At 34.7% G+C, this 288,358-nt stretch overlaps 13 protein-coding genes across 24 annotated transcripts; 7 read left to right on the forward strand and 6 right to left on the reverse strand.

Annotated features, from left to right (window-relative positions):
* Nucleotides 1–15,886: 15,886 nt before the first annotated feature.
* On the reverse strand, nt 15,887–23,142 carry myorg (myogenesis regulating glycosidase). Its single transcript, XM_081390050.1, has 3 exons — nt 23,061–23,142; nt 20,314–20,811; nt 15,887–19,604 (listed from the first exon to the last, which is right to left on the reverse strand). The coding sequence occupies exons 2-3, from the start codon at nt 20,574–20,576 to the stop codon at nt 17,810–17,812; spliced, it is 2,058 nt and encodes a 685-aa protein (XP_081246176.1). The 5' UTR covers nt 20,577–20,811; nt 23,061–23,142; the 3' UTR covers nt 15,887–17,809.
* Nucleotides 23,143–28,793: 5,651 nt separating this feature from the next.
* Nucleotides 28,794–36,973, reverse strand: LOC308705673 (BOS complex subunit ncln; the record flags this gene model as incomplete). The annotated part of the gene is made up of 15 exons (XM_081390799.1): nt 28,794–28,850; nt 28,980–29,058; nt 29,987–30,040; nt 30,318–30,490; nt 30,813–30,851; nt 30,965–31,052; nt 31,629–31,807; nt 31,920–32,059; nt 32,869–32,957; nt 33,128–33,231; nt 34,270–34,347; nt 34,460–34,557; nt 35,326–35,470; nt 35,645–35,835; nt 36,817–36,973. 15 exons carry the CDS (start codon nt 36,971–36,973, stop codon nt 28,794–28,796), a joined length of 1,671 nt encoding a protein of 556 aa, XP_081246925.1.
* A 5,953-nt stretch (nt 36,974–42,926) lies between these two features.
* fam219aa (family with sequence similarity 219 member Aa) lies at nt 42,927–60,490 on the reverse strand. Its single transcript, XM_081391409.1, has 6 exons — nt 60,219–60,490; nt 52,360–52,459; nt 50,318–50,420; nt 48,483–48,563; nt 44,956–45,010; nt 42,927–44,604 (listed from the first exon to the last, which is right to left on the reverse strand). Exons 1-6 carry the CDS (start codon nt 60,276–60,278, stop codon nt 44,446–44,448), a joined length of 558 nt encoding a protein of 185 aa, XP_081247535.1. The 5' UTR covers nt 60,279–60,490; the 3' UTR covers nt 42,927–44,445.
* A 1,114-nt stretch (nt 60,491–61,604) lies between these two features.
* Nucleotides 61,605–74,250, forward strand: odf2a (outer dense fiber of sperm tails 2a). Of its 2 annotated transcripts, none has more exons than XM_081391213.1 (19): nt 61,605–62,087; nt 62,772–62,891; nt 63,043–63,147; nt 63,295–63,468; nt 64,691–64,878; nt 64,963–65,101; nt 65,240–65,371; nt 65,466–65,540; nt 65,622–65,693; nt 67,345–67,461; nt 67,635–67,820; nt 68,452–68,561; nt 68,668–68,803; nt 68,949–69,059; nt 69,926–70,189; nt 72,060–72,160; nt 72,446–72,608; nt 72,709–72,834; nt 72,916–74,250. In XM_081391213.1, the coding sequence occupies exons 1-19, from the start codon at nt 62,085–62,087 to the stop codon at nt 73,087–73,089; spliced, it is 2,496 nt and encodes an 831-aa protein (XP_081247339.1). In that variant the 5' UTR covers nt 61,605–62,084; the 3' UTR covers nt 73,090–74,250. The 2 variants fall into 2 exon arrangements, with proteins under 2 accessions (XP_081247339.1, XP_081247340.1); XM_081391214.1 differs by having other exon boundaries at nt 61,645–62,087; nt 64,963–65,074.
* On the reverse strand, nt 73,713–75,510 carry LOC308705918 (uncharacterized protein; the record flags this gene model as incomplete). Its single annotated transcript, XM_081391216.1, has 3 exons — nt 73,713–74,556; nt 75,191–75,374; nt 75,446–75,510. 3 exons carry the CDS (start codon nt 75,508–75,510, stop codon nt 74,239–74,241), a joined length of 567 nt encoding a protein of 188 aa, XP_081247342.1. The 3' UTR covers nt 73,713–74,238.
* A 1,436-nt stretch (nt 75,511–76,946) lies between these two features.
* On the forward strand, nt 76,947–107,924 carry sptan1 (spectrin alpha, non-erythrocytic 1). Of its 8 annotated transcripts, none has more exons than XM_081391218.1 (57): nt 76,975–77,066; nt 80,054–80,106; nt 86,755–86,994; nt 87,547–87,672; nt 88,110–88,250; nt 88,362–88,642; nt 88,758–88,902; nt 89,093–89,247; nt 89,363–89,498; nt 89,725–89,826; nt 89,936–90,073; nt 90,190–90,300; nt 90,403–90,480; nt 90,614–90,769; nt 90,884–91,088; nt 91,273–91,454; nt 91,596–91,839; nt 91,964–92,086; nt 92,243–92,460; nt 92,734–92,826; nt 92,947–93,081; nt 93,179–93,327; nt 94,454–94,652; nt 94,769–94,873; nt 95,659–95,691; nt 95,819–95,854; nt 96,108–96,155; nt 96,826–96,917; nt 97,005–97,149; nt 97,241–97,422; nt 97,546–97,645; nt 97,796–97,993; nt 98,092–98,238; nt 98,349–98,452; nt 98,551–98,713; nt 98,959–98,973; nt 100,513–100,644; nt 100,736–100,873; nt 100,970–101,074; nt 101,167–101,375; nt 101,476–101,596; nt 101,718–101,839; nt 101,950–102,082; nt 102,207–102,305; nt 102,414–102,573; nt 102,704–102,780; nt 102,901–103,110; nt 103,203–103,499; nt 103,705–103,817; nt 104,288–104,305; nt 104,642–104,704; nt 105,685–105,739; nt 106,464–106,660; nt 106,835–106,888; nt 106,979–107,125; nt 107,206–107,353; nt 107,463–107,923. In XM_081391218.1, exons 2-57 carry the CDS (start codon nt 80,077–80,079, stop codon nt 107,586–107,588), a joined length of 7,479 nt encoding a protein of 2,492 aa, XP_081247344.1. In that variant the 5' UTR covers nt 76,975–77,066; nt 80,054–80,076; the 3' UTR covers nt 107,589–107,923. The 8 variants fall into 8 exon arrangements, with proteins under 8 accessions (XP_081247346.1, XP_081247344.1, XP_081247350.1 ...); XM_081391217.1 differs by having other exon boundaries at nt 77,019–77,066; nt 80,054–80,115; XM_081391220.1 differs by lacking the exon at nt 80,054–80,106 and having other exon boundaries at nt 76,947–77,066.
* On the reverse strand, nt 107,918–112,497 carry dync2i2 (dynein 2 intermediate chain 2). Its single transcript, XM_081391225.1, has 9 exons — nt 112,142–112,497; nt 111,803–112,054; nt 110,166–110,275; nt 109,924–110,081; nt 109,236–109,345; nt 108,987–109,154; nt 108,629–108,861; nt 108,363–108,520; nt 107,918–108,268 (listed from the first exon to the last, which is right to left on the reverse strand). The coding sequence occupies exons 1-9, from the start codon at nt 112,217–112,219 to the stop codon at nt 108,030–108,032; spliced, it is 1,506 nt and encodes a 501-aa protein (XP_081247351.1). The 5' UTR covers nt 112,220–112,497; the 3' UTR covers nt 107,918–108,029.
* A 527-nt stretch (nt 112,498–113,024) lies between these two features.
* Nucleotides 113,025–117,618, reverse strand: setb (SET nuclear proto-oncogene b). Its single transcript, XM_081390702.1, has 8 exons — nt 117,283–117,618; nt 116,305–116,362; nt 116,074–116,216; nt 115,877–115,980; nt 115,673–115,786; nt 115,420–115,590; nt 115,191–115,331; nt 113,025–114,989 (listed from the first exon to the last, which is right to left on the reverse strand). The coding sequence occupies exons 1-8, from the start codon at nt 117,353–117,355 to the stop codon at nt 114,969–114,971; spliced, it is 825 nt and encodes a 274-aa protein (XP_081246828.1). The 5' UTR covers nt 117,356–117,618; the 3' UTR covers nt 113,025–114,968.
* Nucleotides 117,619–119,471: 1,853 nt separating this feature from the next.
* On the forward strand, nt 119,472–150,235 carry specc1lb (sperm antigen with calponin homology and coiled-coil domains 1-like b). Of its 2 annotated transcripts, none has more exons than XM_081390203.1 (16): nt 119,472–119,652; nt 127,009–127,189; nt 127,325–127,469; nt 127,620–129,274; nt 130,096–130,303; nt 131,237–131,310; nt 131,451–131,626; nt 131,755–131,918; nt 132,269–132,393; nt 138,175–138,253; nt 138,543–138,632; nt 139,435–139,600; nt 140,611–140,713; nt 146,478–146,594; nt 146,785–146,844; nt 148,494–150,235. In XM_081390203.1, the coding sequence occupies exons 2-16, from the start codon at nt 127,046–127,048 to the stop codon at nt 148,581–148,583; spliced, it is 3,396 nt and encodes a 1,131-aa protein (XP_081246329.1). In that variant the 5' UTR covers nt 119,472–119,652; nt 127,009–127,045; the 3' UTR covers nt 148,584–150,235. The 2 variants fall into 2 exon arrangements, with proteins under 2 accessions (XP_081246329.1, XP_081246330.1); XM_081390204.1 differs by having other exon boundaries at nt 119,542–119,652; nt 138,546–138,632.
* Nucleotides 150,236–152,221: 1,986 nt separating this feature from the next.
* Nucleotides 152,222–162,021, forward strand: adora2ab (adenosine A2a receptor b). Its single transcript, XM_081390713.1, has 3 exons — nt 152,222–152,523; nt 155,346–156,036; nt 160,376–162,021. Exons 2-3 carry the CDS (start codon nt 155,714–155,716, stop codon nt 161,385–161,387), a joined length of 1,335 nt encoding a protein of 444 aa, XP_081246839.1. The 5' UTR covers nt 152,222–152,523; nt 155,346–155,713; the 3' UTR covers nt 161,388–162,021.
* Nucleotides 162,022–165,151: 3,130 nt separating this feature from the next.
* snrpd3l (small nuclear ribonucleoprotein D3 polypeptide, like) lies at nt 165,152–167,922 on the forward strand. Its single transcript, XM_081390493.1, has 4 exons — nt 165,152–165,317; nt 165,859–165,992; nt 166,122–166,314; nt 166,552–167,922. The coding sequence occupies exons 2-4, from the start codon at nt 165,867–165,869 to the stop codon at nt 166,617–166,619; spliced, it is 387 nt and encodes a 128-aa protein (XP_081246619.1). The 5' UTR covers nt 165,152–165,317; nt 165,859–165,866; the 3' UTR covers nt 166,620–167,922.
* On the forward strand, nt 167,817–194,184 carry camkk2 (calcium/calmodulin-dependent protein kinase kinase 2). The gene is made up of 16 exons (XM_081390492.1): nt 167,817–167,922; nt 176,689–177,307; nt 178,713–178,760; nt 180,149–180,202; nt 182,662–182,713; nt 182,862–182,995; nt 183,677–183,713; nt 183,854–183,875; nt 183,973–184,061; nt 188,662–188,861; nt 188,953–189,006; nt 189,140–189,213; nt 189,291–189,378; nt 190,493–190,624; nt 190,781–190,881; nt 193,361–194,184. Exons 2-16 carry the CDS (start codon nt 176,732–176,734, stop codon nt 193,431–193,433), a joined length of 1,734 nt encoding a protein of 577 aa, XP_081246618.1. The 5' UTR covers nt 167,817–167,922; nt 176,689–176,731; the 3' UTR covers nt 193,434–194,184.
* Nucleotides 194,185–258,703: 64,519 nt separating this feature from the next.
* LOC308705744 (dual specificity testis-specific protein kinase 2) lies at nt 258,704–285,672 on the forward strand. 3 transcript variants are annotated; one of them, XM_081390914.1, is made up of 10 exons: nt 258,704–258,820; nt 259,455–259,528; nt 269,788–269,981; nt 270,987–271,108; nt 272,480–272,528; nt 272,791–272,940; nt 280,358–280,531; nt 280,883–280,966; nt 284,175–284,261; nt 284,439–285,672. In XM_081390914.1, the coding sequence occupies exons 3-10, from the start codon at nt 269,802–269,804 to the stop codon at nt 284,538–284,540; spliced, it is 948 nt and encodes a 315-aa protein (XP_081247040.1). In that variant the 5' UTR covers nt 258,704–258,820; nt 259,455–259,528; nt 269,788–269,801; the 3' UTR covers nt 284,541–285,672. The 3 variants fall into 3 exon arrangements, with proteins under 3 accessions (XP_081247040.1, XP_081247041.1, XP_081247039.1); XM_081390915.1 differs by having other exon boundaries at nt 259,458–259,528; XM_081390913.1 differs by lacking the exons at nt 258,704–258,820; nt 259,455–259,528 and adding an exon at nt 262,691–269,640.
* The last annotated feature ends 2,686 nt before the right edge of the window (nt 285,673–288,358 follow it).

Below are 288,358 nucleotides of genomic sequence, written 5' to 3' on the forward strand. Positions count from 1 at the left end.
AACCTTAAATGTAGGCCCTCTTTGATTATAAAGCCCTCTCTACGGCCCTGTATTAGGAATAAGATTAATAATGAATGTGTGATTGTGTACATATTGTGAATGAATTTAATAAACTTAGTTAGGCTACCTAGCTTTCCTAGCAGCTTTCAGTAAATTAATGCATCTGAGAAAATGATTCATAAATCAGCCTATCAGTTGACCCTTTGTTTACTTTCTTCACTGACAGACAAAAATGAAAAGCCTATATCAGTCAAAGCTCAGCTTTAGGAGGGGAAGAGACAGAGCAAGAGAAAAACAAAGAGAATAGGAGTGTGATGCTGATGAGGAGAAAAAAATTATCAGCTGCCCACTTACATGGTTTTAAAGCTATTGTTATCCAATTTGTTTGGCCTTCAAAACATCTTAAAATGCAAGATCAGAGAAATCAAAATTTTCTCGGTGGAGCACCCCAACCCCCCTAACTAGCATATCTCACCTTCGGGACCTCAGTGATGAAAAAACCCTGCCATCTGTGCGTTAATGAAACAAGTTAATAGTGAGTATTAGACACTAAACTAAAGAGTTGCTCAGCCCCCAATGAGAGTAAGATAATAAAAAAAATTAAAAAGTAACTTTTTAGTTTTAGATATTTGTGTTTTGAAAAAGTTTTTGATTCATTGTTTTGTCTCCTAACCAATATTCTACATTAAAAAATGTAGTCTTTTTATATGGGCTAGTAAAATTCATTTCGGGCTACCAAAATCTGAAGAGTGCCTGCCCGAAGGGCTACCAGCGATTTTGAAATTTTGCGAGCCCTGATAAAGTACAGAATGTACAAACTTCGTATTGAGACCAGAACTTTAATGGTTTCTGAGGGCTTGGAGATGGCACAAAAACTGGCATAGTGCTATTCTAAAGATTAATGTTGGGCAGGTGGAGTCTTACTGGCACTGTGGCGTTGCTTCTGCCTGTTTATTCACCCTCTGCTTTCAACCAACCTCATTCTCTCCAGCATGTCATTCGTTAAATTTACAGCCATCCACAGAGCCGGTATGCTAATGAGATTTATCCACAGGCTCTTTGGAGGAAACTCCCACATGGTTCATCTTTAGTTTTAATCCCTCTGACAACCGTCATTCCATCAGCATGCGAGTCCCACCCATTGACTTTTACCTAAAAATAAACAAGGTGGAGAAAGAGGGAGAGAATCAGACAGATGGATGCATGATGGCACGTCATACATTATGGGGTGGGTACCACTGTCCAACCTGTAATAATCAGTTTGCAGACAAGACAGCCATGTTCGGATTTAATCACCTTCACATACTGGCAAAGCAGGAAAAGGGGCAGTCACAATGTGATCTAGCACGTTCTTATTAGATATAATAATAATATAAAAACACAATCTTAGCCATCAGAACGACTGACTCATTCATTAAACTCAGAGTGTTTCCAGAGTGCTTATTAAGGCCTCATCAAATCAGAGTATGCCCACGGAGGGCGCCGTCTCAGTTGAAGGGGGCTGAGAGATGCTCACTCAGTATGCAGCGCTGAATTCATAGCTAAGTCTGTTGCCTTTTATTTTGTGGCTTGCCCATCGATCCCCTGTGCCGCTGAACCTTTGTTTGGCCTGCAAAGCCCGAGACATAAATCAAGGTCTGGCTACAGAAAGTTTCTCCACAGGAAGTGGAAGAGGGAGTGAACTGCATGGGGCTGTAACTAGGATGGAAACAAAGCAACCGCAAGACATTTTGTGGAATAATACCATCAGCTTTTTATAATGAATATGAAAAACATGCTAGGTGCTCTGACAACATCTAGCGAAAGCTGTGGAATGTTTTTTTCATTCCGGTCATATTTCACTCAAATATAAAAATAAATAATAGTAGTAGTAGTATGATTATTATTAATAATAATAATAATAATAATAAATGAATTGTAATTGAATTTTAAAAATGTATGATCATAAAAAAAAATTAAATCTCAGTTAAATGCGAAAAATATCATTCTTATAAGTATAGAAAATGACAATGTATATATTAAACTTCATTGTATTTGTTGTACTGATTTTTTTAAATAAAAAAATTACATTAATTTATGTAAAAACATACTCTAATTAAAATCACTGTTGTTAATAATAATAAAGTATTAACCGTCTTAAAACAGGCTTTATTTTATTTGGTGAGAATTATTTATAAAAAGTGGTCTAACAAGCTCCTTAAAGGAACAGTTTACCCAAATATTTAGTCACACTTACGTTGTTCTAACTTGTAACGTTGTATCACTTCTGTGGAACACAAAAAGTATAGAAATTTTTGAAGACTGTATTAACTATGCAATGAAATTTATTTATTTTTTTAAATGCAAAAGCCCCAAAAAATTATCATAAGGTGATCATAAAACTTGTGTGCTACACACCAGGGGTAGCCACATGATTACTTTCAGGGAGCAACAAAGCAAAAATTGAAATATTATTCACTGAAAAATGACAGAACTATGAACTATTCTTTTAAAAACTTCTGAATATCTACATTTGCTGTTTTAACTTTGGATGGCATGACTACAGACAGCAACAGCAGTAGCAGCACTCACAGAGAGACCGCACATTCCCCCATTTGCATTGTTTCACGAGCAACCTAAGGCTTTTATCTCCTGGGCACAATCCGCAACACAATTCACCACTGCTGAAGCTCCAGGAGCTATAAAATCACCATTATGGCACAAGTTGAGCTGATAGGAAATTCATTTGAGAAGCACATTAAGTTGGAATGGTATGCATGTGTTCCCTCCCCCCGCAACCCCCTTCCTGGTTATCTTCAGCTTTGCTCTGTAGGAAACTCATTAGCTTCTTGGAAATAAAACTCTGGCACACTTTGTCTCCATTTCTGAGAAAATTAATTAGAGAGAACAGACACCATCGCCGATGTGCCAGCCTCTATTCTGACAGTTGCTCCTTTCCCCCCCTCCCCAAGTATCATTATTTCCTGCTGTTGTTGTCGCTTTAGAAATGCTCTGTGCGTCTAAGGGATTGCGGTATTGATCCACTCAGACCTGTTAAAAAACTCTGGATTAAATTTGCTCGTCTCTGTGTTTGCTGGTCATGCTTTTAAAAAATACTGTTTACTGTGTGAGGGGAGATGGTATTGAATTTTAGTGTCTTGGTAGTATATTGGGCCATTTACACATCGCGCACGCTCCATCTCTTTAACACAGGCGGGCAGAAAATTACATGGGATATCTTGGATCTTTTGTTTATTTATTTATTTATGGGTGTTAACAGAGAAGCTTGCGGCGCTACACAAATTGTGCTACAGCTTATCTTTTTGGTCTGTAATATTCCTTACTGGATACTCCAACTCTATCTGTGAATGCAATACATGTTTTTCCCGTATCGCCAAAACCAATCACATTCCCTCCCTCCTCACCGCGTGTGTGCACTTGTTAACAGATAAGGCCAAACTCCTTCACCAAAGGACAATCATAAAAGGAATAACAGTGTCATCTAAAAATGCAGATACCATAAAAGTAAGTTCATATTATTAGTAGGGCTATCAATTGAATATGTATATAATGTGATTAAGACATGTTTTTGCATTCAAAAACAGAGCACAACAGAATGAATCTTCATACACCATCTGAAAACCGCACTGTTCACAACAATATGCCAGAGAACAACAAGATAAAGCAGCCGGCCAAAGACATCTTCCACATGTGAAAGTATTTTTTAGAATAACACCATGAGCTTTTTATAATCAATCACAAAATAGGTGTTAGGTGCTCTAATGACATCTTGTGAGAGTTGTGGAAAACCCAAATAAATCAATTACTGGAAAAAAAAATATTAAAGAAACTACATTATCGTCTAAATTTAGGGGTAGGATTGTTGCATTTTTCCAAATAAATAGATTGAGATTCACAAAAATTGATTGAAATAATAAAATTCACAAATAAATAATTTTTTTTTTTTTTTTTACAAATGTGTTTTATGTCACACAAACAACTCTGCCTGGTATTCATTTGTGAATCGCTTCCTGGGCATTTGTGGATCGCTGCTTGTGCATTTGTAGATCACAGCACGAATTTGTAGATTAGCATCAAGAGACGTGCAGAAAAATCCACAAATAAGTGGACTCCAACAACCGTTTACTCAAGCCAAACTTAATCTATTTATTTGGAATAATGCAACAATTCTGACCCTATATCTAAAAGTTGGGGGTCAGTAAGATACTGAGATATTCCTTTCATTCAGCAATGATAGATTTTTACACACACACACAAAAATGAATACACAGTCTTATGTTTATACATACAGGAAAAAGAACAAACAATATAGACGTCTATAGTCATCTTTTGTAATGTCTATTAAATGCCTTACCCCCCTGCAGACATAATTTTAAATCATTTATGTTTTGAGACTTCAGAATACAGTATATTGATGTATGTGATTCACTGATTCAAGTGTGTTTTTAGTATTGGTAGCTTTGACAAACCTTTCAAATGCCTGTTGACTGTCCTCAGCTTCTCTTTATTGTTGTCCTCTTTTCTCACTCTTGATTGAGGGCGGAGTAGGTTATTGAACTCTGGGTAAAACACCAGAGGGACTTGACGCCCTCTTGTAGGAGAGGTGATTGGGAGGTGTTTTTATCCAGCGGGAGCAGGTCGAGAGGAGCAGCATCTCGGTGATATAAAACATTGATCAGCATTGATTTTGTGTGTCTGCGAGTGCACCGCCCTCTCCGTCTCTACTCGCTCGCCTCCTTCTTCCTGTCTTTCAGGCTAAGCTATGAAACGATGTTTACTCCACGGTTTCTTAGTAGGCGGCATTTTATCTGAAGAGAAGATGGTGGAAAAATCTATACAATAGATAAATAGAAGAAGAAAAATGTAACCTTCTTAGGGAATGAAGGAAGAAGAGGGAACCAGGGACAAAGAGAGGGAAGAAAATAAAACTGGTCCATTTTCTTCCTCGTGCCACAAGGCGTGCAAGTGTCCTCTTTGCATCGGTCTGCAATTCATCCTGCAGAATGTATGAGTTCCATCAACACCATCCTAAACAAGACATTAATCAAAACTGGACTTCAACTGAACGTCTACTGCTAAACACGCTGTGGTTTTCAAGTTGCAGCGGTCTTCTAACGTTGTCTTAAAGTCAACATCAGGAATTGATTGGATTGTGAAAAGAGGAGAGGAGGTGTTGATGAAAGATTATAGACTTTTTTTTCTGAAACCACAAGGAACCTTGAATATATGTCCTACTGAACAACTTTATATAGTTAAACTTTGTTGTTGTAAAAACTCTTGTATCTGTTCAACTGGACTCTGATGGAGGCTGGCTAGAAGCCCCAGGGGAATTTGAGTTTGAGACCCAGGGTTACAGCCATGCTTTTGCATTCTACAAGCACAGAAAATCTGAAGTTGTATTTCATTTCTCACTCTTGCGTAGCTATTAAATCCTGCGCTCTGGATTTTCTTCTGCAAGTTCAGGCAAAGGTGACGCAATGTTAAGAGAGTCAGCGAGGGCATCGGCGCCTTGCTGCAGAGCTCGGGCGCCTGGCCTTAGGGCCCCGACCGCTCGCTAGTGAGGCATGGAGGCCACAGTGCTGAAAATCCCATCAAGCCGCAGTTCCAGGTCCACGCGCAAGAAAGATGAAGCATGCTAGCTCATCAGGGGACACTGCCAAGCCCTGATGCCTCTCCTCTTCTTGTCCCCCACCCCAAAACTCTCTCTACCTCTCTTTCGCATTTACTTCCCACCACTTCCCTTCAGGGAGAGTGTTGCAAGGCCAACAAGCCGGAACCCCATGCGCTAGCCTCAGGGGCTGTTGCTCGCTTGTTGAATAAAGGAGCTGACTAGCTGATTGATAGACCTGCACCAGTCCATGCCCCTTGCACGTTTCCTGGATCACTGCTTTAAATAAGAATCCTTTGCCGGGCGGCCCGGTTTCAGCATTCGTTAAATCTGGTTCTTGATGGATGGCACCAATTTTCTGCCAAACCCGGATGAGCCACCTAAGCATCCCCCTTTCCCTTCTCTGCCTCAGGTAAATCCCCCAGAGCCAGAGTGAACAGGAGTATTCTAAAACGGTATCAATCACACCAAAGGCCACTCTGCCATGGAGCAATGTTTCAATTATACCTCCCGCTCCCTCCCGACTATATCGCCCTGTCCCGACACCCCCGTTGTGCCCTCCGGCCAAAGCTGAGAGCTCTCCGTCTCCCCGGCAACAGGAGCCTCTTTATCTCTTTTAATTCATTTCAGGGTTATTTATAAGCAACTCTATCATCCCCCCAAGGGTTGTACCAACCCCAGAGCTGACAGATGCTGCCAAAGCTAGAGTAAGCCGCTCTTGCCTGCTAGCACACCACTCGGTCCGAAAGATATCGTCTGGAGCCCACTGGGCCCTGAGCTTTGTCAGTCTGGCGCGATGGGAGACAGACGGGTGAGAAAAGTTAAGCAGGTGCAAGCCCATAGTCTCTGGTGCGTCAGGGTCATTTGTTACCCAGCAAGGACAGACAAGTTCCCCTCAGACACGACTCGGCAGATGGGAGGTCACTCTTGCGAAGGCGGGAAACCTTCAACTGAGAGCGGTTTTAGCAGCCCTGCAATTTTACAAGTCTGACCATATCAAACACACAAACTGGATAGTGAATCATCAGGATGAACAATTCTGGAATTGACAGCTTATTCAACACAGCTTTTGCTCTTAAAGGGACAGTTCACCAAAAAAAAAAAAAATTAAAGGGATGAAAATTAAATTTGACATGTCATCATTTACTCTCACGTCGATCTAAAGAAATCAGAGATTTCACTCAGTACATTCCACAACTCAGTTTCTGTTCCAGCAAAACTTTGTTTAAATAAGCTTATGAAAGGATTATAAAACAAATCCATATGAATCGAGCAGTTTCATCCAAGTCCTCTGAAGAAACAATCACTTAAAAGGAAGGACGAAAGTCATATGGGTTTGGAAGGTCATGAGAATTTTCATTTTCAGGTGAACTAACCTTTTACGCAGAAATTAATTATTTAATAAAATAAGCTCATCTCATTCAAGTTTGTGTACCTTTAAATATGGCAATAATGCCAAACACCATTGGTTCTTATGCATTGCATGACCAATTGAGAGGATTCTATCTTTTCCCCACATAAAGCTGGCTTCAAGACTTGGGAAATTAAGCACAAGTCATATGTGCCAGAGGTATGGTACTTTAGTTGAGTTCGGCAGCCTCTGGAACAACATGGACATACTTCCAAGGATCTCTTTTATGGTCTACAGAAAATAAAGAAAATCATATTAGTTTAGTTCAGTGTGAGGGCAAGTAAATTATAATATTTTAAGTTCTGTGTGAGCCATGCCTTAATTATAGCACACGGCCAGACTTAATTAAATTGCATCAGTAGATCTGTGCCTCTGGTTGTTATGAGAAATTAAATGCTCCCCACCCCACCATCTGCATCTACCTAAAAATGAATAAAAAGGTATATTTACTTGAAAGATTTATAATCCACCATCGAAAATAAAAAGAAAATGTTATCCATTCAGTCAAATAAATCCCCCGCTTTTACATCAGTGTAATTCTGAATGTCATAAAATTGTATAATTAATGAAACAGTCCGCCATCTTTCTCCATTGCTCCCTTGGCTAATCAATGTCACATTCAATAAGCACCCATTTATGACATTTTGAAAGTTTCAGCTTCAGAAATTACAGCTAATTTTTCTCAATCTCCTCATTTTTTCAGACACTGATTTTGAGAGGCATCGCAGTTGGTGAATCAGAGTTTTACTTCGGCACAGTTCATAAAGTATGACATTACTCAAGGTCAAGTAGCACTCGGAGCAGCCAAGGTCCTGTTTCCAGCAGTAACCCCCTCCTCCCATTGCTTAGTTTCAAAGCTTAACATGCTCGTCCATCAGAACAGCTGGGTTCTCAAACATGAATGATCCACTGTGGAGATCCTGCCTATTATCGGTCTCATTAAATACCCCCGTCTTTATGATCTCCTTCCGGCCATGACTATTGATTAAAAATTCAACACTAAATGAAGTTAGATCAATGCATATTTCATTAAATCATCAACCCTTAACCAGAACTTAAGTTTACCTTTCACACGAGGCCCGGTATGCGTCATCGCTCAGGGAACTTGTGGATATGTGATGCTAAATGTGGCATGTCTGCCACAAGGGATCTTCATCTTCAACTGTGAAGCAAGAAAAAGGAAATCTAATAAAAGTATGCTTTTAACCACTCAAGTATTTCAGAAAGAGTGCATGTATGGAAATGGTTTAGCAGGGCCACAGGTGCTCTAAAGTGTCTCCACACAGAAGTTATCATTTAATGTACCATTCCACCAGATGAGCTTTTTATATAGTGATACTCAGTTTTCATTAGCTTGAGGATATCTACTCATTTCTTTGATTTGCTATGCACAACTGAATGTTCATTGATTTTGAAATAAAGAAAAAATTATTGCCACAATTTGGAGATTTCCACTATTCCACTCATGAAAAAAAAACAGCCTAAGGTGGGTTAGCTGCTGTCTCTGCCTGGCCAAGCTAGTTAGACTGGTCTGTTTTGATGGTTTTACAAGGTTTTTGGGCACTTTTGGGCTAACCGGTCTGGCTGCAAGACTAGATAGCCACCTATACCTAGTTTAAACTGTTGTTTTCAGCACACACTGGCACTTCTAACTCCATATGGCACAAACGCAAAGCACCTAATTAAGACAATATAAAACGTAGCACAACCATTTGTTTTTAGTAACTGACATATTCTCAAGAGAAACGTGCTATTCAATTAAATATTAACTAAACAATGAAACAAAACCTAATAGAATGCCTAAACAACTATTGGTACTGACTAAATGTTAACCATCAGAAAAGAAAAGTCATTCAGGAGTGAAGCAAATTGAAGTTAAGATGAAACATAAGTGACCGATCGTTTCTTCCGTATTGGTGGCGTATACATCAGAGTAAATATACATTTCACCATATTGAGCTACGACATTGATTAAATTTCAAGGTCAAAAATAAAAAATAATAATGCATGATGATGAATCACTTACAATTTAATTAACAATCTGCATTTGGAAAATAAATTAATTTTCATTTCACTAAATACTTACTAAAAGTATTTTAAGTAAATAGGGTCGATAGGCTCTTTTGCCTATACTAGGCAATTTTGATGTCATGTTGACTTAAAGGTCAGTTTAGACAAATATGACTTTTATGGACATGATATGAAAGCAATTTTGTTTAGGGTGAAAACAAGGATTTGCTATCACTCTTAAAACTCTCATATTGTACATGCATAAATAAATATTGCATATATAAAGGAGCATAAAACCCCATATTTGCTTCTCTGACAGCATACAAACTCAAAGGTTTGAAGCCAAAACTGCAGTTGGACCAGCCAGCAGACAATCTGGTTCCATTCCTTTTCATAAACCACAATACAACAAGTGGACTTTTAGACATCTGATCACTGGTCCCTCCCAGGAAGACTAGTAGTATGGTATCAGGGGGTTGGGGGGGAGTTGGGTACACACACAGCCAGATACACACCTGCGAGTGGAGCCGATGGGCTTGATTCACCCTGGCACAAAAACAGAACAACTGGCGGGGCTCTTCTGCAGATGGGCACGCAGGTGGGCATAAGGCAGGGCAGGGGGCCTCTGCCAGGTTTGTGTCGTCCTTGTAGCTCGGAGTAGGTGCACTTCTTTTTTTCCAGCTGATCACATCTGGGCTGAGGTCCACAATGCTTTCAAAAAGGGAATCAATGTGAAGCTGTACTGCCCCCTAAAGGAGCTTCATGTAACTGCATGGTACTAGCAAACACTATATTAGGCTATATTTCTCCACGCAAACTTTACGCCTCCAAATACCTTGAACTTAGAGGAGAATTTATACAGCTCCACAGCAAACAAATCCATTTATAGCTGATGAAAAAGATATGAATGCACAGTTGGAGTAAATACTGAACAGATTTCGTCTAACAGGTCATTCCATCACCAAGCGGTGGAACGAGAGCTTCAATTGGGTCTAAATGAGAACAGCCGCGTTGTTTGTTGTTTTTGGGCACGAGTGCGCTTACTCACAATGTGTCACCATGAGTCATTGAGCTTCTGCTGGTGTAAACAACAGCCGCGCAAAAACAAAACTATTTGTCAGTGACGAACGCGATGGCACGTTAGCAAAAGCCAAAGCGTGTCGCAGACTCCGCCCACTTCGTTAAAAGGACCCTCTCACGACGCGTTAAGCCTAATTTCAAACAATATTAGAACGCTGTCTTTAGACCCAAAAACTATATCATTGTAGACGGGCAAAGCCACAAACAGCATTGATTTCCGAGGAATGGAATACAGACAGCTAATCGATAAGAGTGTGTGTCTTCTGCAGGCCGTGAGTGCAAATCAATGTCGGGGAGGCGTCATTGACAGGCAAAGTAAACCTGCTCTAAAGCACAGTTAGTGGTTACCGCCAACATTTTAGAAGGGGCACATGTTGTCAAAAACAATTTGGTAAAAAAAAAAAAAAAAAAAACGAACACTCACACATTGCTTATTTTAAGCATTGGACCTTTGATTTAGATCTAACAGATCAAGGGGTTAGATCAGTTTCAACATTTAACGAGATTTTCATCAAAATATAGACTATCTGTGTTGAGGGTGAGATATGAGGGTGAGTAAATCATGATAGAAATGTAATTTTTGGGTGAACTATCCCTTCAAGTAAACGTTCATGCTGTTAAATACTAGTTTACTTTTGTAATGTGTGCATTTCAAAGGGAAATGGAATATTCAATGCAAGATGATGCAGGGCGGGACTTAATTTTATCCTGAGGCATCATGCACCTGTTTTTTTTTTTAGGGGGCAGCACTGGTTCTCCTGGTTCACCCCAAGTATGGGTTCACCTGGGGCCTCATGTATCAATCTTGCGTACGCACAAAAACTTTGCGTACGGCAGCTTTCACGCTCACGGTCGTATGTACTAACAGTGAAATTAACGCGAGAATGTGCGTTCCTCCACGCCAATTTCATGTCTGGCGTACGTATATTTCTCACTGTTTTTGTCCGTTGGCGACTCTTACAGGCAATGAAGTGAAGTTGCAAACATTACACAACGAATTGTTCTACAAGTCTATCGCACCACCACCTGTGGGAAACATTGCTATTAATTTGCAATTTATAAAATAAATGACATATATTGTCACACGAGCCTTATGAAAATATTCTATCAATTATGCAATTAAGTAAGAACATATAAAAGCATATTATGCAAAATGATACAGCCCTTATTCTATGGCAGCTTTGGTTTTAATGTCCACCTTTATATCAGACCATTTCTTTTTAAGGTAATTTAGAGTAGACTGTGTACAGTTGAGACACCTTAAATAACTTGCTTAAATAACAAGTTGTATTTTTGCTGTGCACGTGCGTATTAGTGTCCTCTTTGATCGTGGGAAATTTGAACAACGGACACATCTCCGATCCGAAGAAATCGGAAAACTTTTTTTTTCTAAGATATGATGTTCACTTCACCATGCACTCTCCACAATGACTAGCTTATTATCCTTATGTGACTGTTAAACGTAACTGGTATCACCACAAACGTTATTCTGTCGCCTAAAAACGGGCATATTTCATGGTATTGTGTCATGCAAGGTAATTGCAAAATCTAGAGAAATGTGCGAGGTGGCCAGCGGGGTATAGTTGAGACACACATGTACCAACTGTACCCCCGATAGAGTTCTATTAGGAAACACACTGTTTAGTTGTTCAGCCAGCAATCATGTAGCCAGTATAGGACGCAAATGAAAATACAATTTGATATGTGTGATTCTACATATCTTGTTCCTGCTTTATACATTTTAACCAGTGCTAATTTAAATAAAATGAATGCATATAAATGGATGAATAAACAAAAATGTTGCCCAGTTGTTATTTTCTTTTCTATTTGTCTTTATTTTTTATATTTACATTTACCATGAATGGTTAGTTACCTTCACGACATTAGAAATGGGTCTCTCAACTGTACCATGCACTGTCTCAAGTGTACTACATGGGTACAGTTGAGACAAAGTTGAGACAAAAAGCACCTTATATTTAAAATAAAAACTACTTGTGGGTATTATTGATTGATAACATCTTAGTCTACAAGCTAATGTAATCATGTGGCATGTCATGTGGAAATTCACTTCTTTTCAATGTCTATTTTTGTGTGAAAAATCAAAACGCAAAAAGTGTCTCAACTGTACTCAGTCTACTCTACAGTACGACGATCCCACCGCATTGACGGCATCAGCCAAACTCTCCCACTCATATTTTTTTCCTTTTGTTATTAATTCCGGAGGACAAAGTTCCAAACTTTTCCAATTTTTTTTTTTCGTTTCTACCTCCGATAGTAGCACTTCCAATTCACTTTCTGTAAAGTTTCATTTCTTGCCGTCATTTTCTTACTGTTTTCTTTTGCCAAAGTGGACTCATTACCATATTTAAATTGGTTTAATTAAGGGAGGAGACTGGGTGGGGCGTTGTGCTCGTGCATGTGCGCTCAAATTTACGTTAATTGGGATGTACAAAGAGAATATGCGTGGGATCCTTCGTACGCAGAGATTCATACATCTGGATTTTTTTGTGCGTACGCACATTTACAGCTTTGTCCTTACGCAATGTTTTAGTATGAATTCAACGCAAGTCTTTGTACATGAGGCCCCTGGAGCCCTAGGCAAGACAAGACGTGACCAGAAGATAAAATACTTTATTAACTTGGCAGTTCTTAAAATTAGTCTTTAGCAGGGTTGTATTCTGGTAGTTTTTGTTTAGCAGCAAATTATAAGCTTAAGGTGCGACTCGATTGGACTGAGCTCATTTAAATATGTAAATGTACGATTCGCATGTCTGTTTTTTAAACAATCATGCACCTTAAAGGAGAACTCCAGTCAATTTTAACATTGAGCTCATTTTTTTGTAAATTTGGAGTGCTGTCAATACAGAGAACAACGACAAAAATCGGTGTTGCCTACACCACGTTATCCTCTTTTTAAAATTTGCACCCTGTTGACTTCAATGGGGCAAGTTTTAAACCAGCTTTTAGCCTCTTAACATCCTTAATGTGTCATTACAAGTGCCCAGCTAATGTGAGTGATTCCTTCAGAGTGATCACGGGTGAATCTGACTGCAGTAGATGTGAAAGATATTAATAAAAATGATGTTATTTGAGCCAGCGCACATACCTGTATTTACATCCTGTTTTCGGTCAGAGTCCATAGTAATCGATTATCGAGTTCACGCGCGTGATCATAGGTAACTAAACCTATGCGTGTGAACTCGACAATCGATTACTATGGACTTCGACCGAAAACAGGATGTAAATACAGGTATGTGCGCTGGCTCAAATAACATCATTTTTATTAATATCTTTCACATCTACTGCAGTCAGATTCACCCGTGATCACTCTGAAGGAATCACTCACATTAGCTGGGCACTTGTAATGACACATCAAGGATGTTAAAGAGGCTATACACGTGGTGTAGGCAACACCGATTTTTGTCATTGTTCTCTGTATTGACAGCACTCCAAATTTACAAAAAAATGAGCTCAACGTTAAAATTGACCGGAGTTCTCCTTTAAAGGGATAGCTCACCCAAAACTGTAAATTTTCACTTACTCACCTTAGAGTTTTGTTGACTCAATCAGTCTTTTGTGTTTTGTTGAACACAGAAGAAATTATTTTAAAGAATGTTGGTAATTAAACAGTTGACGGCACCCACTGACTTCCATAGTATGAAAAAATACTTTGGAAGTCAATGGCTACCTTCAACTGTCTGGTTACCAACATTCTTCAAAATATCTTCTTTTGTGTTCAACAGAAGAAAGAAACTCATGCAGGTTTGAAAACACATGAGGGATGTAAACAAAAAAAGAAAAGTGAAGTCCGCACAGGCGCACACTGCAAGCTACTCCAGATAAAATGATTAAAAACACAACTTTTCGACCATCAGGTCTTCATCAGGTACAATGAACAGTGTACCTTATGAACACCTGATGGTTGAAACGTTGTGCTTTTAATACATTTATCTGGAGTAGCTTGCAGTGTGCAGACTTCACTTTTCTTTTTTGGTTTGTTACTTTGATGTCCTGCACCTGAGCCCAATCTGGGTGTTTGGGATGTGCACACCAGTTTTGTATTTTTGATTCTTCGGTGAGTAAATGATGACAATTTTCATTTTTGGGTGAACTATCCCTTTAATTATCAAGATCATTTTTTTGGTAGCTGCATTTAAAATCAACATGATTTCACAAAAATCTGAGGGGTCAAGTAGGATTTTTTTTTTTATCCATCGGAAATCGATTGAAACGTGACAAGTAGTCTCAAATGTATTGGAGATGGGAAATAATAAGATGAGAGGAAAAATTATATTTTAAAGCGTTTGCGTTCTCTCACAAATGTTTTGCATTCCCCTGAGTTCTTTGCAAGTGAACACAGTTTCTCTGATGAACGCAAAATGTTTGCAAGAGAACACATAATGAGTGAATTTCTTTCCCTTTCTTTCCCTGTGTCCCTTTAGGGGCTTTGTACAAATGATAGGTAGTCGGAGCAGAAAGATTAAAAGAAATAAGAGTGCTTGGAGACGTCAACTGAAAAGGAAACTCGCTTCAGAGGAGGAGCAAGTTATTGTATTTTGATGACATTATGAAGACAAAATGTTTCTTCTTTGCACCAATGTATCGTGCACATCAAATCCAGAAACATTCAATAAAAAAGACAGCTTCTTTTATAATTATATGTTGATTCAACTTTATGAAATATAAGTATTTACTGCATTATCTAATATATATATATATACATACATACTGTATATAACAGAAAAAAGCTCTAAATTCTTTTAATGTGGTATTGTGTTGTAAGTCTCGTCCAACGAATGGGCCAAACAGATTACTGTCAGGGCACCCTTGGTCTTTGCCCTTTCCTGCTCATCAAATCACTACTCAACCTCTGTCCCAAACTCAACTAAATGATTTATTGATCCAGGGCAACCTCCATATAACCTGTAAATTACCTCAACACTGTGTCATTATCTACCAATGATGAGCAGGGCCCAAAAAACCAAGAAGATGCCTCTCAGGAGAGACTTCTTTCAATGCCGGACCAAAGTCTGATTCAAACTTTGATCAGGCTTAACCTGCTTTGCAATAATTACTATTCCTGTGAGAGACTAGAGGAGGCTGGAGGTTCAATGAATCCATGGACCCATGACCGCCCTGCCTGAAAGCCTCGTTTGAACTTAGCGAAGAGATGCGGCGCAATCCGCCAGTAAGGAAAATGAAATGGAGACAAACCGGCACTCATGCTGCACCGTAACCTGTGGACTCCCCAACTAACTAGATCTAAATTATTAGTCACCGTCTTATGTTATCATGGCATACGTACAGCCAAATACATGCAATTAAAAGACATACTGAAGCATGTAAATTAAGATTTACATGTCACAAAAATTTCAAATAAAACATCTTGCACTTGATTATATTTGGAAACTTAACGCATTATAATTTGAGTGACAGATCAACAAAACCATGCCATAAGCGTCATTAACTTTTTCATTTACTGTCCACAAATAAGAAACACGATGGAAATCCATACTAAGATACACCGAGGACTGAGGCTAGCAGAACTAACTGCATAATAATGCAGATCCAAATAAACTAAACTAATAACCACTGGAAAGACGAGCCAAAATTTTATCGTATCAGTGCCAGAATCCATGTGCTGCATGTGCTGATAGTCCAGCAACACTATCAAATGGGAAAATAGTGAACTGAATAGAGTGGGTGGTACAATTTGTGGGGCAGTACAATTAATGCAGAGGAGAAAGTACAATTAATAACTCATAACTCTTGAGAGAGGTCAAAAGTTTAATGGTACCATTTTACTTCAATATCAGCCTAATTATATTCAGAAAAAAATAGTGAAATAAAAGTACAGGATTTTCATGTCATGCCAACACACTTCACAAGCTTAAAGTGGTGGACTAGAAAAGCAGGTGAACACTGCCCTCCTGTGACACTCTGGAGAACAATACTTTCTGGGCAGTTGGTCAAAAAATTAAAAAATCTGAGAGATGATTACATTTAGCATGGCTTTACCGTGACATATGAAACTCAAAATAAAATGTAAATTCTGCCCAGTCAAGCCTGAAACACACATGCCTGAACCAAAATGAATAAATAGTTTCATTCACTAACATGTTTTAAAATAAAATAAAACATTAGTGTATTAATCACACACACACACACAGTCTTATGAGATGTACAAACAAAGCATCTTTGCTTCTGGAAATGTATATGTTAATACAATCTGTTTTTATGACAGAAAAAAAAAGGCAACAAAAAAAAAGCATGAAATTCCAGTCTGATGAAAGCTGACAGTGGTTTTGCTCTGGTGAGTTTCTGTAACATCAGCAGTCTACAGTCTGACTGGGTGAACCAGGGGCCCACACTGTCAGGGGTCTATCAACAAGATGTCCTCAGGGTAGAATCCACAAGAACATAGTCCCAACGAAGAAAATGACCCAAAACAGAAGACATCTCTCAACAAGTAAGTTATTAAAATACCATGAAGCAACACTCTAAACTGTTATTTGAGGTACACAAGTTCTGGAAAGGCAGCTGCCACATGTCTACGTACTCTGCAGCTTCTTTTAGATCAGACACATTGCTTGGCAGATTCATCGTTTCACCGGAGTGTATGAGTGCGCTTTTGCAGTTGTGTGGGAAAAGCTAAAAATAAGCTTGAAGGTCGTAGATTAGAGAAAGCTTGCGGTGCGAGTCGATTGCCGGCATGCTGGAAGAGCGTTAAACAAACACAACAAACACAAAGGTGACCCTTGCGCAGCAAAAAATATAATCTGATAAAGATTAACTGACTAAGCTATTAGCATTGTGCCATTATTGCAAAACAAAAAATTGTCAGCACAATATAATCAGAACAAGATGAGCAGCACACTTTCAATTTAATATAAACAGGAAAACTAACTTCTGTATTTTATACGGCAGGAAACTTTAGTGTAAATGTGGCAGTAATGGAGTAATGCTTGACCAAGGCCTGTTGGTGATGTATTTGGCACTACATGATGAAATAGTAGAGCAAAAAAAAAACACTGCGTGTTCACAATGTGATTATTAGTATGGCAGATTATGTGCAAAAAAATCATGCACAGCCTAAGTTTACTGTAGTGTATGGGTTGCAGAATTGGGATTGCTTGCGGTTAAAAAGCCATACATTAATGTTATATATGCATTTGCAAAATCGTACATTTCAGAGAAATCAATTGATTCGCTCTGCGGACGACATTAGAAAGTAATTCAAAGTACGCCTTGTAAGATGAAGGCCTTTGTGCATAAGTTTCCCTTTTTAAAAATGCAGATGAGAGAACATGAAGCATACATTGTGCAAAATTACCCGTCACAGCCCCTCAATAAACCCTTAACATCCTTAAAATTGGTTCATATTTGGCCACATGCATATCAATGCGTCGGTTTTGTGCCGGTCTTTTGAAGACATTCACTGTTTAAATGCAAGGCACGTATTAAGACATTAGCCTCAGATATGTAATGCATGTTTAACTAATGGTGCTTAACGATCATATCCAAGCTGATGAAGAATCATAAATGTGCAACTGGGACCTTGCTTCTTAAATTGTCCTCTTTTACATTGTAGAATTTAAACCCTGGAAAAATAACTTTAGCTAATTCCCTGAAAAGAAAAATCAACTTCAAACACTTTAAATGGAAGACATGCTCGAAACTCCAGATGCTTCCCATAAGTCTCACTGAACCCATTCAAAGTAAGCAATTTCATCAAGATCAACTGGATAATCTGTTAGATGTATTGGCTCTTTGTTGTCATATCGTTCTCCTTTGTAACTTTTCCAGCGTCCGGCTGGTAAGTAGATATCCCTTTCTTGCTTGCCCGGCTCCAGGACTGGTGCCACCATCAGGTCATCTCCTATCAGAAACTGTGAGTCAACTCTATAAGCCGTTTCATCACTGGTGGCAATCCACCATAATGGGCGAATTATGGGGTCCCCAGTGTCAAGAACTTCTCCAGCCAGTTCTATGACCCTGGGAGCCACAAGTGTCTCGTGTAGCTCAGTGAACCGTTGAGCGATAGCCACCACCTCATCATCGTACTCCCATGGGGGAATGGAGAACTGCATGGAGGGCATGAAAGCAGACAGCTCCAGCCACCGAATATAGAGCTCACGGTCTGGTAGCTTGCCGTTTCCATCTGTACGGTTAGGATAGGCATTGCCTCCAATCATGTCTGGCAAGATGAACTGGTAGCCCAGGATGCTGATGGTGAGGACGGTTGGGATCAGGGACTTCAGGCCAAGTTCGTAGCCCCACACGGAGTCCCGGTCGATCGGACGGAAGAAACAGGAGATGTTCTGAGAGCCGTAGCCTGACCGGAGCTCAGCACGCTCGTTGAAAGGGATGGCCATTTCGGTGTAGCGGCGAGTGAAGGTGCTTGGGTCAGGGAGGTGGGCTCGGGTTCTGAACTGCCAGGGCAAGTAGTTGGTCTCGCCTGCATCCAACTTGAAGGAGGAAATGGCGTATTTGTGGCGTAAAGAGCGAAGCTGTGCCGTGAACCAGTTGCGAGCTTCTGGATTGGTAAAATCTAGGATTCCACCAATGCCATTCCACCACTTAACCAAGGCAGGAAGTTGGCCTGTCGGCTCCATCACAAACAGGCCTTTCTGTACACATGTCCCAAAATTAGCCGAATCATAATTCACAAAGGGATGTGTCCACAGGGATACTAGGATGCCATCTGCCTTGAGCTTTTGAAACATGGCAGAAGCATTTGGGAACTTGTGTGTGTCAAACTCAAACTCCCCATACTGACTGGAGTAACGATCATCAAGTTCTAAGTGGCTACAGTTAAAACCATATTTGCGTATGTTCTCTGCATAAGTTAAAAATTTTTCCTGGGTGATGTTAGTCTTGTGTAAAGCCCAGGTCGACCATATTGGGTGCCGGAACATTTCTTTGGCGGGAACTTTGTTAGGTTTGGGGAAGTATCGGCGAACCATGACCTTGTGGATGGAGGTCACATCTGGGCCCACGCAGACTCTGTAACTAAGTTCAGCATAGGGAGGTCTTCCAGGTGCAGGTTTGTACGGACTGTCCTGATACCGTGCCTGGAAGTACATGGTTTTCTCTGTATCATTCCAGCCCAGGTGGAAAGGCACAGAGTCATTGATCTTAATGGCAGTTGCATTGGATGAGAGCCAGTAGCGTTCCAGGATGCCACCAAAGTCATGGCGATTGGAGTACACGTCACTGGTGACAAAAGGTTTGGCTGCCTGCTGACCCGAGATGGCAATAGGCCAATGCTGAACCGCAGTCTCAGCACCACCATACCAGTATGATTCATTGTAGGACATGGCATGTTCCACTGGCCGATCCGACTCCAGCTCTTCCCAACGCACACGGTAACACACCACTGTCTCCTTTGGCTTCACTGTCATAATGAAGAAGTTCACCTTGCCAGCAAACGAACGAGAGCAGCGAAGGATCACATCCTCCTTTGAGCAGGAGTCGAGATCAAGTGTACCAGACCTGAAATCAGCAAGCATAAATAAATTTCCTTTAGGTTTATATTGGTCACGTTATTTATAAAAAAAGAGATTTTATAAGTGGAAAAATGTATACTGAATTTAGTTATCAATAAACTGATTCACAACTGGTTCTGCACTCAGATTGTACAGTGTACAGAGACAACCCAAAATAAAATAAATCATTTATCATACAAAATACCAACAAAAATGTCCCAAAAAACAGTTATGCATTATTTGTATAAATGTATTGTCTATTACATGTATTGTTTGTATTTGATCAATGACATGTTGAATCTATTGGTCAATTAATGTATACAAAAATATATGAAAAATTGCTTGAAAATATATTTAAAATCTTTTGAAAACAATTTCATGCATTGAAGTTGTTAAAAAATATGTTATTACTTTTTACTTGACAGAACATGTTTGTTTTGAGTCATTAAATTACATTTTTAAAAATGGTATAAACATTTTTTAAACCCATATGAAACCAGCAGGAATGTCATGTCAACTTGGCGAGCGTGTTTTAAATTATTATTTTTTTAAGACTTAATGGACACTCTTAAATACATGTCAATGACCCATTTTACTTGTGTCTGCTATCAGAACATTTTGGGTCACAACCCACCAGTTGAGCTACAACATTTCTTTCTGTGAAGATTTTTTTATGGTATCAGAAGAATATAAACACCATGTCCATGCATACTGACCTGAAGCCCATCTTCAAGACAATCCCTCCAGCCTGGTTGCGGATGAGAAAGCCATCCTTATTGAGATCAAGCAATTCTGTCTTCAGCAGGTCAGCTTTACGTAGGGAGGCAATATAGTAACACCATGCAGTCACTGCTGCAATCACTAGAACCACACCAATAACTCCAGCCCCGACCAGAGGCCGACTGTCCTTGTTCATCTTCTTGATGGGCACACCATCCGTGATCGTTCCTCCTGCGCCTCCTGGTACTACTTGGTACATTCTGAGTCTTAGTTTTTTATTAATTCACAGTTAAAACGTTGTATAGATGAAGTTTAATTGATAACCTCAAGGCTTAAATGTTATATGCACTAAAATAGATATCATTTGGTAGACTTGTGTGAGAAACTGAAGCGGAGATAACCAAAGTGGATATCTTGCTAAATATGTGCAGAATGGAGTCTTGCATCCATTTTTCCTTGTAGCATTTTCCTCTTGTTCTTTATCCTTTATGAGCCTGAGGGGAAAGGAATGGCAAAGAGTGTCAATGTAAAAGGTTGAAACAAAGTCCAAACAGAAATCTACTTGTCATGCAGATGTAGGAATCACAGTACAAACTCCAGTATTAAGTATTCAGAAAACACTATAGTTTTAGCTTTGATATCGTCCTGAATTGGTCTATTGGGAGGTAAAGGCATAAACAAAAGCAGTTTATTCATGCTACCAAGGTTTCTCGCTGTGGCAGTGTGTGAATTGACTGCACCAGAGGACAACACAAGGGCCTCCGGGTCTGCAGTATGCAACACCACACCTGCAGAATTTTGAGACTGGCTAAGTGCCACCAGACACACTTGGTTCAAATGAAAAGCACAGTTAACGGACAATGTTTTCTACTGAAGAAAGACCTAGAAGAGCTGAACTGCTAATTCAGATGGTCTCGCATTCTGTTTTTGAGGGATATGTACAACACACTGATAAGGCGCAACAGTGACTGCACTCTTTTTCAGGGGCCTTCATTCTGGAAGCATCTCATTTAGTCAATAGTCACTAAATTTGAATTAAATCAATGATATGAATCACAACATTTGAGAAATAAAAAGGTTGTACTTCTAATCATGAAATTATACTATACATATCCCATGAAGCACTGTGAATGATGAAGCCAAATCAAATCACAAGTTATTCTCTATAAATTATTGATAATAAATATAATGCATTATATATTTGAAGTTTATATAGTTGTGTGAGGTTGTAAGGAGACTGACTCAATGTTTTTTGCAATGATTTATGGAAGTGGGCTGTCACTTTTGAGCCTTTTGCTATGAACATTTCCATGGTAAGATCAACTTTGTTAAGATGATCTGATTGGGAGATCGCTTTTTATGATTGTGGGTAGCAGGGGTGTGCAATGAAACAGAAGCAGTGTCCGATCTTTTCTTTCATATTGTGACGTGCATCTGATTATCAAAAAAGAAATGTGGGACAGGGACTTTGTATCGGTTGTTGATTGGATTTTGGTATGTGGGCATTGCAATAAAAAGTGGAGGCAGATGAACGTGTGCTTGCAGGGGCACGGGTTTAGCGGACGAAGTCCTGCAAATATCATCAATTTTGCATTTCTAATTTAAAATCAACAAGTAGGTTGCCTAGTGGCTAGTATAACTAGAATGACTAGTGGCTAGACTAGTATAAGCTGTGGCAACAGTTTTAACGGGAATGAAATTGGAAGATGTGACAGTACAAAACTTCTAAAACATCAAAAACAATATCAACATTAATAAAATATAACTTAAAATATTCTCTAAATTAAATTAAAAAAAATCAAATGATTATACAGAATTATAATCATGGTAGGTCTGTCTTGCAAAGTGTACACGTTGTTGTAAATCGAATTAGTTTTGGAGAAAATTGCAGCTTGATTTTTGCTTCTAGAATGGACTGTTCTGCTCTGTTCAGAACTGCTGATAATGCACATGTTCACTGGTAAGAGGCATGTGATTCTCTGACAACAGTCACTTCAGTTCTTCCCTAAATGAAAGAAGATCTTGCTAAAGTCAATCTTGACAAGAAAACATTGGAGGGATGAAGCAATCGTGTACTCTCACACATCACTCAAATAAACAACATTTTTCTTGTTCAGAACATGCGGCAGCATGCGGCTTAAAAAACCAAAACGGGTTCTTCGATCTCTTTGCAGTTTGCACCCTTAATTTATTCCAAATAGACACTCAAACAGGGCGCTGAATGTACATACATGGGCAAATAGGTCAGAGAGTTGTATCAGGTTGTATAAATCAACTTTCACTAAAATAGCCACAGCACTAGAAACAACAAGAATAATATTGGCTGAGTGAGCTGTTAAATATATAATTTGCATGCTCGTTTTAATAACTCAGGAAATATGAGAGCTAGAACGCAGAAATGACATGGGTCAAAGTGTAACAAGTTCGAAGACATGTAGTAGTAGCCACTACAACAACATTGAAATAGGTCTAAAACTCCTTAAATGATCACATTATTATAGGAAAACGGCACAAAAAAATAAAAAATAAAATAAAAAATAAATAAATAAAACGTTTTAACAAAACAGTTCGGTATTTTATCACATAAGGGTACATGTGAAACAACAAGACAGTCAATGGTCGATTTATCAGGCAAAGGGTGTCGACTCTAAAACACACGCAGGACCTTAATTCGTCGGGTGACAGGACGAATTTGCTATTTAAATGCCTAAACATTTCTATTTACATGATATAGCATACTTACCAGCTTGAGTAGGCTACTGTAGGTTTCGTGTGCTGTTTCCTTTCACGAACGGTTCAAGACGCTGAACTCCGTGTCTTGTTATGGGAGGAGTTTATTGGGCGACTCGCTGTTACCACAAACTCTGCAACTCTGGGAAATTGAGTTTTACTCAGCGAGTGAGAAAGTGTGAATATTGTGGTTTGCTTTGGTCTGGGCTGGCTGTCAGCCGCTGAACATAGAAGATAGTTGTTTGTGAAAAAACAACAGTCATAATTTGTGAGTGTTTGTTTTTATCAGTCTACCATGTTTTCTGTCCATCTCTTGCAAAAAAACTACAAAACAAATCCCGCCAAATACTAGGCTGCCTACTACTTTAAAATTAAAACACTGCTTTATATTAATATGTGGATCATCCTTTCATTTGCATATTGTGTACAAATAGTTTGCCTATTTTATGAAAAATTGTTTTCTACCACTACCACTAGAACAATTGGCCCCCAAAAAACTAAAAAAAATCTTGACTGATCCAATCAGGTAGAATGACCTGCCTAACTCAAGAAACGGCTCACTTTAATACTAAAACTTACCATTCTACATATCTATTTAAAAAAGAATGGGGTCACACTCACAGCACTATTGTTGACTTGATTGCTTCTATTGCTCACCTCACTGTAAGTCGCTTTAGATAAAAGTCTCTTAGACATAGACTTCTTTATTGTCATTGTAACAGAGTCACAACAAAATTCTCTGTGACCCAATCCAGTTTGCAGCATATAAAAACAACAATTCCGACAAACATTAAAATGGCAAACAACAAATGGTCTGCTAAATGATTAAAGTTCAAGCTTGAATTGTCGAATTTACATTGTATGCAAACTACGGTTACCGTGGTAATGTTTGTAAAGCAAAAATAACACACTTAGTGGGCACATCATAAACGTAGTTTATTTGTCATGGTAATGCACACCATCCAAAAATACATTTTACAGTCATTTGAATGAAGTTGCACCCAAGCATATTTTACCAGGCAGGATCTCCAAACACGTAACGTACCTCAATAATACACTGTAAAATGACATTATCAAACTGAGAGAGAGAACAAAACATTATAAAAAATGCACAAACACTGGCTTTTAGTAGTGCTTAGCTTCGGAAACAAACTCTGGGTGGATGATGTAGTGTCCAACTTTATATGGCTTCACCACATGGAAACAGCTGTGTCCTTCACTGCAAACCAAAACATCTAGATTTAAGAAGGATAATCTCAGACATTCAAATGCATTGACAACTGAGCCATGTTTATGCTGAAACACATTTACAGCTTAGCAGAATGAAAGATTAAATTACAATTTTCAAGATTACATTGAATTATATGTCTGAAAGATCAGGCCTGTATCAGATCAGTGTGTGTGTGTGTGTGTGTGTGTGTGTGTGTGTGTGTGTACATATATGTACTATATATATATATATATATATATATATTTAATTTGGAATAAAATACCTGCAATCAGCAGTGGACTTTGAGCGTGGTCTTCTGTGATGAAGGGTAACCTGGTGTTTGAAAGGTTTTAAAGATGGCATGATGTCCATCTGTTGGTTCCAAGCCGATCTGATACGATCTGTGTCTGAATATTTCCTGAATACAACGAAGAAATTACCCTAAGCCGTGTGCAAGATATGAAGATAACTTATTTGAGGACAAAATCATAGCATGATCAGTTCAGAAATTGATAGTATATTCAGAGAAAACACACATATCAGGTAGGCAATGCATTGGATTGCATTTTACTTTTAAAGACACAGTGCTGCGATACAGGGTGATATCTTGTTTATTCAGATGCATAAAGTAAAGTCATGAAATAGCATTTAAGTTAAACTAAAACTATTTATGCAATGCCCATGCATATGAAATATGATTGCAAAAGTTTTACCCTTGTGTGTTTGTTGCATGAGCAAAGTTGGTTTGTTGTGGTTTGAGAAGCCAGGCAGCAGGTGGCAGTGTACAAACTGCAGAGGAGACCTCAGGTGGTTTGGAGTCACTTTGCGATGAGCTCTGCATCGTTGGTTGGTGTCCTGTCTGTTCGTCTTGAGGGCAATGATAATAGTTTTTCAGTTATAATATATACAAATATATTTTATATATTAGTCTGAAGCTGGTGCTGTGCAACTGATATACTACACTGATTTGCTCAACCTCAGCTGACACAGAATGCATTGGTATACCTGGATACTGGATAGATATGTGTCTGACTGGAGGTAGAAAAGAGGTTGGAGGAGCCGTCATCTGAAAGTGTTTCCTTGAGCCATATCCTGTCTGCAGCATTCTTGGCATCAGGAAGTCCTGGGTGGCAAAGGGATTCAGAAACCAATCCTAAGTGGCACTTAATAGCCTGTAACACTGATCCCGAAGAGGTTAGATTGTTTTGCTAACATAGTGAGAGTCGATCCCAACCTCTGATCCCTGTTCAGTGGTTTGGAAACAGTGTAATCGGAGCCTCCTGTACAAAGCCCCCTACATGTAGGTTGTTTTGCAGAATCAAGCGGCTACAATGTTCCCAGGCCTGGTGAATTATTAATGATTTGTCGGGTCAGTTAATTGAAAAATGTTGGCTATTGTTTACAGCACATTTCTTACCTCAATACTGCATTTTAACCCAACTGTTTTGCTCATTCAGCTAAAACATGTCATTCACACGCCAGCAATACAATAATGCAAATCAAGAGTATGCAAACAAAATCCATATAAAATTCAAGTAAATAATTAATGTAGCACACCAGTGCTTGATTCTCAATTTTCTTGTGGTTAGAGACTTAACAAAAAAGAATAAGGTGTGAATGCTTATCACACATATCTGATGTGATCTAACCCCTAAAATCTGAATTTTAAGATTGATAACTTCTCTAATCTGATAAAAAAAAAATACATTTAAAATTTTAATGCAGACATTAAATTGATCAAAAGTGACCATAAAGACATTTATGATGCTGTGAAAGTTTTTTATTTTAAATGAATGCTGCTCTTTTGAACTTTTATTCATCATGAAAATAAAAATATTAAGCAGCAAAATTTTCAACTGTGATAATAATAAGAAATATTTCTTGAGGTCCAAATCAGCATATTATAACTATATTAGAAGGATCATGTGACACTGAAGACTGGAAACATGGCTGCTGAAAAGTCAGATTTATCATCACAGAAATAAATTCAATATATTAAAATAGAAAACTTTTAAATTGCAATAATATTTCTCAAAATCACTGTTTTTACTGCATTTTTAATCAGATAAATGCAGCAATGGTGAGCAAAAGTCCCTTCTTTCAAAAACTTGGCAAATAAAAATACCACTGAAAAATTAAAAAATGAGACCATAGAAGAAACGTTCATTTATGCTGGCGATCGTGCTACAGTATAATTGTCCAGGAAGCTCTTACCGGCCGTGGATGAGGATTGTTCCTGCGATATGCAGAGGACGGCCTGGGCCGGGTGGGTTTGACCCGAGCTGGGTAACTGAACTCCTCTGAGTAGGTGCTGCTGAAGTGTAGCTGAGGACCCATTTCCTCTGTGTACAGTAAGAGTGTGTCTGCAGCTCCTTGACTGCGGTCAACCAGACCTCACCCCCTCCCTCTCTTCAGCACCTCTGCTCTTGTGCAGTCATGCACCTCTTCCTGTACCCTAAATCCTCTCATCTCTCCATGAAAAGTATTCAAAAAAGTTGCCTCAAAAGAGAAAATGTTGTCATCGTTTACTCATACTCTATAGGTTTGAAACTACATAAAGTTGAGTTAACAAAATGTATCACTCTGCCCCTTTTCTATCTACACATTTCGGATGTCACTGGATTGCTTTGAGATCAGACTAAAGGTTACAATCACATTTGAAATTGTAGTACACAAAACAAAGCACATCTGAAGCAATCATATGGGATGTTATTCTGGTATTCTGGCCCGGTTCTGTATTAGACGCTCCACTGAATAGAGGAAAAGAGAGCTGGCAATTGGATAATCTGCATATGCATCCGTCGGTCACCAGGATTGAGCTGCCATTGTTTTAATTTCCCCCTCGGCCAGTGATCAATAATTCAAGCCTTAGATCCTGTGTGTCTTTTGTGGCCCTTGTTCAGCTGGGCCAAACTGAGAGTTAAACAGGTGAGGAGAGATCGGTTTATCAGACTGGATAAATGCCCGAAATAGAGCTGGAAAGAATAGGGGCAGAGTGATACTTTTAGTACTGATTATAAGAATAAAAATAACTAAAAATGTTGATTCTAAATTTTAAAAAAGAAATCTACAGAATGTATCATTTATTTAGCATTTCATACATTTTGCAAAAAAATGTGATATTGTGAAATAATATTGCAATTTAAAATAGCGGTTTTCTATTTCAAAATATTAAAACATTTTAATTGCTGTATTTTCAGCATCGTTACTCCAGTCTTCAAGTGTCACATGATCCTTCAGAAATCATTCTGACATACTGATGTGCTGCTCAAGAAAGATTTCTTCTCATTATCAGTGTTGCAAACAGTTGTGCTGCTTAATATTTTTGTGGAAACCGTGATAAATGTATTATTTGATGAAAAGAAAGTTTGTTTTGAAAAATTAGTTTGAATTAGAAATCTTTTGTAACATTATAAATGTCTTGACGGTCACTTTTGATCAATTTAATGCATCCTTGCTGAATAAAAGTATTAATTTGTTGATCTTTAAAATGACTTCATTTAAGAATTCGAACATTAGTACATTTTCCTTTCTCTGTGAATGAATCATACCACTATGCCATAACTTCAGAATGCTAACGTTCTGACATTAGTCTCCACATTAGAAAATAACTCTATGATACATTAAGGCAATCTGCTCATGTCATAGTAGCTACAATATTGTAGATGACAGTAATTAATGTGTAATCCAATATGAATGAAAGGAGTTCTTCATTCATAAGAGATAATCAAGACAGTCATCATTTAACTGAGCAAAACTGGCACTTATCCACAGTCCCTGTCAGCACCACACACACACACACACACAAAAAAAAAATCCCCCTTGTCTGTGCCAACACAAGTAAATCAAATATGTCTTTCAGCAACCTATTATGCAAAGGACAGCTTTCAGGTTACTCAAATAGTTCCACAGGGAAAAATGTTCCACTCATAATTATTGACACAAAATGGGTTTGAAGGGAGGTTTCTGTCCAGGTCTACTTTTTAAATAATCACTCAAATGGAGATATAACCTAATTATATTTGTGTATCATTAAGCTCCAACTTACTTTTTGTTGTTTGTTTAACAAAACACAGTAATATTTATCTTTGAAACATTATCGACTAGTGTTCGTAATCTTCTCTCTCATATAGGTGTTCAGTGACCATAATTCCTTCCACTACATGTAGGTGACCACATTCAACAGATCCGCTCACTCTTACTTGGCGTCAGGTTCCTTTTTAAAGTGACTCATGATTTATCCATGAGTTCAGTTCTACTCCCGACATATCGCATTTGCATGGGGCAATCTAATTTAGTCAGTGTAAACATAAAGTATAGTTCCAGAAGGATTCCAGAAAGTAGCTGATTCTAAAAGAGAGGGGTGATCTTTAATGGAAAAAAAAAAAAATAAATCAAACAGAATCCTGGCAAGGGAATTATTAAACACAAGGTAGCCACTTTAAATTCAAATTTTCAAGTTTTCAGTCCTCACAGGAATACATTGGCCATGCTGTAGACTTCTCTGCACTGGTTCTTTGATGTGTCTAGTCCAGTTTATTGGTGCTTGGCTTTCATGGTTGCTTTCAGTTTTGTGTAGATAATCCCAAAGTTCTGCAAACAAAAAGCAATGATCAAAACAAATGAAGGAAACCTCTGGGATTACAGATTGAGATTGCTGATAGATATTCAGTTCTAGCCGACCTCAGGTCTCTAGTTTGGTATACATCCCCCACGGCTCACCTGGATTGCGTAATAGACTATTCCAAGGTATCCAGCTATACAGCCACCCAAAAACAGGTCAAAGGCGGCCGGCTTCACCCTAAAAAACAAAAACAAAACAACAAAAATCAAGGATCAGTGTTAAAAAGGAAACTGACTGAAAACATTTTCGCTTACTAAAATTAAAACTACTGTTACTGGAACATTTTTAAAAATGACTCCAAACCTGACTAAAATAGTGTATTATTAAACTAAAATGAATCAATAAATAAATATAATACACTGAAAGTAGAAAAACTGAAAATACTAAAACTAAAGTAACCAAATGAAAATAAACTAATATACCCCTGGGTCTGAATCCAAGGGATTTAAGGTCAATGTTAACACTTTTTACAGGGATTTAAACACTATTTACTTAATTAATATACATTAATATATCGAAAACTTCCCTACTGTATAGAATACGAAAAACAGGACGCCTAAAGTGTAGTATGTCTGAATACATAGTATTCGAAAAATTGAAGGCGAAAAGTCCCTGAATGACCTACTTCCGCGAGATTCTGAAGTGTGCATTCGATGGACACTTTACTGTCCCATGAGGCCACGGGAGAGGATTTATGAATGGCAGTGAAGCGACGCAAATGACACGGGTTGGTCACGTGGCAGTAACAGTATAGAACGTACTTTTTTAACGCTCGTGAAGTTTAAATTCAATTGTAGTACTCAGACAGTATACAATTTCAGACGCCCCGACAGTTGTAATCATTGGTGCAAATTGCGTCTGTAATTTTGGTATTCATAATCTTTCATTTAAAGGTAGTAACTTCCGCCCCACCTTTGATGTTTCAACTTCTCCCCTGCAACCATCTTTCATTTACAGACCATCAATTCTCAATGGATAAAATTCATCCATACCTCTTTTTCTAGCTTAATATAACATTTAATTTGGAAATGCATCACATCTCTAAATTGCTGTTTCATTTCATCACAAGACCAATCAAAACCAACCAATCACATGACTTACTCACCTGTACATCATCATTGGTTGGCTCATTTGATCAAAGAACGTGATTTCAGGATCCCTATAAAAGTCAGACAAAACAAGCTTACTATGTCTGTATCTACTAGTGTGTGTGTTTGGGTGGGTGTGAGCTGTAGTTTTGCTTTTTGCAGAAAGTGTGTCGGTAAACATTGTTTGAACTTTTTTGCTACTGGCAAGATAAAAATATGAATTCTGTCTCTGTGAGTGTATGCGTATTTGCAACTCTAGTACAATATGCATCTGTAAACCTGCTACAGAAGTCTTTTGAAGTCTTGCTTCAGGCCATTGATGAGGTGAAATATTGTGTCTGTGTGTACCTTCTGTCCAGGTGGAACGTGTGTCTATGGACCTGCTTTAGATAGTGTTTGAACTCCTGCTCCAGGCTGCTGATCAGGAGCAGTTGTCCTGGTTCTCTGTCCAGCAACTGGACGGCTCGGGGAACAGACGTCATCATGCTCATCAATGAAGACAAATGGCTGTCTTGAATATCCTACATAGCACATAAAGGTTACTTGATGAACTTCAATTTTGGGACAACCGCTGAAAATTCAGCTTTGCCTTTACAGGTAAAAATTTCACTTTAAAATATGTCAAAATAGAAAACCATTATTTTAAATTGTAATATTTTTTACAGTTTTCACTGTATTTTGACCATATAAATGCAGCTTTGGTGAGCATAAGAGACTAATTTCAAATTTCCAAAATTTTAAATGGTAGTGTATCAAAATTGTACCACAATACAGTTTTTTTTTGGCAAAGTTTTAGCTGGATTAAGCCTGATAAAATAAAAAACAGCAGAAAAAAATGATTACCAAACTGCCCTTGAAAACCTGCATGTCCTTAGCAGAGCCCTACAGCACAAAAAAGATGATATATATTAATGAAAAGTGGAAACAAAGACAAAAGTGGTCTGTATGTGCTTTCAAGGTTAAATTTGGCGAGACCCTCCAAACATTTGCCTCACCTTGTCTGAAAGATTGTACATGAATCTTGCTAAGGACTCAGCAACTATTACGGCGTTCCGCTTGAGCTTCCTGATGTCCACCTGTGCCCTAAATATACAAGAAAAACTGTGAGACGAGAAATGGTGCATCTGTCATTTTAAAATGTAGTCTGAAATGTCTGCTTTAACAGAGTTGCATTTCATGTAGTCCAAAACAATTGGATAGGAAACTTGATTCACACTGGTTTCAAGGATAAAAATTATTTTAAGGTCCTGAAAGAGATTGTTTTTGTGGAATGGTACTGGAAAATATGCATCTAACCTGACAGATGTCACTGACAAAAAGTGACTGCAGGCCACACTCAGAAACTTTGTTCACCCAATCAGAAGACTTTGAGGCTCTTTCCACCTGTCAATTATTTTACACATTCAAAAAGCAGCCAATATATGGAAAGCAGGAAGCTGAGTGGTAGTTGAAGTGAATCATTCAGGTTTACAACATATTCAGCTTCATAAGCAGGTGTCAGTTTTAAGTTTGTTGTGCAAGAAGCTGTGGGTTTCTTTGTGGGGTGCTTTTTGAAAAGAGTGGACGTGGCTAATTCACTGGCTCCATCTGGCAGACGTTCCAGAATGGGATTTGCTTACAGAACTTTAACTTTGGAAAAATTTGGTAGATTTTTCTCACATGGTGTCCAGGATAGATCCTCTCAGCTCTGATTTAGGGTTCTCAATATGCGACAGAGTGAATCCTGGGATATGTTTCATCCCATAGCGCTCATGCTCCCAAGCCACGTTGGTCTCCTGCAGGTTGATCTTCTTATGGACTGTACCAAATCTCACCCAGGGGAACCTGGCAGAGATTATCTGTAAACACAGAAAGGGAAAAGATGTACAAGAGGGTCAATTGCCAATCACCAACGTTTTTTTTTTCACTGAACATACACTGACTTCCACTTCATGCATAATTCAACTTAACCTGCTCTAGCTGCTGAATGAAGCTGTACTGAGGCGTTCCAGGCTTAGGTGGCCGTGAAACGTGTAGGAAAAGCTCATCTCCGGTGCCAAGAGAGTCCAGACATATAACGAATGCCACATTGTCATGCAAAAGGCTGGATTCTGCATAGAGTTATAAAAAAATGAATGCCGTCAAGATTCTTCTGTTTAAATACCTCTTGCTTGGATTGACAATACTGACAATAGTGTGATATTATCAGGCAATAGTTATGATGGCAGACTGAATTAGATATAATTGTATTCCTTGTCATAAAGGAAACATAAAACCTTTTTGAAATCAGATTCAAGAAACAAAAATTAAAATATATGTTAGGTCAAATTCTCACTATTGACTAGTTTCTAATTAGCATGCATATTACTAGAATATTGGCTGTTTTTAGTACTTATAAAGCATTAATGCCTTATTCTGCATGACCATATTCTACATCCCTTAATCCTACCCAATCTCTAAACTTAACAACTACATTACTAACTATTAATAAGCAGTAATTAGGAGTTTCTTGAGGCAAAAGTTGTAGTTAATAGTGAGAATTGGACCCTAATCTAAAGTGTGACTATACTGTATATCATGTTTTATAGTATGAAGGCTCATACTTTTTACACTCTTAAAGATTCCAAAAGTTTTTTTTTCACAGCGATGCCATAGAAGAACCGTTTTGGGTTCTCCAATAAATCAGTGAACAGTTCTTAAAATAACCATTTTCTTCTTAATGTGAAGAACATTTTATATAATCTGCTGGCTGAGCAACCATTTTCTTCTATAAAGAAATTTTTGTGCTAAGGAAAGTTTCCATGGATGTTAAAGGTTCTTCATAATACCATAGATGCCAATATAGAATCTTTATTTTTAAGAGTTTTGATTGGAGAGGAAAATGTGTGTAAAGAATACATATTGGCATTAATTTGCTTACCTGCATGGTCCATATTTTCCTCCAGCCAACGCTTGGTGCCAAGGAAATTATATTTACCACCACCAGTCAGGGAGAATAAGAGGTGGTATCTAAAAGATTTTGGAAATGTGATGCAAAATTTAAATGCATAAAAGATAAAAAGAATGAAAAGGAATCAGTTGATCTACACACCTATAAACTACTGTGTTAATGTAGCCAATTTTTTAATTATTTTCCAAACACAATTATTATTAGGTGGTAAAATACAGAATGAACTAACGGAGCCTGGTTTCGTGGATCACTGTAGAGGTGATGAAAGAGTCGAACCAGCTCGAGAAGAATGGTGACACCACTGCCATTAGAATCCGCACCATACGCCAGCCCCTACAGCACACATACACAAATCACTCACACATACAATTTCATAATACACACTAAAATGGGTAAATAAATGCCCTTCAGTAAAGACAATTTCAAAATTATCCCTATTCTTTTGGCCAAAGGAGAGATAAAGTATCAATGATATGCTAAGCATACAGCCAACATTGTTTTCAATGTATAAAGCGTCAATGGAAGTGATCTGCCAGGTGGTGACTGTAAAACTCATTACCAGTGGGAACATTTTACCATCTGAACCCGTAAAACGCAGTGGTAATGAAATGCTTTGCTGTGATTACAAGATTACCACAGCATCATTACAGGTACATAACTCAAAAGTGTAGGTCTTTATCAAAACATAAATTCAATAATGGGAATCATATGAAATTTAACAATCCATATTTCAATTTTGGTTCCTGTTGAAGACTCTGTTTCCTTAGTGGCTCCATTAACATTTGAAGGTGTGTTTACACAAACTTTATAATTGTTTAGAGATTCTCAAACAAATTACTCGTATGAGCCTGTACTTTTTAGCAAATCAAAAACATTCCCGTAGCTCAAACAGTAGAGCATGGCGCTAGCAATGCCAAGGTGATGGGTTTGATTCCCAAAATTATGAAGTTTCTGGCTCATAAGATTCATTATTTGGGGAATTAGACTGGTTGCGGTGCATATTTTTGATTCACTGGCACCACTTTTACATAATGAAAAGAGATTTGGAAGTTCTGAATTACAAGTTACAACCAGTTGTCAGGTCATAACACAATAATTCAATACAATTTTCATTGGTGGGGCTTTGAGATGCCAGTTATATGAATATGTTCATTTTTGACCGAAGTGTTTGAGTAAAGGTCAGTTCCCACAGCAAGTGAACCATGCCAATTGACAACATGCATAAATCATTCGGAATCATGTTTGAGAGGAGTGTGATGTATTATGTGACCAAAAAATGATTAATCATATATTAATATACACTGAAAAAAGGTTCCTTCGATCTTGATCTTCCAGTGTGTATGTGTGTGGACATTAATGAGGGTGACTTACGGGAGCAAGACCAAACGTGTCATAATGGGCAGTAATTACAATGGTGGGTGGGTCTTCTCCAGCTCCAGGAAGTACTCCCTTGAAATGAAGCAATAAATCCACTTGACTGACAGGTTTAATTATAGCTGAACACTTTTACGTTGTACAGAAAAGGATAGAGTTGTTGTGTGTGGCCAGCTGCCATTCTCACCTCTAAAGTAATGATGGTGGTATCAGTAATAGACTTGATGGGGGAGTTGTTGCTCACTAATATTTGGAAGGCGGTGGCGGTGATGATACTACGGAGAACTGAGAAAGAGCGAAAGTTGATTCACATGGCTTTACAGTAAATCTGCTTTCATGAATATTTACGAATAGCAATTAGTACATGCAAAAATATTTAGGCCTACATTTTTTAAGATTTATGTATTGCGTATAAATCCCATTTATTTGGATTACACCGTTTTAATCTAACTAATAAAGTAACTTAAATTTATTGAAAGTCTTTGGGATGCGCTAGAGTAGACTTTACAGACTACTTGACTCTTGCATAGTCAATAAAAGATCTTGAACAGAAATTGGAAATAATATGTTGTGATGTCATTTCCATCAAGTGGAGCAACAATTTTTGGTCAAGATCTTGTATTGACAATGCAAGAGTCAAGCACTCTGTAAAGTCTATTCCAGCACATCCCAAAGACTTTCAATGAATTTAAGGTCTGGACTCAGAGGTGCCAATTCATGTGTGGAAATGATTCTTCATGTTCCCTCCTAACCGTTCTTTCACAGTTTGAGCCTGATGAATCTTGGCTTTGACATCATGGAATATGGCTGCGATTTGTCTTCCTAAATGGTTGATTAAGAAATGAAAAGCTACACGGTCCATCAGTTAGGGTTAGAAGAACTGTTGCAATAATGATCCAGTCATAGACTCTTAAGTATTTGCCTATTTAAATCCAAACAGCGACTTTTTCTTTTTGGCCTGACAAGTGTACATTTGAGTGTCTTCAGCTTTTTACATCCGGAAGGATATTTAGTAATTTTTATGTCTGCTGGCACTCTGCAGTTCCCTCTCACCTCTCACTAGCACAGAAGCAGACTTTGTTGCTGCAGCCTGACTGACTTCTTCATACATACAGAGCAGCTGGTCATCCTCTGGGACCACATACACAGGCATGAGGGTCTCCTTCTGCAGGACCTGAGATTCCGCCACCATGAAGCCCTAGAGATGGTTGGGGAAATGTTCTGACCTTTAGCTAACCAGGTTGGGGAATTGAGGGGTATCTAATGTAATCTGCTTCCTTCGCTAATCACAAATAACCTACAGTTGCTGGAAGAAACAATGAATCAGCAGCAATATATCAAGCGTAATTGTGCAAAAAAGTTCCTGAATGACCTGCACTATATCCTCTGGTACAGACGAGAGATTTTGGGGTAGCAGTATCAAAACCGCTGCTGCATTCTGATTTTTTGCCTCTAAGTAGCGCTCTGTGGTGAAATCTGGCAGCTTCATGATCACACAGCGGCGAGTCAGAATCGTGTCCGCAGCCGATCGTGCCTCTGCCACCACAATAGCTCCACGGCAACCTGAGGGTCAAAGGTCAGAGTCTAAATGTCATGATCACCTTTGCACCTTTGATATAGTGACATGAGTGTGTGCATTCTTAATTAAATCAGAAAAAGAGAATTTCCAGTGGTGCGTTTCAAGTCTCACTACATCAGTAAGGAATTCAGAATTTAAGTCAAATTCTGTGGTATGGCATCTTTTTTTAAGTGTCTCTATTATGCTTTTTCATTTTATATACATGTCTGTGAATGTTTAAGGTTTGCAAAGTTTCAAAGATCAAAGTGCATGTCTTTGAAAGTTATTGTCTTCCAAAAGAAAGAGCCGATTCTGAACTGTCTGAAATTAGTCATCGGTAATTCCAGTCTTACTTCCTGCACAAACCTATGCAGGTTTGTAACAAATTTGTATAATGCCAGCCTATGGTTTTCATTGGATGCCCGCCAAAAACATCTACTTTGACCCGCCCTCAAACAATAGTTGTAGCTGAGGTCTTGAAGAGTTTGGTTTGTGTTGTCGAGAAGATGGTGTTTTCTGCGCTGCAAAATCAAATCCACTTTGCATGCACTTCCAAAGGATGATAATTTAGGCTCAAATTGATACAGTGAAACCAACACAATCGTTACTGTTCGTATCACTGTGTATCAAGTGCTGAGGAACCCTCAACTAGGCTGGGCCGTCTAACCAATCAGAGCAAAAGGAGAGGATGCTGCAATGTATATTATGAGAAAATTAAAGCTGTTTGACCTTGGATGCATGTAAACCTACTGAAGGAGGCCAAAACATAATTGGGAACCTTTAAAAAGCATAGTAGGGGAACTTTAAAAGGATATCAAGGCTATGTTTGAAGTAGCATACTGCCTGTTACCCATAATGCATTGTGCTTGACTTGTAGACTTAAAATAATAATTCACGGCATGTTTGGAATGGCTTGAGTGTAGGTAAATGATAATAGAATTTTCATTTTTTTTGGTGAACTATTCTTTTAAACTGTTGTGTGTTACCATGTTTGTCCTGATGTAAGTTGTATTGCTGCATCCTGTAGGCGTTGAACCCATAGGAGGATGCTGCAGGCAGGGCAGATGCATGTAGGAGATGCACTGACAGCAGCAGCAGTGCCGCCACTTTAGAGGTTCTGAGAGTCATGTTGATACCCCACATTTGAGTTCGCCCAAAGAACCACGTCTATGAAAAATGCAAGATGGAATATTAAAAACAATAATAAACCTTTTTTTCCCAAGTGTGTGAACACAAAGACATTACAGGTGGTCCATAGACACATTTATAATAATAAAAAAATATACAAAAATTACTAATACACTCTTGAAAGTAAAGGTTCCAAAAGGGGGTTTCCACACCAGTGCCATGGAAGAATCTTTTTGGTTCTCCAAAGAAACTTTCAGTGAACAGATTTTAAAAGAATGCAGTTTTTTCTTAGTGTTCAGAACATTGTAAGAATCCAAAGAACCTTTTGTGCAATCGAAAGTTTCCAATGGATGTTAAAGGTTCTCCATAGGTCAGCAATAGGTACGAGAGGCTGTGCTATAGCGTCGTGCCTGCAACCCCTTCAGATGTCACTTATTCATGATACAGCACAAACATTGAGTACTGTATTGTTTTTATAAAACGGTTATCATACAATACCATTAAAGCCAAAAAATTATGTATAGTGCAACTTTCATGAAGTAAAATTACAAGGCTTCCTTCCGCTGGAAAAAAATAGCGGTTAAAATAGTCCCTGACCAGCAACAGCATTACATTGACAAAGACTGTCTTTATGAGTGAGTCACACATTGCGAAGATTTTTTTTTTTTAAATTGAAAGGACTTAAACTTGTTGTGAACACAGAACAACTGACAAATGCTTTGACTAGCACTGTCAGTGTCATGGCACGGGAAAACCTCTTAAAGGTGGTATCAGTGATTTCAGGCCCAAAAATATTTTTATCACATTCATCTAATCTTTCCTAACGATCCGCTAGCTGCCCGCCCCATAAGCATGCCGTCAAAAAAACGCGTCTCTGTAGGCAGCCTAGGCTCTGAGATCTGCACACAAAACTCAAAACCAAAACAAATAGTGTTCCAACCAATCACCGACAGGGGGAGGGTGTTGTGAGGTTTTGAGCCAGCTTTTTCTTCAGCTCTGACTTCGCGTGCAGCCGTGCACGAGCACAAAACCTCACAACACCCTCCCCCAGTCGGTGATTGGTTGGAACACTATTTGTTTTGGTTTTGATTGTTTGGCTAAACCATTTGTTTTTGTGTGCAGATCTCAGAGCCTAGGCTGCCAACAGAGACGCGTTTTTTTGACAGCATGCTTATGGGGCGGGCAGCTAGCGGATCGTTAGGAAAGATTAGATGAAAGTGATAAAAATATTTTTGGGCCTGAAATCACTGATACCACCTTTAACTGTTAAAAGGACAAGATATAGCCTATAGCAGCAGGCATTAAAACTGAATTTTTATGAACATATAGGACTGACCTGAAGGAAAATCCTACATCTGAATGCAGGTAATACACTCCATCACTCAATCTCTCTCACACAATACTCCAACAGTAAGCTTCAATGAACAATATCAATTGAGAACATACAGTTTACTCGGTCATAGCCGTGTTTTATCGTGAATAAAAAAACATTGCCCAGTCAGAACCAAGGACTAGAAATAGCAGTTTTCCAACGTGTCTAAAACAAATTTAACTGTAACACAATTTATTTTTTAGATAAGCTATTTTAAATGAAAATTATTTTATATTGGCAGTCCATGGGTCGGCTGTCAGTCTGAAAAAGTATGCTTTTACAATGTAATCAGCCATATAAAAATTGCAATACTGTAGCCTACATCTAACAGCAAAAAGCCAGTTTTCACAAAAAGACGCAATACATATTTTTATTGCTCATTACGTCGTGTCCATATTCATAAGGTAGCCTATGACTTATGAATGTGGACACGACGTAATGAGCAATAACAATATTTGCTGAATATCAACGCCACCTTTGCACTTGAGATTTGCTGCCATGTGTAAACCTTAATTAAAAGTACAACAGATGTACAAGAATTAGATATTAGCAGAATATAAAGGCCCAAGCCGCCAAACACGGCCCTAGTTGAGATTGTAACTCACCCAAAGTCCACGTTAGATCTTCCGCAGTGTGAAAAAATGATCCGTCTTGTGGTTTGAGCAGGATGTGGTGTCCAAAGCATGGCCGAGGCCAAGGCTTAGAGAGGCCCTCAGGTAAGCCTAGTGTACCATATGGCTCAGACGGGATAAAGATAAGATTATCAGTCCTCCCCTCCAATCCCAGACAACCTACAACATTTCCAAACCCCTCTTCCCAGTTGTTACAATATATTCTGTATGTCACTTAAGTCTAAACCCCAAAATTGGAAGAAATATGGCTAAACACAGGGGGGAAAAGCCAGTCAAAAGTTTCTCATTCTACTCATTATATATATATATATATATATATATATATATATATATATATATATATATATATATATATATATATATATATATATATATATATATATATATATATATATATATATATATATATTAATATTGTAGAATAATTGCATACTATTTTATTTTATAAACATTGTTTTTCTAAATTAAAATTTAGCAAATAATTACTGTCAAGCATGTCAGTTTTTTTTTTCTGGTGGCATATATGCATAAAAATACACAGGACAAGGGAGTTGCAATTGTATATTTCAGATGTATTTACTGGTATGATTCACTACACAGAACAACAAACATTGTTAAATACTGGTATGGAAACTGTTCATGTCTTTACAATCATATTTACAGAAGGGGGGGGGGGGGGGGATATGAAGGAAAGAAAATAAACCAAAAAACAAAATGTTAAATAAATAAATGAAAAACATACCACTTGCAATAAATAACATGACCCATTGTATAGCTTCAATTAAGGCATACTCAACTTCAGTGTAGTAACAGAGAATGGACAATGATTTAGTCGTTACACAACGGAGTGTTTATCTCGAACTAAAGCAGACGCAGAGGATGACAGACATGTTCATTCATCACATACACAGATCAGTCAGTCTTATGGCACGTCTATAAGTACCATGAGAGAAACGGCAGACAAGGGTCTTAAGGGAACTTGCAATCAAATTATTCACTTACATATCTATTGAGAGCTTATAGAACAGGCATTTTGTAGGTTATCTATTGCTAAGCTAAGAGCTATACCACTGAAACATGGCATTTTCCCTTGTCAAATAAATTAACAATGGCATTGGCAACTGAAAACATTTGCATGATGTTCAATCCCCTAGTTGACACCATAACATACAAAAAAATATATACTTAGCCTGCATATTAATACAGCAAAGTACATTTTGGGGAGTTTGCATTGTTGTGTTCCGTATCCACTTGAAAAGCAGTAAAAAGAAAAGATGGTTATAATACTGTTCTGAAGTTTAAGAGTGATATAATGATCCACATTAAAAACACTGCCAATTTATACATCAGATCTATATTATTGTTCAAAAGTTTGGGGTCGGTACTATTTTTTAAAATGTTTTTGAAAGAGGTCTCTAAAATACAGTAAAAACTGTAATATTGTGAAATATTATAATAATCTAAAAGAACTATAACTGTAAAATGCAATTTATTCCTGTGATGGTAAAGCTGAATTTCATTACAGTCTCAGCTGTCACATGATCCTTCAGAAATCATACAAATATGCTGATTTGATGCTCAGGAAAAATGTATAATTATCATTAGCAATGTTGAAAACCGTTGTGCTGCTTACTATTTATTGTGGAAACCATGATACTTTTTAACAGGATTCCTTGATTATTAGAAAGTTCAAAAGAACAGCATTTATTTGAAGTCGAAAACTTTTGTTAAAGTCTTTACTGTCACTTTTCGATCAGTTTAATGCATCCTTGCTGAATAAAACATGTCCTTACTGATCCCAAACTTTTGAACAGCAGCATATAAAACATGATATATCGTAATCTCCCTTCATACATTCTCTTAATTTACTACATCACATAAATAATGGAGTGTTACTAGGGTATGTGCTTGGTGCAAAGGGCATCTAAATACAGCTGGCGACTGGGTGGCGATGTACATGCAAGACGATAAGGTGCTCTGAGTGTTGTACAAAATCAACAACAGTTTCATGACACACAGAAGACACAAATACTCTACAGAACAGTACAATCTTCAAATCGACGCAAGGACATTCATACTCTGAGTGTTCGATGTTGCTTAACAGACGTGATAGAGATTTAGCCACACAGCTGAGATGAATTTATAAAGATGTTTATAAAGAAAGGCATTAAATTGAAGCGAAACCACAAACTCAGAGTATTCTATCCCAGGGTACAACACTTAATGTCTGACAAAATGGTATTGCACTTTAAAATTACCATAAAGGCGAGAGCACTGAAGTGTAAAATTGATTTCTGGCATCATTTTGAATGTTGGCCAAAGGCTTTTCATGCCCGTTCCATCTTTAAAATAAAGAAACAATGCATTTTATGCATTTTGGCACAATTCAGATGAATAAAATCTATTGTATAGTATCAATTATGGGATATGTATCTGGCAGCTGCTATTATCTTCAAGTAAATCAATGCAAGCGTTCTTCCCCCTCTAACAAACCTCCAAAATTCTCAAAAATGAAATGCACTGAATCAGAAAATTGTACCGAATTATCATATCTGTCTTATCTAGAGGTACATTTGAAAACTAGTATTTAAAGGGATAGTTCACCCAAAAATGTTAATTCTGTCATAATTTACTCACCCTCAAGTTGTTCCAAACCTGTGTGAGTTTCTTTCTTCTGTTGAACACAAAAGGAAGATATTTTAAAGAATGTTGGTACCAAGACAGTTGATGGACCCCATTGACTTCCATAGTAGGAAAGAAATACTATGGTGACAAAATTTTCATTTTTGGGTGATCTATCCCTTTAAGGTGATTACAATTCCCTTAGTCCAGTTTAACAGTGTTAGGTTTGTGTGCAGCAACCCTGATCTAAACCTTACGATAAAACAAAAAATAAGTTCTATATAGAGTCTCCATTAGTAAACACATCTCAACTATTCAATGAGATTCCCTGACGTAAGAATTACACCTGCTGTCAGTATCGTAGCAGATTGGTGTCTTCTATATCTCAATTTCAGGGTGTGTTCACACTTGTAGTTCGGTTCTCTTGGTTCTTTTAGTCCAGACCAAAAAAAGAAAATTATACATATAGCTAGTCCTGGTTCACTTAGCATTCACACCATCATTAAGACCGAAACTAAAGATACCAAAAACAAAACAGCTTTCCGAACATCCAAAACAATGCTGTGTGCTGGGCTAAACGTGCTCGTTGTATGTGCGTACATATAATGGTATTTTTACCAGTTGATAATTCTTGAACTGCTTAGAAAATGTGTAAAGGAGTCAAAACATAACTAGTAATTTCTCTGTTAAACACAAAAGTAGATCTGCTGCAAGAAGGATATTTTGACGCCTGTATAGAACTGTAATGGGCAACTTCAGTGTGCATGGCATTCTGTCCTTTTTAGGGTCGCATACTGACATCATGTGCTGTTTTTGGTTCGTTTAGATGCCTTTGGTCCATGTTGCGTTGATATTTCAGTCGAACCTCATCAGAGTGCGTTTGGAGGTTCGCTTTTCACGGGTCTCGGGTCACTTCACACTTATTCAAATGAACTACACTAACAGAACAATCGCACCAGAGTTTGTTTTTACCAAACCAAACCTGCCAAATGTGAACACACCCTAAGAGTACTCCTTTTATTAGTGTTTGCTACAAAGCTACTGATAATATATTAATACATAAGTTTAAAATGTAAATGATCTGAGAAAAAAAAATTCACCTGGTCACTATTCACTCCCTTTCATTAGAAAACAAGCACATCTGTCCATATGCATGTCCTTATAAAGCATCAGCTAAACAAAGGCAGATATTTTAGAGCAGTGATACCTAAAAAAAGATTTTGATTTCACTTGGTTAAACCTATAAACAAAAATGACTTTAAATAAAAATAAAATTATTAGGTCTGACAAAAGTTCAAAATAATTCTCAAAGTATTATTCTTTAAATTAATATATATTTTTTAAATAAGTTTAAGTTAAAAGGAACACATTTCTGGTTTGCTGTAAAGAGGCCCTTCCTGTTTGACCGGGTTGTTTTTTTTAAAGGGGTCATGACATGAGAAATCAAATTTGCCTTGATCTTTTGACATATAAGAGCTCTTTGTACTATTAAAACATCCTGCAAGTTTCAGAGCTTAAAATGTCCTCCTCATTATAAACTAAGCATTTATTTAATCAAGCTCCAAAAACAACTTGTTTTGATATTGGTGGACTTGTGATGTCACACACATACATTTGCATATGCCTGCCTCCAAAGCAAGACATCGACGTATAGTTATACATCATCGCCCCATAGGCCCCGCCCACTGGCATTCAGACTCTTAACAGTTGACATTTGCCAACACTGGATGTGAGCGTTGCGTCAAAAGCAAATAGAATCCATTATAATCACTGACGCTGTCTACACTGGAAACAGTATCCAGATGCCCGTTTAATTTACTCCACGTTCTTGAGTCTGCCGACAAGACGACAAATCGAAGAGTAAATAGAAGTGTTAAGGAACGATCCTGTTAAAACACTGGCTTGCGTCTCTGTAAAGATTTTAGAAGTGTACCAGCATCAGGAACTATTGGTTGGTTTATCTTTAAATGGCGTCCTGGATCGCGTCGGAGGATTATATGTTTGTTCAGATAATTTGACTGCAGATTGTTTTGTAAGCGAGGCACAGTGTAATGGAGAGTTCGAAAATAAACTTTTGTTGAAAGATGAAGCAGTCAGCTGTATTGAATCTGACAGCAGTTGCATCACAACCCGCAAGTAGGCCTAAATGATTTCATAATGCTTTGTCTGTAAATGATAGTTTTATATGGATAATGTTTTCAAAACACTTACTCACATGCAATATCGAGTGACCGCTCATACGATTTCCTATGCAATGACGTTAGCCAATCATAACAGAGGCCGTTTAATGACAAGCCTTAAAGAAGCCGCCCTTTAAAAACAGATCATTTCAGACAGAGGGTCAGAATGAGAGTTAAAAATAATTGTTTTTCCACATATATATTTGATTTTTTTTTTGTGCAAAAAAAAAACTTTATTAAGTGAACCTCAAAGAACATATTAAAATAATTAAAAAAAATCCATGTCATGACCCTTTTCAAGACAAAAAAGTTTGTGGTATTGAGGAGTCTATAGTGTGAAATGGTCATTTTTGTTCTGTTTTAAAAGATACTTGAGCAGCTGTATCGTTTTTAATGTTGCACCATGCATTTATATACACTTCAACAAATCTTACAGCTATCCACACCTAAGTCTAGCGCCCTCTGGTGATGATACAAAGACTCGCATCCTACCATAGGAGGAACCAATGACAGTTACATACTTGTGCATTTTCATTCATTTTTTTTCCCCCTATTTTATACTCATTTTAATTCACCCATTCTATTGTTTTTAACTTCTTTAGCAGTTACTCTATGCTGAGGATACTAACTGTGAGCTTAACTCACAGGGTTGGGACAAGAGGGGTTCAAGTGAGGGTGGGGTTACTGAATTTGACAGGCTGTGGAGGAAGTGGCTTGGCAGCACATGCAGGTAGGGTTGACTGATTTAGGGGGGATGAGGTCCAGGTCTTCATCATCAGGGATTTCGTCCAATCGGTAGCCATCCTTCAGAAGCTGAATATTTAAATCTTGGTTTATTTGCTGTGGAAAAGAAACAGAATTAAACTAAATTGTTAGTGATCAGAGAATTTATATAATTTTGGTACAATTATAATATAAAAAAATTACATAAATTAATAATACAATTATAATTTTTGTGTGAACTAAACCTTTAAAACATTAGGGTTTATTCTATGACAGGACATGCTCTACGACATGATGCCACTTTAGAGATAAATAAAATAAAATAAAATAGGGACTGTAAATGTGCCATTGAATTAGCAGTCAATTTATTGTAACTGTGTACTATAGAGAAGAGTTTAAGGCTATGGGATGGCAAATGGTTAAGTGACTATTTCAGTGCATAAATACCTGGCCCCTTAGACATCTCACCTCGGCTGAGGAATATCCAGACGATGAGTATCTGGACATATCGAAGTCATCGTCACTAAAAAACAAACAAAAATTGGACAATTGGACACCTTGATTTCAGATAAACAGCAACAGACCAATGAAATCTGCCCCTTTGCAGCAAACCACACATAAACTACACATAAATTACATTTTTTTAAAGCAATCTATGGAATGGCTTCAGAATATTTAGTTGAGCTTATTAAGCCTTATAATTCAATCTTAATGCTAAGATCCTCAAATAAGCTCCTTTTAACAATTACCAGAGTGCGTCTCAAATCAAACAGTGATCACACCTTTTCTGTCGCGGGTCCAAGATTATGTGAAACCTGCCCAGTGGGGTAAGATCTTCCCCAACTTGAAATATTTTTAAAGACCGTTAAAAGTCATACCTGTGCTCACTTGCATTTTGACATTATTATAATGGTTCTTTTATTGTTTTGTTGTGTTTTTTTTCTGTTTTCTTTATTTTTATATTGTATTTATTGTTGAATGTTTATATTATTTGCATTGTACAGCACTTTTATAGCCTGAAAGGTTCTATATAAATAAATAAATACAAAAATATATACAAATACATAAAATGAAGACTGCACCATTTTATGGATCAGTCTGAGTCAGCAAACTTCTGTTGAGATATATCAAATAAAGCCGTCACATTAAATGTTGTGATTTCTTTTAACATGTGGACTCTTATGTTTCTAGTCATATTAGACACATTTTTATAATTACAAATGAGACTTTATTTAGTCACAGTTGAGCAAGAGAGAGAGAGAGAGAGAGAGAGAGAGAGAGAGAGAGAGAGAGAGAGAGAGAGAGAGAGAGAGAGAGAGAGAGAGAGAGAGAGAGAGAGAGAGAGAGAGAGAGAGAGAGAGAGAGAGAGAGAGAGAGAGAGAGAGAGAGAGAGAGAGAGAGAGAGAGAGAGAGAGGAGGAATGTGAACATGACATTTCAGCCAAATTATTTTATCAGGAAAAATCAACAGCGACAATCTGGAGCCTTCAGTTGATTTATGCTGTAATTACAAGCTGAGCTCTCCAATAAACGAACAAGAACACAGGACGAGTGTTGGAAGAGTCTGTACGAGGCTTGTGATGGACAGAACGTCTGAGTGTGTGACAGACAGTGGGTGTACGTACTAAATGTCAGGGAATGAGTGTTATATACAGCAAGGCTGAAATAGAAAAACAGAGAGAGAGAGAGAGAGAGAGAGAGAGAGAGAGAGAGAGAGACAATGAAGGACGGGTGACTTAAAACATGACTTAATCACAAGTGCAGGCAGCTGAGGTCACAGATATCCAGTAGACAGCTGGCAGCACAGAAAACATCACCCATCTGTGTGAGACGCTGCGCCTGATCATCTGAACTGAACAGCAACCACGCTATTATGGCTGAACACATGCCATGACACATCTCATTACAGAAGGGTGTAGGCCACACAAATGATACCGATGACTTCAAGTGCTTTGGACTGCTGTCAACAAACATGATTACTTGCTTCTTCCCAACTCTCAGAGCTAGAATCCTAGACACAAGACAAATCCTGGCCAGAACTGTACTGTTAATGGTGATTCTGCACCGAGAGCACAAAAGAGCACACCTTTAAAGGGTTAGTTCACCCAAAAATGAAAATTAGCCCATGATTTACTCACCCTCAAGTCATCCTACACTCTTAAAAATAAAGGTTCTTAAAAGGTTCTTTGTTGGGATATATGGTTCCATGAAGAACCTTTAACATCCAAGGAACCTTTCTATTGCACAAAAGGTTCTTTAGATTATAAAAGGGTTCTTCAACATCAATCTCATGTGACCCCACATTGGTGGAGTAAATTTGTATAGGTGTATATGACATTCTTCTTTCAGACGAATTTAATCGGAGTTATGTTAAAAAAATGTCCTGGCTCTTCCAAGCTTTATAATGGCAGTGAATGTCAGTTTCTGTTTTAAGTCCATACAAGTGCATCTGTCCATCATAATATGGCAAGCCGTTTTAGCTTAAATTGTACCAAGCGTTACTTGTCGTAATTGCATTTTTACTAGTAAGAATTAAATTAGAGAGCTCTACAATTCAGTTCTTACTAGTAGCAATTACAATTAGAGAGCTCTACAAATGAATTTTTACTAGTTGTATGTCTCCATTGACTTCCATTAATTTTTAATTACGGAGCTCTACAATTGAATTGTTGTTACTAGTAAGAATTACAATTAGAGAGCTCTACAATTGAATTGTTACTAGTAAGAATTACAATTAGACAGCTCTCTAATTCAATTATTATTAGTAACAATTCCAATTAGAGAGCTCTACAATTCAATTATTACTCATAACAATTACAATTACAGAGCTCTCTAATTGAATTTTTACTAGTAAAAAAACAAATTAAAGATATGTATAATTGCAGAGCTCTGTAATTGAATTAAAGAGCTCTGCAATTGCATTCTTACTAGTAACAACTGAATTAAGAGAGCTCTCTAATTGGAATTGTTACTAGTAATAATTGAATTAAAGAGCTCCGTAATTAAAAATTAATGGAAGTCAATGGAGACATATGACTAGTAAAAATTCATTTGTAGAGCTCTCTAATTGGAATTGTTACTAGTAAGAATTGAATTAGAGAGCTTTGCAATTGTAATCCTTACTAGTAATAATTGAATTAGAGAGCTCTCTAATTGTAATTTTTACTAGTAATAATTGAATTGTAGAGCTCTCTAATTGAATTCTTACTAGTAAAAATGCAATTACGACGAGTAACGCTGGGTACAATTTAAGCTAAAACGGCTTGCCATATCATAAAAGTAAACCACTTGGCACTGCGGGGGTTAATAAAGGCCTTCTGAAGTGAATCGATGTGTTCATGTAAGAAGTTGCATCCAAAAAATGCATCATGGTTTTCACAAAAATATGAAGCACATTTTGACATTGATAATATAATAAAAAAAAAAATTTCTTGAGTCTCAAATCAGTATATTAGAATGATTTCTGGAGGATCATGTGGACAATAATCATGTGAAAATAAATTACGAAAAATGATGTTAATAATCAATAAAGTTAATAATCAATGATATCAGAAAATGCTACAATTTAAGTAAAAGTGCTCCTTAAAGTTCAACGCAATTTTGTTCATCTCTGTAATGACTTTTTGCAAAAGCAAATGATGATTCATTTTGCCGAAGTTGAAGGGTCTCGCTTTGCCATCAGGAAAGCACAGTCATTTTAAATCTTTTATGCTTTGCCAGTTTCTCACACCAGTCTGAAGCGCACCAGCTTTAGTCGCTTTCAAATTAGCTTGTATTTTGATTAAATGTCAGGTTCTTTTCAGATGGAGATGGCTGGCTTTACATCTGCTAGGAAAATGGCATAAAGCTTTAATGAGAGGATTTATTTCCATCTCATCGTTTGATACATTCTAATCCTTCCCTTGCAGTGAAGCATTCGGAAATAATCATGAAAGATTTCCAGAGCATTTCCCAGAGAAGAACAGGGTGAAGTTTTTAATGTGAAGTGTGTCATACCTGTCAGTGTCCAGTGCTACAAGCGGCTTCTCATCTGGACTCTGGTCTAAGGAGGAATACCCTTTATTAGGTACAACCAACCTGTAATGAAAGTGGGAAAAAGGAAGAGGCTGTCAGACCAGTGAAATCAAAAACCATGTCTATTCATATACATATCAATGTATGCATATATAGGTACTTATACACATTGCTTTGATGATGATCTGCCACACAGTGATTGACTGGAAAGGTGATATAGGTTTTTCAATAGCCATTATCTTTCAATAGCCAATATCTAGAAAGTGGTGCTGCTGATGGCCGCTAGAGACATTTATATTCTTCTATTTTGCATTTGTATTATTTAAAACAATTTGTCATTTATATATATATTTATAAAAAATATGCTGACTATTTAGTTTATAATAATAGTAATTGTGTGTGTGTGTATATATAGTATAAAATTGATGATAACATTTTATGATAAAAATCTAATCTTTTCTATCCACAGGCACAATACCATTAATCTAAAATGGCCACATATTACCCTAAAAAAACAGAAGCAGTCATTTCTTTTCTTTTTTTTTTTTTTAGGTTTTATTTTTATCTATTAACCTTTAATTTTAACATCCAATTTTTCCAAATCCTTAAGTACTAGTTCAAATCTGGCAAGGGAAATCATATAAATTAGGGGCATGGCTTAGTTTAACATCATCAAACCCTGTTACATTAGCAAGAGCTGGAGCATCTTTTGTTCCTCCTCTCAGGATGAAGTTAATCTCTGGCCCTCAGGCTTTTAGAATAAGCAGGCCTGTGTGTAGCTAATCTTCAGGCCTAAAGCTATATGCTCTAAAACAGGCCTGCGGACGGGTTCTAGCATTTGCGCTAATCCTAACAGGGCACCAGGGACCGGTGAGATGGCAGAAGGACTGCACTAACACTAATTAACATTCACAGATTGTACAGCCTTCATATAAAACTGCTGTTTATAGTACAATTTTATGTTGTTGCTGTTCATATTTTTGATGTACTAAAATCAACCATTATTATGAGGCCATACATTTGTTTTAATGAAAATGTTTCCAATAATAAAAACATATATGGTGTTTCTCATGCACAAATGTTTCATCTGAGAACCATTCATTGGTTTGTTAAGAAAGTAGTTTTAGGGTGTGTTCACACTTGGCAGGTTTTGTTTGATTAAAATGAACTCTGGACCAAGCCCTCCTGAAAAGTTGGGTCTCGGTCCACTTGTTTGGCGCACACCAAAGTTCGGATGGCAGCGTTCACATTTATAAAAAATTAACCATAAGTGTGAATGCTGCCATCCGAACTTTGGTGTGTGCCAAACAAGTGGACCGAGACCCAACTTTTCAGGAGGTCTTGGTCCGCTTCCAAACGAACTCTGGTGTGGTTTGACAAATGCAACACAGACCAAAGACATCTAAATGAAACAAAAACAATGTCACAGGATGCGACCCTAAAAAACGACATGCTCAAACATGTATCTGGTTCTTCTCGTCATAAAATCTATGTTGATCATTACTTTTCAGTACAGGTGTCGGAACCACCGCCTCCTTGCAGCAGATCTTCGTTTTTATGTGTTCCTCCGGGAATGAAGGAATTCCTGGCACTGTTGTGTCTCCTTTACACATTTCATAAGCTGTTCAAGAGTTCTCAGCTGGTAAAAATACCACCATGTGTACGCACATACAACGAGCGCATCTAGCCAAGCACATAGCATTGTTTTGGATCTCTAGTAAGTTCTGTCTCAAAACTAACCAAAAGAACTGAATTACAAGTGTGAAAACACCCTTTAGAAGTCAAAACTCATGAAAATGAGGGTGGAGAAGTCTCACCTTGTTCTGGCCATAACATTATTTTTCTTAGGTTGCTGATTGACTGGACTACCCACAGTTCCATTCTTCACCGAGCCCTTCCTCGCGAGTTCTCGTTGTTTCTCTACCAAAAGAATGAATTAAGAACAATTGAGATCAATTCTGAAAACCTCCCATTGACTTACATTGATAGAATGTTCAGCATTCAAAATGTAACAAACAGCGAAGGTGTCATCATGATATTTGCATACGGAATTGTGATTGGTCTTCATTCTTAGAGTCAACTGCATACTGAAGACAGATGCTGCATTGAAAAATCGAATACTTCCCTACTATACAGTATGCGAAAAACGAAGTACACCAAAATAGAAGTATATCTGAATAGTATTTAAAAAACAGTAGACCCTGGATTCGAAAAAGTACCCAGACGACCGACTACTTCTGCAGAGATTCTGAAGAGCGCATTTGATGGACACTTTACTATCCCATGAGGCCACGGGAGAGGGTTTATGAATGGCAGTGAATATTTCTTTCACAGACGCAAATAACACGGGTGGGTCATGTGACAGAAACATCATGGTGTATGTAGTACGTCTCAATATCATTCATATTATCCACAATCATACTATATATAACGTAATTATTTAACAGTTGCGAAGTAAATTAAAATTCAAAAGTAAACCTTACTTAGTATGTAACTTTGAATGCAGCATGAGTCTCCTCTGCATACATATTTAACCAGAGTGTGTTCTTTTAAATCCAGATCAATACCATGGCAACACATACAGTTTTATTATGCGTTGAGAGTGAGACTACAGTCTTATTAATATTCTCCATTCTGCATGGTTCTCTGGTTGGAGAACAGTTTCTTCAGGCATGAAGTCTGAAGTTGACTTCTGCTTGACTTACACACACTGGCCTGCATGTGTGTGTGTGTGTGTGTGTGTGGGAGAGATTTCTCTGCGGTGCCATAAGTAATACGGCTGTCAGAGTGAGGACTGTAAAGTGACGTTTAATTAACAACAGCAACTGCCGTATTTCAGGAAGCCCTAACCGAACATCTCTAAACACAGAAACAGGGCTGAGCAATAAGCAATGCTGTTTTCCTTTCTGCTGTTAGCCAACGAAACAGTGAAATATTTTTTTAGTGGGGAATTTTTTTTTTCCTGAAAATCATGGAGGATCTAAAAGTTCAAGACATAGTTGAAGACATTAAATGGACTTTATTTCTACCCCTCAAAGCCTTTTTTTAACTTGGGTTTAAATTTGGGCTTCCAACTCTTTGGACAACACTGATAGCCAACAATAACCTTAATGTTAAGGTTTGCAATGTTGTTAATGTTCATTAAACTTACACTTTTAAAAACTTAAAACTGCTTTGGCAACAGACTGAAATAAGTACTAGAATTACTAAAACTAAAATTGAAATAAAAATAGATTAAAGCTAAATAGAAATATAAAAAACAAATGTATATAATAAAATGAACATAACTTAAACATTACAATGAATTTAAAATATAAAATTCAATGAAAAAAATATATATAACACCTTATGGTTGAAAACTGTTAAGTTTTTTCCCCCAATACAGACTACCAATAATTTTAATGTTATGGCTGATAACTAATATGATGTCTATTTATAATATATGTTTCGCATTATATATGTATTACTACTATTATTAAATTATTGACAGTTAAATTGGGCTTTTTTTAATTCAACAGAAGGATATTTTCCCCCAAATTACACAGAAATTAATGTAATTTATTTAAAATTTCTTTGAAGAAAAGGAAAGCCAACAAAGCTCCACAATTGAATTTGAAAGACTGCAGTTACATGTTCTCTGAGAAACTCTGACTTGTAGACTCATTACACTTCTGCTTATCGAAAACCATGGCCATCTATTTCACACGGCCGCTTCTTAAATCTCGCTCCAAGCCATTTGCTTCACAATCACAGTATCAGTGGGAAAATCAATAGAGTCACTTTTACAATCAAATGGACAAATTACACTGGTGACGATATGGCGTAGTCAGATCCCTGGCTGAATGAGAAATTGCCTTACCTATCTTCACTTGCAGCGGAGAGGGCTTGTAGTTGATAGCGACTGACTCTGGTTCTCTCGTTCCTGTTTCAGCCTCCAAAGTGGACGTTTCCGCAGGATCCTGGAGAAAAAAAGCACAATCAGATGTAACACTACATTCCCACCGGCAGACGCTAGTTATTAGCAATGTGCAAAACTACATATTTCCAAAATCGATCAATTGACAAATGGATTTTGAGGAAGCGGTTTCAATATGAGTTCAGAGTGTAAACAGAAAAACCTTCCAAATCTGAAACAATGTAAAAGAGAAGGGCACTCTCTGATGCAAAACTATTTCAACCATCCTCAGCTCAGTGTGCTGATAAAAAAAACAGACAGCAAATATCGGATTGGTAGTAAATAATGGTATCTGGTGAGTCAGAGGGTGTATAAATCTATTGGTAAAATAACACAAGTCAGCACAATGTCACCATGCTGTCGCTGGAACGGGTCATTTTAACGCATCTCTATCAAAACGTCTCAGATTTGCTTTCACAGCTGTGCTCCAGCGACTTATTGATTCTGAGACCAGAGATAGATGTTAGGGCCTGTGCAGTCGAAAACTCACAATGGACTGTGTAAACACATAGAAAGTCACGGCAAATTTCTTTACTTAAATAAAAAATACAATTAAAACTTCTTACAACATTACATACCAACTATATGGTCACACTTTAGTTAAGGGGCTAATTCTCACTATTAACTAGTTGCTTATTAGCATGCATATTACTAGGATATTGGCTGTTTATTAGTACTTATAATGCAAATATTAACACCTTATTCTGCATGACCATATTCTACATTCTTAATCCAATACCTAAACAACTAACTTACTATTAATAAGCAGTAATTAGGAGTTTATTGAGGCAAAAGTCGTAGTTAATTGGACCCTAAACCAAAATACGATTTTTTTTCCTACTGTACCGAAATCGTACCGAATCGTGACCCCAAAACCGAGGTACGTACCAAACCGTGACTTCTGTGTACCTTTACACCCCTATTATGCATATTATATCAGACAGACGGATGGATGGATGCAAATTTTACATTGCACAATAAGATGGTAAGATATATCCAAGCCTTCATTACTACTCAAACTTAAAGTCTGAGCCACACCCTCTCTTCTCCACAGCCTCCTTTCTGCACAGCTGCTCGGATGAGAGATGGACGAAAGGAGGGAGATTCTAGCTGTCATAGTAACCGACTGGTACTTCCTGCATAGCTGGCTTGCATGACACCAGACATGTTTTGTTGCTTGAGCCTTTAATATGTAGGGTCTGAGTGCTCAGTGACATCACCAGGGACCGGGAGAGACAGAACAGAGGGAGCTTGTTGGAGGAAATGTTGAGAGCACACCCAAGCTAACAGAGCGCCTATTGTGACCTCAAAAAGCCTGCCTTCATTGGATTTGGCCACTTGAGACTCTTTAGGCAATCATCGTGTATATTTTAAAATAAAACATAGTCACAATTGACATAAAAATACTACAATTACTAAAAGGCTATATGGAAATATGTACTATTAAAACTTCAAATTAAAGAAAATATTAAAAATAAGCTGATTCAAATATAAATACATACTATATAAATGCTATAAATAACAGGCTACTAAAATAACACACTATTTCTAAACTTTTCCACTGACCACCTATCGGAAATATCATTATCAGAAGGCAGTCTGGAATGGATCAACATGACAAGCTCAAGTTAATGGTGAATAAATGATGCTAAAACCTTTGAAGGGGTCATTGGATGTAAAAAAAAAAAAAAAAAAAAGCTATACCATAAAGAAATTTGCTTACCAAACATGGAGGAGGAAGCAGCCTTGTTGTTGAAGGCAACCTCTTTGCCCACTGGCTCAGCGGTGGCATAGTGCCAGCTGTAGGCCTGGCAGGGTTCTCACAAACCCTTTAAGCTCAGCACCAGCTAAAGAGACCAGCTGGGGATTGTGGGTAATAGCCCAGCAGGATACCATCAAGCTCCTAAAGCATCTAATCATATGCTGAGTATAAAGTACACTGTCATCTCGATCTGAAGCTGTTATGGAACCACAGTATCATTTTCATTTTTTCGAGCATCAGAACACAACACAGGCAAGTGGTAATGCTTCACATCAACATAAATAACAGAAAAACAACTAGGGTAAACGTACCTATTAAGCTCAAGTACCCATTAAGCACACTACCATCTTGGAGCTCAGATTATAAAAAGAAACAGCAATGTATTATCCTATTTGATGTATTAACCAATTGATGTGTTTGTTACTATATATCTCCTGTAATTTTAAACCAATCAGACCATTGCACACTGAGATATGTGTGTCCATGTGTTCACACTGTCTGGCGGCTATTTTCAAAGCTGTCTGAAAACTTTCACCAGAAGAGGAGCCCCTCAGATGTGCATTTTTTATATGTTTAAGCCTTTATTTTGAAGAAGTACATCTTCTTATTGCAAAATTAAGAGATTAATGTTTAGACTTTTGAATATTATAACCTGGAACCTGGATGTGGGAAATAATTACAGTTAGATCTAAAAGATAGTTTTAGCAACATAGCCCAGATGCTACGAACATAGCTAGCTTACTAGCTGTATAAGATTGTGTGCTACATTAATATATTACTTCACAGGAATTAATGGCTTGTACTTTTAAATCCATAATATTATAATTTTACATTTTATTGATAGTCTGTGGTTTTAAACTGCTGTAATTTTTAAAGAATTCATATTATTGTTAGGTGAGCTTAAAGGGTGCACTACTATGACAATCACACAGCTTCAGTGTGACGTCAATTAGAAAAAGCATAATTTCATAGATATTGTCTATAATAGTTGTTCATATTAAAATTGGTATAAACTTAATACATTACCTAGATTATTAATTTAGCTAAATATTTTCCTTTAAATTTTAATTTAATATTTATTAATTAAAAAATGTTTTTGCTCCAATTAAGCACAGTGTGTGCTCCCTTTAAGCTCACCCACATTAAACGTCTATGTAAATACTTAATAATCAGAATTTAAATATTAACTGATGGTTGTCACTATGTTAATCTTCAAAAAAATGATTAATAAACTTATTTTCACAGTCTTAAGATGACAAAAGCTAGACGAAACTATAGTGTATGCCCAAAGATGAAAGAGGCATGTCATACAAAGAAGGAGCCATCAGAAACCTGTCGTATCTGTCCAAGAAGTTTGGAGTAGACAGGAAAGCTCTGACCCAGAGAGTTAAAGGGATACTCCACTTTTTTTGGAAATAAGCTCATTTTACAACTCCCCCAGAGTTAAACAGTTGAGTTTTACCGTTTTCGAATCCATTCAGCCGATCTCCGGGTCTGGCGGTACCACTTTTAGCATAGCTTAGCATAATGAATTGAACCGGACAAGACCATTAGCATCTCTCTCAAAAAAATTACCAAAGAGTTTCGATATTTTTCCTATTTAAAACTTGACTCTTCTGTAGTTACATCGTGTACTAAGACGGACGGAAAATGAAAAGGTGCGATTTTGAGAGTATAGTTCCTAGCCATATCAGCCTAGAAAATTTAAACTTTACATTTTCCGTCGGTCTTATTACACGATGTAACTACAGAAGAGTCGAGTTTTAAATAGGAAAAATATCGAAACTCTTTGGTCATTTTTTTGAGAGAGATGCTAATGGTCTTGTCCGGTTCAATTCATTATGCTAAGCTATGCTAAAAGTGGTACCGCCAGACCCGGAGATCGGCTGAATGGATTCGAAAACGGTAAAACTCAACTGTTTAACTCTGGGGGAGTTGTAAAATGAGCCAATTTCCAAAAAAAGTGGAGTATCCCTTTAAGGAGCACATTGGTTTGTTTTGTTATTTGATTTTTCAATATGGGTTACATAGCTGAACGTGGACTAGTCTAGATGTTGCAATGAGTTTGAATGACACGTCACTATGAATAGGATAGGCTACCTGATCAAATTGAATGCCTTGTTGCTTGATTTTAGTGTTCTGTTTTTTTGTGATTGACTCTGTACCTTCAAATAAAACTTTTTTCAATTATTCCTTAAAAAGGTTGTTTAAAATAAACAAGATTTTTTAATAAAACTTGTTGTGAGCTTATTGGGAACAGGGGTGTGCTTAAAGGGTACAAAATGTACCCATTAAGCACAGCCAGACTTTTTATATTTAATGATGTACATCTTAATTGAAATACTTTTGTCATTTAAAATAAAATGAAATATTATAGTGTGAGAGATTAATATTTTATTTTAAAATAACTTCTTGTACTAAAACCAATATCTTGTGCACTAAAAATGTCTCAATGTAGATTTTGGTGAGCTTAATAGGTACGTTTACCCTACCTCTCTTTTGATTTTGCGGTCTTACAAAGGACTTTGTTGTGTAAGCCGATGTATTGGGCTTCCCAGACAGCCTTTGTTAGACTACACAGGCTACACCAATCTCAGAGCAACACCACCTAGCACACCATCAAAGTCATGCATATTCCACTGGCTACATGTACAACTGCCCGTGAAATGTTTGCAGCATCTACTGGAGAAAACCAAGAGTGGTGCGTCAGAGCACTATAGAGCCATATGTGATGCAATCCTAATCTCTGTTCTCATGGTTAAAAGCTGATTTAGCATGTTGCCACAAGGTTAAATTGATCAGAAATCTATAGAAACTATCAGCACTGAAACCATGAAGCGAGTCTACATTAAAGCAATGCAAGACTCACATCCATAGAAACACATCAAAAACAAGATTGTGGCTAGTTAAACATGGCGAATCCACACTGCGCACCTGTAGATCTTGAGCTAAATAAATCTCTCACAATGTTTCAAGGATTTTAAAATGGGTGTCAATGAGAAGGTCAACTTTTAACATCAAGCAAACATAGGCTAATGTCATGTGGGATCTAATGATCTGAACACCAGGATCTTTATGCCCTCTCTGACATGTCATGTCAATATGACATTTTGGTGATGCAGGCTGATGAACTAGATGAAGATGAGTGAATGCTGACACAGCTGAAGAGATAAAAAGGATTGGTGGGATTATATGACATGATGTACTTTGGACCAATCACAGCAAAGCATGATCCATAAGGTGACTAACGGTTGCTCTATATGTCCCATAAAGGGACGACGGATAAACAGATGCCTCATAAAAACAAATTTAGAAAAAAAAAAAATATATATATATATATATATATATATTAAATATCCCACTCATTTAAATGGATAGTCCACCCAAAATTCTGTCATTATTTATTCACCCTCATGTCATTCCAAACTGTATGACTTTCTTTGTTCAGTGGAACATGAAAGAAAATATTTTGAAGAATGTAGGTAACCAAACAGTTTCAGTTCCCACTGACTTCCATTGTGAGGACAAAAAATACAATGGAAGTCAATGGGAACCAAAACTTCTTGGTTTCCAGCATTCTTCAAAATATCTTCTTCTGTGCTCTGCAGAAGAAAGAAAGTCATACAGGTTTGGAACGGCATAAGGGTGAATAAATTACTAAACTACTGGACTACTACAGCAAGCAATATATAAAAAAATGACAGATTTTTCATTTTTGTGTGGTCTGTCCCTGTTAGTTTGACAGGAAAGTTGTTCTAGGACTTACAAAAGATGCTCATCCAGGAAAATGCCCTACTTGCAAAAACTAGCAAGGACCGTGGTAGCGTACTGTTATTACTGACCTCCTTTTATCCAAGCACATGACAATCTGAAAGTAAAATTAGTGCTTCTTGGGTTTTTTTCTACTCGTTTATTAGCTCTAATAGAATGTCATCTTCATCTATGTATAGACAAGACATCTAAAAAAAAGAAAAAGGTGTGATGATTAAAATAAACAGGAATGCCAATAACTACTAAATTCCTGAAAGGATAAGCATTATTCTTTGAAAAGCAGGTGCCATATTGCAGTGGGTCTGTCCTTTTCTGCCCACAGAAGAATGAATTAGCATGAGAAAGCACAGTTTGTTGTATAGGGTAACAGCTGGGTCTGCAGCACGTTGGGAATAGTGAGGCGCCAATGAAAAAAGAATGACAATATCACTCCAGGCCGGATCTCACCAATTCAGCTAAGGTGCGGATTTCAGTTCACCCAGAAAATACAGGCTACTAACTGAATGAAAACCTACTTCACTGGAAATCAATGCATTTACAAAAGCTCTAAAACAAATAAGAAATTCAAGATGTGTCTGCTGCTACTACTGTCTGAATGGGAAGACGAGAACAAATCTATACAATTCAAGTGCTTTCAGACTTGTATTGTTTGTGACTATCATCCTTGTGTTTTCTTATATACACATGTTGTATTCTACAGGATTGTGTTTAACTTAATATACTTAATATACAAATTAAAACTGACGCTTAAAAGAACTGATACTTTGTGTTTACTTTGTGTACTCCCTGAAAAAGTAACTAATTGCGTTATAAAGTTACTTTTTATTGAAAGTAATGTGTTACGTTACTTGTGTTACTTTTCCTCACTTGGGCAAGGGCTTGCTTATTTGTTTTATAAAAAAAAAAAAATAATAATAATTGGGACAAATGTAAAGGCTGAAATTGAAATGATGCAGGAGTAGAAAGTTCAACACTTCAGCAAAAAACAAAAAAAAGAAAGAAACACAAATGTGCTGTTTATCTAAAGTCATTTTTGCTTATTTGTATGGTTTAATTGGATCATCAAAGGTCAGCAGCAAAGACATTGAGATTAATTACATAAAGTATATTTGTGTTATTTGACATATATAATTACTGTATGTTTGCGTAATATTCTGAGTTTGCATTTCAGTGTTTTGAGGAATATTTAATCTATTTTTGTGCAATTTTTGTGTACTGTGATATGAGTAAATGCAAACCCACATTTAGTCTAGAAATACCATAGCCATCATGTTTACAGAGCGCCAGCACACACAACTCTGAACCTCACTCCCTTTTTATCTCAACATGAGGACAGGAGAGCTGCCAGTCAATAAATTGGGGGTAAAAGTCATTTACATTACTTATTTGAAAAATTAACTCTGATATTTTGTTGTGCATTTTAAAGTAATGTGTTACTTTACTCGTTACTTGAGAAGAAAACTGATTATGTAACTCACGTTACTTGTAATGCGTTAGTGACCGTTACTTGTAATGCGTTAGTGACAGGTTTGTGTCATCATGGTGTATTGAACCATCGCGTGGTCCCTGACATTCAGATGAGGCACAAAAAAAATAACCTTCAGTGTAAGTTAATTAGGAAAAAAAAATTACTATTCAGTTTTTAAAGTAACTAACTTAATCACAGAAATGATACAAGCATAATCTCAATCAATTCGTTCTCAGCTTATTATGAATCTGTTATATAATTTTGAACCAAACCGACTTTACTGGTCCAATTCATACTGAGTCGTACCGATTCAATCCGAATCGTGATCAAACAGCGCAGACTGCTTCAATCCGATTCAAAAGAACAAACGTTTACGGATTGGACATCGATAATTACGAACAGGTATTCCTGTCAAATATAACAATATAATAGATATAATTTATAATGTGAGATCATTTATTTAGTCTCATTAAAGGCCGGAACATTTTGCACATATTATGTTTATTACCTGAGTCAATGTCAATAACAGCTGGCATTGTAACGTTATCAATCTATTCTAGACAAACTGCATTTGTAGGTTGTATCTAAATATCCAATGCTTTGAATGCTATCTGTAACGTTAACCCACTAGCGTTAGTGGGCTAGGTTAAGTTAACGTTAGATAATACAGAATTACTGTCTTTACACATAGTGTCATTTAACGCGACATGTAAGTTAAAGGTACATAGTGTTTTTCTCCATTCAAGTGAGAGTGGCACTTACCAGCAGCTTTATCTCTGGGTTTACTGGTGGCACTTGAAATCTGTCAATTTCTTCCATCATTTTGATAAAACGTCAGTCTTGTAAAGTGAAGCACAAATGCTTAAGGCGATATCCTAATTGAAACCCGCATTTATTCACTCTCTGGATAGGTTCAAAGATGCCGAGCTCTCCAGCATCATCTCTAGTTGTTTTCCGCTATCTGGCTGTTACCAGTCAGGGGTGACTCAACAACAGCAACATCTGACTTCCGGGTCCGGAACCCCGCCCATACTGACGAGGCGCTGAATAATTAATCAGTTCGATAACGATTCGGTCGTGCTGACAAAACATCAGAACATCACTATCCCTTTACGAGATAAAGGGATAGTTTACCCAAAAATGAAAATTCTGTCACCATCACCCCCAAGTTGTTCCAAACCTGTATGAGTTTCCTTCTTCTGTTGAACACAAAATAAGTTATTTTAAAGACGTTACGTTAACCAGGCAGTTGACGGCACCCACTGACTTCCATAGTATTTTTTTTCTTCCTACTATGGAAGTCAATGGGTGCCGTCAACTGTGGTCAGGTTGAGGGAGATTAAATGATGACAAAATGTTCATTTTTGGGTGAACTATCACTACAAGGTCGATTTGCTGATCAAAAGCAACACAGCAAAGCTTTGGATTAATGGCAAATCAAATATAATAATCGTGCAAATAGTGGTATCATAATAAATTAATACTGAGGCAAGTGCTAAAATATTACTTTTATAGTTTATTATTATTTATACATTCACTCTTTTGTTTTATTGTGTTAAATACTATGGTTTTATTTTAAATTTGCGCATCAGGTAAGAATGGCAAATGACAACGTTGCTGTTGTTGTTTTTGTTTGTGTTAACAAAAACAGATTTTTGCATTTTTCAGCTTTTATGAAACTTTGAAAGACTTAGTGTCAAATAAAAAAATAAAAGTGTCGAGTGTCGCTCGCTATCACCATATTGTCTTTCAGGATTTCACATATACTGTCTATGGGATTTCCTCTTTGCTCTTAAAATTACTTTTAATTTGAAACAATCTTCTCCATAATAATCAAATTCTGCAGTAAGCCAGAGCCCGTCTGAGCAAGCCTGGGTTATGTTCATGCCAAAGAACATTTATATTGTGGAAAACATTATATAGTCAAAAGAAAAAGAAAAACAACAACACTGAACGATACCTAAATCTTTTTGAACAGTCTGAGATGTTTTACAGTAAATTTTAAATTTGACTTTAAAATTAATTGCTTTTGTTATTATTATTATTTTTTTCATCTATTCCTTTACACAATATCAATTAGCTTTCATTTTACATATTAAAATAAAATAAATAATAAATATATAATTAATTCCCCTATCTAGTTTCAACGCTTTTATTTTGAAAGCCAACTCTTCACAGACATTAGGCTACTTCTCGTTTTCTCATTTTCCTGCAGTTGTGAGCTCTCCAGCGTCGGTTTATTAACGGATAATGAAACCAAATAAGAGATAGCTCTTTCAAGACATGTTTGTTGTCTGGTCGGCAAAGATTATCACGGGAATGATATTGCTATCCTTGTCATTCTACCTTGACAACAACTGTAGCTTGGGCCTTTGTTAGGCTTGGTTTCTAGGGACACCGTTGCTATAGACAGCGTACTACAATAACGTTGAGCAAGGTCAGGCGATTTCCTCCAATCACGATCACGCACCGGCAACGAAACATTTTGAATCAGCCAATCAAATGAAAAACCGATTACCCACCGGAAAATGGTTTGGAGACTCTGGGATGACAAGAAAACTCAAGTAGTTCGCAACTATTTTTATGTACATTTTACCCATATCGTCGTTTGAATGTTTGTAATTTCGCATGGTAAGATAGTTTGCAAATAAATACGTTTTCACTTCATGCTTTAACGACTATGTATTGTAGACATCTTCAAACTATACTTCTCTTGGTGAATGGACAATTCTCCAGCTGCATTTGCAGCTTCTCTGTTTTGTTCATGATTTCAACTTCATTTCTGTTTCGCAGTCTTTGTTTATATGTTGTGTGAAAGCTATCTTCTGCTTCCTAGCAGGTATATTGCCTGTCATCTTGTAGCTCAGTGTTCTCTTTGGCGTTCATTCACTTCTGAATCCATTGATGGTGCTAACGTTATATGGTTATGTACATACACTTGCATATCTTGAATTTGTTGTTACCTTTACATTAAGCCAGATGTCAGTCATGATTGTAAGAGTGTCTGTTGTGGTAGTCTCGGTTTACCTCTGATAGTCTTGAGTACTGAACTCTGAAACATGACCTGAAGATATGTGACCAGTCAAATTATACTTTAGCCATGTGTTCCCAATCCATAAATACACACACACACACGTTTTTATTTAATATTACATGCATTTTTAAGAGTGCAAATATTATGTGCAGCAGCCTCTTAAATAGTATATGATCAAATGGCATGTATATTAATAATTATAACAGTGCTTTTCATGCAAATGGATAGTTGACCTGATGTGCAGGATTGTATGTTGCCTTATTATTATCTTTTTTATGCAGAAAAAAGCAACGAGAACAAGCTCCTCCTCCCCACCTCTGCACGTGCATGTGAACGAGACAACACCTGTGCACGTGCATGTGAAGAAGAGCACAAAATGCAGCCCTACCAAGACAGCCCAGGTATAGCATCATCTTGTAGCATGTGCATTGAAACCCATCCTTGAAACACCCTTGAATTTATAGTAACCTATTATAAAACCAAAAAGTTGTGCAGCTTCACTTTCATTTCATTTCAAAGTTCCATGAGACTTGTATGTCTTTTATGTTCCAGGTTAAGACAAAAAGTGGTTTGCATCATACTGCTAAGGTAAAGACGAGGGTCCCGTGGATCCCACCTGGCAAGGCCTCAACAAGAGAGACCTCATATAAGTGGGAGGTCAGTCAAATATTACATATAAATTCCCATTTGTGCATGTGCTCAATTCATTTACAATCTTTCTCACTGTGGTGAGTGTAATTTTCTTTTACGGAAGAAAACCATTTTCTGTTATTTCAGATGTTTTAATGTTTATGTATGTTTTAGGGACAGACTCATCGTCTGGAGATAACGCCTCCACAGGAACCTGAACGCTCCCAGTCTCCTCTCCGAATAGAAGATCTCTCCACTGATGAGGAAGAGGCACTCCATGGACGCATCAATCAGTACGAGAGGAAGATCGACAGCCTGATGACAGAGGTCAGCTCTCTGAAAAATGAGGTGAGAAAAGAGAGATGGGAGAAATTGACAATTTATCTGTCATTCTTTTCTTTTAGGGAGAAATATTTTACTTTATATACTGGGAAATATTCATTCATTTATAAACACACTATTACCTGTACTACTGTACAGTTTGGGGGTTGGTAAGATTTTTTTTTTAAGATTGTTTTTGAAAGAAGTTTCTAATGCCAGCCATGGCTGCATTTATTTGTTCAGAAATACAGTAAATACGATACTATTGTGAAATATTACAATTTAAAATAACTGTTTTCTATTGTAATATATTTTTAATTATTCCTGTGATGGCAAAGCTGAATTTTCAGCATCATTACTTCACATGATCCTTCAGAAATCATTCTAATATGCTTTAGTGCTCAAGTCAAGATACATTTTCTGTTGTTATTCTGTTATTTTTGTGGAAACTGTGATATTTTTTTCTAAATACTTTAGTGAATAGAAAGTTCAAAAGAAGTGAATTTATTTAAAACACAAATCTTTTGTAACATTATAAGAGTCTTTCACTTTTTTATCAATTGAATGCGCCCTTGTTGAATAGAAGTATTAATTTCTTACAAAAAAATCTTGACCTCTTACCCCAAACTATTTATTGGTTGTGTGTGTATACGCACATGTACATAATTGATAAATACTAACAGTTAAAGGCAGGGTAGGTGATTTGTTCCAGAATTTTTTTTTATGCTGGTTGAAAATCTCTTCACATCCTGATAGCAATCACTAAGTTAAGTAGTCTAAATGTATTTATATGTTGGCTATATATTGTCTGTGGAAGGCATAGGACCATCAAATGTTCGTCCAATCATTATATTCGGTCCGAATGATATGATGTCCTACCTGCCTGTCAACTTATTGTATTTCTATACCTCTGCGCACCCTGCTTGCACAGACATCACACATCATAAGCGCGTTTAATGTTATGCAGAGTTAGACCGACGTCAGTCACTGAGCACCGCAACCGAAACAGTTCCTCCTGAACCAAAACAATGAGCTTATGCTGCGTTCACGCCATAACTACTATAATTTGGAAGAGATGGAAACCCGTGATGTTATACTCTGAGGTGTTTGTGACTTGAATTTATGCGTTTCAATGGCAACACTATCAACGCCAAAATGAATGTGCAGCAGTCAGGTGGTACAGGTCAGTGCTCTTTAAGTTGTTTGTTTGAACACAAATAAAAGCAAATGGAGATGTTTGTGTTTGCAGGTTGAGCTTCGTAAGAAGGAGCAGCTGCTAGAGCGTCAGTCAGAGAGGTTGAGCGCATCACAGCGTGTCATTGCTGAGCAGGAGGAGGAGCTCGCAGAGGTCGCCTGGGAGCTGGAGGCCACAGAGCAGGAGAACTCCCGCCTACGGGAGTCCATGGGGAAGATGCTAGTGGAGAATGATTTTGGGAGGTATGATGAAAACATTGACGTTTAAACATTTTATTACATGTAACTAAATTTCTTATCTAATTTGAACCATTTCTTCTGGTCTAGACTAGAGAGGGACAGTATGCAGCTAGACAAAGATGTTCTACTCAGAAAGCTGCTGGAAGCAGAGATGGACAGCAGTGCAGCTGCCAAGCAGGTGTCGGCTCTCCGTGAAACGGTCAGCCATATGTCCAGGAGTGCGAGTGTGAGCAAAATACACCTTTCAGAACAGTTCTGGGTGGATTTTTCTCTACAGAACTTTGAAACCACTTTGAAACATGTTGTACGGTATCATGTACAAAATCAGATATGCTTTAAAAATATTTTTTATATATTTGTACAGGAGAAAAAGATGTCAGGGTCAGACTCAACACTCTTGGCCCGACAGAAAGAACTCTTGCTTCAGAAACTGGAGACGTTTGAGATCACTAACAGAGCCCTCAGACATCTTCTGAGAGAACAACATAGTCGAGAGGTACTGCTTTGCCTCTAACCAATAAATTCAAAGTATATTATTATTAGACAATTACATTTCACTGTACCTTTTTTTACTACTTGTTTTGTAACAGATGGACTCACTAAGACTCTTGGAGCAGAAAGACGAGCTTCTGAAAAGACTTTCTGATGTGGAAGAAGACAATTCGGTTTGTGTTGCGTTTGCATAAAGTACGCTGCGCTATTTTTGATTTCTTAGTTTTAACGCTGAACTCATTTCTGTCTTCCAGCGTATTCTTGTAAAGCTTCAAGACAAAGAGAGAGAGGTTGACCAGCTCACTTCATTGTTAGAGAGCGAAAAGGTAAACTATAGGGCTGCACGATATATCGAAATATCGCGATATGCAACGGCTTGCGATAACTGCTTGAATTTAAAACCCAAAAAGATAATAAAAAGTCAAAGTTTTGGATCGCAGTGAGTAAACTGGACACATGACTGTTACATACATGTGACATGCTTAATGTCATTAAATGCAATAAACGAAGTACTCATACGCACAGAAAGCCACCTGTCGGACAGCGCATGTTCTCGAATTCTGTTCCTTTCCGCAGCTTATATGGCCAAATACACACAAAAATTTTGTAACAATGCCTGTCTTGGTGAGTATTCGCATAAACACAGTCAGTTATGTCTTAAGTGGACTAAACGGTTGAGAGAGAAAGCGCGCTTGTAACAAAATAATGGATCCGTGCAGCTCTTAAAGGGTTAGTTCACCCAAAAATGAAAATTATGTCATTAATGACTCACCCTCATGTCGTTCCAAGCCCGTAAGACCTCCGTTCATCTTCGGAACACAGTTTAAGATATTTTAGATTTAGTCCGAGAGCTTTCTGTCCCTCCATTGAAAATGTATGTACGGTATACTGTCCATGTCCAGAAAAGGTAATACAGACATCATCAAAGTAGTCCAAGTGACTACAGTGGCTCAATCTTACGTTTATAAAGCGACGAGAAATTTTGTGCGCGAAAAACAAAAAAAAGAACGATTTTATTCCACTATTCATTTCCTTCTCTCTGGGCCTCGAGTTAGTTCACGTAGTATAACTGCGTAGCGCTTCTGGGTTGTACGTCACACGCATCACACACATGACCAGCGTCGGCCAATAGTGAGCCTACGTGTGATGTACAACACAGATGCGCTACGCAATTATACTATGTGAAAAAACTCGAGGCCCAGAGAAAACGAAATGAATAGTGGAATAAAGTAGTTTTTTTTGGGGGGGTTCACTTTATAAACTTAAGATTGAGCCACTGTAGTCACTTGGACTACTTTGATGATGTCTGTATTACCTTTTCTGGACATGGACAGTATACCGTACATACATTTTCAATGGAGGGACAGAAATCTCTCGGACTAAATCTAAAATATCTTAAACTGTGTTCCGAAGATGAACGGAGGTCTTATGGGCTTGGAACGACATGAGGGTGAGTCATTAATGACATAATTTTCATTTTTGGGTGAACTAACCCTTTAAAGTGACAGCAGCCTAATAAACCTTCTTCCATCTGTGTGCTTAATGTTAATCAAACAGCAAAAGACAAATAGGAATTCACTCACTGCTCTTGACTGAATAACTTCTGTAGCTTTAATAAGAATCAGTGTATTTAATTAATTTAAAAATTAATCATTTTATTTTTACATTTGATTATTCAATTTCTGTTATTAAATAAATCTAATTTAGGCCTACCCAAAATCCTAAAGCCCCTGGTTTACACTGATGTTAAAATGACACAGCTACAGTAAAACACTGCTGTTCAATTTCAGAAGTTGTAGTCATGCTTTCTTCTCACAAAAAGAAGGTGAAACATGTATTTTATGAATCAGTTTTTAAATATATTTAAATATATGTTTTTATTCAATGTCGTGCAGCCCTAGTAAACAATATTTTTTAGAATGTTTTAGACATGGGACTGTCATTTATTTCAGCCCTTATCATTTCCCATTGTAACAGGAGAGTGCAAAGACCACCAGTGAACTGTCCAAAGTCTTGGAGTCCACCCGAGCCCATCTGCAGGGTCAACTGCGCAATAAAGAGGGCGAGAATAACCGCCTTAATGTTCAGATCAGGGTAATGCATACAGCATCATTAGTATTCAACCAACATCTACCACTATCTTATTTTATAGTATTTATTCTACAAGACATGTCTAGACGATTTCAGATATTGTCTATATAATTCATTCAAATATTGTCTTCATATATACTAAAATGTAAATGATATGTAAAATCCATTTGGTTCAGAATCTAGAGCGATCCATCAGCCAGCAGCAGGGGGAGGTAGATCACCTGCAGAATCAGTTGCGAGACCTCAGGCAGCAAGCAGAGGCTGATAAAGAGTCACTGAAGAAAGCCACGCGGGCTCAGAAACAGCGGGCCCAGCGCAGTGAAGAAACTGTTGGACAGCTCAGCGCCCAGCTCATGGAGATAGTGAGTGGAATGAGCTCAATGTGTATACTGCTTACAGGTTTTTAAAATTAAAGTTTGCTATAATAAATGTTTCAAACAGTAGTATGCTGCTGAAAAAATTGCATCTGACATCACTTCTGGTTAATTTGTCATTCTGGATATGGAAGGTTTACAATGTACAATACATTAAATGAATCAAGATTGAAATATATAATGGTATAAAATATTTTATTTAAAATAAATGCGGTTCTTTTGAACTTTCTATTAATAAAAAAAATCCTGAAAAACATGTTTCACGGTTTCCAAAAATATTGAGCAGGTACGTCTGTTTTCAACATTGACAATCCAATTTAATTTTTTATTTTTAGCAAATCAGCATATTAGAATGATTTCTGAAGGATCATGTGAGACTGGAGGAATGATGCTGAAAATTCAGCTTTGCCATCACAGGAATAAACTATATATTAAAAAAATAGTTATATTAAATTGTAATAATATTTCTCAATTTTTGATAAAATAAATGCATCCTTGGTGCGCAAAAGAGAGTTCTTTCACAAATATAATAAAATCTCACTGACTCTAAACTTTTGAATGCTAATGTAGATTTCGTCTTATTTAATATAAAAATATAAAATAATGAATCTTTTCACAGGAAGCACAGTTGTCAGATGCTGTGTCAGCTGCAGAGAACTGGAGCAGTCGCCATGCAAAAGAGATGAAGGATAAAGGACAGCTAGAGATGGAGTTCGCATTGTTAAACAGGTCAGCAGGGATTTGTGTCCCTTGTATGATTCTACAAATCCAATAATAGTAAACAGATGTAAAAAGCCTCCCAGAAAGCCATGCAAACCATTCTTGTGTCTTTTAGCCGTATTACAGACCTGACGGAACAGTTGCATGGGCAGGAAGAGAAAGCCCGAACTGAGAGAGAAGGACTCTTAGATCGCCTTCATGAGCTCAATAACGAGAACACTACTATACGCCTGGAGAACCAGAGCCTTAAGGTTTGTCCATTTGCAGCCATACTGTACAAATCTCCAATTTGTTCTTTTTTCAGTTGATTGCCATTTTACACATAATCTCTCAGTTGTCCTCGTGCCTTTATGACAAATAAATACAGATGAAAGCTGAATTGCTGTGCTTGTGCAGGCCACTTCGTCTGCCTTGGAAGAGAAGTTGTCATTGTCCCAGTCTGAGGTCCAGCAGGTCAAAGTTTCCGTGAAACAGTATGAGAGCTTGGTGGACAGCTATAAAGCCCAGGTGTGATCCTCAAATTCTACCAAACCCATTGATTAAGTTTACGAATTTCAGGTACTACATTACCAGTTAAAAGTTTGTAAAACATTTTGTTTTATGTTTTAGAAAGAAATCTCTTATGCTTACTAAGGTGGCATTTATTTGATTAAAAAAATGCAGTAAAAACGTTAATATTGTGAAATATTACAATTTAAAAGAACTGTTTTCTATTTCAATATATTTTCAAATGTAATTTATTCCTGTGATGGCAAAGCTGAATTTTCAGCATCATTACTCCAGTCTTCAGCGTCACTTGATCCTTGAGAAATCATTCTACCGTAATATGCTTGTTTGCTCAGAAAACATTTATTATTATTATTTAATGTTGAAAAAAATGTTGAATGCTTAATTTTGTGGAAACCATGGTAAACTTTCATTCAAAAAGTTTGAGATAAGAGTTAAAAAAGGAAAAGAAAGAAATTAATAATTTTATTAAACAAGGACACATTAAATTGATCAGAAGTGACAGTAGATTTCTATTTCAAATAAATGCTGTTCTTTTGAACTTTCTAATCATCAAAAAATACTGGGTGAAAAAATTATGGTTTCCACAAAAATATTAAATTCTAATAATAATAATGTAACACCAAATTATCATATTAGAATGATTTCTGAAGGATCATGTGACCCTTATGATTGGAGTAATGCAACTGAAAATTCAGCTTTGTCATCACAAGAATAAAGTACATTTTCAAACAATAAAATTGAAAACAGTTCTTTTAAATTGTAAATATCTTCAGAGAAATCAGTTGTTTAATTCTTACCACTCTCTGTACCTTTTTTTTTTAGTGTCCGTCTATAAACTCTGCTCTGTTTCTTTGAATTGATAGGTTCAGAAGACCCGTGCCGAAGCAGACGAGTACTCTGCACGCCTGCAGGTGGCTGAAAGTGAAGCTCAGAGTGTAAGAGACGAGCTAGACCAGGAGATCCAGCAGGTCAGGAAGCAGCTTCACAGTCGTCTGGCGGAACTGGAGCCACTTCCTGAAGCTCTGAGACATGCCGAACTCCAGCTGCAGGAAGCTCACGAGAAAGAACGCTTGCAAGAGAGAAGAAACGCAGAGCTCAGCACCTCCCTCGCAGAGCTGCGCATCAAGGTGTGTTGTTCGGCTTAAGTCCTTGAAACTAGTTTGCATTTAATATTAAAAACACGGCCAGTTATTTCAGAAAAAAACACTGGGAGAACATTGTTGGTGGTGCAACAAAAACGTCTTAATAAAAAAAGCTACAAAAGTTCGAAAATTATCGACAACACTACTATGAGACGTAACGTGTAAAGTAACTCATTACTTTTAATTTACACATTAATATTTGTTTTATTTTTAATAAATGCATTTTACTTTTCACTTTTCAGTACATTTTTTAAACTACTGAATTTAATTAATATTCTCTCTCTTTGCCATGACATTGTCAGTTAGACACTCATGCGTGCCTGGGAACAGAAGTACAAAAGTAACAACACATAACTTTCAATAAAAAGAATTGTACAGTAGATAATATAAACAGTAATCTTTTAAAAAGAGATCTTTTGTATGGCATGCATACCTCTAACGGACAGGAATTATTCTAAGTGGTCAGAATATAATAATATTTTAAATGTGTTTTTTTTTTTAAAAAGGCTTTGTTGTTAAAGGAACACTCCACCGTTTTTTGAAATAGGGCTTATTCACCTTCTTTCCTACATTTAGATAGGTGGGCAAATGCATTTTTGTCTCAGTGCATGCATTGTTTTAGTTTGACAGGGTCGGCGCTAGCTTAGCTTAGCATAATGAATGGAATCCTTTGTTGCCAGCTAGCATGTCCTGAGTAAAAGTAATATAAAAAATAAAAAAACCCACCTAATTACCTCTTGTGGCCTGCGTATTCACAATGAGTACAAATAGCGATGCAGATTAACACTAGGCGATTTCCTAGGCAGATATTGACTTATATATTAAGGACTATATTAGGGGGAAGCATAGGCGAAGCACTGCTACTTGGGCGTGATATCTCTGCGCCCAAGTAGCAGTGCTTCGCCTGTGCTTCCCCCTAATATAGTCCCAAGTCAATATCTGCCTAGGAAATCGCCTAGTATTAATCTGCATTGCTATTTTTGTACCTGTTGTGAATACGCAGGCCACAAGAAGTAATTAGGTGTTTTTTATTTATTTTTTATATTACCTTTACTCAGGACATGCTAGCTGGCAACAAAGGATTCCATTCATTATGCTAAGCTAAGCTAGCGCCGACCCTGTCAAACTAAAACAATGCATGCACTGAGACAAAAATGCATTTGCCCACCTATCTAAATGTAGGAAAGAAGGTGAATAAGCCCTATTTCAAAAAATGGTGGAGTGTTCCTTTAAATGCATTGCTGCGTTAAACACTGGCAAACCCCTGCAAGGCCTGGAAGAGAGTGAGCCTCAGCAAGGTGAGAAAAAGTAGCGTAAAAGTAACAATACATTATATTGTATAAAAAGTAACTGGCAATTAGTTACTTTTTAGGGAGTAACGCAATATTGTCACGCATGACTAGCTTTGCTCAACACTGCATGTGACTGCTTACATTTACCATATCATGGCTATTCAGAATTCAGCAACTTGGCAGGGCTGTTATTTCTCATTTCATATGCAAATAGGTTAGTCATTCCTCACAGACGCTGTAAAATTTACATCCATAAGTACTAAGTACAGTAGCAGGAACAGCCCATTTGATTCTAAAGGGTCAGTGAAAAGGAAAAGGGTGGAAAATGATTGTGAAGTTTATGTTGCAAGAAACCTTGACTAGCATAAGTGGGGCAAAATTTGTTCCTTTGAGAGGGTAGAATATGGTCAGTTTTTTTAAGGTTTAATTTTGGTGTTATTTTTTTCAATTTAAGTAATAGCAGAAACAATCTGTAAAATAATTGTATTTTTAGTGACCTTCATTAGTACATAAATTATGTTTTTATTGATAGAATGTTATGTTTTCTGGTTGATTGTGTGTAGGCAGAGCAACAGGGAAGTCTGGCAGAGATGTTGAGACACAAGAACATGTTGTTACAGGAGGAAAACAAGCAGCTTCAACACAAAGCAGAGGGCCTTGAACGGTCTGTTGCTTCGTCCTTTTATCCCTCATTAATTGTATGTCATTTATTTTAAAAGTATTTTAATCTCTTAAAGGTATAGTTCTGTCAACATTTACTCATGTCGTTCAAAAACTGTATGACTTTCTTTAGTTCCAGTGTTTGGTTCCCAACATTCTTAAAAAGTCTCTTTTTTATGCTCCAAAGAAGAAAGATTTACAGGTTTGGATTTGAACGACATGAGGGTGAGGAAATGATGACACAATTTTCAATTTCCCATTAACATGCTCTATTCCATGCTGTCAACAGAAAGCTAGAGGAGTCTAACTCACAAAATCGAGACCTCATCCAGGTGATTTCAAAACGTGAAGAGACTATTCATAGCAACCAGGTGCGTCTGGAAGAAAAGTCTCGGGAGTGCAGTATTCTGACTCGACAGCTGGAGGAGGCCCTGGACGATGCTCGTCGGCAGGTCTGGCCCCAACTGCCATGAACTCATGGATTCAGTCATCTCTGTTTTCATCTTGCAAAGCTTTTGTTTGTTTCATTGAGTATTCCCTGTTGATTGTCAGGTTACCCAGACCAGGGAGAGAGCAGTCTCTAAAGAGCGTGTTACTCAGTCCAAAATTGTCGACCTAGAGACTCAACTGAGTCGAATAAAAACTGAGCTGAACCAGTTACAACGAGCCAAAGAGGAGGTCAGTGAAATTTCCCTATTTGTGAATTTCTTTGAATTATTTTTGTCAAATTCGTCAAAACATCCATGAACTTTCTTACAGGCTGAACGGAGATACCAGAGCCGTTTACAAGACATCAAGGACAGACTGGAGCAGTCCGACAGCACAAACCGTAGCCTCCAGAACTATGTCCAGTTCCTAAAATCTTCTTACGTCAATGTGTTTGGAGATCCTGCTCTCACTGGGTCCTCGTTCCGCACGCCTTCACCAATCTGAAAACTCTTTCACAAATCTTTTAAGACATGTATTAGTCTACTTTTCACAACTGGTGACCTCTTGACTTTGCTGTGCTTTGTACTTTACTCTTAAAAGGCTTATTTATTGTACATGGTCGTTCTGGTGAGTACTAAGACTCTTTAGTATTACATATCCATCCTAGAATGAGAACAGTGGTCTTATAGACAAATTCTTATCTTGTCTCATTTTGCCCTGTCTCAAGGTGGTCATTATGCGATAAACAGACCTCAAGCTATTATTATCTTCATACATAACTTCTTCCTTAATTTACACGGCAATAAGGAAGGCTTTACTGCATTTACAGTAATACGGCTATTGTCGATTTAATCTTCTTTGATCTTTTTTACTTTCATCTGGTTATGATACATACAATTTGCTTTTTAGTTGTAGAATCTGATTTGACCCTCTGTATTATCTAATTGCTTTCAGCTTAAATAATATCAGTATCTACAGTATGATGATGGTTGTGAGAGGCACAGTAAGAGTCTTAATCATAATCTCTTATATCCATAAAATCCCATTTTAAACGTCATGATCACCTGCTCATATCTGAATTTGCTTAGTACTTGAATTGGTTTTAAGAGACAAAATGACAACAAACTCAGGATTTATCATTTTATTTTTTTAGCCAGTTTTTGTTTACTATAGCAGGTTCATTATGTGAATCTTTCTATATAATAACAATGTAGAAAGCATCTTTTGAGTCAAGATGTATGTTAAATTGTTGTCTTCCTTAGGTTGAGAGCATAGAATTCCAGTAATAAAATGTTTATTGGTGCTATACATTTTTACATTACTGTAATGATCCATCTTTTTGTTGTTGTTTAAAGTCATACTTGCACTTTTGTGTATTTTTGTTTTATTTATCTGATGTACCATCGTGTAAGAATAACCAAACCATAATGCTTCAATGTTTGTGCTTGTATGAAATGCAATGGTATGTATTTTTTAATTGGTAAGAATATTAATATACTTATCAAGTGTATTACACTGTACTGATGTATATAAAGTCTTGTGCTTTATTAACCCACTTTGTGTGATTGAAGAAAACTGATTCAATTGCAATTGCAACCAAACCAACATATAATGCTTTGTTTCTCCATGTAATCCTCAATGTCCAAATATATTTCAGTCCAAATTATTAGTTTTAGGTGTAGAAGTTTTTCTTGTTGCAGGTATTATTGACCCCCTTTGTTTCATTGCTCTGATTGCACTCTGCAAAACTATTGCTCTCTTCTGCCATTGCGTTGCTTTCCGTGACTCCTCCACTAGATTCTTTTTGTATTCTTTTATCTGAAGCTGAGCAGCAGCTAATTTCAGCTGGTAATTTCTTTCTGTGGCCTGAAGACGTTTATAACAGTCACAGCAGGGTGATCTGGATGAGCCGGTTGACTCGGATGCTCCTTGGTGTGGAAGGATATTTTCGGTGTCCTTTAGAATCTGATTCTGAAACACAAAGATTGTTATAATTTATAAAATATAATTGTTTGTTAAACCAGAACCTTCTGTACAAGGTTCTTGGTGGATAAAATATTACACATATGTGTCCCTGGACCACAAAACCAGTCACATGGTTCATTTAAAAAAAAAAGTTTTACATTTACTTTTTTATTGAGATGCACACATCATCTAAAAGCTGACTAAATAAGCTTTCCATTGATGTGTGGTTTGTTAGGATAGGACAACATGTGGCTGAGTTACAACTATTTGAAAAACTGGAATCTGAGGGTGCAAAAAAATCGAAACATTGAGAAAATCGCCTTTAAAGTTGTCCATTATTGTTCGCGATTGTGCTGCATTCACTCACAAAAATAAATGTTTTATATGTTTACGGTTGGAAATTTACAAAATATCTTCATGGAGCATGATCTTTACTTAATATCCTAATGATTTTGGCATAAAAGAAAAATCGATATTTGCCATAATTCTTAATTCGATAATTGATCTATTGCCATAAATATAGCCTACCCTTGCTACTTGTCATAGGAAAGGCGGGGACTAGTTGTAATGTATTAAACATACATTACTCATTTAGGCCTATACCAAAGTCTGTCCTCCATAGATAAAAATATAAACTTACCGTGGACTGTGTAAAATTAAATACAGTCGGAATCGCGTCTGAGTGTAAACGCGCAGATCCAGATTCAAAACAATCCGGAGTGAAATGAGCGGAGCACAGAGAAGAGGATTCGGATGGAGTCCATTCAGCATCCCTCCTCATATTGACTAGCCAATGGCGGCGATGCTCTTCTTGTAATGGGAATCTGGAAGAAACAGGATCATCAGTAACAGAAAGGTGTTGTTTTACCATCAGACAAACTGATCACATGCTTACTTGTAGAATGAGATACCGTCGATATTCTCATCCGGGCCGTATCCGCAGAAATCACACGCTGGCATCTCCTCAACTCTGCTTACAGACGTTAACCAAAGTGCAGAGATGAGAGTAATGAAGGCCTGTTGAGGAGTCTTGTGCTTTATACACTGGGAGGCTATTGATGGTTCTCATTCATGTAAGAGGTGGTAATGGCCGATCTAAACAATAAAACCGTGAATAGAGAGACATTTGTGTTTTATTTACATAATGGTTGCAGGATTGGGCTTTTGTTTGCAGCAGCATTTAGGCACCACAAACCAACAAATAAAATAATTTTTATAAAACTTTAAAGCTAAAAGTCTAATTAGCATGTAGGCTAGTAATATGGGTTATTTTTCTGTTAGGGAAATTTAACTTAGTCTTAGCTTAACATTTAAATCATAAATTTGCCCAAATTGATTTAAACTTGTGTCTTTAATGATTCCATTTATTTTTAACGAATTGTTCAAATGTTAGGCTACATTGTTTTCTCAAGGAAGGTGTTGCAACTATTTTGCTTCTCCTTGCTACATTCTCTGTACCCCTCCCTCCCCCTCCTTCCCCCTCCTAGTTTCACACACATTCATGACATGGACCTTTTAGAAACAAAACAGCATAGGCTAAGTCTCCAAAACAATAGACAAAATTGGGCCATCAAAGACAACCACTTTGAACGACTCTAGACTTGAGTGATTTGCAAGGTTGCAAAAGATGTGTGAATACAAAAAAGAGGACTGAATTTAATTTCAAACATGTATGCTATTTTAACTATTGTTGGTCATTTCAATTTCTCTTTACAAGCCAAAGCTCTTCTTGCTTCTACAGACCTTCTTTATTATATTTCTAGCTCTTTTGAATTTGTTCTCTGTTTCCCTCCTTGGGAGATAAACATATTTGCAAAATGTTCTGCTTTAATTTGTACTCCCTTCCAGAAGGTTCTACTTGAACACTGTGCTTCAGACTCAGGAAAGTGATGTAATCTGTCCTCACTTCTGACTACATTGCTGATTTGCCTCAGAAACTGTTCCAGTGTGTCTCAGATTTTTTTTTTTTTTTTTATTATCATCCTCGTTTTAGCCTATATAGGCATTTTTCAACCATTTCACCTGGATGTGCCAAGACACTGTGTTACAGCAGAAACCACAGAGACCAAATTTATTATGGCAGCATTTTTCCGGACCAGGAGAACTGCAGTGCCAGGAATTAAAAAAAGATGCAGAATCAATTAAATTAATTAGGTACAGTCAGGAAATTCACCAAATGATAGCTATTGATCAAACATGTTAAATTGACTTTCAGCAGCAAATTGCAAAAACCAAATGAGCCAACATTTATATCTGTTATATATCTATGACTATAAATAAACGTATTTTGTTTAATGTAGAACACAGAGCTTTTAAATCTAATGTGAGTGGGAGGGGAGAGCACTGACCGCTTCGGCATTTTCCGTCAGCGTTCGGCTGGTTGCTGCAGTGAATGATGTCACTGTCTCGCGCAGCTCGTTTCATTCGATAGCTCGGGCTACGCTGCTATTTCATTCGCTCAGGTCGCCACCCGTTGCCACCCAGCCTCAGAAAAATAGAGCAAAACCTCCAGCAAGGTAGGCTATTACACAAAATTTCATTTGTACAGTTGTGCATTTTTACAAACAAAACACAAATACAGGACGTTTTATTGCAAACTAAAACAATGGTTTGGTTTATTTCGCGTTTGCTATGCCGAGGGCCGTGCTGGGCGTTTTAGCCACCATTTCCATCTGTTTAATGTTATCTAGAACAGCACATTTCTTTCATTGTGTTATAAATATACTGTTATTACATTGTTGTGCGAATATCACGCGTTAATGTTGTCTCAGACGAGCTTTCATTGCCCTGCCCAATGGAGTCGTTAGCTGCAGAGCTAACCCAGATACAATACACGGATAGATTATAAATTAAACATTACACACGGATACAGTACAATGTGCAACAAGATTCATTTAAATCTATAGGACTACAGAGACGTTTTAAATTATTAAATAAAACCTTATTTAATTATATTAATTGGGTTTGGAAGGCATTTGTACATACAAATAAACCAGCAACCTCCTCCAATTCCAAATGCTCCTCCAAAGAAAGACATTTATTTCAACAACGTATCTTGTTCTACCGATACAGAACACGCAATTTGTGTATTTTCAGTGGGTTAATGTACATTTATAGACGTATATACATTCAGGCTATAGAGGATCCGCCCAGCGCCTTTTTCTCTCTGTGTCTGTCATTGGATGATTGCTCTGATATGAGGCCTGGGCTTTGGCTCTGCTTTTATTGTTTTCTGATGGTCTTCTTACCATTTATTATTAACACAGTTGCATATTTAACTTAACCATAGCTGTGTGTTTTTAAGTGGATGATGGTTACTTTGAAATGAATGTTGGAAAACAGTTAATAACAACGTTTAAATTATTATTAATAAACTAAGTATGCTATAAATTCTGTGACGTAAAGTCATAATTATTTAAAAATTGCACATATCAGGCTTAATCGTGTGAATGGATATAAGCAGGCAAAGTATAGTCTTGCGTAGTCTTTGCTATATTATCAGTAAGCTATATTAAATTCTCCACTTCATTGTCTTCTGGCTTATGTTAACTCTTTTTCTTTGGGAAAATTTTTTTACAGCCTCTGAACATGCCTGCAAGGTTTTAACGATTTGTACCATTGCTTTTTGAACCCATAGACTTTTATGGTGAAGCAGTGAGTGACTTAATATGCATGCCAACTGCTGACATGCCAACAGCCCTGCTGCGCTTATGAAAAAGCCCCTGAAGCCAAAAAGATGAATGTTTTTTGTGTTCAGACATTAGCATGCATTGCTTTTAAGCTGTTCAATATTCACAGTTTCACACTGCGACTGGGCCCCTTAATCATTGTAATATGTAGAGATAGACCAATAATTGTTTTGATCAGTAGCTTATTTTTACTGATATTTGGGCATTAGTTGTTTTGGTGTAATGATTAATTATTGTGCCAAAAAGCACAATAACAAAAACAGTTCTTTTTCCAGACACTTGAACATAACTAATCTATATCGGTCATAAAAAGCTATATCGTTCGATCTCCAATAATGACTTTTCAAGTCAGATTTTTAGTTGCCTTTAATCAGTATTTCAGGCCTAGTTTCTGTTTCCAGATCTGGTGCCTTAGTGAAATTACGCATTATGAAATAACCTTGCACTGCCCGTCAGCGTCTGGAATTTAGCACTTTGGTCGGTCTCTGTTTAACCGTGTAGACAGTCTAGTGTTCACTCCCCATCCTGTTTCCTCGGAGCCTGATGGCATGCATGCTGAAATTGTTGAAAATCTTTCAAAGGGTGTGGTCTCCTGTCTCATAACGTAACTCATAACACGCAGGGTCTTCGTAAGGGTGGGGGTGTCCTCTGGGACGTGTTGCCATAGCAAGCGCAGCTGCGTAACTATTTTGGTTGACCCCTCCCAAGTGCCAGGGTCCCATACTTAGTCTGTGCTGCTTATTGAAAATAAATGAGGCAAATAGTTGTTTGACACCACAATATTATAGAGATCTTGGTTTAAGATGTTAAACCAATCCTGATGAGGATTTTTTGTTAAATTTCCTTATGACTATTAGAAACAGTTTGTGCAGGTCATTAGGGTGCCACTGGAACAATACTTTATTAAATTCATAGCAGCTCTGTGTTCTTAATGATGCAGATTAATAAATAATCAGTGACCACTCACTGACTATGTTTACATCATACACACTCACATTTAGGCAATATTTAGATTAAACTTTAAACTATACTCATGTAAACAAAATACTTCGACTGATCGAATGGAATTGATGTGATTAAGCTCATAATTGTAGCAACCGTAATCGTAGTAAAACGTTTCTTATTTGATTTAGGCATGCAAACACTTTAATCACATTAATTCCACTCTGACCATTTATTCCACTGACCATGTTGAAAACGTTGCACGTCACCAATAAAATTTAGTAAATTGATGATCAAAAACATTGAAATGAAGACATTTTTTGGAGCGTCAACAAACAGGATACCAAAGAGCCAGCGAACATAATCAGAATAATGAAAATCAGAATAATGTATAATCAGTATAATCAGAATAATGAAAATTGCATGTAAATGGGAGTGAAAAGGTAAGTCACAGCTTGTGTAAACATCTTCCTCGATTAGTCCATACTCTGGTTTTTTGGAAATAATCACATTATTGGTGCACATTTAAACATGGACAGTGTCTTGTAAGGCTGTACATGATAGAAAACAGACCAAAGCCTGTGTGTTGTGCTATTGTTCTGGTTTCAGGTTGCATCCTGGTGGTGTAACACAAACCTGAAGTGGTCTACGTTGTCACTTTGATATGTATCAGATCAGATGGTCTCTTTCTTGCGGTCTGTGTTGTGTTATTGTGTTGCATGAGCTGCTATAAGACTGCATGCTCTACTTTGGCTCACATAAGCAGTGAATTTTGAACATTAAATGGCTCATGTGCATTTGTCCCGGTTCTATTTTTATTAACCAGTCTCAATGTCTTAATCAATAATAATGTTTTGCATTACGCCTTGTAGCCATCCCCAAGACACCTGTTACCATGTCCACGTTTCTTAAACCCAAACTGAAGGTAAAACATGTGAGTTTGCGTCTCCAACCGGATCTCACAGGAATACGTGACTATTTTACAATTTGTGAATCGTTCAAAAATGTATGATTATTAGAAAAAAGCAAGCGTGAAGGTCCACCCATAAACGTACCTGTCACAGGGGCGTAAGAAGATTACGTGAATGAGATCATACGAATTAGCCACCAATTTGGCAAAATGTAAAATAGTTACGAATTGCCATGAGATTGTGTTGGTGTCTTTGTGTTCTGCCCTGATTTGCTGTGTAGTAGAATGAGAACATAAATGTGTAGTGTTTGCATTGACAGTGTAGAATGGAAGAAAGTGAAGTTTTTTTTCTTATTCTCTCAAAAAGAGAGACGCATGGGTTGGGCTGTACCTTGGCTGTCTCCCCACAGAGGCCGTCACTGCAGCGCTGATGCTTTTGTCAGCACTGCAGCGAGAGGGAGAGGAGATGGTTAGACAAATGCAGTGAGAGTGAGGTTTTGTTTTCTGCATACTCATGCGCCCATCTTCATCTTAAGAAACATCATTGCACATAGAACCTGGGCTTAAAGTAAGTAACATGATATGTGACAGAATATTATGAATTTGTGAGGTCTTTGGGTGCTTTTTTTATATTTAATGCATGGAAGTGCTGGTTTATTATAGGCTGTTTGTGTTTGTTGCATGGTTTGAGTGGGTGTGTTCTGCATGATGGTACCCTAGTTGACATGCTGCCACGGATTAAATCTCTTGAAATCCGCCTGCGTGTGATGTTTTGATCCCTGGGCAGCTGTGATAGGCTGCAAGTGAACTTTTTTTTTTTCCTGCAGCTCAATATAATCATAAATATTTCATGTTTAGGATGGGCTCGGTTTGAGTGCATCATTATTCTCGGGGGTTCGTGGAGCTTTCAAATCTCAATCAATAAAGAAGCCTTTTCGAAATGAGTTAACAGGATAAAGGACTGAAATAATAAGAGCATATCTCTGGATCTCCCTGCAAAACTGCTATTATTTCAGCTTTTTGGACTCTTCGAACAGTTACTATTAGCCAAACTAAATCCTTGGAGACATCCCACCCGTTTCCTCTAAATTCCTTAGGCCTGCATCCTCCCATTTAGACGTCAGCGCCCCTTGGAAACAGATGTGTTACCATGGAAACTTCCAGGCTTTCAGCGTGACCTTACTTAGGCTAGTTCTCGGTATTCCCAGGTTGATAGTGGGAGTGAATTTAATGATGATATGTGCTTCACTCTTGCTGAACACTGATGTTTGGAGTATGGTATCCATCCGTGTGATGAAAAATGAATGCTTGAGGAAATGGGTGTCTTATTACATCACTCCATTTTTTATTTTTTTTTTACCTTGTGATCTGATAAGAATCTTGTTGTCTTAGCAGAGTTACCTTAAGCCCTGTTCACACCACCAGCGACTTCGTCGTTATATTCGTTGTTATTCTCTGTTCTGTAAAGACTCTTGTGGTGGGCGTTCCCAGTGCTGTCGCTCTAATGTTATTGGTAGACTGCACGTCTGTCCATATCTTTAGAAAATGCAATCACAAATTATATATAAAACTTAGCTATCATTCTAATTTGACTAAGAATTAGACTTAAAAGAATTAAAAGTAGCATTTTGCTGTTAGAGAGTGTTGTGATATAAACTACAGCAGTGCTCGGTTCATTAAATCATTAACTAGATTATCAATCGATCAATCAACGAATTAAACTCGCTCATACTGCCAAAAATGACTTCAACATCATTCAAAACCGACAAATAATAAATGTTCTTGTCCCTAATAATAAACATAATGCAGGGGAAACTGTAATATGAACTACAGCAGTGCTAAACTGCTCGCTGCTTCAACACAATTAACACAAACTATCAATGTATGAATCAAACTCACTACTTCCACGTAGTAGACGTAGACGCTCCACGTCTCGTTTTTTGCATGCTCAAGTTTGTATTTTACATGTAAACGCATGACAAGTGCGCTCACGTAGAGAGTGACGTGCTCATTTTTTCCAGGCACGACTATGCCGCAGCCAGATGAAAAAAATCTCACCTTTTCAGAATGCTGCAAGCACACAGCAGGTCATGTGACAAGAACCAACCAATTCTTGAAAACATTGAAAGCTCAGCAAAGATGGACGAAAATCACATCTGTACAGGGCGTTTTTTGTTCTTCTCATCCTCATAAATATATCTAGTAGTAGAGCTCATGCAAGGGCTGGAAATCCATTTATCCATTTATCTGTCCATGTCTTAATGAAGAACGAGGCTTATGATTGTTTAGCGACGGCAGACACAATGCTCTCAAGCAATTTTAAATGGAAGAGAAAGCAGCACGGCGGTCGTTTTCCTTATGTTTTTAGATGCAATAATGTGAACAGCCCCTGAGACTGCCAACAGTTTCTTTTCCACACATCATTTTATTATGACAATGAAGTGAGCTCCACTAACAGTCTTCACTCCTATTGGTTGTCGCTTGCAAAATTTGCTGCTCATTTGCATAAACTTTTCAGAACTTTTGTCACGTGATTCGCGTCACTTGACATGCCTACAATTCTGCCAACGGTCACTCGCTCGTGTCGCCAGAAGTCGCCAGCTCTCCATTGAAAATGAATGGGATCATGGCTCTTTATCACTGTGCGTCCTGATGGTGTGAACGGGGCTTTATAATTGACTCACTTAACTTTGATGTTCTAGTTTTACCTGATTGGTTCAGTCTCACACATTGTTACCATCACATGTATACTGCTTTGGAAATCTGTGTCACCTTCAGGCTTGTGGTTATTAATATCCCAGCTCTTCTCTGAGAGAATCTTAAGAATGTCTATCAGAGGACAACCTCATTATCAGGAGAATGGGAATAACAGTCGCTATTAGAGAGTCCTGATTGTCTGGGTGGAGTGGGAATATCCTTATAGTAATAGTTCACCTAAAAATGTTGAAAATTCTGTCATCATTTATTCACCCTCAAGTTGTTCAAAACCTGTATGAATTTCTTTCTTCTGCTGAACACACAAGGAAGATATTTTGAAGAATGTCGGTAACCAAACAGTTGATGGGCCCCATTGACTTCCCATAGGTTTTTTTTTTATTATTCCATTGACTGCTCATACTTCCTTTTTTTGGTTTGTGGTTCTGACCATAATGGTTGTAAAACAGCAAAGATGGTTGTTGTTTTTTTATTACACAAACCTCAGAAGATGAAATGGTTTTCAACATGTCATGTTCTAAAGCTGTAATGGTTGCCTGTTCATAAATCATAAATGGCCACTGTATTGCAGGAGGGCGAGAGGTTGGACTTTGCCTGTGTCATCATGTGTTGGGAATGTAAGAGGCAGTTACTGAAGTGCTGTGCTCAATGAATGAGCTCGTGGGAACGAGAGGGGAATATTCCAGAGTGCTGCTGGACTGCCGTATTCAGTTGGATTCAGAAGCAACAGACTAAGACAAATGATAGAGAAGAACGAGGAGGGAGAAGAAAGTGTGAGTTTGTGTTATCACTAGTACGCAGCCGCGTTTAGAAGCGCTATCTGTCGCTACAGCTGGACTGCAGTGAGGCACTCGTGAGCGCGTAGCTTTGTATTACAGTGAGTTTTTATTACATTGTTTGTGTATTTAACTTTGTAACTCTTATTTCATGTTTAAGTATTTTAAATACAATGTCACAAAATGAATACTGAGATTGCATGGTTTTTAAAGACATATCACGGGTTGAGAGTGCACATCTGCTGACTTTTGATCTGCACATGGGTGTGGCCTATTGCGTTTTTTCCAACGCACAGTTGCCGGCTTAAATTTAACGGTACAGATCCGTGGTCTGCATCTCGGTGGTCTGTCATGACACCTAGCCCCACAGAGCTGTCGGACTGAAACCAGGCTGAGCTGGTCGTAATCTCCTGTCTGATCTGAGCGGACATTGAGATGGGATTGTTTTGGGAGAGGCTGGGGGGGGGGGGGGGAAGGGCAGCATGCATCCAGCTGATCTGGACTAAAACAGAATGTTTCCACAGTAAAGCGCAAGCTGTGCATTAGATCTTCGCTCGTTCATCACGTTTCTCATCTGGATGGGTTGAAGTTATGATTGAGTCAAGGACCTCACTAATGGATCAGCCATTAGCTAATCACTTCCTTATCTGCTTTCTCTTTTCTATTCTCCCGTCATTATATCAAGCGGATGTTTTGTACATAGCAGCCACTGATTGGGCTGATCTCCTGTGGTTAATTCTCTTCATAAACCTTTGCTGTTTCTGTCTCTTTCATATTTAGCATGATGATCGCCATCTTCTCTTTCCTGCCATTCAGCCCCCGTTCCACCATCTTTTCCTTTATTTCCCTCATCTCTTCTATCTGCATTGGGGGTTATAATGGAAAGATGGCAGTTCTGGCCAGCATAACAAAAGACTGTATTGATCCAGGCTGACAGTGCATTACATGGCTGACTCCATAGTCTGGCCACTCTTCACATTGTTAAAAATGCTGTTTTGTTAGTTTCTCTGGCCTTGGATTAGCCTGAACCCTCCCCAAACACGTCCTATAATGGATTCGCTTCAGCAAATGGAGCACACGGCCCTCTCAAATGATCTTAGCATGTGATGCCCGACAACATTCACATGCAGTCACACAACAATGCTTTTGTCAAATTTAGAAATTGAATGAAGGGTTTTTTTTTATAGTCTTGTAAAGACTGGAATACTCTACATGACTTTTGCACAGATTTTTGTCCCGATTTACAGTCAGGATGAGCTAGTTGTCTAAAGTCATCACCAGGCTGAAGATTTTGGGCAGTTGGAATTGACAGATTTCGTATTGTGTATAATGGCCACAGACTTTGATTCGAGCCAGTTGGAGATATAAAACAGTTTTGATATTTTGAGCAATTTTAGAAGATATTAGCTGCTTTTCCTCCATCAGGCCAAACCGTTCTCATTGCTTAACCGTTCCGTGCCGATCCGGCCCTGCCGGTACAGATATGGTTTAATTTTCCACTGTGGGTCATAGAGCTCTTTGGAATGAATACAAAATTGAACAAAATCATTGCTTCACAGACGATATGAGATGTAAATAGTGACCATGTTATGGAGGCTGATCAAATATTTATTTTAATTTTATTATTAACTTCACTCAAATAGTGCGCTTGGCCATTTATAGAGAAACTGGCAGCCAGGCAACAAACAAGTGACCAATCCTGAGTGGCGACATCACTACACACATTCTACCAGCACGGGTATGCAGTGTCGTTTAGTGTATGATCAGATTTTCTGCGAATGTATGAAGCCTAGTGTTTTAAAATCTGTTCTGGTTTTAAGTGGTGTTGTGTAATTCCAGGAGTTTGTTTATTATATTTTAAATTATAGTTTATTTGCCATGAAAATAGCATTTAGCCTTAAATAAATGAATAAATAAAAACACACAGAAAGGGTTAATATGTTGCCATGCTATTACTGAAACAGATGAAGAATGTTCATTTGTTCACACATATCTGTGTGGAATGACTCCAGATGTTCACACCTGTGTGTGAAGTGAATTATTCCACTCTTTGTCCTCGGTTAGCTTTTTATCACTTAAGACTCTTCTTAAATGGATCAGCAGCAGACCCTGCATTCCAATAAATCCAGTCAGTCTGGAGATCGAGATTGAACCTATCTGAAAATCAGCTTATAACAGCTTTTATCATCATATTACCTAACTACAAATGAACATGACACATCATGGTCTTTATTTATGAGTACAAAGATTTTTGAGAATATAATTGAGTCATTGTCCAATGTTTCCAGTGTCAACAACAACCTAGTTTTGTTTCACATCAGAATGAGATGCTGTTGAGATTATGCTGTTGAGATCTGCTGTGGAAACATTTGGAACGGTTCTAGATCATCCAGCTTCATGCTATTGGTAGAAAAAGAGCTACAGAGACATTTGCTGTAACCTGGGTGGGACCCATCTTTGGTTCAGTCATTCTGGACACTAACATCCCCTCCACCCTCAAATGCAGCTGAAATCACACCGCCCCCACCCTACTGACAGTATGGGACAGATGCAGTTGGATTGGGCTTTGGATTGGTGGGGGTTGTGTTCAGAGTCAGTGGGGGGCTGATGGCAGCACTCTCTTTGTGCTGGTTTGCTCAGAAGCGTGAGGAATGTCCGCCTGGCCCCCCATGTGCTCAGCTGTTGGCCATTGCTGGGGAGAGTTGTGTCTTTTAACTCATAAAATATCCGCTTGGTTTTTGGTGCCTCCCTCGAGTGAGTGTTTGTTTCATACAGACTTAGTGTTGTCATTTTTTTAAATTAATTTGCATAAATGTAATATACTGTAGTCAACATTTGAAATGGATCAAAAAAAGTTCATCAAAGTTGTCCTAAGACAAGATCCTATAACTTTGATGAAAGGTTTTGATCCACTTCAAATGTTGACTACTGTAGTTTAATGAAAACATTGTAATTTTATCGTGAAATATTTTTTAATTGGTCCTTTTATTGCTATTACCAGGACGTTATTCCCATTGTTTCCTGTTAGAGAACTCTTTTTCTGTACTCTTGTTCTTTTCTGATCAGATAGCCACACTGATTTTTTGCTTACTATGCCCAAATTCATGTGGAAGGGCATTTGGCATGGACATTTGGAGATTAATTTATTAACAAAGTCTTTGCCCTCTTTTAGAAAATGGATGTCAGTGGAGTCAAAGTTCTAGAGTCGGCCGACGACATCCAGGAGCGCCGACAGCAGGTTCTGGACCGGTACCGTCGCTTCAAGGAGCTGTCTACTGTCCGAAGACAGAAACTCGAGGACTCTTACCGGTTCCAGTTCTTCCGTCGAGATGCAGATGAGCTTGAGAAATGGATCCAAGAGAAGCTACAGATTGCCTCTGATGAGAACTACAAGGACCCCAGTAACCTACAGGTGAGATAAAAGCAATTTAGAAGTTTCCAAAGTGACTCTTCTACTCAAGTTTACAAGTTGTTCATATATATATATACTATATATATATATATATATATATATATATATATATATATATATATATATATATATATAATATATATATATACAACTTGTAAATCACTCAGGGAAACAAGTAAAAAATAAAGTACTAAAATGTGTTATCACACATTCCTGTTCCTGAAGTGACTCCTCCCTTAAGCTGTAAATTCCTTGACTGGGTGTCTGCTGTAATCAACAGTAAATTTATGTGTAGAGTCATCAGATTATAATATCTTGAATACATATTGAACACATGCATACAATGACTTTTATCAAAAGTATATATTGTGACATATGCAGATGATTATGGAGTTGGTTGAAATTAGGCCTTATAGAGTTGCGAAGCTCGCGAAAGAAATGCATCTTCACAAAATACATTGTTTAAAAATGGGAAGTTTAAGAGCTGCATAGCATGCGTCGACTTTACCATTATTTTCGTCTAACAGAGCTTTCTTTTTTCCCATCTCTTAGGGAAAGCTCCAGAAACATCAAGCCTTTGAGGCAGAGGTGCAGGCTAACGCTGGGGCCATTATCAAACTGGACGACACCGGCAACCTCATGATATCTGAGAGCCACTTTGCATCTGAAACCATCCGAGTAAGAGACTCTTTCTTTTTTATACCACATGCTACATTTCCATAAAGATGAAAAGTGTAATTTGTAGTTTTTTAACATCATCCTATATGGATCAGTCTTTTACGCCTTACCGGACCTCTCAGCGACCAATAGTTAAAAGTGTCAATTATGGCGCTTTCATTCAAGTAGGTGCTTGAGTGCGGTGAAACATGTTTAATTTCAATTTCTTCTGCTTCTTTTAACAGTGCATGTCCCTTGAAAGAACTGCGTGCAGTGTTTTTTTTTTCAGTGTACCTCAACTTCCTTACTCAGTCTTTCTATTACAGTCCAAGCTGACTTTCTATTTCAGAAAACAACATTTCTAGACTTCATCTGAGCTGTCCTAGAAAAAATATGTGTGACAAGGTGAGCATTTTGTTTTGATTCTAACTCTGTCTTTGTCCCCTCTTTAAACTCAGACCCGTCTAGAGGAGCTTCACCGTCTGTGGGACCTCCTGCTGCAGAAGACTAAAGAGAAGGGAGTGCGTCTCCTGCAGGCCCAGAAATTGGTGCAGTATCTCCGTGAGTGCGAGGATGCTCTGGACTGGATCAGTGACAAGGTGAGAAACAATAGTAGGCGTCATATATTGTGCTATAGGCGTGTTTGGTCAATTGTGAAAAATAATTTCACCCAAGATATTTGAAGACACACTGACAAAACTTTCTTGCAGGAAGCGATTGCCACCTCAGAGGAACTTGGGCAGGACCTGGAGCATGTGGAAGTTCTACAGAAGAAGTTTGAGGAGTTCCAGACAGACCTGGCTGCCCACGAGGAGCGTGTGAACGAGGTGAACCAGGCAGCTGGTAAGCTAACCCAGGAGAACCACCCAGAGGCTGAGCTCATCTTGAAGAAGCAGGAGGAGGTGAACGCTGCCTGGCAGAGGCTGAAGGGCTTGGCTCAGCAGAGGCAGGGCAAACTGTTTGGAGCTGCTGAGGTGCAGCGTTTCAATCGGTAAGTTCACACCAATGACGATAACTATAAAGTTTTAATAATCTTTCTATTTCTCTGAGAATAGAGAGAATAGGGAGGTCCACATGAAGTCCAAATGTTTTATTCTGGCCTACAGGGATGTGGATGAGACAATCAGCTGGATTAAGGAGAAGGAGCAGCTGATGGCGTCTGATGATTTTGGTCGTGACCTCGCCAGCGTTCAAGCCCTGCTCCGGAAACACGAAGGGCTGGAAAGAGACTTGGCAGCCTTGGAGGACAAGGTCAGTCTCAGCCTATCCACAAACTTTTTTTTTTCTATTTCACAAAACAGGCCAAATCAAATTTATACATTTATTCTCTCATTGTTTTTTTATGTACATTCAGTTTAATGCACTCTCTGTTATACGCCCATATTTAAGCAATGTGCAATCATTCTTTGTGTATGATGTAGACATGCTCTCCTGTCTTCAGGTAAACACTCTTGGTGGTGAGGCAGACCGTCTGCAGCAGACACACCCCCAGAACGCCACTCAGATCCACCTGAAAAGAGACGAACTCATTACCAACTGGGAGCAAATCCGTACCCTGGCGGCTGAGCGACACGCTCGCCTCAATGACTCCTACAGGTGGGTTAATACACACCTTTTTGCTTTTGATCACTTCAAATTGAGATTTTAATGTTAAGCTCAGCTCACACAGTTCTAGCTTGTGATCTTATGATTTTTTTATTTATTTTTTTAGGCTACAGCGCTTCACTGCAGATTTCCGTGATCTGACCAGCTGGGTGACCGAGATGAAGGCTTTGATCAACGCAGACGAGCTGGCCAACGATGTGGCTGGAGCTGAGGCCCTGCTCGACCGCCACCAGGAGCATAAGGTATTATCCTTACATCTAAACCAGTAGAGCAACATGGGAAAATTATGTTTGGATTGAATATTGGATCTACAGCCTTTCTTTCTATAAATGTTTTTTTTTTATAGAAACAAACCTATTTGAGTGTGATTTGCTAATTAAGTATTGCTATTGTAATTGCTCTTACAGTGTTGTTCTACCAAGGATGCTTGGCATTGAAAGACTGATTGTGTCCATAATGTTTTATCAGGGCGAGATTGATGCTCATGAGGACAGTTTCAAATCTACTGATGAGGCTGGGCAAGCTCTGCTGAACACTGGGCATTATGCTTCTGAGGAAGTCAAGGAAAAGGTGTGTCTGACCACAGATCTGTGTTTTTGTAGACTATTTGCAAACTCATTATTGAAAATCTAAAGTGAGTAGCACCTGAATGACTCCCGTTTTGTGTTCGTCGGTGTAGCTGGGCATACTCTCTGAAGAAAAAGTGTCACTTCTGGAGCTGTGGGAGCTACGCAGGCAGCAGTATGAGCAGTGCATGGACCTGCAGCTCTTTTACAGGGACACCGAGCAGGTTGACAACTGGATGAGCAAGCAAGAGGTACGAATTTGTGTAGAAATCATTCATCTAATATTGTGAAGATCACACTTTCTCTCAAACGTGGAACAAAAATGTAGTTTTAAAGATTTTAAAGGTCTCAATCTGTCTTCCTCAAGGCTTTCCTGCTGAATGAAGACTTAGGTGACTCTCTGGACAGCGTTGAAGCTCTTCTGAAGAAACACGAAGACTTTGAGAAATCCCTCAGTGCCCAGGAAGAAAAAATCACCGTAAGAAATCACACAGTCTTATGTACAATTCAAGGCCTAGTACAATTTATTTTACAAATCTTACAGTTTTTAATTCTTTTAATTCTGTATTGAAATGTACAGGCCCTGGATGAATTTGCCACCAAACTGATCCAGAACAATCACTATGCCAAGGAGGATGTGGCCACCCGCAGAGATGCAGTAAGTGGAGATTAGCACCCTGAAATGTCCTTCATTTCACGCTCGCAAGCACTTTCCTCCTCTCAATTATTGCTGACAGAAGTGCTGAATCATTGGTAATACTGTAATTTAAACGCCTTTTCTTCTACATCAGCTGCTGAGCAGACGCAACGCTCTTCATGAGCGTGCTCAGTTTCGCCGTGCCGCCCTGGAAGACTCTTTCCATCTGCAGCAGTTCTTCCGGGACTCTGATGAGCTCAAGAGCTGGATAAATGAGAAGATGAAGACCGCCACTGACGAGGCCTACAAGGTATGTTGTCTTAGAACTACTACAAGTTGTTTTGAACATTTGGATTCAGTTGTCTATATTTCTTTCTTTCTCTCATCCTCTTTTCCTCCCCATCTCTGTTCCTTCTTTTTTTAGGACCCATCCAACCTGCAGGGGAAGGTACAGAAGCACCAGGCCTTCGAGGCAGAGCTTTCTGCTAATCAGAGCCGCATTGATGCGCTGCAGAAATCAGGCCAGGAGCTGGTTGATAGGAAACACTATGCCTCCAGTGAGGTGTCCACCCGAATGGATGAGGTCAGCTCTCAGTGGAAGAAACTTCTAGAGGCAACTGAGCTCAAAGGTGAGAGAGAATTGCTGGAAGAGACTATCTGACTGACAATTAATGTAACAACCAATGTTCATTTAGTTCTACCAGTGTGTTTTGAAACCATAACCTTTTTTGGCTCTAGTTCAAAACTGTGGCGAACATGTAACACAAGTAAAAATATTATTTTTTAATGATAGCACATCCTTTACCCTTGTAGGGATTAAGTTGCGTGAAGCAAACCAGCAGCAGCAGTTCAATCGTAATGTGGAGGACATCGAGCTGTGGCTGTATGAGGTGGAGGGACACCTGGCCTCCGATGACTTTGGAAAAGACCTGACCAGCGTCCAGAACCTTCAGAAGAAACATGCTCTGCTAGAGGCTGATGTGGCTGCCCACCAGGTAACAATGTCTGAATGATTCTGAAATTAACTGATATACGATATGTAGACTTTCATGTATGATTCTGTACTATTGGCAGTTTTACTAAACATCTCAACTTCTTTCATCTGAATTGAAAGCTTGTTTCTCTCCTCTTGACAGGACCGTATTGATGGCATTACCATCCAGGCCAGGCAGTTCCAGGAGGCCGGCCATTTTGATGCTGATAACATCCGCAAGAAACAAGAGGCTCTGGTGGCACGATACGAGGCCCTAAAGGAGCCCATGGCCGCCCGTAAACAGAAGCTTTCAGACTCTCTGCGCCTTCAGCAACTTTTCAGGGATGTAGAAGATGAGGAGACCTGGATCCGAGAGAAGGAACCTATTGCTTCCTCCACCAACAGGGGTCAGTGTAATTAAATTTCATGAAATGAGGTCTTAGTCAAAAGAAGTTGGCATTCTACAGACTATCTAAAATAACTATAAACTGTTGACATTCATATAACAATGATCTTCTTGTACCCTCTCAGGAAAAGACCTTATTGGAGTCCAGAACCTTCTGAAGAAACACCAGGCTCTGCAGGCAGAAATCTCTGGTCATGAGCCCAGAATCAAGGCTGTTTCTCAGAAGGGGGAGGCCATGGTTGATGAGGGTATATCTTTTTATTATTATTATTGAGGGTATTTATTTCTAAGACATTGACTTTGTATTAGGCTTTGTTTCAGAATTAAACACCTTTAGTCATTGTAGAAACAATAAATGTGAAGTATTTATGAAACTTAAAAAGCTTTTTTTCCCACCGTTTCAGGTCACTTTGCAGGGGAGGATGTGAAAGCTAAGCTCCAAGAGCTGCACAACCGCTGGGACGGACTAAAGGGAAAAGCGACCCAGCGTAGACAGGATCTGGAGGACTCCCTTCAGGCTCAGCAGTACTTCGCTGATGCCAACGAGGCCGAGTCCTGGATGAGAGAGAAGGAGCCCATTGTAGGAAGCACTGACTATGGCAAAGACGAGGACTCTGCAGAGGTAAACAAGAAGGGGGACTGGAATTTATCTAGAATAGACCTCTTTTGGGTTTAGAGGCCTGAAATTATTATTAAACCTCATATTTGAGCAAAACTTGCAAAGTAAGGGGAAAGAGTAATTCATTTACTGTTCTGGTGTTCGTTTCATATAGCATTTCTCATTCACAAGATGTTTAATTGACAGAGCTAAAATGTATTTGCTTTGTAATGTCTCATATTGCAGTTTTATGTTAAAAATGGATGGACACTGAAATCTCATTGTTATCATTTACAGGCTCTGCTGAAGAAGCATGAGGCACTGATGTCTGATCTGAGTGCATATGGCAGCAGCATCCAGGCCTTAAAAGAACAAGCTCAGGGCTGCAGAGTAAGACCACATAACAACACTACTACATTGACCGAAAGGAAATAACATAGACTACATGTGCACCTTTGTTCATTTCATGTCAATTAAAATGTGGTCCTTTTTCATGGATTTCATCAACAGCAACAAGTGGCCCCCACTGATGATGAGACCGGTAAGGAGCTGGTTCTTGCTCTGTATGACTACCAGGAGAAGAGTCCACGTGAGGTCACCATGAAGAAGGGCGACATCCTCACTCTGCTCAACAGCACCAACAAGGTGATTAATAGGGCATGCTACATGTTACTTAGCATGACAGTTTGGATCTAAATGACAGTTTGAACTCATTCAAGTAATATATTTATCTTGTCCTCAGGACTGGTGGAAAGTGGAAGTGAACGACAGGCAGGGCTTTGTTCCCGCGGCGTACGTGAAGAAGTTGGACCCGACTCAATCTTCCTCTCGCGAGAATCTGCTAGATGAACAGGGCAGCATCGCTCTGCGACAGGATCAGATTGACAACCAGTAAGAGTCATTCTGCTTTCAGTTTTCTTATCAAATTAAAATCATCACATAAAATTTTTTATCAAAACTATTTAATTATTTTATTCAGCAAGGATGCATTAAATTGATCAAAAGTCACAGTAAAGAACTTATTCATCAGGATGAATTCATGTATTCATGAAAGAATCCTGAAAGAAAAAATAGTTTTCAGCATTTACAAGAAGAAATGTTTCTTGAGCAGCAAATTATCATATTATAATATTTTCTAAAGGATCATGTGACACTGAAGATTGAATTAAAGGCTGCTGAAAATTCAGCTTTGCCATCACAGGAATAAATTACATTTTAAATATATTAAACTGGAAAACAGTACAATTGCAACATGCAGTTTCATTCAACTAATTAATCTGCTAAACAATTTTTATCGACTGAAAGTGTGAAATGTGAACATGTATGTGTACTTGCTTTTCTACCTCACATCTTACATTCCAACAAAATCATTTCTCTTTAACACAAAGCCTCTTAAGATCTTAACATCTTTATTCTTCCTGTAGCTCAAAAATGGCATCTGTTAAAAACTAACCCTCAATAATGTTTCTGACCCCTCGTTACTCCTCTTTTTCCTTTATTTTCTTTCTTTCTTCATTTAAATGCTTGCATGTGTCTGCTTGCCCTGCCCTGTGGCAGGACTGTGGTCACCAAGGAGGTGTGCAGCGTTTCTATGCGCATGAAGCAGGTGGAGGAACTGTGAGTAGGCCTAACCTATGTCATTCCTTTGATCAAAGAAGCCTTTGATCAATCATTCCTCTCATCCATATGGCATTTCTGTCACTTTAGGTCCTCTAACATTCTATCCTTCCTATTATATATCCCTCTGTCCAGATCATTCTCATTCCTTCTCAACTCTTCTATTTCATAAAGGGATAGAAGTTCACATCTCTTCTGAGCTTTTTCCATTCGTAGAATTGGTGTCTAGAATTCACTCTGCATTTTCAGTGGCTGACTATGCAGATTTCTTGTCAGTAGTTGAACCCCTGTCTGTGCTTCCACCTCTCATTTCCTCTCCTAGAGGGAGATGCTTCAGTCCCTGTGTTGAGGTGGGAGTTGCATTTAAGGTTCTGACTTCTCTCTTTATCCCTCTCTTCAGGTATGGTACACTGCAAGACTTGGGAGAGAAGAGGAAGGACATGCTGGAGAAGAGCTGCAAGAAGTTCATGCTTTTCCGTGAGGCGAACGAACTGCAGCAGTGGATCAATGAGAAGGAGTCAGCGCTTACTAATGAGGAGGTCGGCTCTGACCTGGAGCAAGTGGAAGTGCTGCAGAAGAAGTTTGATGACTTCCAGAAGGTATGTTTCTCTTACACATCTGTGACGCATTTATCATTGGACACTAGCATTGGCTTGTACATATTTCCTAATTCTAAACTCTTTGTTTTGTCTTTTTTTGTTTTATTGTTTACTAGGATCTGAAAGCAAATGAGTCTCGGCTGAGGGACATAAATAAGGTGGCATCTGAGCTGGAGTCTGAAGGACTGATGGCGGAAGAAGCTCCGGTTGTGCAGGCCCAGGTGAGAGGAAAACACTTTATACACACAGTGAATTTGATTATACATACACATACATACACTACTGTTCAAAAGTTTGGGATTAGTAAGATTTTTTTTTTTATGTTTTTGAAAGAAGTCTCTTATTCTCATAGAATCTGCATTTATTTAAACAAAAATATAGTAAAAACAGTAATATTGTGGAATATTGTTACAATTTAAAATAGCTGTTTTCTATTTTAATATGTTTTAAAATGTCATTTATTCCTGATTATCAAAGTTGTATTTTCAGCATCATCACAGTCATAAGTGTCACATGATCCTTCAGAAATCATTCTATATGCTGATTAGGTGCTCAAGAAACATTTATTATTATCAGTGTTGGAAACATTTGCGCTTATATTATTTATTATATTATTATTATATATATTTTTTTTTTCAGGATTCTTTGATCAATATAGAATGTTTAAGAGAACAGCATTTATTTAAAATACAAATCTTTTGTTACATTATAAATGTCTATCAAGTAATTTTAACTCAATTTAACGCATCCTTACAGAATAAAAGTATTAAAAAATAAAACTTTTTCATACTTTTGAATGGTAGTGTGAATCATCTTTTCTAAATTAGTCATTCCGCTCATCATCATTTACATCGAAATGTGGGAGTATACATACATCAGAGTAGTATGCTTATTTGTATGCCTGAATTTATGAGCATCATAGATGTGGTGACCTTGTCTATTTTTCCCCCTTTCTCCTTCCAACCCTCCATTCCCTCCTCACACCATCCCTTCATCCTACCATCAGCAACTAGAGATGCTGGGCTCAGCTCCTGGCAAGGTCATTATTATTTTATATCATTCATATCGTCTCTACAACAGTTGGAGTGTCTGCATGAAACAAACACAAGAATATCATGTGATGTTTTTGTTGGTTGAACTGACTGTATTCCTATTTTATTTCACAGGATGAAGCTGACTCTAAAAGTGCATCTCCATGGAAGGTAATATAGCATGTTGGATTTCAAATGCTTTAGACATAATCTATTATATCATCCAGTCTTTGGTCTTTGAGATTGATGCATGTGTAGTTTTGATGCAGGGTCTTGTTTGACCTGTATGTTAACCACGGTGTTGTTTGTTGACTGTGGTTACAGAAAGAAAAGAACAGTCTGGTTCTTTTAATTCACATGGTGATACTCTCTTGATTGGTGTGTTTCTTATCTGTTCTTTTGCAAATTTTTCAACTCAATATAGTCTGTTCGCTTGGCTGTTCAAACAACGGCCAACTTTAATACTATTAAGGTAAGATCCTAGGTTCTTCGTTGCAATCTTTAAATCGTCCCACAACCCATTCCACTAAATCTGCTTTGTGGCCTGTGTACCTGGAGGACTACCTCATTGTGGTGGTCTTGTACTTTTACCATTGTCTCTTATTCCCTTTGTCTCATTACTGAACCATCAACTGTGCAGTTGCATCCCCCCACCCCCCTTTTCCTTTCATGAGTACATGTTGCCCACTTGAAATAACTCCTTTATGTCTTGACACCATCTGTTTTTTGGTGGAGGTATAACAGCTGTTCTAGAATGCATTAACGCTTCTTTTTTTTCAGTTTGTGGCAGATGCATCCACCCCAGTTCCCATATTTGCTGACTGTTATCACTCATCCTATGTGCTTAAATGTTGTAACCTTTTTGTTTGTTCCACTCATCCATACTGTTGCTTTTGCTGCTGAAATGAAGAGCAAAGTATGACACAAAGGATTTAGAAGCATTTATGTAGTGCTTTGGATAGTGGATTGGCTGTTAAACATATTTCTAAATATGCATTGCCAAAACGTTTTTGTTTCTCAACAGTCGTTTTATATCATTCAAGATTAATCTGTTGCCTGCGGTCAAGGATCACATCATTGTCTTATGTAGACCAATAACGTAAGCTCTGATTGGCTGCTAATGGTTTTATGTTGGTGTGTAGGAGCTGAACAACCGCTGGAGGGCCCTGCAGCAGCTGGCTGAAGACAGAAGCAACATGCTGGGTAGTGCTCATGAAGTGCAGAGGTTCCACAGGTACATATATGGCACTTTATACTGTTATACTTGTACGATACGAGCCACATGAAATGCAGAGGAATTCAGCTAGTGTGTGATTCACAGGGATGCAGATGAGACCAAGGAATGGATTGAAGAGAAGAACCAAGCCCTGAACACCGATAACTATGGCCATGACCTCGCCAGCGTGCAGGCTCTGCAGCGGAAGCACGAAGGCTTTGAGAGAGACCTGGCCGCTCTAGGAGACAAGGTAAAATTCATCTTCATTATCTTAGTTTGAGTTTTCTTGGTTCATTCCTTGCCTAAAACATCAGCTAAATATCCTCTTCTCCCTGTGGCAGGTGAACTCCCTGGGTGAGACTGCAGAGCGTCTGATTCAGTCTCATCCTGAGGCTGTGGATGACATCCAGGAGAAGTGCACCGAGCTGAACACAGCCTGGAGCAGCCTGGTGGGTCGTGCTGACCAACGCAAAGAAAAACTGGGCAACTCTCACGACCTGCAGCGCTTCCTCAGTGACTTCAGGTGAGAAGGAGTAATAAAAAGAGATGAAAATACGTTTTGCAAAAGGAACAACTTAGATGAACTAGATGGTATAAAAGCAGTAGTATAGAAGTCTCTAAACAAATCTGTGCTTCTTTCTCACAGGGATCTCATGTCCTGGATCAATGGCATCAGAGGCCTTGTGTCTTCTGACGAGCTGGCCAAAGACGTCACTGGAGCTGAAGCCTTGTTGGAGAGACATCAGGTACTGAATGCTGCCAAAAACATCTGTGATCTGTATTTTGTCACATTACTGTTTTGCTTTTAATAATACGATTTAGTTGTTCATGGACTAAACACAGTTTTGCAAAGGAAACAAATTTTTTGTAAACACTCACATGTTCCCATTCTCTAGGAACACCGTACTGAGATCGATGCTCGTGCAGGCACCTTCCAGGCCTTTGAGCAATTTGGACAGCAGCTTCTTGCCCGTGGCCACTACGCCAGCCCTGAGATCCAACAGAAGCTGGAGGCTCTTGACCGGGAGCGTGCTGACCTGGAGAAGGCCTGGGTTCAGCGCAGGATGATGCTGGACCAGTGTCTGGAACTGCAGGTCAGCAGGGATCATGTTTACTTTTAACACACAAAACATTGACATTAGGAAATGTTAGTGTCAAATAACATTATGTGTTTCTTTTTTGTCTTCTGCAGCTATTCAACCGTGACTGCGAGCAGGCTGAGAACTGGATGGCAGCTCGCGAGGCCTTCTTGGCCAGCGATGACAAGGGAGACTCCCTGGACAGTGTGGAGGCCCTCATCAAGAAACACGAAGACTTTGACAAGGCTATAAATGTGCAGGTCAGCAAGCGTCATTGCGATATAACAATGCAGTCAATCTCAACATTATTTGATTTTAAACGTGGATTTTTTTTTCTGTGCTAATCATTTCGATTTGTCTGTCCTTGCAGGAAGAGAAGATTGCAGCACTGCAGTCTTTTGCTGACCAGCTCATTAGTGCTGACCACTACGCTAAGCCTGAAATCTTCAATCGCCGCAATGAAGTCTTGGACAGGTCCGGCTCCCTCTTTTTTATACTGCTCAGACTGAGTGAATCCATACCATGTAAATATTTGTGGGTTTCGTGTGATTTTATTTAATTCTGACCTCCAGGTGGCGCCGTCTCAAGGCTCAGATGATTGAGAAACGCTCTAAGCTGGGTGAGTCGCAGACTCTGCAGCAGTTTAGCAGAGACGTAGATGAGATTGAAGCGTGGATCAGTGAGAAACTACAGACCGCCACCGACGAGTCTTACAAGGACCCCACTAACATCCAGGTAACGTCACACTTCAGGCATCAGTCTCAGAACAGATCGTGCCAACCTTTTTTCAGACATGCTAAACTTCTAAATATCAGTATCCCGCTTAAATCTAACCTTGTAAATCTATTAATACCATAATAAATTCAAGTGCAAATTAAAATGCATTTCTATTGTTATCCCCGCTTCAACCAACCCCAAGTGTTTTATTATATAGGAAATTAAACTGAACTTCTGTCTGTGTTCCCACTGTCTGTTTCTAGCTGTCCAAGCTGCTGGTAAGTGCAGTAGTGCCAAAGCTAACTAACCCCAGTAGGGTCTCTCCACTTGTCTATTGTCTTATTGTTTTGTCTGTAAATGTGTATTTGAGTTCCGTATGTCTATTAAATGTCTTGCTTTGTTTAGCATCATCAGCTGTTTGTCATTGTTCCTTCCCGTGACCCATTGTTGCAGCCTTTCATTTTTAATTGCTGGGTGTGGCCTCCATTTTCATGTTGTGTCACTGAAGTTGGGATGTTTTGATTTAAATTCGTTCCTCACAGAAAACCTGTGCTTCTCATTGAGTTGTGGATCTAAAAGCAAACTTTGACAAAAGTATGTCAATAAATATTTGGCTGTGTTTGGAATAGCATAGTAGAATACTTCATACTTTTCATTATGTGATTTGAATTAAGGAAACATATAAGCTGTGTGTTTTACAGTGAAGTGCAGCTCTGTTCATTTTGATGGTTTAATATTTGAAAATGAAGAATTGAAGACAGCCATACATACTATTAGTATTTTAATTTTACAGGTATACTATAAAATACAAGTACTACATGAATATTCATTATTTTATTTTACAATAAAATATTAAAATAACAATTTTTCTTATTTGAACATTTTTTTTATCACATGAAAGGTCTAGTTGAGTGCATTATCCACAGTATCCTACACATTGTGCTGTAATTGTACTGCACATTTTGAAAATTGTAGTTAGTCTTTCAAATATTACATGCATAAAAAAACGTCTAATATGCATGCTGCAATAGTAGTATGCTATGGTGCTATTCCAAACATAGCAACAATAATGTATCAATTCAGAGAGATGCTGGAGAAGTGCTTTCAAACAATTAATTTTGCTTTGCTTTTTGTGGAATACTGTGTTAAAATAACAGAATCAGTTACATGTGTGCTACGGCCAGAATCCATATGCAGTTATGGTATCAGCAGCCCGGCTTATTTTGAGTGTCTCAGCAAATGCTTTAGATGAGCCGTTTGGAAGTGCTTTGTTCCTTCTCTCCATCTCTCTGGGTAATATAAAATGTGGAATGATCTTAGACAAAACACCCCAACTCCTAGATTTCTCCACAGAGTTTATTATGTGCTGGATGGCGTCCACTTCATTTTATTGAATGTTTCATCAGGCTTTGAATGTCATGTTTATAGAACGAGTTCCACGTTACGTGTTTGGTCCTTGTTTGGTGGTTTGTAAATTCACAGTCACTTCACATTCTGTTTTTTTTTTGTGTAATGTACACATTTTCATTTTTATTTTGAAAGGTGTGCACTTTTGTGATTTACAGATAAGACATGCCTTTTCACAGACAGTCTAAACAAAGGCATACACATAAAAAGCACACATGTATGTTACAGTAGCGTTGAATATGCACTGCTTTCATGGATATTGAGTTTTTACACACATGTTTATATCAGTTTCCTGTACACATCTACAGAGGTAGATACAAAACTAGCTATTGCTTTTTTACACCTGCACCCTTGCACGACTTCACTGTGTGGCTCAGTTTCGCTGTATTTCGCTTTCTTGCCACTTTCAGAGCAAACACCAGAAGCACCAGGCTTTTGAGGCTGAGTTGCACGCTAATGCTGATCGCATCCGCGGGGTGATAGACACGGGCAATGCTCTCATCCAGAGAGGTGCCTGTGCTGGAAGTGAGGATGCTGTCAAGGTAAAAGTTTCAGAAGTGTTTCAGAAATAGGCAGCTGCTGCGTTATGGTCTGTGCTCATTTTGCTGTGGTCGCGCTCATATTTGCTCTCAGGCTCGTCTTAACGCTCTGGATGAGCAGTGGCAGTTCCTCGTCAACAAATCTGCTGAGAAGAGTCAGAAACTAAAGGAGGCAAACAAGCAGCAGAACTTCAACACTGGCATCAAGGACTTTGACTTCTGGCTGTCTGAGGTATTTATGTGACTTAATAGCTACTTAGGATAGTTCTTGGTACAATTTCTAACTAGAATAATTCCATAAATTCTGACGTTCTTCCTCTGCTCCTAGGTTGAGGCTCTTCTTGCCTCTGAGGATTATGGGAAAGATCTGGCCTCAGTCAACAATCTGCTTAAAAAGCACCAGCTTTTGGAGGCTGACATCTCTGCTCATGAGGTAGCTCACTGACTATAACTCCAGACATGCTCATGATTTTATTTTCAGTTAGCACATTCTGATGGCTCTTTGGTGTCTTTGTGCTCTTATAGGATCGTCTGAAGGATCTTAATGGCCAGGCTGACAGCCTGATGGCCAGCAATGCCTTTGACACTTCCCAGGTCAAGGACAAGCGTGATGCCGTTAACGGACGCTTCGTTAAAATCAAGAGCATGGCTGCCGGGCGCCGTGCCAAGCTGAACGAGTCGCATCGTCTGCACCAGTTCTTCAGGGATCTGGACGATGAGGAATCTTGGATCAAGTATGGTTTACATCATTCTGAGTGGTCTAAAATTGATCACACACTAACCTTTTTTTCTTTTAAGGCTGTATACTAGATCTAATTCATTCTGTTCCATTAGGGAAAAGAAGTTGTTGGTGAGCTCGGAGGACTACGGACGTGATTTGACAGGAGTACAGAATCTGAGGAAGAAGCACAAGAGGCTGGAGGCTGAGCTGGGAGCACACGAGCCGGCCATTCAGGTGAGGAGACACCTGCAACATTGTTGCATATCGATTTATAGAAATGAAAAAGTCTTGACTGGAGCGTATTAGAGTCAAGTGAATCATAATTCTGAATGCTAAAAAAAATTTGTCCTTGCAGTCTGTGTTGGAGACTGGGAAGAAGCTGTCTGACGACAACACCATAGGACAGGAGGAGATCCAGCAGAGGCTGGCCCAGTTTGTGGAGCACTGGAAGGAACTGAAAGATCTGGCTGCTGCTCGGTGAGAACGGTTTTCGCTATTTTACTTTTTTTCAACCCCCAAACATTTGAACGGCAGTGTATATTGCCTTGGACAGGAATTTGAAAATTGTTTGGTTTGCCATTTTTTAGCGGGCAGAGGCTTGAGGAGTCGCTGGAATACCAGCAGTTTGTGGCGAATGTGGAAGAAGAGGAAGCCTGGATTAATGAGAAACTGAACCTGGTTGGAAGTGAGGATTACGGTGATACGCTGGCAGCTGTGCAGGTGTGACAAACTATAGTATTCATCAGATGAGCTTAATGAAAAATAAAATAGCTTGGTCTTGGACACACCTTCATATTGCTGTTTTTTATTTCTTTTTTGTCAAAACTTGGCTCTTCATTTTCAGGGCTTGCTGAAGAAACATGAAGCATTTGAAACCGATTTTACCGTGCACAGGGACCGAGTGAATGATGTGTGTTCCAATGGAGATGAACTTATCAAAAAGGTATAGTTAAACTATTAGAAAGTCCATATACTGTAAATTTGGCCCTTTGACCCTTTGTTTAATGTGAGCTGATAGCAATATCATTGTCATGTTGTTTCTTTTTTGCAGGAGAACCACAATGTGGAGAACATCATGGCTAAAATTAAGGCCCTGCGTGGGAAGGTGTCAGAGCTTGAGAGAGCCGCAGCTCAGAGGAAGGCCAAGCTGGATGAGAACTCTGCCTTCCTGCAGTTCAACTGGAAGGCTGATGTGGTGGAGTCCTGGATTGGTGAGTTAACGATATTTCATGCAAATGAGAAGAAACTTTCATTTAAAAGAAGGATTGGCAAGAAATAAACTGTTGTTTTCTCTTTTCACCCTTGTAATCTGTAAACCATTTGTGTCTTTGGCTTGATCAGGTGAGAAGGAAAACAGCCTGAAGACTGATGACTATGGTCGTGATCTCTCCTCCGTGCAGACTCTGCTCACCAAACAGGTGTGACATTGCATATGACAAACATGTCTACAACACATTCGTAAACCATATTCTACATTCAGCACATCAAATCCTTTCAAGCTTTACTGTTAAATCTGATTGTCTTTCTTCTACCCATAGGAAACCTTTGATGCAGGGCTTCAGGCTTTCCAGCAGGAGGGCATCACCAACATCACAGCCCTGAAAGACCAGCTGTTGGCAGCCAAACACGTGCAGTCCAAGGCCATCGAGGCTCGTCATGCCACCCTGATGAAGCGCTGGAACCAGCTGCTGTCCAACTCAGCCGCACGCAAGAAGAAGCTTTTGGAAGCCCAGGAGCACTTCAGAAAGGTGTGAAGAATGGAATTTTGCCTTAAGTGAGGAAACTAAATTCTGTTTTGTATGTCTGTAACTCTTGTTCTTATGTTCGCCACTCAATCCAGGTCGAGGATCTTTTCCTCACCTTTGCCAAGAAGGCCTCAGCCTTCAACAGCTGGTTTGAGAACGCTGAGGAAGATCTGACAGACCCCGTACGGTGCAACTCTCTGGAGGAAATCAGGGCCCTGCGGGACGCCCATGATGCCTTCCGTTCCTCTCTCAGCTCCGCAGAGGCTGACTTCAGTCAACTGGCTGAACTTGATCGCCAGATCAAGAGTTACCAAGTGGTATCCAACCCATACACTTGGTTTACCATGGATGCTCTAGAGGAGACCTGGAGGAACCTTCAGAAGATCATCAAGGTGATATTGGGATCCTGAAGCATAATTCAATACTGGCAATACTGACAATATTGTGTCCAAATATAACGGAATATATACTTATTGATTTTATACAACAGTTCAATAAACAAGATCACATTTGTAACCGTGCAATAATTCGATTTTCTAAATCTATTATTAAAGGTTGAAATGGACATTTTATAACTGACTTAATTTGTCTCTATAGGAGCGAGAGTTGGAGCTACAGAAGGAGCAGAGGAGACAGGAAGAGAATGATAAACTCAGACAAGAGTTTGCCCAACATGCCAATGCTTTCCACCAATGGCTGCAGGAGACCAGGTACAGGGGACCATCATGCACTACTTAAGTGTTCTGTTCTCTTTCATTATAGTTGAGTTATGCTCGAGGATTAAACGCACAGATGCAACACATTTGACTCCACTGCATGACATCACACACATCTGTTTGCATTTAATCAAGCTTTCCTGATCTCCATGTAACTGTCGTAGACGGCCATTTTCATTCGTTTCGTCCACTTGTTTTTATAGTCTGAAGTCATTGCCTGCTTTGCCATGTTGTCTGTTTGGGTGAAACTCTTCACATGGTCACACAATTTAAACCCACCTGGGCTCGATGTGCAACAACAGTGCTTTGCGCTGGTCACATGTGCTTTCATGTGCGTATTGAGTAGTGGCATTAATGTCACGGCTCAATTGTTCCTTTCTCTCTCCCTCCCTTATTTGTCTCTTTCCCCATTCCTTCGACCTACTCGCTGCTACCCTGATGCTTGGAATCATTTCTCTAATCAGGACATACCTTCTGGATGGGTGAATATCACAATTTTTTTCTATTTTACTGTAGTATGTGTGTGTGTGAGTGTGAATGAATTGTTTAATGGGATTTACTTGTCAGCAAATGGATGTCTAGGGACTGTCATGATAGAAGCACACATTTGGTGGACAATTTTGGGAGTTTCAGGGCAGAATAGGCCGATGATTGGTTAGAACTAATACAGGGTGCCATCGAGAAGAATCTCACTTTACATATATTTTGCATATTTTACAGTATGTTTTGAAAATATATTTCCAGATGTATTCCTTTCTGTTTTTTCACACTCTTTTTCCATTCCCTCTTCATCTTCCACCTCCCCCATCTCTGAATAGCATAGCCTATCGGAGGGTAATCCGTGTCTATCAGTATGAAGTCGATGATGATCTTTCTGGAAGGTCTTCTCCCTTTTTTCCTCCTCTGATTGGCCTCTTACCCCTCACCCCACACACTTTTTGGGTTTTTCTTCTCCTCATGCACTTGAGTCTGATCCCCACTGTAAAGGCTCTGTGTGTGTGTTCAATCCCTTTTACTAACATTCACTGCGATGTGAGGCTTTTTTTGAGATGATCCCTTCCAGCTTCTTAATCCAACAAGCCTGGCTACATTCGGCACCAGTGTTGAGGAGTGTGAACACTTCATCTCATTCTTTAACCTTTTTTTTACTCTTCTTTTTTTCCCCCATGTTTGTTATTTAAGTTTTTTTCTTCATTTTGGGGAAATGTTCATGCACCAGATTCAGGGTGGAAACTGCAATGTGATTTCCATGATTAGACTTTTTCAATATCCTGGTCTGAATTTGAACAGCTGTGCATTAACATTTTTGGACTCTTATAATATGGCTAGTCAAGGAACTCTGAATCTTTGATTTTGCACATTTTGCAAGATCTGTACTTTAAACTAAAGCTAAGCAGTGGTACAAATATAGCAGTTTCTAACCCTGTTGACAACAGCCCTAATCAAGCATGGTCTGGATTACCATGGATATAAGTTGGCTTTGTTAGCATGACTTTGGTTATTGTAGTTGCATTCTGGGGTGGCTTATAGTTTGTACTCTGTATCTACTACAAAACAATTGGTAAGTCATATTGTCATACAGGAAGATGTAGGTTACAGCTCTAGAAGTAATGACAGAGGTTGTGCAAACCCATTTTAACAATATAGTATAACTCATAGTCATAAAAGTACACCTTTTTAACTCTCTGGAAATTACATATCTATGTTTAATGATAGTTGACCTTATAACTGACCTAGTGTAGTGAGAGCCACTCTTCTAAGGTGTAGACTGGCATGTGGAGTGAGTGAGATGTTTCTGGGTGGATGTGTCATGTGTTCTCGGACCTCTTCTGTTGGTTTCATTGCTTTGGTTTGTGGGCAGGTCCTGCATGGTGGAAGAATCCGGAACTCTAGAGTCGCAGCTAGAGGCCACCAAGGTGAGTTTGGGACCAGTGAATGGGCAATTTAATTTTCAATAACACTAAATGAATCAGTATTAGTGTTTTAAATCATGCTGTAGTTTATCAGTAGTACACTACAATTCAAATGGTTTTGGTCAGTGAGATTTTTTTCAGCGTTTCGTGCTCACCAAGGCTGCATTTATTAGATCGATGATAGAGTAAAAACTAATATGTTATAGTGAATCCATTCTTTTGTTAGTGCTCAAGTGTTTCATGTACAATATTGTAAACTCCAGGCCTGGTCATGGTCATGCAAATTGATAAAATCTTAAAAAGTGGAATTAAAAGAGTGAATTAAAATAAAAATCTAGTTATGCTCAGCTCTAAATGATTTTTGCTGCAAGACCTTTCTTTTTGTCAGTGTAGTCTTGTCAAAAAAATCCTTATCTAGTCTTCAAGTAAATGTGCACATTTCAATATTCAGCGTTTCAACAATACTGGAAAAAATGTCTATAGTCAGTATAATGTTTTTCTTCAGCTAGAAGGTACTCTGTGTGTGTCCTATTTATAAAAAATGGTTTCCAAATAACCCTTATCCATCTATTTTTAATTTCCCATAAAATGTGTGAACATTTCACTGTTTAAGCCTGCAGGAAAGAGGACATTACAACACTTGCATAAGCCTCAAACCTGAGACTGTAACTATAAATGGACACCCTGCTCTGTTCTAAATGTCTTTTCCCTTTGGGTTCCTCTGCAGCGCAAGCACCAGGAGATCCGTGCCATGCGCAGTCAGCTGAAGAAGATCGAGGATCTGGGAGCAGCCATGGAGGAGGCGCTGATCCTGGACAACAAATACACAGAACACAGCACCGTGGGTCTGGCCCAACAGTGGGACCAACTCGACCAGCTGGGCATGAGGATGCAACACAACCTGGAACAACAGATCCAAGCCAGGTGACACCTCAGAAACCAGTCTACAATGAGAAATTAAGATGATTATATTTGTATGATCTTCTTTAGATCAGATCAGAGTGAGATTAACCTAATTAGTTCTGAGTCCATAACTTATTGAACATTGCAATTGGAGCAATTTACCTTGACTGACTTGTTCTCGCAAATCTGTTCTAGAAATACCACAGGAGTCACAGAGGAGGCCCTGAAGGAGTTCAGCATGATGTTCAAGTGAGTTTTCCACTTAAATAAGAAAACATTACAATGCGAGTAATCTTAAGTGTTCTTGAAAATGTAATGCAAGTTTTGTTCATTTCTCAGGCACTTCGACAAAGAAAAATCTGGACGTCTAAACCATCAGGAGTTCAAGTCTTGCCTGCGGTCTCTGGGCTACGACCTGCCCATGGTTGAAGAAGGAGAACCAGACCCAGAGTTTGAGTCCATCCTGGACATAGTGGATCCAAACCGGTGAGAAACCTCTTCTGTGGATGTGATTAAATATTGTGTTCTGTCTGTTGATGAGCTAACATAAAATTTGTTTTATTCAGGGATGGAAACGTGTCCTTGCAGGAGTACATGGCCTTCATGATCAGCCGAGAAACGGAGAATGTGAAGTCAAGCGAGGAGATCGAGAGCGCTTTCCGTGCTCTCAGCGCCGAGAACAAACCTTTCGTCACCAAGGAAGAACTCTACCAGGTACAAAATAACAAAACCTATGTTATTTACAACTGGTTTTGGACAATTTTGGCCTCGGCTTCATGTTTGGTGTTAGAAAGATGACCTTAATGACCTTCTGTGTTTACAGAACCTGACGAAGGAACAGGCGGACTACTGCATTTCCCATATGAAGCCGTACCTGGACAGCAAGGGCCGCGAGATCCCGTCAGCTTTCGACTTTGTGGAATTCACCCGCTCGCTTTTCGTCAACTGATCCCCCCCCCCCCCCCGCCTGCCAGTGACCAATCGGGATGCGTTTTCCCCCTCACAATAACACAAGGCCAAACTGCATGGATCTGAAATGAAAATTCTCTATCTAGCATCCAGTATAGCAATATCTGTATCTTGCTATCACTCTTAACCCTGCGTATTTATCTGACACTTCCTTATGTTTCACTGACAATAGTGTAGTGGATCTGTCTGCATTTATTGTGATTGTTTTAGCTGTTAAGTGCTTTGCTTTGTTTAACACACCTATAGAGAGGATATGCTGTAACATCACCCACAAGACTGCAGTGTGCTTTAATAAACGCTACTGGTTATAACTGGAAAGTGTTGCTGTTGTGTTTTTATTTGGAGCATAAGCATAAATACATAAATTTAACATGAAATGCATATGTACAAGCTACAATACATTATAAATTGTTGAACAGTCTCAGTCTGTCACCTCATTGGCCAGCTGTTCCAGTACTGCCGTCTCCTTCGCACCTTGTTCCGTTAACTCTGCACTGAGCTGCCAGATGTTGACGCTACCATCTGCATTGCCCACTGCCATCAGATTTGTGTGTTTGGGGTTGAACTCCAGGCAATAAGCTGGCTGACCTCCTGTGTTCTGGTCAATTGTGGAGGTTGGCCTTAAAGACCTTCTACCCAAATCAAACATTTGGACCAAACCTGCCGTGTAATTGAAATAAAAATTAGAGATCATGCTTTAATCTTACTATATATATATATATATATATATATGGGATAATTACAAACATCCCACCTTGTCCAGTGACTGCAGCAAAGACGAGAGGGCGTGTAGGTGACCACCTCACCCAAAACACATATGAATCGGACACCCGTATAGACAGAAGGGGGTGTGGCTGGAGCACACTGTGCAGATGAGCTAAACCATCTGTCCCGACGCTTACAAACAGATTCCTAAAGTCAGAAACACCCAGAGATGTTACGATTACTGCCGACTAGCCTTAAAGTACGTATGACACAAAGTAGAAAACATACAGTGCAGGAAAATAGCGCAGCGCTCACCTGTGGAAGGGTGAGAAGTGGACTGAGTGTATAGGACCCCCTCGTGGGGAGAAAGAGAACTGCATTGGGTTGCGCAGAGTCACGCTCTCACCATCAGGGGGCACTGCTGCTACTGTCCCACTGCTGAAGGAACATTTGAGCACAAGGCCTCCTTCTGAGCCCACCAAGAATGTGTCCAGGTCCCACGGGGAAAGTGCAACAGAGGTTACTCCTATAGTGGTGCTACCTCGGGTCTTCAGGGAGAGAAACAAAAGCATTATTAGGTTGAATTGCACCAAAAAAATGTTTTTATTTTAAATCTGCATCTTTTCTGATTTAGCTAGGATCAGATATCATTTTACCATATTATGACACCCACTTTGCTTGCTACTCCACTCTGAGGCATTTGCTGTGGGACAAAGGCATATCCAGAACTCAAGGTGAGTTTGGCTTCGGCTCCATCAATAGTCCACAACAGAACTCTTCCTCCTGAACCGGCGCTCAGAACAACAAACTCCCCTCGGCGAGCTCCTGGGACCCAGTTAACCTGTTTAAACGTAGGAATACTGTGCATTCATATATCAGTGAATGCTCGTTCATCAAACCTCAGTCATAAACGTTTCTATACCTGATAAACTGGTTCACGGTGGGTGTCTGCAGACATTCCCGTCAGAGCCAAAATTAGGTCCTGTGAGCGGCTGGTGTCCCAGACCACCACCTCGCCACTGTACAGCCCCCCTAATGCCACAATAAAGAAGAAGGGAAATTATCTTGATGAAATGAGCCATTAAAAGGTATTTGTCCCTAATAAAAGTGGCTTTCCGTTTTAACACATAGGAATATTATTGTCAAACAATGCAGTATGAAACTACTCGGAGAATAGCACTTGCACAAATTAGATTTTTTGAGATGGTTGATTTCCAGACTTATTTATTGATAAATGTTTGTTTCTTATGGCTCTTTTCAGGATGCTTAAGAATTATATATGGAATATAAACATTAAGTCTATTTCCTATTTCGATTATTGCCATTGTTGCATTATTTTCATGACATAAGCAATTTTTTGTTGTTGCAAAAATTCAATTTACATAAAAAATACAGACAATATTTTTAATTCCGTATTATTTAACTAACATGATAAAAATGATTTCACAATGCCAAAAATTTCCTTCAATGTCTTTATGCAAAACACTTCACATTTTATGTTTTTATATTTTCCATTTTGAGATTAAATCTAAACCTATACATGTATGTGTCATTGACCCTTTAAGAGAAAAAAAAAATCTTAAAAGCATTTTTTAAACGTGTGTCCATACCAGCAAATACAGACGGCCTCACAGGATGGAAGCACAAACACATGATGGGAGTGGCCACATCAATGATCACGTCTGGCCGAATTGGGTTCAGGTTCTGCCGGTCCAGGTTCCACGTGCACACAGAAGCCTTCTCATTACTCCAATCACCATCATCCATACTACCCCCAGAAATACATCATTTAAACTGCTTTTATAGACACTGCAGGTGGTTTTATGTATTTCAATGAGGAAAGGACTGTTACCGGCCAAATCCACAGGCTATGACTGAGCCAGTGCAGTTCCAGGACACACTGGTGACTTGCAGACCCCTTTCCTGAGCATCAACATGCTGAAGACGGTACATGCAGGACACCTGTGCAAGAAATCCCCACGAAGACATAAACTCTAATTTAACTAACTCAATTATTACTACTATTTACTATGAAAGCTTGTTTACACTTTTTAGCTCTATATTTTTCTCGCAGTTCTGAGTTTATAGCTCAAAATTCTTACTTTTTTTCTCAGAATTGTGAGATATAAATGTGGAATTGTGAGAAAAAAGTGTGAATTGTGAGATAATTGCGACTTTTTATCTCACAATTCTTCATTTTTTTCTCAGAATTGCGAGTTTATATCTCAGTTCTGACTTTATAACTAGCAATTGTGTTTATATCTTGCAATTCTGACTTTATAACTCCCAATTAAGAGTTTATTTCTCACAATTCAGACTTTTTCTCAGAATTGTGAGATTGAAATTGCGAGAAAAAAGTCAAGATTTATGAGATATAATTTTTATCTCAAAATTCTGACTTTATTCTAAGAATTGGGTGTTTATAATTTGCAATTCGGACTTTATAACTCGCAATTGCAACTTTTTCCTCACAATCACGAGTTTATATCTCAGTTCTGACTTTATAACTAGCCATTGTCAGTTTATATCTGACAATTTGAACTTTATATCTCACAAATCAGACTTTTTTATCAGAATTGTGACAAAAACTTGGAATTGCGAGAAAAGAGTATGAATTGTGAGATAATTCAAAAAGGTAATTGCGTCTTTTTATCTCACAATTCATACTTTTTTTCTCCCAATTTCAAGTATATATCTTAATATATAAATATAAATAAATATATCTTACAATTCGGAATTTATATTGTTGCAATTCGCAATTGCAACTTTTTCTTTCACAATTATGAGTTTATATCTCAGTTCTACGGAAGCGTAGAACGGAAGCATTCACTTGAGGAAAAAAAATCTACTCTGTTTTTCCGAATTAACTAGTTAATTATCTCAGAATTACGAGATAATTTTTCATGGAAAAAAAGTTTTTGCTCTGTTTTTCTGAATTAATGACTTAATTATCTCAAAATTATGAGATAATGTTTTTTTGAAATAAAAATATTTGCTCTGTTTTTCTGAATTAATGACTTAATTATCTCAGAATTATGAGATAATTTTTCAAAATTAAAAAGTTTTTATTCTGTTTTTCTGAATTAACGAGTTAATTATCTCAGACTTATAAAATAATTAAGTCATTAATTCAGAAAAACAGAGCAAATTTTTTTAAATAAAAAATTATCTCATAATTCTGAGATATTAATTCGTTAATTCAGAAAAACAGAGTAGATTTTTTTTTTCTCAAGTGAATGCAATACGCTTCCGTACAGTTCTGACTTTATAAATAGCAATTGTGTGTTTATATCTCACATTTCGGACTGTTTTTCCTCAAAATTACGAGTTTATATCTTCCAGTTTAGACTTTTTTTTACTCAGAATTGCGAGTTTATATCGCACAATTCCGACTTTATAACTCACAATAGCAAATTTCTGTGGTGGAAACAAGCTTCCATAATTTACTATTTAATAATCCATTATTAATACTGCATTCAAGGCTCTCACCGACTCATTCTGATCCTCCCAGTTCACCTCAAACCCATCAAAAGCGTGACTCTTGGAGTTTTTCACCAGCTCTCTGATAACCACATCTTCAACTCTACGCAAGAACTCCACCAATCCAGGAAAGTCCGAAATGTCCCGATCTAGGGCGAGTGTTTGGCTGATCTGGTCTTGTGTCTGGGTGCTGGTTTCCAACACATCTTTGGCTTGAGTTTTAGCCTCTGCTGTGTGAACTGGAAGAGTTTGACAGCTTCTCTGGGTAGGAATAAAACGAACACGATAACGTTACATATATCACACAAAACGACGGTTTGAATATTCTGGTTTGAGAAGTTAACTTACTGATTCTTGTGTTTGCTGATGTGACTTTCTCCATGTCGATTCAGCACCAATTAAGTCAAGGGTTTCATCCGTAAACATGTTCAAAGTTTGCCAGCAAGCTAACGTTAGAGTTCAAAATGCTTTTCTTAGTCTCAATAAGACGTTACAGTTAGCTGGGAGCTAGCGATTATTTTTATAAAGCAAACAGTTTTTCATCATATTGAAGGACTGTTATGTGTTCGACGAATCCAAATCTGCTTCTATGATGGGGAAAACAACAGCATCGCTATATTTTGTAAGATATTTTATTGTGTTTGGCCACTGTACAGCGCAGTTCGCTCCTCCATGATTATCCTGGATGTGACATCCGTGACTGCGCTGCCATAGATACCGAGAGCCAATCAATGGCTGTCTGTGCGCCTAACGTCACTGGTGTTAGCTTCTGATTGGTCAACCTATTCTTCGCACTTTCATTTTGATAAAGGCCCCTTTGTACTGGGTCATTCGTACAATTCGGTGCCTTTTGGTCTTTGAACATTTCCGAGAAAGAAATCTAGTAGATTAAAGGATTTATTTTTCATCATAAAAACACACATGAACGTGTCGACGACTGCTCTGTTGATTTCTTGAAGTTATATTGTTAAAAAATATATATTGTAAATAATTGACTGCCACAAACCCTGTATTGAACAATAGCATCAAACCTATAAACTTTTTAATACTTTTTTCTTTCTTTTTGTTTTTATTTGATATTACATTACTGACCACAGAACATTTTCACATATGTGTGCGATCTAAAATGTCATGTGATCTGTTAAGATAATAAATGCGTAAACTAGTAGAACTAATCTCGTTTCTGAAAGAAACATTTCTGTATCAGTTCATTGACAACAAACACGTTTTTGCTGATATTATTAAACTATGATTTATATATAAGAAAACATCAATACATGAGTGTGGACAAGAGACCGAATTGTGATACATGCTTAAAGTGAAATAAATAACAGCATTTAAATGATTGATTTTTCACATTTTAGATTACTTTTCAGTTATCTTCTAAAAAATCTTACCAAAAATGAATGCACTTTACAAAGTTACAAAAGACCATGAAAATTGTTGTACCTTTAGGATTTAGCATAACAGCTGAAAACATTACATAAATTAATCATTTCATACTTTCATTGACACTCAAAGTAACATTTCATTCAGTCTTCAAGTTCAAATGTAGACTGTTTAATTTTAGATATGGATTGCTTCCTCCTCTCACCGTCAAAATCCGAAGTTCTCATTTGAGGTGTCATGGTGGAATCATTGTTTACATTTATGTGTGAATAAGCCACCATAGTTATAGTAGTTACACGTATGCTATAAATAATTTGTAATGATTAAATTAGTTGTATTTCCTGTAACTGGAGTATGCTATGCTTGACCATGAATAATTAGCATCACAAAATCTGATTATTATTATTTTTATGTTTTACTGAAAGGCTGATCATGTTGTCAATACATAATTCTTAAAGTATCAGGAAAATATGAGGTGGACAGTAACTCAACACACAACATAGAATTATAAACTATGAAAATGTAAATGCTTTTAAATTTTTTACATGCCATTCATGAAAATGTAATGAGAGTGCTTAATATATCACTCAGTATAATAAATCTAAAAACTTGAATTTTAGGCCCAAAGCAATTTAGTTATAAGCAGTTAAAATGTAACAGATACATTTCTATGTATAAAAGAATTAAACAGCAATAAATTGTATGAATGACATGTCCGCAATAACTCAGTACTTGTACCAACAGGTCACGACGACTCGGTGACAAACCACTCAAAATTACGCTAAATTGTCTAGAAAAACCCGTTAGATATAAATTCAAAAACTTTCATAGATGTACCAAAACACAATGTTAAAAATCACAATATGTTAAAAACAAAACTATATAAAGTCACGTTTTACTCATAAATGTGTTCATTTATATATCTCCAATAAAGAAAACAGGTGGAGAAAAGACAAGCTATAGAGTTCTTTAAGATTCTACAGGCTTTATTATCTCATTTAAATAATCCTTTCATTAGCCAAGCTCAAAATTACAAGAGGAAGTTTTTTTGTGTTTTGTTTTTATTAAAAATGTTTCAAACCTCATGGGTGTCTGTAAAACATTACAATGAAAAGTCAATCAACATAAACCCAAATGTTGATGTGTCAAATGCCCACTTGCCCCACCCGACCCCATTGAACTGTCAACAATAATAACTGCCATACCCTGATATTGACCCCAAATCATTTACAAGAGGTGACAGGAGCTAGCTGGTGCTTTCCTTTTGTCCAATATTATCACATAGGAAAAACAGTGTCAACTCTTTGGGGCACACCTCTGCATTAAAGAAAATATACAAAAAGAAAACAAAAGTGGCTAGGTATGTACGCTATGATTAGATCACTGCACCATGGCTTATTACTTCAACTCACAACCATTCACAGAAAAGAAAAAAAATTTCATTTATATACTTAATATATAAACTGCTATTTACTTCAGTTTAGTCTACAGAGGATGACGTGCAGATTGTTAATATTTCGTGTTTGTCTTTGGAGATGGTTGTAATTAAAGATGACGCAAGAGGCTTCAGAGCAACGAGATGCCACTAGTTTTCCAATGAAGGTATTGTATGTCCAGGGAACTAACTGGGTTTAGACATGGTCAGGACAGGCTTCAGTAGAACAGAACATGGAGCACAAAAAAAATAAAAAAATAAAAACAAAGCTTTTTTTTGCTCCCATGATTGGAGGATGACTTCAAAAAGGAAAGAACAGGTACAAGTGATGGAATATGTCCTTATCAGCCTTTAGTCATCCTCACCATCATCCTGAAAAGAGGAGGTAGAGAGAAAAAAAGAGATTTATGATCCGTGTCAGTTTCTGAATTTTATGCAAATAATAAATTCAACCTACTTTACATAAACTTTCCATGTCGTAAACCACACTAACAGACGTGTGTTATAATGCACCATAAATTATACAATTTGCCTTCATATTAAAGCCAAAGCTTTGAATAAAGCATATCTCACCTCACCGTCTTCTCCATCATCCTCTTCATCATCCTCTCCTTCATCCTCATCCCCCTCTTCATCAATGTCCTCCAAACCCTCCTCCTCTTCCTCATCGTCATCATCCTCACCTTCACCCTCTTCATCATCCATATCAGGCACCTGAGCGCAGAAAGAGAGAGGTTAAATACAAGTTCTGACTCATTACAGCAAGTGTTTATCAGCGTTTAGCAATAATAATATTTCCTACCAGGTAGTACTGCAGGGGATTGGGCCAGATGTCATCTTTAATGACCTCTCCGAGTTCATCAGCCCCTGCGTCAGAGTGATCGGTAAACCAGGTGAAGAAGCTCTCTGGCTCTTCATGTTGCCTTTTCTTCCCTGCCTTGTTCGGTGTCTGTCCAGTACGCTTCGTCAGGTCCTGCATCATACATAATCGGTTAATAGACATCCAAAACAGGAACAGCATTAGTCCAAAACTAACCCAAAAAATTGTTACCCACCTTTCCAGTCTTCCATTTGAGTTCAGTGGATTTTGAAGATGGGTCACCGCTCTCATTCAAGTGGAACTCTTTTGAGAGGACTTTGTTTTCAAAGTATGGATTTTCATCAAAGTACTGGAGAGAATATAAAATTACAGGTCAGGCAATTTAGTTGTGCACTTCTTTTAAATTTGACCAGAAGAAAAGTTGAAATAATTTACTTACAAAATCTATTCTGTAACCTGATTTGATGTCCTCAAACTCTGTGACCTCCACTCTGGTCAGGTAATGAAGTGCTTCTTCATCCTCCTCACCGAGCAAGGCTGAGACTATTAGTCAAATCAAAAACAATATATTAGAATTGAATATATAAACAAACCAACCACATTTAATAACACCAAGGATGGATTTCAAAATCTGACCTTGTGGATGGTTGACGAATGTTGTGACCCAGAAGTTTGGAATTTTGGCTATGAGTTCTGATCTCTTCTGGAAGAATGGCTGACGTAGCTTGTTGTACTTCTGCTCTACTTTTAAAATCTCCTCACTTGCCTGCTCGTTCAATCTGTGGAAAGCAACAGAAGTAAAGCATAAAAAAAAATGCATTTGATGTGCACTTACAAATGATACTTAGGAGGCACCGGTAAGCTTACCTGTCGATTTCATTCTGTACTTCATCAATGTGTTCAATTGCCTCCTGTTGCTCTTTTTCTGAAATGCAATAAAATAATCACTTATTAACCATGTTCTTCATGCGTTATATATAAAATGCAGTGGGATAAAACAGCACGCGTATCCAGTCCTTAAAGACTCAAATGCAACTATATATAATAGGAACAAAGTAAACACGGTGCATTTCGTAAATCACAAGACAAAAAGCAGCATTATTTTATGCTAGTTTGACCTAGTAAAAATCACAATGGAAAAGTTAAAGCAAAAAAGAAAAAGTTTAAGTCAAAGCTAGGTGTAACACCGGACGACCAGCTCAATCCGGTAGTTTCAGCAGCAGCTGCGCGAGGCCGCGAGGTTTAAACGGTGGAGGCCACGCGCTGGGCCACATTTACCGTTCTCTCAATGAATACACATTACTGCCGTGCATTAAAAGTTAAGCCAGTTCAGAAAGTAATTTCGACCCACTTGAGCGTCATTAAAACACGTCTACGGTGATATGTGATGCAGCGTGGTTTAGCAACACATGTGGGAATGGCTCATGATGGCGGGTAGACACAATAACCAGTTAGCCTATTAGCACACAATATGGGCTCAATACAACGCACGCATTATTTGAGTCACTATGGGTTTAAAACGACACGCTTGAGCACATAAGTGGAAACAATCAAGAAATTTGCGTTTTGATAAAGCAAAAGGCGCGCGAGCGCAATGTTCGTCGCGCGTGGCACAATAAAGCCGTCGCGCGAGGAAACATCATGGCCTCCGGTGCGCGCGGCATCCTTTTACTGAAATTACAAGGCAAAATCGACTTGCGTTGGATTAAACGCTCACAGGTTCGGGCTTTTATTAAAGATTAAGATAAAAACTAGGCGAATAATTAAAATTGATATTCGTGCTTTAAACGCAAGAGGTGTAAATTACTGAAAATGGCGGTGCGCAGGAGGCCGCCATTACTTTACCCGAGGTCTCGTCCGCTCCGTCGTGATTCGAGTTCTGCTCCTTTCGGCTCACTTTCGCCGCCGACGCCGACATTATTCCCCCACAGTCGAGGATTTGCCTTCTTACTCCTGAAACAAAAACTCCGGAACGTCCTCCTCCGCTCGAGGAAAGCGAAAGAAGGAGAAATAAAGTTGCTTCTAGCTCAGTTTAGAAGTGCGAATATCACAACGTGTGTTGCGCTTCCCCTCCACACATACAACACACACACACTCAAATGAGAGATGCGTATCACACCACGCGCCTCCTCTTTTCTGACACCCGCCACTGTGCTCGCATGCGCGCCCCCTCTGGCCGTCCCTGGAACGCGCTTTAGGAGAATTAAGAGCCACGCCTCCTCCATAATATAATATCATAATATATTAGTGCACAGAACAGGATTTATAAAAGTATGCAGCTCTGGATATAGAAATTAAATATCGAACATTGGTTATACAACTATAATTCAAAATTGTTACTATTTTTCATTGTTTTTGAAAAATACAGTAAAAAAACAACAGTAATATTCGAAAATATTTTGTTTTTCAGTTGTTTTTCTATTTTAATATATTTAAAAAATATTTTATTCATAGTAATTTATTAATGTGATAGCAAAGCTGTATTTTCAGCATCATAACTCCAGTTTTCTGTGTCACATGATCCTACAGAAATCATTCTTGCTGATTTGCTGCTCAGGAAACATTTCTTAATATTATCAATGTTGAAAACAGTTTTAGTTCCTATTTTTTTTTTTTTTTTTTAAACCACAAAACTTTTTTCTCTCAGAATTCTTTGATGAATAGAAAGCTCAAAAGAACCGTATTTAGGCTATTTGAAATAGCATTAAAATGCATTTACTGTCACTGGTCAGTGGTCAATTGAATGCGTATTCGCTGAATAAAAGTATTAATTTCTTTTAAAAATAATCTCTAAAAAAAATTTGTCCCATCCATATGCTGCTGAGTGACAAAGATTAGACAGCCTTTCTAAAGCAATATCAAGTCCAGTCCTACATTTTCTTTGTTGTACTATCTCTTTACCCATATTTTACACCATTATTTCATATATATTCATATCTTTGACACATCTAACCTGATATTAGTTGAATAAGGTTACACATGCTCTGAGATTGAATCCAAAATATCGAGCTGTAAACCGGTTTGAAAAATCCTGTAATATCAGTTCATTAATGCATTCATTGACCTGAATGCCAGATTTGTCAGTGTTTATATTTTTATAGATATTTGCTCTTTTGTATCTGATGGTGCTTTATACTGTTATTGGCAGAATACTTTTGATGAAGATAGGCCTATGGATTTCGAGGGAAATTATGCATGCATCAATACTTCATACTCATACTATCAAGACTAAACCTCAGACATAAGATATGAAGAGTTACACTGATTACACTTCAACGCTTTTTTCAGAAGGCTATGTCTATGTATGTTTTACATGCCTTTATTTTATTTATTGCGGAACTTACACATAACTACAAGCTCTGGGTATCTCTTACAATGAACAAACAATGATACGAAAAAAAAACCCCAAATATCCTGGATTTGCATTCACATGCCTTTAGTTTTACAAAGCGCGCGGCTGATAACACTACGTCACGCAAAAAGCCTACTTTTGTGAAGCCAGAAATCATAAAGGAAGGAGATGCGTGTTTTTTTTTTTTATTCCCTCCCCAAGTACATTTTTTTATGCAGGAATATCACTTGATGTTAACAGATAGAGGTTAACTATGATTTACACTTAAATGTGTAGTTTTTAGTTTCTAAATTACAATCATTAGGTAAGTGTACTAATGAAAGAGAATTGCCTTTATTTAACTGTAGCTAAGCTTTTCATTTAAAGTGACAGAATAAACTAACTGAATTAAAGCTTGAAGACTGTAATACTAGTCTTCTGCAACCTTTGTTTAGTGGCCCAGATTTTTTTTTAACTATTAAGTTACTGCTATACTTCTACAAAGAGCAATTGTTTTTGAAGTTACTAAACAATCCTCCATTTATTTCCTCTTCTTCCACCACCCTATGTAACTGCTTCACGTTTTTAGTTATTAATACCAATCTTCAAGAAAAGCAAATTTTGTCCAATACTTTTATTTTGAAAAATAGCAACGTTACTGAAAAAAGGCGTGGCCGAACATTGTTCCCTGCTTCACACGTCGCGTTAGGCTTGGTAGTAGGACTGGGAAACACTAGCATCACTCCGCTGCCGGGGAGTGGAGAAACTGAGATTTATTTATTTTTACAAGATCAAATCGTTTATTTCGTTTTCTGTAATGATTACGTCAACTTGCTTTCATTCGGATACACCCTAGGAAGTTCTCCGAGTTCTAGGAGCGCAAGGTACAAATGTCATTTAAGTAAATGTCTTGTGTTCTTCTGAATTGTGTCTCAGTTTGATTGTGGTCAGTTGTGTCGGGAAAGAGTGATTTAGGCCCACCGGGAGAATTTAAAACTTTTGTCATATATGGTAATTATAACAATGTATCCTCCCAGTGTATTTTCGTTTGATGTCATCAGTTATAGCCTACGGTCGCAGTTTGCTTTGACAAGTTTATGTCTTGATTGGAAAATAATGTTGCATATAAGTAACTTTTATGTATGATATGTGAATTATGTATCCTCCTAATATCATCTGGCAGTGTCATTCCATGAATACAGTACACACTTTGGTTGTCCATGACTTTTTTCCCTTTTTTTTTTTTAGTTTAAAAGCCACTAATCTGAAGTTTTTTATATTGAGATTTATTAGATATGTTTGACAAGCTATTGTCATCCAGTTTAATTAAGTGGTGATTTTGGGCCTGTCCTTCATCTGAGCGCTTCTGTCAAATGCCATCATATTGATTTAATCCCATTGAATAGATAAAATGTATTCATTAATACAAATTCATTAATAGGCCTATCTATGGAATGCTATTTAGAATTGTTTTGCATGCCACACCACAGGACATGTCAACTTCTCAAAATAATTTTTTGCCAACTACACATAGAGTTAATTATAAGTCTGTATCAGTTATTTAAAAAGAAAAATTCCAGTCCATCTTCAGAATGTGTCATACGATTTCCTTTAATGTTGTTGGGAATGGTCTCTGCTGAGCCTATGGCATCCATAGCTTTTTCCCATGAAGGCATTTGATGAGCTGTTTTGAATTGATTCTAGCAGGCAGCAGCACATTCCAGTCAACCCAACGCCCCCAAACATCCAAAGCATTTTGGGGAGTGCTTCAGGGTAGAGTATATGGGTAATGGCAAACCCTCATTTTGCATAAGGTTGTAAAAAGGATGATTGCAGCAGGAATTCTCTGATTGTTATAGTATCAAAAACATAGCTTGTTGATTAACTGGGCTGCATGAAGTAGGCCTACTGTATGTGAATTTTAGTTATTTTAGGGGAAGGGCACTTGAGGAATATTTTTCTTGGTCTGTAACAGATTCATGTCACTTTTATTGCGTTCAGATTCAGAAGTCAACACTTCCCACTGTTCAGCAATGATTGAAATCATCAAAATCAATACAAATTTAAGTTTTAATTTAGCAAGTATTTCTGTTCTAGCATAATTTTTGGTCATGGTGAAGTGCATCTGAGCTGCTGGGATGTTAACTTGAAGTTTATGTCCCTCTTGCCAGAGCATATTTTGATGGACGTGACGTCTTGAACTCCTTTAGGACTCTTTACTCTTTTCAGTTGATTCTCATGAAAAGATTTTTAATTGAGGGTGAGACCAGATTTAGTCATAGAATTATTATCAAAGATAAACTTTATTTTTTTACTTGCCTTTTTATTTTGGTGTTTTATATTATTTATTTATTTACTTTTTATATCTTTCACTTTTTCTCACCAATGAATATAGCTGTGGTATTGCTGGCATGGTGTTGAATTGAGTTTTAGCTTATTCACATTGTTTCAAACCAGACTTTGACACAGTCAAAAGCACTATTTTTCGTTTGATGATTTCAATCTTTTATAACTATTTTGGCCGAAACGGAAAATTCAAATTTTCCTGCTGTTTTGGCCGAATATTTTTGGTTGTCGAAATTTCAGTGCGTCACTAGTCTTTATAAAAAAAAAAAAATTAAAACATCCCTTCAACCTTTTTGCTCCATGTAACGTCCCTTTTCACAATCTAATCAATTCATGGTGAATAAAATCATATCCCGTCCTAAAATTTTTATTTTTTTCTCTTTGAATATCCTGTATCGGAAATAGGGGTTGTGAAACCTGTTTCCTGTTAACTTTAATAATTTCAAAACGTTATTTATGAAGTCAAAGAAACATTTCTAGTAGCTCATTTTGCATAAAATGCTGTAACATTTTCTTTATCTTTCTCATACGTTTTGGTCCTTCTATGAGCGCTTCATTAGAAATTCGTATTGGTTTTAACAGATTTGGGTGAAAGCGACTGCCTGCATGCCCAGCGGGACGTCCTGTGGACCAGGCGGAGAGACACTGACCCAGTTGTACCTCTCTTGAGCTGACTGCATTCTGCTTGATCACATTAGCAGCTCTCAGAGGAATGATTTCATTGAATGGAAGCTCTTATTAGTAGCGTCATGGTTCTTATGTCTCAGACCCTTGGACTCATGTCTCACTTGATGGTAAAAAAAAACTTTAAAAGTAGTGTTTCCTAGCTATGAGCCGTTTAGTGATTTTTCTTTATAGGCTTATAGCTTATTTACAGGTTTCGACCTCCTGCTGTTATAATTGCAGACTGTTCAGTGTGTGTATGTGTAATCAACTGTCCAAACAAACACATTCCTCCCATCAGGCTCCATACTGATGCTCAATTAACAAGCGGCTGCTGTGTCAGGTCTGCAAGGAATTTCCATTAGATGTGTGTCTAAAATAGCCCAAAGAATAATCCAAACATGGAATTCGAGAGATACAGAGAAGAAATTGAATCCCTTGAACTTCACAGGACCATCTTGCCTGTTTTGCATATCAAACGGTTTGTTTAGGCAGAGCGTCAGTAGGTCAGGATTGTGGTCACCGTTTAGTGGGCCATTAGAGATGCTTGGACTGTTCTGTCCTGCTTGGATTCCCTCTCGAGAGAATTAGTTTTTGTTTTTCAAAAGCTTCATTATTCCCCACAAGGTCCGCTTTCCTTTAATGTTTGAGAAAAAAGGCCGAACTTCACCGTGGCCTTCCTGTCAGACTGGGACAGACCAATGTCTTTACCACATGTATCTCCCTCTGCAACACAACATCTGTTTGTGTGTGTGTGTGTGTGCACTGCTGTTTTTTTTTTTTTTTGTCTTATATTCCTATTTTTGCACATTTATTTAATTTATTTCAAAGAGAGGGTCCATTTATTTATTTTTTACCCACAGCACTGGATGCATTTTCTCATCCTGCACTACACAAGGGCCAAATAACTTTCCCACCATGTTGCACATATTTAAGGCACCGTCACACTCTGTTGCTTTCAAAGTAAACTAACCACCCAGCAGGAAGTTTAAACATGACCATTAAGTCTAAAGGCCCAAGCACACCAAGATATATAACTTAGTATAACAATAACTATATTAGCATAGCATTCCTACCAACGGGCGATAACTTTCTGTTTATTATTAGCACGTGCTACAGTCACTCTTTTACTGCTTTAAATGCTCAAGCTCTTCAAAGTCAGGTGGATTCTGATTGGCTGTCAATGTTTTTATCGTATAGTTGTGGTGTGGACTTCATATTCTCACAGAATTAGATTGATTGGCCAAGTCTTACAGTTATAGTTATCCTTATAGTTGTTGTTCTTTGTGTGAATGGGCTCTAAAGAAAAGCGTAGTTTCGGAATGTTTACGTTTTTAGAAATTTGAAACATTTTGAAATTTTGTTTTACTGTAGTAAAGTGTAGTGATCGACGGATGTATCGGTTTACCGATATTTTCCCCGATATTTAAGCATTTTCCCATAATCGGGTATCCGTTTTGTAATATCGGATTCGCCGATAAACGGCGCCATCTTGTGGCCGTTTTGAGAATTCTGCCATTGCAGCCCGTGTCTGAGGAGATCAGTCAACAACAACTCTGTGCACATGTAAAGTATATGTTCTGCTTGCTTTGCTTTAATTATTCAACTTTATTTAACATAACAGACATGCAGAAATGAGATTTGAGACATAAATGCCTGATATAGTTTATTTATGCAGCTTTCTAAAACATTGAGACGAACTCATGGAGTCACGTAGCGTAATCCGTCATGTCCTGCCCCAATAAAGACGTAACTTTACATGAATTAGATAAAACAGACATGAATGAGTGCATGTTTAAAATAAAAGCGCTGAATTTAATTCTCTATCTGTTGTATTTGATCACCATTAGTCTCGAAAAAAAGTTTGTTCTTATTGCTGAGCGCTCACTGGGTTGATGATCAGGAATGATCAAGCACGGCCACTGAATGAACCTTTTGATAAGATTATCTTGTTTAAACACCCTAGATTATATTATAATTTACTACATAGCAATTATTTCGCTAATACACATCTAAATATACCGCTTTGTGGAAATTATTTATTATCTCCACGCGCGATCGCGATTAAGTTATAGTTCTGTAAATGCATAGATAAACAGCACTTTGTCTGAAAGCATTTCATGATCTAGACCGACAAAAACATTATTAATATTTATGCAAAAAACAATTCAGGTAATTTAGATTTTTTTCCCCCCAATATGTTAGAATATTTTTTGTGCTTTATTTTTTTACCTCATCAAAGCTTTTATTTTTAAACAAAGACAGTGTTGGACTCAGACCCCTCTATTTATTTGTGTATAAATATAAAGGTTTTTTTTTGTATGCAAGGAGGGAGTGATTGTTATAAATAAAATGGTTTGTTCAGTTCATTTGTGTTGTAATAATTGTGTCAAAAACAGAAGTATAACAGTAAGTAAATATTGGTTCTGCATATCGGTTATCGGGCACATAAACATGCAAATAATCGGTTATAAAAAATCAATATCGGTCGATCACAAGTAAAGTGTTCTATCTGTTCCTATCAAGTGTGCCGCACGAGTTCTGAAAAGTGAAGCCAAAAAGTTTTGATCGCCCCCGTTTTGCTGGATACAGTATTGGTAATAAAACCCGCCCTCTCCATGAAATCTAATACAACGTGAGACAAAATAAAGAATCAAATTACACTTCAAATATTTTTTTTTCCAAAGATGGTTTCTCTCATTTTAGGTACTTATTTGTCACACTGATATAAGTTCAAGAGTTCGTTTTTTAAAATCGAAAACGAACCGACATAATGAGTTGTTCTGCAGTTAGTTGTACCGATTCTGCGGGAGTGTGGGCGGGACCTCCACCTCACGTTTACTACTGTGCAGAGCAGACCCGGGGTCCGTAATCAGTGCAATATGCCAGTGTCATATTGAGACACTTCACTTTTCTACAGTGGAAGAGAATGAAGTTCCTTCGTCCATCTTTTTTACAGTCTATTGTCCCTATACAGGTTCTGTTTTTATTTGAACATCTGTGTTGAGGACCACCATCTGAACAGATGATCAAAGGCTTCTTTATGTACCTGGAATGACCCTTGACCCCAAAAATTTAAAGTCACACAATTCCTCCACATAATCGGAGTTGAGTTGAAAGAGAAACCCACCCCCATCCTCAAAAGCTTTGAAAGTATTTATATAACCCCTTTCCCATTGGCCAATGCCTAGACAGACTAATTTTGGAGATTCTTTGTTTTCACCTGAAATATTTAAAATGGTTTTCATGTTCCACTGGCGATCATTGAGTTTCTCTTGTTACCCGATATGAATTTGCTTGTGTGGTCCCGCATGTTTGAGGCTGTGTCTTTGAATTGTTTTTAGAAGCGTGTCGATGGATATGACTCTGTGTTGAAGTGTTGGGGCGATTTGTGCAAATGCCGGAAGCCGTTTTCATACTGAACACTGAAATCAAGTTTGGATGGAACGGTTTGTGTTTGATAGAAAGTTGGCAGCCATGACCTCTCAAGTGGGAAGTTAACTCAGGCAACTAACTGCTCCGCTGAAGAATTTTACTGCAGAGTGTCTTTTCCCTTTAGGGCTTGTACAATTACATTTTTTTTATCATTTTACTGAGAAAGAAAGTGACCATTACCGTTGTGCACAACTTCATTGCTAATGCTTGTTAAGAAACACTCACTGGATTTTCTGTTTTATTTCAGTTTTATTCTCTTTACAAACTATTATCACTATAATGGAAGTTAGCATTAAATTTGCACATTCGTTGCATTTAAATATGAACGTCGATATGGATGTCTATATTCTTTCAGTAAGCATGAGAACTGAGAGTTGTGGTCTGGAGTTGGGTGTGGTGCTTTTTGTTTTGACTCCTCTTCAAACATATCAACTTAAAAGGCTTGTTCAGAAAAATGGGGGTGTTTAGGCTGGTGTCTATCCGGGCATTCTTCATCTATTTGTCATCAAAGTATCCAAATCACCGTAGTTTCGATTTGCAAAGAGAGACCACTTAGGGCCAAGTAAAGTGTCAGAGTTCACTAGCTGCTCGAGCATGCGTCTCTGGTTCTTGATTTCTAGTACATCAACACTTTACTTCTAAATCTCTGTTGCCCTTAAATTTATGATTTTTATAGCTAATTAACCTTTATAGATGGGCTATGGTATTTTTACATGCTTATTAAGACATTATTATTAGATATATTACTAGTATGGACCATCTATACTGTGATGGGAAATTTACTATATAAATTCATAGAGCTGCTGTGTTTTTTCTAGCCTCAGACCTAGCCTTGTTGCTCTAGACTTTTAAAGCCTTTTAAGGCTTGACGCAGTTGGTCAGCTCTTCCAGCGGGCCTGGCCTCCACCCATGATGATGTGATAAGAGAGGCAGTTCCATCCTCTTCTGACTCTCCTCCAATCATACAGTGTTGTTTGCATTCAAACACTGACCAATGACTGTTTTCCCCTAAAGTGTCTGAGTTTACAGTGTGTGTGAAGCTGCATAAATAGTCCTCTGAGACCGTTATGTTACATTACAACTGTCTAAAAGCAAAAGCATAGACTTGTACATAATGTGTTCCCCGAGGAAAATAACCAGTGCTGGAGTAAGGTAATGAAATTTTTCGATTAAAGCTGTGCATGATTAAATGCTATTGAATGCTACAGGGCAAAAAGATAGGTCTGAAGAATAAATTATGTGGCAGCGATGTCTTTGTGATGTATATTTTTATCTATGGCTGTGTTTACTTAATACTGCATGCCATAATGTCAGAAACTTTTCTGAAGGAGTGAGGTATTTTAAATGGTAACACTTTATTTTGATAGTCCACTTTAGACATTCTACTAACTATAAGTACTTTGCAACTACATGTCAACTAACTGTCATTAGAGTATTAGTAGACTGTCTGCTTAATATCTGTTAACACTTTATTTTGTTGGTCCCCCAACAGACATTCTACAGACTATAAGTAACTTGGCAACTAAAGTAAACTTATTCTCCTAACCCAAACCCTAACACCTAACCATAACCTACCAGTCTACTACAGTCTACTAATACTCTAATGAGAGTTAGTTGACAAGTAGTTGAAAACTGACTTAGTAGAATGTCTAAAGTGGACTATCGAAATAAAGTGTAACCTTTTAAATTGTCATCCAATATAAACTTGTTTCGCATTTTTGTTAGTTCCATTTGAATCTGCGTAAATACAGCCAAATTTATCCAAATGACTCCTCGTCTGCTTTCCTTTTATTTAGATTACGCTGTAAATGTATCAAGAACTTGGAGCCAAGCATGAAAAAGGCGACCAAGCCCACGGCCGCCACCTCCAGAACCTCAGCGGGCACTAAGGCCCCAGGCAGACCAGAGGGAAGCAGCATTATGGGCACGGGTGGCAAGATGACAAACAAAACCCATAGTGCAGCTCCACTGTCTAAGGTAACTGTTTAGTATAGAGAAATTGGAAACATGTTTTAATTATTATCAATATGTTGAACCAAGTGCCAGCTAAGAATGTTAGCTTGTGATTTGTCTGTAACAGATCATTAACTTAATGTTTTGCATGCTAACCAGGCAAAGAGCAATGATGATCTCCCAGCGGTCAGTGCAGGAAGTGGAGCAGTGTCCATTAGCAACAGTAACACTACTGCTAGAAACAAGAGAGGAACCTCCTCTCAGAAGACCAGCAGCACTGAGACCCGGTCCAAGACCAGTTCAGGTAGCGCTAAGCATTACCTTGGTTCTGAAGATGTTAAAGAAAAAGTGTGTTGCAAAATGACTTTGATACCCACAACAACGCTAATGAAATGTCCATAATATTTATGTAGTTGTGGAATGTTTCAGCTTACAACTTTTTTTCTTCTTCCAGTAGGTCTTTCAGGAAGGCGTGCCATGTCATCCACAGCCAAGGATCCAGGCACGACCCGAGAGAACTTGCGAGATCGAACCAGAGCCAATACTGCCAAAAAGCTCGCCGGACCCACTGATGCCATGCCTCAGAAGCGGTCACGATGCCATACTGTAGCTGAAACTGAGTCTCGCATGACCAAATCTCGCTCAGACAGCCAGATAAGCCATAAAGCAGCGCTGGAGTGTCAAGTGAACGACCTGCTGGGCTTAGCCAAGAGCAAAGACCTGGAGATCCTCCATCTCCGCTCTGAACTTAGAGGTATGAAGGCCCAGCTTGGTCTGGAAGAACTTGAAGCCCCTGATCCAGAACAAGGTTCTCAAGAAACCAAGCAGCCTCAGGAGAAAGAGGTTTCTCCTGTGATCAGTGCCACTGATGTGGAGTCCACTCTCCTCCTCCTTCAAGACCAGAACCAGGGCATCCTTGATGAGCTAAATATGCTGAAAAGTGAAAACCGAATGCTTAAGGATCGCCTCAATGCTCTTGGCTTCTCTCTGGAGCACCGATTGGACAGCCCTAACAAAGGTCTGTGTTGCCCGTCCCTTAGTCCTGAGCCTGTAGCTTCCGGCAGCAGTGGAGGTCAGCGTGAAAGTAGCGGAGGTAGCTTGCGCACGTCTTCCGCAGAAGGCTCTGCCCAAGGCTCTACCGAGGACCTTCTGTCAGAACCGAGACGTGTAGGTTCTCCTGATGCAGTGGACAGTGAGTGCAGTGAGGCCTACCAGCCAATCACCTCCAGTGATGATGCTCTGGACGCGCCCTCAGGTTGTGGATCGTCTTCTGAATCAGAAGGAGGGCCACCGAGCCGGGAAAATTCCCGCAGGGGCAGCAGCGGGAACACCAGCGAGGTTTCCGTGGCCTGCCTGACTGAGCGAATCCATCAAATGGAGGAGAACCAGCACAGCACGTCAGAAGAACTCCAAGCCACCCTGCAGGAGCTTGCTGATCTGCAGCAGATCACACAAGAGCTGACCACGGAGAACGAACGCCTGGGCGAGGAGCGCGCCATTCTTGTCGACTCCCTCTGTCAACAAGGGGAGCGTCTTGAACTGTACGGAAGACAGCTGGACTACTTCCGGGGCCTTCTTGACGAGCACCGGGTAGCGTATGCCAAGGATGACGAAGATGCCAAAAGCGGGCGCTATGTGGAGCTGGAGAGACGCTACGCAGAGCTGAACGAGGGCTCGCATTTTGAGAGGGAGCAACTGCTGGGTGTGCAGCAACAGCTAAGCAGTGCTCTCAAGATGGCGGAACAGGAGAATGCAGAAGCCCAAGGCCTGATGGCAGCATTGAAGGAGCGTGTCCATATGGCAGAGAGAGCTGTGGAAATGGAACGGAGGGAGCGGGCCGTCGCCAAAGCGGAGTTGGAAGCGCTGAGGGTGGTGTCTGAAGGGGAGCAGGTGGAGCTGAACCGCTGCAGAATCCAACTTGAGCAAGAGAGGCAGAGAGTGGCCCAGCTCCTCTCCATCCACAATGCAGGGGATAAGACCGACATACGCCACCTGCTGGACAGCGAGAGATTAGACAAGGAGTGTGCGGAGGCCAAAGCAGCTCAGTTACAAGAGGAACTGGGGCACACGCGCAGTGAAGCTGCCCAGCTACAGGAGGCAATTAGTAAGGTGAAACTGACAAACACATATCTTAAACCACGTCCGAGGTCTGAAAATGTGCTACATTTGATGAAGAACTTATTTCACAACTGTTAAAAAAGTATGCTCTATGTAGTATGAATGTGTGTAGTATGAATGAAATTCAGACGTACTACATCTGCCATGTTGATACTGTCATGTGACTTGTTCACAACTCCTCTCCTGTGGCCTCATGAAATAGTATGACAATCATATGCACACTTTAGAATCTCGCCAGAAGTAGTAGGTCATCCTAGTACTATTTGCCTACTGTTATGAATACTATGAATTCTAACATACTCTTTTCACACTTTTTTTTTTTTTTTTGGCTACTATAGGCAAAAAAAGTAGGCATATTCGGATACAGGGGCTACATCCGAAATCGCATACTCTCTGAGTTGGTAGTTATTTTGAAGAAGTAATTATTTCATGGTCACTAAAAAAAAAAGTGCGTTCTATATAGTATGAATGTAATCCGGACAAACTACGTTCGTCATGTTGTCATTATCATGTGACCTACCAGTGTCAGTTGCGTCCTTCACTGCCATTCATAAATCCTCTCCCGTGGCCTCATGGGATATTAAAGTGTCCATCATATGCACACTTCAGAATCTCAAGGTCATCTAGGTACTGAGTACTGTGAATTTTGACATACTTATTTTGTCACATCCTGAATCCACATATTGAATCTCCAGGTTAACTAGTACATTTTTGTATTGCAACTTGTATTGCAGGTTTTCCCTCTGTTTTGTCTTTAGCTGATTACATGCCTGATGTATCCCTGCTAACATGCATCCTTGTGTTTGCTATAGCTTGAGGGTGAGTTCCGAGCATTTCGTGTCGATATCCAGGCACAGTTAGCGGAGCAGAAGCGGCTCCTGGAGCAGCAGTGCTCTGAGCTAGAGGAGAAGGATACAGAGATCGCTGACATGAAGGAGACCATCTTTGAGCTGGAGGATGAAGTCGAGCAGCATCGGGCTGTCAAGCTTCACGACAACCTCATCATTTCCGACCTGGAGAGTATGTCACAATCATAGAATGGTTTCCATGGCTACTGGTCACTTAACACTATTTATATGCAATTGACACATTAAATATATTTATACAATTAAATGTAATTTATATATTATCAAAATGATATATTTATCAAAAATATTGTGCTAAAAAATTCTGTAGAGCGAAGGCCCGTTCACACCAAGGACTAACGATAGCGATAAAGATATAATTCTAAAAATCGTTTAATATAATAGAATAGAAAAGTCCACACCACAACTATTGATGATAACGCCACAGAGAAACAATATCATTGGAATTGCTTTCAGAACGATTATTTTTTTTCCAGCAGATGAGCGATTAAAACATCGACAGCCAATCAGAATTCAAGTGTCTGGCGACAAAACTGCAGCACGCGCTTACAATAAACAGAATGATATTGTACGTTGGTGCTAATGCTAATATATCGATATAGTTATTGTTCTTGGTGTGAACAGTCCAGACTGAAGAAAAACTAAGTGAGAATAGTTTATTGTATTGGTATATACTTATCTATAAATATATCAAATGTGCGTAATGTAAGATAGATCTCAAGTAAAGAATTATACAGAAAACTTTTCTCTATGTATGTAACACAAATTTGTCTGGTGTTGACCAGATGCCCACAGTTTGTTTTCATTATTTTGTAGTTATGCAGGCTGTCCACATAGAGGCGGCATCGAGCTATCTGAGTATGAAATACAGACATTATCCTGACTTAACATTTGTTTAGCTTTCAGTTTCATTTTATTGGAATGATAGTTTTACTGTATGCATTACCAAAAATCAATACTAAAAAACATATTTCAAAAGATATCATAATTGTATAAAATTAAAATTAGGCATTTGAATAAAAAATAAACTTTCAGCAACACATTAATGAACATTTAACTTAAATCTGTATTTATTTCCCCCCCTCAGATTCCATCAAAAAGCTTCATGATCAGAAATATGATATGGAGAAGGAGATTAAGGTTCTTCACCGTAAATTGCGGGTAAATTTTCCCTTTTTATGTGCTGTGTTTGCACTGTGTGTATCAGGGTTCTTATAGTAATTGTAATCTTCAAGATGGTTTGAAATTCCATTGTCTTTTCACCCAAGAAATGATCTCCATGATTCTACAAATGAATTTAGGAGGAATCAGCCGAGTGGCGTCAGTTCCAAGCTGATCTGCAAACGGCTGTCGTCATCGCCAACGACATCAAGTCAGAAGCTCAGGAGGAGATTGGAGACATGCGGCGCCGCCTACAGGAAGCTCAGGAGAAAAATGAGAAGATGAGCAAAGAGCTGGATGACCTAAAGAGCAAGAAGTAAGAGAAGATGTAGTGTAGATTTACAACCCAGAGTAAAACAGGGATAATGATACTCGGACACAGGTTGTGTGCAAATATTTGCATATGCAGGAACTTTGAGTGTCAGAGTGTGTCTTGTTTTACAGGCAGGAAGAGGAGCGTGGTCGTGTGTATAATTATATGAATGCCGTGGAGAGAGACCTGGCTGCGCTGAGGCAAGGGATGGGCCTTAGTCGACGTTCCTCCACTTCCTCTGAACCATCGCCCACCGTCAAAACACTCATTAAGAGCTTCGACAGCGCCTCGCAAGGTTCACAATACATGCAGATTTATGCAGATGCATTCTTATATTTGGAGTGGTGTGGCTTATTGTTTATAGATCTTTGCTGGTTAACAAAAGGTTGTTGGTTGTTCGGACCCCACAAGGGCGCTTGCGCTTGCAAGTGTTCTGCAGGTCGCTTTTGATAAAGAAATTACAAATTAGTAATATGATATACTAGCATGTAGGTCTGCACGATATATTGAAATAAAATCGATATTGCAATATGGTTTAGTGTGCTTGTCAAATTGCGCAGCCTGCAAATATATGAAACCTTATATATTTTCTTTTACAAGTCGCATGATCTCTGTGTCCGTTTGTCCATCCATCTCTCTGTACAGGTCCTGTTCCAGCCAGTCCTGTTGCTGCTGCTGTTGCTGTTGTTGCTGCCACCGCTATTTCCAGAACCCCCCTCAGTCCCAGTCCAATCAAAACCCCTCCAGCCGCTGCTGTCTCTCCTATACAGGTATAAACAATCAGTATTAATAGTCAGGTCCGAATCTTCAAGATTGTGTAACCCTGTAGGCATTTTTGAGGAAAAGTTGTTATACCACATTTTTAGAAAGTTCAATGTCTCCTGAATAAGGATCCACCGTATAACATTGAAATAAGGGTCCCATTTTCTTGTAATTGTTATCGAAACAATAGGTGCATTATTCACAGCCGAAACACTACAGGTGGATAGGGTAAATTTTTTAAGTTATAGATATCACCATAAAACCTTTCCAGTTTTTCACTTACATAGAGACAGACATTTTTTGTATTACAAGTTTTCTAAAATGTCATGTTTACATATGCAAATGAGGCATACCAGTATGTATATGTATATATATATATATATATATATATATATATATATATATATATATATATATATATATATTTAAATATATATATATATATATATATATATATATATATATATATATATATATATATAAATATATAATTTGAGGGGCAGGCATACCAGTACGCAGTTCTCCCTTTCGGGCTAGCCCTGTCTCCTCGCGTCTTCACGAGGGTTGTCGAAGCAGCCCTTGTTCCTCTCGACGACTGGCTGATCCTAGCTCACTCTCGAGACAAGGTTTGTGAACACAGGGACCTAGTGCTCCGGCACCTAGCTTGTCTGGGCCTTCGGGTCGACTGGGAGAAGAGCAAACTCTGCTCCGTGCATGGTATGGAAATTGACTCGGTCGCCATGTGTGCGCAGCTTACGAGCGAGGGCATGGCAACACGGCACGCTCCGAGTCCCAGTGACTTCGACCTGCCGTCAGACCTTCACCCCGTGGACGAACCTCAGTTTTCCCAGCGCCTTTGGCATGTCAATTGCCTTGAGTTGCAGGCCGTACGTCTCGCCCTGCACCGCTTCTGTGCGTTGCTCACGGGTCAGCACGTATTAGTCCGATCAGACAATACCACGACAGTAGCGTACATCAACCGACAAGGTGGTCTGTGCTCCCGCTGTATGTCGCAACTTGCCCGCCACCTCCTCATATGGAGTCATTCTCTGACCAAGGACACGCTCGGCACGGATGCACTGGTGCACAGCTGGCCGCGGGGCCTCTGCAAGTATGCGTTTCCCCCAGTGAGCCTTCTTGCGCAGACTTTGCGCAAGATCAGGGAGGACGAGGAGCAGGTAATTTTGGTTGCCCCGTATTGGCACAACTGCACCTGGTTCCCAGAACTAGTACTCCTCGCGACAGCACCTCCCTGGCCAAATCCCCTGAGGAAGGACCTGCTCACCTTATGGCACCCTCGTCCCGATCTTTGAAAACTCCACGTGTGGCTCCTGGACGGGACGAGGCAGGTTTGAGTACCCTACCACCTGCGGTGGTGGCTACCATCACTTCCGCTAGAGCATCGTCCACGAGACATCTCTATGCGTTGAAGTGGAACCTCTTCGTGAACTGGTGTTCTTCTAAACTTCAAGAACCCACGAAATGCCCGATCAGTGTCGTGCTTTCCTTCCTGCAAGAAGGGTTGGAGCGAACGCTGTCTCCCTCCACCCTGAAAGTGTATAGTGCCGCCATTGCCGCACATCACGACGCAGTTGATGGTAAGTCTCTAGGAAAGCACGACCTGATCACCAGGTTCCTGAGGGGAGCGAGGAGACTGAATCCTCCTCGCCCTCCTCTCGTTCCCTCTTAGGACCTCTCAGTGGTTCTAACTACCCTTCAGAGTGCTCCCTTTGAGCCTCTGCAATCAGTGGAGCTTAAGTTCCTGTCAATGAAGACAGCGCTCCTGGTTGCATTGGCCTCCATCAAGAGGGTAGGGGACCTGCAGGCATTTTCGGTTGACAGAGCGTGCCTGGAATTTGGACCGGTTAACTCTCACGTGATCCTGAGACCCTGGCCTGGATATGTGCCCAAGGTTCCCACCACACCCTTTCGAGATCAGGTGGTGAACCTGCAAGCGCTGCCCTTGGAGGACGCAGACCCAGCCTTGGCACTGCTCTGCCCAGTACGCACCCTCCGTGCTTACGTAGACAGAAAGCAGTGTTTCAGGACTTCAGACCAGCTCTTTGTCTGTCATGGTGGGAAGCTGAAGGGAAAGGCTCTCTCCAAACAAAGGTTGTCTCACTGGATAGTGGATGCCATTGCTTTGGCTTACCAGCAGCATGGTCGACCATGCCCCTTTGGTGTGATGGTCCACTCCACCCGGAGTGTGGCATCCTCTTGGGCTCTAGCGCATGGCACCTCGCTAACAGACATCTGTAGAGCTGCAGGCTGGGCGACACCTAACATGGCCTCTGTGCGACCTCCACTGTTAAGCCTCTCTGAGCATGTGTCTTTCCCTTGGCAAGCCACCTTGCCACCCCTGGGTTTGAAATATTCCACCTGCGGCTGGACACCCCAGTGATTCTCAATATGCAGCCCCCTGGGGTCATGTGTATTCCAAGTCCCCCCCTTCGGGCTGGGCATAACTGCATATTTCCACTGATATATGCTTCCCAGTGTACCTTGGTACCTTGGCATAATTCCAGCAGCCATTAAAAACTGTTAATGTTGTTTTTTCATTGTTTACATGTTTAAATATTCTGAGAATGCATAGTTTAGTTCTAATGTTTAATGTTTAAACTGCAATACATTTTTGCAGTTAATTTTGGCAGCCATTTTGTTTTTATTGTTTATGCCAAAACAGTGATGTTTACAACTTGTTATACGGCAGAAATGGATTCAGCACCTAAAAATCATATAGAAACAACACTTGAAGTACTTTTCCTCAAAAATGCCTACTGCATCTTATCCAGGGCTATTTATCTATTTTGGGACTTGACTATAACTAATGGATGGATATAGTCCTATAACCAAAACCTTAAATTACATGAGTAGTTTAAATCAGGTTATGAATATATTATAACAGTGTTATATGTATCACAATAAAGTTTGCTGGCTATTTAACCCCTAAATGATTTATATATTACATAATTATAAAATTTTATTTTATTTTTAACTTCAAACAAAAACTAAGATTCTTCATAACAAATAAGTGTGTCATCCGTGCAAAAAAGCATTATTTAACCTTCATTTAAAAACAGTTACAGTACCGTTCAAACTTTTGGATCAGGAAGATTTTTAATTTTAGAAAGAAGTCTCTTTTGCTCACTAGTAAAAAATACTGTGAAATGTTATTAGAATTTAAAATAACTGTGTTCTATTTAAAAAAAAAGACATTTTTAAATGTAATTTATTTAATTATTTTCAGCAGTCATTACTCCTGTCTTAGAAATTATTCTAATGCTGATTTTCTGCCCGAGTAATATTTCTTATTATTATCATATTATTTTTATTATTATTATTTTGATCAATTGAATGTATCTTTGCTGAATAAAAGTATTAATTTCTTTACTGACCCCAAACCTTTAAACCTTTGTATAATAGCCTCATGTTAATAGTAAACTGATTTTGCCGTGGGATAGATGGGTCCGTGTTTGATAGATGCATTAGGACGGATCTCTGATCACTCTAGCAGATGTCTGGATTTTTCTGGATGGGGATTTTCTTGACCTAACACCCCTGTCTGTCAGATGAGATCTCCAGACCTGGTGTGTGTGTGTGTGTGTCGAGCTGGAGTAGGGCTTTCCTTCTTTTTCTCATCCACCGTCCTCCACGGATGTCCTTTGCGGTGTTGCTCTTTTTGAATAGGACATAGAAGTCTCCTCAAAATGTGCCAAAACAGGATGTTTTTGTAAGGACAGAAAAAAAAAGTTTGACGTACTTTGAGTGTAAAATGTTTGAGGTACAGAGATTTCGTTTGTTTATTTGTGGTGAATTTGAGTTTTAGAACATGAGAACATCCAATTTGAGATGAAGCAGTTTAAAAATAAATCCCTGTGGCAGGACCAGAAAATCACTTTCTTGGTGTGGGATTTTTGACTTGGGCCACTGAAAATTCGCCATGCAGTAGACCTCAGTCAGGGTAGCGCCATAGTTAATTTTTGACAGGAAGGAAAACGAGGTTGGGAGAGATAGAATATAGTGCGTTCAATGATTGTACTGTTGTTTAACAACAAACTGTTTGCTCAGCTTACGAATCGTATTTCCGAAGAAAAAAAAAGCATGCCATTGTAAAGACTGTACACCCATCCCTCACAGCCTCATTTTCATCTGCGTTAAATTCAATATGGCATCTAACCCTACTAAGGTCTATCACCCTCAGCATCATGGCAGACGAGTTTTGTTCGGCAAGCTCGACTTGTAAAATATTTGAAAATCTTGTTCAATTTTGAGATCTATGATTGGTTATGTGGCTTTAGAATTAAATTGTAACTATGTTCAAGTTCAGGGAAGAAGGAGGTGGGAACTTTTAATCACCAAAATAAACAAAACCAACCAAAACAAGCGTCAGCCCCTCATGGACGACTGCGGCATATAAACAAAATAAAACGCAACATAACATCCCAGGCCTGGTCCTCTCTCGTCTTCCACTGTCGTCACTCCTACTTTCATTTGCTCAACTGGCATCTCTTCGCTCTAATAGCTCTCAGCCCCATCCTCATTCATGCCACAGAAAAATTTCGTTTCACATTTTAAATTTAGGTTTGCAGGTTGAAGTCTAGTTGATTATAGATTATATTGTGTACACAATATGAAATGAACTCCCATCATATGACCAAATAGGGAATGTATTTACTTTTCTGAAAGTAAAATGATGTCAGCATTCGTTCTTTTTCTCTCCCCGGCAGAAATAATACTAGCACTAGAAAAACATTCCCATCCCTGTCCCAAAGGTTCACAGAGAGATACGAGATATGTAACTTGCATAAGGTTTTCAATAGTGTCTGTGTTTTAAACTTTAGTAACAAAAGCAGCTTTTGAGTTAAGTTGATTCATTTCTTTGAGTTGAAACTGTCCGTTTCAAAGAATCGCTTTAAAACTGTGCTTGGTATTTTTTTCATGTTGTTGTAAAAAAGTACAATATTAAAATGAAAACATGTATTTATATTGATAACTATGTGTTATTAAATTGGTGCATACTGTCAGTGTTACAATTGTGAACTAAAACTATTTAAAACCATTTGCATTAAATTAAATAAAGCTGAAATAAAATAAATATTAGATGAAAAACATACAATTCGAAAACTTAAAAATTAGTAATGTTGCAACTAACTGAAATAAAATAAGTTGAAGTTGAAGTATAAAAAATTTGATAATAAAATTAAAATTATTAAAACTGAATATAAAAAAATATAGAAATGTCAAAAGCACACAAAAAAAATATTTTAAAACTTAGAATGAAAATATAAAAAATTAAATCTAATTAAAAATATTAATACATAAATACGAAGCCCCTAAAGGGACATGGAGGTGGAAAAATAAAATGTCAATGCTTTTGCCTGAAAACTCTTTCCTCCAAGAAACTTTGTGTTCGCTAACAAAAATGTTGTGTTCTTTGCGAGCGAACACAAAATTTCTCGGGGGAGCGCAAAACATTTGCGAGAGAACGCAAAAACTTTGCCAAATAATTTCTTTCGTTTTCTTCTTCACCATTTCCCTTTAGGGGCTCCATACATATGATTGTATAAAGCTGAGACATATTAATGAAAATGATAAACACAATTTATTCTTATTTTAGTGAGTTTTTTGAAAAACATCTCTTTTATTATTTGAAATCTGCTTAGCAAAAAAGGTTTGGTTGACATGAAGGTTCTTTTAAAATCACCTTGGTCAGCCACTTCATAGTAAACAATACTGTCCAGCCCTATCGTCTTAAACTGTACAGTATATGTCCCTTCCCTATTTTACAGAGACACACCATCAGCTCAGCCAAACCTCTGTCGTCAATGCTGGACAAGAGGTCGAGCTACACGGACTTGAGCATACCAGGTGAGCTGTCGTTAGTCACACTGGAAATCTAACTCCTTGATCTTTCAGTCTTCCCTCACTCCGGTTTGATCTAGTTATTCAGAGGCCAACTCAGAGTTAAAGGTCATGTGTAATCGTGCTGTACCGTTACCCTCGGGCTTAACATTTGCTGTTAATGACCAGAGATTGTGTGCCAGACCTTGAGGAGGAAGCAGGATATTTATTTTAGAAGAGCACAAGCTTAGTCATGCCGCATAAAGCCTGTTGTTCTTTTTCATGATTGTATGTGTGATTTCATGTAATCCAATAGCAGACCACCTCCTCCGGACCTCACCTGTAACGCGCCCCGGCTGCGGCCTCCAGAGGATGACAAACATAGACTCGAATAAATCCATATCAGGTACATTTGGACCTTGAGTACTCGTTCTGCAACAACTAGTCAAGTACTCGACAATACAGTTTCTCACTATCTCAACATTGAAGTAGTTCACCTAAATATGATTCACTCACCCTCACGTCGCTTCAAACCCATAAGACTTTTGTTCATCTTTGGAACACAAATTAAGATATTTTTAATGAAATGAGAGATTTCTTTCTCTCCATTGAATGCCTATTCACCCAAAACGTTCATAAAGAGATTGTAAAATAAATCCATATAAATCAAAGTCTTCTGAAGAGACACGATCGCTTTATATGATGTACAGATTTAATTTGGCCTTTTATTCACATATAAACATTGATCAGCGAACATAAACAGAATTTCAACCGTACTTGCTTTACACGTGAGAACAAACCTCATTGGTTCTTGCGTAACCTCAAACTTGCTGCATAATGCGAGAATGAACCTCATTGGTTCTTATGCTTGCATGACCAAATTTTCGCTGATCAGTGTTTATATGTGAATAAAAACCTATTCAAATAAAATCTGTTCATCATATAAAGCGATCGTGACTCTTCAGAAGACTTGGATTAAATTGCTCCATTCATATGGGTTTATTTTATGATCTTTTTATGAACGTTTTGGGTGAATAGACTTTAAGTTGAGGGACAGAAAAGACAAAAAGATCTTCATTTGTGTTCCAAAGATGGACGAAAATCATATGGATTTAGAGCAACATGAGGGTGAGTAATTAATGACAGAAGTTTCATTTCCCTTTAACATCACACAGAAGGTTTAATACTTTTCATAACGTCCTTGTCAGTTTCTGGCAGAAGCAGCGAAGAGTTAAAGAGAGATTTGTCGGTGACCGACGCATCAACGCCATCTTCAATCATCGCGTTGGGCTCGTCTTCTCCCCAGCTTTCCTTGTCTTCAAACTCCTCCTCCCCGACCGCCTCCGTGACGCCCACCACACGAGGACGTTTACGGTAAGCAGCGGACCTTCCTTGTTTGTCTGTATGCCTCCATCTCTTTTATGTTCATCTCTGCTCTGGCTCTTCTTGTGTTGACTTTCTAGAAGACTCTTACTCGCTGTCAGGTTTACCAGATGTCTCTCTGTTTCACACTCGATCTCTGTCTCTGTCTGATTACTGCGGTGTTGACAGGCCAGTGTTTCGATAATGGATGTCACTCGTTTACCTGTCCTGAAACCTGACCGTGGGTCCACCGTGGCTTTTGAATAGGCCATTGGTGGAAGACGAATCATTCTGCACTTTCCTTTATTATCAGAGCATTTCCTTCTGGTCGTAGCATTAACTTCCTTGCTGGAAAAATCCAGCTAGAACCAACTTCTGATGGTAGCTGGTTTTGCTCAAGTGCTGGTTTGTTGAAACTGGACATTTATGCATGAAGGCAAAATAGAAATATTTATTTAAGAATATAATATTTATTTATTTATTTTGTTCCTAATTTATTTTTTATTATTATGTATATATTATAATTAATATTATTGTTATTTTTTTATATAGTGTCAAATCCAAATCAAGTGCTGGCTGGTTGAAACTGGACATTTATGCATTTGGGAAAAATATGTATAAATAAATATTAACATATTTAATTAATAATATAATTTTTATCTATTTTTATTTTTTATTAAATCGATAAAATTACTGAAATTACTGTTATATAGTGTCAAATCCAAATCAAGTGCTGGCTGGTTAAAACTGGACATTTATGCTTGAGGAACCATTCTTTCATATTAATAAACCTTATAATTGCTTCCTTCTATGAGTCTGGTTATCTGTTTTTACAATACAGAGTCATTGATCAATTTATTAATAGTTACAGTGTCAGAAACATCTTAAGAAAGTTGGTGCATCTATCAGGTTAATGCAGCTTTGTAGAATTTCCACTCAAAAAAATGAATGATCGTTTTTGCTATTAAAGTTGAGTCCAATACAAAGGAACTGTGCTATTAAAGTGATTGATGTCCCTCCAGAGAGGAAAGGAAGGACCCTCTGTCTGCATTAGCCAGGGAATATGGAGGATCCAAGAGGAACGCTCTGCTCAGGTGGTGCCAAAAGAAGACTGAGGGTTATCAGGTACATAGTGTTTTTGTATCTACATTTATTTTAGTCACTTGTGATATTAATATAGTCATGCACAATATATATTGAGACCATATCGGTATGAGCTAATTTTAGCTGCTTTTCTATTATCGGTCTGATTAGGCAAATATTAGACGTATTATTATAAAATAAATATCTGCATTTATAAGATTGACCATCATATTGGTTATCGGTCATAACATGAAATTATATATTTACCCCTATTAATAATATATATTGGCCCGAGGTGAAAAAAAAACAAAACTCTCACACACACACAAATTACGACCACAAATTGAAGACCAGTGTAGAAACTCTACAACCAAAATGTTTGGGGTCAGAACGATTTTTTAATTTTTTTTAATGAAATGAAATGAATACTTTTATTCAGCAAGGATGCATTAAATTGATGAAATGTAACAGTAAAGATTTACATTGTTACAAAAATAAATGTTTCTTTCTATTCATAAAATAATTCTGTGGAAAAAAAGTATCACAGTTTCAACAAAAACTTTGATAATAATAAGAAATGTTTCTTGAGCAGCAAATCAGCATATTAGTATGATTTCTGAAGGATCATGTGACACTGAAGACTGGAGTAATGGGTACACAGGAATAAATGACATTTTATAATGTATTAAAATTGAAAACTTTTAAAAGTTGTAATAATATTTCACAATATTACTGTTTTTACTGTATTTATTTTTGATCAAATAAGTACAACATTAGTGAGCATAAGAAACTTCTTTCAAAAACATTACAGACTAGGGAAATTGTGAAAATGCTTCATAATGCAGTTTAATATATACTTTTTTTGATTTGTTTTTTGTTCTTTGTTCAGTGTAGCTTAAAATTCTTAAATTCACTCTCCAATTTCACAGTTGTCAGCATTGAGTGTGTTTGAGCCAGTGTTTGGGTGTGTTTGGTTTTTAAACAGAACGTGGCCATGCATAATACACAAATTAATTTCCTATCGCAATGACTCCTCTGCCTTCAAGCGTGAAAAATGTTTACCATTCAGAGAGGGTTTTGGGCCATGATGTTACCATGGTTTCCCTCAAGCCAGGAAGTGTGCTACATTTCTCCTGCTTCATGTCACAAACAGAAAACCTCTCAGCCAATCAGAGCACAGAATCCTTGTGGGCTCAGATTTGTGCTTTTGATGACCTTGTGATTTAAAGTTGTTTTTTCTTTTGATTTTATAGATTCCGATATTAGCGGTTTAGATTTTTGTCTTTTATCGCCTCAGTACAACTTCCCCCTTTCAGTTTCTTTAGTCTTTTTGACACCACACTCCCGAAAAAAACACAGTCTCTGTCTCTTCCTTTCTCTCTACATCTTTGTCTGTCTCTCTATAAGTGTGCGTGTGATTGATGGTAATGTCCTCTAGTGGATAAAAGCCATTTTTCACTGCAACTCTAATGTGTTCATTACAAGCGGCCTGGCTTTACTTGGGAGTGCACTTTTCACAGAGAGCGCAGCGAACGGGCCTCTGTTTCTCTGTTTTCAATGTGATTAGCCTAATGCTCTCTCCCCTGGGCCTTTCTGCTTTTGCACACAAGACCTCTTTTCATTAGCTGCTCACTTTGAACCCTGGCACACAAACGAGAGAGGACACGGGAAGGATGTCTCGATGTCTTCGTAACCCTGTCTCTTCACACGGTTCTGTTGTGCTGACGTTCATTTGGCTGCAAACAACATGGCTGGAGTTTGTACACTGAATTGTTAGGGAGGGTTGTGGACATAACTGGCTACAATGGTATTTAAAGGGATAGTTCACCCAAAAAAGGAAATTCTGTCATCATTTACTCACCCTCAGGTTGTTCCATATCTGTATGAAGTTCTTTCTTCTGCTGAATACAAAAGAAGATATTTTGAATAATGTTGGTAACCAAACAGTTTCTGGTCCCCATTGACTTCCATAATATTTTTTTCTATACTATTGAAGTCAGCGGGGACCAGGAACTGTTTGATTACCAAAATTCTTCAAAATGTCTTCCTTTATGTTCTTCCTTCCTTCCTGTACTTCATACAGGTTTAGAACAACTTGAGGGTGAGTAAATAATGACAGAATTTTATTTTTTGGGTGAACTGTCTCTTTAAGAAATGTACAGTAAAAGTGAAAACAAAATTGACCTTTTTTTTACTTCAAGTCAGTTCCTCAAATTCTAAAGGGGTTTTAGGAGAGTAATCAGACGTATAGTTCATCAGTTATATTTGGCAACCATTAAGTGTCTATACAGTATATTGGATGGCCACTTTGACTTATAATATATGGTTGTACAATGTAACACCTAACAAAATCTTTAGTAACACTTTACAATAAGGTTACATTTGTTAACATTATTAAATGCAGTAGGTATCAGTGAACAAAGATTTACAAATAAATCTATCATGCTTACCAAAGCTGCATTTCGTTTGATTAAAAATACAGTAATATTGTGAAATATTATTAACTTTATTACAGTATTTTAAAAAGTAATTTATTCCTGTGATGCAAAGCTGTATTTTCAGCATCATTACTCATGATCCTTCCAAAATCATTCTAATATTCTGATTTGCTGCTCAAGAAATATTTCTTATTATTATAAGTGTTGAAAACAGTTGTGCTGCTTAATATTTTGTAAGACCCATGATAGTTTTTTCAGGATTTATTTGAAATAGAAACATTTTGTAACATTATAAATATCTTGACTGTCACTTTTGATTCATTTAATGCATCCTTGCTGAATAAAATATTTTAATTGTAGTTTACAATTTTAACAAATTAAATAAATTAACTTTAATTTATTATAACCCAACATGAATCAACCATAAACAACAGTTTATTTTAAATTTAAACCTGGGTTAATAAATGTGCTAAAAGTAGTGTCCATTGTTCATTGTTATCATTGTCATGATACCTAATGAAACTTACGTTAACAAATTTACCCTTATGGTAAAATGTTACTATTTCTTTGTCATTATTTTGCAATGTTTTTTATTGATATTTTGTTATTTAAATACAATGACATTCACACATCTTTAAGTGTGGCTTAAGTTTCCAAATCATTTTTGGTGTCACAGTATAATAACTAAAGCCAGTGTCTTTAAGTGGTACGTGTGCTACCGCAGATCTCTGGATAAAAAGCAGAGCATCGTTATCAGTGTGAGACCACTTTGGTGCTCCACAGACCTCGGTCTTTTCCTGCCTGTCGATCCCCTGCTGCTGTGACCCACTCTGATGAGCTCATCACTTCCTTCCACTCCACTTTCTATGGGTTTCCAGAAAGCCGAGCAAGCGCTCTGCCAATTTACGCCGTCCCTTAGCACGTTTACACTGGCCTGCCACATCTGATAAAGGCTGTTACTCGTTCTTTAAAAATCGAGGGTCCTTTTTGCTAGAGGACGTGGGTGATAGTATAATCAGAAAGGGTGCTTTTGTTTCTTTTGGAAACTCTTGAATACACATCAGAAGAACCGCAACGGGTGAACAAATATCAGTTCCAGTAAACTGCCACCATACAGCCTACGTATTTCATTCTGGATTCCAGATACAACAAACAAGACAATGGATTAAAAAATAGAAAACATTCAGAAAAGCAGTAGTTAAAGGGTTAGTTCACCCAAAAATTGAAATTCTGTTAGTAATTACTCACCCTCATGTTGTTCCAACCCCGTAAGACCTTCGTTCATCTTCGGAACACAAATTAAGATATTTTTGATTAAATCTGAGAGCTGTCTCACTCCTCCATAGGCTTCTAAGACATTATAACTTGCTGGCCCAGAAAATGCATTAAAGACATCGTTAATATAGTCCAAGTGACTACAGTGGCTCAATCTTAAGTTTATAAAGTGAAGAGAATACTTTTTGTGCGCAAAAAAAAACTAAAATAACGACTTTATTCCACTATTCATTTCCTTCTCTCTGGGCCTCAAGTTTTTTCACGTAGTGTTTAAGCGCAGCGCGTCTGTGTTACACGTCTTGTAAGATTGAGCCATTGGAGTCACTTGGACTATATTAACAATGTCTTTAATACATTTTCTGGGCCAGCAAGTTATAATGTCCATAAGCCTATGGAGGAGTGAGCCAGCTCTCAGATTTAATCAAAAATATCTTAATTTTTGTTCCGAAGATGAACGAAGGTCTTACGGGGTTGGAACAACATGAGGGTGAGTAATTACTGACAGAATTTTCATTTTTGGGTGAACTAACCCTTTAATGATACTCGCTAGTCTTGTTTTATTGTACCTCTTTACCTTATTATTGCAACTGCATTACCATTCAAATATTTGGGCTTGATATTTTGGGCTTATGCTCACCAAGGATGCATTTATTTCATCCTAAATGCAGCAAAATAGCAATATTGAGGTTATAAATATTACAATTTTAATTTTTAAAACACTTTTCTATTGGATTATTTTGAAATGTAATTTATTCCTGTGATGGCAAAGCTGAATTTTCAGCATCATTACTCCAGTCTTCAGTGTCACATGATCCTTCAGAAATCATTCTAATATCCTGATTTGCTGCTCAAGAAACATTTCGTTTTGTTACCCATTTTGAAGATAGATGTGCTAGATTGTCTTTTGAACGGTAGTGTATAATGTGTGAATGCAAAACGTGAGAGCTGTAGAGCATTAGTTGAGCAAACGCTGATGCATTAATGAACGCAAACCCTCTTTCCCGGTCACAACAAAACCATAAATGGCTCACAATCAGTCGAATGGCTTCTTCCGTGTATGGATTGAAGCATGTGTGAAGTATGTTGATGTAGATAAGCAGGGCTGAACAAATACTTCAGCACGAGGCGAGACTGTCAGTCTGTGAATGTGTTATGAATGTGAATATGTAGGTGAATGCTGGTCTCTGAACAGCATGAACGATACTTTTTGTGGCAGTGTGCGAGAAAATAGTTGTTTGCATAACAGTGTAACAAGAATACATTTCACTCGTCAAGGAAATGGAGAGCTTATTGTAAACAAATGCACTATTTTTTCAATTATAATGTTTGTAATATGTAATGAAGCAAGCCTACACAGAATGTGGCGTATGTTTTCACAATTTCAGTGCTGACCGTTGGGAGAAAGAAAAAGCTACATTTTGCAAGATCATTTTAAATTCGACATTAACCGCAAGTTAAGTTAAGCTTTTCAAACAAGGAGAAAATGTACGCCGGGACTTGACTTTGTCTATCGGGAATTGATAGGATGGTTTTGGTTTGCTGTTGCTATGATGTCATGTGAGTGACAGGTTGTAAACATGTCGTCAGCAAAGAGAAGAGATGAGGGGATATTACTTATGATTAAAGATAAGGGCACATGAATTTATAATAGATACTGCAATAGAATTGTCTATTTTGATTTCATGGTGATTTGAAACTGGGAAATGTGTTCATTCTCAGTAAACTGGTCTTAGCTGTGACTGAAAGCAAAATAGTTCCTAAACAAACAATGTAATGCTTAAGTTTAATGTAACGAATGGGTTTTTGGTCAGCAACATACACTTTAAGTATAATGTGCACATCACCTCCAAATAAGGGAGGTGTGTTTAACTGTATGAATAGCAGTGTTTGTCAATGTTTCTGTAAACATTGAAAAAAGTCATTATTTCTGACAAGATTTACAGTTGTGGCTCTTAACTACAACCATAATGTCACAGAGACACCGAAAGATTCACTGCGTCATCAGTGTCTCTGAATCACGCACCCAATCCCCTCAGTTCATCCACTGAAATTGTAATTATTGATCTTTCTCTCCCCCCTCCACACAAACACAGAATATTGACATCACCAACTTCAGCAGCAGCTGGAATGATGGGCTCGCTTTTTGTGCCATTCTTCACACCTACTTACCGGCACATATCCCTTACCACGAGCTCAATAGCCAGGACAAGGTCTGTACGTGCACACACGAACGACACAAATAGGGTGAATTCAGGTCAATCGTTATGTTTTAATGTGGTCCAATTGACCTGAATTCACTCTATATGTTGTGTTCTTTAATCAGTTAGCATAAAAAGTGGTTAAAAAGATATGCATTCACTTCATGTATTGACATCACTTCTTCCTGGTTGTCTTTTGCAGAGGCGAAATTTCACTTTAGCCTTCCAGGCAGCAGAAAGTGTGGGAATCAAATCAACACTGGTGAGTTTAATATGAACGTCACAGCTAATTCAGATATGCATCATATTACAATGCCTCAACCTAATATGTGACCCTGGATCACAAAACCAGTCATAAGTCGGACGGGTATATTTTTGGCAATAGCCAACAATTGTATGGGTCAAAATTATCGATTTTTCTTTTATGCCAAAAATCATTAGGATATTAAGTAAAGATCATAGTCATTTATTTTTGTGAGTGAATGCAGCACAATCAAGACCATAAATGGACAACTTTAAAGGCGATTTTCTCAATGTTTACATTTGTTTGCAACCTTAGATTCCAGATTTTCAAATAGTTGTATCTCGGCCAAACATTATCCTATCCTAACAAACTATACATCAATGGAAAGCCTATTCATCCAGCTCTCATGTGATGCATAAATCTCAATTTCAAAAAATGTACCCATGTGACTGGTTTTGTGGTCCAGGTTCACATATATACACTGCCACAAAGTATTTAAATTTCAGAATCGTGAAAAAAAAATGATAATATCACAAAAATATTAAGCAGCACAACATTGATAAAATAATAAATGTTTCTTGAGCAGAAAATCAGCATATTAGAATGATTTCTGAAGGATCATGTGACACTGAAGACTGGAGTAATTCAGCTTTGACATCAAAGGAATAAATTGCATTTTAAGCTGTATTAAAATAGAAAACAGTTATTTTAAATTGAGATAATATTTCACAGTATTACTCTTTTTAATCGTGTCTTTGATCACATAAATGCAGCGTTTCTGAACGTATTTTTAGATGTATCTTTATTATCAGAGGAGGCATGTTTTCTCCATGTCTCCAGGTGCTTTTTTATCTTTCCTAATGAAATTCAGTTGTAAACAAATGAAATGTTCTCAGTATGAGACAACATCAAATCTCTTTATTCAGATCTGTTAATCAAATCTTCTTTTGTTTTGAATTTCCCTCAACAGTAGAAGATGTTTTCAAATTGTGTTAGCCAGCTGTAAAACATTAATGCAACAAACTATGACATCACTTCCCTGGCGTAACATCTTATATCGAGAAAAAATAAATGACTTCATAAGCCGCAAAAGAATTACACAATTAAAGGGATAGTTCACCCAAAAATGTTTCATTCTGTCACTCATTCATTTACTCACTCTCAAGTTGTTCCAAACCTGTATGAAGTTCTTTCTTCTGAACACAAAAGAAGATATTTTGAAGAATGTCCGTAACCAGACAGTTGACGGTAGCCATTGACTTCCATAGTATTTTTTCCCATACTATGGAAGTTAATGGGGTCCAGCGATTGTTTGGTTACCCATATACTTAAAAATATCTTCTTTTGTGTCCAGCAGAAGAAAGAAACTTTTGGAAACTACAGGTTTGGAACAACTTGAGGGTGAGTAAATGATGACACAATTTTCTTTTTTTGGTGAACTAACCCTTTAAGCTTTTATCATGTAAATAGATGATTAGTAATGACTTTGTTTACTAGTTTTAATGGTGAAAACTGTGACTGCTAGCTGTGCTGTTTGCTCAACAAGCTGTGGCAGGATACTTGTGTAACATAGCACACAACACCACATAGGTTGACACAAACATCTTTTTTTTTCTGACCAATTGCTCTTGCCTTCCCGTATCTGACTCACTCTCTCTGTCTGACAGGACCTTGGTGAAATGGTGCGCACAGAGAGACCCGACTGGCAGAGTGTCATGACCTATGTGACGGCCATCTATAAGTACTTTGAGACCTGAGAATCTCCTTAAACTGGACTGTATTGGCAGCTAAGCTTACCTCGCTTCGCCTTCCTTGCTGTGGAATGCCACACCCAAGATGCTACAAGTTTCCAAGATGCCTTAGCTGTGCATGGAGGAAGCTCCCACACAACTTACAGTTCTCTCCCAATGTGTTTTCCCAGAATCCTCTATGGCTGCAGAAACAGGCCAGAACCTACTAAGCTTCTCTGAACGGCAATGCTTTGGAAGAGGGGAAGTGGGAAACACGATTTTAAGTGTATTGTGCCAATCGATCAACAAAAATATGTATCTCAGAATAGAGATGCCTTTGAAAAATGCCGTTTTATCATAAGGATGCCCTCTTTATGCCAGTAATGGTCTTAGATTATCAGTATTTATTCCAAAGAGTGGCGCCACAACAGGTTTCGCCCACAAAAATTATGTTTTTTTGTGTTTTCCTTAGCCTGAATAAGCTCAAACCTGATTTATTTAGCCTTTTTTTCCTAATAAGTAAAACAGGGATCCTTAACATTCAACCTATTTGTGTTGCTTTTATAATATTGTACTGTTTTCATACGCTAAATGAAAGCTAATATGTAATTTGAAATGAAGCTGTTAGGCCAGAAGTGTATTTTTCCCTCAATGTTCATTCCAACTGATCACTGAAAATGCTGCAAGAAGTTTTTTTTTTTTTTTTTTTTTTTTTTGGAGAAATATCAGCACAAATGAAATGCATGGCTGCTTGTTTTCTTTTTTACTGGATATTTTTCAGCATTTCGGTCCTTTTTGTCTACGCACTACTAATTCTTATTTGACACGTGAAGCCAGCTGGGTTCTGGAAGCTTGCTGATTCAGATTGAGTTTGTCTTATGGGTGTTAAAGCACAAATAAAAAAAGACTGAATGTGTATTCACTGAAATGAAATGTGAAATAAGACGACTACAATCCATCCACACCGTCAGCTCATGGTTTGCTCATGCATTACATACTGTACGTCTGTCAAAGATAAGCCTCTGCACACAAAACTGAAGCCTTACATGGAAAAGGAAAAGCCAAGAGCACATTTCTTGTTTTAGGTTAACTCTTCAATGCACTGCTCTTTTAATATGTTTGTTTCGGGGCTAATTTGCCCATTTGAGACCTCTTTGAAGGGATCAAGTGGGTTGCAGCAAGGTTTATGCTGCTAATGATGACAGCAGTTCAAAATGAATTTTATGTCAAGGGCAAGTCATGTTTGTTGCGAAACTAACTTATTCTATTTACGCTACAGAGAGCCCTGTCGTGTTTTAAATGATAGATTTTGTTTATATGTGGAAATGACATTGATACTGACATTGAATTTCCTAGAAAAGGTCAGTAGTGACGAGGAGTATTTTTGTTTGGATCTTCTTGTGAGATGTAAGCTCTGTTTTGCTACCTAATCGCATGGAGTTTGATATGAACACATTGATTTGAACAAAATCAGATCATATCTTGCTGTGCTTTCCTTAAAAACTTGCCATAATTCATATTTGTGTAAATCCTGGATTGTATTCCTTGTTGACACTACAAATACCTTTCCTAGAGCACTGTATGACATGGAGGATTTTGAAAACATAAGGTTTCCTGTTAGCAAGGTTTTATGAGAACAAGATCTGTTAGCACAAATACAGTTTGATATTTTCAAATTTGTTTAGTGTGTGTTGATTATTTGTGCGAATGGGCTTGTGCATGGACTTTGACAATAAAGTCTCATTGACTGAAATATTTGTTGAAACCAGTGTTATTGTAATCTAAAATAAAAAATATATATATATATACTTTATTTGAAATATGACTGAAATGAAATAAAATATAAATATCAGGTGAAAACCCTTAAAAATTTGAAATGTTGTGTAAATAAATACAAATATTAAAACAATAATAACTAAATAATCAGATTTGAAATATTATATTAGTATAATAATACTAAAATAACACTGGTTGTAACTCCCCTCAAGCTATTTTCTTACCAAACGTCCCTCGTTTATTTAAACATTATTGATATATTGATCTTATCTTGGTCCTTGGTGGGTCATTCTGTCACCAGTTAACAATTATTTTTATGGTACATAAATTCAGTACATTACCAGCTTGAATAGGTTTAACCTTTAGATGTAAAATGTTAAATCAAAGACACCTTTGTGTAGACATTAGAGTTTTACAACACACTCGACTGTTTTAACTGGTAGTATTTCAATTAATCCAAGGGCACATGACCCTGAAACTGTACACTGTACAAACAATACTGCCTTAAATTTGTAAGTAGGCCCTCAATCAACTTGGCTATTGAAGTCATTTCAACTTAAATTACATTAAAGTGACCTAAAAAATGTGTTGAATCTTGTATAAAATAAATAAATGTTGTTATAACGTGTTGGTCATATAATTGTTTACTGTGTATAATGGATGGATGCTAATCAAGATTCTATATACTTCTTCTATAAGTACACCTTTTCCTGGAAGTCGTACGGTAGGCTAGTCTACTTCAGGGAAGGAACAGAAATGGAAACAAAATAAACTATACCCTTGTCTCGTGGAAAGAAAGAATTGAGCCTGCAGAAAAGGTCTATTTAAACAGCTGTACTCAAGAACTTCCTCTTCCTACGAAAATAACCTTTAATTTTCACACCGATTGTGTCTGGCACTCTGAGGTAAGTGTCTATTTGTGGCGAATGTTTTTTTTTTTGCATGCATAAACAAGGCTATGGTAAATGGTGAGCATGGAGGCTGTGATTTGATTTACTGAAGGGCCACAAAAAGGCTTTGGCTTATGTATTAGATCCAAAACGTTAAGAAATGTCATTGCAGTGTGTGCTGCGTGCTTTAATGAAGTCCTTGGTGGGTGGACCTCAGCCTCTGGTTTGCTGATTACATACATTTATCTTCATGTGGCCCTGAGGTGATGCAGGATGTTTCGGCTGTACGTGAGAAACAACACAACCTCACGGAGCACATCACAGGTTCCTCACTCCCTTATCCTCACGTTCACATCAGCTATTGTGCTGGCTACTAACGATCAAATTAGCATACAAACTAAACGATTCGAACTAAATTTCTCTGATAAAATAATGCGGTCGTTTATTACGGTATAAAACGTCAGATCAAAAATATGTTTTCTTAAAACAAGATTATGTGCACTATAATCTCAAAAGACTAACTACTAAGTAAAAAAAAAAAAAAAAAAAAAAAAAAAAAAAAAAACTTTTTTGCTCACATAGTACTTTTTCCCTAAAATGTATCGTAGTTTTGTAATTTGTTTGTATCACTTTAATGATTCTTAGACTACTATTGTAAAAAAAAAAAAAAAAAAAAAATTATTTGTTTATCCATACATACATTGTTGTGTGTATATGCTACAGTACAGTAAATACATAAAACAAAAACAAAACAAAAAGAACTCATTTCAATTAAGAATTTTTAATCATTGCTGTGTATTTGTTTACTTATGTGCTGGCTAATGCCTTTTGACTTTTATTGCTGTAACTGCAGGAACTATGAAAAATGACAGTTATGATGAAGTTACCACCCACAATTGTTTTGTAGTGAAGGAAACATAATGTTTAATGTAACCACGAAAACCGGAAACATGTTTAATGTGACCACGAAAACCAATCAGGCGTGCGTCTCTTTCTCTCACAGCGCGCGTGAGTGTTAGTCACTAGTGTGAAAGCGCGCTCACTTGTCTGTGGCCACCACAACTCCATGGAGCGTTGAGGGAAGCTGCAACTCATCTTGCCTTTTCCTCGACCAAAGACGTTTAGAGTAGTCTATAAGTGTACTTTGTCAGGGTGAGGAAAACGAGTGGAATGATTTGATTTGCATCCCTGGTACGTACATTCAGCAGTTTTGCGGTTGAACTTTCAGAAGCGGTGAGAGATGCCAGCGGAGAAACCTACAACTCAGGTGCGCGGCGGGAACACTCGTGTACACAGCCAAAGTGAGTAACGGAACGGAAGTGTTTTACAATGTAAAGAGTTTATAAATGTTTTTGTTTATTACTAATGTTTGGGATATAACTGAAATATTGATTTTGTATTTCGATTAAATAACTTTGTCAGTCTATTAATCCATACGGAGACTGACACCTGTATTATTTCGCTCTTTCTTAATATGAATTCATGATTTTTGACAACAATATTTTGATGATAACCTCACGCCTTGGCTTACTTTTCCTTATTTTTTTTACCATGGGAATATAAGTTACTTAGTTCTCATGACAAGGAGTGACAGCACTCTCCCACAGTGTGACAAGTTTTGTGGTGCTACTAAAAACTACTTTTACTAGAGCATTTTCTTTTCCTATTTTCTTTTATCTTTTACTAGTACCATGCATGTACACGTTTTATGACCTCATTGTAATTGTGAAATTACTGTATTTGATTTTTAAAGTGTTTCTAACTATACTGTATGATGTCATCCCACCCATCCAAATGACTTTTGATGGTTACATAGATACTTGCATTTTGACTAGGCTAAAATTATTCCACAATGAAATAAGTGTTAAGCGTGCTTTTTAATGACAGATACACGCTTATCATAGTCCCCAAACATCCTCACACCCAACATGACGTGACTCATGACTCATGAGGGACCTGGTACATTCTTTTCTGTCCAGACATCATGTGCTTAATACTATGATACTTCATAAACGTTCAACAAGTTTCGGAAAGTACATCATCTTAAAACACAGGAAGCGGTTTGAAGAACGGTGCTTGCTAAAACTGTTAAAACGCAACCCCGTGCATTGGAAACATTTAGTCATTATTTCACTTGAGAGAGTCAACAGTCATACCAAAGTCACACTGCGCTATAAAAAGCAAACAGCAACACTAAACCCCAGAAACAGTGACTGTGACTGTAAATCAGCATTTTTGTGCCTGATCAAACAGAATGGAGCTAGAAGATAAGAAATAAAAATAAAAAAAAGGTCTACCTTGGAAGGCATGCTGGAATTACTCAATTCTCTCTAGATAGGTCTACACAAAACCACAATAAAGAATCCAAAAGAGTCAAAGGCTTGGCAGAATGATTTATTTACACACACATACTGAAATATTTCGATGCTCTGCATGTATTTTCAAAGCCAAGCATACTGTATTTGAACAATTCAGACAGAGTATTATCAAATTATGAAGAAGTAGAGCTGAAACTTACACTATTGATCAAAAGTTTGGGGTCAGTAAGATTTTTTTTTTTTAAACAAATGAATACTTTTGTTCACCAAGGATGCATTAAATTGATCAAAAGTGACTATAAAGATTATATATATATATATATATATATATATATATATATATATATATATTTCAAATAAATGCTGTTCTTTTGAACTTTCTATTCACCAAAGAATCCAGGACAAAACATTATCAGGGTTTCCACAAAAATATAAATCAGCACAAATGTTTCTTGAGCTGCAAATCAGCATATGAATGATTTCTGAAGGATCATGTGACACTGAAGACTGGAGTAATGATGCTGAAAATTCAGCTTTGCCATCACAGGAATAAATTACTTTTTAAAATATATTAAAATAGATTTTAATTTAGTTATTTTAAATTGTAATATTATTTCACAACATTCCAGTATTTTTAATCAAATAAATACAACCTGGGTCAAAAACACTTAAAAAAAATCTTACTGACCCCAAATCTTTGAACAGTAATGTATGGTTGATTATGATATAAAAGAAAGCTAATAACCATTTAAAGGGGTGGTTGATTATGATTTCACTTTTCTGACTTTAGTTAGTGTGTAATATTGCTGTTTGAGTATAAACAACATCTGCAAAGTTACAACGCTCAAAGTTCAAAGCAAAGGGAGATATTTGCTTTTAAAGAAATTGCTTTTTAAGGACTACAAGAAACGGCTGGTAGGGACTACAGGAGCTTCCTCCCGGGTTAGTGACATCACCAACCCTAAAATTTACATAAACCCCGCCCCCTGAACACGATTTATAGATTATCAAGACAGAATATGCTAATCAATGACTAGAAGATAACTACACATCAGCTACATAAATTCATCAACTGACCATTCAGAAATGTCCTGTTGCATTCTACATGTTGTCACGTCTTCTTGAGTCTCTCCATCATTGACTCCGTTCACATCATCTGACTCCGGTTTGAACATAAAAGGCTAAAAGTTTTTGAAATGTTCAGAGCATGTCTGTGTGAGGTAAAAGGACAGGAGCTCTAGAAGCTCCGCCCCCTGTGCTGGGAGCAGCAGCTCATTTGCATTTAAAGGAACAGACACAAAACGGTGCGTTTTTGCTCACCCTCAAAAAGTGACAACTTTAACATGCTATATAAAAATATCTGTGGGGTATTATGAGCTAAAACTTCACATACACACTCTGGGGACATCAAAGACATATTTTACATCTTGTGAAAAAGGCATTATACCACCCCTTTAATTATCGAGAAACTGATGCATTTCATGTAGTCCATGGAACACAAAAGTAGAATCACATGAATGGGTACAAAAGAATACTTGTTCACAATTCTAAGCCAATAATAGCAAAGTTCAACTGTACACATCCTAGAAACTAATGGAGGAAGTGCTGGCCGGGTCTTGTGATATATAGCAGGCGTGCACTGCACAAATATTTCATTCGTATTTGTGGAGTCTTTCTTAAAATAAAAGCTTATTGTTGGATTGGTCTGTCATCTTTTGATGGAGACCTCCTGTTTAAAGATGGATTGCTATTGTGACCCAGAGAGGTTGATATTTTATTGTGCGGTGTCATTGTTCTTTCTACAGATTAAGAAGTCCCACTGAAGGTCTACCGGTTCTGCTTCATGAAATCTAGCAGCTGTTTCCTTTAAAACTTTCATTGAAAGGCTGAAGTGAGTTGGACCTAAGGGACAGGCTGGTGAACGGGTAAATCAAGATTTATGGAGGGGTGTCTCCATTGACCCTGCAGTTACCACAGTGAACCCTAAAGTGCTTCTACCAGCTGCTACCAGATTCATCTTACCTCCTCTTTCCCTTGAAAAAGAGAGATTTTTGGTTAGAGCAATGGTCGGATCGGCTCATCCTCACACCTATTGCAAGAGCCACTGAGCAATTATCGGGAGCACAACTATGTGTGTCTTTGAGGATGTCCTTTCACACTGGTTGATGGTACCATGTCTTCTCTCGTCTACATTGTTCTTGAGCTGCTGATTGCGGTTTTGGCCGTGGCAGGGAACGTTCTAGTGTGCTGGGCCGTCTGCCTCAACAGCAATCTCCAGACCATCACCAACTTCTTCGTGGTATCACTGGCCGTGGCGGACATCGCAGTGGGACTCCTGGCCATTCCGTTCGCCGTCACCATCAGCATAGGCTTTTGCAGTCATTTTCATGGATGCCTCTTCATCGCCTGCTTCGTGCTGGTCCTCACGCAGAGCTCCATCTTCAGTTTGTTGGCCATTGCTGTGGATCGGTACATTGCCATCAAGATCCCATTGAGGTGAGTGAACAACTGTGTCATGATTTTCAGTTTCAGAGTTGTAGGCAAACTTTTTGTAAGATTACTGATCATATGGTTGCTTTAAAGAACAGATTACATAGTCGCCCCATAGCAAAAACATAGACAAAGTTTCCTCTTTCACATTACCAGTACATTTATAATTAGTTATTGTTTATGGTAAAATTGATCAAAACTTGTATTAAAGACCAAACGGAATTGCAATATGTTGTCCAAATAATGGCAAATGGGGGCAGAGTTATTCTAATAAAAAAAAAAACTAAAACTGAAACTAAGACCATAAAAAAATTGTTTTAATGTTAATAAAATATATACGTTAACTAAAATATAAAATAATAAAAACTATAGACATTTAAAAACATTACAAATATATTAAAAATGATATTGATGGAAAGATATAAAAAAAGCAAAAGCTATTAAAAATGACAAAAACACAACAAAATTACTAAAACTAACTAAAATTAAAATTAAGCTGGAAAGTATAATAATATAAAACCTATTCAAAATATTAATAAAAACTATAATAGGGATATAACACTGGATAGGGATGCGATACAGTCCTTATTTTTAAACTGGTTTGTGATGCAGAAATTACACCCAAACCCTAAATAAATATATATTGTTCACTCAAAAATGAATAACCTGTCACCATTTACTCATGTCATAGGGGTACAAAATATTAGATGTTAAGATAACTATTCAAAATATCTTCTTTTGCATACCACAGAAGAAAGATTGTCATACAGGTTTAGAATGACATGATGAGAGCCATTGTGCGTGTGTTTGTGTGAGTGTTTACATGTGTATATTCAGTAAAACATTATGTGTTTGCAGATATGTAATCCTATGTAATCTTTATTAATGTGTGTTTTGCAAATGTTTTGATATGAGGTTAAAGGCTCCTAGACTGAGTGACTCTCTGCCTTTCTCATGATAATGACTTGATAATGGGCACAACATGCACTGTAATTCCCTCAGATCCATGTAATTTCCCCTTTAATCACTCTTTCACTGCTTGCAATGATTTTTGCAGTAAATAGGAGTCATGCAGCGTTACGCTGTTGACAAATGTTTTAAGAATAGTTTGTTTCAGTAGAGCCAAATCAATAATCAATACTCAATCTGGCACCATGTTGTAATATAGTGACGTACAAAAGAGCAACAAACAAGTCACACCCCACAGGAAGGAGAATTGGAATTTGATGTAAAATGACACGAGGAATTTACTGAATTGTAAATGTTTATCTATCCATCCATCCATCTGTCTAGACTTGCTTTAAAACTTTTTAACAGCTACAAACATACAAAGTTCAAATTCCAACTGAAATTATGCATGCTGTTTGCTACCTCAGTTCAAATTCAGGAATTAAATTGTAATTCAAAAGCCATTCTCAATTCAATTATAAATGGCACACAACCCCAGTTGCTAGATAATTTTTTTTTGTTTACTAACCCGTCTAGATATGACTCAGGTTCCTCCTTCAGCGTAAGCCTAGGGGATTTTCAGCCGTTTTATTGTCTGTCAGGTGTAAATCATAGGTCTGATCCTTTAGAAAAATAATAGCACACCTCTGCTCCACAAGCCACATGATTTTTGGTATCATTCATTGCACAAATACTTATTAAGTTTTTTGAGAAGTCTTTAATTAGTAATTAAAATATGTAACAAAGAGTTATACTTGTATTTTTTACTACTAATTGTATAATATACAATGATATAAACTTAATTTACCAAAGATGTAAAAGTAAGAAGTGTTGGGTATTAAACCTGGGACATTTTGCACTCCAGTTGAACATCGTAATGATTATTCTTAAATCCTCTGGCCCAGCAGTTCTCAGCAGCACTTTTTGGAAGCTGGAAGGTGTGGGACTTTACCACCTGCCTGCATACAAGGTGTGATGCACATTTCTGCTCATGGTGTAGATTGAGCTACACAAAGCGTTGTAAGAGAACAGCAGTGACAGCAAAAGCCTGGGCAAGTGTTGATTACATAAGGTCTGCCGGCTTCCAGTCTGTGTGGGTGTGTGAATGAGGTACCAGTAGTACTGGAGCCCTGTAAGTCCTCTGGGTTTAATGAAGCAGCCACTGTTGTTCTCGATGGGCCTGTTATAAGCCCAAGGATTTTTGGAACAATTGACATTTGACCACCGTTTCCAACTGTTGCCCTTGGCAAAGGAAACATGTAGCAGGGCTGTCTGCTCGACGGGATGTTTGAAATGCATAGCGGTTGTGGATTTTGCACAGCTGTATTCCAAACTGTTTGTGAACTGATGCTTTTACAATTGCTAATATGCTCCGTATAATGTATTTTAGTACCAGCCAGGTTTTTTAACTAGGGGTCTGTGTGGGGGTCTCACTGATGTTCTTAACAAAACTTATTCTAATGTTACCATGAATATTTTGTATATATATTTGGGGCTGGTGGGCTGGCTGGGAGGGGGTGTTATTGTAGGTATTAAAGTGCCCCTATTATGCTATTTTAAAGGTTTCTAATTTTGTTTTGGAGTTCGCCTACAACAGGTTTACATGCATCAAAGGTCAAAAAACACTTTCATTTACTCATAATATACATTGCACATCACCACATTTTTCAATGATTCTCAAATGACTCGACGGTTGAATCAGTCTCTCTAAATCCCTCCTTTCCGTGAGCCTACTCTGGTCTGATTGGCCAGATGGCCCAGTATGTTGTGATTGGTCTACCTCGGAAACTAAATGCTCATTACCATAGCTGAATTTCAGCACCAGAGGCTTCCTAAAGTTCAGCGATAGTACACACACTGTAAAGACAGTAATGCTGGCACCATATCAATCCGAGCGCGAGTCTGATTATGAAACATTGGAAGAACTAGGCATTCAGCCCGAACCTCCATCGCAAGGACGACTTGAGCAGGATGCTCAGTGATACGCTACTCAGTTTGACATACATTATGAGATGTTGCAACTGTAATTCCTCACCATCAGCATTTACAAGTGTATGTCCATCAACAAACCGATGTGTATATTTCTAATTTATTGCACTGCACATGCGGGAACTGGATCATTAACTGTATCAATAACAGTGCATACATTAGCTGAGCACTAATGTGGATTACTGATGTAACATTAAAGTTTGCAAAACAAATCTTGCTCCATCCTTTATCTTTACTCAAAGCAGTAAGAACAATTACCATTTTATTGTGATACATTTATTGGTAATAGTGAACCCACAGCTGATTAGCAGAACTATAACACATCGTGCACTTTCGACTTTACAACTTTGCAGACCGTTTACGTTCTCAGACAGCTATATTACACACTGCCTGAAAGGTAATATTAAAAAAAGCACAATAGGGCCAAACAAATTTAAAAAAAGAATAACATAACCAAATGATGCCTGGTTGCATCCCCATTTCTCACATGCATCCTTCTGCCTAAGTGGACAGAACCAATACCGATTAAATAGCCTACTCTGACAGAGTTCCCTGCAATAAGTCCCTGCAAAACCACTATTGAATCTACAGAGTGAAACGTACAGCACAACCAGCGAAGTCCAACTCTCGAACGAATGACTATTATGAGCCGCTTTTTTAGTTAATCAAAAACATACAGCGTAACCAGTGTTGTCTGACTCGAAACACTCATGTGTTAGCCAGTTCTTTTTAGCAAAACAAAACAAAACAAAACAAATAAACAGTGCGACCAACCAGTGTAGTCCAACTCGCGAACAAATGAACTTTGAGTCGGCTCTTTTTAGAGAATCAAAAAACCAACCAGTCTAATCCAACTCTAAAACAATGACTTGCAACCTGGCTCTTTTTAGGGAATTAGAGAACTGAATTTATGCCACCTCTCTGTGAAAAGTTTTTAATTATCTTTTGCAGTTGAAACCCCCTGATTTAATTGAACAATTTAATTCTTCTTGTTTTATAATTGGAAATAATGTTGTTTCCTAACCCCGCTGAAAGTTTACAGCCTCGTTCAAAGTTGTACAAAAACAAAGCCTCCAAGTATTATTTTAAGACTGGGCACAATACAGGTGAAATATATGCTTCTTATTAACACATATCCTGGTATTTTCCATTTTGGCAGCAATTACTAAGGCTTAACACCTAAACAATAGACATTTCCCAGGAGCAGTGCATGCTTGTGTAGATTTGGGAAAATAAAGCCCTGACAGTGAACAATACAGCCCACTTCAGGATGGGCTTCAGGAAACATCAACATATTGTTTGAGGCAGATAGAGTTGTAATATATGACCAAACTTGGCATGCTTATCACCATAGTGCTTCATAGCATACTTCCTTCTAAAATTTCTGTTTTTGTTTTGTCTTTCTAAGGTACAACAGCCTTGTCACAAGCCAGAGAGCCAAAGGCATCATTGCAGTATGCTGGATACTTTCAGTGGTCATCGGCTTGACCCCCATGCTAGGCTGGAACAGTCGCGTCGAAGCGGGCACCAACAGCTCCTGTCCTCAAGGTATGACAGAGTGCCTGTTCGAGAAGGTGGTCACCATGGGTTACATGGTTTACTTTAACTTTTTCGGCTGCGTCTTGATTCCGCTAATTGCCATGCTGACCATCTACGCATGGATCTTCATGGCTGCCCGTCGTCAGCTCAGACAGATGGAGCAGAAGCTAGTGCACGGACACACTCATGGATACGGATCCTCCTCCCGGTCCACACTGCAAAAGGAGGTCCACGCGGCCAAATCGCTGGCTATCATCGTGGGCCTTTTCGCTGTTTGTTGGCTCCCGTTGCACATCATTAACTGCTTCACATTGTTCTGCCCTCAGTGTGATCGACCTCAGGACTGGGTCATGTACCTGGCCATCATACTTTCACATGCTAATTCAGTAGTGAACCCATTTATATACGCCTACCGAATACGTGACTTCAGGCACACCTTCCGAAGGATCATCCGACAGCACTTCCTGTGGCATGATAGCAGACTGGCTATTGGTAACAGCAACGGAGGTATGGCTACTTCTTCTGCTGCGGTCAGTGTGACTGAGACTTCTTGTAAGATGTCCAATGGCTTTGTGCTGGATCCCAATCCCATTCCCGGCATGATTTCTTGCGATGAATTCACAAAGCAAATGGCAGCAAAAATCAGGCCAAAAACGGAATTCCAAGACTTAGGATACAGTTTAAATGGAGCTTTGGAACATTCCTTTCCCGCCAGTTCGACACAGATTTTTTCATTACATACCGGGGAGGAAGTTCCCTCCATCAAAGACCATGTAGAAATCCTGACAGTAAAAGACTGCAGTGCTATTACTAATGTACATGTCAAATGTCTGCTGCCCGTAAGGACAAGCAACTCATCTGATCTTGCAGAAGTGTCATGACACACATCCGTTCTTCCTGAAGCAATCACTGATCTGAGTCGCTGTGCTAGTGAGGGTGACTTCATTTACAGTACTATCTAGGCCAGGGTCAGGAAAGATAAAGCTATGAGAGGATCGCATAGCTCCTGTGGGAACCCTTACTGTACAAATTCCAGGAATTTTTTACTTCTCTTTGCTTCCAAACACCCCTGATGGTGTTTGCAGATTTTCAGACCTCATAAAGAACTTGTTTGCTGACATTGTAGAGGTTTTTTTTTCAAAGCTTATACGATTCTTGGGAGCTTTATTAAAAGAGCATTGTTCCTGGTCAAAGTGGGGGAGGCCTAATGGATTAAATCAATATTCTGGGGAATTCAGCTAAACCTGTTGTGACCGCGCCATACGGAACTATCATCTTTCTGTGCTTTTTAATAGGATTATGTCCAAACTTAGAGCATGCACCATCAATATACCTGCCGGAACATCTGTAGTGCTTTAAAACATAGGGCTGCACGATTTCTGGGAAAAAAATTGTGAATGCAACTTAAAATGTGATTTAAAAAAAAGCTCCAGGTTTGCTGTGTGTGTTCGTTTGTTTGTAGGGCTGCACAATTTGTCCAGAAATGTTTTGAAATATGGAATATTTTAATATATTAAAAATGAAATATTATTAATAGGACTATAGAATAATAATAATTTATCCTTGAATGAATAAAAAACAATACATTTTACTATTGTATTATTGTATTTTTTTCTCCTGTGACACTGAGAACACCAGATCATGAGCTGTTAGCTTGTACGCTCTTCACTCTTAAACATGCAGCACACATTTATGTCATTATATCGCAGCCTTTGCGATTTGATAATCGCAGCAAGCGATATCGTGATTCCTTTTTTATTTCGATTAATCGTGCAGCCCTGTTAAAACATGACCAAACTGAATTATACTGTACTGATTGTAAGCATGTGTTAATATTTAAGGAAATGTACTAAATAAAACAAAACTATAACCAAATTTGCACAAATAGAGTGTTATAAATAGTGGTGTACACTCTCAAAAAAAAAAAAAAAGTACAAGTTGTTACTGGGGCGGCACCAAGGTACAAAAAGTACAAAAGCCAAAAGGTACCCCTAAAGGGTAAATAAGGAACCTTACATATAAGGTACATATTAGTACCTAAATGATACATTTTAGTACCTTTTGAAAGGGTATTGCCCCAGTGACATCTGTTGTACCTTAGGGTTCTACCTTTTTTTACTGAAAATGTATTAAATATTATTAATGCGCTTGATTAGAATCACACGCAGGCATCAATTATGCTAAGAGTTTAAGCCATATACTGTCTGTGCAACATCAAGTGGACTTATTGGTGCTCAATAAAGTGAACTTTGATTCCTATATAATGATTGAATTTCCCAGAAGAATGCAAGTATAAACTGTAATGATTCACAAATACTATATTAAATGTGCAATCATTTGTAATAGATCTAATTTGTTCTTCAACACAACATAATGATTAGGGATCATAAAATTGTCAGAAGTTGTTGGACAGTGGTGTATTATCCTCTCTTGTGACACACACGCATACAAGCACAATCGTGGACTATACACAGACCAGCTATGATTGTATTTACAGAGAGGCTGCTGACGCCAGCGGCTGGCCTAATGCAGTGGAAATCAAATGAAGGGGCATTTGATGATCCCTTAAACTGCACCATTACACTTCTCTTTTCCTCATTAAAAAGCTCTAGAGTGGGAAAATCTTGCACTATGATACATAGTATTGAATTTGTCATATGGGAGTTGACATTTTTAGGTTTAGTGGTGTGTAACGGTCCGTTTATAGGAGGAGTGAGTATAGAGTGACCATTCATAAAAATGGAACAAGAAAGCTAGATTTTTATTTTTTTATAACTTTGATCAATATTGCCTCTATATTTGGTCTACGCTGAAGGATCATAGACCTGGGTAGTCAACACATCATCATTTGCTGTAAATCAGCAGACGTTCTCATATTTACACACACACGTAGTGTTTTCATGTTTTATGGGGACTTTTCCATATACATAATGATTTTTATATTGCACAAACTGTCTATTCTATCCCCTTACATATATGTGTTTAATACATAGGGATCATATGTATTAAATTACATTTTTAATATTTACTCAACAAATATTAATGTCATTTATATATATATATATATATATATATGTGTGTGTGTGTGTGTATATGTATATTTAATTGCATTCATATTTGTTGAGTAAATATTAAAAATGTAATTTAATAAAAATAAAAATACATGCAGTTCATGCATATTTAAAAAATAATAATAATAATGAGCTTATTGAAGCTGTGTGCATAAAAATTGTTTTATTATTTATGTTATTTTAGTTATATTACTACACTTGGTCAGAGTATATCAGTTCAAATCCACTGGTTTGTTGATTCTAGCTGAGAAATGCCAGTCAGCACAGCAGTGGCATGGTTTCATTTTGTTTTGACAGCACTATTTTTTAATGAGACAGATGTCCTTTACAAAAACGGATCTCCAGGCTTACGCAGAAATTTATCTTATTCCATCATGAATGCTTGTGGTGTAAATCAGATCGGAGTGAAGCTAACAGACTGTCAGCGTGTCACATAGATCAGCAGCAGCTGGCAGGTTCATTCTGCTGGTAAAATGAGGTTTGAAGACATTGCAGAGAGTTACTGTGTAATCAACAGACATATGCCCCCACCTATTCCACTGGCACTGTTTTGTAATTGGTTGAATTGAGTTTTTTTCTTTTTCTTTTGTGGATTCGATGCAGGTGAAATTCTTCAGAATGTCAGGTTCAAGCCCATGGGGTTCGTTTCAGGTCACAGAAACTGTCTTTGTTGCCTTTTTTTAATAAACGCTTACATTTTCCTGTTAATGTTGTTAAAGAATTGTATTTTTCATTTTCCTTCTTACCAATGATAAAATTCCTTAGATAGCATCTGATACAAAATAAAAGAATAGGTTAATAAATGGCTATGCGGCAAACTTAAATAAACCAAATGTTTAACGTTCTGCGCTTTGACAAACACTATTTCTACCTTTATTAGTTTGTACCACTTCCCTTTATTTCTGTAAAACAGGAACATCCAATTAATAAAGAGAATTGGCAGACGTAATGTTACTTCCTGTCAATTCAGCCAATTTTGAACATAACATACAGACAAAGAGGAAGAGACTACTGCTAAGAATAGACACAGAATCAGTCTATCAAGCACCTGGATGACAGAACAAATTTAGACTGTATAATGCTGCCTCGCACAATTCCTGAGAGTAGAGCAATGAATCTTGATAATGCCAACACCAGACAAATGACTTCGAGCATTTTCCAATGTTTAATAATTCTTCTGACCATTATTGTTTTATATGTGCCATATAGGCTACTGTATCACACACACATATATATATGGTTTTAGAATAATTTATAAGATCTGTGTCAAACATGGATTTCATGGGCAATCTCTCTCTCTCTCTAAAATTAATTAATGAATTAATAATATTCATTTGTTTGTATTAAATAATAATTAATAAATAACCAACAAGCAGAAATAAATGCTGAAGAATGAAAACATCAAAGAGACACCTATTGAATTTGTCACATACAGATTTTTTAAACAGTTTATTATAATATTTGCTAGCTGTGACATTGAATTGAAAGATTAAATTGAATGACAATGTTTTAGTCGTATCCACAATTCAATACCGCCCTCTTCTGTAAATCTGATGTGTCTTCTGCTTGTTCACACTTGACCTGAATTGTCCATTGTAATAGGACTTCAACTCCCAAAATGCAACAGGGTTTCAGGAAAGGGCGGGGTTTCTGATTTCAGCTGCATTGTGGGAGCGGGAAAACGCCGCAAATACTCACGTTGTTCAATAGTGTGGATTTCTACGAAGCCGTCGACTCAAGGTACTGTAATGCTTGATGGCAAAAACTTACTAGCCTACTTGTAGTCTGTTGTTTTGTCTTTCACTAAAATATACAGTCCTATTTGGTCTGTTCAAATCTGTAGCGTAGCAGCGTCCATTTTACACGTTCATTGTTTGCTTGGTTTATGCATTCGACTCGTTTGAGATCATTCTAGATATTTATTGTGAATGTGTTAGTTCAGGTACTGAAGCCAGTATAAGCTAACTATAGTTAATACCAGAAATGAATGATTTTCATGACGTTTATTTTCGAGCGTGGATTGTGTCTTCCAATACGCACAGAACACGATTTCCAAACGAATGATTCTTATGAGCCGGATCTTTTTAGTGAATCATAACGTGTGGTGACAAGTGTAGTCCGATTGCCGAACGAATCGTTCTAATGTGTCGGCTCTTTTTAGATAGGAACTATGAGACATTCTCACTGTACTGCTGTCCACTAGTTATTACTTTAGTCGTGTCTGATTCGAAAATAATCTTAACTTAATTAGCTGTTAATTAACTTGTCTTTTGCCCCCCAGATTAAAACATGTCTATTGGCGTTCCCATCAAAGTCCTGCATGAAGCAGAGGGTCACATCGTGACCTGCGAGACAAACACTGGTGAGGTGTACAGGGGCAAACTGATCGAAGCAGAGGATAACATGAACTGCCAGGTACTGCTAAAAATATGGAACCCACAAAAATCTGAATTTCTGTTACCCAAACATTTTCCCTAAATTTGTATTTTGCAATGAGTCGTATGTGAATAATGCAACTAACTGCACTTATGTTGTGTGAATCAGATGTCCAACATTACAGTGACCTATCGAGACGGCAGAGTGTCCCAGCTGGAGCAGGTGTACATCCGCGGCAGCAAAATACGCTTTCTCATTCTGCCTGACATGTTGAAAAACGCCCCTATGTTGAAGAGCATGAAAAACAAAAACCAAGGGGCAGGAGCCGGAAGAGGCAAAGCTGCTATTCTCAAAGCACAAGGTTCGTCATCAAACATCTTTTTTTATGGTATCGTTGACTTGATTGCACTAACTGCACTTGTATTATTCAGTCGTTCCAATGTCAAGTGCACTTGAGCTACAAAATTTAAAATAAATATTACAATTTGTTTCAATATTCACAAAATACAATGGAAAAGATGCACTGAGCACTTTTTGTCATTTAAGTTTCTGAACAAGTTAAGATGAAACCACTAAACTGTTTATTTTCCCCTTGCAGTCGCAGCAAGGGGCCGAGGTCGAGGAGGACCAGGAGGAAGGGGAAATATTTTCCAGAAAAGGCGATAATGTGAATCCTTTTGCTATCACAATGTCATTTTGTACAGTTTTATTTTCCTTTTGAGAAATTGTGCGCTCTTTTTTTTTTTTTTTTTTTGGTTTGTTAAAATTGATCTTGTTGTTTTGTTGATTTTGCAATAACGTTTTTTCCACTTTTCTCATGTAATAAAGCTGTTTAATTATATAAAAAGTGTTTTATTAATGCATCAATTAGGTGAAGGACTGTTTTAGCAGCGTGTCATTCTGTTTATTAACAGTGCAATATCGTAACACCTCAGCACACACAGTTTGCATTAAATGATTGATTTAATTGATAAGAGCCTTTTTATTCAGTATTTTCCCAGTGTTCTGATTATGTAATGCTGTGTTTTTAGATGTTATGGACCACCAAATATGATCATCCTTATGCAAGGGTCTGCAATCCTAAATTATTTTCATGTATAAAAACTCAATTTATACGATAAATTATACTATATATACTTTTCTACTTACTATAGTACTGTATGGCTAGATTTATTATTTTTGGTTGTTTTAACACATTTTTAGGAAGTTGTTTAAATCTCTTTTTTAAAATATCTTTTAATCAATTTGTGCTCTAGAACACACCAGATGTTAAATTTAAACCCGGTCGATAATTTGTCCACCTTCAGCAATGTCTATAAGTTTATTTCTTTAGGTCCAACACTGTTGTGGTAAATGATGAGATGTCTCTCCACAAGAATAAATGCCCTTAGTTGTGTCCAAATACAGTTTGCACTGAAATGTCAATGGCAATGAAAATTCAGCCAGGAGCATAATTGTATTGGCTTGTAAGATCAATAGTGCTGTAAAATTGATTAATTTCATCTCTTATACAAGTTTGTAAATATATATGTGTGTGTGTGTGTATATATATACAGACTTTGTTAGATACTGTTAGATGCAGACAGTTAATTGCAATTAATTGATTTGACAGCACTAAAGATCAATAAAATGATACTTTGGGGATTTACATGAAATTGTAAGAATGAAAAGTTTAATTTGTGATTGACTCCGTGTCAAAATGCAACTGAATAAGAGTGCAGGAATTCGAGTGAAGTACAGCAATGAAGTTCAATTAATCAAGGACTAATAACCCCCTGCTTGTCAGTGGATCATTAGGCGCAGTTCCCCGTGTGAGCGCTAGATGTCGCCACTCCTCTCACATTCACTCAGCAGCAGAAGCACCTCGTCCCCCGCTGCCTGCACATCATACCATATCATAAACCGCTACCATTACTGCCAGCGAGCTAACAACATACCCTTCAAAAACAGGATCTTATAAACGCCCGAGGTAAGGACATAACACTGAATTAACGATTTGTATTGTACTTCTCTACAGCGACATGCGTGAACATACGTGATCACAATCATTTTATTAATCCTCGGCTGGATTTTCCAAACATCTGTTTCGTAAGAGATGCGTTAGCCAGCTTTAGCAAAATAACAACCTGCCTTAAAATTATTCTCCAAACGGTATCAGCTCTTCGAGCCAGTGTATGTGTTTACTTGACGCTTTTGCAGATTATGTGGCACGAAATTGCGTTGCATGTCAACTGTAAAACTGGAGTGATATAATAAAGCCTATACACATCTATATATTCATATATGAGAAGTTGTTATTCTACGAAATTGACGCATTTTCCAGTTCGATAAGGGGATTTAAAGTAAAAAAAATTTTTAAGATTTTTTATACTCACTGAGACAGTTAGTGTTAATGAATTGCATTGTGATATATCAAGCAAAATTAATGCTTTAATTTAATAATAATTTCAATGTATTATAGGACAGTCAGGAATGATATATTGTAACAGGGTTGACAGTTTTTAAGGTCGTGAAACTATAAAGTGCTTATTAGGAGGATCATTTAATACTGGTATTTCAGCAAATATCCATATTTTTACATTACGTGTCCAGGTAAACATGATTGAAAATTAAGAATTAAATACTGACAACGTTGGCAAGAAAGAAAGAAAAGATTGTAACTTCTCCTTCAAGAAATCACATTTTGAAAGTTTGTATATTTGAATTTTTCATATTGTGTTTGAAGTTGGCATTATCCATTGATTGTTAAAATAATTTTTTCCCACATATGTATATGAGAGACAAAAATGGCACCTGTTTTGTAGAATGACCCAGTTACCGAAGAATTCAGCATCCTTGATTCATTTTCATCCTGCCTGTTTGACAGCTGACAAGTGAACCCCGTAAAATCACTGGCTGTGTATCAACATCTTGTGAGCTTCCTGCCTAGACTATATTTTTGTGCATCAAAGGCACATTTGAAAGGTGCACATGTCCAAAAATGCTGTCTAGTTTGATAGCTCACCAGGTTTCGACAGTTATTGTGTGATGCTTTAATCCGTATAGCCTGATATAACGAAAGGAGATGCATGCATGCAAGTACATTAGATGTCAGTTGTGCTGTATTATTAACAAATTATATTTTGTATCCACTGACTTGCTTGGGTGTTTGGGTCTAAAATAGTTTGCCTTGTTTGGAGAGAGTGGCATAAGAAGGTCCCTTGAGGGCTTTTCCCTGTGGAATGAGCCATTCGGGTATGATTTGAAATCTAGCTTTGGATGAGCTCGATCAAGTTGTTTATTTATCAGGCTTTATGTGCAAAAAGTATGATTGTGGTTGCCATAGTTACTTTTCATTTCTTAGTTTATGGAATGTGATCAGATGCAACTAACATAATGACACGGTAATTATCCACCGGCTTGGCCTTTTTGTTTTTAAACTGCTGTAAAATCCAGAAAAAAAAAGATTTACAGATTGCAAAAAAAAAAATTCAGACAGTTTGTAAAAACAAACAGAAATTTTGTTTTAAGTACAAAACTTACCGTGTTTTCTTACCGTAAGAAAACGGTACCGTGATAGACTTACCGTGTTTTCAACGGCATCCACTGTAAAAGCAGTATAAAGCTCCAAGATCACTTATAATTTTCTGTACTTATATGTTGTCTGGAGTTTTTTGTCTACTGAAATTTACTTGGAAAGACATTTATCCAGTGTTTCGTCAACAGAACATTAAATAACAGTACAACCGAACACTGAAGAGATGCATGACTATCCCTCACAGCCTCGCTTTCATTCCCGCTAATGAAAGATGGCGCTGCTGTGAATAAGGTCTGTAGACTTCAACTGTCAATGCACTATAGTAAAACTGAGTAAAGAAACATAATTATCTTTGGTCATCATCGATACTGTTACAATGGTGTTGAGAGAGCTTAACTAATTTTCCACCCAGAACTTGTGTTTAAAGTGTTAGGTAGGCTATAACATGGTGGTTTAATGTTGGAAATTGGAAGATGAATGCGTATTTGAATTGGGTCATTTATGTAGTAGAAATGTGCAATTATTTTAGAAGTTGGTGCCTTCTAGACTGAGAAAAGTCAGAAAATGTATTTTTGGCTCATGTGTGACAACAACTCCCAGAATGCACTTGCTCCGCTGCCCTACGAGGCCACTCCCAAGCGACGCCTACCGGTTACAGAGGGCAGTATCAGAAGAAATGATACAACTAGGCTACTAGTGGACTCGAAACTGAAAAGACGCCGTTTTATCGTGAGATCCTCCTATAGACGAATCCGACGAGCGTTCTGTGTAGGCTGCCATCTTGTGGCGACGCCATTACTGAGCTGTTACTAGTATAAACAAACCTCCGTGATAACGCACAGTCGATGACAGCTACAGCCAGGCAGTATGACTTGTTGGGTTGATGATGTTAGACATTGGGCTCTTGTCACAGATGAAGGTACAAACGATCTTACAGATTATTTATGAAAATAGCTTGGCAATAACTATGCTAGCTAGGCTAGCTAACGAGGAAACTATAAAAAGATCTGTTCATTTGGCAACAATAAATAAATGAATATCAAATAAACGAATTCATGTTTTTCATTTGTGACCATTATTTATCTCATTTTCACATTTCAAAAGGAAAGGGTGGTACTGCTAACTGCTAGCGTTGTTGGTTCTCAGAGTGAGAGTCACAGTCAAGCAAATCAAACATTAACAACAGACATAAGTAATGTTACTACTGCCCCAACGCGCCCCTTCGGTTGTTTTAAAGGTATTCAAGAGTATTTTCTCCTTCGCCTGGCATCCGATGATCAACAAAATGCCAACTACAGGTCACTGATAGAGGGTCAAAATGATCTGAGCTCCGGATGGTTTGGTTAGCTAAATAATGCACACTCTACCAGATGATAAACACATAACGTTAGTTCTAAAAGGACCTGTCCGATTTTCACAGACCATTAACAACACTCATACTGTACAAATAACTCGGCAGAGGAAGAATAGGAAAGTTGTAGATGTAACGTTAGTGACAGTCGTAAATCGCGGGCTGTTTATTCCAGTGGACGCAATCAAACCAATAGGAGGCAATGGCGCAACGCTACCCAGCAACAGCTCAGTAATGGCGCCCGCTTACTTCCGGTAGTTTCGCCGGATTCGTCTATAGGCGGGTTGAAAACATGCGGAACTAGCTCCTACTACTGGCTGTAGTCTCTAGCCTCTGGCCAAAACAGCCTCTGATGACGCAAAATGGCGATTTTTGTGTCATCTGAGGTTTTTTTCCAGACACACAATACAGAAATCTCTCATCTCAGGGGGACATGAGGGAGGAAAGCACGGTCATTCGAAAATACTACCAGGTTTCTACTGATACAAAGCTTAATGCTAATCAGTGAAGTAGGCTATCCCTTTAAATCACACTTTTAAAAAAAACATCAAAACCATCAAATGCGAAGTGTCACACTGGGAATGTCTGGGAATTTACGTTTATTTCAGTCAAAACTTCTTTTTCACTTCCAAAAACCATGAATGTAACAGTATTTTACTGAAAAATGACATGAAATAGCCTGATAGATGTATTACAGTTTTCAATGTATAGACCTGATGCGCCAGAGAAACAAACACGCCGCCATCTTTAGAATTTTGTCTTTGAACTTTTTTTTTTTTTTGCGGTAGCTCTGTATATTTCTATGGTATTGCTGTCGAAGAGTAATTAGCTGGTGAAGTGGATTTACTTATTGTAGAATTAATGAAAGTTATCATGAGCATTTTAATGTTTGAAGCGGGTGTCTTAACAAATGTCTGCAGACCGGGAACATTTTATAACAAGTGGTTCATTCATAAATCCGAAAGATCTCGCCGGAACACAGCGAGCGCAGCGCTGAAAAGGGGCGGGGCTACATAAGAACTGTAATGGAACTTACTGTTAACCAATTAACAGGTAACATTTTTACTGTATAAAAATTAGAATTATTTTTTTACACTGCATATCCTCTTGTCATCATTACTCTTGACCAAAGATTAGTACTTTGTTTTTTTCCCTGTTAAAGCGTACGTTTCAAAGAATGCTGCACTCCAGATGGTCCCATACGGTCAATCCTCTCTGGAACCTTTTCCCTGTGGATGCCCTGTGTATCTCACCATGATAATAACAACCAGGGAGTGGAAAGTGTGTGTTAAACTCAGTCATCTGGTGTAAGGCTGCATCTGTTTGTTTCTAGGGGATGATTGATTTCTTCCAGGAGGTTATCCAAGGGCTCGATTGAAAACGGTGGATCTTTTTATGCGTTTGATGTTGTACTTTGTAGAAGCCCTTTAATGTAGACCCCTTTTGTTATACATGTGGTCAGTGGGGGACCAGGCCCCAGGGATTGTTTCCGTGTGAGTCCAAGTCTCTATAACAAATGAGGCTTGTGTGTGTTTGGATGGTTGGGCACATGGAGGAGAAACACTTGGTTTGCAATCCATCAAAGATCGAAGTAGGTCACAGAAGAATGTGGAAACTGCTCTCAGATTAAAATAGCTCAGCCTACCATTGCAGTCAGGTCACATCTTGCCCGCATCTACCGTGTATTTCCTGTTTTTGAAAAGAGGATGTGATAATCTGCTTTTTTTGGTAAGGTATGCTTGCAACGAACACGTAATTCTACCGCCTCAGTTTCAAAGTCGCTTGCCGCTCGGACTGGATAAATGCACATCAATCCCTCTGAGTTTCTGCACACTTTCATCATCCCGCCATCAGCACCTGGTCTGATAAATGTGTCGGACATGCCTGGTCGCTCTGTGCTCAGCTGGGCTGTCTCTCTGCCTGCGAGGTTGAGAGATGTGAGGATGGGAAGTCTCAAACGGCGTCCACACCAGTGTCTGCCTGCGAGGTTGAGAGATGTGAGGATGGGAAGTCTCAAACGGCGTCCACACCAGTGATTCAAATAGCTGATTCATTTTGTTGCGTGCTACTTTATTAGCCAACATGTACTAATAAGAAAGGGGTGTCATGGTGCATCAGATGTCATACTTTGATATGATACTGAATGATTGTCATCAGAGATCGTCACACTTTTCAACGCAATCAGTTTCTTTAATAAGGTTTTTGAAATAAGTCTCTTTTACTCTCCAGAGCTGCATTTATTTGATCAAAAATACTGTAAAAACAGTAGTAAAAATATTGAAAAACTGGAATAATGTGAAATATTATTACCAGTTTAATATTTAACCAGTTGTATTTAAATATATTTTAATATTTTTGGTGCTCCAGAAACATTTCTTACTACACAATATTCATATATATGGAAGCTTGTTTCCGCCACTGAATAAAACATTTTAAAAGATAATTGCAACTTTTTATCTCACAATTGCGAGTTTACATCTCGCAATTCTGACTTTATTTCTCAGAATTGCAAGATATAAAGTCAGAATTGCATGAAATAAAGTCAGAATTCTGAGATATAAAGTCAGAATTCTGAGATATAAAGTCAGAATTGCGAGATATAAAGTCGCAATTGCGTCTTATAAAGTCAGAATTCTGACTTTTTTTCTCGCAATTGCGACTTTATATCACGCAATTCTGACTTTATATCACGCAATTCTGACTTTATATCTCAGAATTCTGACTTTATATCACGCAATTCTGACTTTATAACACATAATTGCGAGTTTATATCTTGCAATTCTGACATCTTTTCTCAGAATTGTGAGATATAAAGTCCAATTCTAAGGGGGGAAAAAAGACAGACTTTTTTTTTTTTTTACCTTAGAATAGTTTATATCTCACAATTCTGACTTTATAACAAGCAATTGCGACTTTATATCATGCAATTCTGACTTTATATCTCCCAATTGCGTGATATAAAGTCAGAATTCTGACTTTATAACACACAATTGTGACTTTATTTCACGCAATTCTGACTTTATATCTCGCAATTCTGACTTTAAAACACGCAATTGCGACTTTATTTCACGCAATTCTGACTTTATATCTCGCAATTCTGAGAAATAAAGTCAGAATTGCGAGATGTAAACTCGCAATTGTGAGATAAAAAGTCGCAATTATCTTTTATTTTTTTTTATTTTGTGGCGGAAACAAGCTTCCATACATATATAACAAATAAATATCAGGGAATTTTAAATTGGTGTAAGCTTGTAAGTTTCATGACAATTAAAAAATATTTTTTGCAATTATGCTCAATATTTTGCATACTATTTATATAATATTTAATAACAATTATATATATATATATATATATATATATATATACACAATATATAAAATATATAAAATGTACATTATAAAATATTGCTCTTTGTGATCTCTATATTAGAGATTGGCAATATCAGGAAACAGTTGTGCTGCTTAATATTTGTTTTGTGGAAACTTCATTAATTTAATGCATCCTTGCTGAATAAAATTATTAATTTCGTTCAACAACAACAACAAGAAAAAATCTTACTGTCCCCAAATTGTTGAACGGTTTTGTAAAATGACATTTAAGATTAAAATAGACACTGCATAAATATAATGGCAGTAATATATAACTTATTCATTTTTTTTAAAGTTTAAAAATGAGCATAATGGTACTTTTGTCTGCTTGACTGATGAATCATGATGTATGTTTGTAAATGTTTAGAACACAGGATGCTGCAAATATCATGTTACAATCACTTGGCTGTCACTTGTTGTCATGTTGATGTCATGTAGAATCCATCATTCATTCTCCTGCTGGCAGAATCTCTCAGTAGGTGATGGATGGAGAGAGAGACAGTTTTATAAACAAAATAAACTACATTTTTGCATTTTATGCCTAAATATGAATGGTGCTCAGCTTGCTTAATACAAAGGCTGACACATAAGTTGTTTCTAAGGTGTTCTGACTGGTTCTATCATGTTGCTATGTGGTCGCTAGGGTGTTTATAAAGTGGTTTAAAGTCTAGCCCCAAGTGTCTATGGTATTCTGGTCTCTGGATATGGCTTGGTCCTTCTTTCAATGTGATTTTTCATTGAGGTTATTTCCAGTATGACTGACATTTTTAGCTTGAAAAGCTCGAATCCTCATCAGTGTGTTCTGATTTAATGTGAAAATTAGTGTCAGGGACGTAATAACTTGAGAAATGGATGCGGGAGGGGTCAAAGATGAGGAACGCTGAGAAAAATATGCTTTTTTTCGCAGCGTGTTCTCGAAAGAGGGAGAGAGAACACCGTCTTCCAGCTGTGTGGGTGTTTTGACAGGAGAATGCATGGAGGCCAGGGCCCCGAGATGATATTACAGCAAAAACATCAGTAGAGATTCGATCGCAGATGAAGAAATGACAGAGACAGAGAAGAAAAACTAAGCTGCATTGAATCTCTGTGAATGTGAGAGATAGATAGAAATGAGGACGCATGGAGGGGGTGGGCACAACCCACACAAGTTCTCCTTTCTGAACCCCTCAGAGTAATGAATGTCTTTTTTATTGTACTTGCTTATATTTCTCTCGTTCTGTGAGACCCACACCTCTCCCACACACACAGTGTCTCTAATGTTCAGAAAATCTGCTTTCCAAAGAAACTGCAGCACTTTGCATGTAAATCAAGGCCATTAGAAACAGAGCATTAGAGCTCAGAGCAGAATGGAGATATGTAATCTTTTTCCAGCAGGCTTTACTTTGAGGAACGTTTGAAGCATCTTATTTTCAGCTTATTAGCTGTATCCAGTCATTTAATTTGTACAGATAAGAAGGACAAGACTCAGACAATAAGGACAGAGAAAAATAGAGGTCAAGCATATGTTTTTGAGTCCGTTCCCATTTATGCTTTATCCTAATCAGCATCAGGGAAGACCTGGAAATCTTAGTGTTTTTTAAAATGTTGATTTTGTAGGATTGTAAAAGGTATGGAATATATATATATATATATATATATATATATATATATATATATATATATATATATATATATATATATATATATATATATATATATATATATATATATATATATATATATATACATACACACAGTGCTATGCATAAGTTTAGACACCCATGCTAAAGTTGACTAAAAAGAGGAATAAAAAATCATCTTTTGGAAATCGAACTTAATGCCTTAATTAAAAAAATGAGGAAAAATCCATATATATATATATATATATATATATATATATATATATAATTTAACCCTCTATTGTCAAAAGTTAAAATGCATAAATAGTAAAATTACATAAAAACATACAATAGTAAAAATAATATAATACATTATTAATTGTAATAAAAATAAAAAATAAATTAAATATATATATATTATATATATATAATTATTATTATTATTTTATATTATTATTATTTTTTTAATGGCGTAGACTTTTTTATATAGCATGGACTTCAAAGTCATGGGGAATTTTTTTTTGTTTTTACAAAAATATTTGTATATTTTTTTTATATAATATTTAATATTATAAATTAATACCAATTAATTAAAATGTTAAATATAATTATTATATAACAAATATAATAAATATGTTATGTAGCCTATAAATTGTACATTACAAAATATTGGGGGTTGAAATTGCTCTTTATTAAAAAATTAATGGAAACATAATGAAAAAAAGTACAGAAAATATGTCCTTTTGATTTGACTTTTCCTGATTTTCATAAGGCCACTTTCCAAATGATTCTCAAAATCAAAGAAATGTATTGGTCAAAAGCTGTGGGAGCCCTGTGAGTTGACATTTCTGTATGTTCTGTATGACACCTAAGATTTACCAAATCTGTTTTTCTTGCAAGGTGTTGATGGAGGGACTACTGAGAGGTGTTTGGGAAGGACACTATGTTTCCCTGTGTCTCCTCCTGGCCCTCTTCTGATCCCCCTGCCGCTCTCGGCCATGCTCCACCCATTCCCTCGGTACAGCCACTGCCTGACCTGCTGCGGAGCTGCGTTGTGTTCCCTTCCCCATCCACGCGCCTGAGCCCTTGCACCAACGAGATGGAGTCCATGATTGTGGTGACGGAGTACGAGCCCAGTGATGGCTCAGGGCAGGAGGGCGGAGAGGAGGAGGAGGTGGAGGACATGGACAGCTCGGAAACGCCAGAGCCGGCATCGTCAGGTCCGGTACCGCCCTTCCGTATGGCCTCCTGTGATCTCTTATCCCACACGTTGGGCCGCCCGGAAGCGCTCTTCCCAGAACCGCAGGAGCACAGAGGTAGACTCAGCCTCTCCGACAGGAAGCTGTCGCTACAGGAACGCTCACAGACACTTTCGTCGCCCTGTGGTTCTCCGGGGCTGAACGGACGCTATATTTACCCATCGCTGCCCTACTCGCCAATCACCTCCCCTCACTCGTCTCCACGCCTCCCTCGAAGACCAACCGTGGAGTCTCATCGTGTGTCCATCACAGACCTGCAGGTAGGTGGCCCGAGTAAACACTTCCAAAGTGTGTTTGGAAGTGTTTGAAAGTCTCTTACAAACAACAACACAATGGCTACCATCATGCCTAATAATTATGTAGACTACCTGTCAAAAGTTTGGAATAATTTAGATTTAAAAAAAAATAAAAATAATGTTTAAGTCTCTTATGCTCATCAAGGCTGCGTTAATGTGATCCAACATACAATAAAAACATTCATTGTGTAATATTATTACTAAATAAAATAACTGTTTTCTATTTGAATATGTAATTTATTCCTGTGATGCAAAGCTGAATTTTCAGCATCATTACTCCAGTCTTTAATGATCCTTCAGAAATCATTCTGATTTGCTGCCCAATTATTATTGGTACTAAATTATGTAATGGTATAATAATAGTAATGGTTCCTTTAATTATCAGAAACCTGAAAACAGTTTTTGCTGCTTAATATGTTTGTGGAAATCATAATAAAAAGATTTCAGGATCATTTGATGAATAGGAAGTTCAAATGAACAGCTTTTATTTGAAAAGAAACATTATAAATGTCTTTACTGTCACTTTTGATGCATTTAATGCATTCTTGCTGAATAAAAGTATTAATTTCTTTTTTTTTTTAATCTTACTTAATTGGTTGGTAGTGCATCATGGTTTCCACAAAAATATGAAGCAGCACAGCTGTTTTCAGCATTGAAAATAAGAAATGTATCTTGAGCAGCTTATTAGAATGATTTTTGACAGGTCATGTGACACTAACTTTCACATGAAAAAAAACATAGGATTAAATTACATTTTGAAATATATTCACATAAAATCAGTTCTTTTAAATTGTAAAATTTCACAATATTACTGCTTTTACTGTATTTTTAATCAAATAAATGCAGCCTTGGTGAGCATTAGAGACTACTTTCAAAAAAATTGTAACAACCACTAAAAACGAGACAATGCTATGGCCTGAGATTTGAGCTGCTTGTTTGAGAACTGATGTTGTCTTTGAGAAGATCATTTCCTTTTCTTCAAGTCTGCAAAGTCAAGGTTGAGAAGGTGTGTAAGGTAAGGTTACTGACAGGAGCAATTACCTTCCTCTTAATGGTGCTTGTCAAGAGAAAATTCCCCAATAGATGCTTCTGCTTTTCCATTAGGACATGAAATCAGCAAGAAATGTGTGTAGCTTTAGCTTGTGTGCCTTTCTCGGCTCAAGTACTCCCTGTAGTACTTCTTTTGCTTATGCTTTTGATTCTTTGAACCTGGAATGTTGCGAGCATCATTCTTGATGAGAGAATCAAGTTTGCGTTTGCTGTGATCTTTGGCCACACTGGCTGAAGTAGTTGTTTTTCAGTGACTATAACCCCCTTAAAAAGACCTCAGTGTCACTGATCAATGAAATTTGTGTCTTTATTTCAAAAGGACTGCGTGCAGCTCAACCAGTACAAGCTGAAAGATGAGATCGGAAAGGTATGTTTATTTTTCATTTATTATTTATGTATAGATCGTTCCCTGCTAAGAGTGAGATGAATGAAAGCTCTGCTGAAATATTAATTGTGCTGTTGTTCTTATTTCAGAACAAACTAATATCTCTCAGATTTCGTATAGTAAATAAAAAAATGCAAATGATTTCTGAAGGATCATGTGACACTGAAGACTGGAGTAATGGCTGCTGAAAATTCAGCTTTGCCATCACAGGAATAAATAAATCTTTAAAATATATTAAAGTAGGAAACAGTCATTTAAAATGGTAATAATATTTCACAATATTACTGTACAAATAAATGTAGTCATGGTGAGCATAAGTTACTTCTTTCAAAATTTCTTGGTAAATTCTTACCAATCCATACGTTGTATGTATAAAAAACAAATAAAAAAAAAACAGATTGACATTATTGACCATTCAGAATTTAAGTAAAATCATCATGTTTTTTTAAATAGAATAGAATAGAATAGAATAGAGAATACAGTGTGTAACTGTTTGTTCAATGTTGTACACTTCAAAGATAATTAAATAATTCGTATTTTAGTAGTATTTTTGCTTTATTTTTTAACATTTCTAAAACAAGGTAGATTTCCTTTTAGGCACAATTGCTTAATATATTAAAATGTATTAAATAAATGTTTTTATGACCATGGTAATGCCATGGTGTTTAAATTATCTTGGAATACCATTTAATAGAATTGAACAGAACAAACATAGTATGTTTTAAGACAACGTACCATGTTTTACCATGTTTGTTTTGTTTTTGCTATGGGATGATCATAATATATATATATATAGCAAAGTACCATGGTATTCCCATCTGATGCCATCAATAAACCATAGTACTATACCACCATACATTATTCTAAGAAGCATAGAGTAGGATAAGAGCATGAAATGAATTTTCTACAATATTTATACTAATGCAGCAATGCAATTTAAAGGAGCAGTGACGTGTTTTCACTGTTGCTGTTCCACTAAGCTTCATCTTGATACGAGGGCATGGAAAACTGTCAGCTTGGATGTGGAGATTCCTGCTCTGCTCTCATCTCTTGTGTCTGAGGGTTGGATTCCCTGCTGGGATGGCAATCTGCTCTCCCAGCTGGGACCTGTGTGTGTGTGTAGGTTTGAGAGAGATAGAGACAGAGCAGAAGTGGAATTATGCCTGTCTGTGGAGTTCATCATGACACCGGCTGTTGCCTACTGGCTCGGTTTGGTTTACATGTTCTCCAGTTAATCAAATGGCAAAAATGCTTGGACACTTTAGTTTCCTGTTTCCCTCAGGTTAATGCCTGTTACTGATTGTGTTTGCACTGCAATTTGTTCCACTTACAAGTTGTTGTGAATGACGCACCTTGTTTTTTGGATAAAGGGCTCCTATGGAGTTGTCAAGCTGGCATACAATGAAGATGACAACACATACTATGTAAGTGATGCAACCCGGTCTCTTAACAATCTCGCACACATATATTTACACACTTCATTTCAGTTTTATTTAGGCGAGTAAAGAGCGAACATCCTAGTGTTATCGGTAATTTGAATTATGATTGCCTAGTTTAGGTGCCCTTCAGCAGCCAAAAATGGTCCCATAGACCAGTGGTTCTCAATCCTGGTCCTGGGGACCCTCAACTCTGCACATTTTATATGTCTCCTTTATCTGACACACCCAGTTCAGTTCAGAGCTCTTTCCTAACAAGATGATGATCTGAATCAGGTGTGTTAAATGAGGGAGATATACAAACTGTGCAGAGCTGTGGGTCCCCAGGACCAGGATTTGGAACCACTGCCATAGACCAGTGGTTCCCAAACCTGCCCTGAAGGCACCCCAACACTGAACATTTTCTTTGTCTCCCTAATCAAACACACCTGATTCAACTCATCAGCTCATTAACCCATGTGATAATGAGCTGATGAGTTGAATCAGGTGTGTTTGATTAGGGAGACAAAGAAAATGTGCAGTGTTGGGGTGCCTTCAGGGCAGTTTGGGAACCACTGCCATAGACACCATCACAGGCTGCCTTCAAATCCTCTCAGGAAGTTCCTCCTTACGGGCACCAAAATCATAATTATGATGTGCATTCAAGTGATTTGAATTGGAGTAAAATGGACATGTTTCATTCTATTTTTTGCATTTTAGCTCTAGTGCAGAGGTAGGCAAGTTTGGTCCTAGAGAGCCACTGTCCTGCAGAGTTCCAGCCCTGAAAAAAGGAAAAAAGTCTACAGGACAGCGTCTCTCTAGGACCAAACTTGCTCTAGTACAACAATATAAAGAGAAAAGCATACAAATTTGGTATGCTGTATTTTTTTTAAAGAATGATGGAATTTGTAGTTTTTCTGCACAAGCCCATTGCCTCATAATCCAGCTAACTCCTCTATTAACTCTTTCCCTGCCATTGATGGAAATTTCCGGTTTGCCGTATTTTCACTGTTATACGGTAGGGGGGCGCTATGACACATCTTCTGAAAGAGAACTGAATCTCCTGATCAAAAAACATGTGAAGAAGAATTAGAAACAAGCGATAGCATATCTAAGCAGAGGCATGTAAAATATCACGATCATCAACATTAAACAGCATATAAATCAAAACTGCCTAGTGATAATGAATGAAATGTTGACCCAGGACAAGCTATAGGATTGTGAAGCTTTGGGGGTGTTGATGGACTCAATCTACTCAATCTATGTTTTGATCATCATTCTGAATCCGATCTGGATGTAGTCAAAAACCAAGCGGCAACCTTCTCTGTCTCTCTCTTGAAACCAACGCGGAAGTGACTTAAAATGCAATTCATTGACTGGCCACTAGAGACAGGCTGCAAAAGAGAGTCAATCCCATACACCCCCCATGTTAAACTTTATAGCAGAAAAAAATGTGTTTACAGCCTGGTGCAAAAAGTGGTTTTGGTCTATATTGCTAATTTTGCCCTTCATGACAACTGTGAGGGAGGTGATTTTTTTTAATAACTCATCCGTTTAAATAATATTAAGCCTTAAAGTTCTGCATAATTAAGGCGTGGCCACTTGAGTGACAGGTGGATTGCTGTTGTCACTACTAGCCTTTTGTCTGCTGTTTGTTAGTTGTTACTTCACCTTAGCTAATCCCGCTTCTTGCCCATTTTCGTTTATCCGGGAGTGACGCGCGGCGACGCGCTACCAATATGGCAACGGCCGGCTCCGCTCACTTTGGGCTTCAAAAATGCTCTTCAGAAACCTACGGGTGACGTCACGGACACTACGTCCATATTTTTTTGCAGTCTATGACAAAAATATTATTTTCTCAGCTTTTTACTCAAAATGTTGCTTTTTTATGAAACTTGCCCACATTCAAGTGTTGATAAAAAAAACTAAAACGGATGCATTAAGAATAAAAGTTTTTTGTTTGTTTGTTTAAAAGCAGAGGCTCTGTTCTTTCTTTTGATATATTGCATGTTCAGATATTCATACAACAAAATATTCTGGGGGCCATGAAAATTTTGTGAAAATGTTGGCGGGGGCTGGCAACTTATATAAAAAAAAAAAACGCTGGTGGGGAAAGAGTTAATGTGTGTGATTTTATATATTTTTCATATTCTTGCCACTGTGTATTGTTGATGTTTGATAAATTGTTCAATTTTAATTTGAGATAGAATATCCTTATCTTGATAATAATAATATTATTAGCATGCTGTAGTAATGATAATAATAAGAATATAATATGATGTTGTCGAAGTAATTCGATGTTAACTTAAATTTGCTCCTTGCTCTGATTAGTTATTGCCACTTTTTTATCCTATTTTTTGGTGTAGTTGTATCACTGTGCTGGTTGTAGAATGGGGCATATGTTACCCAGCACCAGTAATGACACTGGATATCTGCTCTCACTCTCTCATTCTCACTGCTCTCCACAGGCCATGAAAGTGCTGTCCAAGAAACGACTGATGAGGCAGGCTGGGTTCCCGCGTAAGTGTCTGCTTTAAAGCAGATGGAACGCACAGCGGGGTTTATGATTGAGTGTATGTGTGTGAGGTTGGGGGCGCACTTTCATCAGCTAGCAGAACGCCTAATACTTCAGCCTTTCACATGAGTTCCTCTTTGCTGGTTTAAACAGGCAGACCTCCTCCTCGTGGGGCAAGATTGGCCCCTGAGGGCCCCCCTCAGCCCAAAGGGCCTCTGGAGCGTGTTTACCAGGAGATAGCCATCCTCAAGAAGCTCGATCACCCTAATGTGGTTAAGCTTGTGGAGGTCGGTGCTTTTATTCTCAGTATGCAGTATTCTCACAGTCTTAAGTCGGCGTGAAGTGTGTAATTTATGCCCCACTAATGTAAGTGGAATTTAAAAAATAATGACTGTTTTCGAACAGGTTTCCCAAAACGCTTCCACCATAGGACAAACAGAAAATCCACCTATACATTTATTAAACTGGGATGGTGAAAGTATTTAACCATGAATGAATGTGATAAAGTGAGGGATAGATATACAGTTTGTTATACACTGCAAAAATATATTTTGCTTTGTTTCTAGTAAAATGTTTAAACCTTTCTGAAAACAAGATAATTAAAATAAGACAATTTTAAGTATAAATCTAACAATATGTAGTGAGGTAAAAAAAAATATAAATAATAATATGAAGAAGAAACAAACTTATCTTATATTTTTAAAAAAATATTTTACTGGAAAATTAATTAATTTGCGGTGTACTGATATGTACAGGGCAGCTGTTATTCAGTCAATAAAACGTTGAAAGTAAGCCTTTCCGTGAATTTACAAGTCAGGAAAACTGGGTTGTCATGATTAGGCGTTAAAAGTTAATGCAGTCCATCATATCAAATTAACAGAATTTTTTTGCATCAAATTAGATCTAAGTTTTATGCTGACTGGTTTCGTTCTCTTTCTAAACAGCTTTGGGTTGTTGTTTTTTTGTAGGTGCTGGATGATCCAAGTGAAGACCATCTGTACATGGGTAAGTCTGGCCAGATACTCATCCTCTTGGCAGATGCTACACACTTGCACATGCACAATTTATTCTACTTTTCGGTGCTTAATGTATGTGAAGCCAGAGAATGTACTGCACAACACCTTTACTCTTTTGTGCTTTCACAGTATTCGAGCTTGTCAAACGAGGGTGAGTAAGCACGTTATTTCTGATTGTAGCGCCGGCCCATGCTGTGCTAGTGTCACTCTGCTAGAGAAACTGTGTCTCATTCCCCATGTGTTTGCAGAGCAGTGATGGAGGTTCCTGCTGATAAGCCCCTGGATGAGGACCAGGCACGCTTCTACTTCCAGGACTTGCTGAGGGGAATCGAATATTGTGAGTGCGGGAATTTAGCTAAAGCTTAGCGATGTCATCAGTACTCATGATTGGTTCTGGTACATCCAGCTAAAAGGGCACGATACCTTGCAATTGGCTAGGCTCTGATAAGTGTTAAGGCCCTTTCACACTGGATGCGTAACGAAAAAGCGAATAGTTCGTGTGCGAATAATTCGCGTCAAAACCCATCACATGAGCCGCGTAAACACGGTCTCTATCTCTATCTTTGACGATTAGCTTTCTATCCCAAATGTAGTTTAGCCTGCTAGCCTACACAGCACAGGACTATACAACAACTAAAACTATCACACAACATACTCACAGTCGTTATAACCGAGTTGGTTGGCAATGCTACGCCACACAATCATTGTCCTTGTAGTATATGATTGGCTGAAGTCTTTTCTGTCGCCGCAAAAGAAAAAAAAAATCGACATCGAAACGAAAAAAAAAAAAGTCGTTTTTTCGCCGCAGCACATTCGCATTCGGTGTGAAAGCACTCATTACACAAACAGCTGATCAAAAAATAAAACCATCGCGCGAATTATTCGTGCGTAAAAATCGCGTCCAGTGTGAAAGGACCTTTATGGAGCCACACTTTTAGACTTAGAGTCTTTTTCACAAAGCTTATTCTGGCCAAGAACAACCCACTTAGCAGTGTTATTTTAGTATTATTTATATACTATTATAGTATTTATTACTATTTTGAATTAGCTTTTTTGTATCTTCAGTTTGTCATTTTGTCATGTGGTTTTGACATTTTTATGTTTTTTTAAATATTGTATAGCTTCATTTTTATATGTACTATTATAGTATGTATTAATATTTTGACAGGCTATATATATATATATATATATATATATATATATATTCAGGTTTTTATTTTATGTTTAAGTTTGTCATTCTTATCGTTTTGTCTACATATTGTTAATTTTTTATACTATTATAGCATTTATTAAGTTTTGTCTTAATTTACAACTTTCTTTTTATATCCTAATTTTTTCAAGTTTTAATCATTTCGTCATGTGCTTTTGTCATTTTTACTATATTTTTAATATTTATATATTTAAAAAAAATATTTATATTTTTATTTTATTTTAATTTTAATACTTAATCGTATTATATTTCAGTTAGTTACTAATACAAGGTTACCAATACAAGTTTTTTTTATGTAAAATAAGCGTTTTAATAGTTTTAATTAACGACAACAGCACTGCCATCTGACTGACACAAATCTGTGTACCAATAGCATAAAAACCAATCAGATTAGGGACCGTTCGGTATTTATGGAAGGGGCCACCGGAGGAAAATAGGGGAGGGTCATGTCTTTTTATTCTTTGTTGAGGGGAGGGTCATCCAACTTTTTTTAGTCTAGGGGGAGGGTCACCCAACTTTTATATTCATTAAAACAGCAACATTTCAAAGTGGCTTGTTTGGTGCTATTTTTTTCCATTTAGCTCCATGTTGATCTCGCGTATCATCCCCCCTTCGATATCAGATGGGTCTGACCCAACAAAAATCCAGTTTGGCGCTGTTTGGCAGTGTGCGCTTCAGTTCGCGCTTAGAAAAAGTGCATCATGTCAGAACAGAATGCCAAAGAAATGTTTACCCGGCAAAGCTTTAAAGCACGAGCAAATAATGAACTTTTTTTAAGTGCACAGTGTCCTGTGAGTGTAACTCTACCGCTGCATTAACATGTGATGTGAACGTAAGTCGAGTTTTACAGTATTGGGACTGAGGCGCCAGAACTGCTGATAGAATGTGCGCTGTAGGGCGATACTGCATATTTTAGTTTCCATTCTTATTTTGTTTCCACGATGTGTAAGATGTAGGGCTACCACCAGCCGCGGCGCTACCATTGGGCCCGGGTGGGCATTTAGGTCCGGGCCTACCCATTTTCTATAGCCTATGGTTTTGTACGTTTCTTCATTCGGATCTATTTGCGATGATCGATCCAAATTCTAAACAAAATGTTTACATGCTTCGTCCGATTCATTATTCATTAAGATAATAATTAATAAATGCACGCATAATTATCAGTGAACTTGATAAATGTTGCAGATATGTTTTACATGCATGCACAAACAAATGCCTTTCAACTTGTGTGTGCAAAATTCAGAATAAAATGAATGTGCAGCAATTTGCACAAATACAGAGTCTGTAGGCCTACTGTGTTGTTACCATTAAATAAGCTCATTTAGTTTCATTTTTGTTAAAATATAATAATGTTATTTTTTCATCTATGTTGATTATGAAAAGTGAACCGCACACACGAGTATACGCAATATCGAGAGACATGGAGCGGGTCAGACATGATTTTGACCACTTAATTAGGTTTTGTTTTGCAGAAAACTATTTTTTTAAGTGAATTTCGTTTTGTATAAATTGTATCTTAATTTTCATTTTTTTTTTATCAACAAATTGCCAAATACCAAATATAGCAGACAACACAACCATAGAGGCGCCCGCGTGGTCACTTGCACTGCTCGTAAACAGGAGCGCATCTCATCCTAACTTAACGAAACTCAACATATGCCTCACATACATGAAATATATCTTAAGAAAGCTTGAAATGTCTTTTTAACAATTTAAAACGAAAAGAAATAGGCTACTCTCTGGTTATGTAATGATGTGCATTTCTCTCTATAGGCGTGTTCACTAGCCTACTACGGAGATGGCGATCGTCAACTTCATCTTTACAGCTGTTGTTGCTGTTAATAAACTAAAAATAATAGGCTTATAATTTTATTAAACAACAAATTAAATGAATTTTTTATTGTATTAAAAAAGCAACAAAAAAAATCCTGTTTATCAATATTGTGTGTGTGTGTGTGTGTGTGTGTGTGTGTGTGTGTGTGTGTGTGTGTGTGTGTGTGTGTGTGTGTCGAAATAATTTGTCCGCTGCTGCTCAAAAAAAAAACCGGTCAAAAACCCCACTGTCAGTGTTTTGTAAGGAACAGGCAAATATGTTCAATATAGCAGGAGACATTTTAATTGTTTACTAATAAAACAGTTATTTTTTATGTCAGTGTCGGCTAGACGAAGTTGACGACTCGCGATCTTCGCAGCGCTACCACATCTTTAAATCACTATTAGTAGGCTATTATTTAAGTTAACATAAAATACATAGACCTACACCACAAAAACTAGTTTAGGATAAATTCGTTAAAATTGGGCGATTCCAGTGAATGGACGTGACATTTGCAGTCAAAACTTAAAATAAAAATTCTCAGAAAATGCATTTATTTGAAACGTCTGAAAGGAGTCAAGACATTAGAAAAATATCAGTCTACACATGCGTTTTATATTTAATATGAGGGAAATACACATGTGACGTGACACAAAAAAATCTTTAACTTTTAGGTGGCAAAATATTTTTTAGTAATTCTTTAAATTACACTGTGCAAACCAAAATATACCCACCGGATGAATAAAGATCGGCCTCCACAGAAAATTAAATTTTATATTATTTTTATTTTATTTTTCGTGTTTGCATTTATGTGAAAAAAAAAAAAAAATGTTACGGACGTGACAGTTCTCCATTACGCACGGACATGACTGCTCTGAAGCGACTTTAAAAATTGCACAGAGACCTCAAACAGAAAGCACAAAGCCTTTCTTTAAAGTGAATTTCGTTTTTTTATTAATGTTATCTTAATTTTAATCAATGTTTCATCTGGATTTAATAAATAAGAAGTAGTCTAAATATAGTAGAAAATAGATAATCATGACACAGATGCGCGGGCGAGTGAACTGGACTCTTGTCTCATAAATGAACCGAAACTCAGCGTAAGGTATGCTACTTGCCTCATAGACCTGAGAAATATATAGAAAGCTTGACATGTCTACTTTTAAACATGCAGAACAATTCAAAACGAAGGAAAACAGACTGCTTTCTCCTTATGAAATGTGCATTTCTCTCTGGCGCGTTCTGAGACGATCGCGATGCATCGTCAACTTCATCTTTGCAGTCGACACAGAAAACACTTGTTTATTAAAAACAATTAAAATGTCTAGCTATATTTGACATATTAATAATCATTACTTTTGCCGGTTCTTTGTGACAGCTTAGATGCTTTATTCGCAACGCCACCCACATGTTGAACGCGTCACACCGCATCAGCACCGAAAACATGTTTTTTTTTTTTTAAATCTAAAATAAAAAATCGTGATACGAACCGAATCATAGGTTTGGTCTATCGTTACAGCCAGATGAGAAAGCAAGAGTTTATGGTTTAAAAAACAAACAAACAATGGCTATCTGAACATCTTTGCCAAGCCAAACTAGTACAGAATTAGGCTAATCAATAAATTATCGGGGAGGGTCCTGCCTTTTTTCACAATCATTTTGGAGGGTCATAGAAAAAAATATTGCTGGCGAAGGGAGGGTCATGTCTTTTTTGACAACAGATCTCAAAACTCCTCCGGTGGCCCCTTAAATAAATAACGAACAGTCCCTTAGAGCTTTTAGTTTTCAGAAAGTTCTTGTCATTTTTATCTGCAATATGCATCAAACAGTGAGACTAGATACAGTTCTTGTTGCTAGTCATCAGAATGCTTTAAATAACAATCAAAAGTGATGTCAACTACTCATCCTCAACAGTACACTATCAGAAAATCATCCATCGGGACATCAAGCCTTCCAACCTGCTGGTGGGAGAAGATGGCCACGTTAAGATCGCCGACTTTGGGGTCAGTAACCAGTTTGAGGGAACGGACGCCCTGCTGACCAGCACAGTGGGAACACCAGCATTTCTTGCCCCAGAGACCCTTTCAGAGACCCGCAAGAACTTCTCTGGAAAGGTTAAAAGCTCTTTTCTCTTAGCTATTTGCTAATAACAGTCAGTATTGCTGTCAATTTTGATTTGATCAGGTTAACATCATGTTTTTATAGGCTCTGGATGTGTGGGCAATGGGAGTCACCTTGTACTGTTTCATCTTTGGAGTGGTATGCCCTGTTTTGACCTTCGTATTTCTCATGAAATATGCGGTGTTAAAAATAATCCAACATTTAATTCAGCAAAACTGTGTAAAGTGTGTAAAATGGATGTTGCCTTTGACTTGACTTTCTCTCTCCACAGTGTCCTTTTATGGATGAGCGTATTTTGAGCCTCCATCAGAAGATCAAGACCCAACCAGTGGAGCTTCCCGAGAAGTGAGTATTTCTCTTGAGCCTGAAAGACCTTCCCCATCCGTTTTTGACATTGATAGCATTTTTGTACCACTTTACAGCGCGGACATATCAGATGACTTAAAGGACCTTCTTTTTAAAATGTTGGACAAGAATCCCGAAACCAGAATTACTGTCCCACAAATCAAGGTCAGTATGACTCTTTTCCTCACCAACGTCTCCTTCGAGTCCATCATAGGTGAAATGCGTAATTTCAGAACCACTAATGACACCAATAATGTTTCCTGAAAGCTAGTCCTCATCTGTGATTGGTCAGAAAAACAAGCAGTTTTGCCCTAGAATCTCTCTCTCTCTCTCTCTCTCTCTCTCTCTCTCTCTCTCTCTCTCTCTCTCTCTCTCTCTCTCTCTCTCTCTCTCTCTCTCTCTCTCTCTCTCTCTCTCTCTCTCTCTCTCTCTCTCTCTCTCTCTCTCTCTCTCTCTCTCTCTCTCTCTCTCTCTCTCTCTCTCTCTCTCTCTCTCTCTCTCTGTATATGTATGTATGTGTATATATATATATATTTATTATTATTATTTTTATTTTTTTAGCATTTTTATATTTTATATATATAAATATATATATATATTTTTTATCATTAACATTTATATATATATTATATAAGCATTTATATATATATATTAAAATGTAATTGATTCCTTTGATGGCAAAGCTGAATTTTACTCCAGTCTTCAGTGTCACATGATCCTTCTGAAATCATTCTAATATGCTGATTATTTTTATCAATATTAAATACACTCGTGCTGCGTAATGTTTAATAAGTCTTAAAGGGATAGTTCACCCAAAAATGAAAAGTCTGTCATCATTTACTCACCCTCAAGTTGTCCCAAACCTGTATGAGATTCTTTGTTCTGTTGAATACAAAAAATATTTTGAAGAATATGTATGTAATGTATGTAATAGTATTTTTGTATCCTCCATACTCTGGAAGTCAATGGGTCCCATCAACTGTCTGGTTACCATATTCTTCAAAATATCTTCTTTTGTGTTTGACTTTAGAAAGAAACTCATTTGCAACAACTCTCACTGACCCCAAACTTTTGTTTTGTACACGGTAGTGTAGTTTTTCTTATAATGTTATATTTAGCCTCCATACTTCAACTGAACCAAAAATAGAACCCTTCCTTATTCTTAAAAGAGGATTTCAAAGCACTTCCTGTGTGAATATAGGACACTCCAACAACCTAGACACAGTCTTGAGTTAATTAATGATATCAAAGCCGGATTTTTGTTCCGTTGTTGTTGTAGGTGCACCCATGGGTGACGCGGCACGGCGCTGAGCCCCTCCCCCCTGAGGACGACAACTGCTGCAGTCTAATAGAAGTGACAGAGGAGGAAGTGGAAAACTCTGTCAAGCACATCCCCAGCCTGGCCACCGTGGTGAGATCTCAACCCCCTGGTGGCCTATTTACACAACCTTAATTCTGTTTCATGAATACGCATAATGGATTCAATGCTAATAACCACAGCAAATGAATAAACAGATTAATGACCCGATGCCTGTTTTTGAAACTTACCGCATGTTCTCTGCTACAGATCTTGGTTAGGACTATGTTGCGGAAGCGTTCTTTTGGAAACCCGTTTGATTGGGGCCGCAGGGAAGACAGGAGTCCCACCGCTCCAGGACACATGCTATCGTAAGTCTTCCTCAGTTGGGATGGGCTATAACTGGAACAGACGTCCTGAACATAGACTTGGACTTCTGCAGTGGTTTCAGGGATCATTGAAAATCTGATTTTATAGCTGGTTTGACAGTAATTTAATTGGACCTACTAATATAGATAGACGTACTACATAGAATGCTATGTCACTACACTAGGTTACAATGTAATACTATAATGATGTATTTTCAGGTTAAATAATGTTTAATGTCTATGCACAGGATTTCCACAGAAAATAATTTTGACTACTTTCTCATACAAATGAAAAATGACAGCAATGCACATAAAGCCTGGCAGGCAAGCTATGCTTTAATATATTTACTCAGCAAAGATGCATTAAATTGGTCAAAAGTGACAGTAAAGACATTTAGAATGTTACAAAATATTTCAAATAAAACATTCTATTCATATACAGTACGAATTATGGGGGAAAAGTTTTTCAGCAAAAATATGAAGCAGCACAACTGTTTTCAACATCGATGAAAATTATAAGAAATTATTCTCTAACACCAAATTAGCATATTAGCATATCATGGGATTTCTGGAATAATAGCTGCTGAAAATTCAGCTTTGCATCACAGGAATTAATTGGGGTCAGCCCTATGTTCCCACGGCCCTATGTTCCCACATTTCTAAGAATTTTTTTTTTTTTACGATTTGTCTAAACCCCAGTTACGGGTAGGTTTAGGGGTGGGGTCAGGGGTAGGCCGTTTGTGGGAACATAGGGCTGTGGGAACATAGACATGCTCCCAATTAATTACGTTTCAAAATAAAAAACGGTTATTTTCTCTTAGTTGATGAATGGCTTTTAAATCATACGTCACAAACATAGAGGTCACAAATCATATATCACATTTTGAAACCAAAGCTACATGTTAACATTAAACGCTTTTAATGTACTTTCCGTTATCTACCTGATTAGCCTGCTAAGCTAAAATGCTTCACGCAAGATGCTAAAGGCTCTGTCCCAAATGGCTCACTTGATGTGGACTTGTGGCCTTCACTTGTGTGCATCCATTAAATCCACAACACCATAAGATGCATTCAAAATCTTATACTGTTTTTTTAAAAGTACGTTCTATACAGTATGAATGTTTGTATTATGAATGGAATCCGGACGTACTACATTCACCATGTTGACTCTGTCATGTGAGCTACAGCAAAGTGCCCATCGGATGCGCATGCCAGAATCTCACCAGAAGTTGTAGGTCATCCGGTTACTTTTCACCTAATGTTTTATGAATACTTGAATTTGGATATACTACTTTTTTCACCTACTATATAGTAGGCAAGTATGCGTTTTCTGACACATAACGCCCATATGTCATTTTTTGACTCATGAGCGCCCCCTTGCAGCTATTCACACTGTTGCAATGATATTCTAGGTTGATTACTACCTAGCAAAGTAATATTAGCGTATAATATTAGCTTTGCTAAGCTCGTCGTTACTTTACTTTTTAAAACCATAGGGACGAGTAAAAATTATTTTCTGTGGTAATCAATAGCATGTTTGAGTAATATTTAGCATGAAACATTATTTTAAGGCTTTTGTTTAGTCATGGTATCAGGAATATTTGATAGATAAGCTCCGATTTAAGAATTCTCACATATCCGCATCTCTCCTGCCGTCTAGAAAAGGGAGAGCAGGGAGTTTGAAATACTGCCGCAATCTCTGTACCCCCAGGTAAAGCTCCGCTAGCCTGTTAGCGCTCCACCTATGTCCTGTTCACTCTCCTCCACCTGTATTATATGTAGGAGATAATGGTCATGCCCATATTGAATGATCTGCACTTAAAATGAATGATGTGGTGTTTTTTAGCATGCTTTTAAGATCAAAACAATTCTCATTCAGATGGCTTAATGAATAACGAACTTCTCCGCTTGTGTTTTCCTACCTAATAAACTGCATTTTATGCATGTAATATCTAAAATATTCATTATATTCCCTTCTATAAACCTCTTGTATGTATTTAACTGTACAAGCTATGTTTAATAATAGTACATCAAGCATTTATATTTTGCATGTTATGTTTAATAGATAAATATAAGTTCATGGGCAGTTCAGGATGATGTTTTCCAGGTCCTTCTAAATATCTGCATGCCCCTCATGCATAATATCAGCAACGAAAAGAAAAGAGCATCCTGATTTGCCACCCAGCCATGGTCATTTTCTACAAGGACTCTGATTGGTTTGTCGGACTGGGTGCATTTGCATGTGGCACCGCAGTCCCAGCCTCCCCGGGACAACCCCTCGCAAAAACATGGTAGTCAGTCACTCTCCTGACCTGAGCATATGACTGATGCAATGCCATGTACTTTCCCTCGCGCTGACTTAATTTACCCTCTGCCTAACAGTTCTAGTCGCACACTTAACAACAGTCTGCGTTGCAGCAGACAGGTTGACGCGCCTGGAATGTGCGACTGTTTTAAACCTCCACATTTGTCTGTTTCCTAGGAAACAAGAGAGCGAGGAAGGCGTGCGGAGCATGGACCTGCCCTTCGTGGGCGAGGATGAAGTTCTTTCCTGATAACTGTGGGCATCTTACTCAAGGGAAATGCATCAAGATGAGGCTGTTGTGGCTTCCGGAAGGCCAGGATATGGACCTGGGGCTGGGGCGTTGTTGATGTGGAGGGTGCCCACCCGCTCATGCATGCATTTGTACAGTCCACAGCAGCATGCACTGTATCTGTCCGCCCAGGTCTCTGCCGTCTCTCAGGACCCGTTTTCTGTGTGCGCGTGTTTCTACTCTCCTCTCCGGCCTGGAGACTCTGCTCTACTCCTCTACTGTAGCTAGGGGGCGCCATTGAAGGCCAAACGGATGATCATCTTTAAGAATTTTTTTTAGAAGACATTTACAATTTCTTAGGTTTGTCCATCAGTCATTAATTAGAGAGACATTCTGCTTGATTTCAGTTTTGGAGATCTGAAGTAAATTTGAAAATAATCATAAAAAATTAATTTCATTTCAAAAATCTTCTAAAAAAACAAACAGGTTTGACAAAATTAAGAATAAATAATATACTGTATGTATATTAACTTTAGTCAAATAAATTTAATGGCCTTTAATAATTATGTTCACTAATACATCTTAGAAGAAATGTATGATTTCTTAGGTTGGTCCATCACTCATCGGTTAGAGACATGCTTGATTCTCATTAGATTAGTAGAACTGAGTTTGAAAATAACAAAAGAAAAAAAGCTCGGAGTTTCATCAGATATTAATTTCAACTTGAAAATCTTCTAAAAAAAATCAGGTTTGTTTGATCAAAGATAAAATTAAAAAAATAATAATAAAAACAAATAAATAAAAAAAAGTACAATTTTTAAAAGTTTGAAATGAGTTTGTAATAATTCAAATTTGCAGCCAGGAAATGTGTATAAATATAGTAAGGAGACACTTCAGGTGCGATTTAAAGAAAATACAGATATGTTTGTATGTGTGTGTTTGTTTATATATCAAATAACACCGCTTTGTGTTTGTATTATAATGTCTGCGCTGTAGACAGTGAACAGGACCAGTCCTGGAAACTATCTGGAAACTTTTTTTTTAATACAACAAAATCCAAATCCAAGAGATCAGAGCATTATGCATAGCATGTTTTTAAATAGTAGTTTAATTATTTAGGGCGCAAATAACATTTAAGTAGTGCAACTATATGCATCGTGACCATTCTTCTCCTTGTATGTACAGTAACGTGACCCTTTTAATCATGAAGGTAACAGTATCTTTCGCTTCCTTTTCCTGTGTAGAATTACCAAAATGCCATATAGTAGTGCATTCCCGACTTCGTCGTGATCAGAGTGAATTAGTCATAGCCATTTCTAAACTCTACGTTCAACGTTCTTGAGGAAATACAATAACTTTGTGCAATCTATGCATGAATTTTCACTTAAAGGAATCAATGTTTGTCAGTCTGTTTTGACACAAATGTATGCCTTACATTTTCATACTCATAACTGTAGCATAGATCATCAGTACATGTGCAGAATTATAATTTTTTTGTTGGTACAATAGAATTGTAGATTTTTAGATAAGTGTAGAAATATAGTAACTTGCTTAAGCTCAGTTTTAAAGTTAGCAAAAATAGTCCAAAGCCCTGTTGAGATTTTCTCAATGTGCACTATGGTCATGTATCTCCTGTGCTGATTATTTTTCTATGATCGTTTTAGCTGTAGTTTCAAAATGTCAGAGTGATGGTGCTTTTCCACCACTGAAATTTATAACATAGTTCATGCTTCCATGTATCAGGGGAGTCTTTTCTGCACAAGTAGGTTGAATGTATGTTTTTGGTTTACCTTGTAACTAAAGTAAACTCTATACCTTTTTTTCTTTAACTTTTTTTCCCCTGCATGTTAAACTTTGCTGTGTTTTACAGTACTTGTTTTTTGTGATTTATTTTTTTCCCCTCTCTCTTTTAGAGATTTATTTTTGTGTAGGTACTATTACTATGCATAAGAAATCTCACATTGTGATGCAGTTCTGGACAGAGTCAGTCTGTTTGGTCCTTTGTGTTTGTTCTATTGGATGTTGATTATTGAAAATTGAAGGAAACTTGCAATATTGACTCAAATATGCATGTGCACTGACAAACCCAAGCTGGTTATACAATACCACTATATGTAATTGGACAGATTTTGATGACCTTTTAAAGGTGCTTTATGGACATCTTTTGTCATAAAAATGCCATATGTTTAGAGATTTAGGTAGCATTCTAAGTTCAAATACTTGTTTATCCGAAAAACAACTTTATTCTATTTTGAAATGTGCATTCCGTGTTGGAATGTCTGTTTTTGTTTTGGTCTGTGTGACCCCACCTACTGCCAATTCACCCAATAGTATTTAGACACTCCGGGTTGCCACTTGACGGAAAACACAGCCATGGAAGCCAGCTAACGAGCAGGGTCAGAAATCGCAGATTCTACTCGACCTAAAAAACAAACATTGGAAATAAAACATTGCAAGCGTATACATTAGCTGAGCAACTTACAGTTCCATTGTCAACTGCACTCGTTTCTGTTGCTTGTCCTCAATCTGGCAACCCGTGTGAGCGTCAAGTCTGAGGAGGAGAGGGCGGGGTAACAACTCTCCAGTAATTTGAATTTGGACTGCAGTACCCATTTCAACCACTAGCTGTCAATATTACATACTGCACCTTTAAATAATATATATATTCAGAACCATAGAAGCACCGTTCCCCGAGTAAATATTTCTAGAGAAAATCTAAATATATATATATATATATATAGAGAGAGAGATTTATCTTTGCACATTAGAATGTTATCATAATTCAAATGATGCATGTTTATTGAAAACTTTAAATGAAGGCCTCTGTAACCATGTTTTCTTCTGTACGGTCAAAACTAGGAGCAAAATTAACCAGCTGAAATCAAAGATAGCATCTTTCAGTTTCCTATGTATAGCCATTTTCTCAGACACTGACCATGCGAACGGTACTTTGAATTGATTGATTGTAGAGGTGTATATTGAAGAGAACGCTGTACTGTATATTTCTAACCTCTCAATATAATTCCTCACTGTATCTGCCCAGTATTTCTTGAAGGGCTAGGGTAAATGTTTGCATCCATATCACAAAAGAGATTGCGTTTTGAGCACTGTTGAGAGGGCTGTTTACATGTTACAAAAATGCATGCCGTCACATTCACGCAGTTTCATTCAGCATGTTTTCGAAGCATGTTTGAGCTCTTTACAGCATCCTCTGATCTCATTACTGATAATTCTATATATTGTATCCAGTTGATTATTTGAATAAATTGAAGTTGCCTTTAGTTTTTCTTTTTCATAATTATACCTTTTTGCTCATTATTAAAAAAATAAGTAATAGTGTAGATTTAAAGAAATAGTTCACACAAAAATAATTATTCTGTCAGCTTATTACCTACATTCACAGTAGGCAGAATGCCATGTTTGGGACAGCATGAGGGTGAGGAAATTATGACAGAATTTTGATCTCTCTCAAATTCTAATTCAAAATTGCTTTATTGGCATGACTGTAAATGATACAATATTGCCAAAACTTGGAATACTTAGAATAATAATAAACACATAAAAATAATAGAATAATAACGTAACTTAAATTTAAGTAGTTATATGTAATAACAAATAAGAATGTGTGAACATCTGATACCTCAGTGTTTTAACATACATATACAAACACATTATCGAGGGTCACTGTGGTGGACAGTAGGGAAACACATTGAGGTCAGACACAATACACACGAAGAGTTCAGATGCAAAAGCCTCTAAGGGCCATCTGAAATTTTCTTCTAGAATGATCATTTTTATGAAGCTTGTATATTTAAGTTCAGTAATTTCACTTAAATGGCAATTAATAGGTCATTTTCATTGTCATTTAAGTGAAATTACTGAACTTAAATATACGAGCTTCATAAAAATGATCATTCTAGAAGAAAATTTCAGATGGCACTTAGAGGCTTTTGCATCTGAACTCTTCATATATATATATATATACAGAGGTTAAATTGGGCAGGAGCGCACCGGAGTGCAGCTCCGCCTCGTCAGGTCCACAACACACCCTGACAGAGCTCAGCTCCGTCTCCTTCAGCACCAAATATTGTTTTTCCACTTGAATTATTTTTCATCTCCTGGCAGATACATGGCATATACGAGACTGCATAATTAGCAAGACTACACAGAGACAACCAGGCTGCATGGAATTATCAGACATCATAATGCATTAATCTCTGCGTTCTCTGGTTCAGCACCCCGCCCACAGCCATCAAAGGAAAATGGAAACCCGCAAACAGCTAGAGCGATCGAGCAGCTACCACTGAAGTCCTCTGTTTACAGTCTTGAATTATTATTTTTTTTGCCGTTTTCAAAAGTTTTTTTTTTTTGTCCGAATCAAATGTTTTATGGTTACGATTCATCTCGTAGCTGGCTGCCTTGGTTCCAGACTTAAAACTCTTTATATCAGCAGTTTAATGAAACGTCAACAGAGATATTGAACGGGGGAAATCACTTCGGAAACAGAGCCGTTAAAAAATGGATGTCACTGTTGATATCTGGGTCAAATGAAAGCTCATTTATAAAAAGCTCATAATAATAATAATAATAATTAAAGCTGCAAGCAGCGATGAAAAGGGCCCTCGCACCCCTGCCACCGCCACCCGGCACCTTTAGGAAAGGCCTTAAGATTACACTCACCAAATTTGAAGAGGATCAGATCAAAACTGTAGGAGGAGTTTGTTAAAGTACAACATCAGGAAATGGCAAAAACTGCACAAAATCTGAGAGGAAGTTCAAAATAGCTGACTTCCTGTTGTGTTTAGGGCTATGCTCCAAGAGACTTTTTTGTAGGTATTGGGTCATTACATGTATGTACCAAAGAAGAAGAAGAATAAACGGAGCAAAAACAATAGGGTCCTCTCACCATCGGTGCTCGGGCCCTAATAATAATAATAATAATCATTTGTTACATTTGTATAGCGCTTTTCTAGGTACTCAAAGTGCTTTTTCATGGAAGGGGGAATCTCCTCAACCACCACCAATGTGCAGCATCCACCTGGATGATGTAACAGCAGGCATATTGTGCCAGAACGCCCACCACACATCAGCTTACTGGTAGAGAGGAGACAGTGATAAAGCCAATCAGTATACTGTATGGGGATGATTAGGAGGCCATGATGGACAGAGGCCAAGAGGCAAATTTGGCCAGGATGCCGGGGTTACACCCCTACTTTTTTCGAAGGACATCCTGGTATTTTTAATGACCACAGAGAGTCAGGACCTAATAAAGGTATATTTAAACAATGTATTATTACACTGCAATAAAGGTATAATTACATTGCAATAAAGGTATAATTACACATTTATTATTACACTGTAATAAAGGTATAATTACACCATGTATTATTACACTGTAATAAAAGTATAATTAGATATTTATTATAAAATTGTAATAAAGGTATAATTACACAATGCATTATTACACTGTAATACATGTATACTTACACTGTAATAAAGTTATAATTACACATTCATTATTACATCATAATAAAGGCATTGTTACACAATGTATTATTACACTGTAATCACTGATCTATATAGAATGACACCTAGCAACTGCCTAGCAACCACCCAGAACACCTAGCAAACAGCCAGAACACCCTAGCAACTGCCTAGCAACCACCCAGAACACCTAACAACTGCCTAGCAACAACCCAGAACACCCTAACAACTGCCTAGCAACACCATAGCAACCACCCAGAACACCCTAGCAACCGCCTAGCAACCACCCCGAACACCCTAGCAACACTATAGCAACCACCCAGAACACCCTAGCAACCGCCTAGCAACCACCCAGAATACCTTAGCAACCGCCTAGCAACACCATAGCAACCACCCAGAATACCCTAGCAACCGCCTAGCAACCACCCAAAACACCCTAGCAACCGCCTAGCAACACCATAGCAACCACCCAGAATACCCTAGCAACCGCCTAGCAACCGCCCAGAATACCTTAGCAACCGCCTAGCAACACCATAGCAACCACTCAGAACACCCTAGCAACTGCCTAACAACCACCCAGAACACCCTAGCAACCACCCAAAATACCTTAGAACACCCTAGCAACACCATAGCAACCACTCAGAACACCCTATCAACCACCCAAAATACCTTAGAACACCATAGCAACCACCCAGAACACCATAGCAACCACCCAAAAGACCCTAGCAACCACCCAAAATATCCTAGCAACCGCCTAGCAACCACCCAGAACACCCTAGTAACCACCCAGAACACCCTAGCAACCGCCTAGCAACCACCCAGAACACCCTAGCAACCACCCAAAATACCCTAGCAACCGCCTAGCAACCACCCAAAAGACCCTAGCAACCACCGAAAATATCTTAGAAACCGCCTAGCAACTACCCAAAAGACCTTAGCAACCACCCAAAATACCCTAGTAACCGCCTAGCAACCACCCAGAATACCCTAGCAACCAACTAAAATACCCTAGCAACCACCTAAAATACCCTAGCAACCGCCTATCAACCACCCAAAAGACCCTAGCAACCACCCAAAATATCCTAGCAACCGCCTAGCAACCACCCAGAACACCCTAGTAACCACCCAGAACACTCTAGCAACCGCCAAGCAACCACCCAGAACACCCTAGCAACCACCCAAAATACCCTAGCAACCGCCTAGCAACCACCCAAAAGACCCTAGCAACCACCAGAAATATCCTAGCAACCGCCTAGCAACCACTCAGAATACCCTAGCAACCGCCTAGCAAAAAACTTTCTGGTCCAAACTTTCTCAAGCCAACTTAAAGTTTGTCTCGACGAACTTTCGCATCTAGATGTCATTATATAGATCAGTGACTGTAATACATGTATAATTACACTGTAATAAAGTTATAATCACACATTTATTATTACACTGTAATAACTTTATTATTAGACTGTAATAAAGGTATAATTACACAATGTATTATCACGCTGTAATAAAGTTATAATTAAACATTTATTGTTACATTTTAATAAATGTACAATTACACAATGTGTTATTACTCTGTAATTAAGGTATAAACTGTAATCAGAGTTTAAATTGGGCCTGAGCAATGTCAACTAACTTAGCTTATGTTACTGAGCTCGCTGACATTAACGTTAGCTCAATTGAATGGTTAAACATACAGACAGCTAACATTTCTTTCAGCTCAAACTTTTTTTTACCTATTTTTATTATTTGACTTTATTGTTTCCTTTTATTGTTATCACTTACCGGAGCAATGGGGAGGCGCCATCTGTCCAGTAGATGCAGACTTCAAAGAAGAACGAGCTTTGCTTTCATTTGACCTAGATTTCAACAGTGATCACCATTTTTTAACGGCTCTTTTTTCTGAAGTGTTTTCCCCTTTAAATATCTCCATTGACGTTTCATTAAAGTGCTGATATAAAGAGTTTTATGTCTGAAACCAAGGCAGCCAGCTACGAGATGAATCTTGACCATAAAACATTTGATTTGGCAAAAAAAAATAAATAAATAAATAAATAAATCAAAGATTCAAGACTGTAAACAGAGCACTGCAATGCTAGCTGCTCGATCGCTCTAGCTGTTTGCAGGTTTCCTTGGTAACGTCGCTGTTACGCTTAGAATTGTGACAGTTTTCCCTTAATGGCTGTAGGCGGGGTTCTGACAAGCGGGAAGGAAGTCGACCGGAAGTTGAAGTCGGCCGGGTGCCGCCATCTTGAGCGGAACTTCACTTGCGTTAGCAATCCCATTGACTTCCATTCATTTTGGCGTCACTTTGACAGCGAATAACTTCACATCTGAGGCGTTTGAAGACTCCATTTGTCCATTTTTTATTTCTAAAGAAACACGACAATGTATAAAATGCTCCATTACCTTGTAGCTTATGTTATGGCCCCGTAGAAGCAGTTTTTGTAAAAGTAGGCTAACGATTGCGTCATAACCAAGCGACTCTTTGTCGCACATTAGAGAGATTACCGTATGGACAGGAGGAGAAGCTCGCTGGCAATCGGGGGGACGTAGAGGCAAAATGACAATATAATTAATCAGAATACCTAGCAAAAGTTGATCCTGCTCCATGCTCATGGACAATTCCTAATCACGCTCTCCGTCTCTGCAAGATTTGGAAGGGAATGATTCAGATTTCTCTTGGCACAGCTACTAGAAGACAGACGGGTTGCTCACGTGGTCCGTGTAACGCTTTGCTCGGTTTGAGTCTGCGCGTCAGCAAAGGAAGTGCTAAGAAATCGCTAAAAATGGGCTTCACTTGTCTCAATTGAGTTCCAATGGGGTCGCTGTGTCCATTTCTTTTACTGTCTATGGGTTCTGAACCAGGGAACGCAGAGATTAATGCATTATGACGTCTGATAATTCCATGTAGCCTGGGTGTCTCTGTGTAGTCTTGCTAATTATTCAATATCATATGCCATGTATCTGCCAGGAGATGAAAAATAATTCAAGTGGAATAAAAATATTTGGTGCTGAACGAGACGGAGCTGAGCTCCGGCAGGGTGTGTTGTGGACCTGTGGACCTGGCCTAATTTTACCTCTGATTAGAGTGTATTTATACCTTTATTACAGAGTAATAATACATTGTGTAATTATACATTTATCACAGTGTAATATACAGTGTGTCATTATGCCTTTATTACAGTGTAATAATACATTGTGCTATTATACCTTTATTGCAGTGTAATAATACATTGTGTTATTATACATTTATTACAATGTAATACATTGTGAAATTATACCTTTATTACAGTGTAATAACACATTGTGATATTATACCTTTATTACAGTGTAATGATACATTGTCTTATACCTTTATTAGAGTGTAATAATACACTGTGTTATTATACCTTTATTACAGTGTAATAATACATTGTCTTATAATACCTTTATTACAGTGTAATAATACATTGTGTTATTATACATTTATTACAATGTAATAATATGTGTTATTATACATTTATTACAATGTAATGATACATTGTGTTATTATACCTTTATTACAGTGTAATAATACATTGTGTTATTATACATTTATTACAATGTAATAATACATTGTGTTATTATACCTTTATTACAGTGTAATAACACATTGTGTTATTATACATTTATTACAATGTAATAATACATTGTGTAATTATACATTTATTACAATGTAATAATACATTGTGTTATTATACCTTTATTACAGTGTAATAATACATTGTCTTATCATACATTTATTACAGTGTGATAATACATTGTGTTATTATACATTTATTACAATGTAATAATACATTGTGTTATTATACCTTTGTTACAGTGTAATAATACATTCTTATTATACATTTATTGCAGTCCCATAATACATTGTGAAATTATATCTTTATTACAGTGTAATAACACATTGTGTTATTATACATTTATTACAATGTAATAATACATTGTGTTATTATACATTTATTACAATGTAATAATACATTGTGTTATTATACCTTTATTACAGTGTAATAACACATTGTGTTATTATACATTTATTACAATGTAATGATACATTGTGTTATTATACCTTTATTACAGTGTAATAATACATTGTGTTATTATACATTTATTACAATGTAATAATACATTGTGTTATTATACATTTATTACAATGTAATAATACATTGTGTTATTATACCTTTATTACAGTGTAATAATACATTGTGTTATTATAAATTTATTACAATGTAATAATACATTGTGTTATTATACATTTATTACAATGTAATAATACATTGTGTTATTATACCTTTATTACAGTGTAATAACACATTGTGTTATTATACATTTATTACAATGTAATACATTGTGTTATTATACATTTATTACAATGTAATAATACATTGTGTTATTATACCTTTATTACAGTGTAATAATACATTGTGTTATTATACATTTATTACAGTCCCATAATACATTGTGAAATTATACCTTTATTACAGTGTAATAACACATTGTGTTATTATACATTTATTACAATGTAATAATACATTGTGTTATTATACATTTATTACAATGTAATAATACATTGTGTTATTATACCTTTATTACAGTGTAATAACACATTGTGTTATACATTTATTACAATGTAATAATACATTGTGTTATTATACCTTTATTACAGTGTAATAATACATTGTGTTATTATACATTTATTACAATGTAATAATACATTGTGTTATTATACATTTATTACAATGTAATAATACACTGTGCTATTATACATTTATTACAATGTAATAATACACTGTGCTATTATACCTTTATTACAGTGTAATGATACATTGTGTTATTATACATTTATTACAATGTAATAATACATTGTGTTATTATACATTTATTACAATGTAATAATACACTGTGCTATTATACCTTTATTACATTGTAATAACACATTTTGGTATTTTACCTTTATTACAGTATAATACATTGTCTTATTATACCTTTATTACAGTATAATAATACACTGTGTTATTATACCTTTATTACAGTGTAATAATACATTGTGTTATTATACCTTTATTACAGTGTAATAATACACTGTGTTATTATACCTTTATTACAGTGTAATAATACATTGTGTTATTATACATTTATTACAGTCCCATAATACATTGTGAAATTATACCTTTATTACAGTGTAATATACATTGTGGTATTATACCTTTATTACAGTGTAATAATACATTGTGTTATTATACATTTATTACAATGTAATAATACACTGTGCTATTATACATTTATTACAATGTAATAATACACTGTGCTATTATACCTTTATTACATTGTAATAACACATTGTGGTATTTTACCTTTATTACAGTGTAATAATACACTGTGTTATTATACCTTTATTACAGTGTAATAATACATTGTCTTATAATACCTTTATTACAGTGTAATAATACATTGTCTTATAATACCTTTATTACAGTGTAATAATACATTGTCTTATAATACCTTTATTACAGTGTAATAATACATTGTTATTATACATTTATTACAATGTAATACATTGTGTTATTATACCTTTATTACAGTATAATAATATATTGTGAAATTATACATTACAATGTAATACATTGTGAAATTATACTTTTATTAAAATGTAATAATTCATTGTGAAATTATACCTTTATTACGTAAGGGATAATGTATAGTGAGCCGGTTGTTATAGTGAATAACAACCCCGACAGGCTGAACGGGATCCCGACGCGAAGCGGAGGGATCTTGAATCAGCCTGAAGGGGTTGTTATTCACTATAACAACCGGCTCACTATACATTATCCCGCTTATTACATGGCTACCTACAAAATAAATAAATAATTTGCCGCGAATTATTGATTTAAAAAGGGGTTATTGATTTAAAAACGATTGTATTGCTTCCGCTAAAGAAAATAGTCCGTTCCGCGTCCATAGCAACGCGTTGTTTTTCATGGCAACGGTCTGTTATACTTCGCAGCGGTCTGTTATAAAGAAATAACAGACCGCATTCTATATTGGAATTCAGCCAAGCCATGTAATAAAGTGTAATAATACACTGTGCTATTATACCTTTATTACAGTGTAATAATACATTGTGTTATTATACATTTATTACAATGTAATAATACATTGTGTTATACATTTATTACAATGTAATAATACATTGTGTTATTATACCTTTATTACAGTGTAATAATACATTCTTATTATACATTTATTACAGTCCCATAATACATTGTGAAATTATACCTTTATTACAGTGTAATAATACATTGTCTTATAATACCTTTATTACAGTGTAATAATACATTGTGTTATTATACATTTATTACAATGTAATAATACATTGTGTTATTATACCTTTATTACAGTGTAATAATACATTGTCTTATCATACATTTATTACAGTGTAATAATACATTGTGTTATTATACATTTATTACAATGTAATAATACATTGTGTTATTATACCTTTGTTACAGTGTAATAATACATTCTTATTATACATTTATTGCAGTCCCATAATACATTGTGAAATTATATCTTTATTACAGTGTAATAACACATTGTGTTATTATACATTTATTACAATGTAATAATACATTGTGTTATTATACATTTATTACAATGTAATAATACATTGTGTTATTATACCTTTATTACAGTGTAATAACACATTGTGTTATTATACATTTATTACAATGTAATGATACATTGTGTTATTATACCTTTATTACAGTGTAATAATACATTGTGTTATTATACATTTATTACAATGTAATAATACATTGTGTTATTATACATTTATTACAATGTAATAATACATTGTGTTATTATACCTTTATTACAGTGTAATAATATATTGTGTTATTATACATTTATTACAATGTAATAATACATTGTGTTATTATACCTTTATTACAGTGTAATAATACATTGTCTTATCACATTTATTACAGTGTAATAATACATTGTGTTATTATACATTTATTACAATGTAATAATACATTGTGTTATTATACCTTTGTTACAGTGTAATAATACATTCTTATTATACATTTATTGCAGTCCCATAATACATTGTGAAATTATATCTTTATTACAGTGTAATAACACATTGTGTTATTATACATTTATTACAATGTAATAATACATTGTGTTATTATACATTTATTACAATGTAATAATACATTGTGTTATTATACCTTTATTACAGTGTAATAACACATTGTGTTATTATACATTTATTACAATGTAATGATACATTGTGTTATTATACCTTTATTACAGTGTAATAATACATTGTGTTATTATACCTTTATTACAGTGTAATAATACATTGTGTTATTATACATTTATTACAATGTAATAATACATTGTGTTATTATACATTTATTACAATGTAATAATACATTGTGTTATTATACCTTTATTACAGTGTAATAACACATTGTGTTATTATACATTTATTACAATGTAATAATACATTGTGTTATTATACATTTATTACAATGTAATAATACATTGTGTTATTAAACCTTTATTACAGTGTAATAATACATTGTGTTATTATACATTTATTACAGTCCCATAATACATTGTGAAATTATACCTTTATTACAGTGTAATAACACATTGTGTTATTATACATTTATTACAATGTAATAATACATTATGTTATTATACATTTATTACAATGTAATAATACATTGTGTTATTATACCTTTATTACAGTGTAATAACACATTGTGTTATTATACATTTATTACAATGTAATAATACATTGTGTTATTATACATTACAATGTAATAATACATTGTGTTATTATACCTTTATTACAGTGTAATAATACATTGTGTTATTATACATTTATTACAGTCCCATAATACATTGTGAAATTATACCTTTATTACAGTGTAATAAAACATTGTGGTATTATACCTTTATTACAGTGTAATAATACATTGTGTTATTATACATTTATTACAATGTAATAATACATTGTGTTATTATACATTTATTACAATGTAATTCATTGTGAAATTATACCTTTATTACAGTGTAATAATACACTGTGCTATTATACCTTTATTACAGTGTAATGATACATTGTCTTATACCTTTATTAGAGTGTAATAATACACTGTTATTATACCTTTATTACAGTGTAATAATACATTGTCTTATAATACTTTTATTACAGTGTAATAATACAATGTGTTATTATACATTTATTACAATGTAATAATATGTGTTATTATACCTTTATTACAGTGTAATGATACATTGTCTTATACCTTTATTAGAGTGTAATAATACACTGTTATTATACCTTTATTACAGTGTAATAATACATTGTCTTATAATACTTTTATTACAGTGTAATAATACAATGTGTTATTATACATTTATTACAATGTAATAATATGTGTTATTATACCTTTATTACAGTGTAATAATACATTGTGTTATTATACCTTTATTACAGTGTAATAATACATTGTGTTATTATACATTTATTACAATGTAATAATACATTGTGTTATTATACCTTTATTACAGTGTAATAACACATTGTGTTATTATACATTTATTACAATGTAATGATACATTGTGTTATTATACCTTTATTACAGTGTAATAATACATTGTGTTATTATACATTTATTACAATGTAATAATACATTGTGTTATTATACCTTTATTACAGTGTAATAACACATTGTGTTATTATACATTTATTACAATGTAATAATACATTGTGTAATTATACATTTATTACAATGTAATAATACATTGTGTTATTATACCTTTATTACAGTGTAATAATACATTGTCTTATCATACATTTATTACAGTGTGATAATACATTGTGTTATTATACATTTATTACAATGTAATAATACATTGTGTTATTATACCTTTGTTACAGTGTAATAATACATTCTTATTATACATTTATTGCAGTCCCATAATACATTGTGAAATTATATCTTTATTACAGTGTAATAACACATTGTGTTATTATACATTTATTACAATGTAATAATACATTGTGTTATTATACATTTATTACAATGTAATAATACATTGTGTTATTATACCTTTATTACAGTGTAATAACACATTGTGTTATTATACATTTATTACAATGTAATGATACATTGTGTTATTATACCTTTATTACAGTGTAATAATACATTGTGTTATTATACATTTATTACAATGTAATAATACATTGTGTTATTATACATTTATTACAATGTAATAATACATTGTGTTATTATACCTTTATTACAGTGTAATAATACATTGTGTTATTATAAATTTATTACAATGTAATAATACATTGTGTTATTATACATTTATTACAATGTAATAATACATTGTGTTATTATACCTTTATTACAGTGTAATAACACATTGTGTTATTATACATTTATTACAATGTAATACATTGTGTTATTATACATTTATTACAATGTAATAATACATTGTGTTATTATACCTTTATTACAGTGTAATAATACATTGTGTTATTATACATTTATTACAGTCCCATAATACATTGTGAAATTATACCTTTATTACAGTGTAATAACACATTGTGTTATTATACATTTATTACAATGTAATAATACATTGTGTTATTATACATTTATTACAATGTAATAATACATTGTGTTATTATACCTTTATTACAGTGTAATAACACATTGTGTTATACATTTATTACAATGTAATAATACATTGTGTTATTATACCTTTATTACAGTGTAATAATACATTGTGTTATTATACATTTATTACAATGTAATAATACATTGTGTTATTATACATTTATTACAATGTAATAATACACTGTGCTATTATACATTTATTACAATGTAATAATACACTGTGCTATTATACCTTTATTACAGTGTAATGATACATTGTGTTATTATACATTTATTACAATGTAATAATACATTGTGTTATTATACATTTATTACAATGTAATAATACACTGTGCTATTATACCTTTATTACATTGTAATAACACATTTTGGTATTTTACCTTTATTACAGTATAATACATTGTCTTATTATACCTTTATTACAGTATAATAATACACTGTGTTATTATACCTTTATTACAGTGTAATAATACATTGTGTTATTATACCTTTATTACAGTGTAATAATACACTGTGTTATTATACCTTTATTACAGTGTAATAATACATTGTGTTATTATACATTTATTACAGTCCCATAATATATTGTGAAATTATACCTTTATTACAGTGTAATATACATTGTGGTATTATACCTTTATTACAGTGTAATAATACATTGTGTTATTATACATTTATTACAATGTAATAATACACTGTGCTATTATACATTTATTACAATGTAATAATACACTGTGCTATTATACCTTTATTACATTGTAATAACACATTGTGGTATTTTACCTTTATTACAGTGTAATAATACACTGTGTTATTATACCTTTATTACAGTGTAATAATACATTGTCTTATAATACCTTTATTACAGTGTAATAATACATTGTCTTATAATACCTTTATTACAGTGTAATAATACATTGTCTTATAATACCTTTATTACAGTGTAATAATACATTGTTATTATACATTTATTACAATGTAATACATTGTGTTATTATACCTTTATTACAGTATAATAATATATTGTGAAATTATACATTACAATGTAATACATTGTGAAATTATACTTTTATTAAAATGTAATAATTCATTGTGAAATTATACCTTTATTACGTAAGGGATAATGTATAGTGAGCCGGTTGTTATAGTGAATAACAACCCCGACAGGCTGAACGGGATCCCGACGCGAAGCGGAGGGATCTTGAATCAGCCTGAAGGGGTTGTTATTCACTATAACAACCGGCTCACTATACATTATCCCGCTTATTACATGGCTACCTACAAAATAAATAAATAATTTGCCGCGAATTATTGATTTAAAAAGGGGTTATTGATTTAAAAACGATTGTATTGCTTCCGCTAAAGAAAATAGTCCGTTCCGCGTCCATAGCAACGCGTTGTTTTTCATGGCAACGGTCTGTTATACTTCGCAGCGGTCTGTTATAAAGAAATAACAGACCGCATTCTATATTGGAATTCAGCCAAGCCATGTAATAAAGTGTAATAATACACTGTGCTATTATACCTTTATTACAGTGTAATAATACATTGTGTTATTATACATTTATTACAATGTAATAATACATTGTGTTATACATTTATTACAATGTAATAATACATTGTGTTATTATACCTTTATTACAGTGTAATAATACATTCTTATTATACATTTATTACAGTCCCATAATACATTGTGAAATTATACCTTTATTACAGTGTAATAATACATTGTCTTATAATACCTTTATTACAGTGTAATAATACATTGTGTTATTATACATTTATTACAATGTAATAATACATTGTGTTATTATACCTTTATTACAGTGTAATAATACATTGTCTTATCATACATTTATTACAGTGTAATAATACATTGTGTTATTATACATTTATTACAATGTAATAATACATTGTGTTATTATACCTTTGTTACAGTGTAATAATACATTCTTATTATACATTTATTGCAGTCCCATAATACATTGTGAAATTATATCTTTATTACAGTGTAATAACACATTGTGTTATTATACATTTATTACAATGTAATAATACATTGTGTTATTATACATTTATTACAATGTAATAATACATTGTGTTATTATACCTTTATTACAGTGTAATAACACATTGTGTTATTATACATTTATTACAATGTAATGATACATTGTGTTATTATACCTTTATTACAGTGTAATAATACATTGTGTTATTATACATTTATTACAATGTAATAATACATTGTGTTATTATACATTTATTACAATGTAATAATACATTGTGTTATTATACCTTTATTACAGTGTAATAATATATTGTGTTATTATACATTTATTACAATGTAATAATACATTGTGTTATTATACCTTTATTACAGTGTAATAATACATTGTCTTATCACATTTATTACAGTGTAATAATACATTGTGTTATTATACATTTATTACAATGTAATAATACATTGTGTTATTATACCTTTGTTACAGTGTAATAATACATTCTTATTATACATTTATTGCAGTCCCATAATACATTGTGAAATTATATCTTTATTACAGTGTAATAACACATTGTGTTATTATACATTTATTACAATGTAATAATACATTGTGTTATTATACATTTATTACAATGTAATAATACATTGTGTTATTATACCTTTATTACAGTGTAATAACACATTGTGTTATTATACATTTATTACAATGTAATGATACATTGTGTTATTATACCTTTATTACAGTGTAATAATACATTGTGTTATTATACCTTTATTACAGTGTAATAATACATTGTGTTATTATACATTTATTACAATGTAATAATACATTGTGTTATTATACATTTATTACAATGTAATAATACATTGTGTTATTATACCTTTATTACAGTGTAATAACACATTGTGTTATTATACATTTATTACAATGTAATAATACATTGTGTTATTATACATTTATTACAATGTAATAATACATTGTGTTATTAAACCTTTATTACAGTGTAATAATACATTGTGTTATTATACATTTATTACAGTCCCATAATACATTGTGAAATTATACCTTTATTACAGTGTAATAACACATTGTGTTATTATACATTTATTACAATGTAATAATACATTATGTTATTATACATTTATTACAATGTAATAATACATTGTGTTATTATACCTTTATTACAGTGTAATAACACATTGTGTTATTATACATTTATTACAATGTAATAATACATTGTGTTATTATACATTACAATGTAATAATACATTGTGTTATTATACCTTTATTACAGTGTAATAATACATTGTGTTATTATACATTTATTACAGTCCCATAATACATTGTGAAATTATACCTTTATTACAGTGTAATAAAACATTGTGGTATTATACCTTTATTACAGTGTAATAATACATTGTGTTATTATACATTTATTACAATGTAATAATACATTGTGTTATTATACATTTATTACAATGTAATTCATTGTGAAATTATACCTTTATTACAGTGTAATAATACACTGTGCTATTATACCTTTATTACAGTGTAATAACACATTGTGATATTATACCTTTATTACAGTGTAATGATACATTGTCTTATACCTTTATTAGAGTGTAATAATACACTGTTATTATACCTTTATTACAGTGTAATAATACATTGTCTTATAATACTTTTATTACAGTGTAATAATACAATGTGTTATTATACATTTATTACAATGTAATAATATGTGTTATTATACCTTTATTACAGTGTAATAATACATTGTGTTATTATACCTTTATTACAGTGTAATAATACATTGTGTTATTATACATTTATTACAATGTAATAATACATTGTGTTATTATACCTTTATTACAGTGTAATAACACATTGTGTTATTATACATTTATTACAATGTAATGATACATTGTGTTATTATACCTTTATTACAGTGTAATAATACATTGTGTTATTATACATTTATTACAATGTAATAATACATTGTGTTATTATACATTTATTACAATGTAATAATACATTGTGTTATTATACCTTTATTACAGTGTAATAATATATTGTGTTATTATACATTTATTACAATGTAATAATACATTGTGTTATTATACCTTTATTACAGTGTAATAATACATTGTCTTATCACATTTATTACAGTGTAATAATACATTGTGTTATTATACATTTATTACAATGTAATGATACATTGTGTTATTATACCTTTGTTACAGTGTAATAATACATTCTTATTATACATTTATTGCAGTCCCATAATACATTGTGAAATTATATCTTTATTACAGTGTAATAACACATTGTGTTATTATACATTTATTACAATGTAATAATACATTGTGTTATTATACATTTATTACAATGTAATAATACATTGTGTTATTATACCTTTATTACAGTGTAATAACACATTGTGTTATTATACATTTATTACAATGTAATGATACATTGTGTTATTATACCTTTATTACAGTGTAATAATACATTGTGTTATTATACCTTTATTACAGTGTAATAATACATTGTGTTATTATACATTTATTACAATGTAATAATACATTGTGTTATTATACATTTATTACAATGTAATAATACATTGTGTTATTATACCTTTATTACAGTGTAATAACACATTGTGTTATTATACATTTATTACAATGTAATAATACATTGTGTTATTATACATTTATTACAATGTAATAATACATTGTGTTATTAAAACTTTATTACAGTGTAATAATACATTGTGTTATTATACATTTATTACAGTCCCATAATACATTGTGAAATTAAACCTTTATTACAGTGTAATAACACATTGTGTTATTATACATTTATTACAATGTAATAATACATTATGTTATTATACATTTATTACAATGTAATAATACATTGTGTTATTATACCTTTATTACAGTGTAATAACACATTGTGTTATTATACATTTATTACAATGTAATAATACATTGTGTTATTATACATTACAATGTAATAATACATTGTGTTATTATACCTTTATTACAGTGTAATAATACATTGTGTTATTATACATTTATTACAGTCCCATAATACATTGTGAAATTATACCTTTATTACAGTGTAATAAAACATTGTGGTATTATACCTTTATTACAGTGTAATAATACATTGTGTTATTATACATTTATTACAATGTAATAATACATTGTGTTATTATACATTTATTACAATGTAATTCATTGTGAAATTATACCTTTATTACAGTGTAATAATACACTGTGCTATTATACCTTTATTACAGTGTAATAACACATTGTGATATTATACCTTTATTACAGTGTAATGATACATTGTCTTATACCTTTATTAGAGTGTAATAATACACTGTTATTATACCTTTATTACAGTGTAATAATACATTGTCTTATAATACTTTTATTACAGTGTAATAATACAATGTGTTATTATACATTTATTACAATGTAATAATATGTGTTATTATACCTTTATTACAGTGTAATAATACATTGTGTTATTATACCTTTATTACAGTGTAATAATACATTGTGTTATTATACATTTATTACAATGTAATAATACATTGTGTTATTTTACATTTATTACAATGTAATAATACATTGTGTTATTATACCTTTTTTACAGTGTAATAATACATTGTGTTATTATACATTTATTACAATGTAATAATACATTGTGTTATTATACCTTTATTACAGTGTAATAACACATTGTGTTATTATACATTTATTACAATGTAATAATACATTGTGTAATTATACATTTATTACAATGTAATAATACATTGTGTTATTATACCTTTATTACAGTGTAATAATACATTGTCTTATCATACATTTATTACAGTGTGATAATACATTGTGTTATTATACATTTATTACAATGTAATAATACATTGTGTTATTATACCTTTGTTACAGTGTAATAATACATTCTTATTATACATTTATTGCAGTCCCATAATACATTGTGAAATTATATCTTTATTACAGTGTAATAACACATTGTGTTATTATACATTTATTACAATGTAATAATACATTGTGTTATTATACATTTATTACAATGTAATAATACATTGTGTTATTATACCTTTATTACAGTGTAATAACACATTGTGTTATTATACATTTATTACAATGTAATGATACATTGTGTTATTATACCTTTATTACAGTGTAATAATACATTGTGTTATTATACATTTATTACAATGTAATAATACATTGTGTTATTATACATTTATTACAATGTAATAATACATTGTGTTATTATACCTTTATTACAGTGTAATAATACATTGTGTTATTATACATTTATTACAATGTAATAATACACTGTGCTATTATACATTTATTACAATGTAATAATACACTGTGCTATTATACCTTTATTACATTGTAATAACACATTGTGGTATTTTACCTTTATTACAGTATAATAATACATTGTCTTATTATACCTTTATTACAGTGTAATAATACACTGTGTTATTATACCTTTATTACAGTGTAATAATACATTGTCTTATAATACCTTTATTACAGTGTAATAATACATTGTCTTATAATACCTTTATTACAGTGTAATAATACATTGTCTTATAATACCTTTATTACAGTGTAATAATACATTGTTATTATACATTTATTACAATGTAATACATTGTGTTATTATACCTTTATTACAGTATAATAATATATTGTGAAATTATACATTACAATGTAATACATTGTGAAATTATACTTTTATTAAAATGTAATAATTCATTGTGAAATTATACCTTTATTACGTAAGGGATAATGTATAGTGAGCCGGTTGTTATAGTGAATAACAACCCCGACAGGCTGAACGGGATCCCGACGCGAAGCGGAGGGATCTTGAATCAGCCTGAAGGGGTTGTTATTCACTATAACAACCGGCTCACTATACATTATCCCGCTTATTACATGGCTACCTACAAAATAAATAAATAATTTGCCGCGAAGTATTGATTTAAAAAGGGGTTATTGATTTAAAAACGATTGTATTGCTTCCGCTAAAGAAAATAGTCCGTTCCGCGTCCATAGCAACGCGCTGTTTTTCATGGCAACGGTCTGTTATACTTCGCAGCGGTCTGTTATAAAGAAATAACAGACCGCATTCTATATTGGAATTCAGCCAAGCCATGTAATAAAGTGTAATAATACACTGTGCTATTATACCTTTATTACAGTGTAATAATACATTGTGTTATTATACATTTATTACAATGTAATAATACATTGTGTTATACATTTATTACAATGTAATAATACATTGTGTTATTATACCTTTATTACAGTGTAATAATACATTCTTATTATACATTTATTACAGTCCCATAATACATTGTGAAATTATACCTTTATTACAGTGTAATAATACATTGTCTTATAATACCTTTATTACAGTGTAATAATACATTGTGTTATTATACATTTATTACAATGTAATAATACATTGTGTTATTATACCTTTATTACAGTGTAATAACACATTGTGTTATTATACATTTATTACAATGTAATAATACATTGTGTTATTATACATTTATTACAATGTAATAATACATTGTGTTATTATACCTTTATTACAGTGTAATAATACATTGTGTTATTATACCTTTGTTACAGTGTAATAATACATTCTTATTATACATTTATTGCAGTCCCATAATACATTGTGAAATTATATCTTTATTACAGTGTAATAACACATTGTGTTATTATACATTTATTACAATGTAATAATACATTGTGTTATTATACATTTATTACAATGTAATAATACATTGTGTTATTATACCTTTATTACAGTGTTATAACACATTGTGTTATTATACATTTATTACAATGTAATGATACATTGTGTTATTATACATTTATTACAGTGTTATAACACATTGTGTTATTATATCTTTATTACAGTGTAATAATACATTGTGTTATTATACATTTATTACAATGTAATAATACATTGTGTTATTATACATTTATTACAATGTAATAATACATTGTGTTATTATACCTTTATTACAGTGTAATAATACATTGTGTTATTATACATTTATTACAATGTAATAACACATTGTGTTATTATACCTTTATTACAGTGTAATAATACATTGTCTTATCACATTTATTACAGTGTAATAATACATTGTGTTATTATACATTTATTACAATGTAATAATACATTGTGTTATTATACCTTTGTTACAGTGTAATAATACATTCTTATTATACATTTATTGCAGTCCCATAATACATTGTGAAATTATATCTTTATTACAGTGTAATAACACATTGTGTTATTATACATTTATTACAATGTAATAATACATTGTGTTATTATACATTTATTACAATGTAATAATACATTGTGTTATTATACCTTTATTACAGTGTAATAACACATTGTGTTATTATACATTTATTACAATGTAATAACATATTGTGTTATTATACATTTATTACAATGTAATAATACATTGTGTTATTATACCTTTATTACAGTGTAATAATACATTGTGTTATTATACATTTATTACAGTCCCATAATACATTGTGAAATTATACCTTTATTACAGTGTAATAATACATTGTGGTATTATACCTTTATTACAGTGTAATAATACATTGTGTTATTATACATTTATTACAATGTAATAATACATTGTGAAATTATACCTTTATTACAGTGTAATAATATATTGTGGTATTATACCTTTATTACAGTGTAATGATACATTGTCTTATAATACCTTTATTACAGTGTAATAATTGTGTTATTATACCTTTATTACAGTGTAATAATAAACTGTGTTATTATTCCTTTATTACAGTGTAATAATACATTGTCTTATAATACCTTTATTACAGTGTAATAATACATTGTGTTATTATACATTTATTACAATGAAATATATTGGTCTATTATACATTTATCACAGTGTAATAATACATTGTGTAATTATACCTTCATTACAGTGCCATAATACATTGTGTAATTATACCTTTATTACAGTGTAATAATACACTGTGCTATTATACCTTTATTACAATGTAATAACACATTGTGGTATTATACCTTTATTACAGTGTAATAATACATTGTCTTATCATACATTTATTACAGTGTAATAATACATTGTGTTATCATACATTTATTACAGTGTAATAATACATTGTGTTATTATACATTTATTACAGTGTAATAATACATTGTGTTATTATACATTTATTACAATGTAATAATACACTGCGCTATTATACCTTTATTACAGTGTAATAATACATTGTGTTATTATACCTTTATTACAGTGTAATAATACATTGTGGTATTATACCTTTATTACAGTGTAATAATACATTGTGTTATTATACATTTATTACAATGTAATAATACATTGTGTTATTATACATTTATTACAATGTAATAATACATTGTGTTATTATACATTTATTACAATGTAATAATACATTGTGTTATTATATATTTATTACAATGTAATAATACATTGTGTTATTATACCTTTATTACAGTGTAATACATTCTTATTATACATTTACTACAGTCCCATAATACATTGTGAAATTATACCTTTATTACAGTGTAATAATACATTGTGGTATTATACCTTTATTACAGTGTAATAATACATTGTGTTATTATACATTTATTACAATGTAATAATACATTGTGTTATTATACATTTATTACAATGTAATAATACACTGTGCTATTATACCTTTCTTACAGTGTAATGATACATTGTATTATTATACATTTATTACAATGTAATAATACATTGTGTTATTATACCTTTATTACAATGTAATAATACATTGTGTTATTATACCTTTATTACAGTGTAATAATACATTGTAAAATTATACCTTTATTACAATGTAATAATACATTGTGCTATTATACCTTTATGACAATGAAATACATTGTGCTATTATACATTTATCACAGTGTAATAATACATTGTGTAATTATACCTTTATTACAGTGTAATAATACATTGTGTTATTATACATTTATTACAATGTAATAATACATTGTGCTATTATACATTTATCACAGTGTAATAATACATTGTGTTATTGTACCTTTATTACAGTGTAATAATACACTGTGCTATTATACCTTTATTACAGTGTAATAATACATTGTCTTATAATACCTTTATTACAGTGTAATAATACATTGTGATATTATACATTTATTACAATGTAATAATACATTGTGAAATTATACCTTTATTACAGTGTAATAATACACTATTTTACCTTTATTACAGTGTAATAACCCATTGTGGTATTATACATTTATTACAATGTAATAATACACTGTGTTATTATACCTTTATTACAGTGTAATAATACATTGTGTTATTATACCTTTGTTACAGTGTAATAATACATTGTGTTATTATACCTTTATTACAGTATAATAATACATTGTGTAATTATACATTTATTACAATGTACTAATACATTGTGAAATTATACCTTTATTACAATGTAATAATACATTGTGCTATTATACCTTTATGACAATGAAATAATACATTGTGTTATTATACATTTATTACAATGTAATAATACATTGTGTAATTATACCTTTATTACAGTGTAATAATACATTGTGTTATTATACATTTATTACAATGTAATAATACATTGTGCTATTATACATTTATCACAGTGTAATAATACATTGTGTTATTGTACCTTTATTACAGTGTAATAATACACTGTGCTATTATACCTTTATTACAGTGTAATAATAAACTGTGTTATTATTCCTTTATTACAGTGTAATAATACATTGTCTTATAATACCTTTATTACAGTGTAATAATACATTGTGTTATTATACATTTATTACAATGTAATAATACATTGTGAAATTATACCTTTATTACAGTGTAATAATACACTATTATACCTTTATTACAGTGTAATAACCCATTGTGGTATTATACATTTATTACAATGTAATAATACACTGTGTTATTATACCTTTATTACAGTGTAATAATACATTGTGTTATTATACCTTTGTTACAGTGTAATAATACATTGTGTTATTATACCTTTATTACAGTATAATAATACATTGTGTAATTATACATTTATTACAATGTACTAATACATTGTGAAATTATACCTTTATTACAATGTAATAATACATTGTGTTATTATACATTTATTACAATGTAATAATACATTGTGTTATTATACATTTATTACAATGTAATAATACATTGTGTTATTATACCTTTATTACAGTGTAATAATACATTGTCTTATCATACATTTATTACAGTGTAATAATACATTGTGTTATTATACATTTATTACAATGTAATAATACATTGTGTTATTATACCTTTGTTACAGTGTAATAATACATTCTTATTATACATTTATTGCACTCCCATAATACATTGTGAAATTATATCTTTATTACAGTGTAATAACACATTGTGTTATTATACATTTATTACAATGTAATAATACATTGTGTTATTATACATTTATTACAATGTAATAATACATTGTGTTATTATACCTTTATTACAGTGTAATAACACATTGTGTTATTATACATTTATTACAATGTAATGATACATTGTGTTATTATACCTTTATTACAGTGTAATAATACATTGTGTTATTATACATTTATTACAATGTAATAATACATTGTGTTATTATACATTTATTACAATGTAATAATACATTGTGTTATTATACCTTTATTACAGTGTAATAATACATTGTGTTATTATACATTTATTACAATGTAATAATACATTGTGTTATTATACCTTTATTACAGTGTAATAATACATTGTCTTATCACATTTATTACAGTGTAATAATACATTGTGTTATTATACCTTTGTTACAGTGTAATAATACATTCTCATTATACATTTATTGCAGTCCCATAATACATTGTGAAATTATATCTTTATTACAGTGTAATAACACATTGTGTTATTATACATTTATTACAATGTAATAATACATTGTGTTATTATACATTTATTACAATGTAATAATAGACCCTTTTACAGTTGGTAAACACGGTGACGTATTTGTGTGGGCGGAGCTTAGCTGGAGGCAGAAAGATCCCTCTGGCCGCTTCACTAACGTTAGTTTGCAAGTTTTGTTAGCTTGTTTTTTAACAATGACTGGAGAAAATCCGATTTTGTCTTAATGTGCAAGGTCACTCACTGTCCAGGATGCCGATTGTTATTTGCAAAAGTTAATTTTAACGGACGGAACCAGATGACCGTACACGCTCAGTCAATGGACGAACTGACAGGATTAATGTTAACGCTACCTCCGGTTGAGTGGCCTGACTTCTACACCTACCCGATAGAGAAACTGAGGGTAAAGAGAAACTGAGGACATATAAATATATTTAGATGCCTATAATAATATAACTATGTGCTGAATGGTCATGTAAAGACTTGTGTGGTGCGATCCGCAGTTCTGCCTAGCCAGCGCCAAGACGACAATGTAAAGAGTGACACTACGGTGCAATTTTAATGATATGAATATTTTCTAGAAATAAAATTTCCAGATACAGCATACTCATTTTTCATTGATTCTTGCACCCAAGAACACAACAAGATGACTTTTAATAATAAAAATAATAATTTAAGCTCCTTATTATGTAGCCGAATCTGTGCTGGTTTGTATTGGCCGCCTCCAGTTTTCCGTTTGTTTTGCCTCCAGCTAGCGCCGTGACGTAGGCGCAAAAGGGGTCTATACATTGTGTTATTATACCTTTATTACAGTGTAATAACACATTGTGTTATTATACATTTATTACAATGTAATGATACATTGTGTTATTATACCTTTATTACAGTGTAATAATACATTGTGTTATTATACCTTTATTACAGTGTAATAATACATTGTGTTATTATACATTTATTACAATGTAATAATACATTGTGTTATTATACATTTATTACAATGTAATAATACATTGTGTTATTATACCTTTATTACAGTGTAATAACACATTGTGTTATTATACATTTATTACAATGTAATAATACATTGTGTTATTATACATTTATTACAATGTAATAATACATTGTGTTATTATACCTTTATTACAGTGTAATAATACATTGTGTTATTATACATTTATTACAGTCCCATAATACATTGTGAAATTATACCTTTATTACAGTGTAATAACACATTGTGTTATTATACATTTATTACAATGTAATAATACATTATGTTATTATACATTTATTACAATGTAATAATACATTGTGTTATTATACCTTTATTACAGTGTAATAACACATTGTGTTATTATACATTTATTACAATGTAATAATACATTGTGTTATTATACATTACAATGTAATAATACATTGTGTTATTATACCTTTATTACAGTGTAATAATACATTGTGTTATTATACATTTATTACAGTCCCATAATACATTGTGAAATTATACCTTTATTACAGTGTAATAATACATTGTGTTATTATACATTTATTACAATGTAATAATACATTGTGTTATTATACATTTATTACAATGTAATTCATTGTGAAATTATACCTTTATTACAGTGTAATAATACACTGTGCTATTATACCTTTATTACAGTGTAATAACACATTGTGATATTATACCTTTATTACAGTGTAATGATACATTGTCTTATACCTTTATTAGAGTGTAATAATACACTGTGTTATTATACCTTTATTACAGTGTAATAATACATTGTCTTATAATACTTTTATTACAGTGTAATAATACATTGTGTTATTTTACATTTATTACAATGTAATGATACATTGTGTTATTATACCTTTATTACAGTGTAATAATACATTGTGTTATTATACATTTATTACAATGTAATAATACATTGTGTTATTTTACATTTATTACAATGTAATAATACATTGTGTTATTATACCTTTATTACAGTGTAATAATACATTGTGTTATTATACATTTATTACAATGTAATAATACATTGTGTTATTATACCTTTATTACAGTGTAATAACACATTGTGTTATTATACATTTATTACAATGTAATAATACATTGTGCTATTATACCTTTATTACATTGTAATAACACATTGTGGTATTTTACCTTTATTACAGTATAATAATACATTGTCTTATTATACCTTTATTACAGTGTAATAATACACTGTGTTATTATACCTTTATTACAGTGTAATAATACATTCTTATTATACATTTATTACAGTCCCATAATACATTGTGAAATTATACCTTTATTACAGTGTAATAATACATTGTCTTATAATACCTTTATTACAGTGTAATAATACATTGTGTTATTATACATTTATTACAATGTAATAATACATTGTGTTATTATACCTTTATTACAGTGTAATAACACATTGTGTTATTATACATTTATTACAATGTAATAATACATTGTGTTATTATACATTTATTACAATGTAATAATACATTGTGTTATTATACCTTTATTACAGTGTAATAATACATTGTGTTATTATACCTTTGTTACAGTGTAATAATACATTCTTATTATACATTTATTGCAGTCCCATAATACATTGTGAAATTATATCTTTATTACAGTGTAATAACACATTGTGTTATTATACATTTATTACAATGTAATAATACATTGTGTTATTATACATTTATTACAATGTAATAATACATTGTGTTATTATACCTTTATTACAGTGTTATAACACATTGTGTTATTATACATTTATTACAATGTAATGATACATTGTGTTATTATACCTTTATTACAGTGTAATAATACATTGTGTTATTATACATTTATTACAATGTAATAATACATTGTGTTATTATACATTTATTACAATGTAATAATACATTGTGTTATTATACCTTTATTACAGTGTAATAATACATTGTGTTATTATACATTTATTACAATGTAATAATACATTGTGTTATTATACCTTTATTACAGTGTAATAATACATTGTCTTATCACATTTATTACAGTGTAATAATACATTGTGTTATTATACATTTATTACAATGTAATAATACATTGTGTTATTATACCTTTGTTACAGTGTAATAATACATTCTTATTATACATTTATTGCAGTCCCATAATACATTGTGAAATTATATCTTTATTACAGTGTAATAACACATTGTGTTATTATACATTTATTACAATGTAATAATACATTGTGTTATTATACATTTATTACAATGTAATAATACATTGTGTTATTATACCTTTATTACAGTGTAATAACACATTGTGTTATTATACATTTATTACAATGTAATAATATATTGTGTTATTATACATTTATTACAATGTAATAATACATTGTGTTATTATACCTTTATTACAGTGTAATAATACATTGTGTTATTATACATTTATTACAGTCCCATAATACATTGTGAAATTATACCTTTATTACAGTGTAATAATACATTGTGGTATTATACCTTTATTACAGTGTAATAATACATTGTGTTATTATACATTTATTACAATGTAATAATACATTGTGAAATTATACCTTTATTACAGTGTAATAATATATTGTGGTATTATACCTTTATTACAGTGTAATGATACATTGTCTTATAATACCTTTATTACAGTGTAATAATTGTGTTATTATACCTTTATTACAGTGTAATAATAAACTGTGTTATTATTCCTTTATTACAGTGTAATAATACATTGTCTTATAATACCTTTATTACAGTGTAATAATACATTGTGTTATTATACATTTATTACAATGAAATATATTGGTCTATTATACATTTATCACAGTGTAATAATACATTGTGTAATTATACCTTCATTACAGTGCCATAATACATTGTGTAATTATACCTTTATTACAGTGTAATAATACACTGTGCTATTATACCTTTATTACAATGTAATAACACATTGTGGTATTATACCTTTATTACAGTGTAATAATACATTGTCTTATCATACATTTATTACAGTGTAATAATACATTGTGTTATCATACATTTATTACAGTGTAATAATACATTGTGTTATTATACATTTATTACAGTGTAATAATACATTGTGTTATTATACATTTATTACAATGTAATAATACACTGCGCTATTATACCTTTATTACAGTGTAATAATACATTGTGTTATTATACCTTTATTACAGTGTAATAATACATTGTGGTATTATACCTTTATTACAGTGTAATAATACATTGTGTTATTATACATTTATTACAATGTAATAATACATTGTGTTATTATACATTTATTACAATGTAATAATACATTGTGTTATTATACATTTATTACAATGTAATAATACATTGTGTTATTATATATTTATTACAATGTAATAATACATTGTGTTATTATACCTTTATTACAGTGTAATACATTCTTATTATACATTTACTACAGTCCCATAATACATTGTGAAATTATACCTTTATTACAGTGTAATAATACATTGTGGTATTATACCTTTATTACAGTGTAATAATACATTGTGTTATTATACATTTATTACAATGTAATAATACATTGTGTTATTATACATTTATTACAATGTAATAATACACTGTGCTATTATACCTTTATTACAGTGTAATAATACATTGTAAAATTATACCTTTATTACAATGTAATAATACATTGTGCTATTATACCTTTATGACAATGAAATACATTGTGCTATTATACATTTATCACAGTGTAATAATACATTGTGTAATTATACCTTTATTACAGTGTAATAATACATTGTGTTATTATACATTTATTACAATGTAATAATACATTGTGCTATTATACATTTATCACAGTGTAATAATACATTGTGTTATTGTACCTTTATTACAGTGTAATAATACACTGTGCTATTATACCTTTATTACAGTGTAATAATACATTGTCTTATAATACCTTTATTACAGTGTAATAATACATTGTGATATTATACATTTATTACAATGTAATAATACATTGTGAAATTATACCTTTATTACAGTGTAATAATACACTATTTTACCTTTATTACAGTGTAATAACCCATTGTGGTATTATACATTTATTACAATGTAATAATACACTGTGTTATTATACCTTTATTACAGTGTAATAATACATTGTGTTATTATACCTTTGTTACAGTGTAATAATACATTGTGTTATTATACCTTTATTACAGTATAATAATACATTGTGTAATTATACATTTATTACAATGTACTAATACATTGTGAAATTATACCTTTATTACAATGTAATAATACATTGTGCTATTATACCTTTATGACAATGAAATAATACATTGTGTTATTATACATTTATTACAATGTAATAATACATTGTGTAATTATACCTTTATTACAGTGTAATAATACATTGTGTTATTATACATTTATTACAATGTAATAATACATTGTGCTATTATACATTTATCACAGTGTAATAATACATTGTGTTATTGTACCTTTATTACAGTGTAATAATACACTGTGCTATTATACCTTTATTACAGTGTAATAATAAACTGTGTTATTATTCCTTTATTACAGTGTAATAATACATTGTCTTATAATACCTTTATTACAGTGTAATAATACATTGTGTTATTATACATTTATTACAATGTAATAATACATTGTGAAATTATACCTTTATTACAGTGTAATAATACACTATTATACCTTTATTACAGTGTAATAACCCATTGTGGTATTATACATTTATTACAATGTAATAATACACTGTGTTATTATACCTTTATTACAGTGTAATAATACATTGTGTTATTATACCTTTGTTACAGTGTAATAATACATTGTGTTATTATACCTTTATTACAGTATAATAATACATTGTGTAATTATACATTTATTACAATGTACTAATACATTGTGAAATTATACCTTTATTACAATGTAATAATACATTGTGTTATTATACATTTATTACAATGTAATAATACATTGTGTTATTATACATTTATTACAATGTAATAATACATTGTGTTATTATACCTTTATTACAGTGTAATAATACATTGTCTTATCATACATTTATTACAGTGTAATAATACATTGTGTTATTATACATTTATTACAATGTAATAATACATTGTGTTATTATACATTTGTTACAGTGTAATAATACATTCTTATTATACATTTATTGCACTCCCATAATACATTGTGAAATTATATCTTTATTACAGTGTAATAACACATTGTGTTATTATACATTTATTACAATGTAATAATACATTGTGTTATTATACATTTATTACAATGTAATAATACATTGTGTTATTATACCTTTATTACAGTGTAATAACACATTGTGTTATTATACATTTATTACAATGTAATGATACATTGTGTTATTATACCTTTATTACAGTGTAATAATACATTGTGTTATTATACATTTATTACAATGTAATAATACATTGTGTTATTATACATTTATTACAATGTAATAATACATTGTGTTATTATACCTTTATTACAGTGTAATAATACATTGTGTTATTATACCTTTATTACAGTGTAATAACACATTGTGTTATTATACATTTATTACAATGTAATGATACATTGTGTTATTATACCTTTATTACAGTGTAATAATACATTGTGTTATTATACATTTATTACAATGTAATTATACATTGTGTTATTATACATTTATTACAATGTAATAATACATTGTGTTATTATACCTTTATTACAGTGTAATAATACATTGTGTTATTATACATTTATTACAATGTAATAATACATTGTGTTATTATACCTTTATTACAGTGTAATAATACATTGTCTTATCACATTTATTACAGTGTAATAATACATTGTGTTATTATACCTTTGTTACAGTGTAATAATACATTCTCATTATACATTTATTGCAGTCCCATAATACATTGTGAAATGATATCTTTATTACAGTGTAATAACACATTGTGTTATTATACATTTATTACAATGTAATAATACATTGTGTTATTATACATTTATTACAATGTAATAATAGACCCTTTTACAGTTGGTAAACACGGTGACGTATTTGTGTGGGCGGAGCTTAGCTGGAGGCAGAAAGATCCCTCTGGCCGCTTCACTAACGTTAGTTTGCAAGTTTTGTTAGCTTGTTTTTTAACAATGACTGGAGAAAATCCGATTTTGTCTTAATGTGCAAGGTCACTCACTGTCCAGGATGCCGATTGTTATTTGCAAAAGTTAATTTTAACGGACGGAACCAGATGACCGTACACGCTCAGTCAATGGACGAACTGACAGGATTAATGTTAACGCTACCTCCGGTTGAGTGGCCTGACTTCTACACCTACCCGATAGAGAAACTGAGGGTAAAGAGAAACTGAGGACATATAAATATATTTAGATGCCTATAATAATATAACTATGTGCTGAATGGTCATGTAAAGACTTGTGTGGTGCGATCCGCAGTTCTGCCTAGCCAGCGCCAAGACGACAATGTAAAGAGTGACACTACGGTGCAATTTTAATGATATGAATATTTTCTAGAAATAAAATTTCCAGATACAGCATACTCATTTTTCATTGATTCTTGCACCCAAGAACACAACAAGATGACTTTTAATAATAAAAATAATAATTTAAGCTCCTTATTATGTAGCCGAATCTGTGCTGGTTTGTATTGGCCGCCTCCAGTTTTCCGTTTGTTTTGCCTCCAGCTAGCGCCGTGACGTAGGCGCAAAAGGGGTCTATACATTGTGTTATTATACCTTTATTACAGTGTAATAACACATTGTGTTATTATACATTTATTACAATGTAATGATACATTGTGTTATTATACCTTTATTACAGTGTAATAATACATTGTGTTATTATACCTTTATTACAGTGTAATAATACATTGTGTTATTATACATTTATTACAATGTAATAATACATTGTGTTATTATACCTTTATTACAGTGTAATAATACATTGTGTTATTATACATTTATTACAATGTAATAATACATTGTGTTATTATACATTTATTACAATGTAATAATACATTGTGTTATTATACCTTTATTACAGTGTAATAATACATTGTGTTATTATACCTTTATTACAGTGTAATAATACATTGTGTTATTATACCTTTATTACAGTGTAATAATACATTGTGTTATTATACATTTATTACAATGTAATAATACATTGTGTTATTATACATTTATTACAATGTAATAATACATTGTGTTATTATACCTTTATTACAGTGTAATAACACATTGTGTTATTATACATTTATTACAATGTAATAATACATTGTGTTATTATACATTTATTACAATGTAATAATACATTGTGTTATTATACCTTTATTACAGTGTAATAATACATTGTGTTATTATACATTTATTACAGTCCCATAATACATTGTGAAATTATACCTTTATTACAGTGTAATAACACATTGTGTTATTATACATTTATTACAATGTAATAATACATTATGTTATTATACATTTATTACAATGTAATAATACATTGTGTTATTATACCTTTATTACAGTGTAATAACACATTGTGTTATTATACATTTATTACAATGTAATAATACATTGTGTTATTATACATTACAATGTAATAATACATTGTGTTATTATACCTTTATTACAGTGTAATAATACATTGTGTTATTATACATTTATTACAGTCCCATAATACATTGTGAAATTATACCTTTATTACAGTGTAATAAAACATTGTGGTATTATACCTTTATTACAGTGTAATAATACATTGTGTTATTATACATTTATTACAATGTAATAATACATTGTGTTATTATACATTTATTACAATGTAATTCATTGTGAAATTATACCTTTATTACAGTGTAATAATACACTGTGCTATTATACCTTTATTACAGTGTAATAACACATTGTGATATTATACCTTTATTACAGTGTAATGATACATTGTCTTATACCTTTATTAGAGTGTAATAATACACTGTGTTATTATACCTTTATTACAGTGTAATAATACATTGTCTTATAATACTTTTATTACAGTGTAATAATACATTGTGTTATTATACATTTATTACAATGTAATAATATGTGTTATTATACATTTATTACAATGTAATGATACATTGTGTTATTATACCTTTATTACAGTGTAATAATACATTGTGTTATTATACATTTATTACAATGTAATAATACATTGTGTTATTTTACATTTATTACAATGTAATAATACATTGTGTTATTATACCTTTATTACAGTGTAATAATACATTGTGTTATTATACATTTATTACAATGTAATAATACATTGTGTTATTATACCTTTATTACAGTGTAATAACACATTGTGTTATTATACATTTATTACAATGTAATAATACATTGTGTTATTATACCTTTATTACAGTGTAATAATACATTGTCTTATCATACATTTATTACAGTGTGATAATACATTGTGTTATTATACATTTATTACAATGTAATAATACATTGTGTTATTATACCTTTGTTACAGTGTAATAATACATTCTTATTATACATTTATTGCAGTCCCATAATACATTGTGAAATTATATCTTTATTACAGTGTAATAACACATTGTGTTATTATACATTTATTACAATGTAATAATACATTGTGTTATTATACATTTATTACAATGTAATAATACATTGTGTTATTATACCTTTATTACAGTGTAATAACACATTGTGTTATTATACATTTATTACAATGTAATGATACATTGTGTTATTATACCTTTATTACAGTGTAATAACACATTGTGTTATTATACATTTATTACAATGTAATACATTGTGTTATTATACATTTATTACAATGTAATAATACATTGTGTTATTATACCTTTATTACAGTGTAATAATACATTGTGTTATTATACATTTATTACAGTCCCATAATACATTGTGAAATTATACCTTTATTACAGTGTAATAACACATTGTGTTATTATACATTTATTACAATGTAATACATTGTGTTATTATACATTTATTACAATGTAATAATACATTGTGTTATTATACATTTATTACAATGTAATAATACATTGTGTTATTATACCTTTATTACAGTGTAATAACACATTGTGTTATACATTTATTACAATGTAATAATACATTGTGTTATTATATCTTTATTACAGTGTAATAACACATTGTGTTATTATACATTTATTACAATGTAATAATACATTGTGTTATTATACATTACAATGTAATAATACATTGTGTTATTGTATCTTTATTACAGTGTAATAATACATTGTGTTATTATACATTTATTACAATGTAATAATACATTGTGTTATTATACATTTATTACAATGTAATAATACACTGTGCTATTATACATTTATTACAATGTAATAATACACTGTGCTATTATACCTTTATTACAGTGTAATGATACATTGTGTTATTATACATTTATTACAATGTAATAATACATTGTGTTATTATACATTTATTACAATGTAATAATACATTGTGTTATTATACATTTATTACAATGTAATAATACACTGTGCTATTATACCTTTATTACATTGTAATAACACATTGTGGTATTTTACCTTTATTACAGTATAATAATACATTGTCTTATTATACCTTTATTACAGTATAATAATACACTGTGTTATTATACCTTTATTACAGTGTAATAATACATTGTGTTATTATACCTTTATTACAGTGTAATAATACACTGTGTTATTATACCTTTATTACAGTGTAATAATACATTGTGTTATTATACATTTATTACAGTCCCATAATACATTGTGAAATTATACCTTTATTACAGTGTAATAATACATTGTGGTATTATACCTTTATTACAGTGTAATAATACATTGTGTTATTATACATTTATTACAATGTAATAATACACTGTGCTATTATACATTTATTACAATGTAATAATACACTGTGCTATTATACCTTTATTACATTGTAATAACACATTGTGGTATTTTACCTTTATTACAGTATAATAATACATTGTCTTATTATACCTTTATTACAGTGTAATAATACACTGTGTTATTATACCTTTATTACAGTGTAATAATACATTGTCTTATAATACCTTTATTACAGTGTAATAATACATTGTCTTATAATACCTTTATTACAGTGTAATAATACATTGTCTTATAATACCTTTATTACAGTGTAATAATACATTGTTATTATACATTTATTACAATGTAATACATTGTGTTATTATACCTTTATTACAGTATAATAATATAATGTGAAATTATACATTACAATGTAATACATTGTGAAATTATACTTTTATTAAAATGTAATAATTCATTGTGAAATTATACCTTTATTACGTAAGGGATAATGTATAGTGAGCCGGTTGTTATAGTGAATAACAACCCCGACAGGCTGAACGGGATCCCGACGCGAAGCGGAGGGATCTTGAATCAGCCTGAAGGGGTTGTTATTCACTATAACAACCGGCTCACTATACATTATCCCGCTTATTACATGGCTACCTACAAAATAAATAAATAATTTGCCGCGAATTATTGATTTAAAAAGGGGTTATTGATTTAAAAACGATTGTATTGCTTCCGCTAAAGAAAATAGTCCGTTCCGCGTCCATAGCAACGCGCTGTTTTTCATGGCAACGGTCTGTTATACTTCGCAGCGGTCTGTTATAAAGAAATAACAGACCGCATTCTATATTGGAATTCAGCCAAGCCATGTAATAAAGTGTAATAATACACTGTGCTATTATACCTTTATTACAGTGTAATAATACATTGTGTTATTATACATTTATTACAATGTAATAATACATTGTGTTATACATTTATTACAATGTAATAATACATTGTGAAATTATATCTTTATTACAGTGTAATAACACATTGTGTTATTATACATTTATTACAATGTAATAATACATTGTGTTATTATACATTTATTACAATGTAATAATACATTGTGTTATTATACCTTTATTACAGTGTAATAACACATTGTGTTATTATACATTTATTACAATGTAATAATACATTGTGTTATTATACATTTATTACAATGTAATAATACACTGTGCTATTATACCTTTATTACATTGTAATAACACATTGTGGTATTTTACCTTTATTACAGTATAATAATACATTGTCTTATTATACCTTTATTACAGTATAATAATACACTGTGTTATTATACCTTTATTACAGTGTAATAATACATTGTGTTATTATACCTTTATTACAGTGTAATAATACACTGTGTTATTATACCTTTATTACAGTGTAATAATACATTGTGTTATTATACATTTATTACAGTCCCATAATACATTGTGAAATTATACCTTTATTACAGTGTAATAATACATTGTGGTATTATACCTTTATTACAGTGTAATAATACATTGTGTTATTATACATTTATTACAATGTAATAATACACTGTGCTATTATACATTTATTACAATGTAATAATACACTGTGCTATTATACCTTTATTACATTGTAATAACACATTGTGGTATTTTACCTTTATTACAGTATAATAATACATTGTCTTATTATACCTTTATTACAGTGTAATAATACACTGTGTTATTATACCTTTATTACAGTGTAATAATACATTGTCTTATAATACCTTTATTACAGTGTAATAATACATTGTCTTATAATACCTTTATTACAGTGTAATAATACATTGTCTTATAATACCTTTATTACAGTGTAATAATACATTGTTATTATACATTTATTACAATGTAATACATTGTGTTATTATACCTTTATTACAGTATAATAATATAATGTGAAATTATACATTACAATGTAATACATTGTGAAATTATACTTTTATTAAAATGTAATAATTCATTGTGAAATTATACCTTTATTACGTAAGGGATAATGTATAGTGAGCCGGTTGTTATAGTGAATAACAACCCCGACAGGCTGAACGGGATCCCGACGCGAAGCGGAGGGATCTTGAATCAGCCTGAAGGGGTTGTTATTCACTATAACAACCGGCTCACTATACATTATCCCGCTTATTACATGGCTACCTACAAAATAAATAAATAATTTGCCGCGAATTATTGATTTAAAAAGGGGTTATTGATTTAAAAACGATTGTATTGCTTCCGCTAAAGAAAATAGTCCGTTCCGCGTCCATAGCAACGCGCTGTTTTTCATGGCAACGGTCTGTTATACTTCGCAGCGGTCTGTTATAAAGAAATAACAGACCGCATTCTATATTGGAATTCAGCCAAGCCATGTAATAAAGTGTAATAATACACTGTGCTATTATACCTTTATTACAGTGTAATAATACATTGTGTTATTATACATTTATTACAATGTAATAATACATTGTGTTATACATTTATTACAATGTAATAATACATTGTGAAATTATATCTTTATTACAGTGTAATAACACATTGTGTTATTATACATTTATTACAATGTAATAATACATTGTGTTATTATACATTTATTACAATGTAATAATACATTGTGTTATTATACCTTTATTACAGTGTAATAACACATTGTGTTATTATACATTTATTACAATGTAATGATACATTGTGTTATTATACCTTTATTACAGTGTAATAATACATTGTGTTATTATACATTTATTACAATGTAATAATACATTGTGTTATTATACATTTATTACAATGTAATAATACATTGTGTTATTATACCTTTATTACAGTGTAATAATACATTGTGTTATTATACATTTATTACAATGTAATAATACATTGTGTTATTATACCTTTATTACAGTGTAATAATACATTGTCTTATCACATTTATTACAGTGTAATAATACATTGTGTTATTATACATTTATTACAATGTAATAATACATTGTGTTATTATACCTTTGTTACAGTGTAATAATACATTCTTATTATACATTTATTGCAGTCCCATAATACATTGTGAAATTATATCTTTATTACAGTGTAATAACACATTGTGTTATTATACATTTATTACAATGTAATAATACATTGTGTTATTATACATTTATTACAATGTAATAATACATTGTGTTATTATACCTTTATTACAGTGTAATAACACATTGTGTTATTATACATTTATTACAATGTAATAATACATTGTGTTATTATACCTTTATTACAGTGTAATAACACATTGTGTTATTATACATTTATTACAATGTAATAATACATTGTGTAATTATACATTTATTACAATGTAATAATACATTGTGTTATTATACCTTTATTACAGTGTAATAATACATTGTGTTATTATACATTTATTACAATGTAATAATACATTGTGTTATTATACCTTTGTTACAGTGTAATAATACATTCTTATTATACATTTATTGCAGTCCCATAATACATTGTGAAATTATATCTTTATTACAGTGTAATAACACATTGTGTTATTATACATTTCTTACAATGTAATAATACATTGTGTTATTATACATTTATTACAATGTAATAATACATTGTGTTATTATACATTTATTACAATGTAATAATACATTGTGTAATTATACATTTATTACAATGTAATAATACATTGTGTTATTATACCTTTATTACAGTGTAATAATACATTGTGTTATTATACATTTATTACAATGTAATAATACATTGTGTTATTATACCTTTGTTACAGTGTAATAATACATTCTTATTATACATTTATTGCAGTCCCATAATACATTGTGAAATTATATCTTTATTACAGTGTAATAACACATTGTGTTATTATACATTTATTACAATGTAATAATACATTGTGTTATTATACATTTATTACAATGTAATAATACATTGTGTTATTATACCTTTATTACAGTGTAATAACACATTGTGTTATTATACATTTATTACAATGTAATGATACATTGTGTTATTATACCTTTATTACAGTGTAATAATACATTGTGTTATTATACATTTATTACAATGTAATAATACATTGTGTTATTATAAATTTATTACAATGTAATAATACATTGTGTTATTATACATTTATTACAATGTAATAATACATTGTGTTATTATACCTTTATTACAGTGTAATAACACATTGTGTTATTATACATTTATTACAATGTAATACATTGTGTTATTATACATTTATTACAATGTAATAATACATTGTGTTATTATACCTTTATTACAGTGTAATAATACATTGTGTTATTATACCTTTATTACAGTGTAATAACACATTGTGTTATACATTTATTACAATGTAATAATACATTGTGTTATTATACCTTTATTACAGTGTAATAACACATTGTGTTATTATACATTTATTACAATGTAATAATACATTGTGTTATTATACATTACAATATAATAATACATTGTGTTATTGTACCTTTATTACAGTGTAATAATACATTGTGTTATTATACATTTATTACAATGTAATAATACATTGTGTTATTATACATTTATTACAATGTAATAATACACTGTGCTATTATACATTTATTACATTGTAATAACACATTGTGGTATTTTACCTTTATTACAGTATAATAATACATTGTCTTATTATACCTTTATTACAGTATAATAATACACTGTGTTATTATACCTTTATTACAGTGTAATAATACATTGTGTTATTATACCTTTATTACAGTGTAATAATACATTGTGTTATTATACATTTATTACAGTCCCATAATACATTGTGAAATTATACCTTTATTACAGTGTAATAATACACTGTGTTATTATACCTTTATTACAGTGTAATAATACATTGTCTTATAATACCTTTATTACAGTGTAATAATACATTGTCTTATAATACCTTTATTACAGTGTAATAATACATTGTCTTATAATACCTTTATTACAGTGTAATAATACATTGTTATTATACATTTATTACAATGTAATACATTGTTATTATACCTTTATTACAGTATAATAATATATTGTGAAATTATACATTACAATGTAATACATTGTGAAATTATACTTTTATTAAAATGTAATAATTCATTGTGAAATTATACCTTTATTACGTAAGGGATAATGTATAGTGAGCCGGTTGTTATAGTGAATAACAACCCCGACAGGCTGAACGGGATCCCGACGCGAAGCGGAGGGATCTTGAATCAGCCTGAAGGGGTTGTTATTCACTATAACAACCGGCTCACTATACATTATCCCGCTTATTACATGGCTACCTACAAAATAAATAAATAATTTGCCGCGAATTATTGATTTAAAAAGGGGTTATTGATTTAAAAACGATTGTATTGCTTCCGCTAAAGAAAATAGTCCGTTCCGCGTCCATAGCAACGCGCTGTTTTTCATGGCAACGGTCTGTTATACTTCGCAGCGGTCTGTTATAAAGAAATAACAGACCGCATTCTATATTGGAATTCAGCCAAGCCATGTAATAAAGTGTAATAATACACTGTGCTATTATACCTTTATTACAGTGTAATAATACATTGTGTTATTATACATTTATTACAATGTAATAATACATTGTGTTATACATTTATTACAATGTAATAATACAATGTGTTATTATACCTTTATTACAGTGTAATAATACATTCTTATTATACATTTATTACAGTCCCATAATACATTTTGAAATTATACCTTTATTACAGTGTAATAATACATTGTCTTATAATACCTTTATTACAGTGTAATAATACATTGTGTTATTATACATTTATTACAATGTAATAATACATTGTGTTATTATACCTTTATTACAGGGTAATAACACATTGTGTTATTATACATTTATTACAATGTAATAATACATTGTGTTATTATACATTTATTACAATGTAATAATACATTGTGTTATTATACCTTTATTACAGTGTAATAATACATTGTCTTATCATACATTTATTACAGTGTAATAATACATTGTGTTATTATACATTTATTACAATGTAATAATACATTGTGTTATTATACCTTTGTTACAGTGTAATAATACATTCTTATTATACATTTATTGCAGTCCCATAATACATTGTGAAATTATATCTTTATTACAGTGTAATAACACATTGTGTTATTATACATTTATTACAATGTAATAATACATTGTGTTATTATACATTTATTACAATGTAATAATACATTGTGTTATTATACCTTTATTACAGTGTAATAACACATTGTGTTATTATACATTTATTACAATGTAATGATACATTGTGTTATTATACCTTTATTACAGTGTAATAATACATTGTGTTATTATACATTTATTACAATGTAATAATACATTGTGTTATTATACATTTATTACAATGTAATAATACATTGTGTTATTATACCTTTATTACAGTGTAATAATACATTGTGTTATTATACATTTATTACAATGTAATAATACATTGTGTTATTATATCTTTATTACAGTGTAATAATACATTGTCTTATCACATTTATTACAGTGTAATAATACATTGTGTTATTATACATTTATTACAATGTAATAATACATTGTGTTATTATGCCTTTGTTACAGTGTAATAATACATTCTTATTATACATTTATTGCAGTCCCATAATACATTGTGAAATTATATCTTTATTACAGTGTAATAACACATTGTGTTATTATACATTTATTACAATGTAATAATACATTGTGTTATTATACATTTATTACAATGTAATAATACATTGTGTTATTATACCTTTATTACAGTGTAATAACACATTGTGTTATTATACATTTATTACAATGTAATAATATATTGTGTTATTATACATTTATTACAATGTAATAATACATTGTGTTATTATACCTTTATTACAGTGTAATAATACATTGTGTTATTATACATTTATTACAGTCCCATAATACATTGTGAAATTATACCTTTATTACAGTGTAATAATACATTGTGGTATAATACCTTTATTACAGTGTGCTAATACATTGTGTTATTATACATTTATTACAATGTAATAATACATTGTGAAATTATACCTTTATTACAGTGTAATAATATATTGTGGTATTATACCTTTATTACAGTGTAATGATACATTGTCTTATAATACCTTTATTACAGTGTAATAATACATTGTGTTATTATACCTTTATTACAGTGTAATAATAAACTGTGTTATTATTCCTTTATTACAGTGTAATAATACATTGTCTTATAATACCTTTATTACAGTGTAATAATACATTGTGTTTTTATACATTTATTACAATGAAATATATTGGTCTATTATACATTTATCACAGTGTAATAATACATTGTGTAATTATACCTTCATTACAGTGCCATAATACATTGTGTAATTATACCTTTATTACAGTGTAATAATACACTGTGCTATTATACCTTTATTACAATGTAATAACACATTGTGGTATTATACCTTTATTACAGTGTAATAATACATTGTCTTATCATACATTTATTACAGTGTAATACATTGTGTTATCATACATTTATTACAGTGTAATAATACATTGTGTTATTATACATTTATTACAGTGTAATAATACATTGTGTTATTATACATTTATTACAATGTAATAATACACTGCGCTATTATACCTTTATTACAGTGTAATAATACATTGTGTTATTATACCTTTATTACAGTGTAATAATACATTGTGGTATTATACCTTTATTACAGTGTAATAATACATTGTGTTATTATACATTTATTACAATGTAATAATACATTGTGTTATTATACATTTATTACAATGTAATAATACATTGTGTTATTATACATTTATTACAATGTAATAATACATTGTGTTATTATATATTTATTACAATGTAATAATACATTGTGTTATTATACCTTTATTACAGTGTAATACATTCTTATTATACATTTACTACAGTCCCATAATACATTGTGAAATTATACCTTTATTACAGTGTAATAATACATTGTGGTATTATACCTTTATTACAGTGTAATAATACATTGTGTTATTATACATTTATTACTATGTAATAATACATTGTGTTATTATACATTTATTACAATGTAATAATACACTGTGCTATTATACCTTTATTACAGTGTAATGATACATTGTATTATTATACATTTATTACAATGTAATAATACATTGTGTTATTATACCTTTATTACAATGTAATAATACATTGTGTTATTATACCTTTATTACAATGTAATAATACATTGTGCTATTATACCTTTATGACAATGAAATACATTGTGCTATTATACATTTATCACAGTGTAATAATACATTGTGTAATTATACCTTTATTACAGTGTAATAATACATTGTGTTATTATACATTTATTACAATGTAATAATACATTGTGCTATTATACATTTATCACAGTGTAATAATACATTGTGTTATTGTACCTTTATTACAGTGTAATAATACACTGTGCTATTATACCTTTATTACAGTGTAATAATAAACTGTGTTATTATTCCTTTATTACAGTGTAATAATACATTGTCTTATAATACCTTTATTACAGTGTAATAATACATTGTGTTATTATACATTTATTACAATGTAATAATACATTGTGAAATTATACCTTTATTACAGTGTAATAATACACTATTATACCTTTATTACAGTGTAATAACCCATTGTGGTATTATACATTTATTACAATGTAATAATACACTGTGTTATTATACCTTTATTACAGTGTAATAATACATTGTGTTATTATACCTTTGTTACAGTGTAATAATACATTGTGTTATTATACCTTTATTACAGTATAATAATACATTGTGTAATTATACATTTATTACAATGTACTAATACATTGTGAAATTATACCTTTATTACAATGTAATAATACATTGTGCTATTATACCTTTATGACAATGAAATACATTGTGCTATTATACATTTATCACAGTGTAATAATACATTGTGTAATTATACCTTCATTACAGTGCCATAATACATTGTGTAATTATACCTTTATTACAGTGTAATAATACATTGTGTTATTATACATTTATTACAATGTAATAATACATTGTGTTATTATACATTTATTACAGTCCCATAATACATTGTGTGATTCTACCTTTATTACAGTGTAATAATAAACTGTGTTATTATTCCTTTATTACAGTGTAATAATACATTGTCTTATAATACCTTTATTACAGTGTAATAATACATTGTGTTATTATACATTTATTACAATGTAATAATACATTGTGAAATTATACATTTATTACAGTGTAATGATACATTGTCTTATTATACCTTTATTACAGTGTAATAATAAACTGTGTTATTTTACCTTTATTACAGTGTAATAATACATTGTGTTATTATATATTTATTACAATGAAATATATTGTGCTATTATACATTTATCACAGTGTAATAATACATTGTGTAATTATACCTTCATTACAGTGTAATAATACATTGTCTTATCATACATTTATTACAGTGCCATAATGCATTGTGTAATTATACCTTTATTACAGTGTAATAATACATTCTGTTATTATACATTTATTACAGTCCCATAATACATTGTGAAATTATACCTTTATTACAGTGTAATAACACATTGTGTTATTATACATTACAATGTAATAATACATTGTGTTATTATACATTTATTACAATGTAATAATACATTGTGTTATTATACCTTTATTACAGTGTAATAACACATTGTGTTATTATACATTTATTACAATGTAATAATACATTGTGTTATTATACCTTTATTACAGTGTAATAACTGTGTTATTATAAATTTATTACAATGAAATAATACATTGTGTTATTATACATTTATTACAATGTAATAATACATTGTGTTATTATACCTTTATTACAGTGTAATAACACATTGTGTTATTATACATTTATTACAATGTAATAATATATTGTGTTATTATACATTTATTACAATGTAATAATACATTGTGTTATTATACATTTATTACAGTCCCATAATACATTGTGAAATTATACCTTTATTACAGTGTAATAATACATTGTGGTATTATACCTTTATTACAGTGTAATGATACATTGTCTTATTATACCTTTATTACAGTGTAATAATAAACTGTGTTATTATTCCTTTATTACATTGTAATAATACATTGTCTTATAATACCTTTATTACAGTGTAATAATACATTGTGTTATTATACATTTATTACAATGAAATATATTGTGCTATTATACATTTATCACAGTGTAATAATACATTGTGTAATTATACCTTCATTACAGTGCCATAATACATTGTGTAATTATACCTTTATTACAGTGTAATAATACACTGTGCTATTATACCTTTATTACAGTGTAATAATACATTGTCTTATCATACATTTATTACAGTGTAATAATACATTGTGTTATTATACATTTATTACAGTGTAATAATACATTGTGTTATTATACATTTATTACAATGTAATAATACACTGCGCTATTATACCTTTATTACAGTGTAATAACACATTGTGTTATTATACATTTATTACAATGTAATAATACATTGTGTTATTATACATTTATTACAATGTAATAATACATTGTGTTATTATACCTTTATTACAGTGTAATACATTCTTATTATACATTTACTACACTGTAATACATTCTTATTATACATTTACTACAGTCCCATAATACATTGTGAAATTATATCTTTATTACAGTGTAATAATACATTGTGGTATTACACCTTTATTACAGTGTAATAATACATTGTGTTATTATACATTTATTACAATGTAATAATACATTGTGTTATTATACATTTATTACAATGTAATAATACATTGTGTTATTATACCTTTATTACAGTATAATAATACATTGTGAAATTATACCTTTATTACAGTGTAATGATACATTGTGTTATTATACCTTTATTACAGTGTAATAATACATTGTGTTATTATACCTTTATTACAGTATAATAATACATTGTGTTATTATACCTTTATTACAGTGTAATGATACATTGTATTATTATACATTTATTACAATGTAATAATACATTGTGTTATTATACCTTTATTACAATGTAATAATACATTGTGTTATTATACCTTTATTACAGTATAATAATACATTGTGAAATTATACCTTTATTACAGTGTAATAATACATTGTGCTATTATACCTTTATTACAGTATAATAATACATTGTGAAATTATACCTTTATTACAGTGTAATAATACATTGTCTTATTATACCTTTATTACAGTGTAATAATACATTGTGCTATTATACCTTTATTACAGTATAATAATACATTGTGAAATTATACCTTTATTACAGTGTAATAATACATTGTGAAATTATACCTTTATTACAGTGTAATAATACATTGTGAAATCATACCTTTATTACAGTATAATAATACATTGTGAAATTATACCTTTATTACAGTGTAATAATACATTGTGTAATTATACCTTTATTACAGTGTAATAATACATTGTGTTATTATACCTTTATTACAGTGTAATAATAAATTGTGTTATGATTCCTTTATTACAGTGTAATAATAAATTGTCTTATAATACCTTTATTACAGTGTAATAATACATTGTGTTATAATACCTTTATTACAGTGTAATAATACATTGTGTTATTATACCTTTATTACAGTGTAATAATAAATTGTGTTATGATTCCTTTATTACAGTGTAATAATAAATTGTCTTATAATACCTTTATTACAGTGTAATAATACATTGTCTTATAATACCTTTATTACAGTGTAATAATACATTGTGTTATTATACCTTTATTACAGTATAATAATATATTGTAAAATTATACATGTATTACAATGTACTAATAAATTGTGAAATTATACCTTTATTACAATGTAATAATACATTGTGTTATTATACCTTTATCACAGTGTAATAATACATTGTGCTATTATACATTTATCACAGTGTAATAATACATTGTGTAATTATACCTTTATTACAGTGTAATAATACATTGTGTTATTGTACCTTTATTACAGTGTAATGATACATTGTCTTATTATACCTTTATTACAGTGTAATAATAAACTGTGTGATTATTCCTTTATTACAGTGTAATAATACATTGTCTTATAATACCTTTATTACAGTGTAATAATACATTGTGTTATTATACATGTATTACAATGTAATAATACATTGTGAAATTATACCTTTATTACAGTGTAATAACACATTGTGGTATTATACCTTTATTACAGTGTAATGATACATTGTCTTATTATACCTTTATTACAGTATAATAATAAACTGTGTTATGATTCCTTTATTACAGTGTAATAATAAATTGTCTTATAATACCTTTATTACAGTGTAATAATACATTGTGTTATTATATATTTATTACAATGTAATAAAACATTGTGTTATTATACATTTATTACAATGTAATAATACATTGTCTTATAATACCTTTATTACAGTGTAATAATACATTGTGTTATTATACCTTTATTACAGTATAATAATATATTGTGAAATTATACATGTATTACAATGTACTAATACATTGTGAAATTATACCTTTATTACAGTATAATAATACATTGTGAAATTATACCTTTATTACAGTGTAATAATACATTGTGTTATTATACATTTATTACAATGTAATAATACATTGTGCTATTATACATTTATCACAGTGTAATAATACATTGTGTTATTGTACCTTTATTACAGTGTAATAACACATTGTCTTATTATACCTTTATTACAGTGTAATAATAAACTGTGTTATGATTGCTTTATTACAGTGTAATAATAAATTGTCTTATAATACCTTTATTACAGTGTAATAATACATTGTGTTATTATACATTTATTACAATGTAATAATACATTGTGCTATTATACATTTATCACAGTGTAATAATACATTGTGTTATTGTACCTTTATTACAGTGTAATAACACATTGTCTTATTATACCTTTATTACAGTGTAATAATAAACTGTGTTATGATTGCTTTATTACAGTGTAATAATAAATTGTCTTATAATACCTTTATTACAGTGTAATAATACATTGTGTTATTATATATTTATTACAATGTAATAATACATTGTGTTATTATACATTTATTACAATGTAATAATACATTGTCTTATAATACCTTTATTACAGTGTAATAATACATTGTGTTATTATACCTTTATTACAGTATAATAATACATTGTGAAATTATACCTTTATTACAATGTAATAATACATTGTGTTATTATACCTTTATTACAGTATAATAATACATTGTGTAATTATACCTTTATTACAGTGTAATAATACATTGTGTTATTGTACCTTTATTACAGTGTAATGATACATTGTCTTATTATACCTTTATTACAGTGTAATAATACATTGTCTTATAATACCTTTATTACAATGTAATAATACATTGTGAAATTATACCTTTATTACAGTGTAATAATACACTGCTATTATACCTTTATTACAGTGTAATAACACATTGTGGTATTATACCTTTATTACAGTGTAATAATAAACTGTGTTATGATTCCTTTATTACAGTGTAATAATAAATTGTCTTATAATACCTTTATTACAGTGTAATAATACATTGTGTTATTATATATTTATTACAATGTAATAAAACATTGTGTTATTATACATTTATTACAATGTAATAATACATTGTCTTATAATACCTTTATTACAGTGTAATAATACATTGTCTTATAATACCTTTATTACAGTGTAATAATACATTGTGTTATTATACCTTTATTACAGTATAATAATATATTGTGAAATTATACATGTATTAGAATGTACTAATACATTGTGAAATTATACCTTTATTACAATGTAATAATACATTGTGCTATTATACATTTATCACAGTGTAATAATACATTGTGTAATTATACCTTCATTACAGTGTAATAATACACTGTGCTATTATACCTTTATTACAATGTAAAAACACATTGTGGTATTATACCTTTATTACAGTGTAATAATACATTGTGTTATTATACATTTATTACAGTGTAATATACATTGTGTTATTATACATTTATTACAATGTAATAATACACTGTGCTATTATACCTTTATTACAGTGTAATAACACATTGTGTTATTATACATTTATTACAATGTAATAATACATTGTGTTATTATACATTTATTACAATGTAATAATACATTGTGTTATTATACCTTTATTACAGTGTAATAATACATTCTTATTATACATTTACTACAGTCCCATAATACATTGTGTGATTCTACCTTTTTACAGTGCCATAATACATTGTGAAATTATACCTTTATTACAGTGTAATAATACATTGTGTTATTATACATTTATTACAATGTAATAATACACTGTGTTATTATACCTTTATTACATTGTAATAATACATTGTGTTATTATAGATTTATTACAATTTAATAATACATTGTGTTATTTTACCTTTATTACAGTATAATAATACATTGTGAAATTATACCTTTATGACAATGTAATACATTTTGAAATTATATATTTATCACAGTATAATAATACATTGTGAAATTAAACCTTTATGTCAATGTAATACATTTTGAAATTATATATTTATCACAGTATAATAATACATTGTGTAGTATACCTTTATTACAGTATAATAATACATTGTGTAATTATACTTTTATTACAGTGTAATAATACATTGTGTTATTATACATTACAATGTAATAATACATTGTCTTATTATACCTTTATTACAGTGTAATAATACATTGTGGTATTATACCTTTATTACAGTGTAATAATACATTGTGTTATTATACATTTATTACAATGTAATAATACATTGTCTTATTATACCTTTATTACAATGAAATAATACACTGTGCTATTATACATTTATTACAATGTAATAATACATTCTGTTATTATACATTTATTACAATGTAATAATACATTGTGTTATTATACCTTTATTACAGTGTAATAATACATTGTCTTATAATACCTTTATTACAGTGTAATAATACATTGTGTTATTATACATTTATTACAATGTAATAATACATTGTGTTATTATACCTTTATTACAGTATAATAATAGATTGTGAAATTATACCTTTATTACAATGCAATAATACATTGTCTTATTATACTTTTATTACAGTGTAATAATAAACTGTGTTATTATACCTTTATTACAGTGTAATAATACATTGTCTTATAATACCTTTATTACAGTATAATAATACATTGTGAAATTATACCTTTATTACAATGTAATAATACATTGTGTTATTATACATTTATTACAATGTAATAATACATTGTGTTATTATACCTTTATTACAGTGTAATAATACATTGTCTTATAATACCTTTATTACAGTGTAATAATACATTGTGTTATTATACCTTTATTACAGTGTAATAACATTGTGTTATTATACATTTATTACAATGTAATAATATATTGTGTTATTATACATTTATTACAATGTAATAATACATTGTGTTATTATACCTTTATTACAGTGTAATAATACATTGTCTTATAATACCTTTATTACAGTGTAATAATACATTGTGTTATTATACATTTATTACAATGTAATAATACATTGTCTTATAATACCTTTATTACAGTGTAATAATACATTGTGTTATTATACATTTATTACAGTCCCATAATACATTGTGAAATTATACCTTTATTACAGTGTAATAAAACATTGTGGTATTATACATTTATTACAATGTAATAATACATTGTGTTATTATACATTTATTACAATGTAATAATACACTGTGCTATTATACCTTTATTACAGTGTAATAACACATTGTGATATTATACCTTTATTACAGTGTAATAATACATTGTGGTATTATACCTTTATTACAGTGTAATAATACATTGTGTTATTACACATTTATTACAATGTAATAATACACTGTGCTATTATACCTTTATTACAGTGTAATAACACATTGTGATATTATACCTTTATTACAGTGTAATGATACATTGTCTTATACCTTTATTAGAGTGTAATAATACACTGTGTTATTATACCTTTATTACAGTGTAATAATACATTGTCTTATAATGCCTTTATTACAGTGTAATAATACATTGTGTTATTATACATTTATTACAATGTAATAATATGTGTTATTATACATTTATTACAATGTAATGATACATTGTGTTATTATACCTTTATTACAGTGTAATAATACATTGTGTTATTATACATTTATTACAATGTAATAATACATTGTGTTATTATACATTTATTACAATGTAATAATACATTGTGTTATTATACCTTTATTACAGTGTAATAACACATTGTGTTATTATACATTTATTACAATGTAATAATACATTGTGTAATTATACATTTATTACAATGTAATAATACATTGTGTTATTATACCTTTATTACAGTGTAATAATACATTGTGTTATTATACATTTATTACAATGTAATAATACATTGTGTTATTATACCTTTGTTACAGTGTAATAATACATTCTTATTATACATTTATTGCAGTCCCATAATACATTGTGAAATTATATCTTTATTACAGTGTAATAACACATTGTGTTATTATACATTTATTACAATGTAATAATACATTGTGTTATTATACATTTATTACAATGTAATAATACATTGTGTTATTATACCTTTATTACAGTGTAATAACACATTGTGTTATTATACATTTATTACAATGTAATGATACATTGTGTTATTATACCTTTATTACAGTGTAATAATACATTGTGTTATTATACATTTATTACAATGTAATAATACATTGTGTTATTATACATTTATTACAATGTAATAATACATTGTGTTATTATACCTTTATTACAGTGTAATAATACATTGTGTTATTATAAATTTATTACAATGTAATAATACATTGTGTTATTATACATTTATTACAATGTAATAATACATTGTGTTATTATACCTTTATTACAGTGTAATAACACATTGTGTTATTATACATTTATTACAATGTAATACATTGTGTTATTATACATTTATTACAATGTAATAATACATTGTGTTATTATACCTTTATTACAGTGTAATAATACATTGTGTTATTGTACCTTTATTACAGTGTAATAACACATTGTGTTATACATTTATTACAATGTAATAATACATTGTGTTATTATACCTTTATTACAGTGTAATAACACATTGTGTTATTATACATTTATTACAATGTAATAATACATTGTGTTATTATACATTACAATGTAATAATACATTGTGTTATTGTACCTTTATTACAGTGTAATAATACATTGTGTTATTATACATTTATTACAATGTAATAATACATTGTGTTATTATACATTTATTACAATGTAATAATACACTGTGCTATTATACATTTATTACATTGTAATAACACATTGTGGTATTTTACCTTTATTACAGTATAATAATACATTGTCTTATTATACCTTTATTACAGTATAATAATACACTGTGTTATTATACCTTTATTACAGTGTAATAATACATTGTGTTATTATACCTTTATTACAGTGTAATAATACATTGTGTTATTATACATTTATTACAGTCCCATAATACATTGTGAAATTATACCTTTATTACAGTGTAATAATACACTGTGTTATTATACCTTTATTACAGTGTAATAATACATTGTCTTATAATACCTTTATTACAGTGTAATAATACATTGTCTTATAATACCTTTATTACAGTGTAATAATACATTGTCTTATAATACCTTTATTACAGTGTAATAATACATTGTTATTATACATTTATTACAATGTAATACATTGTTATTATACCTTTATTACAGTATAATAATATATTGTGAAATTATACATTACAATGTAATACATTGTGAAATTATACTTTTATTAAAATGTAATAATTCATTGTGAAATTATACCTTTATTACGTAAGGGATAATGTATAGTGAGCCGGTTGTTATAGTGAATAACAACCCCGACAGGCTGAACGGGATCCCGACGCGAAGCGGAGGGATCTTGAATCAGCCTGAAGGGGTTGTTATTCACTATAACAACCGGCTCACTATACATTATCCCGCTTATTACATGGCTACCTACAAAATAAATAAATAATTTGCCGCGAATTATTGATTTAAAAAGGGGTTATTGATTTAAAAACGATTGTATTGCTTCCGCTAAAGAAAATAGTCCGTTCCGCGTCCATAGCAACGCGCTGTTTTTCATGGCAACGGTCTGTTATACTTCGCAGCGGTCTGTTATAAAGAAATAACAGACCGCATTCTATATTGGAATTCAGCCAAGCCATGTAATAAAGTGTAATAATACACTGTGCTATTATACCTTTATTACAGTGTAATAATACATTGTGTTATTATACATTTATTACAATGTAATAATACATTGTGTTATACATTTATTACAATGTAATAATACATTGTGTTATTATACCTTTATTACAGTGTAATAATACATTCTTATTATACATTTATTACAGTCCCATAATACATTGTGAAATTATACCTTTATTACAGTGTAATAATACATTGTCTTATAATACCTTTATTACAGTGTAATAATACATTGTGTTATTATACATTTATTACAATGTAATAATACATTGTGTTATTATACCTTTATTACAGGGTAATAACACATTGTGTTATTATACATTTATTACAATGTAATAATACATTGTGTTATTATACATTTATTACAATGTAATAATACATTGTGTTATTATACCTTTATTACAGTGTAATAATACATTGTGTTATTATACATTTATTACAATGTAATAATACATTGTGTTATTATACCTTTGTTACAGTGTAATAATACATTCTTATTATACATTTATTGCAGTCCCATAATACATTGTGAAATTATATCTTTATTACAGTGTAATAACACATTGTGTTATTATACATTTATTACAATGTAATGATACATTGTGTTATTATACCTTTATTACAGTGTAATAACACATTGTGTTATTATACATTTATTACAATGTAATGATACATTGTGTTATTATACCTTTATTACAGTGTAATAATACATTGTGTTATTATACATTTATTACAATGTAATAATACATTGTGTTATTATACATTTATTACAATGTAATAATACATTGTGTTATTATACCTTTATTACAGTGTAATAATACATTGTGTTATTATACATTTATTACAATGTAATAATACATTGTGTTATTATATCTTTATTACAGTGTAATAATACATTGTCTTATCACATTTATTACAGTGTAATAATACATTGTGTTATTATACATTTATTACAATGTAATAATACATTGTGTTATTATGCCTTTGTTACAGTGTAATAATACATTCTTATTATACATTTATTGCAGTCCCATAATACATTGTGAAATTATATCTTTATTACAGTGTAATAACACATTGTGTTATTATACATTTATTACAATGTAATAATACATTGTGTTATTATACATTTATTACAATGTAATAATACATTGTGTTATTATACCTTTATTACAGTGTAATAACACATTGTGTTATTATACATTTATTACAATGTAATAATATATTGTGTTATTATACATTTATTACAATGTAATAATACATTGTGTTATTATACCTTTATTACAGTGTAATAATACATTGTGTTATTATACATTTATTACAGTCCCATAATACATTGTGAAATTATACCTTTATTACAGTGTAATAATACATTGTGGTATTATACCTTTATTACAGTGTAATAATACATTGTGTTATTATACATTTATTACAATGTAATAATACATTGTGAAATTATACCTTTATTACAGTGTAATAATATATTGTGGTATTATACCTTTATTACAGTGTAATGATACATTGTCTTATAATACCTTTATTACAGTGTAATAATACATTGTGTTATTATACCTTTATTACAGTGTAATAATAAACTGTGTTATTATTCCTTTATTACAGTGTAATAATACATTGTCTTATAATACCTTTATCACAGTGTAATAATACATTGTCTTATAATACCTTTATCACAGTGTAATAATACATTGTGTAATTATACCTTCATTACAGTGCCATAATACATTGTGTAATTATACCTTTATTACAGTGTAATAATACACTGTGCTATTATACCTTTATTACAATGTAATAACACATTGTGGTATTATACCTTTATTACAGTGTAATAATACATTGTCTTATCATACATTTATTACAGTGTAATAATACATTGTGTTATCATACATTTATTACAGTGTAATAATACATTGTGTTATTATACATTTATTACAGTGTAATAATACATTGTGTTATTATACATTTATTACAATGTAATAATACACTGCGCTATTATACCTTTATTACAGTGTAATAATACATTGTGTTATTATACCTTTATTACAGTGTAATAATACATTGTGGTATTATACCTTTATTACAGTGTAATAATACATTGTGTTATTATACATTTATTACAATGTAATAATACATTGTGTTATTATACATTTATTACAATGTAATAATACATTGTGTTATTATACATTTATTACAATGTAATAATACATTGTGTTATTATATATTTATTACAATGTAATAATACATTGTGTTATTATACCTTTATTACAGTGTAATACATTCTTATTATACATTTACTACAGTCCCATAATACATTGTGAAATTATACCTTTATTACAGTGTAATAATACATTGTGGTATTATACCTTTATTACAGTGTAATAATACATTGTGTTATTATACATTTATTACAATGTAATAATACATTGTGTTATTATACATTTATTACAATGTAATAATACACTGTGCTATTATACCTTTATTACAGTGTAATGATACATTGTATTATTATACATTTATTACAATGTAATAATACATTGTGTTATTATACCTTTATTACAATGTAATAATACATTGTGTTATTATACCTTTATTACAATGTAATAATACATTGTAAAATTATACCTTTATTACAATGTATTAATACATTGTGCTATTATACCTTTATGACAATGAAATACATTGTGCTATTATACATTTATCACAGTGTAATAATACATTGTGTTATTGTACCTTTATTACAGTGTAATAATACACTGTGCTATTATACCTTTATTACAGTGTAATAATAAACTGTGTTATTATTCCTTTATTACAGTGTAATAATACATTGTCTTATCATACCTTTATTACAGTGTAATAATACATTGTGTTATTATACATTTATTACAATGTAATAATACATTGTGAAATTATACCTTTATTACAGTGTAATAATACACTATTATACCTTTATTACAGTGTAATAACCCATTGTGGTATTATACATTTATTACAATGTAATAATACACTGTGTTATTATACCTTTATTACAGTGTAATAATACATTGTGTTATTATACCTTTGTTACAGTGTAATAATACATTGTGTTATTATACCTTTATTACAGTATAATAATACATTGTGTAATTATACATTTATTACAATGTACTAATACATTGTGAAATTATACCTTTATTACAATGTAATAATACATTGTGCTATTATACCTTTATTACAGTGTAATAATACATTGTGTAATTATACCTTCATTACAGTGCCATAATACATTGTGTAATTATACCTTTATTACAGTGTAATAATACATTGTGTTATTATACATTTATTACAGTGTAATAATAAACTGTGTTATTATTCCTTTATTACAGTGTAATAATACATTGTCTTATAATACCTTTATTACAGTGTAATAATACATTGTGTTATTATACATTTATTACAATGTAATAATACATTGTGTTATTATACCTTTATTACAGTGTAATAATACATTGTGTTATTATACCTTTATTACAGTGTAATAATACATTGTCTTATAATACCTTTATTACAGTATAATAATACATTGTGAAATTATACCTTTATTACAATGTAATAATACATTGTGTAATTATACATTTATTACAATGTAATAATACATTGTGTTATTATACCTTTATTACAGTGTAATAATACATTGTCTTATTATACCTTTATTTCAGTATAATAATAAACTGTGTTATAATTCCTTTTATTACAGTATAATAATACATTGTGAAATGATACCTTTATTACAATGTAATAATACATTGTGTAATTATACATTTATTACAATGTACTAATACATTGTGTTATTATACCTTTATTACAGTGTAATAATACATTGTCTTATAATACCTTTATTACAGTATGATAATACATTGTCTTATAATACCTTTATTACAGTGTAATAATACATTGTGTTATTATACATTTATTACAATGTAATAATACATTGTGTTATTATACCTTTATTACAGTATAATAATAGATTGCGAAATTATACCTTTATTACAATGTAATAATACATTGTGTAATTATACATTTATTACAATATAATAATACATTGTGCTATTATACCTTTATGACAATGAAATACATTGTGCTATTATACATTTATCACAGTGTAATAATACATTGTGTAATTATACCTTTATTACAGTATAATAATAGATTGCGAAATTATACCTTTATTACAATGTAATAATACATTGTGTAATTATACATTTATTACAATATAATAATACATTGTGCGATTATACCTTTATGACAATGAAATACATTGTGCTATTATACATTTATCACAGTGTAATAATACATTGTGTAATTATACCTTTATTACAGTGTAATAATACATTGTCTTATAATACCTTTATTACAGTATAATAATACATTGTGAAATTATACCTTTATTACAATGTAATAATACATTGTGCTATTATACCTTTATGTCAATGTAATACATTGTGAAATTATACATTTATCACAGTATAGTAATACATTGTGTAGTATACCTTTATTACAGTGTAATAATACATTGTGTAATTATACCTTCATTACAATGTAATAATACATTGTGTAATTATACATTTATTACAATGAAATACACTGTACTATTATACATTTATCACAGTGTAATAATACATTTTTATTATACATTTATTACAGTCCCATAATACATTGTGTGATTCTACCTTTTTACAGTGTAATAATACATTGTCTTATAATACCTTTATTACAGTGTAATAATACATTGTCTTATAATACCTTTGTTACAGTGTAATAATACATTATGTTATTATACTTTTATTACAGTATAATAATACATTGTGCTATTATACATTTATCATAGTGTAATAATACATTGTGCTATTATACCTTTATTGCAGTGTAATAATACATTGTTATTATACATTTATTACAATGTAATACATTGTGAAATTATACTTTTATTAAAATATAATAATACATTGTGAAATTATACCTTTATTACAGTGTAATAATACATTGTTATTATACATTTATTACAATGTAATAATACATTGTGTTATTATACCTTTATTACAGTGTAATAATACATTGTGTTATTATACCTTTATTACAGTGTAATAATACATTTTGTTATTATACATTTATTACAGTGTAATAATACATTGTGGTATTATACCTTTATTACAGTGTAATAATACATTTTGTTATTATACATTTATTACAGTGTAATAATACATTGTGTTATTATACCTTTATTACAGTGTAATAATACATTGTGTTATTATACCTTTATTACAGTGTAATAATACATTTTGTTATTATACATTTATTACAGTGTAATAATACATTGTGTTATTATACCTTTATTACAGTGTAATAATACATTTTGTTATTATACATTTATTACAATGTAATAATACATTGTGTTATTATACCTTTATTACAGTGTAATAATACATTTTGTTATTATACATTTATTACAATGTAATAATACATTGTGTTATTATACATTTATTATAGTGTAATAATACATTGTGGTATTATACCTTTATTACAGTGTAATAATACATTGTGTTATTATACCTTTATTACAGTGTAATAATACATTGTGTTATTATACATTTATTACAATGTAATAATACATTGTGTTATTATACATTTATTACAGTGTAATAATACATTGTGTTATTATACCTTTATTACAGTGTAATAATACATTTTGTTATTATACATTTATTACAATGTAATAATACATTGTGTTATTATACCTTTATTACAGTGTAATAATACATTTTGTTATTATACATTTATTACAATGTAATAATACATTGTGTTATTATACATTTATTATAGTGTAATAATACATTGTGGTATTATACCTTTATTACAGTGTAATAATACATTGTGTTATTATACATTTATTACAATGTAATAATACATTGTGTTATTATACATTTATTACAATGTAATAATACATTGTGGTATTATACCTTTATTACAGTGTAATAATACATTGTGTTATTATACCTTTATTACAGTGTAATAATACATTTTGTTATTATACATTTATTACAATGTAATAATACATTGTGTTATTATACCTTTATTACAGTGTAATAATACATTCTTATTATACATTACAGTCCCATAATACATTGTGAAATTATACCTTTATTACAGTGTAATAACACATTGTGGTATTATACCGTTATTACAGTATAATAATACATTGTCTTATTATACCTTTATTACAGTATAATAATACACTGTGTTATTATACCTTTATTACAGTGTAATAATACATTGTGAAATTATATTTTTTATTACAATAATACACTGTGTTATTATACCTTGAAATTATACCTTTATTATAATGTAATAATACATTGTGTTATTATAACTTTAATACAATGTAATAATACATGTGTAAGTATACCTTTATTACAGTGTTTTAAATACATTTATTTCAGTGTAATAATGCATTGTGTAATTATAGCTTTATTACAGTGTAATAATACATTGTGTAATTATAGCTTTATTACAGTGTAATAATACATTGTGTACTTATACCTTCGTTACAGTGTAATAATATATTGTGTTATTATTAGTGCTGTCAAAGTTAGCGCGTTAATAACGCGTTAACGGAAAATCATATTAACGGCACAAATTTTTTTAACGGCTGATCAACGCAGCGCATATTTTCTGTTTGACCCGTGGCCCAACCCCTAGTTGAAGAAATGGAGATACACAGTCTTGCCAATTTAGCGACATTGCAGACACCTTTAGCCATTTTTTCCCTTCAAAAAGGCGCCCAAACCTTATTTAGTTTCTGAGAATCGCCGGTAGGCTACTGCACGCGAGCACCACTCTCTCTCTCTCTCTCTCTCTCTCTCTCTCTCTCTCTCTCTCTCTCTCTCTCTCTCTCTCTCTCTCTCTGCGTCTCGTAGTATCTTTAATTCAGTTAAACACAGATATTATGTTGCTTCTCTAATTTTACATGCAAGTATAGCCGAAATCACAACACAAATATTGTCTTTATCTTATGTGTATTTGATTTCATCAGACGACGGCTCGATTATCAGGATTTTTGTGCAGATTAACGTCTTGGAAGGGAGAGCTGGTTATGTTTATTGGGTTGCATTTCAGTCACTATTTTATATTCATTCCGTTGTTTGACAAAAGAAACAGTAAAATATACCAATGAAAACAGTTTTATTCAGAATTTAGCTTCATTAAAATGGGCACAGAGACAGACAAACTAATGTAATAATAAATAATAAATGTACATTTAGCATTTTCAGAAGAGCTGCCCTGTCAGGCAAAAATCTAAGCATGTTTTTGTTAGTAAATTGCTCAGTGCAAAGAAAGAGAATAATTAGAATCTGGTATTTCTTTGTTCTTTCTACATGTGTCTATAGACATGAACAAGTTCTTTGAAAAACATCTATGACCTTTGAAACGTCTTGTCTTCATGCTCTATGTTGACTATGGTTTCAATAATAAACATACATTTGCATAAAGCATCCATATTTATCCATGCCCATGTTGATTTAGAGTATTACAAACTTGAAAAGTTTTAATTCAAGGTACATTTAGAACAAATAAAAAATGTGCGATGAATTGCGATCAATCGCGAGTTAACTCATAACAATCATGCGATTAATCGCTATTACATTTTTTTATCGATTGACAGCCCTAGTGATTATACCTTTATTACAATGTAATACATTGTGTAATTATACCTTTATTACAGTGTAATATAAATGTGTAATTATACCTTTATTAAAGTGTGATAATACCTTTATTACAGTGAAATTATACATTGATCACCACATTTCTCAACACATTAAGTCATTTTACGATGCGATAAGGGCTTCCCCTCCCTACAAAAGCCAGTTTAACCACTGTATATATATATATATATATATATATATATATATATATATATATATATATATATATATATATATATATATATAATCTCTCTCTCTCTCTCTCTCTCTCTCTCTCTCTCTCTCTCTCTCTCTCTCTCTCTTTAGTTAGCTGTTCCTTTATGGAAAGAAATATTCCTTAAAATTCAATTTACACATCACTAGAGGGCGTCAGAAGACAGTGGTCTCGTGAAAGATTGTTCATTCTGCAAAAAAAAAAAAAAAATCAGTAGCCTACTCGGTAGAATATTTAGAAATTAAAAATAACAAATACATGGCGTGTTGAAAGCGCCACAGATTTGCAGTCTGAGAACTGTATGCGCAGATAAGTGGAGCCTCCGATCAGCATGAGGGCTTCATCTAGCAGGTTCCTATAGCAACTGATCAAACGTTTATTAACTTGAGCCGTGCGCGCGTTCTGTGCTTGTGAAACAGCAAAGCGCGCGGATCAGCGTGAATGCGCACTGAGCTGCGCGCCTAGTCTGGAGGAGGAAGTCTTCTTCATAACACTGTGGATTCACGCTTTGATGGACCATCAACATCTAACGAACGTTTTCTCTGGAAGGTGCCAGAAAGATTTTTGAGAGAGGCAGGTGTTTTTGTAAGTGGGCATTTTCCTTTCTTGTAATTCAATTAGAAATTATATTGCAGGATACCGTTTTAGTTCATATTTGGATAACTATGTGTTTGTTTTGTTTGTTTGTTCACTGAATATTAGTAACCATTCAGATATTTTTATGTAGAACATTTTAATATTAAGTATCTCATGCACAGTGTATTTTTTTTTGTTATTCCATTTTTGTTACGAGAAGCATAATAAAATATATTATTTATATAATTAAAATATAGCCTAATTGAAAAAATATATATTAATATAACATGAAATATAGTAAAATTGAAAAGAAAAAAATATTATTTTCATTTTAGGGTTACTGTTTCAATTTAAAACTTTTTGCTCGAAAGATGATCTGAAACAAATCAAGTGTCCAAATGTACAATCAAATGATCTTTTATCTAGCAAGTTTATATAAGGACAGTAATCTAACACTATCTTTTACAAGCGTAGACAAGATCTAGCTTTGCAAAAAAAACAAAAAAAAATTGTGGAGAGAAGAAATAAACACTTCCTAGTCAATCAACACTTCATCTTACATAGAATGTGTTGTATTCTATGAGACTGTAATGCATGTTTAGGCATCATTTGCTGTTGCTCATACTTGTGTGGTCTCTCCTAGAAGCAGTCACAGGAAGAAGACCATCACCATCTCCTCATGATGCATATGAACAGCTTATTGAACCGATGGATTAAGTATTAATAGTTTTATGTGTTCTTTTTTTGTGTAAGAAAGGACCATGCAGAACATATTTTGGCTAACTTTATGTGCAGGCCATATGTCGTATCTCCGATATTTTGTTTGGACTGAGATGCATATGAACCTTCTAATAGCCTGGGTTAAAATTAGTTGCAAGTTAGGTCAGAAGATTGGATTGTGTTGTATTGCAGCGGAAAATGACGGCGTCTGCCCAGCTGTTACCAAATGACGTCTGAAATTTACTGCAGTTGGCAAATATTCAATTATAAATGCTGATGAATACGAATATACTGTCACATGCTGATAGATGATGTGTTTATGTCACTGGCTGTTCAAATCATGTGCGTGTGACTTTAAAAATTATTGACTAAAAATATTATTTCTCTCTAATGTATTGTCTCCTATATATCTATCAAGAGGATTTATATTATATTGTGTGACATCTGACACATTGTGTAGGTGTGAAGGTTTGTTGAGAGGTTAGAGAGTACGAATGGAAATGTACTGTAGGTGATAAATCAGATATTTATATCTACCGAGAGATACAGAGACCGCAGGGTGATTACCAGCACTGTCAGTTTAGCACAAACTGAAACATTGCAGGATTTTACGAGGTTTTACACTTAAATCAGTTGAAAAAAATGACTGGTTTTGATTTGCTCTGCTATCAGTTGCTTTACAGGAAGCAAAACAATAAATGATTTCCCCATAGACTCTATTGTAAGGGCATTTCTGTCAGTGCATTTTTTATTTGTTTCTTGTTTACAAACTGAGAGACAAATCGAAATTAGTTTCTGTGCGCTCATGAAGCTGTCGAATAAGCACTGAATGTCCCTATACTTTTAAACAAAATTCAAGTCAAGATGTCTATTTATACTCTGGATCGAGCTACCAAAAATTCCCCTGATATTAAATATTTTATGTTTTTTGTAAGAAGTCTCTTATGCTCACTAAGTAGCCTATGCATTTATTTAACAAAAAAAGTGGTGACATTGTGAATATTGTTACATTTTAAAAGAACTGTTTAATGTCCAGTCTTCAGGGTCACAAGATGTCTATATATTTATACAGGCAGTCAGTTTGTTTATATGTCCTATTGTTGCTTATGGGTTTTGACAAACTATAGATACATCTCATACCTGAGGTCAGTTACCTTTTTGACAGTTATGTTATGTCACCCAAGAGGGGAATAAAGTTAGTCATGAATGATTTGGACAGCATGTCCATCAGTTACTTTACAATGAAAGTTGTTGGAATCACTGTTGACTTTCGCATTTGTAGTGGAAGATCTCAATAGAAGGTTAAAGGTCATCTTTGCAGTGCAGGCTAAACAAAGAGAACAAGGGGCTTTGATTCATTATGACTGAGTGAGCCTGCTAATGATCTCAAGCTGCAGCTATAATCTCTCTTTTTGATGTAATTAGAATACAATATCCTTTGTGGAAAATCAGATGACCTTTTCCCTCACGTTTTGTATATTACCGACTGGAGCTGGTAGATCCATCCGTAAACATGCAAATGGAGATCAAGTATCTTTAAACCCTTGTACATTGGAAGTCTCGTTTTCATATGTGTGGGTGACTTTGCTGGAAAGCCTAAGCTTTTCTAGTCGCATCAGTTTTTAGGCCACACTGTGATTTGGCCTTTCTGAATTTGGTTTATGTAGTTCTCTACGGTCTTTCTTCAAGGCTTTATTTGATGTGTCTGTCCTCTTGATAGTCTGGTAAGACCAGCAGATATGTGCTTTTTTCTCATGTCAGGTGCTTCAGAATCTTCACAAAGTGTGGAATTTCACAGAATGATGTTTTGGTATGAACCGCACCCTCTGTGTGTGTGTGTGTGTGTGTGTGGTTTAGATAAACCCTTCGTTATGGGGATGAAATGTCCCTACAAAGATCGCAATATCCGAAATCCTTGTCCTAGCGGGGAAATGTTTTGGTCCCCAACAGGAAAACAGCTTAAAAATCATAGTAAGAGAGTAAAATGTTCGACCCGCAGGTCTTCCTCAGGCAAACAACAAGTACACAACTCAGCCAGATACAATTTACATAAACGTGATCCGTCACAACTGATCTAATTATTCACCTCATTAACCCAATCATCTAACAAAAAAAAAATAAAAATCCAAAATAGTCACCAATATATAAAAATAAGTTACACAGAAAAAAAAAACCTAATTTATTCCTCATGGTTGGTAAAGCTGAATTTTAAGCTGCCATTACTCAGTCTTCAGTGTCACATGATCCAGTGTTTTTTCTGGATTTTTGATGATTATGAAGTTCAATCGGCATTTATTTGAAATAGATTTTTTTTTTTACAAATGTTTTTACTGTCACTTTGAATCAATTGAAGTATCATCCTGAAGTATTTTTAATTTCTTTAAAACAAATCTTACTGACCCCAAAGTTCATAGTGTATATCACTGTGAGTACATGAGTCAGTAGTGCCTGACCTCTCTGACTTCACCGCACCAGCTTTTTCCAGTGTTTGCCTGAGCTCAGCTATCCATGTCCTGCAGGGTGACTCCTTTACTCTGTTTATTTTGAATGAAACGGATAACCTGTCATTACACCCTGAAGACATCTGTTTGTTCTTGAACCCCATGTAGTTTTGACATTAATTGATACTTAGACTTGGCAACATTCGAGTATCCGACAAATGATTTTTAAAGGAGAACTCCGGTCAATTTTAACATTGAGCTAATTTTTTTGTAAATTTGGAGTGCTGTCAGTACAGAGAACAACGACAAGAATCGGTGTTGCCTACACCATGTTATCCTCTTTTTAAAATTTGCACCCTGTTGACTTCAATGGGGCAAGTTTTAAACCTGCTTTTAGTAGTTTAGTACCTATGATCACGCGCGTGAACTCGACAATCGATTACTGTGGCCTTCGACCGAAAACAGGAAGAAAATACAGGTATGTGCGCTGGCTGAATAAACATCATTTTTATTCATATCTTTCACATCTACTGCAGTCAGATTCACTCGTGTTCACTCAGAAGGAATCACTCACATTAGCTGTGCACTTGTAATGACACATCAAGGATGTTAAGAGGCTAAAAGCAGGTATTACACGTGCCCCATTGAAGTCAACAGGGTGCAAATTTTAAAAAGAGGATAACACGGTGTAGGCAACACCGATTTTTGTCGTTGTTCTCTGTACTGACAGCACTCCAAATTTACAAAAAAATTAGCTCAATGTTAAAATTGGCCGGAGTTCTCCTTTTAAGAACGTTTTCTACATAATTTTATACTATCCTTTCACTCTGGTTGTGCTGTTTTCTAACATTTCCAAACCACTCCAACAAGACCTTTTCGGTATTCGGTTTGGCTCGACCAGTCATGGTGAAGTAAAAGGGGGATTGAAACAATTAATCCTAAATTCCAAAAGAAGAAGTAACTATAACTACAGTTTGTATACAACTAACATTAACTAAGATACTCTGCCAAGTCTTTCGCTATTCCTCGTTGCTAGACTGCACAGCAGCTCTGCATAATGTTAGGAAAGAAAATGTATTTTCAACAATGTTCCTGATCACATCCAAGTCCAACTTTAACAGTTTGCGTCACATTTCAGTGTGGATTGTTGTGTGAACCTGTCAGAATGTAATGCAGGCCTTGCAAGGGAGTTTGTTATGGAAATGCTTGAAGCAGTGCTAACTATATAATTAATTTGAATAATCATTTCACATGCAAAGCGCTAATTTACATATAGACGTCCATAAAGACACAGCAGCAGAAAAGAAAGCATGTTTAATTCTAATAATCAGAGAGGCTAGAAAATGGTCATGGAAAACTAAATTACCACGGTTTTTAGTGCAATAAACTTTATTAGCATGCAAATGTATGACTGGACCCCTATAAACAGTCTAGAAAAATAAAAAAGCATGTCATTTTTGTTATGGAACAAACTGAATCAAACTGGATTATTACTAGTTTGCAGTTTGGTTAGATATCCATTAGCTGCACTGATATTTGACCTGCATTTATAGGAGTGTCTCTGTCCAGAATGCATTACTCATCACACCCGTCCTGTATGTGTAAATTATGCATGTGTCGTCTGCATTACCTATGATGAGTGAGACCTGCTTAACCCACGCGTGACTTCAGGGTTATTATCGGCCAAATGAAAGCACTTAGAGTTGAGATGTTACCGATCTGAAATGACAGATTTTCACGGCTTGTGTTTTCAGTAACCAGCTGTGAGACGACATTGCACTGAATATTCTAACAAATATGAAGCTTTGGGATGAATCTAGCCAAACTGTAATCTTCATCGCCTCTTTTTTTCTCACTCTTTCTGTCTCATTCACACACTCTCGAGCTCACGTCATTGAAAGCAGAGGGGATCTGACCCAGATAGTTTCAGTTGCCACACAGACATAAGGAAACTTAATAGATCTCCAAAGGAGAGCATCCAAAGAGACACACACGAGAGTTCTCGCCTTACACTGAATTATTTATTATGTAAATGACCTGTTTTAACCCTTCAGTTGTTTTAAATGCAAAAGCCCATGTTTTTTTGTTTTTCATCTGTGGACTTTGAAGAGTTTTGATAATCACAGTACCTGAATGCCATATAGGTTGTGTGCCCACCAAAGTGTTTCCATATGGTAGGGTATTTTTTCAGTTGTTTTCAAAGGTAGCGACGTATATTTAAAACGCCAGCAGCATGATGAGGCACCAAGCATCTATTTCATTCTGAGTGCTGTGCTTTTGTTGTTGTTGTGTGTTGCCGAGAGTAAAAAGTTGAAAATGTTTTGGTGGACCCCAAATGCTAAAGACTATGTGATTTCGCAGATAGTTTGTTTCTGAATATCAGGGCCTTGTTTCACAGACAGGGCTTAGTTTAAGCCAGGATTAGGCCTTAGTTCAAATAGGACATTTAAGTAGCTTTTATAAACATGCCTTAGAAAAAAACATTACTTGTGTGCAAAACAGTGGCACTGACATATTTTAAGATATATCAGTGCAAGTTGCTTTCAGTTAAAACAGCTCAAACATGCATTTTAGTCTGTGAAACTGTGGGTCTACACAATGTAAAGTACTTTCTCTGGCCCTTGTTTCGGATGAGGAGATGGCTGAACCACGTAGAAAGTTGTCATTGTACACCGGTGGCGGTGGTATTAGTCCCGCCTCTCCTCCACTGTGATTGGGCGGTTGAGTAAAAAGTGACAGTGATGAGCAATGAGCATTGTGTTTCACTTTCGGCAACAAGAAAAAAACCCCAATGTTGCTGGCATTTTGAATACGCAGCGCTCCCATTGGAAACGTTTTTTAAAAATATGCTGGCCTCAGGAAAAAACACTGTTGAATAGACACACTGTAAACCACTTTTTTTTCCCAATCCCCCCAAAAATTAGCCTGGCAAGCCAGACCTACATCAAGATGTTAGGTCTGGAAACTCACCATAGTCACGGCTCAATCCGAGGGGCGGGATAAACGGCTGTCTTTCAAATTCCCTCTGCACGCAATAGGACAGCGCTTCAACCAACCAGAGCGTTTTCCCAACAGCGGAGCTTAGTTGATAGATTCAATTTTTGCCATATCTGGCCGGCAAAACGACGAACACATCTTCCTTTTTTTAAGAATGACTTAAGTGCCGTTCTTTGCTCTTTTCTCAAAGAAAAACTTAACTCCAAGTCCTCCAGAGTCACGGCCAAAGCCGATTCGAAAGACCGTTGTTCTCCATCAGCAGCCGCCATTCTTTGTTTTCAAGTAGCAGCAGCCAGGTAACCGTCGCAACTCTGTCGTGTATGTTAAGCCCGCCCCCGCCTACTCTATACACAACGTGATTGGCCTGACCCAATCTGGGTTTTTGCAGCGAGAAGGTTTATTGAGAGTTGCTAGACTCAGCAGACCCTACTCGCTAGACTACCCTGGCTGCGAAATACATTTTGCTGCCACTAGGGTGCGTCTAGATTTCTAGGCTACCCAAAAATGGCTTTGCCTCAGAATTTGACCCTTTATCTTTCTTTCTGTTTTTTCATTTTTTTCTTTTTAAGTGGATAAAGAGGTGTTGTTCACCATTCAGCAGGAGGCCTGTTTCTAATTTCTTCCTCTCTTTCCAAGGTACAGATCAAGCGAGAGCTTTGCGTCACAAAACATCTGAATCCATTCTACACTTGTTTGTTCTTTCCATGTCGTGTCCATGTCACACTTGGTCTTTCGACTCCCTGGGTTGCTAAACCCCTCAAAGACCACGTCACTCGATCCTACGTTCACCATTGTCAGGTGCATGTGAGAGAGGCAAGGTACGTCTGGCGAAGCAGGTTTCAAGTATCACGCATAACGACAATGACATTCGAGGATGGCGTTAAGAGTCAGTGCATCCGTGTGCGTGCATGCATGGGTTTGTGCGTGATAGTACAAGATATCAAATTTCAGCCAGTTATGTATTGGCAGCAATCACTCACTCTCTCTCTCTCTTATCATACAGGATTTGTGAGTTTCTTATCTTATCTGTTGTTATGTCAGGTTTGATGGTTAGGTGACCTGTCTATCTTTGAGTGCTGTTTACTTTATATAATTCTGGTAATGATCCCTTTAGATGATAACAGAAATACCAAGATTTAGACCCTGATGGATCTTATTACATCTTACGTACATATGCCATCATAAAGTATTCATGGAAGTTTTTGGAAAAATGCTTTTGTTTGTTCACACATGAAACCACACACAAGTGCAATGCGGAAGCATTTAATATCAACCAAACGTGAAAAAGAAACGTTTCAATCAACACCTTTTGTTAGCATAAGTGCACTCAACACACACCATGTTTTTTCCACAAATCATCCTTACATACAGTATTGTGCTGGTATTGTAATGCAGGTGTATCAGATGGAAATACCATGGTATTGTGTGAAACAATGTAATAAAGTTGTGGCTGATTCTTTATTGTTAATATTTTGCAAATTTAGAATAATTGTAAAGTCATCAAAGCTATGAAATAACACTATTGTAATTATGGGAAATATATAGTGACCAAGTATATCTGGAAAGTATTTATTAGCCTAAATTTCACAGTCGCCAAGCGCCAAATGCAAGTTAAAAATTGGCATGACGAGAATATGAAACGTTGTCACTCGCCAGTTGGCCAGTAACATTTTTATGAATTCTAACAAGCCCACGTCAAAATCACAGACAAATTCACACAAAATTCTATAAAAAAATAGCGAGTTTTTTAGTAAACATTGTCGGTTATGTCTTAAGTATCGTAAACAGTTGAGAAAGTAAACGCATGTGTACAAGAGCATTCGCTCTTAAAGTGACAGCAGCCTAATATTCCTGCTGCTGTCTGTGTTTTTAATGTTAATCAAACAACAAAGCACAAAGACAAAAATCACTGACTGCTCTTGACTAAATAACTTTAGTCACTTTAATAAGGGTTAATTAATAAGGATGTTTAATACAGTGAAGACAATGCAGTGTTATTTTACATTTGCTTAATTAAATTTCTGTACCTGAGAATTGTGAATTTTCACTGGTATCTAAAATTTTGGTGTCAATACTGCCTGTTTTTGCAAAAACTTGGCCGGTAAAAAATATTTATGGCCGGTAAATTTTCTTAAGTCACCGGCACTAGCAGATGTGGTAAAAAGTGGTAAATAAATCAAAACCATCTAATATTTGAGCATCTTCTTTGTTTAATTTCGAAATATTACATATAAGAGATTAGATCAAATAATTGATTTTTGTAAATACATATTGCACTAGTATTGAATGATTACCATATTCATATACCATGGTATTTCCATGTAACTCAAAAATAACTTTTGTATTTTCACTGTGCATGTCCAAAATAAACAATAACAAAGTCATTCTGATGCTTTGTGGGTAGTACATTGTAATTTGTAAAACTCAAACAACGACAAGCACAAAAACAAGGTCAAAACAATTTTAATTGGCAGCTTTGACCAAAAACTTGGCCAAAACATGTTGATGGACTAAATTATGTATCTTGTAGACAAACTTCAGAGCAACACTGCAAATCCCTTAGACTCTCTAATGACTATAGCATTTTCTCCATATGTGTGGCCAGCTAGTTATCTAATCGCTGTTTATGCTGAGCTAACACTGATATTATATGAACTCTACTTTACAGATCTTTCCAGTGCGGCAGCAATGCCTCATTGCCTTTGGGATTATTGCAACCGATACAGAGCTTTGAATATCTAAGCCAACACATATGTAATACAGTGCGAGGGAGTGTGTTGGTGTCAGTTGCCTGGGGTCATTGACTGGTGTGTTGGTGGCAGCTGATGGATGGAGGTTGTGGCAGGATCATCACTGAGAAACCCTGTAAGGATGTTATGTGTGGAAGCCAGTAAACATGTTATTGGGCAGTTAGGACACCCGGTGCTCTGGGCACCAAAAATGACGCGTTTTCAATCGAGCAATGATGTAATCTCCAGCTGACACACTAATACGCAACTCAATAAAATGTCTAGATTATCCGCACTATGCACACATGTACACGTAGACTTTTTATTTGCAAGCCGTGGTCTTTATAGATCTCATGGTCAGCCACAAGTTTATGCTACTGTAGCACATAAAGGCTTGCACAGTGTATGGCATCATCTACACCAAGCATCAGGAGAGACATAAATAAATATAAACTTTGGCTGGCCCCTTTTTATTTAAGACCAGAGTCGACATTTTGACATCATGTTCATCCAGTGAGGTCATTAAGAATCGACGAAACTGATACTGATAGGTCACATGACACTGTATGTAGTTTGTCCGGATTCCATTCATACTATATAGAACACCAAAAACTGCCTACTGAAATAGAAAGATGTCTGGCCAACGAGTGACCAACCAGAGGTTCTTTTCAAGTTGGGTAAGTTTGAAATAGGATATAACTCTGACAACAAAGTAAATTCTGCAGGTGTGCTCAAGGATATCTCCTTTACTTGTTTCTCAAACAAAACTCTTTCTTGAGTATGTTTCAGAGATTTGACGTCATCGCGAACTCCTTGAAGTGTATCATCCTGTTACCTCGTACAACTTGCATGCAGTAAATTATGACTATAGTAGAGGTGAACGATATAAACAAAACTTTATATTATGAGATTCTTACAATTTAGGTTGATATCAGTATACTGTATATTACGATATACACATTTCTATGGAAATGTTTTTAAAAAGTGCTGAAATTATTGAAATGAAAATCATTTGCAAAGTAATTGTAGACCTATATCAATAAAACTGAACTGAGCTGGACAATGACATCACTGTAAACTAAATTAATAACTGTTTTACAACGAAAATTAACCATCACTGAACCTACTTAAGCTGGACTATGATACTATTTTCTTCTAGATCTGCTGTACACCCGAAACAAACTTTTTTGCATTATTTTCCTGTTATCACTGTAAGGCTACTTTGTTTGAAACAATCTGTTTCGTAAAAAGTGCTATATAAATAAAGGTGACTTGACTTGACTTGATAGTTCACCCTCAAATTAAAAATAATTTATACCCTTAAGCTGCTCCAAACCTGTATGAAGTTCTTTCTTCTGCTGAACACAAAATAAGATATTTTGAAGAATGTCCGTAACCAAACAGTTGATAGTAACCATTGACTTCCATAGTATTTATTTTTATTTTTTATTTTTATATTATGGATGTCAGTGGTGCCCATCAACTGTTTGCTTACTCATATTCTTCAAAATCTATTCTTTTGTGTTCAGAAGAAGTAAGGAATTCATACAGGTTTGGAAAAACTTGAGGGTATAAATGATGACAGAATTTTCACTTTTGGCTGAACTGTGTTGTATGATTGAGATTTTTGTTAAGGCTTTGCAACTACCCACATGTCTTGAAAGTATTGTATATAGAACAGAATTATTATTTGAGGTTACAGCTGGAGAAAAGAAATGTATCCTGAAATATAATAGAGTTGCGAAACGGGTACAAAAAAGTACCAAACCAAAGTACCAAAGGATAAAGTAATCTTTTTCATTGTCTGTTCTTGTCATTTTTCATCTCGTTTTTTCTTTTTCATGTATCTGTGGATAATCCTCCGCATAGATGCAGTGTTGGGTATTAGGATTGATCTCAAACAATGCTGGCTTTACTACAAAACTGGTCTTACGTCATATGAGTAAGGCGCTGTTTATGATGAATTGTTGGTGCATTACAGAAAAATCATCAGCTACAAATAAATCTCGCTTACTTTGATTGCTCTACATCCATTTCTGCAGTTTAAAACTAAGCTTTATCTCTGTTGCTTCTGCTTTTTTTGTTGCAGATGAGATCTCTAAGATGTGTGAGGTAGATGAGACTCCGGAACCGGTCAGTCCCACGCTGCTCAGCGAGTCCACAGACACCTACTGCCAGACCGACTGCTGGCACCCACTCCGCACCACCGTCCGCAAACTGGAATTCTGGGAGGACTTCAGCGCAGAGCTTATCGGAACCGGCTTCTTCTCTAAGGTCTACAAGGTAAGGGTTTCCTGTCAATAATGGAGGAGCAAAAACAAATGACTGTTTGGAGATGGAAAGTTTGCAAAAAATTGCTAGAATGTCCTAAAGGCAGCATGTAAAAATGGTGATATTGAACAGCACAGAATCTGATTAGATAATCTGTCCTTTAGCGAATGTGCACTGATTTAATCAAAGCTGTGAAAATGAGGCACAACGAGATCTCAGGCATTCAAGATAAATGTTTTTGTTCCACCACTTGCTGCCTTTCAAGAGCAAAGGTTTTGTTCCATACCAAATCATGCTGCCAAATAATTTAACATTAATTTTGTCTGGAAGTCACGGCCCTATTAGTCCTTACAACAGAACTGTACAGACATGACGTGTCTGTAGTCGCCCAAAAACAAGCTACATCCTGCAGACGGTTTTTAACCCAACAAAGAAATAGAGGTTAACGTCATGACTGTCACCACCCAGTCAAGCTTAAATGCTCTTGAAAGCCTTCACAAACAAGAAAATAACTAGGTGATTTAAAAAAAAATAACTGAGGAATTACATTTTGTTTACCACTTTTTTTTTCACGTTACTTTTACCTCATAAAAGAAAATAAAGTAGACCTCACAAAAATGCCCTAAGGGGATTTCCAATGTGTGAAACCCTTTGTACTTGATATCTTGAGTGAAAGAAAGACTTTGCTGTGGACTAAGCTCACATCAGAGCTTTACAATAGCACAGTGATAGAACGTAGAATGTGATAGATACCGTGTTTAATATCAGCGCGCACAGAGCATGAAAAACTGTGGCACATGCCTCGACTGTGAGCATTCTCACACCACGGGCCAAGAAATCATGAATTTATATTCTATGTAAAGAACATTGTGTACTAAAGGAAACGAGCGCTGTAAAGGAAGAGGATTACCCCAGGGGAAAATAAGAGGGATGCTCCTTTTTGTTGTGAATGTGTTTACAGAATCTCAGTGAAAGAAACTCACAAGTGAATATGCTCTGTTGTTCTCTACCGCTCAGGTGATGCACAGCACTACAAAAAAAGTAATGGTGGTGAAGATCTATAAGAACGACGTGGATCAGAACAGCATTGTAAGGGAGATCAGTCTACTCCAGAAACTCTCCCACCCGAACATAGTGAGGTGAGCCGCCCCTGCGCACACGATTAATCACTTCCATCAATCCCACGCCGGCCTGATGCTCATAGCGCCCACTCAGAACATGGGAAGAAAACAACTCGGACTCTAAATAAAAAAACCTGACTGGGTTCAAATTTCTTGACTTTTAACAAAAGTAACCAATGATTGGCTACAATTTAGATGATATTCTGATATTAAAAGCATCAGCATTTGAGATTGTAATGCCTATAACACAGCCCTTGTTTTAGTTACTGAGCTTTAGTAATGTTTGCTAAACCAAGCATCATTATTAGTACTGCTTGTAAGGATGCATTATATATCTACACTATATCAGTTTTTGGCAAGTATTAGAGATTTTTAATTCATTGGTGTCAGGCATTATTGGATATTTAAAGGGATAGTTCGTTCAAAAATGAAAATTCTGTCATCACTTACTCACTGTCAAGTTGTTCCAAACCTGTGTGAATTTCTTTCTTCTGCTGAACAATGAAGAAGATATTTTGAAGAATAAGGGTAACCAAACAGTTGATGGACCCCACTGACTTCCATAGTATGGAGAAAGGAGAAAAAAAAAATACTATGGAAGTCAATGGGGTCCATCAAGTGTTTGGTTACCGATATTCTTCAAAATATCTTCATAAATTGAAAGAAATTGATACAGGTTTGGAACAACTAAATGATGACAGAATTTTCATTTTAGGGTGAACTATCCCTTTAAATGTGCATGTTAAATTCTAATATTTTAATTCAATATATTAACTTCAAATCTTAGTTAGTCTTCAAATCTTAATAACACTGTTAAATATAATCTTTAGCAAATTTCCTTATGAATATCAATTTTTCATACTGTATAATGCTGTGATGAATAAATTCTTTCGTAGAATGTGAAATGATTGACTTGCTATATTTGTTTTATTTTTAATTTATTTTGGTAAAATAGTATTATCAGACATTTATTAGTTATCATTCATAACATGAAAATAATGACTGATTTTAACATTTCTATTTGCTCATACTTAGGGAGTAAACATTTAACCCTTTGTATTCAGGCTATAGTATTATAAAGGCTTGAGGTGGCCTCATGCACAACCTAGCAACCACCCAGAACACCCTAGCAACCCAATAGCAACTAAAAACTACTATAGTATCTGGTAAACACCCTAGCATTAAGGCAGCGAGCTTTCGATAGACACTCACATTTGGTTGAAAATGTAAAAATATAGCTTAATTTGCACTTCTAAAATGCTTGAAATTAAGTTTTATTTCACTTACGAGCTTTAGAATTTATCTCAAGTCAATTTAAAAGGGTTTACACAGATGTATAAAGATTTGTCATAGCTAATAAATGTTCTAAAACTAATTTTCTTGTTGTAGGTACCTGGGGATCTGTGTCAAGGAGAACAAGCTGTACCCAATTCTCGAGGTGGGTGACAACTTTTAGGATTTAGTATACACAATTACTGTATCCAGTACACGCTTTCTCAATGGGCTGCCCGTCAAATCTTATGACACAACCAGTGACTCACCATCTTGTTCTACTAATGTGTCAAGACAAGAGTATATCATTTTCTATAAAGCGAAAGTTTTCCTGCTGTAAAAGTGAGTTGCGTTTTCACTGTATAAATCAGGTCAGGATTGGAAGTGTTTTATAATCTCATGTGCTTCCCTCCTCCTCTTCCTCCTAGTATGTTAGCGGAGGCTGTCTGGAGGAGCTGCTGGCCAGAGATGATGTCAGCCTCTGCTGGAGGGAGAAGATCGAACTGGGCTGTGATATCAGTCGAGGAATGGCCTATCTCCACTACAAGAACATCTACCACAGAGACCTCAACTCTAAGGTGTGTTGGCAGCCTTTAGGGATCAAAGTTTACCAGTTTATGGCAAAGACGTGTTATGAAACATCACCTTGCAGCGTCCAACCTTGATTTGAAGGCATTTGAGGCCAAAAACACGCCTTGCAATTATAGATAATGACAGACATTTCTAATGCCACTTTAATGAAACATGCACTAATGTTTTTTCACTCTATTAACTTGCCTGACTTGACCTGAGTCATGTTTTGGACACGTATTCCAGTGTTTAACTGGTAGTTCGTACACTTTTCTTGTGTCCCATTACTTCCTTTCCCATATAACATAGCTGGCTGTGGCAAAGACTTTTTTATTGCTTTGGTACTTTTGGTACTTTTTTATTGCTTTAATTTCTGATAGTAGTTATGAGATAACCATAGTATTATCTCACACAATCTCACTCAAAGTCTGTGAAGATTTGCATACTTACACAGTGACCCAAAAGTTTTCTGGATGCTTTAGTAACACTTAACATCTTTTAAAATAAAATGATTTTAAATAAAAGTGAATTCACTCTTTTTTGTTATTTTTACAATTACCTTTTAACCAACTAAAGTGAAGTTAGTTCTAGGAATAAGGTCTAGCATTATTTGCTTGCTGATGCGTGCTTGTTGATATTATGTTATCTAAATTTTGAATGAATTTCAATGCATAAATGATGCATTTTAAGTGTGGTATATTTACAAAAAATATATTTTTGACTCCCATTCACTTTTGGATACTTTAAATTCACATTTGAAACTATAAAAATATTGAATGGCATTTTGTAACAAATAGTTTTTTAATGTGTGAAACTCTGTGAGATTGATAATATCTTAAGTGATAGGCTTTGGTTAGGTGTAAAGTCATATCTGAGATTTACTACGGTTATGGTTTTCCTTTGTCCATTATGAGAACACAGAAGCAGAGTGATGGAACGTAGATAGCAAAACACATGTGACCATTCTCACACCATGGGCCAAGGTATTTCAACATTTTTTTGTAAAGAACATTGTGTCCTAAAGAAGACATGTCCTGTAAAGGAACAGGATTAGCCCAGGGCTTCTTTCTGTTTTTCTTCTGAATATTTTTACAGAATGGTACAGGTGCAGTAAAGAAAAAAAAAATGAGGAAACCCTGAAACTCTACTGTAAATACACTGCCGTTCAAAAGTTGTTTTTTTTTTTTAAGTTTCTAAGAATCACCAAAGCTGCATTTATTTGATTAAAATATTAAAAACAGTAACAAACAAATATTGTGAAATATTGTTATAATTTCAAATAACAGATCACTTTTTAAATATATTTTAAAATGTTATTTATTCCTGTGATGACAGCTGAATTTTCAGCATCATTACTCCAGTCTTCAGTGTCACATGATCCTTCAGAACATTACACATTACCCAGCACATAACATTACAATAAAAAAAGAACATAAATAACTTAAAGAGTACTGACCTGTACCACCTGACTGCTGCAGTTCATTTAGACGTTGATAGTGTTGGCATTGAAATACATAAATTCGAGTCACGAATCACTCCAAGTATAACGTCACGGGTTTCCATCTCTTCCAAATTACAGTATTTATGGCATGAACGCAGCAAAAGCTCGTTGTTTTGGTTCAGGGGGAACTGTAAAAGCTGCTGTTTCGGTTGCGGTGCTCAGTGACTGACGTCTGTCTAACTCTGCATAGCATGAAATGCGCTGATGAAGTGTGATATGTGCGCGAAGGTATGGAAATACATATGGTGACTGGCAGGTAGGACATCGTAGGACACCGGACCGAATGCAATGATTGGACAAAAATGTTATGGTCCTACACCTTCCACAGATGATATATATACTTATAAATACATTTAAGCCACTTAACTTAGGCTATGTTCACACTGTCAGTCCAAATCCGATTATTTGTGTATCCTATTGGAATCTGATCTAAAATGATTGATGTCCACACTGTGTATTGCAACTGTTCAGATCTGATTTGTGTGTCCATGCTGGTCTTTCTTTTTCTGGAATATCTGGATTGGTTTCTATGGCAATGGTCTTGTGTTAACAACAACCGCAACATGGAGGGGTTTGCAATACAGATGTTGTCTTATTTTTTACCGCATGACAACGTGTATCCGCCACGCTGGACTACTGCGTCTTCTGAGGCAGTGGCAGAACCGTAGGAGGCTGGTATGAGTGGCTTTATTCTGTGCTGTCGTCTCCACCGGTTTCAAAACATGTCTCTGTTACATTGTCTTCTGCACGTTCGGCACTTTGCAACAACACAACCTTGTTTCTGCTACAGCTTTTTCAGCATGTTTCCAATAACAACATCTGACGTTTACGTTTTACGTGGTGTGGGAAAGTCGCATAAATCACCTAAAATCCGATCAGAGCGGTCAGACTGAAACGGATTTCCAGAAATGCGATTTGAATAGGATTTCAAACCACATATGTTTTTTTCCAGTTCACACTTGCTAATTTTGATCTGATTTCAATCGTATGCACAAAAACAGATTTGGACTGACAGTCTGAATGTAGCCATAGTGATTGCCATCAGAATGTGAAGAAACTTTCAACCAGCATAACAAAACAAAATTCTGGAAAAAATCGCCAGCCCTGCCTTTAATGCATTCTTGCCAAATAAAGTATTAATTTGTTAGACCCCATACATTTAAATTGTAGTGTACATGACGGGTCACTAATATTGTTAGTGAAGTAGACAAAAATACAAAAGTGTTACTTTTTGGGAAGGGATCCTATAAAGTTCTGAGCTGTGAAAAGCAGTCATGGTCTTGACAGATTTAACTGTGTCTGTTGCCAGGCTGCAGTGAGCAGTGAGCACAGGACTGTGTGTTTGAACAGAGATGAGGAGGTCAGACCTTTATTATGCTAATGCTGTACCCAACATTCACCATTTCATAAACACCAGACCTGTGACTGCTTTTCACCTCTTTATTCTTTTCCTTTCTTCTCGCTCTCTCTATATAAAATGGCATGCTGACTCCCGTCCACTTTCAAGCTTTTATCCTCTCACCCTGCTCACACGCACACAATTTTACTAAAAACAGACATAGCCTTAGCCTTGTTATTTTTGAACAGTTTAATATTGGATTTGAAAAAAAATAGATTTCACACACTAGAATGTGAGTGGTGGTTGCTAGGGTGTTGCTATGTGCGTAAAAAAGGGTTTTGAATGGTTAATCACATTGCTTCTGTATGTGGTTGCTAAGGTGTTCGGAACCAGCCAACAAAAATGTTCTACGTACTTTTTGTTGACATTAAGTTATGAATACGCTATTTCTGGATGTTCTCTAAATGTTTAAAACATCCTATTTTTTTTAAAGGTGGGGTAAGCGATATTTGAAAAACGCTGTTTTAAAGTTGGTCGAACCGACACAACCAAACACAACAACAAAAGTGTAGCAAATCGGCATTAGGGGGGCGTATGACGGTGGAGGAGAGAAAACGAGGGAGATTTGAAGAAAGACTGTAGAAAGAGAGATGGCTGAGAGACATTACAAAAGTGAAAAGCTCATAAGAATATCACTGAAAAATGAAGGGTTATGAGAACATTTTAGAAAAGCTTTCCAGCGCTGGACAGAGCTAAGGCCTGAAAACAGACGCAGAGTTTGCGTTGATTCCGTTCCATACGTGAATATCACTGGTTTTGAGTGTCATTGTTTGTCTAGAGCTGCTGTGCTGTTGGCAACTAACAACGAAGTCTCGCATTACATATGTAACAGAGGCCAGCTAGTGAGAGTTGTGCAAGCTGATGACTGCTAGAGAAGGTGTTTACTGTTTAGCGTCCTTGTTAGTGCACCCGCCGGCTATCGCGGTTCGAGACCGACTCGGAGCAGGGCGGTTAGGATTGGAGGATGAGCTTTGGAGGTGGATCAATGAAGAAAGGGGTGGGTTTGTTTAGGTTGATTTCAAATATCAAAAATGTTCAGCAACGACTTTTAGAAATAACATACTGCACCTTTAAATGTTTTAAATACGTTTTTTCTTAAGTAAACGTTGAAAACATGAAGTGAATGTTAAATTTGATCATTTTGTAAACAATATGAGAACATTGTTTGAATGTTCTCTAAACCATCTGAGACAAAAAAAAACATTAGACTAACATCCAACTATAAAGTTTCAGAAAAAAATTGCATGGAGGATGTATAAATAACATTTTTGTGCTAACATTTTGATAATGTTATTGAAGACTTTAAACGAACATTCTATTAACGTTACTAAAGGAATGTTTGTTCATAACTTTGGGAGAACCTTGCTAGAATGTTAGCCAAGTTTTTGAGAATGTTCCCTGTTAGATGGGGCATAGCTAGGGGGTTGTTTACTGGCCCGAGGGATTTTTCTTTTTCTTTTTATCATCTGCCAGGCAGAAAACATAAATCTGATTAGTTAGAGAAGTAATAGCACACCTGAACAAGCCACATGATTTGTGATATTTAAATCCATAGCACAAAAATCACTACACATTATTTATGTGTGTGCTTTTATCATGATGTTTCTATTGACCATTATTATACATAGTTTTATTATTATTATTACTAATTATAATCATATTTTGCCTAAACCTATTCCTAACCATGAACACACTCAGACACACAACCTCTCCATACCACGCAATCACCCACCACAGTGTTGTTTTCTTTCACTTTTCTTGCAATGGAGCTGACTTTAGCTTCATCTAAGTGCATTAATTGACGCAAGGATGCCATTATCAGTGTGGGGTTGAATCATTACTGGCTTGCTTATATAACACGACAAGTTCAAGTTTCTGGTTCAAGTGTGGTTGTATATCTGCTTTTTGTCAGTGGGTGTATTTAAAATACAGGGGTACTGTTACTGCCACACATGAAACCTCAGAGCCTGATACCACACTCACAACTGCATTGCACATTCTCATTGATGTCTTATTGATGTAAAGCTCTACCTGATGCTCTACTGTGTGAAGTCAGAGAGAGTTTGGTCTCTTGTGTGTGTAGATGATGCTTGTGTAATGAAAGCCTAGCTGGATGCCTCTCTCATGTGTGTTTTCTCAAACTATTCAGCATCATATTATTTATCAATTTGTGCATTTCACCAGAGACAAATTATATTTCTCACCTTTCTTAGGATCATTGAGACCCCACGAGGTGAGATCTTGCATGGAGCCCCAGTCCGAGGGAGATTGACAGTCATGTTTAGCTTCTTCCATTTTCTAATGATTGCTCCAACAGTGGACCTTTTTTCACCAAGCTGCTTGGCAATTTCCCCGTAGCCCTTTCCAGCCTTGTGGAGGTGTACAATTTTGTCTCTAGTGTCTTTGGACAGCTCTTTGGTCTTGGCCATGTTAGTAGTTGGATTCTTACTGATTGTATGGGGTGGACAGGTGTCTTTATGCAGCTAACGACCTCAAACAGGTGCATCTAATTTAGGATAATAAATGGAGTGGAGGTGGACATTTTAAAGGCAGACTAACAGGTCTTTGAGGGTCAGAATTCTAGCTGATAGACAGGTGTTCAAATACTTATTTGCAGCTGTATCATACAAATAAATAGTTAAAGGGGGGGTGAAATGCTCATTTTCACTCAATCTCCTGTTAATCTTGAGTACCTATAGAGTAATATTGCATCCTTCATATCTCCAAAAAGTCTTTTGTTTTATTATATTTTTAATTGAAAGATAGGCTGTACCGAGTCTTTCCGGAAAAAAACGAGCGGCTGGGGGCGGGCCGTGTGGGCGAAGCTTAGCTGTGCTAACGCGCCGAGCCAGTAACAACACACAGAGACATTATTTGTTCAACAGTTCTACTCACCGTTCCAACGCACGACCGCGAACCTTTGTGACTGCTCGATCCTTAAGCATTAGACGATCTGCAAATCCGTCGATGTGGGCTTTGTTTATAAAACAATCATCGTCGAAATGCAGGGAACAACGTCTACACAACTCCGTTTATGCTCAGGAAAACAAACTCCATCCACGGGTTCCTTAACGCTGGGTTCTTTGGGAATCTGTGCAGGGTTGTCTTGCCCTGGCAACCAAAAACACACTTCTTTGGTGACATTGACTTCCCAAAAGCCGGGCAGGGCGCTTTGATGGCGAACTGCTTTCACTCTCTTGCTCTGTTCTACGAGTGCGCGCGCGCCCGCGATCTTACCGGAGAAGTGCCCTTAGAACCCATATAAGGAAATTCCGCTCTATCTTACGTAAGACAGAGCCATACTCGAAAAAAACTTTCCGAAACTTGTGACAAACCGGAAGGAGTATTTTTGGAACAAAAATACTCCTTCAAACGTACAACTTAGTTTTTGAAACTTTGTCCATGTTTAGCATGGGAATCCAACTCTTTACCAGTGTAAAAAACTCAGCATGCATGAAATAGCATTTCACCCCCCCCTTTAAAAAATCATATATTGTGATTTCTGGATTTTTTTTTTTTAGATTATGTCTCTCACAGTGGACATGCACCTACGATGACAATTTCAGACCCCTCCATGATTTCCAAGTGGGAGAACTTGCAAAATAGCAGGGTGTTCAAATACTTATTTTCCTCACTGTATATATTTAATTATGACTAAATGTAATTATTATATAATTATATAATCTAATTATATATAATATAATTTAATATTATTATATTATAAAATATAATTGAATTTAGTCATAATTCAAATAATTATTATTATTAATAAACATTTTTCACAATACAATTTATTGCATAGAAATATATATTATTAGTCCAATCTGATGTCACAGGCGTAACTTTCTGTTTTAAGAAAGAAAATAGAGGAAAATAGGAACTATAAAGTTCCACAGCTTTGACGACCAGGTCAGATTTGAATAGATCAGGCAGGTAATGACTGGATCTTTCTTCAGGCTCTAGCTGGATTTTGTGAAAGAGAAGCAGAGTGAAAGACAACATTTCTTAGTGCTCATCCTAATCCTTTTATTGAGCAATGCTGCCATCCTGTGGTGTAATTCTGTAACTGTGCTTGGTAGTTCTGTTTTGAAAAATAACAACAGATCTCTCTCATCAGCCAACTCTGCAGAGCTGCTTTATAGATGAATTGAAATCATTTAATAATTGATGATCTTTTCAATGGAACTGACTTTAGCTGAACAATGACACTATTTTCTTTTAGAGCTGCTGTACAGCTGAAATGAACTCTGAGTGCATCGTTGAACCATTTTCCTGTTATCACTGTAAAGCTGCTTCAACACAATCTGTTGTATAAAGCACTATATAAATAAAGGTGACCTGATTTGACTTCTGCATATCGTTTTGGTAATCTGAGATGGAGAGAAATCTTCCTTATTGTGTTGTGCTTTACTAATTTCCCACTACTTTCTTTCCTCAAGCTGCAGTGATAGCCATGAGATAAATATCTCAAACTGTGATTCATGCGACAAACTTTATGTGTAATCTGTTGTTTTTGTTGATGCAGAACTGTCTGATCCGCGTGACCTCGCGTGGCAGGGAGGCATTGGTCACTGACTTCGGGCTGGCCAGAGAGGTGGGGGAACTGCCCGCAAATGAACCAGACAGGAAGCTGTCTCTGGTGGGCTCGGCCTTCTGGATGGCCCCTGAAATGCTTAGAGGAGAGCCGTACGATCGCAAGGTACTGAGAACCAAATACAAATGACGACTTTGAAAATGAAAACGTAGGATATTTGGATATTCATGGTTGAATAGTCTTTTCCCTGAAAACTAAATTAGTATTGATTTACTGACAGATTTCACATTAATCCATAACCTTTTGCAGTTGCATCTTAATTAATGAACCTTCTGATTTGATGCCAGACTTAATCAGGTCAGGGCTGAGGAAAAGATTTGGAAGGTCATTTATAATGCAGTAAACTGTTTCTTCCTCACTGTGAGGAGTAAAGAGAGAGGCAGTGCTGGTGCTGATGTGATTAAAGACTGAATTCAACCTCTGCTGACTGGCCGTTTTTTCCCCGTTTAATCATAGGTTGATGTTTTTTCTTTCGGGATCATGTTGTGTGAGATCTTAGCAAGAATCCCTGCTGACCCAGAAGTGCTTCCCAGGACACAGGTAAATACTCAAAGCCATCAACCCTCTATCGCATACATTAGGAAAGCAATGCTTAAAAAATGTGTTTACTTTTCTTGTAGAAAATGGCCATCAATGATAAAATCCACAATTTTTTTTTTGGAAAGTCGTGTTTTGGTGGCAAAATTGTTATATAATGGGAAGAAATAAAGAAATACATTTTTACAAATGTATTTAAAGCAGTATGAGTTAAAAAAAAAGTGTATATATAAAATATAAATGGTAAAAAAATAATAAAATGGTTGTTTTTTTAGTATACTGACATCAATAAAAATACTACAAAATACTAATATATTAATACTACAAACATATATATATATATAGTATTTTTTATTGATGTCAGAATAGTAAAAAAAAAACAAAGAACAATACTATTAAACCCTTTTTATTAAATTATTAAACATTAGTGCAACAAACTTTCACTGCTCTTAGCTTAATGTTTTCATCATTTTTTATAAAATCTTAAGTAAATACTTTAATAATAAATAATGCAAAAATTATTAATAAATATCTGATGTAGTAGATATGCTGCATCCATATCCACTGCATTCATATTCATCCCACTGTCGTACAGTGTTGCTTCTGGGCAAAAAAAACAAACAAATTCAAGCAATTCCTCATAACATACAAATAATTTATGACTATAAATATTTTAAAATGAAGTTTATTCACTAAGACATGGATTATATTTTTGATGCATGAAATCATGTCCTTTAAATCGATTTATTTCAAAAGATTTGTCCATAAATGAAGGCAAATGTGTTTTTTCATTTACACTAAATCGTTACACAGAATGCATAATTTAGTACTTGCATGAGCTCTGGGATGGTTACAAATAACCCTTAAGAGAGGCTTGTTATGTCACATGAATTAGTATGGTTCTCTTTCCCGCACTGGCGATAAAAGTAAGCTCAGACAGAGTATTTGCCCTCTGGTGTACAGCAGTGTGGTCATTTACGCTTCATTAATGCTGATGGACAACCGATTTTGTCTGGAGGGGAGAGAACAGATAGATCTGATCTTTGTCAAGGGAACCATCGCACGGACATTTAGATTCTTTAGTATGGATTTATTCATTGTGTTCTTCTACCACATCAAGGATAATGATTTTCTGGTCAATCTACTTTTTCACTGTAGTTGTTAATTTATGTATGAAGCTAAAGACACATGGTTATGTTGAATACACTACTGGAATTTGGAATAATTAAGATTTTAATGTTTTTGTATTTTTCATCAAATACTGTAAATGCAGCCTTGGTGAGCATAAGAGACTTATTTCAAAAACATTGAAAAATCATAATTATTTCAAACTTTGACCAGTAGCATATATATATTATGTACCAGAGTTGTACTGACACCAACTATAAACATTGTGGAATGTTCATGTTGTCTTGCAATCGTCTGGTAAAATATAGTTTGTTTGTAAGGTTTGTCTTGCAATCGTCTGGTAAAATATAGTTTTGTTTGTAAAGTTTGTCTTGCAATCGTCTGGTAAAATCTAGTTTGTTTGTAAGGTTTGTCTTGCAATCGTCTGGTAAAATATAGTTTTGTTTGTAAAGTTTGTCTTGCAATCGTCTAGTGAAATATAGTTTGTTTGTAAAGTTTGTCTTGCAATCGTCTGGTAAAATATAGTTTGTTTGTAAGGTTTGTCTTGCAATCGTCTGGTAAAATATAGTTTGTTTGTAAGGTTTGTCTTGCAATCGTCTGGTAAAATATAGTTTGTAAAGCGTTTCTTACAATCTCCTGGTGAAATATATAGTTTATTTTTAAAGTTTGTCTTGCAATCGTCTGGTAAAATATAGTTTTGTTTGTAAAGTTTGTCTTGCAATGGTCTGGTAAAATATAGTTTGTTTGTAAGGTTTGTCTTGCAATCGTCTGGTAAAATATAGTTTGTTTGTAAAGTTTGTCTTGCAATGGTCTGGTAAAATATAGTTTGTTTGTAAGGTTTGTCTTGCAATCGTCTGGTAAAATATAGTTTGTTTGTAAGGTTTGTCTTGCAATCGTCTGGTAAAATATAGTTTGTTTGTAAAGTTTGTCTTGCAATCGTCTGGTAAAATATAGTTTGTTTGTAAAGTTTGTCTTGCAATCGTCTGGTAAAATATAGTTTGTTTGTAAGGTTTGTCTTGCAATCGTCTGGTAAAATATAGTTTGTTTGTAAGGTTTGTCTTGCAATCGTCTGGTAAAATATAGTTTGTAAAGCGTTTCTTACAATCTCCTGGTGAAATATATAGTTTATTTTTAAAGTTTGTCTTGCAATCGTCTGGTAAAATATAGTTTGTTTGTAAAGTTTGTCTTGCAATGGTCTGGTAAAATATAGTTTGTTTGTAAGGTTTGTCTTGCAATCGTCTGGTAAAATATAGTTTGTTTGTAAAGTTTGTCTTGCAATCGTCTGGTAAAATATAGTTTGTTTGTAAAGTTTGTCTTGCAATCGTCTGGTAAAATATATTTTGTTTGTAAGGTTTGTCTTGCAATCGTCTGGTAAAATATAGTTTTGTTTGTAAAGTTTGTCTCGCAATCGTCTGGTAAAATATAGTTTGTTTGTAAAGTTTGTCTTGCAATCGTCTGGTAAAATATAGTTTGTTTGTAAGGTTTGTCTTGCAATCGTCTGGTAAAATATAGTTTGTTTGTAAGGTTTGTCTTGCAATCGTCTGGTAAAATATAGTTTGTAAAGCGTTTCTTACAATCTCCTGGTGAAATATATAGTTTATATTTAAAGTTTGTTTTGCAATCTTCTGGTAAAATATAGTTTGTTTGTAAAGTTTGTTTTGCAATCTTCTGGTAAAATATAGTTTGTTTGTAAAGTTTGTCTTGCAATCTTCTGGTAAAATATAGTTTTTTAAAGTGTTTCTTACAAGCTTCTGGTGAAATATATAGTTTGTTTGTAAAGTTTGTCTTGCAAACTTCTGATATAATATAGTTGTAAAGTTTGTCTTGCAATCTTTTGGTGAAATATACTTTGTGGAATGTTTCTTACAATCTTCTGGTGAAATATAGTTTGTTGGTACAACAAACCTAAAATTGTCCTACAATTTTCTGGTTAAATAGAGTTTGTCTAGACTCATCTGACAACACCACATCTTTTAGTATGGAGCATTTCCATGTTCGTTCAAAGGAACGAGTGAAAAGAAAATTTACATTAGTTGTTTTGTTTTGTTTTTTTACATCAAAATGTACATCATTGTGTTCACAGGACTATGGGCTAGATGTGGAATCGTTCAGAGAGCTGGTGCACGGTTGCCCAGAGCGGGTTCTGCAGCTGTCGGCCAGCTGTTGCCAGGTATGAAGCGGTGTGTTTAATATGGCGTGAATAGGAATAACACCTGCCAAGTGAGAGATTTCACCTTCAGCATTCACAATGTGGCAGCCCAAATCACCTGGTTAACTGCTTTGAAGATGTATATATAGCAGATTCAATGAAACACCAAAGCTTAACCAGTATCTTTCTTTCTCTCAGATGGATGCATTCCGAAGACCTTCCTTCACTGAGCTTCTGGATGAGCTGGAGGACATCGCCGAGACCCTAGAGCCACCAGGCCACAACCTAACCACAGGGTGATCTTCTTAAATCCCTCCTAACAAACCCCTGGACTGAAGGATTTAAGGCACTGTACTGCATAAAAGTATGCAGCAGTGGACCGTGACTGGCACTCTGTTCTCCCAAGAGTAGAACATACAGGGGAATGTCTGGTAATTGAGGACAAAACCACTCAACTGAATGTTCACTCAATAACCAGTTCTGGACGCCCTGCCTGCAGCCGTGACACTGAACGATTGCAAGAGTCCAATTTAGAGGCTGAAATGTACCTTTTCTGTTTTTTTTTGTTGTTTTTTTTCAGATAGATGAAAGTAGTGTGATTCATTAGGGACCAACTTGTCAATTTCTTTTTTTAAAAGACCAAATTCAACATGGACCAACCCGTTGATTCCTCGATTGAAGGTTTCAGGAAAATACAATATGAGCTTACTTTTTTGATAGCTGCAAAAAATGTGTTTAAAATAAGTATATAGCACAGGTTGCACAAACCTGGAACAAACCAAACTAGAGAAATGAAGGTGTGCTAGATTTAATTTCACCTCTTGCCTTTATTGTTTAAAAAAAGCATATTCCATCAGTACATTTACTGTACCAAGTAATTGCACAGTTGCTCATTTGACATGCACTGTTGATGTCACCCATTTTTGCCTTGTTGTGCTTTCCATGTCACTCATTTTCCCAGTGTAAACATCTTTAAGATTAATGGAGCTCTAAAATATCCAAATAAATTTCTCAAAAATGTGCTCGTAGAAGAGACACTGTTTACACATAAATAATACATAGTGTATTTCTGAATAAAAATTCAGTTCATTTAGGTGTAACTGCTGAATGATCATACTAAAAATAACAGTACAAAGCTGTTTGTTAATGTACTTTAGTAAAGGCTGTGGATCACTATTTTCTCAGGTCACACAGGGGCTGTGAATATTCCTGTATTTGTCTTGTACTTTTTCCTTGTAGATTTGTTTGTATAGCCCTTTAACTAGTGTTTCTAAACGGGAATCTATTTTGTTTACTGAATCTAATTGAGCAGTTTGTATTATTCCTGACTATATTTGTGTAGGCTACATGGTGTTCGGTTACGTTCAAATATGGGTTCAGTTATATTTCTAGTTTATTAGTTACACCAATAAAAGCATATTGATTCGTTTTTAAGTCTTTTGACTTTTATGAAAACAAGATCCATCAAAAATCAATATGTCCTTTTTAAACTCATTTAGAGCACATAAAAAGATCTGCTTAAAACAAATCACAACAATAAATCAATATGCAAAGTACTTAAACGTGATAAAAACAAGTCTGATTTGTGTGATGCTATGTTAATGGAGCATTGCTTATTTTTGTCATTAGTATTCAGGTACAGTTCAGGGGTCCGGCTCGGTTTCTCAGATACAGGCGTCTGCATTACTGCCCTGTACTCTGCTCTGTAATTGAGGTGACTTGGAAGCCACGGATTTACCGTTCTGACAATGGTGTGTGCTCGAAAGTTCGATCCTCGCTGGGCTTCTCCTGTAAGAGACATGGCCTGGGTGATGGTAATTTATGATCAGGGAAAATCCATTTGGAGGCCACCAGCGGTGTGAAACGAGAGCACTTGGTGGTAAACAGTACATATGATTTGTGACAGAATCGTTTACAGCCAGCGGAATACGTGACAGGGCTCCCTGCGAGGAAATGTACGTTGGTGACGGTAAGTGGGTGTCATTTCTGCTGGGAAATATGTTCCTATGGCGGTTGTAAATGACCCTGGTGTAAATGACCGTGGCAAATATATGGACGCAGGCCTCGTTATATGAGAAATGCAATCATTGTCTCTCAGAACAAGGCTGTCATTCAAGTGATTCATTGAAACACATCCTGAGCACTCTTATATTATACTAAGACATTTAAAAAAAAAAAAAAAAAAACAATACACTGATAAAAAATTAATCTGTAAGGGTGCAATAAAAAAAAAAAAAGCATGATTCTAACAAATAAATCAGTTAATGCCCATCTCTGATTATCAAGCGTACTTATCTTAATCATGAGTGCTATACAGGGATGACTTGTAGGCCAAAACCACGAAACGGGTCAATGGTTTTCTAATGGATTTTTGGGTAAATGAAATGCATCAGTAATACCCTCTTGTGACTTGTGAAAAGGGCGGTTGCTATAACAAGTGGATAAATAGGACGACAGAGGTTGTCATTTGTAAACTTGTCTACTCACTAGCTCGATTTTACAGACTCGTGTTTATAACTGAGCTCTTATGAACTATTCTAACTCAATTTTTTTTATTATTATTATTATTTTTTAATAAAGACTGAAAGGGTTGTCGTAAGCTTAGTGATAGTGACACTGAAGTAGTGACTGTGGTGTAGTATGTTTATGTATAGCCAAAGCTTATAGCTTTGTATGAAGGTAGAGCACCGGAAACGACTGAGCATCCATGTGGTAATTCACATTTTTATTTATTTATTTCCCTCTTGTGTTGCTTTCAGTGCTAAATGACAAAGTGTACAACTGTTTTACTGTTGAGCAGGATTAATATGTGTTTAAACACTTTGCTACTAAATAAGATTAAAGAGACCAGCAGTTTTCTTTAAACTGAGGACAGATGACAAGCAGTGGAGCTAAAAGGGCATCATACCTTCAAGTAGTTCAGTAGTTCACCCAGTATACAGTAGTTCACCCAAAAATGAACATTTTGTCATCATTTACCCTAAAATTGTTTCAAGTCTGTATGAGTTTCTTTCTTCTGTTGAACACACAAAAAGATATTTTGAAGAATGTTGGTAACCAGACAGTTGGAAGCACCCATTTACTTCCATAGTAGGAAAGAAAATACTATGGAAGTCAATGAGGACCATCGACTGTTTGGTTACCAACATTCTTCCAAATATCTTCTTTTGTGTTCAACAGAAGAAAGAAATTCATACAGGTTTGGAACAACATGAGGGTGAGTAAATAATGACAGAATTTTCATTTTTGGGCGAACTATCCCTTTAACTATGGTTTTACAAATAGTAACACTTACTAGAGCTATGCATTTAGGTTGCACATTGTCAGCTAAAAAGTGTTCAGTATAGGACATCTGTTATGTTTTGCAGTGTATGCTGGACAAAACGGTTTATTCCATGCTGACATATCATGAAAATGCTATGGTATTTGAATATGGCCATCATTCAATATCATGGAATGCTTACCACAGTACTGTCACAGTGATAACTTTATCACAGATATAATGCTTGTATGATTTCTTGGTAGCTTAAAAATCTCCTTACAAGCTGGTATCATCTCAAGATGCTATAGAAAATCTGCACAATTTTCCACCCAAAAGATAATCTAAAGACCATCAGGTACAGTATATGCTTCATTTAGTAGGTAAAATACATAGAATCGGAGCATACTTGCAGGTTGTCCTTCACAAGCACTGCACAAATCAAAGTAGGTTGAGGCTATAAGTTGCTTGGGGGTAAAGAACGTGGGGTTTAAGAGTCAGCAAAACCATTTCATTCTCTCTGGTCAGCATGTTTCAGGCAGAAAGTGTAATGGCCTTTTGTTACAGATTATACATAGAAAGGTGAAACATCTAAAATTATACACAACCTGAGTCACCGTGGAATTCACTGTGTACACGTCAAAATTGAATCTGTCATTATTTTGTTGATGCAGCCATGTTTGTTATCTTGCGCCATTTGCTAATGTCTTGCTTAAATTAAATACATTGCTATGCTAAGAGCTTTTAGAAAATGCAACGTTGTGGGAACAGGCATCATAGTCTCGGCTTGCTCGCCAAGAAAGTGGCATTAAAAGCTCTTGTTCAAAGGCTCATGTGAGGTACGTTGAACCCAGCGGCA

This window comes from Scardinius erythrophthalmus (genome assembly GCF_964197995.2).
Source record: "Scardinius erythrophthalmus genome assembly, chromosome: 17".
NCBI lineage: Eukaryota > Metazoa > Chordata > Actinopteri > Cypriniformes > Leuciscidae > Scardinius > Scardinius erythrophthalmus.

Excerpts from the sequence above, each read along its gene's own strand:
- myorg (XM_081390050.1), bottom strand. The coding sequence starts at position 20,576 with ATGTACCAAGTAGTACCAGGAGGCGCAGGAGGAACGATCACGGATGGT. Across the intron at positions 19,605-20,313 it reads GTCTTGAAGATGGGCTTCAG|GTCTGGTACACTTGATCTCG; the intron begins GTCAGTATGCAT and ends TGCTGATTTCAG.
- fam219aa (XM_081391409.1), bottom strand. The coding sequence starts at position 60,278 with ATGATGGAAGAAATTGACAGATTTCAAGTGCCACCAGTAAACCCAGAG. Across the intron at positions 52,460-60,218 it reads ACCCAGAGATAAAGCTGCTG|GATCCTGCGGAAACGTCCAC; the intron begins GTAAGTGCCACT and ends TTTTTTCTCCAG. Across the intron at positions 45,011-48,482 it reads GTAGCACTGGACACTGACAG|TGACGATGACTTCGATATGT; the intron begins GTATGACACACT and ends TTTGTTTTTTAG.
- odf2a (XM_081391213.1), top strand. Across the intron at positions 72,609-72,708 it reads TGGACGATGCTCGTCGGCAG|GTTACCCAGACCAGGGAGAG; the intron begins GTCTGGCCCCAA and ends GTTGATTGTCAG. Across the intron at positions 72,835-72,915 it reads TACAACGAGCCAAAGAGGAG|GCTGAACGGAGATACCAGAG; the intron begins GTCAGTGAAATT and ends ACTTTCTTACAG.
- sptan1 (XM_081391217.1), top strand. The coding sequence starts at position 80,077 with ATGTCCACGTTTCTTAAACCCAAACTGAAGGTAAAACAT. Across the intron at positions 92,087-92,242 it reads GGAGGCCATGGTTGATGAGG|GTCACTTTGCAGGGGAGGAT; the intron begins GTATATCTTTTT and ends CCACCGTTTCAG. Across the intron at positions 100,645-100,735 it reads GAAGTGAGGATGCTGTCAAG|GCTCGTCTTAACGCTCTGGA; the intron begins GTAAAAGTTTCA and ends ATTTGCTCTCAG.
- dync2i2 (XM_081391225.1), bottom strand. The coding sequence starts at position 112,219 with ATGTTTACGGATGAAACCCTTGACTTAATTGGTGCTGAATCGACATGG. Across the intron at positions 110,082-110,165 it reads ATAGCCTGTGGATTTGGCCG|TATGGATGATGGTGATTGGA; the intron begins GTAACAGTCCTT and ends TTCTGGGGGTAG. Across the intron at positions 108,269-108,362 it reads TGCTGCAGTCACTGGACAAG|GTTTGGTCCAAATGTTTGAT; the intron begins GTGGGATGTTTG and ends ATTACACGGCAG.
- setb (XM_081390702.1), bottom strand. The coding sequence starts at position 117,355 with ATGTCGGCGTCGGCGGCGAAAGTGAGCCGAAAGGAGCAGAACTCGAAT. Across the intron at positions 116,363-117,282 it reads CGGAGCGGACGAGACCTCGG|AAAAAGAGCAACAGGAGGCA; the intron begins GTAAAGTAATGG and ends ATTGCATTTCAG. Across the intron at positions 116,217-116,304 it reads GTACAGAATGAAATCGACAG|ATTGAACGAGCAGGCAAGTG; the intron begins GTAAGCTTACCG and ends TGCTTTCCACAG.
- specc1lb (XM_081390203.1), top strand. The coding sequence starts at position 127,046 with ATGAAAAAGGCGACCAAGCCCACGGCCGCCACCTCCAGAACCTCAGCG. Across the intron at positions 130,304-131,236 it reads CATCATTTCCGACCTGGAGA|ATTCCATCAAAAAGCTTCAT; the intron begins GTATGTCACAAT and ends TCCCCCCCTCAG. Across the intron at positions 140,714-146,477 it reads AGAAGACTGAGGGTTATCAG|AATATTGACATCACCAACTT; the intron begins GTACATAGTGTT and ends ACACAAACACAG.
- adora2ab (XM_081390713.1), top strand. The coding sequence starts at position 155,714 with ATGTCTTCTCTCGTCTACATTGTTCTTGAGCTGCTGATTGCGGTTTTG. Across the intron at positions 156,037-160,375 it reads GCCATCAAGATCCCATTGAG|GTACAACAGCCTTGTCACAA; the intron begins GTGAGTGAACAA and ends TGTCTTTCTAAG.
- snrpd3l (XM_081390493.1), top strand. The coding sequence starts at position 165,867 with ATGTCTATTGGCGTTCCCATCAAAGTCCTGCATGAAGCAGAGGGTCAC. Across the intron at positions 165,993-166,121 it reads AGGATAACATGAACTGCCAG|ATGTCCAACATTACAGTGAC; the intron begins GTACTGCTAAAA and ends TGTGTGAATCAG. Across the intron at positions 166,315-166,551 it reads TGCTATTCTCAAAGCACAAG|TCGCAGCAAGGGGCCGAGGT; the intron begins GTTCGTCATCAA and ends TTCCCCTTGCAG.
- camkk2 (XM_081390492.1), top strand. The coding sequence starts at position 176,732 with ATGTTTCCCTGTGTCTCCTCCTGGCCCTCTTCTGATCCCCCTGCCGCT. Across the intron at positions 189,007-189,139 it reads ACTGTTTCATCTTTGGAGTG|TGTCCTTTTATGGATGAGCG; the intron begins GTATGCCCTGTT and ends CTCTCTCCACAG. Across the intron at positions 190,625-190,780 it reads TCCCCAGCCTGGCCACCGTG|ATCTTGGTTAGGACTATGTT; the intron begins GTGAGATCTCAA and ends TCTCTGCTACAG.
- LOC308705744 (XM_081390913.1), top strand. The coding sequence starts at position 269,568 with ATGCAGTGTTGGGTATTAGGATTGATCTCAAACAATGCTGGCTTTACT. Across the intron at positions 271,109-272,479 it reads TCCCACCCGAACATAGTGAG|GTACCTGGGGATCTGTGTCA; the intron begins GTGAGCCGCCCC and ends TTCTTGTTGTAG. Across the intron at positions 280,532-280,882 it reads GAGAGCCGTACGATCGCAAG|GTTGATGTTTTTTCTTTCGG; the intron begins GTACTGAGAACC and ends GTTTAATCATAG.